Source organism: Oryctolagus cuniculus, chromosome X, assembly GCF_964237555.1.
Source record: "Oryctolagus cuniculus chromosome X, mOryCun1.1, whole genome shotgun sequence".
In the NCBI taxonomy this organism is placed as follows: domain Eukaryota; kingdom Metazoa; phylum Chordata; class Mammalia; order Lagomorpha; family Leporidae; genus Oryctolagus; species Oryctolagus cuniculus.
This window is the reverse complement of record NC_091453.1, coordinates 101,731,463-102,019,820: the sequence shown is the minus strand read 5'-3', so window position 1 is coordinate 102,019,820 and position 288,358 is coordinate 101,731,463. Positions and strand designations below refer to the sequence as shown.

Genomic DNA, 288,358 nt, shown 5'->3' with positions numbered 1-288,358 from the left:
GGGAGGGCAGGTATGGTGGGAAGAATCACCATGTTCCTAAAGTTATAATTATGAAATGTATGAAGTTTCTATTCCTTAAATAAAAGGTTTCTGGGGGAAAAAAGATAAGGCTTAGAGTTTAAAGCCTGGCTTCACAAATGTCAAAGGGACTGCCATTTGTCACAGTGGTTGGCATGCCTCTTAGGACAACTGCATTCCATATTGGAGTGCCTGGTTTGAGTCCTGGCTCCTCCACTTCCAATGATTCAGCTTCCTACCAATGCACATGGGAGGCCACAGATGCTGGCTCAAGTATTTGCAATCTTTGCCACCCATGTGTAAGAACTGGATAGAATTCCAGGCTCCTGGCTTCAACCTGGCCCAGTGCTGGCTGTTGTGAATTTTGGAAAGTGAGCCAATGGATGGAAGATCTCTTTCTATTTCTCTCTCTCTCTCTCTCTGTCCTGTATGTAGTGTGTGTGTGTGTAACTTTGACTTTCAAATAGATAAATAAATCCTAAAAAATAATAATCAGGGTTTTCACAGGACTTTTGTAAGAACTATACAAGTATAGATAGATAGTAATTAGAGAAGGGCTTAGTGCATAACTGCTATATATAATTTATTTCCAGTGAGAGAAACTTGGTAGAATAACATTCCCTAGCCACTGGGAGGCCTCTGCAGCTGGAGAGGGGCCCGTCAGTGCTACAGGGCCATCAAGTGGAAACTGTGTACACTCTTGATCCTGACTTCAGAAGAGATGAAATCCAAATCATTGTCCTTCTCCTGGAAGGCCTAGAGCAGTGTGGGGGTGTGGTAGGAAGCAGAAAGAAGCCCACAACCCTGATACCATCTGCATCCTGCTCTTCCTCACAGACACAATACCCTTTATCTTTCCAAGGTCATCCAGTTGCCTATAATTGAGATAATTTTTGTAGATAGATGTCACCATCCTCAGCAATGACAGAGCCAGTGTGGTGTCATGATAAGAGTAGGAGGTCAATAGCCATGAAGATCTGAATTTGAGGGGCCAGCACTGACATTCCATGTGGGCACAGGTTCAAGTTCTAGCTGCTCCACTTCCAATCCAACTCTCTGCTGTGGCCTGAAAAGGCAGTAGAAGATGGCCCAAGTGCTTGGGCCCCTGCACCCACATGGAAGATCCAGAAGAAGTTCCTGGCTCCTGGCTTCGGATCAGCCCAACTCCAGCCACTGCAGCCATTTGGGGAGTGAACCAGTAAATAGAAGATTCTCTCTCTCTCTCTCTCTCTTTCTCTCTCTGCCTTTCAAATAGAATAAATAAATCTTTTTTAAAATTTGAATTTGAATCCCAGCTTAACTATAATGGATAACTTCAGGTTAGGCAAGGGACTTCCTTTTTCTGACTTTGTTTCCCCATCTGTAAAGTGGGGGTATATTAATGCTTGTCTTCCAAGATCAGTGTGATGATTAAAAGAAATAATATGAATTAATCACTCAGCACAGGGCCTGGTAGCCGCAGTTTTTATTATCCATACCTGGGAACTAACCCAAGTAAATGGGTGAATGGAGCTATTTCTTCAACAACTCTGAGCTCAGATGGGGATAAGGGAGTCTACTTCCTAGTGCCCAGAGAAGCAGAAAACAGATATAAATCCAGGGCTAAAAAAAGCCCAGTTCAACTGCCTCCTTGCCCCAGGCAAGGCAGCATCATGCAGCTAGTTCAAAGGACCTATTAGCTGCTAGTTTCTGATGGGGTTGCAGAGTATTTTTTTTTCATCAATCATTCTCAATGTAGGAAATAGAAGTGCCAAGTTACTTCATCAAAAGCACTTACACATAACTGGATACATTTACATATTAAGCAGGCAACTGAGACTCTAATCATTCTATGTTACGTACAGCTGTAATCGTTATTCAGGACCAGAATGCTCAGGGTACTACAGAAAACTCTCAGATCTTTGCTAAGTGCAGGTGACAATCTGAAAGTGCTCCCATTTGCTAGCTGGATACAATCCCCCAGCACTCTTTGGTCCCCGGTGACACGGTGTTCACACACCTTGGAGCTCATTCAACTCAACCCTAAGCATAGACCAAGATGTGACTGGAGGTCTCTGCGGCTTCCCAGTTTCAGCATATCTGACCAGCTGTCACATACAGGAGGTGGGTCTATCTTGTTTTGTGCATTGTGTTCTTGGTTTGGAAGTGGAGCAAAGAAAGGAGACAGAAAATTCCAGAGCTCTGAGCAGCAGAAGGAACTAAATGGGGGTCCAGCGCCATCTGCAGTTGCGGGAAGGAAGGCCGATAATGTGGCATTGCAGAGTAAAGGAAAGCCAAGCAAAGCAAAGCGTGGTAATAACTTGGCCTTCTTATAGCATTGTTGCCTCAAACTAGCCCTAAATTCAGCTTGACTATTTGAAACATAACTACAATGCAAAACTCAGTCAATACCAAAGACATTATAAGAAAAATATACACCAATCTTGTTTTATGAATGTAGGCCAAACAAAAAAATCCTCCCTGAAATATTAACAAATCAAATGTAGCAACACATATAAAAGGATAATATCTCAAGACCAATTAGGTTTATCCTGGAAATGCAAGACCAGTTAAAATTCAAAAATTAGTCGATAAAGAGGTGGAACAAGATAACCCCTGAATAAGACACTCCAGCCAGCAAGTCCTCACAGAGATACCAATTTGAACAGCTATTCACACAAGTCACATTCCCAAGAGCCAAAGACGCCAGGCGAGAGATTACAGTGCCTCATTTTCGTACAAGAAAAGTTTTCAGTGTAAGAAAAAGTGGCATGAAAGAAAGCAAAAAGAAAAAAGTCACCCACACCTCACATCCCCAAACTCCAAGGAGCACAGTATAGAGAGAGATGCCTCCTACTTCAGAGAGAGAAAGGGAATTGAATCCCAGTGCCAGGACAATTGTGATAAAATTCAGAGTCGCAAAAGCACTAGCAAATCAAATCCACCAGCACATTAAAGTGATTATTCACTATGACCTACTGAGATTTATTCCAGGGATGCAAAAATACTTCAACATGCATAAATCAACAAACATGATACGTCATATCAACATATTGAAAGACAATGGATGTGGGAAAGGCATTTGATAAAATGCAACATCAGTTTATGATAAAAACTCTGAAAAAATTAGGTGTAGAAGAAACATACTTCAACATAATAAAGGTCATGTAATCAAGACAGCAGTCAACATCATACTGAATGAGGAAAAGCTGAAGGCTTTCTAAGATCAGAAACAAGAAAAGGACACCACTTTCACTACTTTTATTCAACATATACTCAAAGTTCCAGCCAGAGCAACTAGGTAAGAGAAAGAAATAAAAGACATCCGGGGCCGAGGCTGTGGCGCAGTGGGTTAAAGCCCTGGCCTGAAGTGCCAGCATCCTATATGGGCACTGGTTCTAGTCTCAGCTGCTCCTCTTCCAATCCAGCTCTCTGGTATGGCCTGGGATAGCAGTAGAAGATGGCCCAAGTCCTTGGGCCCCTGCACCCTTGTGAGAGACCTGGAAGAAGCTCCTGGCTCTTGGCTTCAGATCAGCCCAGCCCCAGCCTTCATGGCCATTTGGGGAGTGAACCAGCAGATGAAAGACCTCTCTCACTACTCTCTGTCTCACGCCTGAATTCTTTCTTGCATGAAGACAAGAACCCTTGCCTTCTCTGGTAACAGAAACACCATGATATTGACATAAAAACAGATACATGAACAGAATTAATACCATAGAGGGACAAGTGCTGTGGCACAGTTAGTTAATCTGCTGCTTGGGATTCTTGCATCCCATATCAGAGTGCCAGTTTGAATCCCAGCTACTCTACACTTCCAATCTAGCTTCATGCTAATGTACCTGGGAGGAAGCAGATGATGGCCCTAGTATTTGGTTTTCTGCCACCCATGTGGGAGATCCAGGAGGAATTCCTAATTCCTGACTTCTGCTTGACCCCATCTTGGCTGTTGCAGCCATTTGGGGAGTGAATCAGCAGATAGAAGGCCTACCTCTCTCTCTCCTCTCTCTCTCTCTCCCTCCCACCCTCCCTCCTACTCTGCCTTTCAAATTAATAAATAAATCTTTAAAAACAGAAAAAGAATGGAGACTCTAGAAGTAAACCCACGCATCTACAACTAACTGATCTTTGACAAAGGTGCTAAGAATACACAGTAGATAAAAGACAGTGTTTTCAATAAATGATGCTGAGAGAAATTGGATACCTACATGCAGAAGAATGAAACTGGATCCTTATCTTTCACAATGAACAAAAATCAACTCAAAGTTAATTGAAGACCTAAATGTAAGACCTGAAATGTTTAAACTACTAGGAGAAAACATAGAGTAAATGCTTCAGGGTATTGGAATAGGCAAGGATTTGTTTTGGACTAGACTCCAGAAGCACAGAAACACAAAAGCAAAAATCCCCAGTGGGATCTCACCAAACTTAAAGAGCTTCACAAAGTAAAGGAAACAGTCAGCAAGGTACAGGAAACTCACCGAATGGGAAAAACCTGCCAAAAGGTTAACAACCAGAATATATAAGCAACTTAAATTCAATAGATAAAAAAATAGGAAAAACTAATCCAATTTTTTTTTAATTTATTTTTTGACAGGCAGAGTGGACAGTGAGAGAGAGAGACAGAGAGAAAGGTCTTCCTTTGCCATTGGTTCACCCTCCAATGGCCGCCACGGCCGGCGCGCTGCGGCCGGCGCACTGCGCTGATCCGATGGCAGGAGCCAGGAGCCAGGTGCTTTTTCCTGGTCTCCCATGGGGTGCAGGGCCCAAGCACCTGGGCCATCCTCCACTGCACTCCCTGGCCACAGCAGAGAGCTGGCCTGGAAGAGGGGCAACCGGGACAGAATCCGGCGCCCCAACCGGGACTAGAACCTGGTGTGCCGGCGCCTCTAGGCGGAGGATTAGCCTAGTGAGCCGCGGCGCCAGCCGGAAAAACTAATCCAATTTAAAAATGGTCAGTAACTCTACACAGACATTTCTTTTTTTTTCTTTTTTTTAAGTTTTTTTTTAACTTTTATTTAATGAATATAAATTTCCAAAGTACAGCTTATGGATTACAATGGCTTCCCCCCCATAACGTCCCTCCCACCCGCAACCCTCCCCTTTCCCACTCCCTCTCCCCTTCCACTCACATCAAGATTCATTTTCGTTTCTCTTTATATACAGAAGATCAGTTTAGCATACATTAAGTAAAGATTTCAACAGTTTGCTCCCACAAGAAACATACAGTGAGAAATACTGTTTGAATACTAGTTATAGCATTAAATCTCAATGTACAGCACACTAAGGACAAAGATCCTACATGAGGAGTAAGTGCACAGTGACTCCTATTGTTGACTTAACAATTTGACACTCTTGTTTATGGCATCAGTAATCACCCTAGGCTCTTGTCATGAACTGCCAAGGCTATGGAAGCCCCCTGGGTTCACTGACTCTGATCATTTTTAGACAAGGCCATGGTCAAAGTGGAAGTTCTCTCCTCCCTTCAGAGAAAGCTATCTCCTTCTTTGATGACCCATTCTTTCCACTGGGATCTCACTCACATAGATCTTTCATTTAGGTTTTTTTTTTCCCCCAGAGTGTCTTGGCTTTCCATGCCTGAAATACTCTCATGGGCATTTCAGCCGGATCCGCATGTGATTATGAGGCCAGAGTGCTGTTAGGACATTTGCCATTCTATGGGTCTGCTGTGTATCTCACTTCCCATGTTGAACCATTCTCTCCCTTTTTTATTCTATCAGCTAGTATTTGCAGACACTATTCTTTAAACAGACATTTCTTAAAGGAAGACTACAAGTGGTCAGTAAGTACATAAAGAAATGATCAGCATCACTAATCAACAGGGAAACACAAAGCTAAACCACAATGAGATATCACCTCACTCCAGTTAAATTGGCTATTATCAAAAAGGCAAAAGGCAACAAGGGTTGACAAGGGTGCAAAGAAAAGGGAACCCTGGCACACTACTGATAAGGATGCAAATTAGTACAGTCATGTGGAGTTTCCTCCAAAAATCTAAAAATATAAATACCACTTGATGTGCAATCTCAAAGAAGTATCAGCACATCCACTTTTATTGCAGCACTATTCACAACACCCAAAGAATGGAAAAAAGCTCAGGTTCCATCTGCTGATGAATGGATAAAGAGACTGTGGTATGTATTCACAATGGAATACTATTCAATCATTAAAAAAAGAACGAAATGATGTCATATGTAGCAGTATGGATGGAACTGGGAGTCGGTATGTTAAGCAAAATAAACCAAGCAAAGAAAGACAAGTATCACATGATGTCACTCATGTGGAGTCCAAAAAAATAGGTGAGTTCATGGATGTAAATGTAGAATGGTGGTTGCCAGAGGCCGGAGAAGGAAGGAGGGAAGAAGAGATGGGGAAAGGTTGATTAATGGGTACTGAGTTATAGCTAGGTAGGAGGAAGAAGTTCTGAGTTTCCATTGCCTAGTCAGGTGGCTATAGGTAATGATGATAATGATAATGATTATAATGATAATGTATGTATCTCTCTATACAAAACTATAAGTTAGGATAGTTAGGATTTTGAGTGTTTTCCTCATATAGAAATGTTAAACATCTGAGGAGACAGATATATTTACTCTGATTAGATATTACACGATGTATACATGTATAAAAACATCATATGATACTCCATAAATAAGTACAATTTTATGTCTGTTAAAATGTTTTTGCGGTGCCGGCATCCCATATGAGCACTGGTTCTAGTCCCGGCTGCTCCTCTTCCAATCCAGTTCTCTGCTGTGGCCTGGGAAAGCAGTAGAAGATGGCCCAAGTGCTTGGGTCCCTGCATCCACATAGGAGACCAGGAAGAAGCTGGTCTCCTTGCTTCGGATCGGTGCAGCTCTGGCTGTTGCGACCATTTGGGGAATGAACTAATGGAAGGAAGACCTTTCTCTCTGTCTCTCCCTCTCACTGTCTGTAACTCTACCTCTCAACTAAATAAAACCTTTAAAAATGTTTTTGAAATCAGAGTAATTTACCATATCAACAGACTAAAAAATAAAAAATCATATGACCATTCCAATATATGCAGAAAAGTCATTTGACAAAATGAAGATTCATTTATGATTCTTTTAAAAAGATTCTCAGGAAACTAGGAATAAAAGAGATCATTCTAGACCTGAAAACAAGCATCTTATGAGAAACTCATAGCTAACATCACACTTAATCGTCAAAATTGAAAGCTTTTCCATTAAGACCAGGAACAAGACAAGGACATCAGTTCTTGCCACTTATACTCAACATCGTGCTGGAGGTTCTAGCTGGGGCAATTAAGCAAGGAAAAGGAGATAAAAGATATAAGTATTGAAAGGGAAGGAAGAAAATTATCTGTAGACATCATAATCATCTACTTAGAGAACCCCAAAGTATACCAAAACACACACACACACACATACACAAAACAAAAACAAAAACAAAAACCTGCTAAAAGCAATAAGTGAGTTTAGGGACCAGTGTTGTGGCACAGTGGGTTAAGCTACCACCTGCAATGCCAATATCCCATATGAGCACCAGTTTGATATCTGGCTGCTCCACTTATGAACCAGCTCCCTACTAATGCACCTAAGAAAGCAGACAGGGCTTGGGCCTCTGTCATCCACGTGGGAGACCTGAATGGAGTTCCTAGCTCCTGGCTTCAGCCTGGACCAGCTGTGGCCATTGTGGCCATTTGAGGAGTGAACCAGTGGGTGAAAAATCAATTTCTCTCTCTTTCTCTCTCCCTCTCCCCAAGTCACTCCTTAAAATAAATAAATACTTTCTAAAAATGAAAAGTTGAACATTGGACTAGGAAAAAATTGTTTGCAGAACACATATCTGTTAAGAGGCATGCACCAGGCTGGCGCCGCGGCTCACTAGGCTAATCCTCCGCCTTGCGGCGCCGGCACACCGGGTTCTAGTCCCGGTCAGGGCGCCGGATTCTGTCCTGGTTGCCCCTCTTCCAGGCCAGCTCTCTGCTGTGGCCAGGGAGTGCAGTGGAGGATGGCCCAGGTGCTTGGGCCCTGCACCCCATGGGAGACCAAGATAAGTACCTGGCTCCTGCCATCGGATCAGCTCGGTGCGCCGGCCACAGCGCGCCGGCCCCGGTGGCCATTGGAGGGTGAACCAACGGCAAAGGAAGACCTTTCTCTCTGTCTCTCTCTCACTGTCCACTCTGCCTGTCAAAAAAAAAAAAAGGAGGCATGCACCAAGAAAATATAAAGAACTCTCAAACTCAATAATAAGAAAAATAAGCAACCCAACTGACAAATGGACAGCAAGATGATTAAATTCTAGATATCTGATACACAACAACATAAAAACTTAAAAGGGTAGATCTCATGTTAAGTGTTCTTATCACCAAAAAAGGAGGGAATACAAGGAAATTTTTGGAGGTAATAAATGTTTATCACCTTGATTGTGGTGATAGTATCATGGATGTATGCATATTTCTAAATTAATCAAGTTATATACATTAAACATGTGCAGTATTTTGTGTATCAACTATCTCTCAATAAAGCTCTTTCATATAGTGGGCAAAATGTAATGGGTGCTTTGCCTCATGGTTAAGATGCCCACATGCATGACAGATATTTGGTGTAGCAGTTAAATGCTGTTTGAGACACTTGCATCTCATATTGGACTGCCTGAGTTCAAGTCCCACTGCCATTCCCAATTCTAGCTTCCTGCTAACATGCACCATGGTGAGGCAGTAGTGATGGCTCAAGTAGTTCAATCCCTGCCACTCATATGGGAGACCCAGATTGATTTCCCAGCTCTTGGATACAGCCTGGACTAGCCTTATGTGTTGCAGGCATTTGGAGAATGCCTCAGAGTATGGGAGGTTGGGAGTTTTCTCTCTCTCTCTCTCTCTCTCTCTCTCTCTGGCTTCCCCAACTACTTTTCCAATAAATAAAATGAACAACAGTTTTAAAAAGTAAAATGCCTGCACCCCATATCAGAGTGTTTGGGTTCGAGTTCTTTCCTCTCAATTCCAGCCTCCTGCTAATATGGACCCTGGGAGGCAATGGTGATGCCTCAAGTAATTGGGTTCCTACTACTTACACAGGAGACCTGGATAGCATTCATAGAGCTGGCTTGCGGCTTTGGCCCCTGGCTCTTGTAAGCATTTGAAGAATAAATCAGAAGGTGATGAGAGTTCTCTATTCCCACACCATCTCCCCTCCCCCATCTTTTTGGCTCTCAAGTAAATAAATTTTTAAGTAAAAGAATAAAAATGCAATCATATTAGTGAGCCTAGGGCAAGAGGAGATGGCACAGGCTTTTCTTCTTGGGCTTGTCTTCCGTAATAATGGTATCCATGATTTGTGGGAGTGTCTCACTTTCATCAAGGACATCTATCCTTGTGCTGTTGGCCAGAATGCTGGCCTTCGGAAGCTTGCCTGTTAGGTCACAGTTAAGCAATGGTGATGTAGGGGAAATGGAGGAAAGGGAGAGGAGGTAGCATTGCACAGAAGTTTAGAATGTGCATTCTGACATAATCACGACTGATATGGGTTCAGATCCTAGCTTTGATGCTTCTGAGCTCTGTGGCCTTAGATAATCCATTTAACGTCCCTGAGCCTCAGTATCCTCATTTCTAAGAAAGCAGCAATAATGCTTAACTACTTCCCAGGGTAGTGAGGAGCTCAAGCAAGCTAGTATGTGTGAAAGTGTCCTGTACACATGTGTCACACCTGTATATACGATTACATGAGGCAGTGTATATGAAAGTACTTGATAAATGATAACCATGCTTATTCCTGAATCAAAAGATGATGTGGGGTAAAAGAGCAGTCTGGCTGGTAGGAAAGATATGTGGGTGGCATGGGTGCCTCCCATCTGCAAGCACAGTCAACTGGGCTCTCCACGGTAGCCTTCCCCATTGAGGGGGTGACCTATATTTTGGAATTTCCAGGACAGCCACAGTTCTAGCCCTTCCCCCCAGGGAACCGCATGTCCATGCTGGGGAAACAGAGGGGGTGTAGTTACTTAAAGGATACAGTCCCTGGCTGCCCCCACTCTTACTCCCACCCGGACCTGCACCCTCTTCCTCTCTCTCCTCCCAGTCAGTGGGGATTTGCTGACTTTCATATGAAATCAAACAGAACCAGGAAGGTAAATCTCCTGGGTGGAAGGGAAAAAAGGCAACAAAACCCCAGCACTTCTGTACAACCCATTTGAAAGCCAAATAGAAATGGCTGAGAGATCACTGCTGTTCTAGTGATATGTGACACCCTCCCCTGCACGCCTCATCCCTGCGCCCCTCCTCCGCCATCCTCTGTCCTCCCTTCCTTTCTCCAAAGGTGTCTAGGGTTGAAAAAGCATTTGTCTCACAGCTGATCAACTGGGTCTGAGGGGAAGGCAAATGAATTATTTCAGTTCTGTAGGGAGGGTGAGCGTGGGTTTTTCAGCACCCGCCTCTTCCCCTTTTTAATTGATGAACAATCTGGCCCTTGGCTGCTCCCGTAGGTATGCAAAATAGCTTCTTAGTGTGAAATCCCTGTTGTTGAATGTACTCCGTGGGGCATAATCACATTGCCGCCCCCTGTTTTGCATAAGAAACCGCTGTTTCCAAGATAAGAATCTTTTCATTTAGCTGTCATGAGCTCATCCTTTTTCCTGTGCATTGTGGCTCTTGCTCCTTTGAGTCAATACCCAAACAATGACTGCCTGAGCTCGGGCACCCTCCTGCCCCCAGCCCCGGAAGACAGAAGGCTGTGGCCTCCGGAAGCCTGCCTAGGCAGGCAACTAGAGCTCTTTTCAGGCCTCCCATGTCAAGAGGGCAAAAACTAAGAAGATCTGAGAGCTCTGAGAAGCTTCTACTGGCTTTCAAGCAGACCCTGGGAAAGAAACCCTGAATGGCCTGCTGTGTGTGCTAAGGGCAGACAGGCTGTGCCCCAGGATCGCGAACTTCAACAGCCTGGGACATCTAAGGACAGGCTGTGAGGACCCATCGATGTGCAAAGCCGCTGGGCCACTCCTCCTCTGTCCCTGATCATCAGACTGCATCCTGTCTCTGCCCTTTGGTTTGGAACAATCACACCTACAGCAGAAACCGCACAATGGCACTGCACTCCAATTAGAAACCTGAAGGGGTCTCAGATCCCGTGGAATTCAAACCCTTTCCTCCTCCTGCTTGGAGGGAAACCGAGGCCCAGGGAGAGGAAGCAGCTTGCCTAGGAGCCCTCAGCTAGTTAGTTGAAGAGGTGGGTGCTAAAACTCAGCCTGTTTATTCTACCACCCAGGGCTGCCTCTGGAGGGAATCAATAACATTTGTGTACAAAGCACTGAGGAAAAAGACAAGATAGGAGATTAAATGGAATCACGTCAACTACAAAGCCTATACAAGCAGTAGGGGTTTTATTGTTAGCTTCCTCAATGTAGGAGACGTTTCACAAAAGATCCCAGAGAACAGCAAATTTTAACCTTTACCAGTATGAAAGGATTGTGCAGAAGGCAGTGAGTTTCCGGATAAAACGTTACCTAGTCACTTTACTTCGGGGAAGCGAGCTACCCAGTTGCATCAGCTCAGCACTTGCTCATTATTTCCACTTTGGGGAGAGGAAATAATGCAACAAAGAAGCTTTAATCCAACCAGAGATAACTAATGCGTGTCCAGCGGGAGGCCAGGGGCACTGAGGTGCACAAGAAATGGGGAAAATCGAGGCCCTGGCTTGAGAAAGGTCACAAGCTGGCCGCTAGGCTGTTTGGTCAGCAATTGATCATGAGTCCCTTCAGGGCCAGGCCCCAGGCTCGCTGGTAACTCAGCGTGGCCAAGAGCTCACAGCAGGTGCCTAGTCTATCCTTGTTGAGAGGCTGGTTAACTAGGCTAGAAAAGACGTCACACACGGTTCCTGAGGTGTTCCAAGGACTACTTTTTGCCCACGTTTGGAGTCAAGGACCCATTATTATGTTTCAAAGAAACAGTTCCCTGTGGCCTTCAGAAAGCTCCAGTAATCCTCAGAATGTTCAGCTGCCTGTGGCCCTCAAGGTGGGAGGAAGGCATTTCCCCCCCAAGGCATCAGCAGTGATGTTTCAATGCCACCAATGCTGTTGCCAAGAAAAACCACCACCTGACGTCAAAAGGAAACTTTTCCTTCACCTGCCTGTTGGTTTGGGGGGTCAGAGACCTCACTTCCTACATGGAAAAGCAGTAGGAGTGTAGGAAGCAGGAGACTCGGGCGCCCATCATATCTTAGCCACTCACTAGCAAATTACCTCTTTTCTCCCTGAGCCTCAGCCTGCTCGTCTGTAAAATGAGGCCATTGACTTGTCCAAAGTTTCCCAAACTCAGCTTTGAAAGTCTGAATCAGATCAAATGTGGGGTTGCAGCACTGGGGACGGTGGATATATAATAAAAGAGGTACCCGGTGGTGAAATGACAAGAACCACCTGACTAGATGAACAGTTCTACTTAAAATATTTCATGATTCTCTGAAATCCCTTTTCTGTTCATGGGATTGGTTTTAAAATGAACCAGGTGTTTGTTATTTAAAACAACCCCACTTCCAGTTAAAACCGGCAAATTGAACACATGCACTTCTGTAAGCTTCTAAAACACCACAAAAATAGTAAAAAAATTAATTAAAAGGCCAAAGACCATGAGAGCAAAAGGAACAAGAGGTGTTAACAGCCGAGACAGTACACACACACACACACACACACACGCATAATACAGAAACTAGAAATGGAAAACAAGTAGTAATTGACTTAGCAGATTTGAGAAAACTGAAACCCACGGAGACTGTTTATACTGCAAACCCCAAAAGACTCAGGAATTAAAGGTTCCAGGTATCACTTAAAGTGGGAGTTTCAGTAAGGAGTTGAAAACATGATGATTGAGTGAACACTTTTGTAAGGGGCAGTTAGTTCCCAGATCTGTTCCTCCACCCCAGCAGGAAATGGGACACTTAAACCAAGCACGGCTGAGGACCCACTGAGATGCCATGTTGAAAACAGAGATGAAGTTCAAGTCTGCATTCTGAACATCGAGACCTCCAGTCCCCTTCCTTGGCTCGGTTCCCAAAATACTAACAGCCACATTTACACATGCCAAGCAGGAGATTTGTAGATTCTTCTTTGGGAAACTGACTGAACACAGAGAAATAAGCCAGAGATGATACTGGAAAAGCAGGCAGGATGTCCAATTACTTGTTTTGTAGGCTGCATTATGGTTTTTGGAATTTAGCCTAAAGACCAGAAAGTCATTCAAGGGTTTTAAGCAAGAGAACAATGTGATTAAGTTTGCTTTTTAAAAGATGATCAATCGTAAAAATAGGATTCAGTGTCAAAGGGATGACATAAATAAGCCCAGTGTCTGCTAATAATAATTGATAGAATTAAAAAGGAGAGAACAATCCAACATGGGAAGTGGGATACACAGCAGACTCATACAATGGCAAATGCCCTAAACAGCACTCTGGCCTCAGAATCAGCCCTTAAGGCATCTCAGGCTTGGAAAGCCAAGACACTCTGGCAAAAAAAAATGACCTAAATGAAAGATCTCTGTGAGTGAGATCCCAGTGGATAGAACTGGCCATCAAAGAAGGAGGTACCTTTCTCTGAAGGGAGGAGAGAACTTCCACTTTGACTATGGCCTTGTCTAAATAAGGTCAGAGTTGGTGAACTCAAGAGGCTTCCATAGACTTGGCAGCTCATGACAAGAGCCTCGGGTGATCACTGACATCATAAATAAGAGTGTCAATTGGTAAATCAACAACGGGAGTCACTGTGCACTTATTCCATATGTAGGATCTCTGTCCTTAATGTGTTGTACTATGCAAATTAATGGTAAAACAGTACTTTATACTTTGTGTATAAAGTATACTTTGTGGGTGCAATCTGTTGAAATCTTTACTTAGTATATACTAAGTTGATCTTCTGTATATAAAGATAATTAAAAATGAATCTTAATGAAGAATGGGATGGGAGAGGGAGTAGGAAATGGGATGGTTGCAGGTGGGAGGGAGGTTATGGGGGGAAAAACTGCTATAATCCAAAAGTTGTACTTTCAAAATTTATATTTATTAGTTTTCTAAAAAAAATTAAAATAAAGAAAAAATAAAAGATGATCAAAAAGAAGCTGATGTAGATAGACGTCCAAAGACAGAGGATGCTATACCACGTTTTGGCCAGGTTCAAACCCGATAACATGCAATAGATTCCCTTCCCTTTCCAACTTCCCACCAGTGGTGAGGGACTCAGTGACAGTGACAAAAGCTGCCAAATGGAGGCCCACCAATGATATGTGTGCTAGTGTGCTGGAGAGGGAACCAGGCAATGCTATACAGGGGGATGTCCGGGGCATGCACACCAGCACCCATGGACATTGGCTGGTAAGGGGGAGGAAAGGGGAGTAGCACAGAGGTACATTGGAGGTATGCTTATTAGTCCCCAAAGATAGTTGGAGTGGAAGCCCTGGGGGATGGCACACAGAAGCACACACATACAATGCACCTGCTGATGTCTAAGAATGGAGACAGCTGGTGGTGGAGTGTAAGCGAGGCAGATGGAGAAGTTTGACATGCTTGGGACAGTGGTTACACTAATTGAATAAATAAGTGAAGATTATATTTAAGATAATAAATGCCAGTTTTCCAATAGCTGGGGAAGATGCTAAAAGCATGGAAAGGAGGAAGTTCAGAATGAATGCTGATATTCTGGGTTGAGATTGGAGGTTTCAGTATGAACTCATATGCTTTAAATATATGTAATCACAGAGATGTAGAAATAGTTGCAGAACTATGTGTGCGCCTATACTCACATGTGTATCATGTGTACATATGGATGGATATGGAGAAGCTCCTTAACTTACAATGGAGGTACAACCTAGTCAAGCCACCATAGATTTTAAATATCATAAGCTGAAAATGCAGTGAGGCTGGATGCAGGCCAAACTTCATTGTGGTGGTGAGGAACAGGAAGCGCTGATGGATCAAAAAGAATATGAAAGCAAAGACCATTTTCTTCCTTTTTACTTTTCTTTTCTTGTTTTTTTTTTCTTTTATTTTCTTTAAGAATGAATAGCCTGGGGGCTGGCACCATGGCTCACTTGGTTAATCCTCCGCCTGTGGTGCTGGCATCCCATATGGGCGCTGGGTTCTAGTCCTGGCTGCTCCTCTTCCAGGCCAGCTCTCTGCTGTGGCCCAGGAGGGCAGTGGAGGATGGCCCAAGTGCTTGGGCCCTGCACCCCATGGGAGACCAGGAGAAGCACCTGGCTCCTGGCTTCGGATTGGGGCAATGCTGGCCGTGGTGGCCATCTGGGGAGTGAACCAACAAAAAGAAGACCTTTCTTTCTGTCTCTCTCTCTCTCACTGTCTATAACTCTACCTGTCAAATAAATTAATTAAAAAAAAAAAGAAAAAAAAAAGAGTGAGCAGCCTTTGCTGTGGTTGTGTAGGGTAGGCACCACTGATGTGAAGGAGTCTCTCCACCACCACCACCCCCATATGCTATGATAGGCATATCGTTACCAGCTGTACAGACTGGATACCATCATTAAGGCTCCCTGAATACCCCACCTTCTCCATTTGCATCTACTTAGAAGCAAGAGCTGACTACTTACGGCTTTACAGAAGGAGGCAATGATGATAAACCTTGTTATCAAAAAGAGGTTTGTGTCAGAGGCAGAACTAGAAGAATAGTGCAATCAGAGGCAAGAAGAATGGGAGAAAGTTCAAAACCTGAAGATACAGAAGAATGTCCAGACCAGAGGAGGTTTAGTACCACCGGGAGCAGAAAGACAGGAATATGAAGAGCAGCTGAAATTTAAAAACATAGTAAAAGGCTTAGATGAAGCTGAGTCCAACTTCCTTGCTGAGGTTTCTCAGCATCGAGAACTAATAGAAAAACAATGAAGAAGGCCGGCGCCGCGGCTCAATAGACCTTGCGGCGCTAGCACACCGGGTTCTAGTCCCGGTCGGGGCGCCGGATTCTGTCCCGGTTGCCCCTCTTCCAGGCCAGCTCTCTGCTGTGGCCCGGGAGTGCAGTGGAGGATGGCCCAAGTGCTTGGGCCCTGCACCCCATGGGAGACCAGGAGAAGCACCTGGCTCCTGCCTTCGGATCAGCGCGGTGCGCCGGCCGCAGCGGCCATTGGAGGGTGAACCAACGGCAAAGGAAGACCTTTCTCTCTGTCTCTCTCTCTCACTGTCCACTCTGCCTGTCAAAAAAAAGAAAAACAATGAAGAGAGGAAGAGCTGAACAAACTGCAGTAATAGAGAAGTAAGTGCAACCAGGTGGGCGTGTCTGCACAAAACAAGAAGGAAGCTGAGGAGACATTCGCTGTGAAACCATGAAAGCAACAGCGAGTTCTCCCAGGTACAGCTGTTGGCAGGAGCCCTGATGCCTAAGAGCTGAGAGAGTGGCATCAGCATGCAAACACTGAAAGCAGACCCTGATGCAGACGACAACAATCAAGAGGTCCCGTCCTGTGTATCTCTTGGAAGAGATACACTTCCCCAAGAAGTGCCTCCATCCACTGTCTCTTGGCTGTAGTCTATATCGGCCTCCTCCTAGGCCTGCATGCTCACTCAAGAAGCAGTGATTGCGTGCAGCTCAGGCTGCAAAGGCACTATCAACACCACTGGGGAGCTCGTCCCCTCCATCGTGTGAACCAACACCTTCCCTGAAACCCTCTAGCTCCTTGGTCCTTACCATAGCGAGCTTCTCCCCCAGGTAGTGGGACTGTGCATTCTGCCCATAGGCATTGCTTCCCTCCAGACACTCCCTTGTCTGTTTCCTGTACACATTATGGCATTTTTAACTTAACCCGAAAATGTGCCAGAATCCACTGGTGTTGGGTGCTGGGAGAGGGAGAGGAAATGCATTGAATATACCTAAGCTAGTGGACATTGCAGTTTAGCATCCTGCACACTCCAGGGACTCAGTGGTTCCCTCCATAGTGCAGGGGCTGGCTGGGAGCTGTGGCTATCACCCTGCTCAGCATCATGAGCAAGGATCATGGTATGTATCAAGAGCCTAGGAAAAGATCTAAATTCAAAGCAGTATCTACAGAATGGGTATTGCTTTCACAAAATCATAAAGATGAAAAGTTGTAAGTCAAACCATCCCAACTTGGAGACATGGCAATGCTTGTTTCCTAGCTGTGTCTTCCTTGGGGGCCTAGAAGTAACAACAGCCCATTAGCGAAGAGCATTCCAATGTTTAGATTATGGTGTCCATACACCACCATCCACCAAGAGAAGTACTCAAAGAACAACTGGAAAATGTCAACAGGACACAGATATCACATTGAAAACAGCTTCCATTGGTAGTATCTAGAACAATTTGAACATCAAAATAAATAATAGTAATAGATTACAGCCAGTTATATAAAATAGGAATGTATGAGTCCATATGGATATAAACAAATAAATAAACAAGTAATTAGGTGGTAAGGAAGATTGTATTCTACAAAGATACCCATTGTAATATATTCTTTCCTACAGGCTATTCTTACAATGTAATGTTAACAATATTCTCATCAAGTTGTAAGGGCTATGTCCCCTCTCCTTGAACCTGTGTGGATATTCATAATCACCTCAACCAAGAGAGAAAAAGTTCTGGAAGTGAAAGCTAGGTGACTTCTGAGGCTGAAACAGAAAAAGGCCACACACTTCCACTTTTCTTGGGATGCTTGTGATTGAATCCCAACCACAATACTGGGATGAAATTAAGTAGCCACGTGAAGAGGTCTCCCAGCCATATGAGTGAGTCACCTTGGAAGTGGATCCTCCAGTCTCAGTTGACTGCTCCAGCTCATGTATCACCTTGTCCAGATCACAGGTGCATGAGCTAGACAAATGATTGTTATTGTTTTAAGCCATTAAATTTGGGTCTGGTTTGGTATAAATCATTAGACAGCTGGAATGCAGGAGAATTCCTTCTCTTCCTACAGTAAAAATCCAACTAATAAATGCAGAAAGATTGATGGAAATAGAGAATCATTATTTGGCCATGATAGTAGTGGTTGATCCAGGTTGATAAGGGTGGTGGGTGGAAATTTTTTAAAAAATTTATTTATTTGAAAGGCTGAGAGCAAGTGAGCGAGAGAGAGAAAGAGAAAGAGAAACAGTACAGATATTTTCCACTTCCTGGTTTATTCCCCAAATAACTACAACAGCCAGGGCTAGGTCTGGTGGAAGCCAGGAGCCCAGAATTCCATCCAGGTATCCCACGTGGGTGGTAGAAACCCAAGCACTTGAGCCTTTATCTGCTGCTTCCCAAGAGCATTAGCAGGAAACTGGAAGAGAAACAGAGGAGCTGACAACTCAAACCTGCATTCTTGTATGGGATACAGGTGTTCCAAGCAGTGGTTTAAGATGCTGTGTCACAATGCCTGCCCCATGGTGGGTGGAAGATGATTGGTGAGCAACAGAAGGTTGATATCTGGGAATATCTCCCCCCCCCCCGCAATAGTAAACAATCACAAGGACAAAAAGATGGCATGTTGGTGGTAGAGAAACCAGGTGATTACCACTGACAGGGAAGGTTAGCATTATGTGCCCTCTGATGCCATGCACTGAGAAAAGAACAGCATCATCTACAGGGCACTCCCCCCAAGAAGCACAGCCTTGGCCTAGTCATGAAGAAACAAGTTGGTCATGCTACCAAGTGTAAAGTCAAAAGTTTCTAAAGCCCAAAGGATATGAAAGACAAGAAAAGACCATACAACAATATCAGATTGGAGGAGCCTGATGAGATATGAGAGGTAAATGCTGGGTGGACATTTCTGACCATTAAATATTCCTGGATGAAATCCTGGACCAGAAAAAAAAAGTGACATTATTAGAGGAGTTGGCAAAGTTCTAATGGAGTCCACTGATTTCTCAAAATATTTACTTATTTTATTTGAAAGGCAGAGCCTCTCTCTCTCTCTCCCTCTACCCCCCCCCCAAACACGCGCATGCACGCGCGCGCACGTACACACACACACAGAAAGTGTGGGGTGGGCATAGGGTAGAATTCTTCCATATGCTGTTTCACTCCCTAAATGCTCACAACAGCTGAGGTCGGGCCAGGCTAAAGCCAGGAGCCAGGAACTCCATCCTGCTCTCCCATATAGGTGGCAGGAACTCAAGCACTTGAACCATCATTTGGTGCATTAGCAGGAAGCTGTATTGGACGTGGAGTAACCAGGGCTGGAACTGGCAGGCACTCCAATGTGGGATCTGGGTTTCTCCAGCAGTAGTTTAACCTTCTGGCATAAAAATGCCCACGCCAGAGCCTGCAGACTGAGTAGTAGTGTTGAACCAACATGGACTTGCAGAATTGGAAAGTCATATGCTGGTAGGTTAGGAGAGTGGACTTGCTTTGGCGAAATATACACTAGAATAAGCATCATGTCTTCAGTGGGAGCAAATGCAGAGAAATGCTAATAGCTAGGAAGCTAGGGGAAAGGGATATGATCATTCTTTGTACTGTATTTGTAATTTTTTTCATAGGTTTGAAATTATTTCAAAATATGGTATTTTAAAAAACCACACAATCCCTTATTTTACCAAACCATTTCAGATCAAAGTATCATTGTTTAATTTCAGCCACTCAAACAATTCTATTCTTCAGGGCAAAGGAGTAAAGGTACGGCATGTATAACCCCAAACCACAGATATGCAAATCACATTGCAAACCAGGCCCCGATTCATACTAATTCATCAACATTTCCATGCCTAGTGCTATATCAGCACTCTCAATTCCACTGAAGACATCAGGGTTTGCTGACTTCACTTCCAATATCTCAGGTGCTCATTGCCCAAAACAGCCCCTACCCTGATGTGATGTAACAGTGGTACCCCTTCGTGGTAACAGTCTTTCATCTGGTAGTTGGGCAAAACTTTAACATCTGTCTCCAATGTCCTTCCTTTTACTTTCTACATGACTCTGCCTTGTGTTGCTTCATTTCCTGCTCCTGACGCCCCTGTGGCTCAAGCGGCTGTTTTGAGGTTTGCTCTCCCAGTTCACATCCTACATAGAGGACTTTGCCTGCCTTCCTTCACAATTATCTCAGTCCACAGATAGATAAAGTAGACAACAGGGATTTCCAAGTAGTAACTATATACAAGAAATTCAATAATATTAACAAGTAAAGAATACAAATTAAACAACAAAATAGCAGTAACTAATTTTGAATTAGTACCAGTCTTCAAAGCAGCATGATGACTATATATATATACAGAGAGAGAGGATTGTGAGAATAATCATGTCTTGTGTCATGCATTTTGATACAATAATCCTACTTTTAGAACTTTTACCAGAAAGTTATTATTCAAGACAGAGTGCTTTTGTATTATTGAAAAAATGTAAATGATGTAAGTATGTGATATTCATGCACTATTTCAACAAACACTGAGAATCCACTACGACCCAGGTATATGCTAAAATAGAGCAATTTTAAGTATTAAGATAAAATTGAAGCCGGCGCCGCGGCTCACTAGGCTAATCCTCTGCCTTGCGGTGCCGGCACACCGGGTTCTAGTCCCAGTCGGGGCACCGGATTCTGTCCCTGTTGCCCCTCTTCCAGGCCAGCTCTCTGCTGTGGCCAGGGAGTGCAGCGGAGGATGGCCCAAGTACTTGGGCCCTGCACCCCATGGGAGACCAGGAAAAGCACCTGGCTCCTGGCTCCTGCCATCGGATCAGCGCGGTGCGCCAGCTGCAGTGCGCCGGCCGCAGCGGCCATTGGAGGGTGAACCAACGGCAAAGGAAGACCTTTCTCTCTGTCTCTCTCTTTCACTGTCCACTCTGCTTGTCAAAAAAATAAAATAAAAAATAAAAAAGATAAAATTGAAATGGTGAAATTTTATATAATCATTAAAATTTTCATTAGAGACACTCATTGGAACGTGTTCATGAAACTATGCCAAGTAGGATCCAAAACTTTATAAGTACAATGTAGAACTACACATATTCTTTTTTAAAAAAAGATTTATTTTTTTACTTGAAAGTCAGAGTTACACAGAGAGAGAAGGAGAGGCAGAGAGAGAGAGAGGTCTTCTATCCACTAGTTCACTCCCCTGATAGCCACAACGGCCGGAGCTGCGCCGATCTGAAGCCAGAAGCCAGGAGCTTCTTCAGGGGCTCCCACACAGGTGCAGAGGCCCAAGGACTTGGGCCACCTTGTACTGCTTTCCCAGCTCATAGCAGAGAGCTGGATAGGAAGAGGAGCAGCCAGGACTTGAACCGGCGCCCGCATGGGATGCCAGCACTGCAGGTGGTGGCTTCACCTTCTCTGCCACAGCAGTGGCCCCACACATATTCTTTAAATTACAAAAAAAAAACCTATAACAAATAAAACTATATACAGACTGTAAAACATAATAAAATTAGAATTTTATGGATACACTATATATAGGTTATAAATTAAAATATAGTAAACTTTGCTAGGTGCTTAAGTATCTCATTTAAATGCTCACAGAATGCCTAGTATTATTATTCCCATGGTACAGATAAAGAAAATGAAGCTCATGGGGATTACAACACTAAAATGTTAGTCTTACAAGCTAACATTTTGTCTACCTTGTTTACTGCCTTTTCTCTACTGTTTACTCTAGTGCCTGGTATATAGCAGATACTGCATAAATACTTTGGGACTCCTGAAGTGACTGAGTCGTGATTTGGACCCAGTGTCCCTATCTGAGCTAATACCATCATTCAAGTAAACTAGACCCACCAGGCCCTCAGAAAAATGGGTTTTATAGCTGGTTTAGGTAGCTTGAGTTCTTGATTGGTTGCAAGAGCCTCACATCCTTGCCTCTCCTTTGCTTTCTCTTTTACTGCCTGCCCTCTGGTGGAGGTACTGATGAGTAGCAGGAGTCAAGGCATCATCGCGAAACTGCACAGATCACTTCGTATCTATATGTAATTCCCATCCAGTTTTGCTTGTTTCTCCCCAGTGTGGAAACAGCTAGGCAGACTGTCACCGGTTCGGAAGTTATTTTGATGTGATCCAAATTAAAATACATTGTAATGACAAAATTTACTTTGGGAATTCTATAGAACACTTTTGTTATTTTTTTTTCCTTCATTGTAAGTTTTGTGGTCCATCATTGCATGGATTTGTATGAGTTGGATGAAGAAATTGACACTTTCTATATTTTGAGAAAATGTCACAGATTCAAACATTTCATTAATTTTTCAAAATGACCAATTTAAATATTTTTGTCCATATAATGAAGAAATTGAATGGTACAAAATTGTTTTCAAAGATGAATAATTTCAAGTTTGATATGAAAATTTTTGCAGAGATGAAAACCCAATTTGCAAGGGCCACTCCTGAAAGTGTCAATGGGAAAGATGGATTCTTTCAAGGACAAAAGAACCTGCAGGTAGAATGCTTGGTGGAAGATCAGGAAAATCAAGTTCTTTCATAGACAGTTGAAACCAAAGTCCAGTTCAAAGAGACATTTGGCTGTTGATCAGGAGATACATGAGATATAAATTCACATGCTTCTGTTAGAGAAAATAGTGCTTTTAAACTTGAGCTCCAAATCAATCATGCCAAAGAATCTACACCACGTCTATGTCTGGAATCTGAAAGGGAGAGCCTACATGTTCCAATGAAAAGGTCACTTTGGAACCAAGTACTGAGACTAAAAGTTGCTAAAATCATTATTAATGAAAATCAACCACAATTCCAATTTCTTTAAGATAATTTAAGAGCTTAAACTATATTTCAATTGTGTGCAATAAAGACAAACCAGTATTTAATGCCCCTAAATCACTGCTTCTCTCAAACTACCCCTTCATCTTTTAAATACCAGAAATACCAAGTGAGTATCTTTCCCACCATGCATGGCTATTAATAAATCCCAAGTGCAGATGCCTCAAATAATTGGCATTGGTTTTTTGATCAAGCCACTTCTCACTTAGGCAACACTATGTAACATGTTCCTGAGTGGTGAGCAACAGGGAAGGGATTTACTCCTGCATGAGCAGAGTGAAACAATAAATATCACCTCTACAGCAATGAGAGAAAATTATTACAATTTCAACATTAATATCTTTATTGTTTCTATTGAACTTGATTTAATGAGAGTTAATTACTCTCCTGTGAAGCCCTGGGAGTTTGTTTCCTAGAGTCACTTTCTTTCCCAGCACTGACAATGAAGGTACACGGAGTTAACTCCCAGTTTTCTCTGACAAATGCGATCATCCTATCAAGCACTTGGAAACCCTCCCCAGTGACCAGTGCAGCCACTGGCAAATAGTAAGTACTTAATAAATATTTTCTGAGTCATTTAATGAACCACCCTTATATGATTTAGGGTTTTTTTTAATTATGTAACAAAATCCAACTCTGAAAAACTTAGGGAAAACGGTAATTGATTGGAAGAATACAAAGGGCAAATGAGTTTAAAACAAGCCTGAAGGAATCCAGCTCTGCAGAAATCAGGCAGCTCCAGAAGGTATCAAGTAAGAGATGCTTAACCCCTCACCCAATCTTTTTACCACTCCGTTCCTGAGTCAAATTCAAGAGGAAGAAGCTTCTAACTGATCCATCATGGATCTACATTGCTACTCACAAGCTAGGCCAGGGCAGGGCATATTGATTAACACTCCTGCCAGACTTTATCAAATGTGGAGGGAGAGAAACATTTCCTAATATGAGATTGGGGTTGCTAGTTCTAAAAAAAAGGTAGAATGAATTCAGAACTGGAAGGAATGAAGAAAGAAAGAATAAAGTATTTTTCTAAGCACTAAGTAAGAAAATACCTAAAAGTGTGGGCATTGTGGCAAGAGGTAAAGCCACCAACTTACATCAGATTGCTTGGGATTGAGTCCCAGTTCCACTTCCAATTCCAGCTTCCTGCTAATACACACATTGAAGGCAGCAGGTGATGGCTCGGTCCCTGCCATCCACATGGGAGACCTGGATTGTGTTCCTTGTTCCTGGCTTCGATCTGGCTCATCTCTGACTGTTGCAGGCATTTGAGAAGTGAACCACGGATGAAAGATTTTTTTCTCTCATTATAAATATTAATTAGTTAATTAATTAAAAATCCAGAAATAAGACCCATCTGATCTTGTACTATAACCTGCAAAACTGGGGGCTACCACTGTAGCACAGTAGGTAAAGCTGCCACCTGCAATGGTGGCATCCAGCATGGGTGCTGGTATGTCATGGATGCTCTACTTCTGATCCATTTCCCAGCTAAAGCCCTGGGAAAAGCAGCAGAAGATGACCCGTGTTTGAGCCCCTGCTACCCATGTGGGGGACCTGGAGGAAGCTCCTGGCTGCCACCTGGCCCAGACCTGGCCATTGCGGCCATCTGGGAAGTGAACCAGCAAATGGAAGATTGATGTCTCTCTGTCTCTCTTCCTCTCCCTATGTAATTCTGACTTTCAAATAAATGAATCTTTTTTAAAAAAAACTCTGAGCTAAATAGCCCTTTTTTTCTTTACAAAGTTAGTTGCCTTCAGTATTTTGTGATAGTGATGAAAACCTGACCTAAAACAGCAATTCATACTTTATTTTTTTTTATTTGACAGGTAGAGTCATAGACAGTGAGAGAGAGAGACAGAGAGAAAGGCCTTCCTTCCATTGGTTCACTCCCCAAATGGCCGATCCGAAGCCAGGAACCAAGTGCTTCCTCCTGGTCTCCCATGCAGGTGCAGAGGCCCAAGCACTTGGGCCATCCTCCACTGCACTCCTGGGCCACAGCAGAGAGCTAGACTGGAAGAGAAGCAACCGGGACTAGAACCCAGCGCCCATACGGGATGCCGGTGCTGCAGGTGGAGGATTAACCAAGTGAGCCACAGTGCCGGCCCCCATCCTTTCAATTATTTAATTATTTTAATTTATTTGAAAGGATGAGACAGATAGTGAGAAATCTTTCATCCACTGGTTCACTCCCCAAGTGCTCACAACTGGAACTGGACCAGGCCAAAGCTGGAAGCCAGGAACTCCATCCTATTCTCGCATGTGGGTTAGACCCAACTACTTGAACCATGATCTGCTGCCTCCAAGGATGCACATTACTGGAAGCTGGATTGGAAGCACAGCGAAGACTCAAATCCAGGCACTCTGATACAGGAAGTAGGCACACGAATGGGCATTTTTAACCAATGTATCAAATGCCTGCCCCAAGTAATTCATATTTTAAAGTATTGTCTTAGATTCTGAGCTCCTGGGAATCCCTACTGGAATCATAGACTCTAGAACACGGAAACTGCATTCAACAGAGTACTAAAATGAGGTGGCAGGGTGGGGGTTGCCACTCCCTGTCAATGTCACACAAGGAACTGAGAGGAGACACAGTTGGTTCAGAAGTCTTAATAAAATATAAAACAAGGGCAAGCAGCAATGATTTTCAACATGTGCAATCAGAATTGTAAAGATGCAGAGTGCTTAAGAGACTGATCTGAAAGACCTCAGCTTTGTTTATAACTTACAAAGACTTAACCTGCAAGTCTAAGCTTTCTTCAGTTTCAACTTATCCATCAACAAAGTAGGGTTAGTAATACGTGCTTCCTTCACTGTATTACCCAAAGTTCTCCGGAGAAGCAGAGCCATTAGGATTATTAGAACAAGATTTATTTCAAGGAATTGGTTTATGCAATTATGGAGGCTGTCAAGTCCCAAGATCTGTGGCCTGCAAACTGGAGACCCAGGAGGACCAGTGCTATAATTCTAGTATGAAGACCATCAGGTTCAAGACCCAGGAAGAGCTGATGCTTCAATTTGAGTATGAAAAAGTGAAAAAAAAAATCAGTGTCCCAGCCAAACAGTCAGACAGGAGGAGTTCCCTTTTACTCATAGGAGGGCCAACTTACTGTGTTACACAGTGCCAGACATTTGGTCAGAGACTTTTCTGGATAAGATTAACATCTAAATCAATGTGCGAGTGATGCCAATGGCCCTCCCTATGCGGGAAGACTCACCCTATCAGAGTGCTGGTTTGAGTTTCAGCTCTCTGCTTCCAATCCAGATTCTTGCTAATGTGACTGGAAAGGGAGCAGATGATGGTTCAAGTGCTTGGGCTTCTACATGGGAGACCCAGATAGAGTTTTTGGCTCCTGGCTTCATCCTGGTCCTGTCCTGGCTGTTGCAGGCATTTAGGGAGTAAACCAGTGGATGGAAGATCTCTCTCTCTCTCTCTCTCTCTGTGTGTGTGTGTGTGTCTGATGGTCTATCTTCAAATACAGAAATATATCTTAAAAATACAGATTTTGGGCCGGCGCCACGGCTCACTTGACTAATCCTCCGCCTGCAGCGCCAGCACCCCAGGTTCTAGTCCCGGTCGGGGTGCTGGATTCTGTCCCGGTTGCTCCTCTTCCAGTCCAGCTCTCTACTGTGGCCCAGGAGGGCAGTGGAGGATGGCCCAAGTGCTTGGGCCTCTGCACCTGCATGGTAGACCAGGAGGAAACACCTGGCTCCTGGCTTCAGGTCAGTGTAGCATGCCAGCCATAGCAGCCATTTGGGAGGTGAATCAATGGAAGGAAGACCTTTCTCTCTGTCTCTCTCTCTCTCTCTCTCTCTCTCTCTCACTGTCTAACTCTGCCTGTCAAAAAAATACAGATTTTTGTACTGAGAAATTAAGTATTATTTTACCAAATCCCTAAAATTTGGAAGCAAAGCCGCTTTGGAACTGGATAATGGATACAAACTGGAAGAGCTTTGAAATACATGCTATAAAAAGCCAAGATTGTTGGAGTCAGCATTTGTGGCCCAGAGGGTAAAGCCTTTGCCTGTGATGCCAGCATCCCATATGGGCACCAGTTCCTGTGCTGGCGGCTCCACTTCCAGTCCAGCCCCTTGCTAATGGCCTGGGAAAAGCAACAGAAGATGGCCCAAGCCCTTGGGCCCCTGCAATGTACACGAGAGACCTGGTTGGAGCTCCTGACTCCTGACATTGGCTTGGCTCAGCCCTGGCCCTTGAAGCCATCTGGGGAGTGAACCAGTGGATGGAGGATCTAACTCTCTCCAGCTCCCCACCCCCTCTCTTTGACTCTGCCTTTCAGCTAAATAAATAAATCTTTTTTTAAAAAGCCCAGAGTGTTGTTAAGGGACTATATGTAGACATAACATTACAGACAATTCTGTTGAGGAGTTATTCTGTTGAGGAGTTAGAAAGAAAAAAAGGAAAGCTGGAGAAAAAGCATCCAGATTGTTAGAAAATACTGCACACAAATAATCATAAACACAACAATGGTGGAAATACGGATGTTAAGGTCATTGTGCTGGGGTTGGTACTGTGGCATAGTAGATTAAGCCTCTGCCTGCAGCACCAGCATCCCATATGGCTGTTGGTTCGAGTCCCGACTGCTCCACTTCTGATCTATCTCCCTGATAATGGCCTGAGAAAGCAGTGGAAGATGGCCCAAGTGCTTGGGCCCCTGCACTCATGTGGGACACCCAGATGCTGCTCCTGGATCTTGGCTTCAGACTGACCCAGCTCTGGACATTGCGGTCATTTGGGGAGTGAACTAGTGGATAAAAGACTTTTCTCTGTCTTTCCCTCTCTATATAACTCTACCTCTCAAATAAATAAATAAATAAATAAAATCTTTAAAAAAAATAATAAACACCAGAGTTTCTCTCTCTCTCTCTCTTTCTATATATATATATATGAAATAAATAAATAAATTTTTAAAAAACAATGAATCAGTCTTCAATGAGAGGCTTTATGTATATTGGGGTACACCTTGAACATTTACAAAGTTTCTAAGTCTGCCTAAGCCTTTATTACCCACAGATCCTGGATTTAAGAGGTGAAAGTGTATGGCCTTCTCAGGTCTTTCCTGAGGATGTGCATACTTCTAGGTATGTACTTGGACTCCTGGTTTCCCAAGAATATGTGGGAGCTTTGCAAAGGTCTTACTCACCAAAGCATCTCACTTCCCAGCCTCTCCTCCCAAGCTTTGAAGTTTCCTATTGTTTATGTGTTTGTTATTCCTTTGCCCCAAGGCTAAAATATTTGCCTTAAATATTTTGAACACACAGCTCCTGAAGTAGTCATTTCATCTCCAACCTGGGAAAGTTTCAAGTCAGGTAAAATAAAAGCAAGGCCTTTTAGCCAGTCCGCAAGGAAGTCACCAATCCGGTAAAACCAATCAATGAAAATTCTATGAGAATAGTTTGTTCTAATCCCTCAGATACTGAGTGCTTGTACCAGGAATTAGCGTTATTGTCTTCAGAGTCACTACTAAGCATAGGTGGGGGATGATAGCAAGACAAGTTTAAGTGCCACAAAGCTCTCTTACTGAGATTCACATATATGTTTTTGATCAGGTATTCCCCTAGTTTGCTTGAAGTTGCTAGAAATTCTTAAAAAGTTGTTTCTGACCACTTTTGCCAGTTTGCCCATTACTTTTGTGGAGAGATAAACTTCTGAATTTTTCTATTTCCTTGTTATCTCAGGCAGGTTTTTTTTTTTTTATTTTTTGACAGGCACAGTTAGACACAGAGAGAGAGAGAGACAGAGACAGAGAGAAAGGTCTTCCTTCCGTTGGTTTACCCACCAAATGGCCGCTACGGCCAGCGCGCTCTGCTGATCCGAAGCCAGGAGCCAGGTGCAGGGCCCAAGCACTTGGGCCATCCACCACTGCCTTCCCGGGCCACAGCAGAGAGCTGGACTGGAAGAGGAGCAACCAGGACAGAACCGACACCCCAACCAGGACTAGAACCCGGGGTGCCGGTGCCACAGGTGGAGGATTAGCTTAGTGAACCACGGCGCCGGCCTATCTCAGGCAGTATTTAAGATGAAAATAGGTCATCAATTGTCATAAATAGCTGTTCAACCTACTAATTATTAATGAAATGCTGATTAAAATATTACTATTATTTCATCAGATTAGCAAAAATTTTAAAAGCTTGAGAATTTACTAGTATCAACAGTGTGTAAGGAAGTAGGAACTCATATGCTATTGGTGATATGAACTTTGAGTGTGTAATTGGCATTTCTCTCAAATTTTGCCATGTGCATTCCCTTTGATTCAGTAATTACATTTTAAGGAATTTAACTGATTAACACATTCACATAAGTGCATGAAGATGTGTTAACCAGGATGTTCTTAGTGATATTGAAAATCTGAAGAGGGGGGCTGGCGCTGTGGCTCAGCAAGTTAACACCCTGGCCTGAAGCGCCAGCATCCCATATGGGCACCAGTTCAAGACCAGGCTTCTCCACTTCTGATCCAGCTCTCTGCTATGGCCTGGGAAAGCAGTAGAAGATGGCCCAAGTCCTTGGGCCCCTGCACCCACGTGGGAGACCCGGAAGAAGCTCCTGGCTTCTGATCAGCACAGCTCCTCCCATTGCAGCCAACTGGGGAGTGAACCATCGGATGGAAGAACTCTCTCTCTCTCTCTGTCTCTGCCTCTCCTCTCTCTCTCTGAAACTCTGACTTTCAAATAAATAAATAAATATTTTTTAGAAAAATAAAATCTGAAAAGGAACAGGGGTGTTCCATAGGGGAATAGTTAATTATGGCATCACAAAACCCTGTAAAGTACATGCTGTGGTAATAAAAATTCCAACCTCACATCTTTGGCAATTGGCTCCTTCTTCCACACAGATCTTAGATGGGGAAGTCTAATGTTCTTATCTTACAGTGTTGAAGGGTGAAAGAGTTTGGGACATGGAAGAAGGGAGAGAAAAATCAGACAGAAATGCTTCAGGTAATCACATAGAGGGAAATGAGGAGTTAGAGATGCCCTGTCTCCAGTTCTTCTGGCTTAGTCTCCTCACACTCAGCCCAAGGGAGCAAGATATGTAGCATAATTCCATTTACCTGGGTGTGTACACTGTATTCCTGTATATGAATATATATTATATAAATGGCAGAGGCAAAGACTTCTTGGAAAAGACCCCAGAAGTACAGGCAATCAAAGCAAAAATAGACAAATGGGGGACTGGCACTTTGGCATGATGGGTGAAGCTGCCACCTGCAGTGCTGGCATCCCGTATGGGTGCCAGTTTGATGCTGGCTGCTCCACTTCTGATCCAGCTCTGTGCTATGGCCTGGGAGGGCAGTGAAAGATGGCCCATGTCCTTGGGCCCATGAACCTGCATGGGAGACCTGGAAGAAGTTCCTGGCTCCTGGCTTTGGATCAGCACAGGTCTGGACATTGGTGCTATCTGGGGAGTGAACCAGCAGATGGAAGACCTCTCCCACTCTCTCTCTCTCTTTCTCTCTCTGCCTCTGTCTCTCCGTAACTCTGCCTTCCAAATAAATAAATAAATCTTAAAAAAAAAAAGACAAATGGGATTACATCAAGCTAAGAAGCTTCCACACTACAAAGGAAACACTCAGCAAAGTGAAGAGGCAGCTGACAGAATGGGAGAAAATATTTGGAAGCTATGCAACTGATAAAGGATTAATATCTAGAGTCTATAAAGAGCTCAGGAAACTCAACAACAACAACAAGAAATCCAGTTAAGAAATGGGCAAAGGACTCAGACAGGCATTTTTTCAAGATAGGACATTCAAATGGCCAACAGACTCATGAAAAAATGGTCATTAAAGCCGGTGCCGCGGCTCAATAGGCTAATCCTCCGCCTTGCGGCGCCGGCACACCGGGTTCTAGTCCTGGTCAGGGCAACAGATTCTGTCCCGGTTGCCCCTCTTCCAGGTCAGCTCTCTGCTGTGGCCAGGGAGTGCAGTGGAGGATGGCCCAAGTACTTGGGCCCTGCACCCCATGGGAGACCAGGAGAAGCACCTGGCTCCTGGTTTCAGATCAGCACGGTGCGCCAGCCGCAGCAGCCATTGGAGGGTGAACCAAAGGCAAAAAGGAAGACCTTTCTCTCTATCTCTCTCTTTCACTGTCCACTCTGCCTGTTAAAAAAAAAAAAAACAGGACAAATACCACATGTTCTCCCTGATCTGTAATAACTAATAGAGTCCCTTAAAGGTAATCCATACAAGTGAAATTAACATTTCAAGAAGCAATGACTTTGAACAGCCCTTGTCTTGACTGTTGAGGAGCAGCTATTTTTTCATACAATTTGTAGAACTCTTTACTTAGCATAAAGTTAATCATATGTGTATAAAGTTAATCAAAATAGGCTTAATAAACAAAAGAATGGTAATAGGAGATGGAGGAGGAAGAGGAGTGGGAGTGTGGGTGGGAGGGTGGCTATGATGGGAAGAATCACTATATTCCTAAAGTTGTATTTATGAAATGCATGAAATTTGTATACCTTAAATAAAAGTTTTCTGGAGCAAAAAGAGGTGGAAGGCAGGAGAGTGCTCTCTTGACCATCTTGGACCTCACTTAGAGATACTGCAGCCATGTTTTTGTTTTTGGCTCTTAGAGCTTTTCCACTGTCCCTCCCTCCTATTCACAGACAGAACTTCCCAACCACAGGTACCGTTTTGAGTTTTTCTTTTCTCTTTAGTTTATAAGATACTCTTTGGCCCACTCATGTGTATTTCTCTGTATTGAGTGGCCCACACTCATGCATAAATTTATGTTTATTCTCCGACTGGGGAAAAAACCTTGTTTCTATTTGTACACACACACACATTCACACAAAAACACCACAATGAGGTTTCACTTCACCCCAGTTAGAATGTCTCTCATACAGAAATCAACAAACAACAAATGCTGGTGAGGATGTGGGGGGAAAGGTACCCTAATCCACTGTTGGTGGGAATGTAAACTTGTACAGCCATTGTGGAATACAGTATAAAGATACATCAGAAATCTGAAAATAGATCTCCCATATGACCCAGCTATCCCAGTCCTGGGAATTTATGCAAGGGAAATGAAATCAGTATATGAAAGAGTTATCTGTACCCCCACGTTTATTGCAGCTCAATTCACAAAGCCAAGATATGGAATCAACACAGATGTCCATCAACTGATAACCAGATAAAGTGTGAGATATATATAATGGAATACTACTCAGCCATAAAAAATGATGAAATCCTGTCTTTTGCAACAACATGGATGCAACAGGAAAACATTATACTTAGTGGAATAAGCCAGTCCAAAAAAGACACCAAAAAGACAAATACCATACATTTTCCCTGATTTATGGTAACTAAAAGAGTATCAAAAAATCTAATGTACAAGAGTTAAATTGACATTTTGTGATTTGATGATTACATTCCTTGTCTCTACTGCTGAGGAATTTTTTTCTTCTTACTATTTGTTAAATTCTTTACTTAGTATAGGGTTAATCTTATGAGTATAAAATAGACTGAGAGTAGATCATTGTAAAAATTAAAGGAAGGAATGAGAAAGGAAGGAGGAGAGAGAAGAGAGCATGGGTGGGAGGGAGGATAGGGTGGGAAGTATTACTATGCTCCTGAAATTTGTTCACCTTACAAAAATTAAAATTTTTAAAATTAAAAAAAAATTAAACATTAAGGAAAATGAGAATGAGGGGATCAGTAGCAGCCTCTTCACTCTAGCAAAGCAATAGCTAGAGAGTACAAGAGCCCAGAGTGAATTGATGGATCACAATTTATGAAATGAGGCTCACCCAAGTTGATGAAGTGAGTGAATGACAGAGTTAGAGAACAACCTAGATCTCCTTAAATCCCATAAGAAAACTGGATTCTAAAACCAGAGGGAAAACTTGAAGTGGCAGCGGGAATCAACAGACCTGAGAAATCTGCAAGAGGTCAGCTATGGCCCACCCAGTGAAAAGTGAAAAAGAGAAGGGCAGAACTTTCCGATGAGCTCATGCACATCTCAGATTGGAGATGCTCAGGAACAGCTTGTGGCAATATTGTCTTCTTTGAGACCTCCCGTGCTGGTACCTGTCACTTGGAATTATCCCAAAAGGTGTTCGATAATTAGAAAAGGAAATTAAGTTCTTTGTCAGTATCTAGGGAGTCACTGACTTTAAAAGATCCCCATGCCACATTCAGCACTTACATGCAACAGTAACAAGCTATTCCCTCTCCCTCTCCCTCTCCCTCTCCCTCCCAACCCCCCCCCCCGCCCCCGCTTTCTCTCTCCAAGGTATCCTTGTTACTGTTTTACTTAGAGAATTTACTGAGATGATATGGTCACTGGTGCACTGCTAAATGTTTAACAACCAGGTTTTCAGAGCAAAATTATCTGATTTATGATGTTTATTCATTCCTGTCATATACATATGCTCTCCATGGCCAATTGCAAACTTCCATTGTGACATCATCAGGCTCACAAAATTCCTGAAAAGTTAACAGCAGACTCTCATGAGCTAGTAGAAAGAAGATAATGGGATGGAGGCAGAATATCAGCAACTACTCAGTTCCAGTGGATCTGCAACAGCAAGATGCATTCCGCAAAGCTGTCAAGTCCCCACTACTCAGCCTCTCTGTACAGACCTCTGTGCTGCCCCTACCCCAGCGCCCATAGATGTATGCCCTTCAAGAGGAAATTCATTCAACTCATTATCCACAAACTGTGTGAGTCAAAAGGAAGGCTCATGTCATAATTGCCTCACAAAATACCCCTGCTACTAGACCCCAGTTTATCCTTTTTTTCCCAGTTTATCCGTATAATCCCAGCTCACGAGGTGCTGAACTATAGAAAACAAGTTATAACAAGACACTGGGGCAAAATCTGAATCCATGGCCTCTTCATTTCTTTCTTGTCTTTTAAAAGTATTTCATTATGGAAAATTCTCTCTCATACACATACACACACACACACAGGGAGAGAGAGAGAGAGAGAGAGAGAGAGAGAGAATACTACAAATGAACTCAACAATCAACTTATGACCAATCTGATATTGGTCATTCTAACCATTTTTCCTATTTTTTTAAGATTTATTTTATTTTATTTGAAATGCAGAGTCACAGAGATAAAGAGGGAAAGAGAGAAGGAGAGGGAGAGGGAGAGAGAGGGAGTGGAAGGGGAAAGGGAAGAGGCGGGAGGAGAGAGAGAGATCTTCTATCTGCTGGTTCACTTCCCAAATGGCTGCAATGGCCAGGGCCAGGCCAAGCTGAAGGCAGATGCCAGAAGCTAGGAGCTCCATCTGGTTCTCCCATGTGGGTGGCAGGGGCACAAATACTTAATTCATCTTCTGATGCACCTGTGTTCTCTCTCACAGGATGTGGACCAGGACTGCCTTTGTTCCCTCTGCGGGGAGCAGCTGTGGCTGTGACCCATGGGGAATCCAGCTTCTCCTCACACCTGATTTTTCCACTTCTGTGTGTGTGTGTGTCTTCTTCTATTTCTTTCTTTAATGTTTTGTAATTTTCATCATAGAGACCTTGGAACATCCTTGGTTAAATTTTTTCTAAGGTATTTGATTTTTTATAGTTATTATGAATGAGACTGATCTTAGAAGTACTTTCTCAGACATGGCCGTATCTGCATACACAAAGGCTATTGATTTTTGTGTGTTGATTTTATATCCTGCCACTTTACCAAACTCTTGTATGAGTTCCAATAGTCCCTTGGTGGAGTCTTTTAGATCCCCTGTATATAGAATCATGTCAACTGCAAATAGGGATAGTTTGACTTCCTCCTTCCCAATTTGTATCCATTTGATTTCTTTTTCTTGCCTAATGGCTCTGGCTAAAACTTGCAGGACTATATTAAATAGCAATGGTGAGAGTGGGCATCCTTGTCTGGTTCTGGTTCTTAGGGGGAATGTTTAGAATTTTTCCCCATTCAATAAGATGCTGGCTGTGGGTTTTTCATTAATTGCCTTGATTGTGTTGAGGAATGTTCCTTCTATACCCACTTTGCTTAAAGTTTTCATCATGAAAGAGTGTTGCATTCTCTGCAACTATTGAGATAATTATATGGGTTTTGTTCTTTAGTTTGTTAATGTTGTGTATCACATTGATTGATTTATGAATGTTGAAACATCCCGACATACTAGAGATAAATCCCACTTAGTCCGGGTGAATGATCTTTCTGATGATGGATTCGATTGGCTAATATTTTGTTGAGGAATTTTGCATTCATTTGTTCATCAGGAATATTGGTCTATAGCTCTCTTTCTCTGTTGTAGCTTTTTCTGGTTTAGGAATTAAGGTGATTCTGGCTTCCTAGAAGGAGTTTAGGAGGATTTCCTCCCTTTTAATTGTTTGAATAGCTTGAGAAGAATTGGAGTTAACTCTTTTTTAAATGTCTGGTAGCATTCAGCAGTGGCCGGTGCTGCAGCTCACTAGACTAATCCTCCGCCTGCAGTGCTGGCACCCCAGGGTTCTAGTCCTGGTCAGGGCCCCGGACTCTGTCCCGGTTCCTCCTCTTCCAGTCCAGCTCTCTGCTGTGGCCTGGGAGGGCAGCGGAGGATGGCCCAAGTGCTTGGGCCCTGCACCCTCATGGGAGACCAGGAAGAAGCACCTGGCTCCTGGCTTTGGATTGGCACAGCGCACTGGCCGTAGCAGCCATTTGGGGGGTGAACCAATGGAAAAGGAAGACCTTTCTCTCTGTCTCTCTGTCTCTCTCTCTCTGTCTAACTCTGCCTGTCAAAAAAAAAAATCAGAATTCAGCAGTGAAGCCATCCGGTCCTGGGCTTTTCTTTGCTGGTAGGGTTTTTATTACTGATTCAATCTCCATCTTGATCATTGGTCTGTTTAGGTTTTCTATGTCTTCATGACTTAATTGTGGTAGGTTGTATGTGTCCAGAAATCTTTGTATTTCTTCTAGGTTTCCCAATTTATAGGCTCTCTCATGTTTATAGCAGCTCAATTCACAATAACTAAGATATGGAATCAACCTAGATTGTCCATCAATTGTTAATTAGATAAAGAAAATATAGTATATTTACATGATGGATATTAGTTGTAAAAAAGAATAAAATCCTGACATTTGCAACATTTACAACTGTAGATCATCATGCTAAGTGAAATAAGCCAGACCCAAAAAGACAGATATCATGTGTTTTCTCTTCTTTGTGGTAGCTATCATGTAGAAAGAGTATAAAAGTTGTGTGGATGTCATATCATTTGGTATATAGTTATAATTTTTTTTACTGAATTATACTATGTAAATGATGACACACTCTTCTTTCCCACAGAATTGGAGAGTGGGGGAATAGTGAGGACTCTTGAGTTCCAGGTAATATTTTGATCTTAATTTGCGTGCTTGTTATGAGTGTGATTAGGGGATCAAAAACTCATTTATCTGTATACTTACATGCATTTCTTGATATAGATACTGTATTTCAATAAATTGTTTAAAATTTTTTCTACCTATTTGTTTTATTTATTTGAAATGCAGAGAGACAGAGACAGAATTATAGAAATAGAAAGAGATTTTCTATTCACTGATTCCCTTCCCCAAATGTCCACAACAGCTAAGCTGAAGTCAGGAGTCCAGAACTCAGTCTAGGTTTCCCATGTGGGTGGGTGGGGTCCAAGTACTTTAGTCCTTACTTGCTGCTTCCCAGGGTGCACATTAGCAGGAAGCTGGAATTGGAAGTGGAGCTTGAACTCTAATCCAGGCAATCTGAGATGTGGACATCCCAAGCAGCATCTTAACCACTATACGAAATGCCCAACCCAAATCTTGGAGGGTAGATATTAGACTTACTAATAGTTCTTTCCTCAATGATTAGCACAGAGTCTGGTGCATAGTAGGTTTTCAACAAATGTTTGTGAAATGAATGGATGAAATTAAGATCCCAGAGAATAGAGGAGAGCGATATGGATGGAATGATGATCTTTGAATGGAACAAGAAATCTTTTGTTCATAGAAAGAAGAGAACAGAAAGGAGAAGAGGTGGCTATATAATTTAGAAGCGGGCAAGATACACTGCAAGATCTCACTTTGGTCAATTTTGGTATCATCAAAGTGAAAGGTGATATAATCTGTGAGGAATGTTACTAAGAGTGGGATTGAGATTTGAGGAATATACATCACAAAATGTTAGAACTTAAAGGAATTTAGAGAGTGATAAGAATTTTGTATTGCACTCATATCTTCATTTTTATAAGTGTTTGTTCTTTCAAGTTTTTACTTATTTTCATTTTATTTGGAAGGTAGAGACGGAGAGTGAAAGAGAGCAACTGAGCAGAGAGATATCTTCTGTCTGTTGGTTCACTCCTCAAATGCCCACAACAGCCACGGATGGATCAGGTCAAAGCATGGAGCTTGGAACTCCATCCTGGTCTCCCACAAGGGTGACAAGCATCCAACTATTTGAGCCGTCACCTGCTAGCTCCCAGGGTGCACATCAGCAAGAAGCTAGAATTAGGATCAGAGCCAGGACTCAAACCCAGCAATCTGATATGGGATGCAGGTGTTCCAAGAAGTATCTTAACTGACCCCAATGCCTGCCCCTTATATATTTCCAAATAGCTAGAAGAGAGGATTTTAAATGTTCTCACCACAAAGAAATGATAGATTATGGGTATACTAATCACCCTGATTTGATCATTACACAATGTATACATGTATCAGAACATCATACTGTACCCCATAAAATGTATGATGATTACATGCTAGTTAAATGTTTTTAAACTAACAAAGACCATGGAGAGTATCTACATAGCTTTCATTTTATACATAGGAAAATCGAGGCTAAGAGAAAGGAAAACATTTGCTCAGGTCACCAAGCCAAATAGTTTGGTTCGTTCATACAATAAATATTTACTGACTGCTGCTCTATGCCAGGCAGACCCTAGGTGAGTGGTAGAATACATTGGAGAACAAAATAGATAGACCCCACTCTTAGGAAGTTTTTACTATAGTGGGAGACACACAAAAGCAGTGTGGTAAGTGCTATGGTGGGAAAAGCTTAAAGTACTTAAGGGAGCACAGAGGAGGATGTGTAAGAGTTAGCAAGAAATGAAGACCAAGATTGGTCAGTTGAAATGCCAGCACAGCTGAGGATAGACAGGGACTTGGCTGCTAACCCAGGCAGCAGTTTCATGACCTAAATGATATTTATAATTCCAGGGAGAAGGAAAGAGGCCAACTCCCAGGGCCTCGACCCTGGGTCCAACATTCCTTTGTGCTTGGCTCTTTTCTTCATGTTCCCCAGGCAGACCAGAGGCAGGGGAGGAAAAACGTCAAAAAATTGAGTAATCAACTGGTAGATTAAATGCTGTAAATTTGAACAAATAGGAGGAAAAACTCAGGAGTTTTGTTCCACTTTGCCAAGGGCACTCGGGATTAAAAGCTGCCCGAACAGGGATTAGTAGAGAGCTTCCTGAGGAAAGTGAGGTTTGCAATGGGATTTGAAATCCACAACAGGCAAGATTAACAGAGAGAGGGCAGCCCATTTGGGTTCTGACTTTAATATGTCACCACATCTATCTTAAGACCAGTTGAGCTGGAAACCAATAATAACTTGAGGCAATTATATTTTGGAAAAGAGCAACAAACAACTTGAAGTATATATTTTTTAAAAATCAGACAACTTATTTAGCTTGAAATAAAACTAAAGTTTTATTACTTTTCTAATTAAATTACCCATAGACCTTTGTTTCAGCTCTCATTAGAGTATGCCTTTTCTCCTCCCCCCTCCCTGCCAAAACACTCTCTGTCCCAAGAGCTCTATGAATCTCAGTGTTGCATACTCTTCTTGAAGGATTGGTACCAGCTTCTGTTGCCCACTTAGTCTACCTAGGAATTGTGTTTTCCTTGCCATTGTCAGTGATGCTACATCACAGAGTTGCTAGGAGTTCAGCAGCTCAGCCTCACATCTGGCTGGTGAGTGAGGTTTGCACTGGCACAGCAGAAGCTTCTCGAGGTTTTGGAGCAGTCACAGAGGCCTGGTAGGCCAGGGAGTCTACAGGCCTCATCCTCCAAGTCTACCAAGCCCGGGTAGTGGCAAACCTCTGCCTGCAACCAGATGAAGGAACCAGAACCACCTGGAAACTTTTCTCTTGAAAGGAACATAGTTTCCCAAGGAAGAGGCTGGGACTTTAGAGAGAGAGAGGTTGAGAGCTGAATGACAGTGGGATGACCCTCCGTGAGGGGCTAAAATGGTGAGACTTTCTCCCATGCCCTTGCATAGTTCTAGGGAAAGATTTAATAAATAGAGCAGAGCTCCCCAAATAATGACCTTTAACAACACTAAGGAGCTGCCAATGGTATATTAGTATGCTAAGAATTGTAGAGCCTCTCATGGTTTGTTCACAGTCAGGCAGACTGAGGGAGTAGGAGGCTCCATGCCAGGCACCACCAGCTGTTAGAAACCCAGTTGGGCCTTTTGGGGGGTGGGGTGAGAACAGACACTTCTAGAACAGGATATGGAATTTTGTCCTCCAGTCTCTCTTGCCAACCAGCACTACAGGAACTTCTAGCCCTCACTGCATCACTATTTCATGCCAAGTATACAAAAAGGAGGTGACCAACCACAGGACATCTACTTGAGAGTAGGAGGGAGAGTGAACAGAGGAAATGTTGCCTGGCACACACACAATGTATCGACCCCAAATCCATCCATCTCTCTCTCTCTCCATATATGTGTGTGTGTGTGTGTGTGTGTGTGTACACACACACACATACAAAGCCTTTATATATATATATATATATATATATATACACACACATACATATATAAAGAGAGAGAGAGAGAGAGAGAGAGAGAGGTTCTCTTATCATATACCAAAGTCAATTCAAGATGGATTAAAGACCTAAATTTAAGACCTGAGACTATGCAGTTGTTGGAAGAAAATGTTGGGGAAACACTCCAAAACACTGGAGTAGGTGATGACTTCTTAGATAAGACCCTAAAGCACAGGCAACAAATGGGATTATATCAAACTCAGAAGCTTCACAGCAAAGGAAAGAATCAACAGAGTGAAGAGGCATCCAACAGAATTGGAAAAAAATATTTGTGAGGTACCTATATGACAAAGGATTCATGTCAGAAACTCAAAAAATTCAACCACACACACAAAAAATACAAGCAATCCAGGGCTGGCACTGTGGCACAGCAGGTTAAGCTGCCATCTGCAGTGCCAGCATACCATATGGGTGCCAGTTTGAGTCCCAGATGTTCTACTTACAATCCAGCTCCCTGATAAAGCATCTGAGAAAGCAGCAGAAGATGGCCCAAGTGATTGGACCCCTGCACCCACAAGGGAGACCCAGAAGAAGTTCCTGGTTCCTGACTTTGGTTTGGCCCAGCCCTGACCATTATGGCGATTTAGGGAGTGAAACAGTGGATGGAAAATCTCTCTCTCTCCCTCCCTCTCCCCATCTCTCCCTCTCTCTGTAACTCTGTCTTTCAAATAAATACAATTGACATATTGAGATTTGATTATTATGTATTATTTTTATGTATCACCTTTGTCTATGCTCCTGTTCAGTGGTTTTTTTACTTACTACCTGTTGAATTCTTTATTTAGTGGAGGATTAAGCTTGTGGCTATAAAGTAAATTGAAAGCATGTCATGGCAAAAATTAAAAGAAAAATAAGAAAGGAAGGAGAGAAGATGGGAGCAAAGGAGGGTAGGAAGTATCATTATGTTCTTAAAACTGTATATGTGAAACATGAAATCTGTTCCCTTTATATAAATAAATTTTTAAAATCTTTCACAGGAATCAGTAGAAGATGATCCAAGTCCTTAGGCCCCTGCACTCACGTGGGAAACCTGGAAGAATCTCCTGGCTCCTGGCTTCGGATCTGCACAGCTCTGACCATTGTGGCCAACTGGGGTGTGAACCAGTGGATGCAAGACCTCTCTCTCTCTGCCTCTCCTTCTCTCTCTGTGTAACTCTTTCAAATAAATAATAAAAATAATCTTTAAAAATCTTTCACAGGGGTAGATGATTTCATAGTATTATGGTATTTGATCTTGGAAATATTCAATATAAAAATGAAAATTATTAAATCAGATCAGTTGAGGGTTACTTATTCACAGTAATTGAATTATTTAATTTATAAAAGGATTGTGTTTTAGGATCTCTTTAAAACTGAATTTTCTTAACACATCTAAATGTTTATTTACAGGTCATTTACCAAAGAATTCTGCATCCCTGAGTTGAATCTTAGTTTAAGTCTTATCACACACGCATTGGAGTTTTCACTGTCCTTGTTTCTAGAATACAACATATAAGTGAGTCAATGGATTATCTAGGCTGAGTTATAAAGTTTCCATGGTTAGTCAAACACAAGAAAAAAAGGTTTAAAAGCACAGTAAAATCAAAACTCTGACCTTAATTATGCAGAATAAGAAATTCACCCTCAAGGACAGAATAAGAATAATCTTCTCCCCTAGATGTAAGGCTCCCCTTCTTCTTGTCAGAAGTAGCTGGTGGGATTTTCCAGAAGTTGGCATGTTTATATGTTAAAATGAATAATAAAGGCCTGGAAAGGAATGGTATTCCCACAGCAACATTGTTATAATGATAATCCAGTATTAGCATATGGCAATACTTCTTCACCCAAGGGTAAACCCCACACTCCCATAAATCAAGGGCCACAGCACACTTCCAGTCCTGTCACCTTTGCCAATCAGCCTCAAAATCCTCAGCAACCAACGCACAGCCAAACTTTGCCACCTATGACAAGGTGAGCTAGACAATGCATTCGATATCCCTGTATACATATTGTCAATCAATCCCTGGGGCTGAGCCAACAAACTTAGAGGTCTTCAAATGTCGTAGGAAACATGGCACCAATTCTCATGGAATTTACACTACACTTGAGAAAAGGCCAAGCATAAAGAAAAATGATAATTAAAAATATAAAAACAGTCTTCAACTAAGCAGGCAATAAAATGAATCCACCAGGCAGCCAATACCACTAATCCTTCAGGAATAACTGCTCCATCCTCCAACCCCTTAACTTGGCTGCTTTGCCCTGAGCATATTTGGAAAATTGTGCTATAAGCCTACAGCAAATCAGATAGGATAATAGGTGCAAGTCCCTTCATAGGAAAAACACAGAAGTTCATTAGAGGATGAGCAACCAGGAGAATATAGGAACCAGGAGACAGAAAATGTTTGACCTTCTTTCATCCCTTCACTTAGCTACTCATTCACAAATGTTCTCCTGAGCCATATGCTAAGCATTGGACAAGACTGAACATGGTTCCTTCCCCTATGGGGTTCACATTCTGGTGAAGGAGACATGCAATTTATCACTTATGATATCATGAGAGCAGTGCTAGGACAAGAGAAAGGAGGATGTGGAGAGAAGAGTAATGGGTCCACAGGATAGCTTAGGAGGCTCTGGGAGAGATTTTAGTGACATCGAAGGTGAAACCTAAATTTAGGATGAACAGGAGATTGCCAGGTGAAAGAGGTGGAGAAAGAGTGTCAGAGATGGAGTAAAACATGTGGACAAAAGCATGTAGATTAAGAAACAACCTCAACTGCATGGGGTAGGCTAAGGTGCCACTTGGGATGCCACATCACACATCAGAAAGCCCGGATTTTGATCCTGGGCCTACTTCCATTTCAGCTTCCTGCTAATGCACCCCCTGGGGGGCAACAAATGATGGCTCAGGTAGTTGGGTCCCTGCTACCCATATGGGAGACCTGCACTGAGATTCTGGCTCCTGACTTCAGCCCCAACTATTGTGGACCTTTAGGGAATGAACCAGTACATGGGAGGTGTCTGTCTGTGTAATTCTGTCTCTATCTTTCAAATAAAATGAAAATAACTTTTAAAAGTTTAAAACCTCAACCACAGAACTAGAAAAATAATGCATAGCAGGATATTAGAGTACAACAGGCAATGGGAATCTGACAGGAAATGAAGCTAGAGAAACTATCAAGGAACAAGGATTAGAGAATCTTAGAAACCATGGAATGACAATTTAGATTTTATCCTACTGGCAGTGGCATAAATATGTCTGCAGATGGGGAATGAGAGAGAGAGAGAGAAAGAGAGAGAGAGAGGAATCGTCCATCTCCTAGTGTACTCTCTAAATGCCCACAACAGTGAGAGCTGGACCAGGCTGAAACCAGGAGTCTAGAACTCAATGCAGGTCTCCTTGTGAGTGGGAGGGGCCAGAGTGCTTGAATCATCATTGCTGTCTCTCAGGGTTCACATTAGCAGGAAGCTGGAGTGTGAACTAGAACTGGGACTCTAACCCAGGCACTCACATGGGTTGCAGGCATCCCAAGTGGTGTCTTAAACACTGTACCAAATGAGCATCCTGGGCTTGCATTTCTAGAGAGATGTGTCTGGCTGCTTTGAGGAGAAGGGATTGTAGAGGGGTAAAAGCAGAAAGGAGCCTAGTTAGAGGACAGTGTTCAGTGAGCCAGGTAAGAGATGAAGGTGACCCAAAGGAGAATGATAGACGTTCTAATAGACTGAGAAAAGCTGATGAATCGCATAGGTATTCTGGAAGTATACTTGATGGGACTTAGTCACTGATTAGATAAGAAGAGAGGAAACAGAGGTCATGGGTGACTTCCAGATGTCTGGCTTGAGCAATGAGTGACATTTACTAAGCTGAGGATGAGTGAGGCAGTAAAAAAATAAGAGAGACCTCAGTGGAGAAAGAGATCCGGGAGTTATCGGCATAGGTGCTATAGATGAAACACATAGCCTTACTACTCAAAATGCAGTCCATGGCCCAGCAGCATGCCTGTCATCTGAGAATTTCTGAACTTTTTGGAAATGCAGAATCTCCAGGGTCAGGCATTTGGCACAGCAGTTAAGACATTGCCTGGGACACCTGCTTCCTATATCAGAGTGCTTGGGTTCAAGTTTCGGCTACCCTTCTGTTTCCAACTTTTTTGTGGGCATTTAGGTAGTGAACCAGCTGATGGGAGCTGACCCTTTCTTTCCCTTTCTCTCTCTCTCTCTGTATCTCTGTCTCTCTTTCTTAATTTCAAATAAAATGTAAAATAAGTAAATAATATAAAAAAACCACAAGTGGAAATATGTGGTTCCTAGCCACAAAATAAAAGCCTGTCAGATGTATAGCTGTAGTAAGAGTGGAGATGAACTGACTATTTGTTTTTGGCAAAATCCACTCCCACTCATGAAAGAAAGATGTGAAATAACACTCCATTCTTTAGATTTTCGCAGGTTACTACAACAATATGGCAAAATGAAAACTAGTGTGATGATTAATTTTACATGTCAGCTTGACTAGGCTATGGTACCTAGTCATTTGGGCAAATACTACATGTTGCTATGCAGGTATTTTTAATAGATTAATAATTAATTAGAAAGGTGGAGTGACAGAGAGAGGGAGAGCAGAGGGAAGGAGGGAGGGAGGGAGAGAAAGTGCTTCCATCTGCTGATTCACTCCTCAAATGCCTGCAACACCCTGGGCTATTGCAGGCCAAATCCAGGAGCTTGAAACTCCATCCAAGTCTCCCATGTGTGTTGCAGTGACTCAGGTACTTGGGTCATCATCCACTGCCTTCCCAGGCACATTGGCAGGAAGCTGGATCCAAAGTGAAGTAGCTGGGACTTGAACCAGCATGCTGATATGGGACATGGCCATCCCAAGTAGTGGCTTTACCTATTGCACCACAACAGCTGCACCAATTAAAATTTCATTTTGGGACCAGCTCTGTGGCATAGCAGGTAAAGATGCAATTCTGCCCATTGCGGCCATCTGTGGAGTAAACCAGCAGATGGAAGACCTCTCTCTCTCTCTCTACCTCTTTGTAACTCTAACTTTCAAATAAATAAATAAATCTTCTAAAGATTTTTCATTTATACAGGAAACAATAAAATTCTATAACTAATAATCATGTTTTGAACTAATAAGTTGGTGAAATTCATTCCTAATCCAACAATCTCTTGAGTTTCTCTGGAACAACTCCAGAGTCACAAGAAGAGATTCCTAGAATTTTGGTAGGGGGAGGTAGATTGTATGAAATATTATAATCATTATTTAGCACTTCAAAAGGCTCGATGTCAGGGTGGCTGTGAGTGTATGCTCTTAAATGGAGTCATAAAATGTGTCCAGTGAAAGATTAAGGATCTACTTTCTTTATCTTACAAGCAGTTCACATAACAAGTAACTGGCTATCAGTGTGGCTAGTTTCTTCATCCAAATACATCTGTGCTCTCCCCTCCCCCGTCTCTCTACCTCTCAAGTAAGAAAATTACATTGCTGTCTTTCTTAATAAGGCTCACATATTTTTGTGATTATATTACACCTGAGTCTTCTCTTTTTTTCCTTTTTTCATAGTTGATTTTGTATTTATTTCAAAGGCAGAGAGAAAGAGAGAAATTTTCCATCTGCTGGTTCACTCTTCAAATGGCCACAACAGTTGGGACTAGGCCAACCCTGGGTTTCTCATGTGAGTGGCAGGGACCCAAGTACTTGAGCCATCATCTGCTGCCTCCCAGGGTGTTCACTGGCAGGAAGCCAGAGCAGAAGCAGAGGCAGGACTCAAAGCCAGGCACTCTCATAGAAGATACAGGCACCCCAATTGGCAGTTTAACTCACTGTGCCACAACACCTGTCCCTCTGAGTCTTTTCTCTCTAATGTCTATCATAAAAAAGTTCATGTCTGAAGTGATTTTGCCCTTGAAAATTCTGTTTTTTGCAAATAAATGATTTTTTTGAGAGAAGAATAAAAGTGCCTTACAGGGCATTCTTATCTAGAGCCCTGGTTAAGAAATGCCTAAGTCCCCTAGAGTAGTACTTCTTAGATCTTAATAGGCATGCAGATGGCTGGGGATCCTGTTAAAATGCATCTTTGAAATCAGCAGGTCTGGTATGGGACTGGAGGTTCTGCATTTCTGTTTAAGAAACGTTTATATGTTTATTTTATTTGTTTGAAAAGCAGAGAGAGACAGAGATCTTCCGTCTGCTGTTTCACTCCCCAAATGTATGCAGCCTAGAGCCAAGAACTCAATGCAGGTCTCCCACATGGGTGGCAGGGATCTAACCACTTGAACCATCACCTGTTGCCTCCCAGTGTGCATTGTCAGGAAGCTCAGATCAGAAGCAGAGCCAAGACGTGCAGCCAGGCACTCCAATATAGGATGTGGGCATCCAAAAGAAGTATCTTAACTGCTGTGCCAAACTCCCACCCTGACAATCTCAAGGTTTTAGATTTTCACTTTGAATAAATGACAGAACCACTGGCAATAGGAAAGAAGTCAGCACCCAGACCTCCACAGATAGGAGACCTTTCCCCCTCCATAAGCTAAGACCCCAAGTGCTACACCATCAGGAAAAGGGTGAACCTGCACTGAGGTATCCCTCACATGAGACTACAACCCAACTCTGATTCTCTGGGTCACTCAGAGATCTTCAAGGTTTAAAACAGATTTAAAGTAATGCCATATTACTTGGTGCCTCCAAGTGCCTGACAGAAACAAATACCTATCATCCTTGGAGGAAGATACCTCTGTCCTTGATATCAAATTATTGTTACACATTTTTTAACTAAAATGAGCCACACAAAACCAAAGATAACCAAGAACACAAGGAAACTAGACTGTAAGAGCAAGGACCAATAGCAATAACAAACAACAACAACAAAGCAGACCCACAACAACTTTAGATACTGGAATTGCCAGATACAGATTAAGAAGTAACTATGAAGTACGCTTACTATTTTTAAAGGAAAATAAGTAAACTTGATGAAATCTATAGAAAACAAGAAACTATAAAACAAGACATTGAAAATTTTAAAAGGAACCAGAGGGGAACCAAGATGGCAACTAAAAATTTCTAGCTACCCCTCCTCGCAGACATACCAAGGTGAACAGCTATACATACAATAACTCATCTTCACCAGAGCCACAGAAACAAATTGAGAGACCACAGTGCCTTGCCTTATTATAATCACAAGAAAAGTTGCACTGAAGAAAGAATGAAGGAAAGAGTTGTCCACGTCACTCATCCCTCTGCTTAGGAGTATGTCATGAAAAATGTCTCCCACTTGAGAGAAAGGAATCAAATTGAATTGCAGTGCCAGGCCTACTGTAGAAAAAGTCAGTTGACTGAGACCCTCCTGCCACAGCCCCCAGGCCCATACCTGGGGAGTATTTAAAGCTTTCACATTATACGTGAATTTTTTTTCACCTTAAAAATAATTGCTTAAAAAATAATACAGCTTTCACAGCTAGACAACCTCTGCTAACCCACCCCCAGCTACTGGCAGGAAGTGAAACTCCAACCACAAGGACAGGCCAGGAGAGGGAGCTTAGAACCAGGCCTTCCAGCTCAGAGCCAGGCCTCCTGTACTGATATCCAGCAACTGATAAAGCCCAAAAGGCCTCTTGCCGCTGGATAGAGCTCACAGACTGAGCCTCTAGACTTGCCCCACATCAGGCAGAGACCTGCACTCAGGAGATCTGACTCACGTCAGCATGTGCCACTGCTGGACACTGCTGGGTTTGGCAGACTCCCCCTCAGGATTTTGTAGGGAATTTAACTCTGAGACCCAGGTGTGACCAGCCTAGGGCCAGTCTGTGTGGCCTGAGGGCGGCCTTTATCACTCTCCTCCAACCTTGGGCAGATTGCAAGGGACCAAAGGACTGTGTCTTGGGACTCAGTGCTGGGCTGGTAAAGCCTAGTGCTGTGCAGATCCTAATGGTCTCTGTCCTGAGGCAAGTGCTCGTAGACAGAGTTTCTGGACTTGCCCCAGCACCAGGCAGAGACTTCTGTTCTGGTGAGACAGACTTGTTTTGGAATATATCACCACCAGCCTCTCGGGATCTGGTGTGCTCCCCAATATTGCACAGGGTCTGGTGACTGTGAGACCCAGGTATGACCCACTTAGCACTTGCTGCTAACACTTCTCCTATAATCTTTGGCAGATAGCAAGGAATTCTAAATGGGTGCTGAATCATGTCCCGGCTGCTTCACTTCTGATCCAGCTTCCTAATAATGGCCTGGGAAAGCAGTGGAGGATGGCCCAAGTGCTTGGGCTCCTGCACCCACACGGGAGACCCAGGAGAGGCTCATGGCTCCTGCTTCAGTCCAGCCCAGCCCCAGCCATTGTTGCCATTTGAGAAGTGATCCAGTGGATGGAAGATGGAAGAGATTCTCATTCTCTCTCTCTCTCTCTCTCTCTCTCTCTCTCTCTCTCTCTCTCTTTCTCTATAATTCTGCCTTTCAAATAAATCAATAAACTAAAAGAAATAAAATGGTAAGAGACAAGCAAGATGGAAAGAGGTCAAATGTCACCAAAAAATTCAAAATGTGGAGAGGAATGAAGCACAAATATAGAGTGCTTTATTAGAATTTGCTATTTCTTTGTTTTTTGTTTTCCAATGTTTGAAACCAATGTTAAATTGTTATCATTTCAAGATAGTTTATTACAGCCACCAATTTTTAAAAGCTTCACAATAGCCAAAAGGAAAGAACCAGTAACAGATGTAGCAAAAATAATGAACAAGAATCAAAGTATACAACTGGAAAAAATCACTTAACTACAAATTAAGATTGTAATTTAGAGACAAAGAAAGAAAGGAACTACAATAAAAATACCAAAAAGTATCAAAATGGCAGTAGTACAACCTTACCTGTCAATAATTGCAATAAATCTCAATGGATTTAATTCTCCAATTAATGATATGGAGTGACTGAATGGATTAATAAAAAGAACTCAACTATATGATGTACACATGAAACTCAATACAGCTCTAAAAACACAGATAGACTGAAAATGAAAGAATAAGACAAGATATTCCATAAAAAAAAAGCCCATGAGAGTTTTTGCAGGCTTAGAAAGCCAAGACACTGTGGCAAAAAAAAAAAAAAATGACCTAAATGAAAGATCTCTGTGAGTGAGATCCCAGTGGATAGAACTGGCCATCAAAGAAGGAGGTACCTTTCTCTGAAAGGAGGAGAGAACTTCCACTTTGACTATGGCCTTGTCTAAATAAGGTCAGAGTTGGTGAACTCAAGAGGCTTCCATAGCCTTGGCAGCTCATGATAAGAGCCTCAGGTGATTACTGACATCATAAATAAGAGTGTCAATTGGTAAATCAACAAAGGGAGTCATTGTGCACTTATTCTACATGTAGGATCTCTGTCCTTAATGTTTTGTACTATGCAAATTAATGGTAAAACTACTACTCAAACTGTACTCTATCCTTTGCATGTCTGTGTGGATAAATTCTGTTGAAATCTACTTAGTATATACTAAGTTGATCTTCTGTATATAAAGATAATTGAAAATTAATCTTGATGAAGAATGTGATGGGAGAGGGAGTGGGAGATGGGATGGTTGTGGGTGGGAGGGAGGTTATGTGGGGGGAAAGCTACTATAATCCAAAAGCTGTACTTTGGAAATTTATATTTATTAAATAAAAGTTGAAAAAAAATGGAAACCAAAAGAAAGCAAGAGTAGCCATAATTCTCATATGAAATAATTTTAAATCAAAAGCAGTATTTAAGATTGTAAATCAAAAAACTGTAAAAGAAACCAAGTTCATTATATGATGATAAAGGACTCAATCCAGCAAGAAGCAATAACACTTATGAATATACGTGCTCACAAATACATGAAGCACACACTAATAGAATAAAATGAAGAGAGAGACTCCAATACAATAATAGCAGCACCTTTTAGCATAGCACTTTCAGAAATGGACAGATCATCCAGGCTGAAGACAGGAGACAGGAGCTTCATCCCACATGGGTACAGGGACCCTGGCACCTGGGCCATCCTCCACTGCTTTCCCAGCCACATTAGCAGGGAGCTGGATAGGAAGTGTAGCAGCCAGTACTTGAACCTGAACCCATGTGGGATGCCGGCACTGCAGGCAGCTTAATCTGTTAGGCCGCAACACTGGCCCATTTTTTTTTTCCTTTTAAGATCTTGAATATATTATCCTACTCTCTTCTTCCACTGAGAAGTCTGATGTTAATCTAATTGGTTTTCTGTTATATGTAACTTGACACTTTTTACTTACTGTCTTTAGGATTCTATCCTTGTCTTTAACTTTTGACAATTTGACAACAATATGCTTTGGAGAAGACTTTTTTTTGGTTGAGTCCACTTAGGGTTCTTTGAACTTCTTGCATCTGGACGTCCATGTCTCTTTCAAGACCTGGGAATTTTTCAACTATTATTTCATTTAGCAGGCTATCAATGTATTTTTCCTTTTCTTTTTTTAAGATTTATTTATTTATTTGAAAGGCAGAGTTACACATAGAAGGAAGGAGAGGCAGAGAGGGAGAGAGAGGTCTTCCATGGTTCACTCCCCAATTGGCCGCAATGGCTGGAGCTGAGCCAATCCAAGGCCAGGAGTCTGGAGCTTCCTCCAGGTCTCCCATGCTGGTGCAGGGGCCCAAGGACTTGGGCCATCTTTTACTGCTTTCTCAGACCATAGCAGAGAGCTGGATCGGAAGTGGAGCAGCTGAGTCTCGAACCAGCACCCAGACGGGATGTCGGCACTGCAGGCAGCGGCTTTACCCTCTATGCCACAGCGCCGGCCCCATTTCCCTTCCTTCTCCTTCAGAAATACCTATAATATGAATATTTGGTCAATTAATATTATCTCATATTTCATGTAGACTTTCTTCCGTCTTTTTCATTCTTTTCTCTTTATTTTTGTCTGATTGGGTTATTTCAAGATTCTTGTCCTCAAGGTCAGAAAGTCTTCCCTCCACTTGGTCTATTCTGTTAACAATCTCAATTATATTTTTTATTTCGCTGATTGAAGATTTCATCTCCAAAATTTCTCTTTGGTTCCACTTAATGAGTTCTGTCTCTTTAGTAATATTTTCACTCATGTCACTCATTGATTTCCTCATTTCTTTATCTATGTATATTCTCTAACCTCGCATTTAGTTTCCTTACAGTCATTACTTTGAATTCTGTATCTGTCATTGCTTAGATTTCCTTCAGTTCAGGATCGAATTCTGGAGGAGTATTGTGTCCTTCTGGAGGCATCATGCTACCTTGCCTCTTCATGTCTCCTGTGTCCCTACATTGACGTCTGCCCCTCTGATATATTCTTCCCTTTTTCTTCATGGAGTAGGTTTTATTATGAAAGAGTTTATGGTTGAGCTGGAATGCAGGGTATCACTGGGCTTGTTGCTTTGGCTTTGGTTCTAGGTGAGCCCTGAAATGCAGCCTCTGAGTGCTTTCTTTTGTCTCAATCAGTGTCAGCTGTGTCTATAAGGGACATGGTGGACTAGTCTGCTGCAGTACATAGGGATAGAAGTGTGGCTTTGAGATGAATAAGTGTTTCCTTGGGTGCGTGTCCACAGAGAGTTTGGTGTCCATCTCTCTGACAAATGTGATAGCCAGGGCCTTGTTCGTGGTGCTGAGGGAGACAGGGGTAGCTGCCCCCTTGTCCTACTGGCAAGCCTGAGTGATGCTGGGGCTTGTGGCATTGGTTACTGTGGCTCTAGGACTGTGTGATACCGATGGACACTTCCTCATTTCCTGCTAGGAGAGTCCAACTGGTGACTTACAACAACAACGACCCCAGTCCTAGGACTACAGGATGTGGCCTGATCCCTGTTCCAGTCCTACGGGGTAACTACAAGGTATATAGGAGATTTTACTCTGGAGGATATGAGTCCAGAGAGGTGGAATGCAGGTAGGGTCTTCCCTATGTGCACCAAGTAGACTCTAGTGGCACCAAGAAATTTAGAATGAATAACTGTTACAGTCCTGGTAGTGCAGAGTATAGTGGGGTCATTGTCATGACCCAGATCTCCCAGGGTGGGAGCAGATTTCTTTTTTATGGGCTGTTTATGGTGTTGGCTCCCAGAAGCTAAGGTGAATCCTCCTTGCTCACGTAGAGTGTGTGAGCATAGCTCTGGAGCTACTGCCCCCAAATCCCCACATTTGGAGGATGCGTGGGCTCTGTCCTTTGCCTCACATGTTGCCCTGACCCTTTCTATGATGCTGGTAGAACAGAGGTGCTCTCTGCAACTTCCTGCTGCAAAGAAGGGAGCTCTACAGGAGTAGGGAAGGGAAGGGACCAAGTTAGCGTCCCTGCTCCCAGCCCAGCAGTTGCTCAGACCGCAGTCAGCTCTCCAGGCTGAAGAAAACGCAGTGGGTGACTGTGGGATTCCCTCTCAGCTAAAACTGCGAGCAGTGGGGCCCATAGCCATTTTTAAGAAAAAAGAGAAAGTGAGAAATACGGAAAACAGAAGAAAATGTCCTGACACAGTGAATTCTCATTGTTCAAGAGTTCCGTGCTATAAAGTCAGTACAATTAGTGAATTAGTGAACACTGAACCATTTTTCTCAGGAGAAATATGATGATACTTTCAAAAATGAAAAAAGTTAAAAGAAATTTATTTTGGTGCAAACTGTTTTTTAAATACACACATAGTTTTTTTCAAAATATGCATTTTCCATGAACTTTTAAAAGACCATTCACTGTTTTCATTAGCCCATCAAAACAGAACTTTTGTTTTATGTGTTTCTGTTTTTTTTTTAAAGATTTATTTATTTACTTAAGAAGCAGATTTACAGAGAGAGAGAGAGAGAGAGAGAAACAATGACTTCCATCCACTGGTTCACTCCCCAAATGGCCACAAAGGCGGAGCTGTACAGATCTGAAGCCAGAAGCCAGGAGCTTCTTCTGTGTCTCCCATGCGGGTGCAGAGGCCCAAGGACTTGAGCCATCTTCTACTGCTTTTCCAGGCCATCAGTAGGGAGCTGGATCAGAAGAGGAGTATCTGGGACACGAACTGGCGCCAATATGGGATTCCAGCGCTGCAAGAGGATCCTTAACCTGACACCACAGTGCCGGCCCCTGTGTATTTCTATTTAAAAACTTTATCTAATATATATACTCAGGGTCAACAGCACTATAACTCATACTTTAACGAAGTGTACCTAACACATCTATATTCACAGCCTCCCTAACTAAAAGAACACTGGACAGCAATATGCTTGGGGGTCGTTTTAAATAAAAAGTGTCAACAAAATGCACAGAAATGGCCACAGTGTGGTGCAGCGGTTGAAGCCAATGCCTATAACGCCAGCATCCCATATGGGTACCAGTTCAAGTCCCAGCTGGTCCACTGCTGATCCAGTTCCCTGCTAATGTGCCTGGGAAGGCAGTGGAAGATGGCCCAAGTGTTAGGGCCCCTGCACCCACTTGGGAGACTCAGAAGTTCCTGGCTCCTGACTTCAGCCTGGCCCAGCTCTGGCCATTGCAGCCATTTGATTGGTGAGCCAGTAGATGGAAGATCTCTGTCTCTCTCTCTGACTCTGCCTTTCAAATAAATACTACTATTAATAAAAATATACAGAAATGTAAAACATTGCACTAAATAAATGGCAAAGGGCACTTGTTTACAGGAGTGAGAAATGAAACAAGAAGGAAGAATATCACCTTGGTTGGTCTCAGCTAGGAACTCACACATCAGGTGACTTAGTTTTTTCCTACTGTCAGCAAGTCTGTGAACGACCAGGAAAGTGAGTATTGATTTGCGGGTTAAAAATAAACTTTAGCAAGTAGGTAAATTTGCAAATATGGACTCTTCAAATAATGAGGATTGACTATATTTAATTAGTGTGCCAGAGAGACAGGAAAGAAAGATTAGAAAAGACAATATTCAGCAAAATGATTGAGAATTTTCTAGAACAGATGAAGGGCACCAATTGACAGATTAAAGAAACCCCATGAATCCAAAGCAGAATAAAAAGAAACCCACCTCTTGATGTATCACAGCAAAAGTGCAGAAAAACAAAAAAAAGAGTAGCTCAAAAGCAGCCAGAGGCCGGCGCCGTGGCTCACTAGGCTAATCCTCCGCCTGCGGCGCCGGCACACCGGGTTCTAGTCCTGGTTGGGGCGCTGGATTCTGTCCCGGTTGCCCCTCTTCCAGGCCAGCTCTCTGCTGTGGCCCGGGAAGGCAGTGGAGGATGGCCCAAGTACTTGGGCCCTGCACCCCATGGGAGACCAGGAGAAGCACCTGGTTCCTGGCTTCAGATCAGCGCAGTGCGCCAGCTGCAGTGGCCATTGGAGGGTGAACCAACGGCAAAAGGAAGACCTTTCTCTCTGTCTCTCTCTCTCTCTCCCTCCATCTGTCCCTCCCTCTCTCTGCAACTCTACCTTTCAAATAAATAAATCTTTGGGAAAAAAAGAAGTTAAAGGTGAAATGTCATTGCTGTCAGTAACATATTCTCAATTGACTTAGCATTAAAAAGAGAGAAGAGGAGGAGGAGGAGGAAGTTATGAGAGAAGAGAGGAAAACGAGGAGGAGAGTGAGAAGGGATGGCAAAAGGAAGAGAGAAAATATGGCAAAATGTTCACAATTAGTGAATGCAAGTAAAGATATACAGATGTTTATTTGCCCAATTCTTTCCATTTCTCTAGATTTGAAAATAATCAAAAATACAACAAAAAAGTCACACAAACAAGAAATACAACAAAACAAAGCAAAAGACTGATTTTGAGTGAAAAAGGAAACAATAAGAGAACGATGGTGACACTGTTATTTTTTACATGTTGATCTAAGTAATTCTAATTTTAAAAAACTAAAGTGAAATTTTTAGAAACTGCTAGCAAAAGACTCACACTAAAGGAAATTCTAAAAGATGTTTCTGAGACAAAATCCCAAGCATCCTAAATGTAGGCATTGAGATTTAAAAAGAAATGAAGAGGGGCCAGTGCTATGGCACAGTGGGTTAACACCCTGGCCTGAAGAGCTGGCATCCCACATGGGGGCCGGTTCAAGACCTGGCTGCTCCACTTCCGATCCAGCTCTCTGCTATGGCCTGGGAAAGCAGTGGAGGATGGCCCAGGTCCTTGGGCCCCTGCACCCACATGGGAGACCCAGAGGAGACTCCTGGCTCCTGGCTTTGGATCAGCACAGCTCCGGCCGTTGCAGCCAACTGGGGAGTGAACCATCAGATGGAAGACCTCTCTCTCTTGCTCTCATTCTCTCTCTCTCAATCTGTGTAACTTTGACTTTCAAATAAATAAATAAATAAATCTTAAAAAAAAAAAAAAAGAAAGAAATGGCCGGTGCCGCAGCTCACTTGGTTAATCCTCCGCCTGCAGCGCCAGCACCCCGGGTTCTAGTCCCAATCAGGCCGCCAGATTCTGTCCCGGTTGCTCCTCTTCCAGTCCAGCTCTCTGCTGTGGCCCGGGAAGGCAGTGGAAGATGGCCCAAGTGCTTGGACCCTGCACCTGCATAGGAGACTAGGAGGAAGCACTTGGTTCCTGGCTTCAGATCAGCGCAGCGCGCCAGCCGTAGCAGCCATTTGGGGGGTGAACCAATGGAAGGAAGACCTTTCTCTCTGTCCCTCTCTCTCTCTCACTAACTCTGCCTGTCAAGAAAAAGAAATGAAGAACAAAGATACAATTATGTGGAAGAACAAAGATACAATTATGTGAGTATATTAATATTGACTATATTAGGCAATGTTAATAATTCATATGGGGATTTTTGAAAATTAAATAGAATATTTCATATCTGGCTGCTCCTGGTAGGAAAAACACAGGCTAATTTCCTTTTTTAAAAAAATATTTATTTCTGGAGCGCCAGGACCGGCAGAGGTTAGACTGAGAAGAACAGCCATGTTTCGGAGGCCTGCGTTACAGGTGCTTCATCAGTTTGTAAGACATGAGTCGGAAATAGCTCGCAGTTTGGTTCTTGAAAGATCTCTGAATCGTGTGCAGTTACTGGGGCGAGTGGGTCAGGACCCTGTCATGAGACAGGTGGAAGGAAAAAATCCAGTCACAATATTTTCCCTAGCAACAAATGAGATGTGGCGATCTGGGGATAATGAAACATACCAAATGGGTGATGTTAGTCAAAAAACAACGTGGCACAGAATATCAGTATTCCAGCCAGGCCTCAGAGATGTGGCGTATCAGTATGTGAAAAAGGGGTCTCGAATTTACGTGGAAGGGAAGGTAGACTATGGTGAATACATGGATAAAAATAACGTGCGGCGACAAGCAACCACCATCATCGCTGATAACATTATCTTTCTGAGTGACCAGACGAAAGAGAAGGCATAGAACGGATGATTCTTTGGCCGTTGTTTGGTATAGTCTCATTTCCAAATCATGTATAGTCTTTATAGTTCCTAAGGACAAGAATTAAAACACTGTTTTATATAAATATATATATATATATTTATTTATTTGAAAGGCAGAATTACAGAGAGGCAGAGGCAGAAAGAAAGAAGGGTCTCCCATCTGCTGGTTCACTCCCCAGATGGCTACTACGGTCAGAGCTGCACTGATCCAAAGTCAGGAGCTTCTTCTGGGTCTCCCACGTGGGTGCAGGAGCCCAAGCACTTGGGCTATCTTTTCTTGCTTTTTCAGGCCACAGCAGAGAGCTATATTGGAAGTGGAGCAGCTGGGACTCAAACTGGTGCCCATGTGGGATGCCAGCACTGCAGGCGACAGCTTTACCCACCATGCCACAGTGACAGCCTCACACAGGCTAACGTCAATGACTGAACAACTTATGGCACAATGGAAAACAGTCATGAGGTACAGTCAATATCAAATATGAATACTGGAGGAGTGAGCGTTTGGTCTAGTGGTTAAGATGCCAGTTAAGATACCTTATGTGACATTGGAGTACTGAGTTCAATATCAACTGCTCCGGGCCAGTGCTGCAGCATAGCTGGTAAAGCCACCACCTGCAGTGCCAGCATCCCATATGGGCACTAGTTCAAGTCCCGGCTGCTCCACTTCCGATCCAGCTCTCTGCTATGGCCTGGGAAAGCAGTGGAAGATGTACCAAGTCCTTGGCCTCCTGCACCTGCATGGGAGACCCAGAAGAAGCTCCCAGCTCCTGGCTTCAGAAGGGCTCAGCTCTGGCCATTGTGGCCATCTCGGGATTGAATCACTGGATGGAAGACCTCTCTCTCTCTCTCTACCTCTGCCTCTCTGTAAGTCTGCCATTCAAATAAATAATCTTTTTAAAAAACCCAACTGCTCATAACTCCAGCTTTCTGCCAATACAGACACTGGGAGGCAAGTGATTGCCCAAGTAGTTGGGTTGCTACTGCTTATACAGGAGACCTGGATGGAGTTTCTGGCTCCTGGCATTGGACTGGCCCAGTCTTAGCCATTGTGGGCATTTGGGGATGAACCAGCAGATGGGAGTGCTGCCTCTCTTTCACTCTCTCTCAAAGAAATAAATAAATAACTTTCAAATTTTATAAAAGAGTATTGGCGTTTTTAAGTATATCAACTTTTTCAATGTGCTGTAAAAGGAAGAACTAAAAAAAGAAAGTTTAAAATATAAAGTTTTTAAAATCAATGTCATATGAAACAAAATTTATTTTAAGCCTGGATCTCCAGAAGGCAAACTTTTTTTATTTTATAACTTTTTATTTTGACATAATTTCAGACTTATAGAAAAGTTGTAGGAATACTATCAAAGCATTACCACACAACTCTTCACTGAGACCCCCCAACTGTACATGTACGTGTATTACCACAACTGTCTCTCACTTTCTCTCTCTTCACACACACACACACACACACACACACACAATTAGAAAATATCTGTACCTGGAAATTTTAAAACAGACTTCCAAATAACTCAGTGATTTAAAAAATAAGTATCTTGAACTGAATGATAAAACTTTTAAGTATCAAATCTTGTGAGATTTGCCTATCACCAAAACTAAACAGATACTGATTTTTGTCTTATTGGCTTTACATCTTTATTTATGGTTTGATGTCTTCAGTGTGAGAAATAAAATGTTACATACATATTTTTTACCATCACTTTCTTCCCTAAAGTTACCATCCCAAAACTATCTTTCCCATGTATGATTTGTATTTTTACTACAAATAAATTAACTCATCAACAATAAACAGTCTTTGAAAAATCAATTTTTTTAACTCATGGGAAATAGTAGCACTTACAGTAAGTTTTTTAGTCTTAAATATTAGGATGGATACATGCCCCTGGGGCAGGCTGAGGGAGGAGCAAAGACGCAGAATTGGGTGCCCACTCGCAGCCATGGTGGTGCAAGGCAGACTGTCTCCCCAGGAGCTGGGCAGCCAAACTCACATGGCACCTTTCACTGCAATCCTTGAAGATGGAAGAAAATAAGATTCTTCCTGAGACAGAAAGAAGCCCTTTAAGTCTAGGCTAGGCAAGCAGGAGGTGATGGCAGCTGGGAAGAAGGGGTTGACCAGATGACTGCTTCATAAAGCCAAACCAACCACCTCCCTAGACTGCCTACAGGCACCTGGGGCTCATGTTACCACACACCACCCTCGTCTTCCATGTGGAGCCTCTAAAGCTGGAATGACAGGAAGGTCCTGCTCCCTGTTCTTGGATCTGGTGCCTCCAGATGCGGATGAATAGATCCATGTGGAGCTTTTCCTGATTTTTCACTACACGCTTCGCACATACATCAGCCCGGACTGACGGTGTTCTATCATTTAGCTTTGTTTCTGGCACCACTCCTTGCTCTTTCCCTTTCTGCCTGTATGTGTGTTTACCTAAATGATATGCCATAAACCTCAAGTTGCTTATTTTATTTTGCTTATGTTTGGGGGTGACAAGTCTGTGAGAACTACGTGTCCAATTAAGCATATGCTCAAGTATTAGCACCACTGATGGGTTAACTTAGAATAAGAACTGATGCTGGAGAGGGGGGTTTGCAAGAATCTTTATTTTATTTTGGATGAAATTTTATCGATTATGTATTAAGCAATCTTGCTGCACTTGCAAAGTCATAGCAGATCTGAGACACTGTTGACGGATGGATTTTTCAATGTAAGAGATGTCCTTGGGTGAAATTAAAAGCCCTACCCTGAACTGAAGTGGGTAGAAATCTTTGCCTTCAGCAGCCCCACCCTCAGCTTCCTGAAATCCTCTGTCTCTAAAAGCAGATCACTTTCACTGCAATGTTGGACACTCCCTGGGCCAGCGAGGACCTCTGAGGCCTTCTCTGTGGCCTGGCTTATTTTTTTCCATCCTCTGGTTCTTCTAATAGATTTTTTTTGGATGTTTGTAATATCATGACCATCCAAACTCCAACACTTCCCAAATTATAAGAAGTTTAATCAAAAGTTTAAGTTGACAGTGCTGGTTGTGAACTTTACACCCAATGACAGCCTGGCCATCATGACAAATTCTTAAGTGTTCCTTTAAGAAAATATACTGTCGTCACAGTTTTAGCATCTTCTGTGCTTTGATGCTTGGCTGTCTCTGCTGATCTGTTTCCTTGTTTTCCTTCCCTCAGTCCTTTTTCACTCCTTTGCAATCCTGTGTAGTGATGTGGTGAGATAACTTGTTACTGTGCCATCAGCCCAATACCACATATGAATTTCAAGTTTTATTATTGCAATGAAAGTGCTTTATGCTGGCATTTCTAATATATACATATGTGTGGGTATTATGATGAACCACATGAAGTTGCTGATATTTGATAATTATTTACCTATAAAACTGGCAAATGTATATGGTCCAGTCTAATATTTGAGGGTACTTTGAAGAATGTATATAAAAAATGGAATTAAAGCATAAGTTTATTTTGGTGCCAAAACATTGCAATCCATGCATAGTGTTTTCATCAGATGAAAGTTCCATGAACTTTTTGAAGATTCCTTGTTTAAAAATAAAGAAAAAAGACTGAAATTTTATGAAGCATCCACTTTAAAAATTTATCAAAAGATCAATAAATAAGGAGTAGAAGAAGACAAAAGACATAGAAACAATATATAAAATGAAGAAACTCAACAAAGCAAACAAATTTTAAAGGATTAATTAACAACATTGGAAAACTTTTGGTGAAATTATTTGAGAGGGAGGGAGGGAGGGAGAAGACACACAAATTACCAACATAGGATCAGAGATGAGACGGTACTTCATGCAGATGTTGAAAACATTCTTAAAAAATAAATGACACAAATTACCAAAACCAACCCAAGAAGAAATAGAAAATCTCTACAAACCTGTACCAAGTAAAAATATTACATCAAACACCTCCCAATATCTTCCAACCAAGAAAAGCCCAAGAATCCTACCAAATATTTTAAGAATTAAGATAAACCTTTTTCAAACTTTTCCAGAAAATAGAAGCAAAGAGAACACTCTGCTACTCATTCTATGAGGCCAGCATTACCCTGAAAAACTACACCAAAGGCATGACAAAAAAGAAATTTATAGACCAATATCCTTCATGAATATAGACATAAAAATTCACAAGAAAATAGTAACAAACCAGATTCTGCAGCATATTAAAATTATTATAAACTATGAAGAAGTGAAATTTACCTACAACAGTAAGTGTGGTTCAACATAAGAAAATTATCAATGTAATAATATACTACATTAATTGAATAAAGGAAAAATCCATTTGATCATCTGAATTGATACAGAAAAAGCATTTGACTAAAAATACAACACCCTTTCAGAATAAAAACACTCAGGAAGTTAGGAATAGAATAACAAAAGAATGAACAGAAACATCCATCAAACATTCTAGAGTGGAAGCTCTATAAGGACTTCTGTTTTCCTCCCTAATAACTATAGCAGTGCCTAGCACATAGTAGGTACACGATAAATATATCCTAAGTGAGTTGATGAATGACTTGCTTTTTTCTAATAGGGGCTATTCCCTGGATAGGATCACAGTGGTCCAGGGTCTGATCTTCCCTTCTATGGCCAGCATGTGGCACAGTGGGTTAAGCTGCCACTTGCACCACTGACATCCCATATTGAAGAGCCATTTAAAAGTCCTGGCTGCTCTGCTTCCAATCCAGCTCCCTGCAAATGCGCTGGGGAACACAGCAGAAGATGGTCCAAGTGTTTGGGCCCCTACCACCCACATGGGAGACCCAGATGGAGTTCCAGGATCCCAGCTTCAGCCTGGTCCAGCCTTGGCTGTTGTGGCCATTTGGAGAGTGAACCAGCAGATGGAAGACCTCTCTTTTATCCTCTCCCTTTCCCTCTCTCTCTGCCTCTCCCTCTCTGTCACTCTGCCTTTCAAATAAATAAAATAAATCTTAAAAAGAAATAGTTCAGTCAGTGTAGCAAGACTTGCTCAATCTCTGCCAAACTGTTACACACTGCATCAAACTGGCGGGAAACTTTTTTGCAGTGGAGTAGCTGGTGAGGAGACAAATTTGAGCAAACTGTTATTTTCTTAAATTAAAAAACGTTCCCCATCCTCTTGGTACAGATGCAGAAAGTTCTCTTGGGGTATAATCATCACAGTGCTCCTCGCCCAAACTCTTACAGGTAAGGTGACAGGGATCAGAAAAAGAACTGAAGGAAATACGTCACCACATCCTCTTCTCCAGGACTGCCTCTAAAACTCCTCCAATGGTCCACAACCTGAAATTGCTATTGCAGCCAAGTTGCCACTCAGAGGCTAAAAGTATCCAAGATGGCTGCTGACTGCATCACTGTGATGACCTACAGCTTATTATAATGTCATTATAATAAAATTACCATGGCTGATACTCCTGCTCCCATCACTCACCTCATGCCATGACACCTCCCAGACTTCCAAAATAGGACAGAAAATGGGCAGTCACCAAATTCCTGGAAATCTCCAGCCAAAGCACCACCTCCTATACATCTAAATCACATAAAGTGATGACTCAAACCTCTTGGGTTGCAGCTCATCCTAGAGCATGCTGCACTTCCTATTGAGTGTGCACTTCTGCTTTGCTGATAAACCTTATTCCTCTGCTAACCTTTACCTTTGTCTCTTCTTCAAACTCTGTTGTGTGTTGGCGACAAGAACCTGAACCCCCAACGCCCCTCCTCCCAAAAAAGGAGGGCTATGTAAGTAGCGAATCCTCTGAGTAGAGGGATCATGAGGTATTTTACATCCTCATAAAGTCGGGCTGGTTGGTATGCAGAGCCGAAAAGAATGCTCTAGAGCATAATGGCTTCTGTGGTGAATGTGAACAAGTAAGACTGTCCCATTCACATTCTCAGTTAGGGAGACCTGGCAGGTTGAGCCCGGCCACAAAAGCAGTGGCCTAGAACAGAAGCCAGATCCCATAAATAAAATTACCAAGAGGGTAAAAGAGACAGTCCAGCAAGTGGGCCTGAACTCGAGTCATTGTGGAAAATGGGAGCTAGCAGTTCGGGTTAATGAGCTAATGGACCTGAAAATAGGATGGCGCCCAGTTCCTCCTAAAGGTGCCCTGGACCTGTGACACTGTGACATCTCTGACCTGTTTGTCTTAAAGCACTGTGTGTTGCTGGTGCTGGAATCTGCTGGCAAGGTTTTATGATAGTAACCTGGATTTTATCATTTTGGATGTTTTATCATTTTGGATACCACCCTCTATAGCAACACTGTGACCTACCAATTCACAGATTTTAAAAACCTTACCCACACAGGCCAGCATTGTGGTACAGTGCATTTAAGCCACCACCTGCGATGCCGGGCATCCCACATGAGAGCCAGTTTGGACCCCCACTGCTCCACTTCTGATCCAGCTCCCTGCTAATGTGCATAGGAAAGCAGTGAAAGATTCTTGGGCCCCTGCCACCCATATGGGAGACCTGGATGGAGTTCCTGGCTCCTGGCTTCAGGTTGATCCAGCTCTGACCATTGTAGCTATTTGAGGAGTGAACCAGTGTATGGGAGATCCCCCCCTCTCTTCTTCTCCCCCTCTTTCTCTCTCCTTCTCAGCCTTTCAAATAAATATAGTCTTTTTTAAATGTTTTCAAAAAACCCTTCAACTAGACAGCTAAGACCAAGGGATGAACAAAATCCTAGAGAATTCACTACAGTCCAGCCTTAACCAAGCAGTTTGTGGTGACCCCACTTCCAATCTCAAAAGTTCTATCTAGCTTCAGCTCAGGAGACCGGAGTAAGATGTTGTAATTCCTGCTGATCATGTCATTGTTATTCACATCTGAATCAAACCTCATTTCTATTATAATCAAAGTAAGTTTTATTATTTTTCTTTTAAAAAAAAAGATTTATGTATTTGAAAGTCACAGTTACAGAGAGAGAGGGAGACACACAGAGAAAGAGGTCTTCCATCCACTGGTTCACTCCCTGGCTGCAGCTGGGGCTGGGCCAGGCCAAACCCAGGAGCCTAGAACTCCATCTGGATCTCCCACATGAGTGCAGGGGCCCAAGCATTTGGGCCATCCTCCCCTGCTTTTCCAGGCACTTTAGCAAGGATCTGGATTGAAAGTGGAGCAGCTGGGACTCGAACTGGCACTCATATCGGATGCTGGCATTGCAGGCAGAAGCTTTACCATCTGTACAATGCTGCTCTCAGTTTTATTACTTTTCAAAATAACAGCTATTTATCATTGTCTCTTTATTGTAAGAATGCTTCATGAATGTGGTAGAAAAACTTTAATACAGAAATATATGAAGAAAAAACTAAAATGCACTTGTAAATCCACACAGAAATAATCACTTAACATTTTGGTAAATACGCTTCCCTGAAATCTCTCCTTGTATACAGCCTCCCAACATACACATGCTACACACACACATACACACACACATTGCCTTTAAGTAACTTGTAAACATCACCATGTTTAACTACACTTAGTGGCCCACTAAATGCTTATATCATAACTTATTTAACCAATTTCCTATTAATAGAACTGTAGGTTGTTCCTAATATTTTTAACACTATAAATAGCACTGCAATAAACAATTGGATACTTACATAGTTATGTACTTCTCCTATGATCACTTTAGAATAAACTAGTAGGGGCCAGTACTGTGGCAGGATCCCATATGGGTGCTAATTCGAGTCCTGGCTGTTCTACTTCTGATCCAGCTCTCTGCTGTGGCCTGGGAAGGCAGTAGAAGATGGCCCAAGTCCTTGGGGCCAGCCCCTTCACCCACATGGGAGACCCGAAAGAAGCTCCTGGCTCCTGGCTTCAGATCAACCCAGCTCTGGCCATTGTAGCCATTTGGGGAGTGAACCAGCGGATGGAAGACCTTTCTCTCGCTCGCTCACTCTTGCTCTATGCCACTGCCTCTCTGTAACTGTGCCTATCAATTAAATAAATAAATCTTTAAAAATATAAACTCTCGGCCAGTGCCGCGGCTCACTAGGCTAATCCTCTGCCTTGCGGCGCCGGCACACCGGGTTCTAGTCCCGGTCGGGGCGCCGGATTCTGTCCCGGTTGCCCCTCTTCCAGGCCAGCTCTCTGCTGTGGCCAGGGAGTGCAGTGGAGGATGGCCCAAGTGCTTGGGCCCTGCACCCCATGGGAGACCAGGAGAAGTACCTGGCTCCTGCCATCGGATCAGCGCGGTGCGCTGGCCGCAGTGCGCCAGCCGCGGTGGCCATTGGAGTGTAAACCAACGGCAAAGGAAGACCTTTCTCTCTGCCTCTCTCTCTCACTGTCCACTCTGCCTGTCAAAAAAAAAAAATAAATAAATAAATAAATAAATAAATAAATAAAACTCTCAGAAATGGGATTTCAGGATCAAAACCTATTATACCAATACCCATCCTTCCAAAATGGTAAATTAAAAACCCCTTACTACATAAACAACATTTTGCAAACTGCAGGTGTTTAATAACCCTTTAATAGGTCATAAAAATCAATTTAGATGGTTAAGACTGACTTTCTAAAAAAGTGTATAGAAGGGAAGAGAAAATGTCAAAAATCATCATACTCAGCTATTTCACAAAACTTATATTTCAGTTATTGTATTTGACATCTAATGCTGTTTAACAAGTCACCCCAAAACTTAGTGGTTTAAAATAACAGTGATCATTTACCAGATCATGGTTGGGAATTTGAGAAGGAGTTGATTGGGGAGTTCTCACCTGGATCTCTTGTGTGGTTCTAGTCATATGTCAGCCAGGGCTGTGTTCGTCTGAAGTCTTCACTGGGCCTAGGATTCCATCGCCAAGGGAGCTCACACACATGGCTAGAAAATCAATGCTGGCTGTGAGCTGGAGGCTTTAGTTCCTTTCCATTTAAACTGCTTGAGTGTCCTCACAGCAAGGCAAGCCATCTAAGACAGCCAGGTAGAAGCTGCAATGTCTTTTATGGTATAGCCTCAGAAATTACAACCTATAACTCTGCCATACCCTAATGCTTGAAGCAGTTCTCAAGGCCAACCGGAGTTCAATGGTAGGGAGCATGGATGCCACCTCTTGAGAAAAGAATACCCATTATCTAATCTCCCTCTTCCCCAGCCCCAGGTAGAGTTTTCTTTTTTTTAAGGAAACTGTATACTCCCAAAACTAATGATGGAAATATTGATTACCCTTGTTTGATCAGTACACATTGTATGCATGTATTGAAATGTCACATTATAGTCCATAAATATATGTAGCTATTGTTTATAAAAACTTATTGTTTCTAAAAATGAATGAATTTAAAGTAATAAAATAAAAAGTGAAACTCAAAAGAAAAATAAAACCCTGGCTGCTGACCAACCCCACCCCCAAGGTGCCAGCACCTGCTACTCACGTATCAACTTTATACACTATTAACATCAATCAATCTAAGTACTTCTCCTTAGGTACTGTACTCTTCTTGCAAAACTTTCCCCACTTCAAGTTGTCCTTCCCCTCTTATCTATAGCCAATGTAGATTCAGTATAAACAATTTATGCTTTCTTTTCCCAAATTTTCATTATAAAAATGTACTTGGCTCTTCAGTCCAGCAGATGCACTCCCAACTGCTATCTGGCCTTGCTGCTGCTAGCTATGGAATTGGTCCAAGGATCTGGTCCTTCTGTGGCTAACATCTTTGCAGCTAAATAAACCCTTTTATGTCAAAGAACTGTCAGTCTCAAGAGTTTGGATTTAGCAAGTGAAAAAAAAATCAATTCAAATCATGCTAGTGGGTGGGCAGGTGTTGTGGTGTGGTGGGTTAAGCCACCACTTGGGAAGCCCACATCCCATATTAGAGTGTCTGGTTTGTGTCCCAGCTACTCTGCTTCCTATCCAACTTCCTGCTAATGGGCCTGGGAAAGCAGCAGGTGATGGCTCAAGTACTTAGGGCCTTGCCACCCACATGGGGGACACAGATAAATTTCTGGGCTTCTGATTTTCATCTGGCCCAACCCTGGAGTTTGGAGGCATTTGGGGAAGTAACCAGTGGATGGGAGCTCTCTCTCTCTGTCTCTTTCATTCTGCCTTTCAACTAAATAAAGAAAGAAATCTTTTTGAAAATAATGGGGCTGGTATTGTGGCACAAAGGGTTAAGCAACCGTCTGCAATGCTGACATTCCATATGAGCATTGGTTCGAGTCCCAGCTGCTTCATTTCCAATCCAGTTCCCTGCTAAAGTTTCTGCGAAAGCAGCAAAAGATAGCCCAAGTTCTTGGGAGATCCAGGTAGAGTTCCAGGTTCCTGGTTTCAGACTGGACCAGCCCCACCCTTTGTGGCCATTTGGGGAGTAAACCATAAGACAGAATCTCTCTCTCTTCCTTCCTCCCTCCTTCTCTCTCTCTGTAACTCTGCCTGTCAAATAAATAAAGAATTGAATCTTACAAAAAAGATATTCCTACATTACCCAGTGGTGGTTCACATTCAGTAGTTTCTCTAACCAAGACATCATTCCTTTCCTCTTTGTCCCATTGGCAGATATACTTCACTGAACTGGATAGGGGTGGGCACAGGGGACAAAAATGGGAAAAGTGGAGAGTGGATAATGAATAATATCCATAAAGGAACACAACCTTATTAGAAAATGTCAGTCTAAGGGTAATAGTATTCTACTTCCATACACGTTTTGCTGAGTTTATTGCTTATATGAAACAAATCATACCATAAAAAAGCAGAATATGGCTACTATAACAGCAGAGTATTGAAATAATAATGGAATTAATGCAGCCATGTTTAGGCTTTGATTAGACAAATATTCCAAAATAATTATACCTTTTCTTACACTGATGGGCACTTTATTTTTTAAAAATATATTTATTAATTTGAAAAGCAGAGTGACAGAGGGAGACAGAGAAAGAGAAAAAGAGAGAGAGAGAGACAGCTTCTGTCTGCTGCTTCACACCCCAAATAGCCTCAATAGCCAAGGCTGGGCCAAACCAAAGCCAGGATCCTGGAACTCCATCCAGATATCTCATGTGTATGTCAGGCGCCCAAGCACTTGAGCCATCCTCTCCTGCTTTCCCAAGTGTACTAGCAGAGAGCTGGATTGGAAGTTGTGCAACCAAACTCCAACTGGCACCCATACGGGATGCCAGCATCACAGGCTGCAGCTTAACCCACTTCACGACAATACTGGCCCTTTATTGGCACTTTATAGCACAGTTTTGAAACTGGAGACAGTTTATTTTATAAAATATTGCTGATTTGGGTGCCCAAACACCTTTATTTGTATGAACTATATTTCTAAAAAAAAATGATAAATTTTAATGGCAAGGTTTGAGTCCCAGATGTTCCACTTTCATTCCAGCTCCCTGCTAATGTGCCTGGGAAAACAGTGGAAGATGGCCCAGGTCTCTGGGCCCCTGTAGGCATGTGGGAGACCAACATGGAGCTCCTGGCTTAAAAAAAATAGTGGCAAGTGTGGGTTCTCAAGTCTTCTCAAAACTACCAAAAACACTGCTGACATAGAAAAATGTGTATGTGTTCAAACCCCTTTTCTCCAGGGGATTAGTCCTTTTAAACTATTTTACATACACAGTCTTTCAAGTCAATTTTATTATAAACAACACAGGTTGGCTGAGATGCAAATTGTTCACTAATTTATTGGTGGAATTTAAAAATTGTATTACTTTTACCTTTTGATAAACATAATATTTTTACATACTTAAGAGGTAAAATGTGATTTTTGATTTATATTTTTATATATGTATATATTTGGATAATGATAAAAACAGAGCAATGAACACATGCAGTTCCTTGAACTTTAATCATTTCTTTATGATGACTACATTCAAAATGCTCTAAGTATTTTGCAATACACAAGGTAGCTTCAAAAAGTTTGTGGAGAAATGCCATTAAAAGATAAGCTTACTTCATTACAAAAGATTTCAAAATTCACAGATTTTCATAATCTACATTTTATATGAACTTTTTGAAGACTCCTTGTAAAATACATTGTTGCTTTTTTTTTTAATATTTATTTATTTGAAAGTCAGTTACACAGAGAGACAGAGAGAAAGAGGTCTTCAATCTGATGGTTCACTCCCCAGATGGCTGCAATGGCCAGAGCTGTGCTGATCCGAAGCCAGGAGCCAGGAGCTTCTTCCTGGTCTCCCACGGGGGTGCAGGGGCCCAAGGACTTGGGCCATCTTCCACTGCTTTCTCAGGCCATAGCAGAGAGCTGGATCGGAAGAGGAGCAGCCAGGACTAGAATTGGAGCCCATATGGGATGCCAGCGCTTCAGGCCAGGGCATTAACCCGCTGCGCCACAGTGCTGGCCCCATTGTTATTAACTATATTCACCCTCCAGCATCTTAGAACACTAGAACTTATTCCTGCTAACTGTAACAATGTATGCACTGACCACCCTCTCTTCATCCTACTTTCCCCAGTCTCTGGTAACCACTCTTCTGCTTTCAACATCTATTAGATCATCTTTTTAGATTCCATATGAATGAGATCAAGTGGGTGTTTGTCTTCCAAGATTGACTTTTTTTCATTTAACATAATGTCCTCCAGGTCTCTCTATGCTTTGTCATGGCTGAGTAGTATTCCATTGTGTATATATACCACATTTTTTTTTGACAGTTATAGACAGCGAGAGAGAGAGACAGAGAGAAAGGTCTTCCTTCAATTGGTTCACCCCCCAAATGGCTACTATGGCTGGCTCTGCGCCAATCCAAAGCCAGGAGCCAGATACTTCTTCCTGGTCTCCCATGCAGGTGCAGGTGCCCAACCACTTGGGCCATCCTCCACTGCCCTCTGCAGCCACAGCAGAGAGCTGGACTGGAAGAGGAGCAACTGGGACTAGAACCCAGTGCCCATATGGGATGCCGGTGCCACAGGCAGAGGATTAACCAAGTAAGCCACAGTGCCAGCCCAAAGATTAGCATGGAGAATGATATTTTCTTTTTTTTTAATTAATTTTTTATTTGACAGGTAGAGTTATAGACAGTGAAGGAGAGACAGACAGAGAGAAAGGTCTTCCTTCCGTTGATTCACCCCCCCAAATGGCCGCTACAGCCGGTGTTCCGCCAATCCGAAGCCAGGAGCTTCTTCCTGGTCTTCCATTTGGGTGCAGGGGCCCAAACACTTGGGCCATCCTCCGCTGCCCTCCCAGGCCACAGTAGAGAGCTGGACTGGAAGAGGAGCAACCGGGACTAGAACCAGCACCCATATGCGATGCTGGCGCCACAGGCGGAGGATTAACCAAGTGAGCCACGGCGCTGGCATACCATATTTTCTTTATCCATTCATCTGTTGATGACATATCCTGGATATTATGAGTAGTGCTACAATAAACACAGGAGAGCATTTGTCTCTTTGACACGCTGCTTTTATTTTATTTCAGTATGAATCCAACAGTGGGATTGTTAGCCCATTCGGGAGTTTCATTTTTAGTTTTTTTTTTTTTTTTCCCTTGAGGAAACTCCACACGGTTTCCCATACTGTTTATGCTAATTTATATTCCCCAAAACAGTGTAACAGAGTTCCCCTTTCTCCACATCCTTGCAGGCATTTAATTTTTCCCTTTTTTAAAAAAAAATTTATTTGAAAGGCAGAGTGACAAAGAAAGAAGGAGGAACAGAGAAAGAGATCTCCCATCTTCTGGTTCAAACCCCAAAGCCCGCAATGGCTGGACTGGGCCAAGCTGAAGCCAGGAGCCCAGAACTCCATTTGGGTCTCCTACAGGGGTGGCAGGGATTCAAGTACTTGAGTTATCATCAGCTGCTTCCTAAGTCCATTAGCAGGAAGCTGGATCAGAAGCAGAATATCCAGGGCTCCAACTGGCACTAGGATAATAGGATGTGGGTACCCTAAGTGGTAGCTTAACCTGTTGCACCACAACACCCGCCTCAATTTTTGTCTTTTTTTTTTTTACAGAGTTAGTGAGAGAGAGAGAGATAGACAGACAGAGAGAAAGGTCTTCCTTCCGTTGGTTCACCCCCAAATGGCCGCCACGGCCGGCGCTGCGCCAATCCCAAAGCCAGGAGCCAGGTGCCTCCTCCTGGTCTCCCGGGCAGGTGCAGGGGCCCAAGGACCTGGGCCATCCTCCACTGCACTCCCGGGCCACAGCAGAGAGCTGGACTGGAAGAGGGGCAACTGGGACTAGAACCCAGCGCCCATATGGGGTGCCGGTGCCGCAGGCAGAGGATTAACCAAGTGAGGCACGGCACCAGCCCCTCCACAATCTCTTAAAAATATGCTAGTGTAAGACATGAACACCAACTCTAGACAGAGATGCAGAGCATCTGGGTCTTGAGCGGGCGCCCATATAGGATGACGGCACTGCAGGCAGCAGTCCCCATAATATTTTCTTACAATTCTTTTTCTGTGATAACATTATAATGTTTCCATTTTCACCTGTGATTTTGACCAGTTTGTCAATTCTTTTTATCTTTTCAAAAGCCAACTCTTCATTTTGCTAATCTTTTATACTTTTTTGATCTCTATTTTTATTTCTGTCAATCTTTTATTATTTCATTCTTTCTACTACTTTCAGATTTAGGCTCTTCTGGTTTTTCTAGTTCTTTGAAATGCAATGCTAGGTTGTTTACTTGAAATCTGTGTACCCTTTATGATGTAGACATTTATTGTTGTAAATGTCCCACTCAAAATTGCCTTTGTAAACATGGGTGGGAGGAGGGGAGTGAGAAAACATAAAAATATTTAAAACTGCTTTTGCTGTATTTTGAAGGTTTTAGTATGTTGGGTTTCCATATACTTATACTTTCCAGAGTTTCTCTTGTTAATGATTTTTAGTTTCATTACATCATGGTCAGAAGAGGTAGTAGATACAATTTTGGGGTTCCTGAGAATTACAGAGAACTTCCATCCACTGATTCATTCTCCAAATGTCCACAACTGCTGGAAATGGGTTAGGCTACAGTGTTGAGCTGGGAAATTAATCAAGTCTCCAACATGGGTGGCCGGAATTCAATTACTTGGCCCATCACCTCTGCCTCTAAGGCTCAACATCAATAGGAAGCTAGAATCAGGGGCAGAACTGAAACTCAAATCCAGGTGCTCCAATATGGGATGCAGGTGTCTTAACCAGCAGTTTAAATGTTAGGTTAAATGCCTGCTCCATGATTTTGATTTCTGTAAATTTGTTAAGACTTGTTTTGTTTCCTAAGATGTGATCCATCCTGGAGAATGTTCCATGTGCAATTGAGGAAAATGTGTCTTCTGCAACTGTGGGATAGAATGTCCTGTAAATGTTGGATTTTTGGTGCATTTTTAATATCAATATTTCACTTTAAAATATTTCCTCTTAACATCCCAGCATATCTTCCACCATCTCCAACCATAATTGAATCTTATAGAAGCAAAATTAGGTGAAGCTACTACCAGGTAGTGAAGACGTAGCTGGTTTGTGTTAAAACCAGCAATGAAAATTCCATAATTCATTTTATTTCACTTAAATCTGTGTCTTAAAAGTGAAAGATACATAGCTTTTTTTTCAAACCAAGTATATTGACTTTTTATATCTCTTCTGATGGTATTGTGTTAGAATGATAGAGAAAAGGGAAAGCTTATCTGGATAAATTGCTTTGATCAAAGTAAACCCAGGAAGCCCAGAAACTGAGTTATTTCCTCTCTTTGATGATTGTTTAGAGCAACTGAGCAGAGATGGGCATGAGCTTTGTATATCTCATTTTGGTGTAGTGGTTAAGCCCCCAGCATTGGTTTTATCAGCAGACATTAATCGGCAGGTGCTGGCAATGTCAGGGAAAGGGGAAGCAATGTTTGTGGTAGTAGTAAAACTCTCTATGACATGTTGCTTATAGTTTGTTTTCTATTTGTTAATGTTCTATGTTTACACTGTCAGAATAAACCGAACTGTGACCTACACACTTATATTTTCCCAGCTTTCTCTCCCTAACACATTTCATATGGTTAACCGGATCTCATTAAGCTGAGATACATTCCTGCTAATCCCTGATGTCCTCACTGTACCTTACAGCAGACATTATTGAGCATCACCTACATGCCATGCTTGGTCTATAATACCCAAAAGGCGTATAAGCAGAGTCTAATAGGAAATTTCTTGGCATCTAGCCAAGCATAGAGCTATTTTCGGGTGGGAGGAGGAGGCCACACAGACAACCGGCTCTTCTGACAGTGTTTTGAGGCTCCTGTTCTCTTCAGTACATTCCCTAATCCTGATACTTCAGTCAGCTGAAGATTTACACGATTCCACAAGAATGAGAAAACGCAGTATGAGTACAAGCCTCTATAGGAATTTTAAGAGAAAACAGAGACTCTAAACTTCCTCTTTCAGAAGCTTTCTGGTGATTGAAAACTGCTAGGGGAGTTTAGAGAACTCTTTTTTTTTAACTTTCAGAACCCTCGGCTTAATGTAAGTGAGGCAATTGCTAATGCTCCCTCATCACCTCACACTCCTCCCAAAGGAGCTAGGGTTAAGTTCTATTCTCAAGGTCTTTTCTGACTTCTCATCAATGTTTACTGGTCTCTAGGATGAGATAAAGCAATTTATGCTAAGGTGTCATACCTGATCATGCAATATTTCAGAGAGTAGTTGCACTCAAATAGGTACTCCAGAAGGCATATGGGACACATATGAAATGAATCTGTGGAGCAGACCCTGGAGACACTGGGCTTAATTGGGTCACTGTGGAACAAATTTCTTCAAGGTACTGTCTTGTTGAAACCTATCAGTTGGACTTTTTTTAAAAGTGCTTATTTTATTGAAAAGCAGTTATAGGATGGGGCGATGGAGAATCTTCCATCCACTGGTTCACTTCCCAAATGGACTTTTTAACCATATGCCCATCCATAGCCCCTACTGTCTTCATACTGTATAAGGTAAAACAAATGTCAGTATGCAGATACATAACTGGTAAAATGGAATTTGAAAGAAAAGGTAGGGGGCCGGCACTGTGGCATAGCAGGTTAAGCCACCTCTTGAAGTGCCAGCATCCCATATGGGTGCCGGTTCAAGTCCTGGCTGCTCCGCTTGCTATCCAGCTCTCTGCTATGGCCTGGGAAAGCAGTGAAGGATGGCCCAAGTTCTTGGGCGCCTGCACTCACGTGGGAGACCTGCAAGAACTGGCTCCTGGCTTTGGATCAGCACAGCTCCAGCCATTGTGGCCAATTGGGGAGTGAACCAGCGAATGGAAGACCTCTCTCTCTCTCTTTCTCTCTTTGCCTCTCCTTCTCTCTCTGTGTAACTCTGACTTTCAAATAAATAAATCTTTTTAAAAAAAGAAAGGAAAGGAAAGCAATGTTTAATAATAGACATGAATTCCAAATACAAACTATTTGATATTTAATATTATACTTCATATTATTCTCTCACAGACACATGTCCCTAACTGAAGCGAATGCTGAAACCATATCCCTTACTTCTTTTTCTGCTGTGGTGCTTAACTGAACCTATGTGGAGTAAACATTCAGTAATCTTGAAGAATTAGAGCAATACCTGATAAGTGACTCTAAGAAGACATTCAATGCCACATAGTATGTATACTTGAGTATTTCTCATGCAGGTCAGTCTTTCTTGTCTCCATTTTGGTTTCCTCCATCTTCTATAGTAGATAATCTTTGCAGTGTCTACATAGCACTTTTTGCTTCTCTCACTACTACTCTTCTGCCTAAGGGACCAGAAACCACATTTATATTGTGATTGTTCCCATGGCTGAGTTATTTAGATTAGGGTTGGCACTTGACAAGACTTCAGCCAGTAAGATTCTCATTCCTGGCAATTTTTCACTGGGATATACTCTGCCAATCAGTCTGTGTAGACAGAAACCAAGAGAGAGTCATTCTACAAAAATAGAGACAAGGCTAATCCTCTGCCTTGTGGCGCCGGCACACCGGGTTCTAGTCCCGGTCGGGGCGCCGGATTCTGTCCCGGCTGCCCTTCTTCCAGGCCAGCTCTCTGCTGTGGCCAGGGAGTGCAGTGGAGGATGGCCCAAGTACTTGGGCCCTGCACCCCATGGGAGACCAGGAGAAGTACCTGGCTCCTGCCATCTGATCAGCGCGGTGCGCCGGCCGCAGCACGCCTGCCGCGGCGGCCATTGGAGGGTGAACCAACGGCAAAGGAAGACCTTTCTCTCTGCCTCTCTCTCTCACTATCCACTCTGCCTGTCAAAAAAAAAAAAAAAAAAAAAATAGAGACAAAGATGGGATGCCAAAAGACAGTATGTGTCCTAGGTTATTGTGCTGGCTTTCTGGTTCTTAGTTCTAGTTTCATCCTGAATTGGGGCCACATTCCTGCCTAGATGCCAAGAGACCCCTACAATTTTTTAAGTGACCATTTATTTTTGCTTAAATTGAGTTAGGATACTTCTTACTACTTAAAACCAGGCTCAAATCTAATTCTCACTATCCAAAAGTCCACCAAAGGGTGATGAGTTAGATTGGTTGACTTCTGCAATATGCATACCTAGCACTGGACAGCAGGCTAGATGTTAGAACAGTCTATCACTTGTTGCACATACAGGAACTATTCAGAAATCCACAGAGCTGTGATTTAAGGCGCAACCATAATTTACAGACTCCAGGGACATGAAGAAGGCCTGTTCTCACTACCAAACTATAATTCTTACATTTTATGGTTAAAACAAAACAGGGGTAAATGTTTGGTCGAGTGGTTGAATTACTAGATGGGACACTAATGTCCCACATCCAAGTCCCTGGGTTCAATACCTAACCCGGTTTCCTGACTACAGCTTCCTGCTAAATGCGAACCTTGGGGAGCAGCAATATTGCTCAGGTAATTGGGTCCCTGCCATCCATGTAGGAGACCTAGATGGAGTTCTTGACTCTTGGCTTCAGCCTCAGCCCAACCTCAACCTTTGTGAGCATTTGAGCAGTGAGCCAGCAGAAGGGTGCGTTGTCTGTCTTTCTGCTTCTCAAATCAGTAGATAATAGTGTCCATGGAATATATTCATAAAAATATTTTAAAGGAATCAGTTATGGGATATTTATATACACTCAAAGTTTCTCACCACAAGATATTCATAACAAAGCAAAAACAACAACAGTGAAGAAACCCACTATCATCTCTATCAAGTAATTAAAGTTAAAATAACTAGTAACGGGACAAATTAACATGTACCTCCTAATATGTTGCACTGAGAGGGACACAACATCATTTTTGTAGTATGCCTGCCAAAAGTACATAGGCTAAGTCTATCTAATCAGGAGGAGATATTAAACAAGTGTAACTTGAGGGACATTCTAAAAATTAACTGGTCTGTGTGGGGAGCAACCCAGACTGGACTGAGTTACTGGAATTAAGACTTATTATATGCATCTGCTCTCCCACAATATGGCGCTGGGAGAGGAGAAAACAGCTTCTACGCAGCTGCCTCTTGCCAACTTGAGTGATGACCTCCAGGAGCTGATCCTGCTCCTGATTGGAGGAGAGCAGCGTACTCGGCGTGTGGGCAGCCGAGTTGGGATTGGCGGAGGAGGACTATAAAGGAGGAGAGAGACAACATGCACCAGGAACATCTAAGGGGAACATCTATCTGAAGGAACACCTGTGCAGCCCCCGAGAGAGCCGGCCGGCGGTGTGCTGCTCCCCTGCGGAAGTGGGGAAAGTGGCCAGGGGGAACTGCCCTTCCACGGAGGTGGAAGGGACAGTAGCCAACCCGGGAAGAACCAGCAGCAAACCCGGGGAGGGCCGAGCAGACAGAAGAACAGCGCAGGGTCCTGTGTCGTTCCTCCACGAAGACGGGGAGCGACATAATGGTGCCGTGACTCGGATATGAAGCCTAGGCAGGGTTTAGTGTCGTTCCTCCACGAAGAGGGGGAGCGACAGTCTGTACTCTTAAACAGGAGAAAAACTAAGGAATGGTTTCAGATTAAAAAGGCACTGAAGATACATGACAATTAGATTCAATATATCATCATAAATTAGTTTCCAGACCAGAAAGTGTATTTCTCTTGATATAAGGAATATTACTTAGATAGTAGGAAAAGTTTGAATAAGGTCTATAGAATAAATAATAGTATTATATCAATGCTAGTTTCCTGATTTTGTTATTTAAGTGAGTATCCTAGTGTATGAGGAAATTATTTATAGTATTTAGGACTAAAAGGGCACCATGTCTGAAACTTCCTCAAAGTTTTCAGAAAAAAAATTTGTACAAAGAGAGAAAATGATAGAGTGCAATGTTAACATGTAAGGGATCTGAGTGAAATGTATTCAGGATTTTTTATACTAATTCCTGATTTTTTTGTAACTCTGAAATTATTTAAAGATAAAAGCACTTTATACATAAATCTTTATAATGAAAGTAAGAATGGCAAACAAACATTGAAATCTAGCAAATGATATGCTTATTGAAGAAGAGTTTAAAAACCAATCACAGGGGCCACCCCTGTGGCATAGCGGTTAAAGCTGCAGCATTTTTGCAGCACCGGCATCCCATGTGCACACTGGTTTGAGTCCTGGCTGTTCCACTTCTGATCCAGCTCTCTGTTATGTCCTGGGAAAGCAGTAGAGGATGGCCCAAGAACTTGGGTATGGGAGACTAGGAAGAGGCTCCTGGTTCCTGGCTTTGAATCGGCTCAGCTCCAGCCACTGCAGCCATTTGGAGGGTGAGCCACTGGATGGAAGACCTCTGTCTCTCTCTCCCTGCCTCTGCCTCTCTGTAACTCTTTCAAATAAATAAATCTTTTTTTAAAAAATCACAGAACTTCCCACTGTTAGACAGGATCATCACATGAACACATTTAAGAGGCACTTTAACTTAGAGCAGAAATCATGGACATTTATAACAGCAGAAAAGCCACGACATGTAAGCCATTGCTGGATCTTCTATAGCTTATTCCACACAACCAACACACGGTTACCTTTAAGTGGGCTTCTCTTTGGGAAGTGAAGCAAAGATGGGAGCTGAGGAAGATGCTCTGGCGATCACTTCCCTGCAGACACATACCAAGTCACCTTCACAATAGCTACAGAAGCCAGGTGAGAGGCCATGGGAGCTTGTCTTGTTATAATCATAAGCCATATCGAAGAAAGCAAGGAGAGTTGCTTCGATCACTGCTGTCCCAGCTCCAAGGACTGTGGAGGAGAGATACTTTCTGCATGGCAGAGGAAATGAAAACTGAAGCCCACTGCCAAATCCAGTGCAAAAAGCTTCAGTTGAGTTGGGGCCCCAGCCCTTGCCCTCAGGACCTTACCAGTGAAGTGAATACTTGACTCTTCCACAGCAACCTGGCTTCTACTACTCCTCCTTCTCCAACTGCCAGCACAAAGTAAAATATGGCCATGCAGAGAAGCCAAGAGAAGGAAGTTAGAACCATGCGTTGGAGCTTGAAGCCAAGCCTACCACACTAAGACCTGGTATCTGATAAAACCCAAAGGCCTCTACCACCCATTTGGTGCTCACAGAATGAACCTTTAGATTTGATCAGCATCAAGTGGACTCCTGCATTTCAGTGGGCTGGACTCATTTTGGCACATCAGTGTCAGCCTTGGGTAGGCCTAGAGGGAACCCCTGGGACTTTGTGGGGCTCATGAACTGTGGGACTCAGCTGTGACCAGCATGGGACCAATCTGGTAAGCTAGGGGGCTGCCTTTCTAACCCTCCTCCAACCCAGAACAGATAGTAAGGGACCCAAGTGACTTCATCCTGGAAATCAATGCAGAGTTGGTATCCTAATGGTTTCCATCCCTACATCAATGTCTGTGGACAGGGTCTCTGGATTTGTTCCAGTATCTGGTGAAGACCTACTCCCTGGTGAGACAAACTTGCTTTGGTGCACATCACTGCCAGACTCTTATGGGTCTGATGTATAGCACCAAGATTGCACAGGATCTGGTAACTGAGAGACCCAGGTGTGACCCACCTCAGGACTGCCTGAAGAGCTGAGGAATTGCCTCTTTCATCCCTCCTACAAACTTGAGCAGACAGCTAGGAATCATGACTGCTTGGGAACTCAGTGACAGCCTGATAAAACCCAGCACTGAGCAGATTCTGATGGTCCCTGTCTCCAGGTCAGTGCTTAAGGAGACAACCCCATGACCTGCTTCAGCACCCAGTGTTTTGTGGCCCTGGTTGAGCAGTCTTATATCCCAGTCAGCATCATCAATGGCTGAGAGGTGCAACATCCAGTGAGTCCACTTCAGCAGCTGAACAGACTGCCTAGAATTTCTAGAAGGATAGTCACAAATGAAGTCAGGTTACTAAAACTAAAACTGTAGATGTTGTACCCCAAGAAGCATCAGGAACCGCCAGGAACAACCATGACCTCAGCTAAAAAGCAAAACAAGGTGCCAGAAACTGACCATCTAGGAACTGAAATCTCTGAAGATTTCAAAATAGCAGTTTTAAGAAAAATAAAGGAAATTAAAAACACAGAAATGATGGAGTTAAGCAAAATCAAGTGGAAATAATTCAAGTGCAAAGTCAACTAAGTGAAATTAAAAACATGATATTAGATATCAATAGCAGAACAGATAAAATACAAGAATTAATGAGCTTGAAGACAGGCTATTTTTTGTTTTATTTTTTAAATATTTATTTATTTATTTGAAAGTCAGAGTTACACAGAGAGAGGAGGCAGAGAGATAGAGAGGTCTTCTATCCGCTGGTTCACTCCCCACGTGGCTGCAATGGCCAGCCGGAGCTGTGCCTATCCGAAGCCAGGAGCCAAGAGCTTCTTCTGGGTCTCCCACGTGGGTGCAGGGGTCCAAGTGCTTGGGCCATCTTCTACTGCTTCCCCAGGCCATAGCAGAGAGCTGGATAGCAAGTAGAGCATCCAGGTCTTGAACTGGCGCCCATATGGGATTCTGGCGCTTCAGGCCAGGGCATTAACCTAGTGCGCCACAGTGCCAGCCCCAAGACAGGCTATTTGAAAATACAATTAGGAGCCAGCATTGTGGCACAGGGGATTAAACTGCTGCCTGTGTTGCCAGCATTCTGTATCAGAGCAACAGTTTGAGTCTCGGCTGCTCTGCTTACAATCCAGCCCCCTGCTCATGTGCCTGGGAAAACAGAAGGATGGTCCAAGTACTTGGTCCCCTGCCACCTACATGGAAGACTTGGATGGAGTTCCTGGTCCTGGCTTCAGCCTAGCCCAGTCTTAGCTAATGGGGCCATTTGGGGAGTTAACCAGCAGATGGAAGATTTCTTCCTCTTCCTGCCTCTCCCTCTATCACTCTTTCAAATAAAATATATATTTTTTTAAAAAATTCAAAATGTATATAGGAATGGAGCACAATTGTAGAGTGCTTTATTAAGATTTCTTACCTTGGGGCCGGCACTGTGGTGCAGTGGGTTAAACCCTGGCCTGAAGTGCCGGCATCCCATACGAGTGCCGGTTCAAGTCCCGGCTGCTCCTCTTCCAATCCAGCTCTCTGCTATGGCCTGGGAAAGCAGTAGAAGATATCCCAAGTGCTTGGGCCCCTGTACCCATGTGGGAGACCCAGAAGAAGCTCCTGGCTCCTGGCTCCTGGTTTCGGATCAGCATAGCTCTGGCCGTTGAGGCCATCTGGGGAGTGAACCAGCAGATGGAAGACCTCTCTCTGTGTAACTCTTTCAAATAAATAAAATAAATCTTTTTAAAGATTTCTTACCTCTTTTTCTATGTCTCTTTTACTGTTTTTATAATTAATGGTAAGATATTATCACTTCAAGATATCTTGTTTTAACAAAAGTTTTTTTATATGCTTCATGGTAAATACAAAGCAAAACTTATACACAGATTTACCAGGGGGGAAAGAAAAGCAAGATATAGATTAAGCCATCTTTGACACTGGCATCTCTTAATAGAAGTGCTGGTTTGAGTCCCAGATACTCTACATTTGATCCAGCTTCTTGCTAATGCACTCGGAAAGACAGTGGCGCAAGTACTTGTGTCTCTGCACCACATATGAGACCAGAATGGAGTTTTTGGCGCCTGGTTTCAGTCCAGCTGAGCCCTGGCAATTTTGAGCATTTGGAGAGTGAAACCAGCAGATGGAAGATCAATCTCTCTGGCTCATACAAATAAATGAATATTTTAAAAATTAATAAGCAAGAAATCAAAGTGTACCAGTAGAGAAATTCACTTAGCCCCATATGAAGATTATAAATTAGGGACAAAAGGAGGGCCTGGCATCATGGCCCATATGGGCACCAGTCTAGTCCTGGCTGCTCCACTTCAGATCGAGCTCCCTGAAGAGCAGTGGAGGATGATCAAAGTGCTTGGTCCCCTGACACCCACATGGGAAACCTCCAGGAATCTCCTGACTTCAGCCTAGCCCAGCCCTGGCTGTTGTAGCCATTTGGTGAGTGAACCAGCAGATGGAAGATCTCTTTCTCTCTCTTCCTCTCTGCAACTCTGCATTTCAAATAAATAAATCTTCTCCTAAAAAATACAGGAATTAGAGTAAAAACACAAAGAAGTATCAAAATGGCAGCAATTAAGACCATACCTAACAATAATTACCTTAAATGTTGATGAACTAAATTGTGCAATTAAAAGACACAGAATGACCTGAAAAGACAAGAAACTCACTCATCTCAGATCACACATAGACCAAAAGTGAAAGAATGGAATAAGATATTCCATGAAAGTGGAACCCCCCAAAAAAGGAGTAGTGAAACTTCCATCAGATAAAAGGGATTATAAATCAAAAGCAGCAAAAAGAGACCAGAGAGATCATTAAACAATGATAAAGGGCTCAATCCAGCAAAAAAGAAATAATACTTGTAAATACACATGCACCCAATGGTGGAGCACCCAACTACATAAAGCAAATATTAAGAAAATGGAGAGACAGACTCCAATATAATAATAGTAGGGAACTTTAACATCCCACTTTCAGAAACAGATCATCTAGAAAGAAAATAAACAAAGAAACAGCAGAGTTAAACAGCACTCGGGATCAACTGGATTTAATGGACATCTACAGAACTTTCCATCCAATAGCTATAGAATACATACTCTTCTCAAACAGCAAATGGAATGTTTTCCAGGATTGATCATACATAGAATCATACATAGAATCCGAGATGAAAATGGAGACATTACCACTGGCACAACAGAAATACAAAGGATTGTTAAGAAATTACCATCAACAATATATGGCCACAAATTCAAAAACCAAGATTGAGTCATGAGGAAACAGACTAGCTAAACAGACTAGCAAGTAGTAAGAGTGAATCTGTAATAAAAAACAAAAAACAAAAAACAAAAAAAACAAACAAAAAAAAACCACAAAACTAGGATCAAAGAAAAAGATAGGAGCTGAGGGTTTCACTGTTGAATTCTACCAAACTTTTATTTGAATTAACACCAATCAAAGATTATTTCAAAACTAGAAAATTCTCACAGATTCAGAGTCCAGCATTACTTGACACCAAAACCAGAAGAGGACACAACAAAAAAGAAAGCTACAGGCCAATATCCTTGGTAAACACAGATGTAAAAATCCTCAAATTTCTCACAAAATCCTCAGAATTCTCTAATACTATAATGAAAATATGTGTAAATTACTTGTATCTTTAATAAGAGGGTTGTTAATAGCTCCAATTTAAGGGATACACGACATAAAAAGATGTAAATTGTGACCTCAGAAACCAAATGTGGTGGGGGGAGGGAAGGATGTGTACTTCCATACTTTTTACACAGATTACAACTGTTATCAGCTTAAAATAGTCTGTTATAATTACAAGATATTTTATGTAAGCTTCATTTAAACAAAAAACTGAAGGCTATAGTAGATACGCAAAAGATTAAAAGTAAGGAGCTGATCTTCTGTATGTTAAGATAATCGAAAATGAATCTTGATGTGAATGGAAGGGGAGAGGGAGTGGGAAAGGGGAGGGTTGTGGGTGGGAGGGACGGTATGGGGGGGGAGCCATTGTAACCCATGAGTCGTACTTTGGAAATTTATATTCATTAAATAAAAGATAAGAAAAAAAAAGATTAAAAGTAAGGAATTTAGAGCATGCCAACAGAACAAATAACATAGTCACAAAGACAAGAGAGGAAAAAGGGAGGGATCTACACAGCAACCACAGCAGTAATCAGTCTTCACCTGCCAATATTTATTTTGAGTATTAATGGATTAAAATCTCCAATCAAAAGACAAGGTGGCTGAATGTATAAAAAGGGAAGTCCAAATTAAAGCCTTCTTAGAAGACACTTACTTCACCTTTAAGGGGGCACACAAAGACTGAAAGTGGAGGGATAGAAAATGGTATTGCACACAAGTGGAAACCTAAAGACAGGAGGGATAGCTATAGCTTAAGACCTTAAATAAACTGCAAAAAAAGAGACAGTGAAGATAATTACACGATGATGAAGGGGCTAAGTAATCTAAAGTATATAATAATTATAAATGATATGCACCCAACACTGGAACACCTAAATACATAAAGCAAATGTCAATATATCAGGGAGAAGAGATAAGATTGGACTACAGTAAGACCAGAGAACTTCAATACCCCAATTCCAGCAATGGATAATAGGGGGACATCAGAATTACACTACATGTTAAATTAAATGCAACTAACGGACATACACAGAAGAGCCCATCCAACAGTAGATACATATTCTCAAGAGCAAATAGAACATCCTTTAAGGTAGATAGTACATTAGGATACAAAATAACTCTTAACAAATTTAAGACTGAAATGATATCAAGTATCTTTTCCAATCAGAATAATATAAAATTATTCATTAGGGCCGGCTTTTTGGAGCAGTGAGTTAAACTGCCACCTGCAATGCCAACATCCCATACAGGCACTGGTTCAAGTCCCAGCTGCTCCAATTCCAATTAAGTTCTCTGTTAATGTGCCCAGGAAAGCAGCAGAAGATGGTCTGAGTATTTGGACCCCTGCACCCACATGGGAGACCCTGATGAATCTTCTGGCTCCTAGCGTCAGCATAGCCCACCCAATCTCCAGCTGTTGAGGCTATTTGGCGAGTGAACCAGTGGATGGAAGCCTGTGTTCTTTCTCTCTCTCTCGCTCTCTCACCCTCCCTCTGTCTACCTCTCTAACTCTGCCTCTCAAATAAAAAATACTTTTTTTAAAATAGTAATTACAGGAGGAATTCTAGAAAATTCACAAATACATGGAAATTAAACATGTTTATGAACAATCAATGGATCACTGAAGAAATTAAAGGCAAATATTAAAATATCTTGAGACAATTGAAAACAGAAAAAAAAAAATAGCAAACATTGGGAATGCACCAAAAGCAAGTTTTATGTGTGTAATAATTAACACCTACATAAAAGAGGAAAAAAAGATCGCAAACAAAAAAAGAAAAACAAATGACCCAAAGTTAGTAGAAGGAAAAAAAAATATGAAGATCAGAGCAGAAATAAATGAAACAGACAGGAAAATACAAAAGATCGACAAAACTAGAGCTGCTTTTTTACTTTTTTTTTTTTTTTTTTTTTTTTTTTTTTTTTTTGACAGGCAGAGTGGACAGTGGGAGAGAGAGACAGAGAGAGAAAGGTCTTCCTTTGCCGCTGGTTCACCCTCCAATGGCCGCCGCTGCAGCCGGCGCACCGCGCTGATCCTGGCAGGAGCCAGGAGCCAGGTGCTTTTCCTGGTCTCCCATGGGGTGCAGGGCCCAAGCACCTGGGCCATCCTCCACTGCACTCCCTGGCCATAGCAGAGAGCTGGCCTGGAAGAGGGGCAACCGGGACAGAATCCGGCGCCCCAACCGGGACTAGAACCCGGTGTGCCGGCGCCGCAAGGTGGAGGATTAGCCTATTGAGCCACGGCGCCGGCTTTAGAGCTGCTTTTTTTGCAAAGATTAAAAAAAAAAAAACTTGACATACCATCAGATAGATTAAGAGACAAAACTCAAAATCAAGAGTGAAAAAGGAGACATTACAACTGATCCCACAGAAATAAAAAGGACAATATCATACTACTATGAACAATTAATTACATGCTAACAAATTAGAAAAACTAGAATGGACAAATTCCTAGTCACATATAACTCACCAAAACTGAATAATGAATAAATTAAAAATCTGAGCAGACCACTACTGAGTAAAGAGTTGAAACAGTAATTAAAAGCCTGCCATTGGGGCCGGTGCTGTGGTATAGCGGGTTAAAGCCTTGGCCTGGGGTGCTGGCATCCCATATGGGCACCAGTTCTAGTCCTCTTCCCATCCAGTTTTCTTCTATGGCCTGGGAAAGCAGTAGAAGATGGCCCAAGTCCTTGGGCCCCTGCACCCACATGGGAGACCTGGAGGAAGCTCCTGGCTCCTGGCTTCGGATCAGTGCAGCTCCGGCCATTGCGGCCATCTGGGGAGTGAACCAGCGGATGGAAGACCACTCTCTCTGTCTCTACCTCTCTCTGTAACTCTTTCAAATAAATAAAATAAATCTTTTTTTAAAAAAAAGCCTGCCATCAAATAAAAGACTAGGACCTGATAGCTCCACTGCTGAATTCTATCAAACATTTAAAGAATTAATACCAATCCTTCTCAAGTTCTTTCAAAAAACTAAAGAAGGAATACTGCCAACTCATTTGATGAGGTCAAAATTATTCTCAAAGCAAAATCAGACATGGACCCTACAAGAAACAAAAAATTACAGGCCAGTAAACCTGAAGAACATTAATTAAAAACTTCAATAAAACCCAACCAAATTGAAGAGCACATTAAAAGGATCACTCAACAGGATCAAAATGAGATTGTACTTACATTTAAAAAATTTACTTTGAGAGACAGTGAGAGAAAGAGGCAGAGAAATCTCCTATCTGCTAATTCACTTCCCCAAATGCCTCTAACAGCCAGGACTGGGCCAAGCCAAACCTCAGGGCCAGGAACTCAATCTGGAACTCCCACATGGGTGGTAGGAACTCAAGTACTTGATCTATCACCTGGCCTCATAGTGTGTACATTAGCAGCAAGCTGGAACTGAGAGCAGCAGCAGGACTTAAATCCTAGCACTCTGATATGGGATGCAGGCCTTCCAAGAAGTATCTTAACTGGTGTGCCAAATGCTACTCCCCAAAGTAGCATTTATACTAGTTGCAAGGATGGTTCAACATATGTAAATCTATAAATGCCATATTACTACAATACTACAGTGGAGGCTAAAAATTAACAAAAAAGCATTCATAAAATTCAATAATTATTATTTTAAAAAACCTCTTAAGTATAGAAGGGATGTGTCTTAACAAAGTAATAGTCATATATGACAAACCCACATCTAACATCATGTTCCACAGTGAAAAGCTGAAAGCTTTTCTTGTAAGATCAAAAACAAGAAAAGGATGCTCACTTTTCCCATTTTCACTCAACATAGTATTAGATGTGCTAGCCACAATTAGGTAAGGGAAAAAAATAAAGGGCATGTGGATTGGTAAGGATGAAGTCCAACTGTCCTTGTTTGTAGATACATGATCTTGCATTCAGAAAACCCTAGAATAATACTGCTTGAAAAAAGAATTCAGTAAAATTGCAGGGCACAAAATCATTCTAACAATGAACTATCTGACCTGGTACTCAACCACATGAATCCATGAATCTTTAAAAATTCCCTTTATGACAGGATTCTGAAAGCCTCTTTTTAGGGGCCAGCACTGTGGTATAGTGGGTAAAGCTACTGCCTGTGGCACTGGCATCCCATATGGGCACCAGTGGGTGTCCCAGCTGCACCTCTTCCAATCCAGCTCTCTCCTATGACCTGGAAAAGCAGCAAATGGCCCAAGGGATTGGGCTCCTGAAGACAAGCAGCAGCTCCTGTCTCCTGATAGGACCAGTACTGGCCATTCCAGCCATTTGGGGAGTGAACCAGGGGGTAGAAGACCTTTTTCTTTGTCTCCCCCTCCCCCTCTCCATCTGTAACTCTACTTCTCAAATAAATAAAAATTTAAAAAATAAATAAACCTCTTTTGGGTTATCCTACTCCTCCGCAGCTTCCCAACTTTTTTTTTTTTAACATTTATTTATTTATTTGAAAGAGTTTCACAGAGACAGGAGAGGCAGAGAGAAAAGTCTTACATCTGCTGGTTTACTCCCCAGATGGCTGCAATGGCTGGAACTGTGCTGATTCGAAGCTAGGAGCCAGGAGCCTCTTTCGGATCTCCCATGCAGGTGCAGGGGCCCAAGGACTTGGACCATCTTCTACTGCTTTCCCAGGCCGGATCAGAAGTGGAGCAGCTGGGTCTCGAACCCATGCCCACATGGGATGCTGGCGCTCCAGGGCAGGGCGCTAACCCACTGTGCCAGAGCCCCAGCCCCCCAACTTAACTTTATTGATGGGCACAGGGCTCAATTTTAACTCACATCTTTTAAGAAGCAATCTGGGCAGTCTATTACAAACCAGGTTTATTTACACCACTCAATTCAACAGGCACCTGGATTCATTAAAGATTCTCCATAACACAGTGAGTAGTGTACCATTTTATTATACTGCAATTATGTATATTGTCCTTACATACCAAATAGTTTCCATGATTCCTGGTACTTACGCAGCCTACTTTGCATGTGCCACATTTCCCTCACCTCCTGCCTTGTTTTACTGGTAAGTTGGGCAACAGTGAGCAAGGGTTGAGGTGCAGCAGGTTAAGCCTCTACATGGCACACCCACATTCCACAATGGAATGCCAGTTTGAGTCCCACCTACTCCACCTTGGATCCAGGTTCCTGCAAATACATCCTGGGATGCAGCACTGATGACTCAGTGCTTAGGCTCCTGCCACTCCCGCAGAGACCCAGATTGTGTTTTGGACTTCAGCCTTCCACCTGGCCCAGCCAGCCACACCTATTGCAGCGGATAGAAGACCTCTTTCATTAGATGAAAATGAGTAACTCAAAAAGGGAAGGAGAGAAGATTGCAGGTGCTTGGCACAGCAGATATACAGCTACTTAGGATACCCGTGTCCTATATTGGTGTGTGAGGACTGAGTCCTGTATCTATAACTGATCCAGTTTACTGGGGAGTTAGCAGGTGATGGCTCAAGTGCTTGGGTCCCTACCACCCACATGGGAGACCCAGATTTTCTCAGTACCTGGCTTCAGTCTGGCCCAGCTGCAACTGTTGTAGGCATTTTGGGGGTGAACCAGAAGATGGGAGATCTTTGTCTGCCTCTCTCTGCCTTTCAAATAAGTAAAATGGGGAAATGAGATTTAATGAGCAAACATTTAAACAGTGTATCATTTTGTGTTTTCATTTTTGTATGACCAATGCAGAAAATGTTTTTCTAATATGACCTACAAACTAGCCCAAATAAACATGCTAATATATGTCTTAAAAGTGTATCATGCAGACATAATGAAGAAGGAGATGGGAGAGGAAATGGGAGGTGGGATGGGAGCTAGGGGTGGTAGGGGGGAAAGAACCACTATATTCCTGAAGTTGTATCTATGTCAAAATGCATTCATTAAATAAAAATTTTAAAAAGAGTATCATGCAAAAATTGTTAACACACTGAAGAGAGTTTTTGTTAAGAATTCAATTAGCAAATTCTTGAAAGTCAGCCTTTACCTTCATACCATAAGCCCCTTATCTAAGATAGTTCAGGCTTTCAGACTCTTTTTCTAATTCAATCTACCTTGCTAGTTTCCTTCCTAGCACTTAGTCCCTACTGGATCTATGAGGGAGGAACCTCTAACACATACCTAGAACATAGCACACACTCAAATGTATCTTGAATGAACAATGTAGGCTTTTGAAAGTAAGTTTAATAATCCATACTAGATAAAAACTCAAGCAATAATGGTTATAGGTTCCTATCTTAAAGCAATAATCCAATTAGGGATTTAGTCTCATTTAAAAATAGGTATGATTTATTAAAAATATAAAATGGTTATGTTTTCTATAAATTATTCCCAATTGAACACATTAAAAGATGCAATAGATATAATTTGCATATCATTTATATCCACCCTCCCTCTTTGATTACAAGAGATAAAACATACAACACACTGTAGGTTTATTTTTATTCAAAAAGTTACTGTCTCAAGACATAAATACAAATCAGAAAACAGTACAATTAGGACAATAGAATGTGGAGGACAACAGGTTAGAGTAATATATAAAACATTTTTAGCTGGTTGAAAACAAAGCTGTAAGAACTGCTTTCACAAAGAAGTACTCCTTTCAAGAGTGAGAAAAAAAATCAACTTAGGTTTAAAATCATATATACAGTCCTCTCAGCAGTTCTAGTAAATGCAGTGGTGTGTGAAACAACATATGCAATACTTTTGCATGTAACAATATTTGTTGATGGAAAATCTGTTAGACAAGTCTCATTTCACTTGTTCTTAACCATGATTTAATAAAATAATTGTACTTCATCATGATCTTTTAGCTAACCTATGGTTTTTGGCTACCACAGCCCAATGCTTATTTGATTTCTGACTCTAAATACTGGAAGCCTTTTGGTATTCACCCATCTGAAGATATTCTTGTATTGCAAGCATATTAAGGCATGGAATGATTAAAATAATTTACCTCAAGAACTGAGAGACGACTGACAAAAGATACACATGTAATATAAGTTAATATTTTGTTTTAAACGATGTCTAGCTGCCTAAGCCTCGCAAAATGAGTTGATGTCAAAATGGCGAGTAGCCACTTTCTGTTTTAAACTAATTTATTTGTGAAAGGACATAAAATGAAGTTTAAAGCTTAGCTTTCAAAGAATATTATGGGTTATGAATTCTATTATCCCATCTAATTTACATACAGAGGAAATGTACTGTAACCTGTTAGAAGTATCTTTAACCTGAAGACTGCTTGCAAAGACAGATAGATAAAACAATATAAAATACAAATTTAAAAATCATTTTAAAGCATGAACACTCATGCTTTTCTATTTTTAAACATTGTTAAACTTTCAATATATTTCTGAAACCTCATAATTTTAAGTTGGAATTTAAAAGTAAGAAAAAACTAAACAAACTGCGCAATTATAAAATCAGCACCAATTTATATATATATATAATTTTATTTAAAATTTAGAACCCTATTCCCACACTCTAATAAGCTGTATAATTTTTGTTTAGAATTTTTCTGCAAACATACTACAATAAGCTTCTTTTATTTGGAGACAAAATACAGTGGCACTACTGGAAGGAATATCACAACATTACATTTTTATCTTAAAGGACAAGCAAACTTTCAGGGTTGATAATGGGATAAGCATGTTTTGAGACTGGTTACCTTCTGGCAGTTCACTGTTTCTGGATATTTCTGAAAAGTATAGAGAAGCTCTTGGATTTTAAAAATATCTTAAAATACATTTTAGATGAAAAAATTGTAAAAGTTCTGCTTATAAGTTTTATTTTTCTCCACAATTACAATATTCAAAACAAAGTTTTGTTGATTGACGTTTTAAGCATTTAAATTTAGAATGCTAAAAACAATTCTATCCTACAATTTCAGGGTCAGGGGAATAAACTTATCCTTAACTTTGTTTCTTGGATGTAAACAGAAATCCAGCAGAGGTCAACATTATTTAGTACAACCAGTAAATAAATGTGAGAGAATTTATATCTGTACCAAATGCCTCTTCAGATTGTTATCTTTTTTAAAAAAGCATGAAATAATTGATTTAAAAGCCAACTAACAGCGCATAAATAAAATATTTACTTTCTAAGAAAAAACTGTAGCTTATCATCAAATTGTTTACTTGTCCTTTACTTTATTCAGGCAAACAAAACTGCCCCTCGATGCACTTGATCTTGGTAAGCATAAGCATGTCATATTCTCCTTAGAGAAAAATCTGTACAGAATTTCACTGTATCTACCACACTTTATTTTTAAAATTTCCTCTTCCACTTAGAGAATGACTTCATCACAGATTTAATTGTGTACTGGTATTAAAACATTGACACCCCAAGAACCTAATGAGAGAGAAAGAAAAAAAAATGTTAAAATAGTCATTCATTTCTTTATAAATTATATCTGTAAATACTTAATTATAAAATCATGCTAATAAAACCACTTTGAAAATGTCCTGCCTCTTTAATTATATAATTGTAAAATGTATTGACCATTAGTAAATAACAAAATAACAGCATAAGGACTAATCATGATGCTACTTACCTCACAAATATAACTAAGAGTAGGGACTCTGATTTACTTATGTTTTTATGTAGTCCCAGTGCTCTGAATATAGGCACGTAGCATTTATTGAATTAACAAATGAATGTGCTTCCTGACATACTAGTATACTTCTGACATTCATTCACTGGAAAGAGTTCGAGTCTTTAAAACTAGGAAGTGGGCATAATTTTTAAAAAGATCTTTGAATAGGCAGACCAAAACAAATATCAAGAAAACAGGAAACTTTCTTTAGAAAACCCAGTCTGAGTCAATGAACGGACCTACAGATTTTAGGAAATTCTAAAATATGTATTGTGAAATTTGGACCAAATGACTCATCCCATTTCTCACCTATCCATTAGCCATAACTATCACACTACTCAGCCCTTGTCCTCCCCTTTACTATTCAACAAGGTTCAGGGTTCGCCTTTGTTGGATAGAGTCAAGAGTTCGGATGCCTAGAATTTTTGCACCCAAGAAGCCTAGATGATGTTTAAAGGTCACTTCTAGCCTTAACACTCAGTAAACTTAGTAAAGGAAAGGTCTGATGATGAATGAAAAGGTAAAAATCCTAATTAGCAATTCTCAAAGTGTGGCATGGAAGACAAATTCTTTCCTGACTATAGAGCATGTAAACACCTGAAATTGCTTTTATTGTTTTGCACAAATGAGGTTATAGCTTGGGCCTCCCTACTAAAACATTAAATTAGCTCAATTTTTCTGAACCTTACTTTACCAATTGTATATTACAGCTAATTCTAAGAAAAGAATTTCAACACAGGAAAAGAGCAACATTATTGACACTCTTCTGTGCTAACACATACCTATTTCTAATGTTTGCATTAGCACTCATAAACCCTTGAACACTATTTTAAAGTACAAACATCAAGCTTTGGCGTGTTGTAGCAATATTGACACAAAACAGCCATTATCACCATGGGGTAAACCAATTCCTCCCAGAAATAAAACCAGCTAAATACAAATATAATAAATAATATAATAATATCTTATTATAAGTGATATGCACTATAATAAATATATTACATACAACATAACATATTATAGATAATATAAATCTAGAATCTTATGTATATGTGATCCAAAGATGATTTGTCCGGAATTTATTACCACTCATATATGATATGAAAATCATGTTACAAAAGATATATTTAGAATTTAATTAGACACCTGAAATATCTATATTAGCAGAATTTAAGTTACTCAGCATCGGAGAATCTCATAAGCAGGCATTAAAGAATTTATATCCCTATTTTACTATTGTTTGGATGACTCACGTATCATAGGCTTGATTGTATCTTATTAAGGTAAACAGATCTTTATATTCAAAAATTTCTACTATTTCATTTTTTGATTTATGCTTGCTAATTTGAGTCAAATCTTAATGTATATTAAAAAATAAACTCAAGCACATCAAATATTTCTAAAGATAGCTGAACCTTTAAAGATTATTCAGTTGTGACTGCCGCCATCATGTGGTAATAGTATAAAACTACAGTTATAGGTACATGTGCTCATTTTCCTAGTGTTAGTAGCAGAAGCAGCTAAATTATCAAATTAAGAATAATAGGAGTTGGGGCTGGCACTGTGTGCAGTAAGTGTAGCCACGGCATCCCGTATGGGTGCCAGTTCTAGTCCCGGCTGCTCCTCTTTCCATCCAGCTCTCTGCTATGGCCTGGGAAAGCAGAAGATGGCCCAAATCCTTGGGCCCCTGCACCCATGTGGGAGACCAGGAAGAAGCTCCTGGGTCCTGGCTTTGAATCAGTGCAGCTCTGGCCATTGCGGCCAGTTGGAGAGTGGATCAGTGGATGGAAGACCTCTCTCTCTGTCTCTACCTCTCCTTCTCTTTGTGTGTATCTCTGACTTTCAAATAAATGAATAAATCTTTAAAAAATAAATAAAAGCATCTCAGTCATTATATATGCAATATACATAAGAATGTCAAAAACTACTGTAAATAGCATCATTATTAGATCGGTATTTTGGCCCTTACTCAAGTTGCAGTTTACTCTAAATGTTAACAAAAACAGATACCATTTATACTGCTATTTCATTATTTTAGTAATCAAAAAAACACCCTTTTCCAGGTAAGTAAGCAGATGCTTAAAGTTCTCCTGACATTAGCTGAGTACATGAAAAAAACTTGAAGATCTCTAACTGCCCACATCAATTCATTTCTTAATTACATTTTTTTGATGTTTCCTCCAAATGAAGTCTGATTTTAGTTTTGCTAAGTCTAATAGTAGAGACAGCGTGAGATTATTAAACCCAATAGAAATGGCATCAAATAATACTGGCTTCTGTACTTCTAAAGCAATACTCAAGATGCACTAGAATATCAATTCCTGTCTAAAGTTTTAGCACCAACTTCTAATGCAATAAATTTTTGGATAAATACACTTCAGTATACTTGCTAGAAAAGACTTTCTTTCAACTCTCATCATAATCACTACTCTCATATTTTATTAACAGATGGGGAAATACACATTCTTTTAGATTACAAAGAAAACCAAATACATCAATATGCATTTTCCACTATATTTATGGATACAGTAGGTCACCTACATACTAATAGAGCCTTACTACCAAAAGTGTGGTCTGCAGACCTGAAGAAGCAACAGCACTTATTAGAGATACAGCTCTTAGGACACATTCCAGACCTAGTGAAACAGAATCTAATGACTCAAAGGCACATCATAGATTGAGAAATACTAACTTAAAGACTCCAAGGTGGTCTGTCCAAAGATTTCTCTATCTCCTACTCTATGAAACTGTCCTTTGGGTCAAATGACTGATAATGTTAAAATGTTAGTGTGAATTAATTTGTCAAAATATTTCTAAAGCTATCTGAAAACACAGATTGGGGAGGGAATGACAGAAGTCAGGGAATAGGGGCTTGCATTGTGGTGTAGCAAATGGGGATGCTGCCCAAGATGCTGGCATCCCATGTGGGTACCAGTTCGTATCCCCACTGCTCCACTTCCAATTCAGCTCCCTGCTAATGGCCTGGGAGAAAACTTAAAGTGCTTGGGCCCCCTGCACCCATGTAGGAGACCCGGAAGAAGCTTCTATCCATTTCAGCCACTTGAGAGTGAGCCAGCAGATGGAGGATCACTCCCTCTGTCTCTTCCTCTCTGTAACTCTGATTTTCAAATAAATAAAAAAATCTTAACAAAAAAAGTTGGGGCATAAAGGCTAACCTCAGAGGATGGTGCATTAACTACCTGAGGTAGTAGATGTTAGGAGGAAGGACCATAAATGGTAGATAAAAAAAAAAGTGAGATGAAAGGGTACCTAAATGATATACTTGTTTAACAAAACTAAACACCTACTGTGCTAGGCAGAAATCAAAATGAATAAAACCATCACCACCTTAAGATTGGTCCCTATTGAGGGACCAGGACATGTAATAAAACCTATGTTACTAGGCCAATCTGGTAATTAGCACAATGAAAGTATACACACATTGTCAAGGCAGCAGAATATCTATCTTCCGGAAGGGTCAGCAAAAATTCCACAGTAATGGCAGAAGCGAGCATAGAAAGAATTCATTAGGAGGAAAATGAATGGGCACTTTAGGCAGAAAAACAAGTTTATACAAACTCAAGAGTCATGAAAGGGCACAGTGTGTTGGAGAGGAATTACAAGATTTGTATGGCTGGAGCACAGGAGCACAGAATACGTGTGGTAAAGTTAAGGTGGTAAAGGAGCCAGATCATGAAGGCTTTGTTTGCCAGGCTGAGGAGTTGGAGTATTTTTCTTAATGGCAGTGGGGAAAAAACTAAAAAGACTTAAAACTGGAAGAGCAGACCTGCATTTTAGAAAGCTAACCTCAGAAGAGATATGAAGGAGAGGTGGAGCAGTGAAATCAGTTTAAAGGCTCCACAATAGTCTAAGTGAAAACTGAGGAGGACTTAAAGAACGAAGGCATTGTCATTGAGAATATGTCACAAGGGACTTATTTGAGAGGTTTTTAAAAGAAAGAACTGACAAAACTCATTAATAACCAATTAAGTGTTGGAGGAGGATAACAAACCGTTCATTCGATGCATTTCAATACCCTATCTTCATTATCAACAACTTTGTTCAAGTTCTCATTATTTTTCACCATGCCTTTAATAGTATAATTATTTTCCTATTCATCCTAGATATCCATAAATACCAAGGAAATGTTTCTGAAGCCTAATTCTGATCATGCTGTTCTCTCATTTAAAATCTTTCAATGGGCAATCCAAACCTATAGAAAATGATCAAATTCTTTAATATTCATGTCCCAGTCAGGGATTTGAAAGCATTTTTAATTTGCTACCACTGCAACACCACCCTCTCCTTTCCCACCAAAATCCTGCCTGCCTGCCTGCCTGCTCTTTTTCCTTCACCCAATTGTTTTCATCCACTCTCAGTATGCTGCTCCACTCTTGAACCTTGAACATAGAGTTTTTGATTTTGTAATCCTGGGGTACATTTAAATTAAACGTACTGATTCATCCATAATTGAAGCAGGATCAAAGAAATCAGGCTTCAGTTCTGTTCTCTCTCGTCTGTTCTTTGATGGTGGCTAAGAAATAAAGGGAAGGAAGTTGTTATTTGCAGTATCTATAAAGCAGATATTATCTGAAAATATCCAGATTAATAATTATTAAGTGTTCAAATGGCCTATATGATTGCAAACATAACTTACAATATTTCCAATAATATATACTCAAACTACAAAATGCTTAAAGGCACAAAAACAATTCATTTGTAAAAAAAATTATTTTGAAAAAGTAATTTCCCAAATAGCAACATACGGGAAAACCCTTTTTTGCAATTTATTTTTAAAAAATCCTTCAAATCATTTTCACTAAAAGGTGCCAAATTATACTAAAAAGATGCCATATTTAACTATTTCTTTCATTTAAAGGAGAATACACAAGACACACTAAAGAGTAGAATCAAAAGATACAGCTTATACTAAAATCTCAGGTTTATTATTTATCAGTTTTGTCCCCTTAGACAAACAGTCAAGCTTCAATATCCTTAATTCTCTCATCCCACCTCATAAAGTTAAGTAAGATACTTGCTGGGGCCAGTGCTGTGGCACAGTGTGTTAAAGCCCTCGCCTAAAGCTCCAGCATCCCATATGGGATCCAGCTCCCTGCTAAATATGCCTGAGAAAGCAGCAGGGGATGGCTCAAGTCCTTGGCCTCTGCACTCAAGTGGGAGACCCAGAAGCTCCTGGCTCCTGGTTTCATAGCAGATAGAAGACCTTTCTCTCTAACACTGTCTTTCAAATAATTAATATAAGTCTTTAAAAAATAAGATATTTGCTAAAAAAAATGCAAAAGGGGCTGGCGTTGTAGCATGGTGGGTAAAGCCACCACCTGCAGTGCCAGCATGCCACGTGGGCACCAGTTCGAGTCCCAGCTGCTCCGCTTCCGATCCAGCTCTTTATTATGGTCTGAGAAGGCAGTGGAAGACGGCCCCAAGTCCTGGGGCCCCTGCACCCATGTGGGAGACCCGGAAGAAGCTCCTGGCTCCTGGCTTTGGATGGGCACAGATCTGGCCATTGCAGCCATGTGCCGACTGAACCATCGGACAGACGACCTCTCTGTCTCTCCCTCTCTCTCTGTAACTCTGCCTTTGAAATAAATAAATAAATCTTTAAAAAATGCAGAATTTTGTATTTTGTAAATTCTAATCATGTATATGATGTGGTTATTGATAAAAAATACATCTTTATATATTTTTAGTTTCCAAGTTCAAATAATTTTATTGTATTATCTTATATGGAAAAGTTGGCTCGGTAACAAGGAACTATAAAGTTAATGTATTGTTTTGATAATGGAAAATAAGTGGAAAATCATAAGATGATGGGGTATTTAAGTGAATCAATGCATATTTTTGAAAAAAAAAAAAACTAAATATCATTTGATTTTTACAATCAAACTAATATTAAGCAAAAATACGGCCTTTAAATCTACATATCATTAAATTATTTTTAAAGGCAAACAATTTTTATCATCTTTTTAAAATATTTATTTATTTATTTGAAGGTCAGAGTTACACAGAGAGAGAAGGAGAGGCAGAGAGAGAGAGGTCTTCCATCTGCTGGTTCACTTCCCAACTGGCTGCAATGGCCAGAGCTGCACCAATCCAAAGCCAGGAGCCAGGAACTTCCTCCTGGTCTCCCACGTGAGTGCAGGGGCCCAAGCACTTGGGCCATCTTCTACTGCTTTCCCAGGCCATAGCAGAGAGCTGGACAGGAAGTGGACCAGCCGGGAAACAAACCGCCCCCCTATGGGATGCCAGCACAGCAGGCAACAGCCTTACCCGCCACACCACAGCGCCGGCACCTTTTTATCATCTTAAACAGGATCTAATGCCCTCACCAACCTCATCCTCTTCTCCTTCCCTTCTTATATACATAAACCCCAGCAACTATTTCATTTACTCTTTTTGCAAAACACTCTTTTTCATGGCAAGTATTTCTCTAATAAATATGCAACTTGATTTCCAAATGAATTAAACTGACCATCTTGTAGCAATCAGTAAGTTTCTTACCAAGTCTATATCCATAGTGTCGAAATCCATTCCCTCATTTAGATCTTCAATCCTCCCTTCTGAGGACATCATGACATCTTCAACAATTGGCTCTTCATCATCTTCCATTAGGCTTGTACCACGCCGACTAGAAAAATATAAAACAAAGTCAAGATCTGAACCAAAGCTGTAACTACTAATATACAGGCAGCAACTATGTGGCTCTCTATATTCAAGTATAATGGAAAATGATGGAATTAAAGGTCAGGGAGAATGATTAGGCATTGATTATGTCATCAATGATGCCAAACCCCGATGTTCATGTTTGACTGTCTAAAATGATAAGGAGTTAATATTTCTTCTACATTATTTCAACACAGCTTGATAGTTCTGATATCCCATTTATAAAGTTCAATGAGAATTTCCCACATGGGAACATACAAGATACCTCAAATCCTTTTTGAAAGTAGGCAGGGTACAAATTAATAAACAAATATAAAACAGAGACCAAGAAATGGCATTTTCAAAATATATATATTTTTCATCAACATGTAATACTAATTTTAACTATCACTCACTCATACACTCAGTACCTAATTGGTACCAGGCACACATGCACTTACTCATTCAAACAGTGCCTACTATGTGATAGGCTTTTCCTATATCCTACGGATGCCCCAAAAAGAAAACAAAATATGAGTAAGACATGGTTCCTGCCCTCAAGGAGCTCACAGTCTACTACGGGAAACCAAGAAATTATGACAAAATGTAATAAATGCTACAACAGAAGTAGGCATCAAGTGTTTGAAGGATATACTGAAGGATGGAATTAATTCTTCCTTAGGGAGAAATGAGCCACACTTATGTTGAAACTTGGATTATTATGCCCTATAAAACTTAAAACTAAGATACACAGAAATGCAAAATGAAAAGAACAAAAGCTCTGTGTCATGACATAACTATGGTGAATAAACTAGGTTCACAAATTAACCCACATCAGCATAAAGTAGCCAATGTAATAGTGAAATTGAATGTGACTTCTCCCCCAGTTTGGCTGACACTGCCTTTTTTTTAAACCTAAAGACCTCCTCTGGCCATACCTCACCAAAAGTACCAGAATCCTAGGCATTATTTACTAAATTTACACACAATACTATGCTGTGATTTAATATATAAATAGGTAACAAGGCACAATATCATTCAGGCCTCCTGAAAAAATACGCTGAAATTGGACTTTAATTCTTAATTATTATTCTGGACAGTAAAAAACAATTTCACTGTATTTAATGGAAGTAATTGAGAAATGAGTATATATGTTTTGTGCACCATGTTAACAAGAACTAGAAATCCATTCTGCATTTCATTTGGAATATAAGGAGGATAACTTGTGATATAAACTATGAAAAAAAGAGAAAGATGATTTGGAACTATTTCCAGTTATAGGGTAGATAATTACAAAAAAAAATCACTGTATAACTAAAATATTGCAAAGTCCCAGGCAACAGACCACTTGTAGTCTTAGAACAACCAAAAGAATCCTCTGGCAAGGGTTATTTAACCGAAATCACAATCCCTTGTAATTGCCTGGGGAGGTTACCTATAATTAGAAGCTAATACAAGATGCAATCAAAAGAATGATAAATGGTACTGAGTAATGAGATGTTGTAGAGGATCTTGAGAATTGGTACAAAATTTTTAGGGGACAGATATAGACCAAATGACTGTTATGGTAGAATTCTGGCATATTTGGACTGCTAACTGGTTGGAAGCTAAGAAATGAGTTTTAGGATCCAGCATGAAATAAGAACAAGGAGAATGTGGCTACAGAAATGGAGAAAAAGAGAGTCAAGAAACAGTAAAGATTACGGCCCTATCAGCCAAGTCAAGATGGGAATCTATACATGCGACAGAGTATGTATTGTGTCTTAGAGACCACTATCAAGCTATCAAGACAGCTAATTTGAATTTATATTGGGAAAAGTGATCATTTAAGAAAAAAATGGGGGGGGGGGGCACTTGGCATAGAGTTAAGGCACCACCTGCAGTGCCAGCATCCCATATAGGCACTGGTCTGATTCCCAGCTGTTTCGCTTCCGATTCAGTTTCCTGCTAATGCACCTGAGAAAGCAGCAGAAGATGACCCAGGTCCTTGGGCCCCTACACCCACGTGGGAGACCTGGAGGAATCTCTTGGTTCCTGGCTTCAGGTCCAGCTCTGGCCATTGCAGCCATTTGGGAAGTGACCTAGCAGATGGAAGATCTCTCTCTCACAAATAAATTTAAAAAAAAAAAAAAAAAAAAAAAAAAAAAAAAAAAACAAGGGAAATGCTTATCATTTAGAAACCAATAAAACTTGATAAATTATAAAACTTTAAAAAGAGGGAAACAGTTACTATCCCCTAGCATTAAAACATACCACATTATGTTACAAGTACAATGCTTTCAACTCAAAAATTTTATTAGAATCATCAAATTTTCCCCTGCATACCAAGCAAGACATATACAACATTATCTAAAGATTTGTCTGCTGTTTCTTTTATAGTCAAAGCTAAAAAAGATAACAGAAAGATACATAAAATTCTGATACAGAATTCAGTAAAAAATTATTTAAAAAGCAAACACTGAACAACTGTAGTCATTCATTGAACATTTTCATGTAGCACCTTTTATGAGCCAAACACTGACAGGCAATGAATGCAGTCCCTGCCCTTGAGGAGCTCACACTCTAGAGAAAGGGATAAATTCAAACAAATAATTATAATACAACATGGCAAGTGCTGTAAGAAATATGAATATATACAGTGTTATGGGAGCATCGATGATCGCAGCTTCACTTAAGGTGACACCTGAGCCTGTTCTTTTATGATGATTTCACCAGTTGCCAGGCAGTGAAATATGATACTAAAATGTAGGCAAGGGTCATACTTTCAAAGATCTTGCATGCCATGAGCTAAGGAGTTTGGAATTTATCCAGCAGTCAATGGGGAGTCATGGGAGGATTTTTAAGTAAAAAAGTTACATGTTAAGACTTTTATTCTAGATTGTAATTCTTGATGGCAGTGTGAATGATGGAGTGGTGGGAGGTTGTGAAAGGAGGGGTTTGGTGAGAAGATAAATGGGAAGTCTGAGGGAAGAAAACCAGTTAGAAAACTAACACAATAGTTCAGGTGAGAGATGAGGGCCTGAACTAAAGTGGGGAAATAAATTAAGATATGACAGAACTATACTTAAAATTCTGTGTACCAAAATAAACAAGGATTCATATTTAAAGTTTTCCAACAGATCAACCTGAGATTGGTTCTTCGGCTGAACTAGTTAACATTTAACTTAAAACTTCTTTTTTTTCTGTTGGAAAGACCAATTTTTAGTTCCTTGATTATTTCAGCTTAGTTACTTTAGAGAGTTTGCTGAAATTTTTAGATAAGGCACACATTAAAATGTTAAAATGAATTAGTGAACTTCCTAGACTCAGACAATAAGGCACTCTCACTTACATGGCATGCTGAAGATTAGTTCGCAGTTTAACATAGCTCACTGCTGCTCTCTCCTGCTGTTGCCTTGCTTCCTCTTGTTGTCTTTGAGCTAACATCCATGTTACCTGCGTGCTTCAAGGAGAATTTTATTCTTCTTTTAACTTAACTTTTCTCTATGTAATTAATAAAGTTCTAGTATAGAAAATGATCAAGTGTACTTACTTATAATCAAGAGGAGTTTGATGATGTTCAGTCTGCATTGGATAGACACTCATGAAGCTATCCTCAGGCCGTAATCTCTTGGGCTCTCTCATAATGGTGGAGGTGAGTTGTGGTGTCTGCATCATAACAGGGGTGTGCAGCGTCTGTTCTCTGCTTAACCACATACTGTCACTACTACTGCTTTCTTCGGCTGAAAAAGATAACAACAATGAAATTCAGTCACTAATTAGGACTAATCAGATGTCTAATATAATCTATTCAGGTGAATAGACTTCTGGTTGCTCTCTTTCCACATGCTAGTAGCTAGGAACAGGGGGACACAAGGGTGTATGGAAGACATAGTATCAGCCATACGGTTATGTAACAGTTTCAGAGGAAGAACAACCAGGCAAATACAATACTGTGTGCAAAGTGCTGGGAGAGATGGAGAGAGGGAGGAAAGGAGGAATGGGAGCAGTTAGAGAGATCACAACCAGCTACCCAGAAGTAACTTCTAACTATAGTAGGTACTGAGGCATTAAACACCAATGAAAGAATCATATTAATCTGCTGACATTTGAGCTACAAAAAGGGCCTTTATTATGGTTCAAATTAATAGTTTGCTATTCCTAGGCCATAAGATTGGCAATAGTGGCAAAAGACAACACTGGATAAAGAAGCAGGAATCTACTGTTGCAAAGTCTCATAAGCTGTGCTAAAGCGAGAGGACATGGCTGCTAAAGTTTATAAGGGAAGCAATTTGGTGAGATACATGTTTTAGTCAATGTACTGGCAGTGTGGACAGTGAACTTAAGAACACTGAGACTGGAAAGCAAACAGGCCAGTCAAGATGCTAGAGGTACAGCCCAGCTGAGTGAGATGTGCTAATAGCAACAGAGACAACAGGAGACTGATTCCCAATCTATGGGATACAGACTTCTGAGCAGATGAGAACAACTGCAAGGAATGTACATGTCCATATGTACATCAAGCACTAAAATTAAAAAAAAAATTATTTTAACACCTGCAAAAACTTTTTCCAAGTGCCTATAGATATTGCCATGATTAATAAAAGACAAATTAACATACAAGTGCCACTGAGTCAATGGGAGTTAAATCTTTTTTTATTTACTTCAAAGGGAGAGAGGGAAACAGGGAGACAGGAAGGGAGAAAGGCTAGGAAGAGAGATTAACTTCCATCTGCTAGTTCTCCCTCAACAGCTGGGGCAATGCCAGGACAATTCTGGGAACCAGGAAATCTATCCGGGTCTCCCACATGGGTGGCAGGGACCCAAGTACTTGAGCCATCACCTGCTGTCTCCCAGGATACAAATTAGCAGGAATCAGAAGCTAAGTCAGGATTCAAACCCAGACACTCTGATGTGGGATGTGCTCACCCCAAGTGGTGTTTTAAATATGTTGAACAAAATGCCTGTTTTGAAAATCATTGATTTAGAAGGTAAAAGAGCACACTGTGACTGACTGACTGACTCTGAGTTTAGAGGGAAACAATTTTATTAGAAGATTATGTAAGTTTTTAAGGAAAAAAAAGAGTGGGAAAAAATGTGCTAAACCCTACTAATAGATGGATTAGACATAAATTTTCCATTTTATGATACAGTTCTATCAGCCTTTAAGCTCCATTGTGTTTAGACTCCAGCAGTGCAACCAACTTAGCAGAATTTAACCTCCCTTCTTTGAACTTATTAATGCCTCAATTTCCACATCTCATTCCAAAAACTTGACTAAATAAGAACATTGACTCTGTAAAAATTTTATCTTGTTTGGTAACTTGTAAGAAGCTATCTAAAGATCAATTCCTTATCTGTTTCATGAAATCTAAGGAAAAGGAGAAATGTGATACCTAGCACAAATCTATAGCTATTGTTTATTAAGAAGAACATTTTAAGATTTACAACAATAAGCAGAAAACATCTTTTCATTTGGTAATTTCTCTATTTAAAACAGAGAACAATTTCCTTGCTAGCTTCCAGTCTTTGAGTTCTCCAAATTGAAGCTGCAGACATCGTAATCCCTGCTATATCCCGAGTTTGGATTAACTTGTTACTCAGCCAATACTAACTGCAACAAATTTTGTCAGCTATGCAGATCTGTTTGTAAGGGTCTCAGACAGGAAAAAATGTCCCCATGGGCCCATTTCAAACCAATCCTGGACAGTTAGCAGCCCAAGAGCATCAACACCGTAATGTATTCCTATCTCCAGTGTGAACTTCTATGAAGTGCTTCATGATTAATGAATGATCTCTTCACAGAAATCTAGAAGTTGAAACCTCTCTGAAACTGCTGTTCCACTTAAAACTAAATGATAATACTCAAATCTATTTCCCTGTGCATACAGTACAGCACAGTGATTAAAAAGCAGCCATCTAGAGTCAGACTGCTTGGCTCTCCTACTTACTATCTATGTAACTCAGGAGAGTTATTTAATCTCTGCTAATTTTCTCATTCGAAAAATGATATTGCACCTGAAAAGTTTTGAGACCTGAATGCACATAAATAAGATGCTTTAAATGACAATTTACACATAACTGATATATTATGTAAGCTATGACATCAAATATGAAATAAGGTAAACCTTAATGATAATTCTGTTAGCAAGACATTAGGGATAAATATATAAAGAGAATAAGCTATATCCTTACTGAGTGCTAGTTGCATTCCCTCAACCACTTTCCGTTTTCCGGTAGATGGTTTTGATTTTTTACTCCGCACAGTTGACCCCCGACTGCTGATTCCACTAATAACTGACATGGTGTCATCATCACCACCAGCTAGCAAAGAATTTCGGTAAGACATAAGTGGAAGCCACACATCTTCTCTTCGGAGTGACATCTGAAAGGTCATGAACTTTTCCAAGTAAACATACCTTAAAAAGAAGTAAAAATTGTTAATTTTGATATATAAAACTACAAAGTTCTATCAACTTTTAGCCGTATGAGCATGGATACATTACTTCACTATTCAATCTCGGCATCATCAGGAGAGTGATGAGCAATTATGTCTCTATCAAGACTTTCACAATGAATGAAATAATTCAGAGTATTTCAGCTTAACATTTGTTGAGCATCTACTAAGTCTTAGGCATGAGGAATAGAAGCAAAGTTCAATCAGTATGGTCCCTATCTGCAAAAAAAAGTTCAGCATGATGTAAATCATAAATGTATCTTTGGATTCAACTATGACAAGGCTTATATGATTAGGTAATTTTGCAATCAAAATTCAACTAACATTCATGTACTACTATGTGCTGGGCATTTTCTCTCAGATTCCTTAAAGTTCTGTGAGGAAAATCACTCTTCCCATTTTACAAATGAGGAAATAAAGAATAAGAAAAATTAGTAATGTGCCCATAGTGCTAAAAATGGGTAAGCAGCATAATCATGTTTCAAGCACCAGATTTTGACACAGAGTTCAGTAAGGCTAAACTATACTAAGAATAAATGAAGATAATTAACTAAAGTGCAACTCAGTATTTGCTGTCATTACAAAGACTAATTCTAATCAATTCCAACGTACCAGTTTAGAACACGAGACATCAATTACAAAACATACTGCTTTGTGTCAATGGTTCAATATGTCTTTTTATTTATAATCTACTTCAGTCATACACACGTCACAGTGTGGCCTGTGAACTGGCTACCAGTCTGAGAACTGTTAGTCAACTGAGCCAAAATATACTCATTGATTTACAAATAAATACTCACCACATAGCTTAAGAGAACATTACAGATAGGTAATCCTCACTAAAGCTATTCCCATTTCTCCTCCTTTTTGCCCCCAAGGTCATCACTAACCTGAATTTACTATTTCTCATTCTTATGCTTATTTTTGTACTTTTAATACAGAGTTGCCTTATGGTACAGTTTTGAACTTTGCTATTTGTATTCAGTGTTATGTTTTTAAAATCTGGCCATTTTGAGTGTTGTATGGTATTCCATTGTTTACCAATCTATAAATTATTTTCTAGTTGGTCAATATTTAGGTTGTTTTCTCCCTAATCAAATAATATGAATAGCTAACATTCTTTTATGGGTCTCCTTGTATAAATGTTCAAAATTTAATGTAGGTATCAACCTATGAATGAAAGTACTGGCTCATGAGGCAGAATTAAGCTGAATCTTTAACTTTACTAGGCACTGTCAAATAGCTCCACAAGATGATACAATTTACACTGTCACCAGCAATATATGGCCCTACTTGATCCACAACCTTGGCTAAAACTTGTGCTAAGCTGGTATGTAAGAAATGGTACTTCAATATTTAATCTATATTTCTATGATCAACAGTGTCTATGCAACGTTTAATACTAGTGGGAAAAGATTAGCTATACCATGAGGCATTCATATTTTTCTGCTCATTTTTACCTCAAAGTCAAGTGTGCAGGTGCAAAAATGATTCTGAGAACTTAAACACATTTTGAAGAACTCTCTTACAAGTCAACATTTTAGGAGGCTATCCCCAAAAAGTACCCTGCTTACATGGTCTTCTGAGGACAAGAACAATAAGGTAAAAAAATAAAGTAGGGATTTCTACTTTTTCTACTGCAAACATAACTCACGACACAGATTAACTAATCAGTTCACAATGGACCATAAATATTATTTCTCTTTTAAAGGCTCCCTCCTTAGTTGGGTTAAGGCAAGAATACAAGTGAAAATACAGAAAGGATTCAAGTACACCTCAGAAGCCACAGCTAGGGGCAACGATTATGAAACAGTGGTAAAGACATCAATTGGGACCCAATAGCCCAAGTGGGATTGCCTGGTTCTAGATCCAGCTCTGCTTCTAATCCAGCTTATTGCTGATGCACGCACCCTGGAAGGCAGCAGATGATGACTCATTGTGCTTGGGTGCCTGCCACCTGAGTGGGATACCCAGACTGAGTCGCAGGCTACTGGCTTCAGCCTGATCTAGCCCCAGCTATTGCAAGCATTTGGCAGTGAACGAGTATATGGAAGATCTCTGTCTCTAATATAAATAATTTTTTAAAAAGTCATAACCATACTAGGAAGGGAACTCATAAGAACAAATGCAATAGTGTGCACATAATGTAGTCATAATTTGTAAATTATATAAATCACTGAAGTATATAGTTTATACAGTCATGCAATCCTACAATTCTATGAAATGTGTATAAGGAAGTGAAACCAAGTCAACAACTGCTCTTAAGAATTCCAGAGTGAAATATAATAGGATATTTCTAGCAAATACATACACTGTTCTTTTGTCCTGTCGGAGCAGTTTAGAGGAAAACTCACTGAGAATATCAAGAAATGCCAAATTTAAAGGTGGATGGCTCTCCCCTTGTGGATTAGGCTCTTTAAAAGCAAATTCTATGCCATCTCTGCAAAAACAAAAATGGAGATAAAGATTATTTTAATAAAAAATTTAGTAACTAAGAAAGGAAATTTCACTCTATAATTTTCTTTCCACTACTATTTTCTTGGTCATGCTTTTAATTTGAGGAATAAAGAAAAGGAGGTTGTAGGTGTGAGAATGAGCAAATATTTATTTATTTAACATCACTATTCCTTTTTATTGAAACAAAAGACACAAAGACGGGTAGGCAGGCAGGCAGAAACACACACACACACACACACACACACACACCACACACAAACACATATCCACAGAGTTAGCCTTCAGATTGAATGTCATTTGGTATAGCTACATTTTTTTTTTGACAGGCAGAGTTAGACAGTGAGAGAGAGAGAGAGAGAGAGAGTGAGAGTGAGAGAGAGAGAGAGAGAGAGAGAGAGAGAAAGGTCTTCCTTCCATTGATTCACCCCCCAAATGGCCACGATGCTGTGCCGACCTGAAGTCAGGAGCCAGGTGCTTCTGGTCTCCCATGCGGGTGCAGAACCCAAGCACTTGGGCCATCCTCCACTGCCCTCCTGGGCCACAGCAGAGAGCTGGACTGGAAGAGGAGCAACCGGGACAGAATCTGGCGCCCCTACCGGGACTAGAACCGAGGGTACCAGCGCTGCAGGCAGAGGATTAGCCAAGTGAGCTGCGGCGCCAGCCACTGCATTCTTTATTTAGTGTTCCTTCCCACAGAAAACAACCCAAATTGTCTGGTAAAATAATCAATACAGGGGCCAGTATTTTGCTACAGTGGGTTAAGCTGTAGCTTGTGACACCTGTATCCCATATCACAGCAATGGCTCAAGTACCAGATACTCTGTTTCTGATCCAGCTTCAGGCTAATCTGTCTGGAAAAGCAGTAGATGATGGCTCAAGGACTTGGACACCTACCACCTATATGGGAGACCCAGATGGAGCTCCTGGCTCCTGGCTTCAGTCTGGCCTAGCCCTCATTGTCATGGCCATTTTGGGAGTAAACCAGCAGAAGGACAATCTTTCCCTAAGTTATCTCCCTATCACTGCACCACTCTGCCTGCCTTACAAATAAATAAATCTTTAAAAAACAGTAACACATTCCCTCTATTTCCTAAGATATAAAGGAGACTACCCTAACACATAGGATTAACTTTAGAAAATAGTGATTCATGACTATAACTCCACTTAAGAAAAACGTTTCAAAATTCAACCCCAACCAGGACTCAGACTAACTTTATATATGTGGCTATAAATAACTCTTCTGATCTTGAAATCCCAATATCATACTGTATTAAAATGTTACTGGGTAAGACATAATCAAGGGGCTGGTGATGTGGTGGTATAGAGCATAAAGCCACTGCCTGCAGTCCTGGTATCCTAAATTGTCACCAGTCAAGTCCCGGTGGCTTCACTTCTAATCCAGCTCCCTGCTGTGGACTGGGAAAGTAGTGGAAGATCAGACCGCCTAAGTGTTTAGGCCCCTGCACGCAAGCAGGAAACCCGGAAGAAGCCCCTGGCTCCTGATTGGCCCAGCTCTGGCCACTGCGGCCGTTTAGGCAGTGAACCAGCAGATGGAATACCTCTCTCTCTGCCTCTACCTCTCTATAACTTGCCTCTCCAATAAATAAATAAATCTTTTTAAAAAAAAACCCACTAGCCAAAGGAAAAAAAAAAAAAGGACAAGACATAATCCAGATGGAATTAGGGAGGAAAAGAAGGTTATCACATGAAAAAAGTCCATGAAAAAAGTCATACAACACTTCTCAAAATCATTTTAGGGGCCGGTGCTGTGGCATAGTGGGCTAAGTCTCCACCTGCGGCACCAGCATCCCACATGGGCACCAGTTCATTTCCTGGCTGCTTCTCTTCCGATCCAGCTCTCTGCTATGGCCTTGGAAAACAGAAGGCAGCCCCTGCAACTGCACGGTAGACCCAAAGACGCTCCTGGCTCCTGATCGGTTCAGCTCTAGCCATTGTGGCCAATTGGGGAGAGAACCAGCAGATGGAAGACCTTTTTCTCTGTCTCTCCCTCTCTCTGTCTGTAACTCTACTTCTCAAATAAATAAAATCTTTAAAAAGTAATAGTTAATGTGTGGTCCTTAAATATTACTTAAAATTAACATATATATTAAAAGGCATAACAGTGATTTTGACAGTTTGAGAATATGGTGAAAAGGAGGGTGAATTAATGTTAGGAGAGGTATGGACAAAGCTTAAAGAGCAGAAAGTTTTCTGCAGAGACATATAAATTTTTTAAATGAAGTTATTTTTTTCTCTGCCACCCAAGTGGTAGACCCAGATGGAGTTCCTGGCTCCTGGCTTTGGCTTGACCAAAGTCCAGCTGTTGCCAGTATTTGGAGAGTGAACCAATGAATGGAAGATCTACCTCTTTGTCTGTCACCCTGCCTCTCAAATAAATAATCTTCTTAAAAGGAACAAAAGAGGATTAAGAGAGAGAAAAAACAGGGAATTATAAATGAAAGTCCCAAGTTCGATTTTCCTGGAAAAAAAAAAAAAAGCAAGGTTCTTTAACCCAGTTACGAAATACAGGGCTTTAATATCTAAATGTTGATTACATTAAAGCTCTGCAATGTATCTGGAATTAAAAATTATAACTCATCATTAACTTACACACCCAATATAAAATCAGCTAACTGCCAGCTTTGATAAGGAAAAGGAAATACAGATAGAAGGCTGTAACTCAAAACAAAAGGTTACTACAAAAAACAGAACACAATCAGAATGTAAAAACTTAAGGAAAAGACCCCTCTATTTAGCAGAGAGATTATAATAAAAGCCAGAAAGACACTGTTTAGTGTACGTGCTACCAAAGTGAGCATCTGATAAGAGATTTTTGTAATGTCTGATGAATGTAAGCTACTTTGCTTCATATTACTTATAAACATTTTAGGGAATGGCGCTGTGGCATATCAGGTAAAGACATTGCCTACAGTGTCGGCAACCTATATGGGCACTGGTTCAAGACCCAGATGCTCTACTTCCAAAAAAGCTCTCTGCTATGGCCTGGGAAAGCAGTGGAAGATGGCCCAAGTCCTTGAGCCCCACACCCATGAGAGAGACCTGGAAGAAGCTCCCAGCTTCGGACTGGCCCAGTTCCAATTGTTGCTGTCATTTGTGGAGTGAACCATCGGATAGAAGACCTCTCTCTCTCCCTCTGCCTCTCTGTAAGTCTGCCATTCAAATAAATAAATAAATCTTTTTTAAAAAAGATTTTATATGACTTTAATTGAAACAATAACTTCCTTATAAAGGAAATCATAATCCCAAATCATTTGTTAATTGAGATGGATCTATAACTGACCCTTAAATTTAAGAAAGGAGACATGGCATAGATTTATAAATAATAAAATATAAATTTAATATAACTATCCCAAAAAAGTTTCATGATTAAAAAATATAAGAGCTTAGAAGACTGGGTTCTAGAAACTGGGAAGAGGGATGGGGAAGATGCACAGAGGATAGTTAATAGAAGTCAATACAAGGGATAACTTCTAATTTTATACAGCACAATAGAGTAATTATGTATAGTTGAGAACCATTAGCTATAAATATCAAAACCGTAGAGGGGGTTTTGAATGTCCCAATACAAAGAAATCAGAGACAGATATACCAATTACCCTGATCTGACTATATTATAGACATTGAAACATCACTATGTGACATATGCACAATTATTCCATCAATTAAAAATAAAATACAAATATATTCTTAAAATATAAGAACTGAATAGAATTTTGGGAGATTACTTGTGTAGCATGGCAATGGCTTCTCTTGTTTTCAACTGATCAAGTCCAAAAGTTAAAGCAAAACGTCGAGCAAGTTCTTTTATGCCACTAAATGTTGAGGATGATCTATCAAAATTATAGCCATTTTCCTGTATCATTTCATTAAAAAGCTGTTTGGAAAGAAAGAAAGCATGTTAAAGTTTTTTGAGAACTATAGATTAACATCTTTAAAATATATTTTCTATTTAAAATATAGTACATGTTCAATAAAAGACATATCCTATTTCATTTTAAACATGGATTTTTAGGGGCTGGCATTGTGGCATACCAGGTTGAGCCACCACTGCAGAATGAGTATCCCATATGGGCATCAGTTTGAATCCAGGTTGCCCCACTTCCAATCCAGCTCCCTGCTGATTTGCGTGGGAAAGCAGTGGAGGATGGACCAAGTGCTTGGGACCCTGAAACCCTGAAGGGAGACCCAGATGAAGCTCCTAGATTTGCCCTGGCCACTGCAGCATTTGGGAAGTGAAGCAGAGGATGGAAGCTCTGTCTCTGTCTCTCCCTCCAACTCTTTCAAATAAATAAATATATCTTTTTTAAAAACCTATAGATTTTTAAAAACATGATACAGAGAGAACATTTGACACAGCAGTTAAAATGCCATGGGGGAATGCCCACATTCCATATTGCATTGCCTGGTTCAGTTCCAGCTCCCTGCTAATGTGCGGCCTTGGAAGCAGCAGGTAATAGTTCTAGTACTTAGAAGTTTGCCACTCATATGAGAGGCCCAGATAGAGTTCTGGGCTCCTAGCTTTGGCCTGACCCGTCCTTGACTGTTGTGGGCATTTGAGGAGTGAAAAAGAGGAAAGGAGGTCTCTTTCTGTCTGGGCATCTCTCTCTGTTTATGTCTTTCAAATAAAACAAAATAAATAATAATTTTTAAAATAATAATAACTTAAAACATGACACTAATGACCAAAATTGTAGCACATGCTATTTTTATATCCAAAGCCAGGAGACAGGAGCTTCTTATGGGTCTCCCACATGGGTACAGAGGCCCAAGGACTTGGGCATTATCCACTGATTTCCCAGGCACATTGGAAAGGAGCTGGATCGATCAGAAGTGAAGCAGCCGGGACTCAAACTGGCACCCATATGGGATGTCGGCACACCAGCCCCAATGTTAGAAACTCTTAAGGTTAGTTGTGACAGAATGCTACATATGGATATTGACACAACATATAGAAATATAAAGAAAAAGGAAATTACTAAATTATTAGGGAACCATGTTCTGTTATTTACATTTAAGTGATGACTCATCACATCAAGAATTTTTATCATAAAGTAGCAAAAGTTTTAGAATCTTGAAGTCCTCTAAGTTATAGGACTTTATCCAAAACAAATGAGAATAATAACTATGTACCATACTAAGTACAAAAATATTTCACTGATGCTTATAATGGCAAAAATGTAAAAGATTTCCACATTAAAAAAAAGAGATCATGGTTAAATTATGATCCATCTTTTAAATAGAATATTATACAGTAATTCAAGATGCTGAAGACTTCTGGTATATGTGTTTGTGTGTATGTGTGTGTGTGTGTGTGTGTATAAACAACAAAATTAGTATGTCAAAGATGTATTTGCACTCCTGTATTCACTGCAACATTATTCACAACAGCCAAGGTTTGAAATCAACGTTAAGTGGCCATCAACGGATGAAAGGACAAATTAAATTCAACACACACAAAAACACACACGTTATCCAACCTAAAAATTCTGCCATTTGTAAAAGTATGGATGAACTTGGGGGTCATTATATTAAGTGAAATAAGCCAGACATAGAAAGACAAATATTTATGATGGTAGTGCTAAGTAACATCTTTAAAAAGCTGAACACAGAAGTAAAATAGTAGGTTTCAGAGGCTAAGGTTAGGAAAAAGAGATGTTGGTCAAAGGGCACAAAGTCTCAGACAAGACAAAGATACAGTGTACATGAAGGATGATCACCACTCTCATTCACTTCAGTATCACTCAAAGTATTAGCAAAATCAATTAGAAAAGAGGAAAAAATGTAAAAGGCATCAAAACTGGAAAGCAGGAAGTCATGCTTGCAGATGACGTGATTTTCTACATGGAAAAACCTAAACACACCACCAAAAAAGCTATTGTGAATGATAAACCAAATCAGTAAAGTCTTAGGATACAAAATCAACTTAAGAAAAACAGTAGCATTTTATATACCAAAAATGATCTTGCTGAATGGCAACATCAAAAAAAATCCAATTCACAATACGTACAAAAAGTTAAACATTTAGGAATAAGTTTAACTGAAGTGAAAGATCTCCACAACGAAATTATAAAACATTGATGAAAAAATCATCAAGGACACACACAAACAAAAAGAAAGCTACTCCTTGCTCATGGATTTGAAGAATTAATGTTATTCAAATGTTCATACAACTTAAAGCAGCATACAGATTCAAAGCAATGCTTGGGAAAATACCAATGCATTCATTACAGAATTAGATAAAACAATCCTAAAATTCATATGGAACCACATAAGACCCAGAATAGCCAACATGATCCTTAAGAAAAAAAATTCAAGCTGGAGACATTACAATAGCTGATTTCAAAGCATACCACAAAGGTATACTAATAAAAACAGCATGATACTGGTACAAAAAGTGACACACAGATCAATGTAACAGAATACAAGGCCCAGAAATTAATCCACGTACTTATACTCAACTGAAGCGCCAGCATCCCATATGGGTGCTGGTTCAAGACCTGGCTGCTCCACTTCCAATCTAGCTCTCTGCTATGGCCTGGGAAAGCAGTGGAGGATGGCCCAAGTCCTTGGGCCCCTGCACCCACATGGGAGACCCAGAAGAAGCTCCTGGCTCCTGGCTTTGGATCAGCGCGGCTCCGGTCGCTGTGGCCAATTGGGGAGTGAATCATCGGATGCAAGACCTCTCTCTCTCTCTGCCTCTCCTCTATGTAACTCTAACTTTCAAATAAATAAATAAATCTTAAAAAAAAAGAAATGGGGAAAGACAGCATGTTTTCTTTCTCTCCTACCTCCCCCAGAGAGTCATATTTCTATGTATCCTAAGGATTCAGGAAGGGAAAATAAAAGAGTTAAGATTCCATGGACTCAATGGGTCCTCTCCTTGAGGGCCATGGCTGGGAAGATGAGAGCATAGGAGGAGGGCTGGGATTGTAGGCTGTAGCTGTGTTCATCAGGTACCAAAAGTTGGCCTCTCACCCCTAAACTTCTCCAGTCCAGGAGGTATCCTAGGGTGTGGCAAGAGGCTCACACTGTTGGGCAGACTGTCCTGGCCTATGTCCTCATCATTGCCCCTGCATTTGCTATCTTGTCAGCCCAGCCCCAGGCATATTACCTGCTCTTCCTGCTATAGGTGAACTTTGCATGTTGTGTATCATGTCAATTATATGAACTGTGAGCAGGGCTCATTTATTTGAAACAGATGTTTACAAAATAAAGAATAGGAAAGAGGGACCAGCGCTGTGGTACAATGGGTTAATGCCCTAGTCTGAAGCACCAACTTCCCATATGGGCAACAGTTCAAGTCCCAGCTGCTCCACTTCGACCCAGCTCTCTGCTGTGGCCTGGGAGAGCAGTGCAGGATGGCACAAGTCCTTGGGCCCCTGCACTCACGTGGGACACCTGAAGAAGCTCCTGGCTCCTGGCTCCTGGCTTCGGATCGGCACAGCTCCAGCCGATACAGCCATCTGAGTAGTGAACTATCGGATGGAAGACCTCTCTCTCTTTCTCTCTCTCTCTGCCTCTCTTCTCTTTGTGTAACTCTGACTTTCAAATACATAATCTTTAAAAAACAAAGAATAGGAAAGAAATCAACATGACTAAATAGACTCTGCAATCACCTCAACCAGGAAAACGTTTCAGAATGTGGGGAAAACTGCATTTACAGAAGACTGTCTGAGAAACAGCTTTAGTAAAGAAGTAAATAGAGGGCCAGCACTGTGGCATAGTAGGTTAAGCCTCCGCCTACAATGTTGGCATCCCATATGGGTGCCAGTTCGAGTCCTAACTGCTCCACTTCCAACACAGCACCCTGCTAATGACCTGGGAAAGCAGTGGAAGATGGCCCAGGTGCTTGGGCCCTTGTACACACGTGGGAAACCCGGAAAAAGCTCCTGGCTACTGGCTTTGGATCTGCCCAGTCCAGCCACTGTGGCCATTTAGGGAGCGAACCAGTGGATGAAGACATTTCTGTCTCTCCCTCTCTCTGTAACTCTGCCTCTCAATAAAAAAAAATTAATAAATATTGAAAAAAAAAAAAAAGAAGTGACAGGAACTACAAACAGCATGGAGATTTTGAAAACCAGCAGAGAAACAAAGTACCGTAGTGCTACTGCTGCCATTCCTTCCCTGGCACCCTGACAGAGGGAAACCATCTTGACAGGGAAAAGGTTCTCTATATAAAATATTAGAACTGGGTCTGGCATTATGGCACAGTAGGTTAAGATGCCACTTGTGACACTAGCATCCCATATCAGAGCACTGGTTCAAGTCCCAGCTGCTCTGCTTCTGATCCGGCTTCCTGCTCATCCACCTGGAAAGGCAGCAGAAGGTGGCTCAAGTACTTGGGCCTCTGCCACCCATGTGGGTGACCAGGATGGAGTTCTGGGCTGCTAGCTTCAGCCTGGACTCACTACAGTCATTGCAGTCATCTGAACAGGGAACCAGCAAATGGAAAATCTTCCGCCCTCCCTCTTCCCACCCTGTCACTCTGCCTTTCAAGTAAATATTCAAAAAGAAAAATTTAAGGAAACAAAAAGTATTAGAACTGAGGATGATGAGAAATACTTCAGTAGAGAAGTGAAAATAACTGCAAATGGCATGGATACTGAAACTAACAAAGAGAAACAAAGGATGCCCCCCACTGCCTGCAGCTGCCTCCCAGTACTCTTAGCCTAGCTCCCCAGCCAGGAGATGCCATATGGCCAGGAGAAGGGTTCTATGCATAAAATATTACAACTGAGAAGACTGAGGGAAAAACTTCAGTAAGAAACTGAACGACCTGCAAACTGCACAGAGACCCTAAAGGTGAGCAGACAGAGAAGAACAAAGCCCAGTGACTGCTGCCGCCACACACTGTTCCTTCCCCAGCTCCCCCATGGAGAGACACCATCTTGATGAGAAAAGAGTCATCAGAATATATCCTTGGGGGCATAACCTACCTGCAGTTCAGGTCTCCATCATACAGCCCTCTCATAACCTGTATTCATCCAAACAGGTACAAAGTCCCCTTAACATCTCCCAGTATTAGCACTTTGGCTCATTGAGATATAGGGCCAGCATTAGTTATACTCACACAACAGGACCTGGGGAAGGTCCTAACCACATCAAACAAAAGGCCATAGTCATTAATGCCACAAGACCAAGCATCATTCACCCTTGCCTATCAGAACAAAGGGAGAGCCCTACCTATGTCCCCCAGCACCAGAAACATGCCTACAGCCCAGTGTGATTGACACATAACTCTCCTGGAATTAAAGACACACCCTGTTGGAAGCTTATTTCCATTTCAAAATTATATTACTTCCTTCACAAATTGCTAAAAACTAGACAATTGTGGCTCTTGGAGATACTTCTAACATTAAATACCAGTGAACAAATCTCTCAGAGGTTACATTTCTGGCCTCCCCTAGAACCAAAGTCAAGTTAATAAAACAAATGATACCCCACATCCCATCTAAACAAAAAAGCCTTTTCCAGCAAAACCTATTTTATAAAAAAAGGAACTAATACACCAGATACACAGATGGTTAATCTAGGGACACAGGAAACACAAAGCAAAGAACCATGGCAACTCCAAAAGAATACTACTGTTCACCGGAAGAAGATCCCAATGTGAAGTCAATCTATTAAATCCCTAAAAAGGATTTCAAAATAATGATTCTAAGGAAATTCAACAGATATTTATACAGATTGACAGTTTAAAGAAGTGAAGGAAACAATAGATGACATGAACTCAATAAAAACAAAGAAATAATTAAAAAGAACCAAATAGAAATTTTGGAGCCAAAAACTTCAATCAATGAAAAAAAATAATAAAATTGAGAGCTTCAACAGTAGAATAGACCAAGTAGAAGAAAGAATTTCTGATCTGGAGGACAAGACTTTTGAAATAACCCAAACAAAAATAAAGAGAAAGGAATCAGAATGAAGAAAGTGTATGTGATGTATGAGACATCATTAAATGAACAAATATTTGTAATAGGGATACCTGAAAGAGAAGGAAAAAGGCATTAAGAATCCACTGAATTAAATAACAGTTGAAATCTTCCGAAGTCTTAAAACAGATATGGACATCCAGATACAGGAAGCACAAACGACCCCAACCAGACTCAACCAAAAAAGATCTTCTCCAAGGCATATTATAGTCAAATTGTCAAAAGTTAAACAAGGAGAGAATCCTAAAGACAGTAAGAGAAAAAAGTCAAGTTACATATAAAGAAAAAGCAATTAGACTAATAGCAGAATCCCTAGCAGAAAGCCTATAGACAAGAAGAGAGTGGGATGGGATATTCAAGGTGTTAAAAGAAAAACTTCCAACCAAGAAGATTATATTCAGTGAAACTATCCTTTAAAAATGAAAGGAGACAAGTTGGCATTGTTGTATAGCAGGCAAAGCCACCACCTGCAACATCGGCATCCCATATAGGCAACCAGTTAGATTCCCAGCTACTCAACTTCTAATCCAGCTCCCTATTAATGGGGGCTAGGAGAAAAGCAGTGGAAAATGGCCCAAGTGTTTGAGCCCCTGCCAGCCATGTGGGAGACTCAGAAGCTCCTGGTTCCATTGTGGCCATTTGGGAAGTGAACCAGCATTTGGAAGATCTCTCTCTTGCTGTCGCTCCCTCTCTCTCTGTAACTCTGACTCTCAAATAAATAAACCTTTTTCTAAAAAAAAGTTAAGGAGAAATAAATTATTTCCCAGAAAAGCAAAAACAGAGTATTCATCACTAAAAGGCCAGCCTTACAAGAAATCCTGAAGGGAATTCTACATTAGAAGTAAACATCATGGAGGCCAACATTGTGAGATAGTGGGTAAAGCCACTACATGCAATGCCAGTATCCCATATGGGCACTGGTTTGTGTCCCAGGTGCTCTACTTCTGATCCAGCTCCCTGCAAATGGCCTGGGAAAAGCAGCAGGAAATGGCTCAAGTGTTTGGGCCCCACCACCCATGTGGGAGACTTCAGCCTGGCCCAGCACTGGCTATTGGAGCCATCTGAGGAGTGAACCAATGGATAGACCTCACTCTATCTCTCTCTCTCTGTAACTCTGACTTTCAAAATAAATAGATCTTTTTTTTAAAAGTAAAAACATCATGAATACACATCACGGTATCAAACTAATAGAGCAGATACAATCACAGACCAATCAATAAAATAAAAGTAGTTAGTTCTTATCTATCAATATAAACTGTGAATGCAAATGGATTAAATTCCCCAGTCAAAAGATATAGGCTGGCTGAATGAATTAAAAAAACTATGCATTGCCTACAAGAAATTCATGTCATAAGCAAAGTTACACATAAGGGCGAAGGGCCGGATGAAGATATAACATGCAAATGGAAACCAAAAATGAGTGGGAACAGCTATACTTGTATCAGAAAACAGACTTTAAATCAAAAGTTGTAAAAAGAGATAGAAGACATCAGATAGATAGATAGATATAGATATATACAGATAAAAGCATCAATTCAGCAAGAAGTAACAATCCTAAATATATATGCACTCAATATACATCAGATATCACTAGAGCTAAAAGGAGAAATGGGTTCCAACATAGTATTAGTGGGGATTTCAATGTTCCACTGTCATCAATGTACAGGTCATCCAGAGTGAAAAATTAGTAAAATACACCAGAGTTCAATCATACCACTGAGTAAATGAACCTAACACATTTATACATCATTTCACCAGTTATAGAATATATATTCTCATTAATACATGGATGATTTTCTAGGATTGACCATATTTTAGGCCACAAATCAAAGCTCTGTAAATTTTTTTAAGATTTATTTTTACTTATTTGAAAGACAGAATTACAGAGAGGTAGAGAAAGAGAGGTCTTCCATCTGCTGGTTCACTCCCCAAATGGCTACAACAGCTGGAGCTGAGCCAATCCAAAGTTAGGAACCAGAAGCTTCTTCTGGGTCTCCTATGTGGGTGCAGGGGCCCAAGGACTCGGACCATCTGCCACTGCTCTCGCAGGCCACAGCAGAGAGCTGGATCAGAAGAGGAGCAGTGGTGACTCAAACCAGGACCCATATGGAATGCCGACGCTTCAATCCGGGGCTTTAACTCGCTGCACCACAGCGATGGCCCAGAGGCTCTGTAAATTTTAAAAGACTGAAGGGGCCAGTGTTGTGTTGCAGCAGGGTAAGCTGTTGATCATTCATGCCAGCATCCCATATCTAAGCACCCCAGTTTGAATCCTGGCTTCTCCACTTCTTACCCATATCCTTGCTAATGTACCTGGGAAGGCAATATAGGATGGCCCAAATGCTTGGGCCCTTGCCAACCATGTTGGAGACACACATGGAGCTCTCCTGGTTCCTGCTTATGTCTGGCCTAGAACTGGCCATTGCAGCCATTTGGGGAGTGAACCAGCAGATGAAAGACCACTCTCTGATTCTCCCCTCTTGTTCTGTCATTGTGCCTTGGCAGTCCCAAAAAGACAAATATTATGTTTTCCCTGATCTGTGGTAACTAATAGAGCACAATAAAATGTAATATATGAGTGAAACTGACATTTTGAGATTTGATTATTGTTTATATCCCTTGTCTCTACTGTTGAGGAACAGTGTTTTTTCTTCGTACTATTTGATGAATTCTCTACTTAGCAGAGGGTTAAGTTTATGATTATAAAATAAGCTGAAAGTATGTCATTGTAAAATTAAAAGAAGGGGCCAGCACTGTGACACAATAGGTTAATCCCCTGCCTGCAGTGCCAGCATTTCTAGTCCTGGCCGCTCCTCTTTCGATTCAGCTCTCTGCTATGGCCTGGGAAAGCAATGGAAGATGGCCCGAGTCCTTCAGCCTCTGTATCCGCGTGGGAAACCCAGGAGAAGCTCCTGGCTCCTGGCTTCGTACTGCACCCATTGCAGCCATTTGGGAAGTGAACCAGCAGATAAAAGACCTTTCTCTATGCCTCTCTCCCTCTCTGTAACTCTACCTCTCAAATAAATATAAAATCTTCAAAAAAAAGTAAAAGAATAAGAAAGGAAGGAGGAGGGAGTGTGAAAATGTGGGTAGAAGGGAAGATAGGATGGAACATATCACTATGCTCCTAAATCTGTATATATGAAATCATGAAATTTGTTCATCTTATAAAAATTTTAAAAAATTGAAAAAATAAATATTTCTTTAAAAACATAATGAAATTATAATATGCATTTTCTCAGATCATAAAGATAGAAAACTAGAAACCAACAACAAAAACAATAGAAAATTTATAAATACATGCAAATTAAGCAACATGTTACTGAATGATCAATAGGTCATTAAGGAAACTAAAAGCAAAAACTCTCCCGAAACAAATGAAAATGGAAATACAACACATCAAAACCTGTGGGATATAGCGAAAACAGTATTGAAAGTATTTTTTAACAGTAACTTGATTAAAAAAAATAGAAAGATCTCAAACAATCTAATGCTGCATCTCAAGGACTTAACAATATAAGAACAAACCAAACCCAATAGTAAGAATCAGAGCAGAAAAACTTTAAGTTGAAACAGAAAAAAAAGATAATAACAACAAAGGGGCCAGTATTGTGGCATAGTGGTTTGGTTGAGTTGCTTCTTGTGAAGCCAGCATTCCATATCAGAGTGCCAGTTGGAGGTCTCGGTTACTTCCTGCTAATGTGACTGGTAAGTCAGTGGCAGAATACAGCCCAGGTACTTGGGCATCGCCACCAACATGGGAGACAAGGATAGAGTTTCAGCCTCCTGGATTCAGCCTGGCCGAGCCCTGACCATTGCAGCCATTTGGGGAGTCAAGTAGCAGATGGAAAAAGATCTCTTTTCTGTCTCTCCCTCTCTGTCACACTGTCTTTAAAAATTAAAAAATAAAAGATCAACGAAATGAAAAGCTTTTGTTTCAACAAGATAAACAAAATAAACATTTAGCCAGACTAACAAAGAAATAAAAGAAAAAAACTCAAATTAGAGATTAAAAGGAAGACAACTGATACCACAGAAATACAAAGGATTATAAGAAGCTACTATGAATAATTATATGCTAACAACTTGGAAAACCTTGAAGAAATGGATAAATTCATGGATATGTATAAGATTAAATAAAAAACATACAGAAAATCTGAACACACCACTAACAAGCAACAAGACAGAAGCAGTAATTCAAAGTTCAGGGCCTAATGTCTTTGCTGTTCAATCACACAAAACATTTAAGAGAAACTAACGTCCCTTTTTCAAACTATTCTAAAATATTGAAAAGGATGGAACTCTGCCAAAATCTTTTTATGAGGACAACAACATTCTCATATTGAAACCACACACAAAAAAGACACAACACATAAAGAAACCTACAGACCAATATCCTTGATGAACATAGATGCAAAAGTTCTCAATAAAATATTAGGAAATTGAATCTAAAATATCATATATCATGATCAAATGGCATTTATCCTGGAGATGCAAGAGTGGTTCAACATCAGAAAAATTAATAAACATTAATTACAGCAACAGAATAAAAAAAAAATATGATCATCTCAATAGATGCAAAGAAAGCATCTGGTAAGATTCAACCATCCTTCATGATACAAACCCTCCACAAATTAGGTAGAGAAGTAAAATAGCTCAAAACAATAAAAGGTTATATGTGACAAACCAACAGTCAATATCATACTGAATGAAGAAAAGCTGAAAGCATTTCTTCTCAGATCTGGAAAAAGGCAAGGATGTAAATTGAACGAATCAGTAGGTACCAAAGAAAGATGTGGACAAAGTGGTAATATGAAAATGTACTCTTGGTGAAAAAGGCTTTAAGATTAAGATGAATAAGATTAGAAGGAAATTATTTTACTTAGTTCTTCTATTTTATAGCTGGATTACCTGATTCACTACTTCTTTGTTTCATGATGTATTTAAGTATCCTATATAATGGGTTCATAAGCTGATGTCACATGCTAGTCTTTTCAATCAAGATTTTTTTCTCTGTTGTTGTAATTGACATAAATAAGGAAAATTTTTATTCATCTTGGCAAGGGTTTCATGTGGTTTTTTTTTTCCTGTCTCGATTGGGAGAACTGAATCTTAAAGGAGTCAACAACATCTGCCTATTTCTCCTGATTATACTTGGCCCACAGCTTTGGTTTTAAAATGCTCAGGTTAAATGGATTATTATTTTTATTTTGACCAAATAGTTTGCTCTCTCAGAATTCTTTAGATCTAAGGTTCTAAACTGTGTCTTCTGACTCTGGGGCTTCTACATGGATCCCTAGAATTCTGAAAGGATGAGACTCCCAATTTGCAAATACAATAGTTCTTTGAGTTAGATTGTGTAAAATACACCATCAGGTTATAAAATGATGCCAAATCTAGAGCTCCAACATTTTTCCTGTTTTTTTTTTTTTTAAAAAAGATTTATTTATTTATTTATTAGAAAGTCAGAGTCACAAAGAGAGAGAGAAGGAGAGGCAGAGAGAGAGAGAGAAAAGTCTTCCATCTGCTGGTTCACTTCCCAGATGGCAACAACGGCTGGAGCTGTGCAGATATGAAGCCAGGAGCTTCTTCCAGGTCTCTCGCGTCAGTACAGGGGCCCAAGGACTTGGACCATCTTCTACTGCTTTCCCAGGCCATAGCAAAGAGCTGGATCGGAAGTGGAGCAGCCGGGACTCGAACCAGCACCCACATGGGATGATGGTACTGCAAGCAGTAACTTTACCTGCTACGCCACAGCACCAGCCCCTCTCCAGAATTTTTCTAACAGGTTATGGATCCCTGGTACAGGGAAATAGCAAAGCCCCTGCATCAAAATTTCAAGAGCCAAGATAGAACAGGGCCTCTTTCACTGGGAAAGAAAACAAAACATATGCGCCCAGAAGGTTGCCATGATTAGGGCCTTTGTGTTAGGCTTGCCAAGCCAAGTACTTCAAAACAGGCAGGTCTTGGTAACTGCTACCCAAGCGAGCATCTGTGCCACACTCCATGAGAAATGTTGTTTTGGGGTCAAACTAAACAGGTACACAACCATTTGCCATTTCTTGGATGAGGCCAGACAGCTCTAGGACCAGGCCGAACACAATTAGAATTTCTGGCTAGCACTGAGTCATAGAAATCCTGGTCACTGGCTCTCCTTGGCACTACAGCTCCCATACTCCTACCATATATCTTTAAATTCACTCATTCATTTTGTCTGACAAAATAAAAGCCATCCAGATAGATTTGAGAAAGGATTCCCAGCATATCTAATTAGATGATGTGGCCAGCCCTCTGTAACACAAAAGACAATCTTTTCCGAGGCCACCCCCAAACACCATAGAACAAACTGTTTAACAGACAGAGAATCATTACCAACTCTATGCCCATATGCCCATTCAAAGAAAATACAGAAGATGGGCCTTCACCTGAGATACTCACATAAGATCATGGGTTACTTCTTCTGAGGGAAGAATGTAGCTAGACAGTTATTAGTCTATGTATATGGGAGGGGCTGAAGAAAATGGGAATTGTTTAAAAATATTTTATGGTGAATAAGGGAAGAAATATAGAAACAAGTCTTGGAAGCAGACTAGCATTTACCTTTCAAATGTCACATCATTGTTCAATATCTGATAACCTGCTGAGTGGGTTCTAGTCCCCAAACTCCCCCATTGGGGCAGGGGCACATACCCATATTCATACAAACTCCAGTCTGAATGCAGACTGAATGCAGACTGGGATCTCAGTCCTTTAATGAGATGCCACCTGGTCTGTCAGGTGTACTCTCTTCATTATACTTGGCTAGTATGCTTACTGCTAAAAAAAAAAACAAAAAAAGTATCACAGCTTCAATGGATAACACAGATTCCTTTAAAAAATAGAAAGAAAACTGCCATGTGATACAGCAATTCCACTATTGGGTGCATACTCAAGATATGAAATCACTTTCTCACAGAGCTATGTGCTGCTCATGTTTACTGAAGCACTGTTCATAATAGCCAAAATACAGAATCAACCAAAGTTGTCCATCATCAGATGAGCAGATAAAAGAAAATGTGGCATATATACACAGAAGTATATTATTTAATCATAAAAAAATGAAATCCTGCCACTTATAGCAAAATGGATGGAACTGGAAAATATCATGCTGAGTTAAATGTGCCAGACACCGAAACACAAATATTGCATATGCTGAACTCTTATATGGATTTTTAAATTAAAAAAAAAAAAAAACCACAATCTAGACACAGAATGAATGGTGATTACCAGAGGTGTGGGGGCAAGGAGTGTGACAGGGAGGAAGGAGTTTGGATAATGTGTACCAAATTAGAGTTATATAAAAGGAACTTATTATATAAATATTATAACTTAGTGTTACATAGCAAAATGGGGAGGCTGTAGTTCACAATCACCCAGTATATATTGTATGAACAAGTAAAAGAAGTTCCAAGCCTCCAATAATAAAGTAATGTCAAAGAAAGTGAAATGTTGATCACACTCATTTGATCAATACACACCACCAGTACTTCTTTATCTATTAATGAGGTTGAATATTTTGTTATTTCTACTTCTATGAATTGTCAACTGCATCCTTTGCTCAGTTTTACCTGTTACCTTGCACACTACTAGATCTTGATTCTATTAGCAAAAGTTGGTACTCCTAAAGTCTTACCTGCTGCAAACTGAGAATTAGGGTCTTAGCACACTGAATTTTGTCTATCTGCCTTGTTTTACTCATTGTTTCTTTGATGATATCTCCATAGTCATTATAATACTGGAAGAGAAATTTGCACAAATTAGCTTTTACCTCTTAAAACAGCAAAATTCACTTTAAATTAGATAAGCATGCCACCATGTATATGACCAAAATTATGCCTTCAAAGGCACAAAGGAAAGTACTATACCATCAAGATTATTTCTAAACACATAACCTCTACAAAATATTCAGAAATACCAAACTCTTAAGATAGATTTCCAGGGGTAACACAACAGATATAAACAGATTTCTCTTTATGAGCTATTAAGACTATGAACACTCCATTATCACAAGTATTCCCATAATTTATTCATTTCTATTGGGGAAGTAGACCATGAGCAGCCTATAACTTTACTCATTTCGCTTAGAAAAACTAAAAGCCTATAGACAACAATTAACAGACAATTTATTTGGTTATGACATTTACATTATACATCATACATAATTTTTTTTCTAATTTGATTATGTTTCAAAATATATACATGACAACAATCAGAGATTACAGGAACAACTGTGCCCCTATGACTAATATAATTGAGTTTAATCTAGAATACCTAGATTTTAAAATCTGTTAAGTAACTCAAAAGCACTAATATTTTTTAATAGTAACACTTACCATATCAAAAAATTAAGTTTCAAAATAACCTTCATTGGTGTTAGAATTATTTCATACAAGATATTCCAAATGGAGGATTAACTAGATTGACAAATTTATTGCATATTCCTATTTTCCTAAAAGCAAATCCTTAAAGAAGTTTACTTTTGCAATTGTGTGTGTGTGTGTGTGTGTGTGTGTTTTGACAGGCAGAGTGGACAGTGAAAGAGAGAGACAGAGAGAAAGGTCTTCCTTTGCCGTTGGTTCATCCCACAATGGCCGCCACAGCTGGCACACCACGCTGATCTGGTGGTAGGAGCCAGGTACTTATCCTGGTCTCCCACGGGGTGCAGGGCCCAAGTACTTGGGCCATCCTCCACTGCACTCCCTGGCCACAGCAGAGAGCTGGCCTGGAAGAGGGGCAACCAGGACAGAATCCGGCGCCCCGACAGGGACTAGAACCCGGTGTGCCGGCGCTGCTAGGCGGAGGATTAGCTTAGTGAGCCGCGGCGCCGGCCGCAATTGTGTTTGACGAGAATAGTTTTAAAACTCTTACCATATTTTAGTCACATATGTAGTTAGTATAATGGAACAGCAGCCTTTCTACTACTAATTCAAAATTAGAGTCTTACATATACTTATGAAAATTACTTACATATGAAAATTAAGAATAACCATTGTGAATCAAGTCACATTTTAAGAGCTGAGAGGAACATCAGCTATCACAGTGGTATGAATGAAGAAACAGGGGGAAAAAGGTATCGAAGTTTCTCAAGGTCATAAGCCCCAGAGTAACTAAGGCAAAACCACCATGCAGGTCTCATGACTCCAAAAACAATTCTTTTTAATGCTACATCAAGCAGAGGAAGGTCACTATCCCATTATCTTTAAACCAAAATGCAATTTATAATGGTAACAATCTAAGGAAGATCCTTTCCAATATTCTATGTGTAAATGTATACAATAAATCAAAAAATGTCCATTAGTTGGAGGAGTTGGAAGTATGAGGAAATGTTACTGAAAATATAACTTTTTAAATAGATGTAGTTTATACTAGAAAAGTAATTCTCAATGTAAAAATTTCAATGACAACAAGCATAAATGAGCCAGTGTTCCATTTACTACCATGCCTTTTAAACTATCTTACTATCCATGTTTCAACTTACCTTCATATACTGCTTGAAGATATCCGCAGCTGTATTCATCTCCACCACAGTATATACAATTAGCTTACAAAAGGCTGCAAGTAAATTTCTCCTCTTATGCAGAGCTTCAATTTTACTGGCTTCATCCTCCTGTTGACCATCTGGGAAAAAGTTCCACACAGACATTAAACTATTATTTCCATCATTCTGAAAAATAATTCTTACCATAAAACATCATTTTATTGGAAAATTTGAAAAAGAACAAAGCACTGAAGTTAAAATTATAACCACTCAATTTATTTCAATAGACCAATTTTTTATGTCAAATAATAATCAGATTTTCTTAATGAACTTGAAGTAAGAACTAACAGGAATTTATGTTTAAATGGTCAGGTTAAGCTTCCTACTACATTCATATACTTCCCTAACAGGATAGTTTATCAATGAGATCTGCACAATGTTGGTTTAAAGCTCCTTCTTTCTCAAACACAGCCAATCTCAGAAATTTTATTCACTCAATCCCACTGTCCATAACCAATTCTTGATGGTATATACATTTTTTTAAAATTTCCAGTCAGGGAATACCCCTGCAGTCTCCAAATACTGCTAAAGATTGTATCTAATGATTTGATAATGTAAACAAAACTGTGATGAAGTCCCTAATAGCTATATAAAGAATTTTCATCTGGGAGTGGGAACTTGGCTCAGCCATTAAGCTGCTGATTAGGATGCCCATATCCCATATTGGTGGGTCTGGATTCTAGTACAGTATCTACTCCTAATTCCAGCTTACAGCTAAGGTGAACACTGGGAGGCAGCAGCTGATGGCACATGTACTGGGGTCCTTGCCACCCTTGTGGTAGATCTGGATTGAGTTCCTGGGTTCCTGGCTGTAGTCCTGATGGAGCTCAATTGGTACTGGAGGAGTAAACCAATGTAAGAGATATCTCTCTGGGTGTTTCTATCTAAAATGTCAAATAAATAAATATTTTTAAAGTTCTACTATTTTTTAAAAAAAAATACCACTTACAGATTTACAAACACCAGGGATGTCACTGTGGCACAGCAGGTTGAGCTGCCACAAGAAGCACCAGTGTCCCATATTGGGCCACAAGTCTGAGTCCCTGCCACTCCACTTCCAATCCAGCACCCTAACGCAACAGAGAAGGTGGGAGCACATGACCCAAGTGTGTGGACCCCTCCCATCCACATGGGAGATCTGAATAATGTTCTTGGCTTCAGCTTAGACCAACTCCAGTCAATGGGGCCAGTGAACCAGCAGATGGAAGATTGGAAGATCTCTCTCTCTCTCTCTCTCTCTCTCTCTCTTTGCCTTTCTAGTATAAATAAAACAATCTTTAAAAACACAGCACCACCTCATATTAGATTAGGTTTACCAGTAACATTACATTTTTTTGTCTGTTAGCCATTTATATTTAATCTTTCATGAACAGTCTGTATATGTCATGTTAGCTCTTCAATTCAAGATTCCAAATATCAAAAATATAATTTGTGTGAAGTAAGAAAATTCTGGCTACTCTACTTTTTTTTTTCTTTTTCACTACCCTGTTTCTGATCCAGCTTCTTTCTAACAGACACCCTCAGAAGAAGTAGGTGATGGATCAAGTACCTGGGTCCCTAACTACCTATGTGGCTATGTGGGAGACCCAAACCAAATCAGGCTGCTGGCTGTCATAGTCACTTAAGAGTGAACTATCAGATCTCTCTCCTTTGCGTCTCCCCCCCCCAAGCTCCCCCATTCAAATAAAATAAATATAATTTAAAAACATTGTTTTAGATTATCAGGAAATATTTCATCACAACTGTATGCTCTAGGATATCAAGGCATTTGCTTACAAACCTAAAGCATGTCATTTACACTTTTAAAAGATTATGGTGGGGGGGGGGGCTGGTGCCACGGTGCAGTGGATTAATCCTCCACGTGAGGTGCCGGTATCCCATGTGGGCGCCAGTTCTAGTCCTGGCTGCCCCTCTTCCAGTCCAGCTCTCTGCTATGGCCTGGGAAAGCAGTAGAGGATGGCCCAAGTCCTTGGGCCCCTGCACCCACGTGGGAGACCTGGAGGGGGCTCATGGCTCCTGGCTTCGGATTGGCACAGCTCCAGCCGTTGTGGCCATTTGGGGAGTGAACCAACGGAGGGAGGGCCTTTCTCTCTGTTTCTCCCTCTCACTGTCTAACTCTCAAATAAAATAATTAAAATCTTTAAAAAAAAAGATTATGGTGGGGAGAGGTGTGTGGCACAGCAGGATATGTCACCACCTGCAATGCCAGCATCCCATTATGGGAGCACTAGTTCAAGCAGCAGCTGCCCCATTTCCAATCCAGCTTCTTGCTAATCCACCTGGAAATGCAACAGAAGACCATCTGAGTGCTTGGGCCCCTACCGCCCACATGGGAGACCCAGATGGAGTTCTAGGCTGCTGGCTTTGGCCTGGTCCAGCCTTGGCCATTGTAGCCATTTAGAGAGTAAACAAGCAGATGGAAGATTCTTTAACTCTTTCAAATAAGTAAATCTTTTTAAAAAAAAGATGATGAATATATAAGCTAACTCTTTCTTAACAACTCTATCACAATAATGGATGACTTCTACATGCTAATGTTTGTAATTGTTGTTTAGTATCACTCACAGGAACTATAAGTATGGGCTCCTTTACCCTATAGACTATGTTACCTAAATTTTAAGTTTAGGTCCATTCTCTGCTACTTTCTGAGATGTGTTAGCAGCGAGTTGGATCAGAAGTAGAGTAGCTGGGACTCAATCCGGCACCCATATGGGACACCAGCATGATAAGCAGCAGGGTAATCTGCCACATCATGACGCTAGCCCTGTATTTATTTTTAGTGGTGAAAAAAGTGTTTAATATACTTTCCCATTCCAACATGATGTGAGCTATCAAATGATGTATCAGGGGTTTATAATACCAGGTATTAGATGAGGCTATTCTTCATGAAGAGCAATGGAAACTAACATATGTTCCTGGTGAGTGGATAATGCAATACAACCACTTTGGCAACAGGTGGTCAAGTTTAAGATGTACATAAACAATGTAAAATAGCAATTCCACTCTTGGGTAAACACTAGAAAAGCATTTGCACAAATGCTCAAAGAGATAAGCTTAAGATTGTTAAAAAAAAATCTGTAATCTGAAAAAACATAGAAACCTGACTGTCTAACAGAAACATCAATAAATTGTGGTTATTTCATATCATATTCAGCAGTTATGATTAACTACAGTTGAGGCCGGCACTGTGGCTTAGCAGGCTAACCCTACTCCCTGTGGCGCTGGCATTTCATAGGAGCACCAGTTCATGTATCAGCTGCTCCTCCTCCTATCCAGCTCCCTGCTAATGTGCCTGGGAAAGCATGGAAGATGACCCAATTGCTTGGACCTCTGTACCCACATGGGAGATCTGGAAGAAACTCCCGGCTCCTGGCTTCAGATATGCCCATCTCTGGCTGCTACAGCCATTTGGGGAGTGAACCAGATGATAAAAGAACTTTCTGTCTGCTTCTCCCTAAAAATATTTTTTAAAAAAGATGAACACATGTCAACAGTGAAATATTTTAATAATTTTAACTGAGTAAAGCAAGTTTCAAATGCTCAACATATAATTTACATGGACATTAGCATCAGAAAAATATAAACTACATATATATAATAAAGAGTTATATATTCCTAGTAAAATAAAATTAAAATGTAGAAATATGATAAATACCAAACTTAGGGTAGCAGTTATCTCTAGGCAAAGGGGGAGAATTGTGTGACTGGAGAACAATACAAATGAGTACTTCTTAGGTAAATGAATTTTACTTCTTATAAAAGCCATAAGGGATCAGAGCTGTGGTGTAATGTGTTAAGCCACCACCTGTGGCACCAGCAACCCATATGGGTGTCCGTTCAAGTCCTAGCTGTTCCTCTTCTGATCCAGCTCTCTGCTATGTCCTGGGAAAGCAGAAGATGGCCCAAGTGCTTGGGCCTCTATACCCGTATGGGAGACCCAGAACTCCTGACTTCGAATCAGCCCAGCTCTGGCCATTTGGGTAGTGAACCAATGGATGAAAGATCTTTCTCTCCCTCTGTCTGTAACTCTACCTCTTAAATAAATAAATAAATAGATAAATCTTTAAAAAAATCCTGGAATAAAACAGAGTTTGACAAAAACTGGTATGTAGGTATGTACAAATGTTGTCTCCTATATTTCCCCCAAGGATTTGAATATGTTTCATTTAAAAGCGTAAACTGAAAAACAAAGTTCAAGAGACAAGACTCTGAGGTGATTCTAGAGAGCTTCTAGAAGACTCAGCAGTACTGACAATCTTGTTCATTCAATTTCACATGGTCTATCACATGTGGCAAGTGGGCCCGTGAAATCATTTGGTTTGGTCTTGACCAAGGCAACCATAGATGGGACATGAAATTCAATAAATTTGAGTTGATAATTCTATATGGCCCACAAATTAAGTTATAAATATCCAGACACACATTCTGACATGACAGAAATAGAGAGAGATCTTCCATCCACGTGTTCAATCCCCAAATGGACTCAACAGCTGGAGCAGGGCCAGGCTGAAGCCATGAGCTTCATCTGGCCTCCCACATGGGTGGCAGGAGCTGAAACACTTGGGCCATCTTCAACTGCCATTCCCAGGTCATTAGCAGGGAGTTAGATGGGAAGTGCAGCAGCCATGACACATAGCAGGGCCCATATGGGATATGGGTGTTGCCTTAACCTGCTACACCACAATGTTGATCTCTGTATTCTTTTAGTTTTTCACTTTTCACTCTCAGCTACTGGTTATCTTTTTATTCTTAACATTAGTTTTAAAAACTTCATTGTGTATCAGAGAGTATACTAGATTATATGGATATGAACACATGAGAAAAGGTCTTTCTCTTCAAGAGTTAAACTCAGTTGTGGATGTTGTGGTATAGCTGGTTAAGCAGCTGCTGGGGATACCTGCATCCTATATCACAGTGCCTGAGACTGGATCCTGCCTCCACTTTGAATCCAACATCTTACTAAGGTGCACCCTGGAAAGCTGCTGCTGATGGCTGAAGCACTTGGGTCCCTATCATCCACATGGGAGATCTGGATGGAATTCCTGGCTCCTGGATCTGGCTATCTGGGGAGTGAACTAGCAGACAGAAGATCTCTGTCTCTTCCTCTAACTCTGACTTTCAAATAAATAAATTTTTAAAAAAAAAACAAAAAGAAAAACTGAAAGTATACGAACATTACTATAAGGATTTTGACAACTATTTCTGTCTATCCTGGTTCTGGGAAAGTACCAGAGCACAAAACTCTTTATTGCTACAAGTAAGTTACATGTATGTGTTCTCTCCCTCTCCCTCCCTCTCTCTCTCACACACACACACACACATACATAGATATGCCAGTTTATATATAGATACATAAATGTTAGTGTTCTGTTTTCCTTCAAGTGTAAACAAACCTAGAAAGAACCCACCAAATACTACTTTCTTTACCACAACCTCATGTTCAAGTAAGATATCTGTATGTCATTAATGATGAAATTACCAACCACCCTAAGAAAATCACCAAACCTTTACTAAACCAAAGCTAAGGATAAAAAGGTGGTCTTATAGACAGACACAAGGCAGGCAACCTATCAAGAAGCTGCCAAGTCCTAATCCAGCTGTGGCAGGCTTGAAAAGCTTGCATACAAGCTGTCATACACTGACTTAGAAAGCCAAAAGCTCATTTATTACAATGTTAAATCTCCATTCCCAAATGAACATAGGATGCAAGTAACATACATGTTAATTTAGTGAGTATGCACACCCTCCCGCTTTCAACTATGCCTAAGGCTTCTTGCAAGTTCCCTGATATGTAATCTACGGGAGCAGGCATTTGGTGCAGTGGTTAAGATTTCACGAGAGATGTGCACATCTTATTCCAGAGTGTTCCACTTCTGATTGCAGTGCACTGCTAATGTGCAGCCTTCCATGTAGGAAACCTGGATGGAGTTCCAGACTCCTAGCTTAAGGCTGGCCCTTCCCTGGCTGTTGTAAGCATTTGGGGAGTGAAACCAGAAATGGAAGATCAAATCATCTGTCTCTCCCTTGTCCCCTCACCCTGGTCTCTCTAAATAAATAAATATTTTAAAAATAAAACTCTATATAACATAACTATTCTTTATTCAAGGAGCCTAGTTTTTGGTAACAAGACCATCTTACTGTTGGCTTGCCAAACCCAAATAAATTCTTTCTGCTTACATCTCAAATCATTGTCTGCATGATTCCACTGGCATACACACTAGACAAGAACTGCTTGATATCTGGCCTGCTTACAACAACACTAGGTGAGGCCAGTAGGATTATTAGCCTGTGAACATTCTATACTATCCCAGACTTTTACAGAACATTTTCTAACATTCAAAGATCACATTAACATCATGTAATATAAAATATTATTACATTATATAAAATATAAAAACCTATCCTGTTATACAAGTATACATAAAAGTCTTTTAAGAAAACACTTTACTCTTCTCAAATTATCTGAATATTGGTATGATCAATGAAAAAGGGGAATAAAATTAATTTTACTGACTACCAACTATATGCCCAAACACTGTACTAATTACTCTGTTCAACATTAATCGATACACAAAGTTCAAGGCACCTAAAAATTAGAAAAGCAGGTTCAGGGCCAGTTAGAGCACACATCTGACTTTTTCTTCATAGTATTTCAACAAATAAACAGAAATATACTGGAATAGATACCTGTGTTTCATGTCTTAAAGATAAAAATACAATGCAGTTTTACTTAAATTTGCTTTATAGTGGATATACAGATCAGTAGATAGACAGATTCAACAAAAAAGATAGCAATATTACCTGCACTATTATTATCATCATCCTGTTCAATGAAGACATGATCCAAAATAAAGCTGAGCAGTTCAGATTGCAGTGAAGAATCAGGTGTATAAACTAATGGTTCTAACATGTCTCGTCCTCCTGACATGATCTGATGGCTGAAGATCATCAAAATATCACATAGAATTGTGAAGGCCTATTAAGTTAAAAAAAGGAAAGCACACTATAATACAAAATCTTTCACCAACTGCTACAAATAACTCACATATTGAAAACAAAAATCTCACTTCGCATATTTGACACTCTTTTAAAAGTGCTTTATATTTTCTTAAGATTTTAAAAATGAGAAGTATAATTTCTATAATAATAACTAGTACTCCATAATGCTTTACTAACTGCAAAAATAATTTGACAACTATTATTTTATCTTTCAGCACCATTAAGTGACTGGTATAGTATCTTAACACTGCTTAAAAGATAGAGTGGGGATCAAAGTGAGGTTTTCTGATTCCAGATCCCTTACTCTGAATTTTACAATGCTTCATAGTATTCATTCCCATGTGTAAACTTGGTTTCATCATTCATTGTTCTATGCAAGAAAAAGTAATACCCTAGTAAGCACGAAGTCTATGATACAATTTTTATTTAAATTTTTTTAAGTTATGGAAGTTTCATATATTTAATATATACAAATTTAGGTACAAAGTGGGGCTTCCCATCCCTCCTGCCCACATTCCAATTCTTCCCTCTCTTTTGGATTCCAATTCTTAACTTTTGCAATGATCTATTATCAGTTTACTTGATGCTCTATAGTTGGCCCTACTCTAAGTAGAGGAGCTCTGCTAATAGTATGAAAAGAAACAATAAAAAAAAAACCTACACAAATGATTGTTCCTCAATGGAAGAGACAAGGGCTATAAACAATCATCCATAGTCCAAATACATTTCAGGTATTCTACTTGTTGCATTGGATCAGGGAAAACATACTGGCTTATTTCACAAGTATAATGGCTTCCAGTTGAAATCATGTTGTTGGAAATGACTTAGTTTTTTTTTTAAACAGCTGAGTAGTAATCCTTCATGGTACTTTGATTTGTTAACATGTGTAGGGAAGTGAAGAAAAGATAACTAGGTACGGACTTGCTTACTACTCATCAGGTAAACCAGACTGTACCTTACTAAACATAAGGCTGAAACTGAATTTCAAGGAGCGTAACACAAACTCCTTCAATAGTTACAAATGTAGTAAAACGCTGGTAAAATCAGTCAAGATAAGTGGAAAATGCTAATTATCTATTAGCTAATTATCCACTATATCAAAAATGGAAAGGAATTTGGGGGTCACTATGCCAATCAAAAATATATTAATGTTCTACTTTACAAATTTCATTTTGTAAATTTAAAAACTATTCAGAAATTTAAGTTTTAAAAATGGATTATAAAACTAAATGTAGGTGCTCACTTTGGCAGCACATACACTAAAGTTGGAATAATACAGAAAAGATTCACATGGCCCCTGTGCAAGGATAACATGCAAATACGTGAAGTGTTCCATATTTTTGATAAAGTGAACATATAGATAGGAATAAGTGTTAAAAGGATAATATAAATAGGATCAAGCGTCTGGTAATAGTAATAAATAAAATTTAAAAGGAGAGAATGTTCCAACATGGGACGCAGTCCACACAGCAAACTCACAGAATGACAATCGCTTTAAGTAACACTCTGGCCTCAGAATCAGCCCTTAAGGCTTCATGCTCTGGCTGAAAAGCCCATGAAAGCATTTCAGGCATGAAAAGCCAAGATACTGTGGCAAAAAATGTTCTACATGAAGTATCTCTGTCAGTGAGACCCCATTGGAAAGAAGGGGCCATCAAAGCATGTACTTTTCTCTTAAGGGAGAAGAAAACTTCCACTTTGCTCATGGCCTTGTCCAAATACTGATGAAGCTTCTGGACTCAAAAGGCTTCCACAGCTTAGGAAGCTCATGTCAAGAGCCTCAGGTGGTCTGGGACATCATATATAAGAGTGCTAACTGTTAAATTAACAACAGGAGTCACTATGCACTAACTCCCCAGACAGGACCACTGTCCTCAATGAGTTGTATTGTCACTGCTAACTATAAAATTAGTTCTCAGTTTTGTGTGTGTGTGTGTGCGCACATGCGCAAATTGTTGAAATATTTACTTAGTACAGAGTTGGTCTTCTGTGTACAAAGTTAACTGAAAATGAATCTTGCAGTCAGCACTTTGTAGCAGGTAAAAGTCGCTGCATGCAGTGCCAGGATCCCATATGGGTGCTGGTTCAAGTCCTGGCCACTCCACTTCTGATGCAGCTCACTGCTATGGCCTGGGAAAGCAGTGGAAGATGGCCCCAAGTCCTTGGGTCCCTGTACCCACGTGGGAAGATCTAGAGGAAGCTCCTGTTTCCTGGCTTCAGATTGGTGCAGCACTGGCCATTGTGGCTAATTGGGGAGCCAACCAGTGGATGGAAGACCTCCCTCACTCACTCTCTCTCTCTCTCTCTGCCTCTCCTTCTCTCTGTGTGTAATTCTTTCAAATAAATAAATCTTAAAAACCAAAAAAGAGGGGCCGGCACTGTAGCGTAGCCAGTAAAGCTACCACCTGCAGTGCCAGCATCCCACATGGGTGCTGGTTACAGACACAGCTGCTTCACTTCCAATCCAACTCTCTGCTATGGCTTGGGAAAGCAGTAGAAGATGGCCCAAGTCCTTGGGCCACTGCACTCATGAGAGAGATGTGGAAGAAGCTCCTTGCAGCCATCCAGGGAGTGAACCAGCAGATGGAAGACCTACCTACCTACTTCTACCTTTCTCTCTCTCTCTCTCTCTCTCTCTCACTCTCACTCTGTGGGTATGTGTGTAATTGTGACTTTCAAGTAAAATAAATAAATCTTAAGAAAAAAAAAGGAAAATGAATCTTAGTGGAGAATGGGACTGGCAAGGGGAGAGGTTGTAGGAGGAGGGGTGGGAGGGTGGGTATGGTGGGAAGAATAACTATATTCCTAAAGTTGTACTTGTGAAATTTGTAGTCCTTAAAAAATAAATTAAAAAACAATTAAATGTTGGGGCCAGCACTGTGGCATAGTAGGCTAAGCCTTCACCTGTGGCACTGGCACCCATATGGTCAGCAGGTTCATTTCCAGGCTATTCCTCTCTGCTCTCTGCTTATGGCCTGGGAAAGCAGTGGAGGATAGCCCCAGTGTTTGGGCCCCTGCACCCATGTGGGAGACCCTGAGGAAATTCCTGGCTCCTGGCTTTGAATCAGCCCAGCTCTGGCCATTGGGGTCATTTGGGGAGTGAGAGAGCTGATGAAGTCCTTTCTCTCTGTCTCTTTGTCTGTAACTCTGCTTCTCAATAAATATATAATATTTTAAAAAAAAACTAAATTTAAGGGCAAAAACAATAGAACTCTTAAAATACAGGAATAAATCTGCATGATCTACAATTAGGTAAAGATATCTTAGGTATGACACCAAGACCACAAGTAAAAGTAAATAAACTGGACTTCACCAAAATTAAAATCTTACATCATACAGAATAAGAGAAGACAACACACAAAATGAGAAAAAATATTTCCAAATCATGTGTGGTAAGAGAACTGTACTTAGCATGTTAAAAGAATATCAGCTCAATAGTAAAAAGAAAAAGTAACAATACATAATAATGGATAAACATGTTGAAAACATCACATTATGTCAGACATTCACGAGAACCACACATGGTATTAATTCATTTATAATTCCTGTGTAGAATATGCAAATCTATAAAAAACCGATTAGTAATGGCTTAGAGCTGAGGTAGGACTGGGAATTTTCAAGGAGGCATCAGGAGCACCTACTAATGGGTATGATTTTTCTATTTTGGTGTATTGAAAATGTTCTAAAATCATGGTAATAGTTGCCCACTTTAAGAATGCATTAAAAACCACTTTCAGTGTATAAGCTATATGGTATATGAATTACCATATATACCATAAATTACCAAATATAGCATAAAGAAAGCTGTTTAAATGCTAAAGAAAACCTAATGCAAGAAAATTTATAATACAGGGTACAAAGCAGGACTTTGTAATATTTTTGCCTTTTCAGAATGAACTACATTTTTTTTTGTTTCTTTATATTTTTACCCCTTCAGTCTGTTCTCCTCATTTTACTAATATGGTAGTAATTTATATCTATCAGGTTATTTCAGATTATAAAACTTGCAACACACAAAGTAAAAATAGAAAGTGTTAAGTATAGTGATATTAATATTTACATGAACTGATTGCTAAAGTGAACTGAGCAGGACATATTCCTGAAAGTTATTAGGAAAACTGAAACAGAAGGTATAATTAATACAATTTATCATAAGAGATATTTTTATCTGCATTACAAGGGTTAAAATTAAATTTCCACACCCTTTATTAAAACCTTTTTAAAATGTATATTTAAAATTTAAGAGAACTCAACAAAGTAATACTTATGACAAAATACTTTAGATATTTTATAAGAAAAACACAAAATTTAGTAACTGCATTTTGGCCATTAAATACCTTCTAATTTATGTGTGCTTGAACATCTCTGTATGTGAGGTACAAAAGTAAGGAGGAGGCCGGAGCCATGGCTCACTAGGATAATCCTCTGCCTGCAGCACTGGCACCCCGGGTTCTAGTCCCGGTTGCTCCTCTTCCATTCCAGGTCTCTGCTGTGGCCCGGGAGGGCAGTAGAGGATGGCCCAAGTGCTTGGGTCCCTGAACCCACATGGAAGACTGGGAGGAAGCACCCAGCTCTTGGCTTCAGATAGGCACAGCTCTAGCCATTGCAGCCATTTGGGGAGAGAACCAATGGAAAGAAGACCTTTCTCTCTCTCTCTCTCTCACTGTCTTTAACTCTCTCTGTCTCTCTCTCTCACTGTCTAACTCTGCCTGTCAAAAAAAAAAGAAGAAAAAAAAGTAAGGTGGAAAAAAAAAGTTGGGCACTGAATAAAAAATTTTAACTGCAAGCAGTCCAATTAAATTCTGTTAACATTAGTATTGATATTCAAAATAAATTAACGATTAAGTGTCAAACAAAAGGGCCAGCATATTTGAAAAACTTACTTGGAACAGAAGTAAATATACTCTGAAATAAAATAATACTAAAATATCCAACATACTACAACTTCTAAAAATAGCTCTTAAGGGGACTACTGGGATTCTACCCCAAAATAACAAAGGTTGAGCCATATAAAATGGTCATGAAAACCTTGGTTTCACCTTAAGTATTGTTAACTATCCTATATTCATATTTCTTATGCAATGTTTATAACTTATAAAGCATGTATCTAATAAAGCTTAATCCTCAATAAGGAAATTAGAACTAAACATGTTAGTGCCAGGATAAAAACAAATAATAGCCTTTCCAGAATCAATGTTAGCAGCATCAAATCATCGGATAGGAAGGTCAACACTTGGAATAAAAAGATTAAAAAGTTTATTTCAGGGGCTGGCATTGTGGTGTACCAGGTTAAGCCTCTGCCAACAATGCCAGCATCCTATACAGGTACCAGTTCGAGTCCCAGCTACTCCACTTCCAATCCAGCTCCTGGCTAATGTGCCTATGAAAGCAGCAAAAAATAGCCCAACTCCTTGGGCCCCTGCTCCCATGTGGGAGACCCAGAAGTTCCTGGATCCTGGTTTCTGCCTGGCCCAGCCCCGGCCATTGCAGCCACTTGAGGAGTAAATCAGCAGATGGGAGACCTCTCTATCTCTCTCTCCCTCTCTCTGTAAAATAAAGATTTATAATTCAGACAAAGTCCACATAAAGATCATGATGGGCAAGAATGTCAACATCTGATAACATTCTCGCAGGTGACAAAACCTTATGGAACATCCCTCCTTGATGTAAACTTGTTATACTTGTTGCACTTAGGAATGATTTCTGTAATTCATACACCTATAATTTGTATGGATCTGTTTACTATGTGTGTTGAGAAGAAACACCACAGAACAACCACAATAAGAGGGATGTGTATAATGTAATTATAAACTCCATGTGAAATGAATCAATATACCAATATAATAGTATATTTTTAAAACATGACATATATAGGCAGATATAAGATCTCAATATCATTTAAATTTTCTATATTACTTCAGATTTTATCAAGGTTATTTATAATATCCATAGTAATCACTAACCTGTTCCTTTACAGTAGTATTCACGTTGGTCAGGTAATGCTGACATATCTGACAAAATACCCTCATCTGTTTCTTTAAACGAAGTAAGTCCTCCTTGAAAAAAATTAGCATGAACATTTAAAAACACTGTATAAACATCTCATTCAGTATTTCCTTAAATGTTTTAAATTATATAAAATATTACCATGGACACATACATAGAACTATATAAAGCAACTTGTACATCTGATTTAAAACTAGACCAATTTTTTTCTTTTTCATAATTCTTCCAAATTCTACCCCTAAAATATCACATATATTATTTGATAATATACTAAGTGGTACAGGCCCTTCAGAATGAGAAAATTTAATTACACGAGGTTATCTAATAAATCCACTAGCTCAGAAGGCTAAATAGTTGGAGACTTATGTTCCAAGATCTCTTTATTATTAATAATAATAGGGAATACAAAGAACTAGGCCAAGTAGGCTTGTTATCTTCATTTTATGTTCTTCAATAGCAGTGGGAATAGGTATCATAGTACAGCATGTTAAGCCTCCATATACTGGCATTCCATATTGGAGTGTCTGTTTTGGAGTCCTGGCTATCCAACTTTCCATCCGGCTTTCTGCTAACACTATGCTGAGAAGCAGCAGGTGATAGCCCAAGTACTTGAGAACCTGCCACTCACATGGGAAACCCAGATGGAGTTTCTGGCTCCTGGTGTTGGCTTTGCCTAGTCCTGGATGTTGCAGCACTTGGGGAGTGAACCTGCAGATGAAAGATGTCTCTCTCTGTTTCTCTTTCTTAGTCAAAAAAAATAGCCACGTCTGCTTCAAAGATTATTAGTCATAATTTACAAAACCTATCTTGGAGCTGGTGTTGCATGGCAATGCGTAAAGCTGCCGCCTACAATTGTGGCATCCCATATGAGTGCTGGTTCACATGCTGTCTACCCTAGTTCTGGTCCAGCTCCCTGCTGATGTGCGTGCCCCAAGTATTTGGGTCCCTACCACCCATGTGGGAGATTAGGATGAAGCCCCTGCCTCCTGGCTTTGGGTTGACCCAGCCCAGGCTGTTAATGCCATTTGGGGAGTAAACCAGATCTCTCTGTAACTCTGCTTTTCAAATAAATAAACATGTAAAAAAATTTTTTTAACTCTCTCAGCCATTTTGACAACAGGGAAAGCCATAAATTATGCTACATTCAAATGTAAACAATTCTTAATTTAAACCATATATTGAAACAAACCAGGTTAATGCTTTCATTGAATATCTATCAAACTACAAAGGAGAGTTTTTTAATGGTACATATTCATAAATAGATTATAATCAAGAAAGACTTCATTGAAACAACTGGTCTTCCTAAAGTTTGCTGAAAACTAACTATATTTATATTTAATACGATAAATATACTACTAAACCAGCACAAACCTTTGTAGAGCTACTTTCAGTTATCTTAGCAAGCTGCCAAAGAATTACATAGTGTGTACACTGCAATGCGTGAATAACAATCTGTAAAGAGAACCAACAGAATATACTTAAAGTTCAAGTCATACGACTTCATTCTCAAAGTTAAATATGCAACTTGAAAACAAATAAAAACCTGCTCAGGCATGTCTCCATTTTCAATTCCGGTTTTCAAGAGTTTGTAATTACAAGCAAACAAATCCCACTTTGAAAGATCATGCGCACTGTAAAAGAGAATTAAGATATATTAAAAAGCTAAACCTAATCACAGTGTTTTAGACTTCAGGGTTAACAGCATGCTACTAAAGTAAATACAGCGAAGTTATTAACATGCTGCCACAATAAAACACAAATGTAAATTAACAAATATGTTAGATGATAATTTATAAGTCACCTCTAAACTAAAACCATAACTTAATCAAGTAATTTTTCTGAAAAGATGACCAAATTTGGCCAAGAATTTGATAACATTATCACCAATAAAATGCACAAGTGGATTTTGAATTTGAAGAAATCGAAAACTTTAAAGATTTGACTTACTTATGAAATGCAGTGATCCTCTTCAATGTTGATAATACCTGATATGCATCATCTTCATCAGGTTCTTCACCCTATGAATATTAAATATATATTAAGAACAGCTAAACTGAAAAATATTAGTCTATTGAAATGGTAGTAACAGCTTAATTAATAATATACCAAAAAATACAAATTAGCTTTCTCATGTAATACCTCAATCTGGCCAAATTTAAGGCAATTTTGGTTGCGGTAATAGTCAATACAAGCTTGTTCTCAAAGGTACATTATAAATAAGAGGGAAAATGGAATGACATTCTTCTCTCTTTTGCCATTAAGTAACCAATAAAAACTATGAAGATAACAAATACTTCACAGTAACAGAAGCACAATAAAGAAAAATAGATTAGATAAAAAGCAAAAAGAGCACAAAAGACAATATCTAAAAAATAAAACCTAAGTACATATTTATGGTAATTATGAGAAAGATGTATCAGACAAGTAAACAAGAAAAAAAACCATTTAAATAATGACTTATTATTACTAGATATTCTAGTCCTTTCTAAATATCAACATATGTTAACAAACTTTAAAATTTAGAATAACTTAAGTTTTGGAAAATTTTACAAGCTTTAGTAAATGAAACATAAAATTGTATAAACACCACTGAACTCCAGATCTCTCAAAAAAAGGTTACTTGCTCTTAAACTTTAATTTTTCTACAAAGTAATTAACTTTCATTTATAAACAACTACCTGATTTCAAATTAACTAGTCATAATCACAACTATATTCAGCCAAGATTAGAGCCATTAAAATTTTTAACTAAGAATGTAGGAATTGAACAGCAACATATTTGCACAAAACCCCAATTAGTAAAACTTAACAGGTTTGGAATAATGCTACGAAAAAAAGCTAAATAATTGACAAAACAGGGAAATTAAATATCATAAATCCAGTATTTTTTATAGAAGCGGTATAAAAATGACTAAAGGCTTTAATTTGACAATTATAACTTTTTTATATTACTAAAATAAATTAAAATGTAAATATGTATTTCCAGGAAAGGCAATAGTCACAATTAAAGTACAAGTGTATGTAAGTGGTAGTCACTAAGACTCTTTGGAAATAAAATCCAATAGAACAAAGGAAATGCGTAAACCAATAGTAGCTATGATAGCAATTCATTAGAGCTTTAACAGTATCAAAGGCCTTAATGGTCTGTCCTCACCAACACTGCCAAAACACTAAAAATAATGCCCTACTTCTTTTAGGCTATCTGGTCTCAGTCCTAGTTTTAGTTTTCTGTTCCATTAACAGCCTATTATTCCATAACAGGAAAATGCCCAGATCATTTCTTTAAATTTAAAAAAGGGGAGATGGTTAGAGGAGTAGTGGTTCTCTTTCACTTTCTCTTAGTTCAGATTCTTAGCATTTTTCTATCTTGGTAGAGCAGGAATAGCCTGACAAGTCACAGAATGAAAAGCCTGAATATCTTTTCAACGTACTGCTAGGAATAATATCTGAGTAACTAAATAGACGGGAGGGGGGAGGGGTGGTGGTGGTTGACAAAATACTTATATACCTCTTGGAGAAAATCTTCAAGAAGACGGTTAAATTTATCTGCTAATTCATCAATCAGTTGACTTCTTGAAATATCTACTCTGTTGAAGATTGTGAATTCTTCATTACAGAGTGCATGGTAAGTTTTAGAACATGCCTCCAAAACATCTGTATCTGTGTGCTTCTCTACAATATTCCGGATCTGTCGCAATAAGGCATCCAAATGCTATAAAGTAAAATATTTTCATTAAAACTAAGGCATACGTAACAGAAAAAAAGTAACTAAAATAGCAGAGTGAAAATTTTCAAGTATACTAACTCTACAATGCAGTGCGTACATTTTTTTTTTTTTTGACAGGCAGAGTGGACAGTGAGAGAGAGAGAGAGAGAGAGAAAGGTCTTCCTTTTGCCGTTGGTTCACCCCACAATGGCCGCTGCAGCCGGCGCACCGCACTGATCCGATAGCAGGAGCCAGGTGCTTCTCCTCGTCTCCCATGGGGTGCAGGGCCCAAGTACTTGGGCCATCCTCCACTGCACTCCCTGGCCACAGCAGAGAGCTGGCCTGGAAGAGGGGCAACCGGGACAGAATCTGGTGTGCCGGCGCCGCTAGGCGGAGGATTAGCCTAGTGAGCCGTGGCGCCGGCCACAGTGCGTACATTTTAAGATGTCTTTTCTAGTCATGGTGAGTGAACCCACTGATCTACTCATATTTTTTTCCTCAGTCTTAAATGGGAAAATATTATCTATCTCACAAATAGTAAAGATGCTAATTAACATATATATGTACATAAAGAGCATAAAACCATTAAAACTGTTCAATGATGGGGCCGGCGTCGTGGCGTAGCAGGTAAAGCTGCCACCTGCAATGGTGGCATCCCATATTGGCACCAGTTTGAGATCTGGCTGTTCTACTTCCAATCCAGCTCTCTGCTATAGCCTGGGAAAGCAGTAGAAGATGGCCCAAGTGCTTGGGCCCTTGCACCCACGTGAGAAGACCCCGAAGAAGCTCCTGGCTTCGGATTGGCTTAGCTCCAGCCATTACAGCCATTTGGGGAGTGAACCAGCTGATGGAGGACCTCTCTCTCTCTCTCTCTCTCTTTCTCTCCGCCTCTTTATAACTCTGACTTTCAAATAAATAAATAAATCTTTTTAAAAAGTGTTCAATGAATATCAGATGCTTTTGTTTTTTGGTCATATCCAATTACTCAAACCCAAATTTCCATAAATGAGGAGTGATAGTCACATAATGGCTAGGAAACAAGATATTGCTGTGGGTATTACACAAAGGTAATCCTCCCTAAATTCAACTAATATAATATATTAAAGACATATAAAATAGGTTTTTATAAAAACATTTTGTAAAAATATAAACAGTATTATTGGATTAATCAAACCAAAAATTAAACTTCAAGGTTCCCTATACACAGAAAAAAAACTTACCTTTTCTAATCGTCCAGTTGTATATATTTCAAGATCAAAGTATTGAGGCAACTGCAACAAGTTAGTCACCTTCTCAGCATCTATAGAATACTTTGAAATATAAAGACCATGTTAAAAATCAGAAAAATGAGAGGTAAACACTGTAATCTATTCTCTGAGGCATTTAAAAAGAAACCAAAGATCTCTTCCTGACAATAGGTTGTTGATACAAACTTACTTTAGCTAGCAGTTGTGGAAGCGCCACAGCAAAAAGTTCAGTGATTTTTGTTCTGTCATCCAACTGGGTTTTCTTCTCCTTTGCTGTTAGCACCTAAAGTCACACAAATTTCTATAAATATCTTTGTTAAGCCAATTAATAATGTTAAGTGCTCCAATTTCAATTAAACATACAAAATGAGCAATAAAAATGTCTTAAGTAATAGATGCAAAAAATTTGTATTATAAAACTCTAACCCTAAAAGTGACACAAAAGAAAATAACTTACACATTATGAAAAAACAAAACCATCTGAAAAAAACAACAAAACATTGATTATTCCCATAGGGAAAATCAATACCTAATTAGACTCACCAATTCTATCTATGGATCAAAGAAGCAGTAATGAACAAGAAATGTAGTTTAGTAGCTTATATAATAATATCATTGAGGGGCTAGCATTGTGGCTAGTGGGTTAGGCAGCTGCCTATAATGTCAGCATCACATATGGGTGCCAGATCCAGTCCCAGCTGTTTTACTTCCCATCAAGCTCCCTTAATGCGCCTGGGAAAGCAGCAGAAGATGGCCCAAGTGCACCCACATGGGAAACCCGGATGAAGCTCCTGGCTCCTGGCTTCGGCTGGGCCCATCCCTGGCCATTGTAGCCATTTTGAGAGTAAACCATCAGATAGACAATATCTCCCTGTTTCTCCCTCTCTCTGACTCTGCATTTCAAATAACATAAAATAAATCTTAAAAAAAAAAGTCATTAAGCATCCTTTCAGGTTATTCTAGAAGCTGTGCATTATGAATTCAAAAAGGTAAGTTGCCATGTGCAATTAGAAAAAAGCAACACAACAAAAATTTTTAAATATCAGAAAAAGAAAAAATATACTGGTTGCATCACGAATTAAGTTTTTAATATCTGATGAAATTCTGTTTCAGTTATACGCATGCACACACAGACACTGTACATATACACTAGGTCACAATATAAATTTTTTTTCACTTTACAGTCAAAATACTTTGAAAGCCTGTGGGATTGTTCATGTAAAATACAAATACATGTGAGGCTTGCAATAATGCACTGACATCTGATAAACAGGCATGTCTACATTTAAAGAGTATTTTTCTTCATTTTAATTTCATAAGAAAAAGTAGAAGTCATAACTAAACGAAAACATACAGAAACACCTTTTTAAACTGGTGTGTTACATAGACTCATGAAGGCAGTGACTGTTAATCACTATATCTACTGTGGTAAAATATCTTATGGAAAGAATTCAAATACTTCAAATTGCTCATGCTAATTTGCTAATTACTAATTTGCTTCTAACGTATGTTTCTGAGAAAAAGTCATCTGCAAAATCAAATGTAAGTTGCAAAATTTTTCACCCTATGGTTAAAATAGGACTTTTTAAAGAGACACAAAGGAAAGAAAAAAATCAGTTTAGAATAGTGAAAATACATTGACATACCCTTTTTCCTGTCCCTCTTCCCACAGGAGGATGACATTCAGCTGCTTGTCTAATAGTACAAAGCATTATTTCAATCAGAGCACTCTCTTGCCTGTCTGTCAGTGCTATGAAAAAAATTAAAAATAAGAGTTAACCTATTTCTTCTCCCTAAATGCCACTTATAATTATTACATAACAAGTTCCCCTGCCTGTGAACAGATTGACCTAGTGTACTAAAGAAAATCTCATTATTTATCACAGAAACAAGTTAAACCTTCCTAAAACCCTTTAGCATTTCAAATCTGTACCCCACTGATCTATACATCTGAGAAAAGAAAACATGAATTCAATTATTTAAAATGTGTTAACAATTGTTGTCTTTCCTTGTAGCATAATATTCACATATAGGAATTCAGAAAGATCTTCTATCAGTTATTTTAACAACAAAAGAATGAAATAAGCCAAATCTATTTGCAAAACTAAGTTAACAATAAAAATACCGTAAGTAATTATTCTTACCTTCCTCTCCACTAAGTGGCTCCTCTAGTAACAAGCTATTCATACATTCCCAGTCTTTCAGCAGCTCCGTAGCACAGTCCCACATGCTATCCACAAGGTAGGCTGCATGCTCATGTAACTAAAATTTAAAAAGAGGAGTGTATTCATAGTCAAACAATATACTGGCTTTAACTCAAAAGAATAGAAGCTGTGTTGGTAAGCTGTTGAAATTTTAAACAATCACCTACTTTGTTTTTATGTCAAATGGAAAAAAGGACAGAGAAGAAACTGCCTTAGCTGTCGATAAGCAAACCAGGTAGCATCCCTAAACATTTTCCCACAATAATCACAAAAATAATAACATGAAAATTGTTTCACATAAAGATAATATACATACTGACTGCTTACTTGGATCTAACATTGTATCAGTAATTAACTACATTGCATTCTTAAATATAACATGCATTTATTTTAACTGAATAGGAGTGATAATGATTAATTAAAACATAATACACATTTACTTGTCAATTCAATATATAAGCAAATCATTCTCCTCACTGTGAAGACCCTATTGCTTCCCAGCTCATTTTATGAGATGAATATATCCATGATACCCAAATCTGCTAACGGCATTAAAATATTTGTTAAATTATAAACAATTATCCTTTATGAATATAGAAGGAATATCCTCAAAAGCTGGCAAACTGAAATCAATCATATATGAAGAGTCTTCAAAACTTCATGGATAATGAAATATTCTCCCAATTCTACTTTCCATGAACTTTTTGAAGTACCTTCATACATAAAGGATCAAGGCCGAGTAGGGTTTTTGCTAAGAATTTAGGGTTGGTTCAACATTCAAAAACTCATTAATTTACAGAAGGAAAAGAAAAAGAATCATCTTGGGGCAGCACTGTGGCATAGTGAGTGGGCTAAGGCTCTGCCTGCAACAACAGCATCCAATATGGGGGCCAGTTTAAGTTCCCACTGCTCCTCTTCCAATCCAGCTCTCTGCTTATGGCCTGGGAGGGCAGTGGAAGATGGCCCAAGTGCTTGGGCTTCTGCACCCCGGGGAAACCCAGAAGATTCTCATTCCTGGCTTCAGATCAGCCCAGCTCCGGCTGTTGCAGCCATCTGGGGAGTGAACCAGTGGATGGAAGAACCTTCTGTCAGTCTATCCCTCTCTGTCTGTAACTCTACCTCTCAAATAAGTAAATAAATCTTCAAAAAAAAAATCATCTTAAAGGATGCAGCGAAAGCATTTTTTAGAATTCAAAATCCATTCATGGAAGAACCTACCAGCAAAAGATGGTTTAGGAAACATCCTCAACCTGTTAATAAATAACTACATAACACCTATACCTTACAACATAATTTGTATTGAAATAGTGGCCATTTACACCATAAAATTAAACAATTCAAAAATGTCACTTCTATTTCTATTCAACATTCTACTGATGGTCTCAGTTAAATAAGAAAAACAAATGAAATAAATTTTGGAACGGATTCAGCAAATTTCCAGTTGAGTATCTGTAAATGATCTGACTGCATATTTTAGAAAATCCTAAGGAATCTATTTAAAAATCAATAAAATAAACAAATTGGGGCCGGCACTGTGGCACATCAGGTTAATGCCCTGGCCTGAAGCGCTGGTATCTCATATGGACGCCAGTTCGAGACACAGCTGCTCCACTTCCGATCTAGCTCTCTGCTATGGCCTGGGAAAGCAGTAGAAGATGACCCAAGTCCCTGGGCCCCTGCACCCACATGGGAGACCCAGAAGAAGCTCCTGACTCCTGGCTTCAGATCAGCGCAGCTCCAACCATAGATAGAAGACCTCTCTCTCTCTCTCTGCCTCTCCTTCTCTCTCTGTGTAACTCTTTCAAATAAATAAATAAATCTTTAAAAAATAAAATAAAATAAACAAATTTATTTAGCAAAGTTGTAGATAGGAAGTCAATATTCAGATGACGATTGTCTCACAATCAGAAAATTAAACTAAAAGGCCATAGTAACAATGAAAGAATACATAATATAGAATATCAAAAATGAGTTCTGAACCCTCTCAAAATCGACTTATCAAGTAGATTTTTCGACTTCAAGGAAACTGATATAAATATGCATCTACAATAATAGTATTTTTAGTATCAGTTAAGAACTTACAGTGTGCTGGCTGATGAAATTTACATGGGATACTTAAGTGTTAACTAAGAAATAATTACCCTCCTTTTTACTCAGGAATTCAGGTGTGGTTACTAAGCCAAGATTATTGCAAGTAGCCCAACTGGTCACCACAATTTTTAAATTCCAAAATTCGAGTTATCATCATTATACATAGATCCTAGTATCTGAAAATCTTGCTAAGGTAGAATCCATTTTTTAACAATATGGAGTGAGTGAATCTCTGTTCTATTCAAAATTTTCTGTGTCACCTGAAAGACTTTAAATTTTAAATCTGTCTCTGGAATTTTTTGAACAGAAGTATAAAATAGGGGACAATGTTGTGGCTGACTAGACGACCAGAGACCAGATCCCATATGGGCACTGGCTGAAATCCTGGCTGCTCCATTTCCAATCTAGCTCCCCAGTAACGTGCCTGGGAAAGCAGAAGAAGATGACCCAATTCCTTGGGCTCCTGTACCCATGTGGAAGACCTGGATGGAGCTGCAAGCTCCTGCTTTTGGCCTAGTCCAAGCCTGATCCTTGGGCAATTTGGGGAGTGAACCAGGAAAAGGAAGATATCTCTCTCACTCGTTCTTTCTCTCCTTCCCTCTCTCCCTCTCTACTCTGCCTTTCAAACAAATAAATAAATCTTTTAAAAATACAAGAAAAAAGTATAAAATAAATAACAACTAACCTCACTTTCAAGAAAGAAAAAAACCAATGTCTTAACAAGGTTGGCATTTGGACCTTGTCTTCCCCTTCTTTTCATCATTCCATCTTCCTCTGGATCTCTACGACTGAAGAGCCTATGACAAAGGAAATATTTATATTAAAACAAAACACATATTTCCTAATCAAAAAACTAATAAGCAACTAATAAAGGAATGAAGGGAAATTGAGCATGGGATAATGCCACCCATGTGGGAGACCTGGGCTGAGTTCCTGTCTCCTGGTTTTGGCCCGGCTCAGGCCTGGATACTGTGGGCATCTGGGGAATAAACCAGTGGATGGAAGCCTTCTTGTTCTGTGTCTGTCTCTTCTCAAATAAACAAGAGAAGCATGTGTTTAGAGCAGCAGTTAACATGCTGCTTGGGATTAAGGGATATTGGAGTGCTCTAGAGTCCAAGTCCCACCTGTGCTTCTAATTCCAGGTTCTTGCCAATGCATACCACAAGAAACAGTCAGTAGTTCGTGATGCAAGTATTTAGGTCTCTGCCACCTATGTGTGAGAGCAGGATTGAGATCCAACCTCCTGGTCTCAGACTACATAGCCTAACTATTGTGCACACTTGAATTAGCAAATTGACGATCTTTCTGCCATTCAAATGAAATGGAAAGAAATAAATTTAAAAATTTAAGAATAAATGAATCTAAATGTTTAATGTAATTGATGAACTGTGGGGAGCAACTGAGACTAGACTAAGTTACTGGAATTAAGACTTATTCTATGCATCTGCTCTCCCACAATATGGCGCTGAGAGAGAGACCAAACAACCTCTACGCAGCTGCCTCATCAGTTTGATAAGCTGCAGGAGCTGATCCTGCTCCTGATTGGAGGAGAGCAGTGTGCTCGGCGTGTGGGTAGCAGAGTTGGGATTGGTGGAAGAGGACTATAAAGGAGGAGAGAGACAACATGCACCAGGAACATCTGAAGGAACACCTGAGCAGCCCCCGAGAGAGCCGGCCGGCGGTGTGCCGCTCCTCCGCGGAAGCGGGGAAAGTGGCAGGGGGGGCCGCCCCTCCACGGAGGTAGAGGGGTTGGCAGCCAACCCGGGAAGGACCAGCAGCTAACCCGGGAAGGGCCGAGCAGACAAAAGAATAGCGCAGGGTCCTGTGTCGTTCCTCCGCGAAGAGGGGGAGCGACAATGAACCTACATTATTTATGCACAAAAAAAAACAACTAAGATATATATTTTTCTTTGAAACTGCACATATACTGGCAGGTACTTGACACAGCAATTAAGACACTGCTTGGGATTCCTACATCCTACATCAGCTCAATTCCTGACTCTGCTTTCACTTCCAGTTTCCAGCTAATGTGCAGCCTGAGAAGAAATGGTGACAACTCAATTATTTCAGTCCCTGTACCCATGTGAGAGACCAAACTCAGTTCTATGCTTCTGGCTTCTATCTATTTGCTGTGGTCATTTAGGGAGTGATCTCCTGGCTCTGAGCCTTTGCCATTCAAATAATATTTAAAATAAATAAATACAATTAAGCCTATCTTTTCCTTCTATCATTACAAAATTATCTCCACCTAGTAGGCTCTTACTATGGCTAGCATGGCTACTTCCAATAAACAACCAAAAAAAACTAACACTGGCTAGCACCCCAAATGGATATTTTATTAAAAAGTCACATGGCAAAATTAGTTTAGTCTATGTTATTCAAAATGTTGTCTTTAAAAGCCATTAGATAGCAGGTATTGTGGCATAGCATCCCATACGTGCACCAGTCTGAGTACTGGCTGCTCCACTTCTGATCTAGCTCCCTGCTAATGTGCTTGGGAAAGCAGTGGAAGATGGCCCAAGTTATTGTGCCCCTGCACCCACATGGAAGACCTGGAAGAAGCTCCTTGCTCCTGGTCTTGGCCTGGCCCATCCCCAGCCATTGCAGACATTTGGGGAGTGAACCAGCAGATGGGAGACCTCTTTGTCTCTTCCTCTCTCTCTGTAATTCTGCTTTGCAAATACATAAAACAAATTTATAGAAAAAAGCACTAGATAACATTCACTGAATATTTTCTGTGATCACATATTCACACTATTAAGAATTCCTAGGAGTCTCATGACAAAAATTAAGAATTTCCATAGTAAGTACTTGAAGCAGAACAGCTAATACATCCTGAAAAAAGGAAAAATAAGCCTAAGACTAAATATTGCAATATTTGGAGTGAAAATATATAAAAAGAATGAACAACTAGAAGGAATCATCCTAAAAGTTTAATATAGTGTATCTGTTAAAAGACACGGTTATATTTACTCTTAGAGAAATAAGTTCAATAAATCAAAGGAAATAGAGTAGAAATCTAAACTGTAAAAGAAAATAACAGGGGCTGGCACTGTAATGTCGAGAGTTAGGATGCCACCTGGGACATCAGTTAGGGCATCAGTTCAATTCCTGGCCGCTCCATTTCTGATCTGGCTCCCTGGTGATACACCTGGGAAAGCAGCAGAGAATGGACCAAGTATTTCAGCCCTTGTCAACCACTTGGGAGAGCCAGAAGCATCTGGTTACTGGTTTTCGTCCAGCCCAGCCCCAGCTGTTGTGGCCATTTGGGGAGTGAACCAGCTGGTAGAAGATTCTCTTGCACTCTCTCTAATTCTGCCTTTAAAACAAATAAATATTTTTTTAAAAAAAGTATGGAAGTTTCAATTAGACTGAGCAATTTTAATGTTATAAATATGTAAGCTTTATAGAAAAATACAAACAACAGCACACTGAAAGATTCATAGGAAATGGGCATTTTTGGCACATCAGTTAAAGCAAATATCATTGCATATCAGTGAGTTCAGTTTCTAGCTCCACTCATAATTACAGCTTCCTGCTAATACTGGTGGCACCCCAGGAGAGCTAGGTAACTGGCTCAAGTATTTGTGCCCCCACCATAAATATGGGAGACTTCTATGTAGTTCCTGGCTCCTGGCTACAGCCTGGACCAGCATTGGCTGTTATGGGCACTAAGGGAGTTATCCAGTGGATAAGAGATCTCTGTCTGCCTGTATGCCTCGCTGCCTTTCAAATAAATAAAAATAAAATTTTTGAAATTATTGAAAATGTGGAATTAAAATGAGTTTATCTGAGTACAAAGTATCTCTGAAATCCATGCATGGTTAATTTCATAACTATTTTCAGGGCTGGCACTGTGGTGCAGCAGGTTGAGACACCATCTGCAGCACCAGCCTCCCATACGGCATCAGTTCAAGTCCCAGCTGCTCGACTTCCAATCGAGCTCAAAGACTTTTTAAAATTTCAATTCCATTTTCCATGAATTTTTTGGAATACCCTTGTGTTTATGTGTACTTACATATAGTATAAATTATTATGAAAGTATATTTTAGAAAATGATGATCAGATAGGGTGCACATTGAGTTGTGGTGGGTTAAGCCACGTCCTGAAATACTAACACCCCATATGAGTGCCAGTTCAAGATCAGCTGTTCCACTTCCAATACAGCTCACTGCTAATGCTCCTGGGAAAGCAACAGAAGATGGCCCAAGTCCTTGTGCCCCAGACACTCACGTGGGAGACCCAGATGGAGCTCCAGGCTCCTGGTTTTGACCTGCTCAGTCCCAGAAACAAGCTAATACATCTCTCTTTCTTACCCTCTCTCTGTAACTCTGCCTTTGAAACAAATAAATAGATCTAAAAAAAAGTGATTATCAGCAATATAGAGTTACTTTTTATAGAGAAATTCTCCAGCTGCTACTGCTACTGGCCGGTGAGCTGAATAAACCAGATGATATACATTTTCACAATCTTCTGCAGTAAGAACTTCTTCACTACTCCTAAAAAGAAATATGCAAGAACAGAATTATGCAAGTACAAAATTCATGCCCATACATTTCACAAATTTGTATTAAAATAAGAAATCAACATTACTTAATTATCATCTATTGGTAAAAGGTTATCCCAACAAGACCTGAGTACTTTATTACAATCAAAGATAGCAGTGAATATAGAATGTAAACATATAAATGTTGAAGGTAATAACATGGTAGGGATGCTAAAGGGAAACTAAACACAAAATAATGAAATTATAAATAAACGGGCAGAATAGCACACAGTTACAGGTTAATAATTTAAATAAATGTATTTCAGTTATATTAAAGAAAAATACAATATAACAACATTAAAATATGCTAGTGCTATACTTATCTTGAACCAAGACAGAATACTTTATCCACAATGTACTGACAACCATATTAGGCAATCCAAGAGGCTTTACCAAATAATTAAAATATGAAAACTGTGCCAAAGATCTTTAATTGCAATCTATCATTGGAAATTCTCATTAAATTATAGCAATCATTTTCCTGATTGTATTTTATTTTAAAAAGTCTAATAAAATCTTCATGGTAAATCAGCCATTATAGGAATCTATCAACCACAGAATCCCAGAGTGAAACGTCTTGTGTTTCTTCCTTGGGACAATATTCAGGGTTCTAAGCCTCTTGGCAGCTCTTCCCTTCCTCATATGTTTCTATTCTTATTTAAAACAATCTTGGATTTTTACCTTTCAACCAAAGAGAACAGCTTAAGAGCATAAGGTATTAAGTCAAAGAGCACTTTCTAGTTCTACGCTGTGCTAAAGGTTTATATGTAAGTCTTATGTTTATGATGTATTATTTCTTTTTGACAAAAAAGAAATTATCAAAATTCAAATTTCAAAACTTTGATTTAGGGGCTGACATTGTGGCATAGCAGGTAACGCTACCACCTGTGATGCTGGCATCGCATATGAGCATTGTTTCATGTCGGGGCTGCCCCACTTCTGATCCAGCTCCCTGCTAATAGCCTGGGAAAAGCAGCGGAAGTTGTCCCAAGTGTTTGGGACCCTGCCACCCATGTGCGAGATCTGGTTGAAGCTCCTGGCGTTGGTCTGACCCAATGCTAGCTGTTGTGGTCATCTGCGGAGTGAACCAGAGGATGGAAGATCTCTCTCCATAACTCTTTCAAATAAGTAAATAAATCTTTTGAAAGTTTGATTTATTTTATTCTATGTATAATATTGTCTTTTTGGGGAGAAAGCCATTTATGTCTTTTCTTTCTAAAGAAAAAAATACTGGCTCAAATCAGTAAAGGTATTGTATGTGTGTATTAGTTCATTTGTCTTAACATTTTTAGAATGAACATTCATAGCAAGTTTTAAATATTATGTGTGTACATAGCAGAAAAACATAAATGGCTTTGTCTATTATCTTTAATAATAATATGAGAAATAACAAGGAAAGATGTCCTTGGTGTACTATGGAGGAAGGAGCAAGAAACTACAAGAATATATGTAGAAAGACATTATGTTTTACATTTATTTCAGTGAATTATTTCAATATTTTATAACATGTAATTAGAAATTATAGGGTCACCTGTTTGAGTTCCAGCTGCTCTATACTTCTGAAAAGCTCCCTACCAGTGTGCCTGGGAAAGCAGAAGATAGCCCATGCACTTGGGCCCCTGCACCCACATGGGAGACTCAGATGGAGATCTAGGCACTTGGCTTTAGCCAAGCCATTTGGGTAGTGAACCAGTGAATGGAAGATGCTTCTAATTCCGCCTTTCAAATCAATCAATCAATCTTAAAATTAAAAAGCCACCAGGTAAACAAATTCTTAGAAAACATCATTATGTCCAGAGCCACACTTTTTTTTTAAAGATTTTATTTATTTGACAGGTAGAATTACAGGCAGAGAGAGAGAGAGAGAGAGAGAGACAGACAGACAGACAGACAGACAGACAGAGAGAAAGGTCTTCCTTCCATTGGTTCACCCCCCAAATGGCCGCTACGGCCAACGCTGTACCCATCCGAAGCCAGGAGCCAGGTGCTTCCTCCTGGTCTCCCACACGGGTGCAGGGGCCCAAGCACATGGGCCATCCTCCACCACCCTCCTGGGCCACAGCAGAGAGCTGGACTGGAAGAGGAGCAGCCGGGACTAGAACTCGGCGCCCATATAGGATGCCGGTGCTGCAGGCGGAGGATTAACCAAGTGAGCCACGGTGCCAGGCCCCCAGAGCTATACTTTTTAATCACTGTTAATCACTGTAATATTGTTTTTCAAGCAAATAAGGAAATTATCACCACCATCACAAGAATGCTGTATTAAATAAATTCTCCTTCTATTGATAAACATCAATTGTTTTCAAAAGTGTGGTATTATAAAAAATACAAACTGTAAACATGTCAAATTTTGATAGGTATCACCAAGTTTTTCTCTAAGGGGCTTACACAAATTTATACTCCCGTCAGTGACAATTAAAGAGGGGCAGTGTTGTGCCACAGGAAGCTGACCCAAATGAAGCTCCTGGTTAATGCTAATACACCTGAGAGGGCAGCTGACAATGGTCCAAGTACTTGGGCCCGTGCCACCCACGTGTGAGTCCCAGGTGGAGTCCCAGTCTCCTGGCTTCAGCCATGGCCATTGTGGCCATTTGAGGAGTGAACCAGCAGATGGATGATCTTTCCTGCTGCCTCTCCCTTTCTCTCTTGTAACTATCTTTGAACTAAATAATCAAATCTTTAAAAAGGAAATTTCATGGAGGCAGGCTTTCGGTTTAACATTAAGTGTCTGCTTTAGACTCTGGTATCACATATCATACTGCCTAGATTTCAGTCCCGGCTCAACTTCAGATTGCAGCTTCCTGCTAATACGCATCCTGGAAGGCACAGAGTGATGGCTCAAACAGTTGAGTTCCCAGCACAAAAATGGGATATTTGACTGGCTTCCTAACTCTGAGCCTCCGCCCAGCCCAGACCCAAGTCCTGGTCACTGTGGGCATTTGGAAAGCAAACCAGTAGAAAGGAGCTCTCTGTCACTTTGCCTTTAAAATACACAAAACAGGGACCGGCACTACAGTGTAGTGGGTAAAGCCACCACCTGCAGTGCCAACATCCCATATGGGCACCAGTTCAAGTCCCGGCTGCTCCACTTCCAATCCAGCTCTCTGCTATGGTCTGGGAAAGCAGTAGAAGATGGCCCAAGTCCTTGGGCCCCTGTACCCACGTGGGAGACTCAGAAGAAGCTCCTGGCTCCTGGATTTGGATCAGCACAGTTCTGGCCATTGCAGCCAACTGAGGAGTGAACCAGTGGATGGAAGACCTCTCTCTCTCTGCCTCTCCTTTTCTCTCTGTGTAACTCTGACTTTCAAGTAAATAAATAGATCTTTAAAAAGATAAGGTAAGATAAGATAAAATAAAATAAAATAAAATAAAATACACAGATCTTTGTAAAATAATCAAAACCATGGTGGGTGTTTGCCCCAATGGTTAGGACTCTGGTTAAGCCACTGGATAAGATACTTGTACCTCACATGAGAACCTGGGCCTGATACTCAGCTCTAGCTCCTGTCTCCAGTTTTCTGTTAACAGAGGCAGTGGTGATAGCCCAAGTTCTATGGTTCCTTCCACAAGTATCAACATTTACAGGCATCTGGGGACTGAACCAGTGAATGGGGGGAGCATGCTCTCGCGCTCTCTCTCTCTCTCTCTCTCAATCTCTTTCTGCCTAGTTAACTAATTAAAATTTTTAAATAAAAAATAGAAAACAACAATGATCAGTTAAGGAGAAACAAGAAATCTTGTAAATTCCTGGTGGGAATGTACTTTGGAATGACTATTATATAAAACAATACTGGTGTGTCTTCAAGGAAATTAAACAAATACCATATAATTTGACAATGTCACTTCTGGGTAAACATACAAGAACTGAAAGGAGGGACTTGCACACCTAGGTTCACAGATGCGTTACTTCCAATGGCCAAAAGGTGAAAACAGCCCAAATATTTTATCAATGGGTAGACATAATGTGATAAATATATACAACAAAATATTCAGCCACAAAAAGCAATAGAATTCTAATACATGCTATAATATGGATAAGCATTAAAGATATGTTAAGTAAAATAAGACAAACACAACAGGACAAACATGGATGATTCCACATATATAAATATCTAGAATAAGCAGTCAGAAAGAACAGTGGTTACCAGGGTCTGAGGAAAGTGGGTAAATGGGGAATTAGTGTTTAATGAGTACAGTTTCAGTATGCAACGATGAAAAAGTTCTGGAGATAGACAATAATGATGGTTACAAAAATGTGAATCATAGAACATACATATAAACATTTTTTAAACAGTAAATTTTGTATTATATGTATTTCACCACAATTTTTAAGTGGGAAAATATGAATAGTATCACTATTACCTATTAACATAGAGTATTTCTAAAATTATAAATATTTACAAGGGACCATGAGAAGAGTTAAAAGAGAAGTTTCAGTAAATGCTCATGTTATAAAAGTGTTACAAAATCTTATGAGCACATTTTTAATATACTTAAATGTGTAACTATTTCAATAAAATCAAAAATAGCAAAATAGGAAGAAAAAATAGGCAAGAGAATGGGAACACATGAATTTCTAGCTCAGAATCTCACGGGTTGAATAATTCCAAATTCATCTGTTTCCTTAACTTTATAGGAAGTAATTAAACTTTTAGCTGTAAGACCTCATGACCTAACTGTTAAAATTTAAGCCTAGATGAGTTAGAACAAAGTATTCTCATGTATATTTCAGATTTTTCACATTTGTATTATGCAACAAATACATACTTACTGTAAAACAAGAGTGAGTAATTTTATTGCTTGCACTGCAACATCATATTCTTTGTCAAGGGTCATAGACACAATTCTATCCTATGGCCAAAAGAAGTAAAATATTTTTAAAAGGAAAGTAAGAGGAAAATATTTTCAAATTACAGGTAATTTTTAAATATGTTTAAAGCAATACTAACCTTGAATCGACTGGTAAAAAGTTCCAGTTTGGAATTAAGCTCTTTGTTATAATAAAGTCCTTGTAGCGCAGTAAGACATTTCAGTCTTACCTCACCTTGCTAGAGAAATAAGAGAAGATATGTTAAAACTCTTCATACTTTCAACTTGAATATTTAAAATTCATACAATATTTTCTACTTCCAAATTTTAGCATTTCTTTAGAAACTGCCATCTTTGAGTAAAAATAATAATCAATACATACAAGACTAAATAGCTATGGGGTTACTTATTCTGGAGGTCAAATGATGATTTATTGAAAATTTGTTTAGAATAAAAAAACTACCGTAAAAGATGGTAGTAGCTTTATTCATAGTAAGTTTTTCTGTACAGAAAGTAATGTTTGGAGGAAATGCAAACAAGGTACTTTATAAAGGATACTGAAAAGATTGCCTAAAAAAATAGTAGTTTAAAAATAAAAAGAAGGTGGGCCGGCGCTGCGGCTCACTAGGCTAACCCTCCGCCTTGCGGCACCGGCACACCGGGTTCTAGTCCCGGTCGGGGTGCCGGATTCTGTCCTGGTTGCCCCTCTTCCAGGCCAGCTCTCTGCTGTGGCCCGGGAGTGCAGTGGAGGATGGCCCAGGTGCTTGGGCCCTGCACCCCATGGGAGACCAGGATAAGTACCTGGCTCCTACCACCAGATCAGCACAGTGCGCCAGCCGCAGCGCGCCGGCCGCGGTGGCCATTGGAGGGTGAACCAATGGCAAAAGGAAGACCTTTCTCTCTGTCTCTCTCTCTCACTGTCCACTCTGCCTGTCAAAAAATAAAAAAAATAAAATAAAAAGAAGGTTAGAGGCTACATAAAGCAAGGTATAATATGGCAAAGATATGCATTCTTCAAAAGAGAGGATCAAAACTGATAAAAAATTTAACATATAACACTCAATAATAACAGAGGAACAGCTCCTAATATCTCTGCACAGAAATCAATTCAACAATGACAGTAAAATCAAGTTCCCAGTAATCAAAACATCTAGGGGTCTTTATGTGATAGAGACCAAGTTTTCACAAAGCAGATAGAAAAAAATAATAAAGGCTTATAGGAATGTGGCCCCAGGTATACAGACCTGCAGGTAACTGATTTATGAATTAGAGCTACAGAAATTCATGCCTATATACACACAGAGAAGCAGTCTGTAGAGCATATCTTACCTTATCATGCATAGTCCAACCCACATATTTTAAATAACTGTCATTAAGAAAAGCATCACTATACATCTTCATCCATATGCCAATCTCCTCAATACATATAGCTCGAATTTCAGCTATTGCATCACTGAATGGAAAAAGCAAAAAGTAGGCATAATTAATGCCACTGTAACACAGGACTCACAGTTGATATTCAAGAGTTGCCAAATACTCTATACGCCCTAGTGATATGCCATCACTTTAAGTATTACTGAGGATTAAAGAGCAAAATTGAAGCATGGCCCCAAACACCAGTATCTTATGGTTTACATAGCAAAGCATAATTATCAACACATAAACATCTAAAATCAAAACTATAAGTAAAATCACATCCCACCTTGTGTACCATGCCACATTCCAGACTTCACTCACACCTTTTGGGCATGGTGTGTTCAGAAGATAGCATGCACATTAACTGGATACAGCATAATTTCCAGAGGAGAATTAATTATATATAATATTGAGGGCAAGCTTAACAGAATGAATGATTTTGAATTCATTCTGTACTGGCCAGCGTTGTGGCATAGTGAGTGTCACTTGCAATACCGGCATCCTATATGGGTGCCAGTTGATGTCCCAGCTGCTCTAGTTCCAATCCACCTCCCTGCTAATGGCCTGGGAAAGCAGCAGAAGATAGCAAAAGTATTTGTACCCCTGCCACCCACATGGGAAACCTAGATGAAGCTCCTGGCTATTGTAGCCAGCTGGGGATAAACCAGCAGATGGAAGAGCTCTCCGATTCTCCCTCTCTTTCTGTAATTCTTTCAAACATAAATAAATGTTTAAAAAAATTAAAATATCCAAATTGTTCCATTGATATTCAAACAGAAGAGAAGAGTCAAACAAGTATTGCCCTATTTTTCAGATGGGAAAAACTAAGTTCAGAGAAGTGAAAAGAATTAAGAACAGAGTGAATCAGTGAAAGCTAAGATTCCAATATTCATCTTACTATAACTCTATTCACTAATTTACATTGTTTAACCCAGTAATTATCCAAACTTGAAGATTAAAAAAAAATAGTTACTTACAAAAATAATTATTCTGACTTACCGGTATCTATGTACAAATACTCCTTTAAATATTGCATTCATCATATTCTCTATTTCATCTTGATTTTCTTGAAGCTATAAAGAGGAAAAAAATATTTCCAGTTGTAAAGGAAGAAGACCAGAAAACTCATAAAAAGTTATTACAAGCACCAAAAAGAATTCCGGTCTCTCAAGTATTTGGTGATTACATCAAATTCTGAGTTCTACTAGGCATCAGAAACCACACATAAAATTAATTATGTATCAGTTACCTAATGTAAAGTTCTGTGATTCCTGAAATACATGATTTGGCTTTTAACATCTAGCTGGTAGATAAACTTTGTCTAATGCATACAAGTTTCTATTGCATACAGAACTGTAAAATTTGTTAGATAGTTTACTATTGTATATCATTTATTATATAACATATTCATGTCAGAAACATAACATTTTTTCCTTTTCTTGTTCTTTATATTCTAAGATAGAAGAGTCATTTATGTTAGCTAGTGTCCACGCAAAGAACAAAAGGAATTAACAGTAAAATTAACTAGGAAAAAATTAATATCCCTGCTACATTCTTTTGAGAGAAGACTTACCTGAAACAAACAGGTTAACATTCCTATCTTGGCTAACTTATCTACTACACATATACTTTCGATTCAGAACTTACAAGATAGAATCTTTAGAATCTAAGGACACATTTGTTTTTAGAATGTGTTCTGGCTTTTTGTGGAATTTATTTTTTTCTTTGCATCTTGTATTTCCAAATAATGCTAACAAAAGCATGTACTTATATCATTACAGTCAAAGGTACAGAGTATATTCCAATGTATTTAACACGTAACACTAACTCAAAAGTATTTGTTTCTTATATTTGCATGGAACTTTATTCTCAAAGTCTTTTTACCTTTACCCATTCACTCTATGTTCACAAACTTAAATTTATGTCCCAGAATTAAGCCATAATTTCAAGAACTAATAAGCTTCATTTTCACCTAATAAATCAACCAATGAAATCTATTAAGTAAACTAAGGAAATAAATTAATTTTTCATTTTAAATTATATTAAAAAATGAGGAATTTAGGAATGAGGAAATGCAAGGAGGATTTTTATTATTTGTCTTGATTCATGCATGGTCCTTTATAAAAGTTAGTACTTCAGAAACAGACTATTTAAAATTACAGCTACTACCTCCCCCAAAATTTCAAGCTCAAGCAAATAATTTATGGAATACCGTACCTATTTGAACTCAATAGCATTACCAATATTTTCAAAGTATCAGAATATGCCCGAGACTTAAAAATAAACATTTCTATTATAAAATAGATGAGTATTTTATCACCATGGAAGAGAGAATTTAATTTCAGAACACCAAAAGATCTTATTAAGCATAAGGCTGAAAAAAATATTTTCCTCATTCAAATTTGAATTTGGTGTGCAATCTGTGTTAACCAAATGCCATCTACTATACAAAAAAGAACACTGATTTAGATGGCAGTAAACAGCTTATACATTACTTCTCAAAGTGATCTCACATTTCATTTCACCCAAAGAACAATGTGAGGGAGGGAGTGAAAACATGTATTTTCACAGTAAAGATGAGTACACTAAGCCTTAGATAAATTGTCAGACAGATCTAGGATTCCACATTTAAAGTCAAATACTTTAGTACACAAAAATAGTGAGCATACACACAACGTATTGTTGACGTTGATTTTCAATAAAAGTTCAATTTAGATATTTAAATTATTTGAAAATGTTCAATTTAAATCTTTCAAAAATTATATGACAAACTAGTAAAATTGTATCAGAATTAATGATGATCACACTGGTCACACATTAAAACTCTAAATGTTCAACATGAAAAAATATACCTCTTTCCGCTTTTGTAGCAGGAGTTCTAGCCTCTCATTGGCTCGTTTTCCAATCATTTTACTCCGTTCTGCCTCATACTGTCTTTGTGTATTATCCATATTAATGCTAAGATTTAGTGCCACATTCACCAAAGCTGTCATCAACTTCATAGCTATTTTTAAAAGGGTAAAATGTTGAAATTAGTCTAACAGGTCCAAAAAATTGACAACTTAAAACTAAAAGAGAAATAAATAGTCCACTCTGCTTCTAACAGACAAAATGCAGCTGCGAACAAATAACAAATATAGTAAAATAGCTATACTGTGTTGAAAAATTACTATAAGTTAGTTATCTATATTAAGCACCTCTTGTGGATTATCTCCTAATCCTCACAACATCTCTCAGTGAGTATATCCCCATTTCATTCATGAAGAAATTTAAGTTCAAGAAGATTAAGAAGTTTGTATCAGATATGTAATTTATATAAGTAGTTAAACCATGATTCAAACAAATGTAATCCAACTGAAGACTCTGTTTAAAAGCCACTATTCAATAATAGGCCCCCAAAATGTCCTTTTCCAAAAATCATGAATCCTCTTACAAACAAATTTTAGTTCATACAGAAGTCAATTAGCGAAAGGGAACTTAAAATGTTCAAGACCAAAAACAAAAATGGTTTAGATTTACAAATGTTGAAGAGCTCCATCAGTGTTTCCTTTCCTGAAATATCACTCAGCTACCTAGCATCACAGACATAATGATGAAGTTGTAAATAACAGATCTTATGAAAAAAAAGGAAAAAAATGAAAACAGCAAAATAACATCCAATAAGGTGTTTTTCATAAAATCTCCTCCAGATCTCCACCTGCTCTTACTGAACCTTTAACCCTGAGATAAGACTTTTACTGCCCAGGATTTCAAACATGTTAATCGAAATATTTGATTCTTTTTATATTTATTTGAAAAGCACAGAGCCACAGTGAGAGAGATCTCCCATTTGATAGTTCACACCACCTGCCTATAATTGGACCAAGAACCCAAAACACAATCCACATCTCCCATGTATAGCTGGCATGAATCCAATTCACTTGAGTCATCATTGCTGCCTCCCAGGGTCTGCATTGGTGGGAAGCTGCAAGTGAGGAGCCAGAGTTAGGAGCCAGAGCCGGGAATCAAATCCAGGTACTCAGAATGTGAGATACAGGTATCTTAGCTCCTAAAGTTCTTATCATTTTATGCTTTCTCAAGCTTTTCCCAGAATATTTCTCAGATGATACACTGTAAGATACAGCAAAGCATAACTGTATCTCGCAATTTTCTGCTCAAAGCCATCTTATACATTCAGCAAACCACAGTATCACTCTGATGTAAAATTATTCACATTAGGCCATATTTATTTTTATTTGCTTAAAACTTCAAGTTCTTGACACTGAACGCTATCTTAAGTACATAAAACAATGCCACATTCATTTTCTGACTTCAAATCAAAAAAACAAAACTAGAACCTACAGGAAACCACCTGTTTTATTTTTAAATAATGGAGGTCTTAAAAGGACATCTGTGATCAAAGTATTAATTCTTTGAGAAAATATACTAAAAAAATAAAGATAGAGAATAAAAGTGTTTGAAGTTTGAAATCAAAATGCAATAAAGGCTTAAGATACTATAATAACAATTAAAGCAAGAAAAAACAAAGCCTATTTGATTTACTCAAACTCAAACCAAATAGCCCATATTCAATAACAATATAGTGTATCAGCAATTTAACTTTAGCACAAAGGAGTAATAAAATATTTTATTCATGTAAACACCAATAATCATTGTCCTAGGATTAGCTATGCAAGGTATAAAACTGTAACTCATTTCACTAAAATTTTAGGATCAAAAAATTTAACACAGACTAAAGTCAGCTAAAAACAGTAGAAAAATCAACTTTCCCCAGTGTGATTAACAGAGTAAGCATCAGTCATTAGGGTCTATTCTACCTGGAGGGGCAAATCAGAAACAAACTTTAGGGTCATCAGGATGACATATTTAAAATGATTATGACAGCCTTCCCAAATTTTCCCAAATAACACATATTTTAAGAACCCAATGCATACATACTGGCCAATTTTCCTGTGTGTATAGCATAGTAATCAAATGTTTTCATCACAAGAAAACTGCCATGAGTACTTCAAAGTACGTAGAAAAGTAGAGTTAAAAGTAATTTAGTTTTTGTGAAAAAATGAAATCTGTACATAGTTTGTTTATACTTTTCCAAGACTTCTTATATATTACTTAAAGCATACCTTAACAGAATTGAAGCTGAAAATACCATCCTGGCTGGCACCGCGGCTCACTGGGCTAATCCTCCGCCTGCGGAGCCAGCACCCCGGGGTTCTAGTCCTGGTTGGGGCACCAGAATCTGTCCCAGTTGCTCCTCTTCCAGTCCAGCTCTCTGCTGTGGCCTGGGAAGGCAGTGGAAGATGGCCCAGGAGCTTGGGCCCTGCACCCGCATGGGAGACCAGGAGGAAGCACCTGGCTCCTGGCTTCAGATCGGTACAGCATGCCAGCCGTAGCGGCCATTTGGGGGGTGAACCAATGGAAAAGGAAGACCTTTCTCTCTCTCTCTCTCACTGTCTAACTCTGCCTGTCAAAAAAAGAAAAAAATACCATCCCATTTGAAGTAATTGATTGGGGTGGGGGTAGGGAAGAGTGTCCTGTTTACTGACCACTTTATAAATAAAAGTAGTCCATGTTAACTATTGTTTCCTTTCTCTTTTTATTTTTTAATCATTTGAGAGGCACAGAGATGGAGAGAAAGAAACAGAGAAAGCAAATTAGAGCACCCATTTTCTGTCTCGCTCCCGAAATGCCCACAAAGGCCCCTGGCCAGAAGGAACAGACCAAAGAAGTCAAAACCAAAGCTTGGAGCCAGGGACCTAACCCAGGTCTCCTAGTGGGTAACACGAACTTAGCCCCTGGAGGGATTACTGCTGCCTTCCAAATTTTGTACCAGCAGAAAGCTGAAGTCAAGCACAGAATTCACACAATCTGTCATGTCACATGGGTGTCCCAAAGGGTATCCTGACTGTCAGACCAAATGTCTACTCCTCTCCTTTCTGTTTTAATGAGAACCTTGTTCAACTTTACCCTAAGCAATACAAAGAAAATATTTCCAATTACTAACCTGCCAGGGTGCTTGTATGTCGAAATGCTCTGACTTGTGAGTCAGACAATCCTGTAAGAAGTGAAATGACTGTATCCATCATGTACTCATCATATATGATACTATATTGACATTGCCGTACTAATACGCCAATGAATTCACAAAAACTGGATTTGAACTTTTTCCATTGAGGGCCAGCCATGGTAAGTGGATAATCTCCACTATCCTAGAAGAAAAATCGTAAACAGTGATTTAATTTTCAAAGCAAAACAATGTATAACTTATTTTTGAAATACCCTAGGCAAATGCATGAGAAAGACTAATTTATCTCACCCTTGTTCTCTAATGATTCCTCAAAGCGAGCAGGAAAATAAAGTGTAAAGGTAGAGGTATCTTTGACACTCTTTTATTTAAAATCAAAATGCATATTCTGAATTCAGTTTACCAATAAAAATATATACTAATAACTCAGGGGTTAAACCCTATTCAAAGCAAAGCATTCAACTAATAAGAAGACATATTTATTAAATTTCTCTTTTGCATTCAACTAATAAGAAGACATATTTATTAAATTTCTCTTTTAAAAAGCAAATAAAAATTGCATTTTTAAATGTATTCAGAATGATGGAATCATTTTTCTGCTAGTCTAATGAAATAACGTATGATGTAAATATCAAGGAAAGATAACAGGGTATGTTTTCATTAGCCGTAGGATAGGAAGACAGATTTAAATAATTAATTTTTTTTAAATGAAATACAGCTAGTAAAGCATAGAATGAAAAGGTACTCAAGTTTTCATTTGTACAAAGATAGGGAATTCTCCAATCTCAGATTGAGACTTTCCACAAATCATTAGAAACAATTCCTTAAAACAGATCAACAGCATACAGAAAACAAAGGGTTGCTGACAAGAATATTTTAGAAACAAGGCAATTTTATCAGACGGTACTTTTTAATACAATTTTTTTTATTTTAAGCCATTCCATGTAAAACTTGAATTGTCTCTCTGAAAAATACAGTCCTAATACTCTGCCCAAAAGGTTTCTGTTGCATAGTCTGATTAGCTAATTTAGTTACTATATTGAAATACATCAAATTAATTGTCGCCAGCCACTAGTAAAAGCCTATGGAAAAGTGTTATTAACCCAAATTAACAGATAATGAAACTGACAAGACAATAATTTGTCCAAGGTCACACAGTCATCATCTGGTTAAATCTAAAGGTAAAGCTCTTATCCATACCATTAATACTGAAAATTTAAGAATACTTTTGAGAATAAAATCAATATGCATAAAATTATCAAAACATTTAGGGTAACAAGTTACCTCATCAAATTCTTCAGTCATTTTTCGAATTATCTCAGAGTTCTGCATATGTCTAAACATTTCTGCTGTGACAACTCCTGAAATTTGCAAGTGGCAGAAGTTAATAAATCACCTAACAAAAAAACTGAAGGAAACTTCTAAGTCAAAGAAGTCTACAAGTCACTTGAAAAAGGTGTATTTTTTCATTGCATTATCATTACCTATAATAATCACCTATAATGACAATGATAAATAAAGCACAAATGCCACTTTCATCATGCACAAGAAAACAGTCCCACACTTCTAACATTTTTCTTTCTAGCACAGCTTTGGTCATTCCTACTGGACTTACTTTACTCATATTAGTATAGTGTTGTCCTTCAGAATCTACTCAGAATTGCTTTCAAAAACCCTCAATACCCAAATCTGCAAATGTTCAAGTCTCTTAGGAAAATCATAGTATTTGCCAATATCCTATACATATCCTCTTGAATACTTTAAATCATATCTAGACTATTTATAAATGAATAAAAGTATCATTAATAAAAGAATATAAATGCCACATAAATAGTTGTATGATTTAGTAAATAATGACAAGAAACAAAGTCTACACAAAGTAGATATATTTTTTCCAAAAAATTTTATGTATATCCAGGGATATAGAACTTAAAAATATAGAAGGCCAAGTGTACTGACTTTGCCCTTTTAACATGAGTGAGACAACATGGGTGGGGAGGTGGGGGATGGCAAGAATTTTAGAATTTTCAAGGATGGGAGATGATAGAAGGAAGAGTATACATTAAAATAAATGAAAAATATCCAAGTGGAGGTCAAACATCAAAAGAAGTATTTCAAGGAAACACGACATTGTAGGAAGATTAGGTACACTGGTACCTCTGATGGGGTATCAATAGAGGGAGAGGAAGTCAGGGATGATAGTGGGGCAAGGACAGGCAAGACAGACAGAGGAAAGAAGGTAATGCAAATACAAAAACTGTATTTTCAAACCCATATTCTTAGTGTTGGATTATTTATTTACTTACCAACCTTGTCACTAGGAATACCATAAATATAGTAACATCTAAAAGAATGTCTTGTCACAAAAGATAATATTTATAAATTGGATACAATAAATATATATGCTTGGATTTTGTGTGTCTGTGTTTATACATAGCTGCAAAGCTATGATCCCAACTTCACAGATGAGGAAACTTGAGTCTAATACTCAGATAAACTAAATAGTTTAGGATAATTCATCCATATTATATTCTCCTCTCTGAGTGAGATTAATTTCCAGTGGTGACTCAAAGAGCCCTTACCTACCAAAACCTGAAAAAAAAAAAAAAAAAAAAAACAAGTAATTGCTTTTAAAAAGAAAAAAGATTGATGAATTCAAAAGAAAGCATCATTTCTCTGGTTGCAGAAAACAATCTCAAAAATCTTTTGAAAGACCTTGATTCTAATCTAGAATCATGTATATCCCTTAATAATTTTCCCAGACTAGTATTAGTTAGGTACTGTACACTTGGTAGTATTACAGAAGGACAAGCAACTCAATCCCTGAAATAAGTACACTTATTTTGTACATTTTAGAAGCACCTGATTTCTAAAGCAACCACCTCCCTCCTCACACCCCACCCCACGGGGCAACCCTGGCCAAACCAGCCAGAAACCCAAAATTACATAGCATTGGGCCTCAGAGCAGGAAAGAAATTATCTGTCACAAACCACATTTAACCCCAGAGTTGGGTGTGACGCCACCATTAGAACAGCATATCAGAGCCCAATGCCCAAAAACTGTGGGGGAGATGAATTGAGACTGCTAAAAAATGATACATAAAAATTAAAAAACAAAAATAAAGCAAGGAAACAACATTGGCCAGAGTCACAATAAAAAAAAAAAGGCAGTCTGGGACCATTCAGCGTAGGGCCAAACATCCTTCCACACCTCAACAGCCATAGAATGCATCTTTGTATTAAATACAGCAAAATAACTGATCTGATGTTCATGAGGACAACTCTGAGTTCACAATAAAAGGATAAAGTATAGAAGTTATAATTAAAGAAGTTTCTAACTCATGTATGAAAGAATTCTATCAACAATTCTGTGTAAAAGTATTTAATGATATCAACTTTTCAATTAGATAAATTCCCCTTGGTGGAAGTTGATTGATTCAGAAATATGATTGGCAGTGTTCAAATCGATCGGATAATTTAAGTTTTAAGCACCTTAAATTTTTAGACATCCTGACAATCTAGTTTGCAAGGAGGTATATCCAAATGTTAATTAAAGTAAGCTGGTTCTTTAATACTTCTTCCTTATTTGTCTAAATTCATTCTCTAGCATCTTAACTTTTTACATCTATTATTAAGCAAACTTTCTTCATGGTTTTCTAATGTCCATGGTTATTTCTCTGTGTATTCCACTTTTATAAAAATGGAAAACCCCTAGAAAAGTGCATAAAATGTTATTTGCCTAGGCATCTTCTAGAATTTCAAGGATGACCCAAGTATTAGAAAGACACATGATACATCAGAACCTGAGCATGATCTTGACTCACTCATTGGCTGATCTAGAAGAGGATGTATGACTTGACTTACATAATATTTTTTCCCTGCTAAATGTCTGCCTAAGTTTCCCTCCTCCCAGAAAAAAAAAAGGTCAATAGTTTGTACTTTACCCACTCCAACCGCAAAATCTTTGAAAATAAAGTAAAACCACTTTATAAAAATGATCCTACTATCCACTACAGAATTTCTCTAAGAACCAATAATCTCCTTAACACCTTATTTAATTTACTTACTTACTTACTGTTATTTGTGGCACTTTTTAATACCCTACACTTTAAAAGTCTCTGTCACTTGAACATGTATCTCTATATTATCTTTCTCCTTCCTTCTTTTTTCTTTTTTTTTTTTTTGACAGGCAGAGTGGACAGTGAGAGAGAGACAGAGAGAGAAAGGTCTTCCTTTGCCGTTGGTTCCCCCTCCAATGGCCGCCGCTGCAGCCGGCGCACCGCGCTGATCCGATGGCAGGAGCCAGGAGCCAGGTGCTTTTCCTGGTCTCCCATGGGGTGCAGGGCCCAAGCACCTGGGCCATCCTCCACTGCACTCCCTGGCCATAGCAGAGAGCTGGCCTGGAAGAGGGGCAACCAGGACAGAATCCGGCGCCCCAACCGGGACTAGAACCCGGTGTGCCGGCGCCGCAAGGTGGAGGATTAGCCTAGTGAGCCACGGCGCTGGCCTTCTCCTTCCTTCTTAATCTATTTCTATTTTCCTAAAACAAGATGCTCAAAGTAGGAAATATATCTAATAAAAGTAACATAACAATTATAAATTGCCAAGTTTTTAACTAACATTCACAGATGAATACAATTTTGTGAACAGACTTTCGTACTTCGTTCTTAGCTTTTTACTTACACTATGGATGAATATAATGTAAATAATTCAATTATCTTGTGGCTATTTTCCATATAAAATGCTAACTTTCTTCAGGTAGAACAACAAAAAAGTGACCATTTAAGAGCTGTTTACAAAATAAATATATCTTACCTTTACAGCCTGAACACTGAATAAAAAAGTTGATAAGATCAAGGAGTGCTATATCTCGGTCATGCTTGTATGATTCTATCCAATCATCTACCACCGACTATAACAGAGGAAAAAAATACAATAATTAGTTTTTTTCTTCTCTAAGGTCCAATTAATCTGATGAAAGTCAGAAAATCCAACATTATTAAATATCACATTAAATTAACATGTGTTTGTATACTGAAATTTAAAGTTCTATTTTAAGAGTAAAATAGAAACAAATTAATAATATAATTGCCTGATAGTAAAATATGACAATCATTCTTCTATAATTATAAGATCTGAAAACTCCAAGTCTATAAAGTGTAATTACCTATTATTTCTTAATGACATAAAAGGCATCCTAGGAAACATTAAAATTCAACTCATTTTGCTACAATATTATAATTGACAATATTTAAATATTAGCACAGTAGTGGAATAAAAATTTTTTTAAAAATTAAAGACATGAATGCCTGGGTTAATGAGGAAATGCTGAACAAAATAACATGGATTTTTCTGAAAAGTGAGCATAAATACTCCCATGTTAAAAAGGTAAACTGAATGCTAAATACTAAATGAAGGCAAAAAAAAAGTTCATAGATCTAACGAGTTAATACCGTTAGATGTCTATGCTTTAGAGTTTATCTACAGATTCATTAAAATCCCTATCAAAATTTCAATTGACTATGTTACACAAATTAAAATGCTGATTCTAAAACTCTTACAAGGGATCCTGGACAGCCAAACTTATTTGAAAAAGAACAAAGCTGGAAGACTCATACTTCATGATTTTGAAACTTACAATGCTACATTAATCAAGATAATGTAGTACTAGCAGAAAGACAGACATGTACATTAATGGAATAAAATTCAGAATTTAGAAATAAAACCTTATGTTGATAGTCACTGGATTTTCAATGGGTGTTAAGACCATTCAATACGGGGAAGAATAGTCTTTTTAACAAATAGTCCTGGGACAAGATATACTCATTCAAAAGAATGAAATTGGATCCTAAATAATACCTTATACAATATTGAGTTCATATGGATCAAAGAACTAGCCAGAAAAGCTAGAGCTACAAAATTCTTAGAATACATAAATCTCTGTACCTTTTCATTTGACAAAGCCTTCTCAGATACTAGACCAAAAGCACAAGCAACAAAAGGGGGGAAAATTCTCACCTTTTCCAAAATACTGCAAAGGATTTCATTTAAAAACACACACACACACACACACACACACACACACAGAAATAACAAATCACAAAATGGGACAGCATATCTGCAAATCATGTATCTGATAACAGATTTGTGCCCAAAATATAAAAAGAACTCTTACAATTCAATAAAAAAAAAGTCAGCCAAACAATCTGATTAAAAATATCGGCAGGAGTGGGAGTTTGGCACAGTGACTGAAGTGCTACTTGAGACGGCTGCATCTCATATTGAAAGGATTCATGTGAGTCCCAACTACTCTGCTTCTAACCAATTTCCTGCTACTGCACATGTTGGGAGGTAGCAGGAGCTGGCTTAAGTGCTGAGGTCACTGTCAACCATTTCAGAAAACCAGACTGAGTTCTGGACTCCTAGTTTCAGTCTGGCCCAGCCCTAGCTGGCTGCTGCAGGTATTTGAGGAGTGAAGCAGCAGATGGAAGATCTTTCCTTGTTTCTGTCTTGTAGATAAATATGAAAATACAAAAATCTTAAAAAGTATATATGTGATCATATCAGAATAATGATACACAAGTAGTCAATAAGCACATGAAAAAATTATTAGCTATCAAGGAAATGCAAATCAAATACCACTCTGTACCCACTAAGATGGCTATAATAAAAATATAGATAACAACAAGCACTGAGAAAGATATACAGAAATAGAATGCTCAAACACTGCTGGTAGGAATGTAAAATGGTGTAGCCACTTTGGAAGAAGTTTGGCGGCTACTCAAAAGGTTAAATATAGAAGTCACCATATGGCACTGCAATTTGACTCTCAGGTATATTATTACCCAAGAGAAATGGAAACAAAAATATATATCCAAACAAAAACTTACATGGAAATATACTTAACAATATTATTCACAGGACTGATGTTGTGGGATAGCAGGTTTAGCCTCTGTCTGTGGCACCAGCATCCCATATGTGCGCCAGATGGAGACCCGGCTGCATCACTTCCAATTCATCTCCCTGCTGGTGTGCCTGGTAAAGTAGAGGAAGATGGCCCAAGTGCTTGAGCCCTTGTACCCATGTGGGAGACCTGGAACAAGTTCCTGGCTCCTGGCTTTAGCTTGGCTCAGCCACAGCTGTTGCACCCATCTGGAGTGTTAACCACCAGATACAAGATTGATTCTCTCTCTTCCTATCTCTCCTACTCTGTCTGTGACTCTGCCTTTCAAATAAATTTAAAAAAAAAAAAAAACAGTATTACTCACATTGGTCAAAACATGGAAACAAGCCAAATGCATATCAAGGAATGAATGGATAAACAAAGGCGGTAAATCCATACAATGGAATATGTTTGACAAGAAAAAAAGAATGAACTTACAATACAAGCTACAACATGGATGAACCTTGATAATATGCTAAGTCAAAGAAACCACTCATAAAAAACAAGAATTACATGATCCAATTGATATGAAAAGTCCAAAATAGGCAAATTACATAAAGTGAATTTGTGGTAGCCTAGACCTGAGGAAAGGGAAGTGACTGCTAACAGGTATGAGAATTCTTTTTCTAGGACGTTGAAAATATTCTAATATTAGACTGTAATGGTGATTCACACGATTAGATGAATACACTAAAAACAGTAGAATTTACACCTTAAAAGGGTGAATTTTATGGTATGTGAGATATTGCAATAGTTCTATTTTATATTTATTTTATTTGCTTGAAGGGCGGGGGTAGGGAGGATAGAGAGAGAGATCTATCTGCCATTTCACTCCTCCAATGCCTGCCTGCAACAGCCAAGACTAAGCCAGGCCAAAGCCAGGAGTCAAGAAATCAATCAGGTGGTAGGAACCAGAGTACCTGAGCCATCACCTGATACCTCCCAGGGTACACATTAGCAGGAAGCTGGAATCTTGGGGTGGCGTGGGAAGGGGCACCTGACCAGAATGAACATATTCAAGCCCTATGATGTTAGTGTCCCACCAGCAATTTAACCACTGTGCCAAATGCCCGCTGTATCTAGTAATGCTTTAAAAAAGAAAACAGGACAGAACTAAAAATAAAAGCAGTACTTCATTCCTTTGGTGGCAGAAAAAGTAACTTCAAAACTAATTTTTAAAAAAGGTAAATAAAGCAAATCAAAATCAAGATGATAAACAATAGCTAATATAAAAAAAGTCACAAGGGGAAACGTTTCTAAGTTCTATGCTAATAAATATATAACCCCTATCATCTAAAAGTTGTACTTTGGAAATTTATATTTATTAAATAAAAGTTAAAAAAATATATATATATAACCCAGGTAAAAACAGGGACTAAAATACGTATAATTTAATGTACCAAAAAAAAAAAAAACCCTATGGTTACACAATAAAGAAATAAGGAACTATTACCTTAGTATTTCCTGGCTCATGAATGACTGGAATTATTCTAAAACTTTACTTAATTTCTACATCTTAATCTTTTTCCATATTTCACAACAGCTTTTGTATATTAACCAACACAATTTACACAGAAAATTTAAGATTTTTCCCAAATAACAATGTGGGCAATAGCAAGAGAATATATTATATTATAATTAGATTGTGATCATTTAAATACATGGTACATAATTAAATTCTTAAAAATATTAAATGAGTTTGAGTACAGCTCTACACCTGATTCTAGTTTCTATTAATATACACCATGGAAGGCATAAGTTGATGGCTCAAGTAGTTAGATTTTTCTCACTCAAGTGGGAGAACCAGACTGAGTTCCCAGCTCCTGGGCATTTGGGAGTAAATCAGAAAATCGAAAGCGGGGAGTGCAACCAGTGCATGGGCAAGTGGGAGTGCAGAAGAGTGGACACGGGTGTGAGTGTGTGGGCATGTGGGTATGTTTGTATGGGTGTCTTTAATTTAAAAGAATAAAAATATGGCCCCAGTAAGAGGTGGGGTCTATATCCCCTTCCCTACATCAGAATGCAGTGATGCTACCAAGATTAGGTCTCAGAAGGCCATGTAATCATCTACATTGGTCTGTTGAAGCACTAGCAAACTGAATACTACCTTTCAGAATATTCTCTGCAAACTCAGCTGTATCATAAGCCCAAGCTACACGGAAAGGTCATTTGTGGGTTCTACTGATAAGAGTTCTGAGCCCTGCCTTCCAGTTATTAGAGACTAGTCATCAAATATGAGAAAAGAAGTTTCCAGATGATTATGTACTCTGTGTTACTGTCAGGCATTCAACCTATTCCAATTTAGGCCTCAGCCATCAGGAAGCAGAATTAAATTTCCCACTTAGTTCTGCCTGTATTACAGACCCACAAAATCATTAAACAATAAAACAGTGGTTATTTCACATCACTATAGTAGGGGAAGAGACCATTATCCAATCAAAAGAAAAAACAATTGGGGTCAATTTGTGGCATAGCGTGTTAAGCATATGGATCCCATATGGATGCCAGTTTGAGTCCCAGCTGCTTCATTTCCAATCCAGCTCCCTGCTAATACACCTAGCAAAGCAGTGGACGATGACACAAATGCTAGAGTCCCTGCCACCCACCTGGGAGACCTGAATGAAGTTGCTGGCTACAGACTTCAGCCTGGTCCAATCCTGGCCATGCAGCCATTTAGGGAGTGAACCAGCAGATAAAGATCTCTCTTTTTCCCTCTCTAACTCTGTCCTTCAAATAAATAAATATTTAATAAATAAACTATTTTAAAAAATAATTCATGAAGATAAAATAGAATTTACAAAAGGAAGACAGATTGCTATAATTTAAAAATAAAATAAATGTGGAGCCATCAATGTGGTGCAGTAGGTTAAGCTGTCATCTGAGATGCCTGCATCCAATATGAAGGGCTGTTCAATTCCCAGCTACTCCAATTCCAATCCAACTCCCTGCTAATGTACCTGAGAAAGCAATGGAAGATGGCCCAAGTGCTTGGACCCCTGGAACCCAAGTGAGAGACCCAGATGGAGTTCTAGGATCCTGACTTTGGCCTGGTCCAGCAACAGCCATTGTGGCCATTTGGAGAGTGAACAAGCAGGTGGATGATTCTCTAACTCTGCCTTTCAAATAAATAAATCTATTTTTAAAACTGTAACCTATCACATAAAGATATGTCTAAAATTTTTAACCATAATGTGTTGATTTAATCTCATTGACAGAATTAATCCAAAAGGGTAAATGGGTACAGGAAGGTAATTTATTAAATTAAGGAGTAACGGGTTGGCACTGTGGCATAGCAGGTAAAGCTGTCGCCTGCAGTGCTGGCATCCCATATGGGCTCTGGTTCAAGTCCTGGCTGTTCCACTTCCAAAGCAGTAGAAGATGGCCCAAGTCCTTGGGCCCCTGAACCCACATGGAAGACCCGTAAGAAGCTCCTGACTTCGGTCTGGCCAACCTCCAATCAATGCAGCCATTTGGAGAATGAACCGGCAGATGGAAGATCTCTATCTCTCTCTTTCCCTTTCTATAACACTGCCTTTAAATTAAGGAGTGCCTAAATAAACCGGAGACATTATTTTTGAAAGCAAAATTCACAATAAAAACAATCACTTAAAACATTAAAAAAGAGAAGATTCCACATCCTGATTACAACTACAGAAAAGCAAACTTAAATAGACCAATAAGGGTGAATAGAATGCCGTGAATAAATCTGCTATCAGTTCTTTAATCTGTAAAACTGATGATAACTCAAACCCCTAAAGTATTTCTTCATGTAAAACTGTTCATTATTCCCAATAACATTCTAAATTTTGTTTGCAGAACAGCAAGTATCTACTATAGTAAACTCTGTATTTAAACAAGTTTTTGCATTTCATCTATTAACAAAAAGACTAAATGGCTACTTCTCAGAAAATAAACTGTGTGAGCCTATTGTTGATTACAGTTGAAAAGTTATTCTCTGAAGTTTTTATAAATGAAATAAAAACTTTAAGTATGCATTTTCATTGCTATGGTTTAGCAAACAACATGAATACTCAGCTTTCTACCATCATAAATTATGCAGATAAAACATAATTAGGATGATTTGACATGGACATGCCTCCAACTTTTTACTCTTCTGCTGTGAAGCAGGCACAAGTAATAAAATCTGTAATAGAAAACTGATCAAAATTCAATTCACTAAAGTGGCTAATGTTATATTAGGCCACTCAACCAAGAATCCTACATGGGCAGAGGACTTCATATCTTAATGGCAGCTATGTAAATCCAGGGAAAACTGAAACCCCATAGCCAGGATTTACATCAGCATATTTTTGACCAAACAGGTATTTTTTTAATTTTATGCTACTAAAAGAAAATAATGTAGCCAAAAAACAACTTAAAACACAGTTTTAAAGTCTTATATTTGAACAAAGAGATCTCTAGAGTTTTTTTCCCTTAATTTGTTGCTTTTTCTATTAAGTAGCTTATTTTTTAAAAGCAATCAGAAAAAAAAAAGCAGAGCAACACTTGATATTACTCAAAAAGTTTAAAACACACAAATTAAATGGGAAGAACATGATTAATATTACCTGCATAGCACTTTTGCCCATTTTAACAACCTCAAACAACATCATGTTTTCCACTCCATTCTGTTGGTGATGACCATTCATTCGGTTTGGACCAGAAGGAGGTTTCCCTCCACCATTTCCACTTTTGGCCTTTTCTCCTGGGCCCTTTTTGCCTTTTTTACAAGTCTGCATAACGAAAAAATAAAGTTGGTTAAGTAATAATACTATCCTTGAGAGTTCAAAACAGCTACAGAAAGCAGCTGATAAATTATATCAGGGTACATCATTGTGCTGAAACTAAACTTGCAGAGGAATGTCAACCACATGAGGGTACTTCAAAGAACACCAAGGAAAAATGGAATCAAAAGATGTTTACTTCACTGCGAAAAATTTTGAAATCCATGAATAGTATTTTCATAATACACATTCTCCATTAACATTTTGCAGACTCTTCACAAATGTTAAAAGAAGCTCAATATTCCTTGAATCTAAATTTGCTAGAAAGATCAACTACAATGAAACAAAATCCAGATTAAAGCTATCTTGAAAATTGTGAAATCGCAAATCCTCAAAATATCAATGTTTGAAAACCTCTACTAAAAAGATATGTGAGTTATAATCAGAGAAATCCCTAGTGTACTAAATCAAGACTTACTGTCTTAATTCAACATTTTTAACTATTTCTATTGTGATCCTTATAAATCAGAACAAAGAATTCTGAACAGTATGAATAGGTCCTCATTCTTGTTCTGGACTCTCCCTCCAACATTTATCATGAATATTTTGATTAGTAAACACTATGGAAAGGAAGTCCCATTACAAAAAGTTGTCATTATTAAGGTGGGCATTTCATGAATCACTGAAAAGTTTCCTCGCATGCCTTATTTAAAAACTATCGCGATACAAACAAAACACCTATTATGCCTTCTTCAAGAAAAGCCATTCCTTATTTCCTTTCTTTTTTTAAAAAGATTTATTGATTCATTTGAAAGAGTTACACAGAGAAAGCAGGACAGGCAGAGAAAGAGAAAGCGAGGTCTTCTATCCGCTGGTTCACTCCCCAATTAGCCACAACAGCTAGAGCTGCGCTGATCCGAACCCAGGAGCCAGGAGCTTCTTCCGGTTCTCCAATGCGGTGCAGGGACCCTGGGTCTTGGGCCCTCAGCCACTGCTTTTCCAGCCCATAGCAGAGACCTGGATCAGAAGTGGAGCAGCCGGAACTCAAACCAGTGCCCATATGGGATGCCGGCGTGGCAGGCAGCGGCTTTACTCACTATCCCACAGCACCGGCCCTGCCTATCTCCTTTCTAAAATGCCAGAGTTGAATTAAAATCTACAGAAAAATATTTTTAACCCTTAGATTTAATGATTTCTAAAGTCTCTTTCTGACCCGCACTCTTCTGTGATCTAGACAGCGAGGGCCAGCAAACTTTGTATAAAGCATCAGAGAATGAGTTATGTTAGGCTTTGTAGGTCACGTACCATTTCTGTCACATCGAACTCCCTCAAAAATGTAAAAAACCCTCATCACTCTGGGTGCAAAAACAAGACATGGTTTGTAGATCCCTGATCCAAAACTACTCTACTCTTAATCATCCCCAATACCTGAAAGTATTACTTGTTAAATCAGAGTATTTTGTTTCATTATTTTAAAGATTTGTTTTTTGAAAGGTAGAGTTAAAGAGCAGGAGAGGGAGAGGCAGAGGGAGAAGTCTTCCATCCGCTGGTTCATGCCCTAAATGCCCATTAATGGCCAGGACAAAGACAGAAGCCAGGAGTTTTTCCAGGTCTCCCATGTGAATGCAGGGGCCCAAATACTTGGGACATTTTCTGCTGCTTTCTTAGGCACACTAGCAAGGAGACAGATCAGAAGTGGAGCGGGTGGACAGGAATCGATGCTCATATGGGATGCCAGCGCTGCAGGCAACAGCATAACTCACTGTGCCACAACACTGACCCTTGAGTATTTTGTTAATAACATTGTCTTTGTGAACTTCAATCATTAAAATCCCTAATTGTAGATTGAAAGGCTTTTGTGGCCGGCGCCGCAGCTCACTAGGCTAATCCTCTGCCTTGCGGCGCCGGCACACCGGGTTCTAGTCCCGGTCGGGGTGCCAGATTCTGTCCCGGTTGCCCCTCTTCCAGGCCAGCTCTCTGCTGTGGCCAGGGAGTGCAGTGGAGGATGGCCCAAGTCTTTGGGCCCTGCACCCCATGGGAGACCAGGAGAAGCACCTGGCTCCTGCCATCAGATCAGCGCGGTGCGCCGGCCGTAGCGCGCCGGCTGCGGCAGCCATTGAAAGGTGAACCACCGGCAAAGGAAGACCCTTTCTCTCTGTCTCTCTCTCTCACTGTCCACTCTGCCTGTCAAAAAAAAAAAAAGAAAGAAAGAAAGAAAGGCTTTTTGTCCCCATTACAAGGAATTTCAGAGATAAGTTTGAAAAGATAAACTAAAAAGAATACCCTAGAAAAGTACAAAACGTTAATTAACATGGAGCTATGTGTTTCCAATTTATCAATCATATGCCTCAGTATTCCCTCAGTATGAAAAACTAATTAGCACAATTAAAATGGCTCAATGGATATGCTGTGCTAGCAGAAAAATGTGTAAGGAGTGATAATACAAGGAAGTACAAAAAGTAAACATGCTAACCTAAGCAGTCTTGTAGAGAAAAATCAAAAGACTTTCAGATGTGGTATACTGTAGTGAGTTAAGTGCACAGAACTGGACTCAAATCCTCTAACTACAAAGATTCTCTGGACCTCAGTCTTCTAAGTATAAAAAAAAAAAGAAGTTTTCTAATCCATAGAGTTGGGCAAATATTAAATTAGATAACTATAGGGGCCGGCGCCGCGGCTCACTAGGCTAATCCTCCGCTTTGTGGCGCCGGCACACCAGGTTTTAGTCCCGGTCGGGGCGCCAGATTCTGTCCCGGTTGCTCCTCTTCCAGTCCAGCTCTCTGCTGTGGCCCGGGAGTGCAGTGGAGGATGGCCCAAGTCCTTGGGCCCTGCACCCCATGGGAGACCAGGAGAACTACCTGGCTCCTGCCATCGGATCAGCGCGGTGCGCCGGCCGCAGCGCGCCGGCCGCGGTGGCCATTGGAGGGTGAACCAATGGCAAAGGAAGACCTTTCTCTCTGTCTCTCTCACTGTCCACTCTGTCAATAAATAAATAAATAAATAAATAAATAAAATTAGATAACTATATTATAAGCAAAATGCCTGGAATATACATAGTATAGTGCCAAAATGCAGTTGCTCTTATCATAATAAATCTCTGATCTGATCCCTACCACCTCACTCACAGCAGTGGCTATACAAAGTTAACAAAACTGTGGTACAAAAACTTTATGGAGTCCTCTATTCAGATACTACTTTGGGGGAGAGGGTCTCATCCCAACTAGTAAATTGCATCAATATATAGTTTCAAGAGAAAACAATAAATAAGATATCTTTTCAACAAGAATGACGGCTATCTTTGGATAGTCATGGATTTATATTCATACACATCCTTTCTAAAAATGTATACTTCTTAAGGAACAAAGGATGTAAAATTATGAAACACATGAATTATGGGCACTCTAAAAATATTCCAAGTGCTAGTTGAGATCATGTTGCATACATAAAATGTGATGCTATGCCACCATTAAAAATTACAGAGAATTGGAATAGACATTGGGTGCAGTGCTTACCATGCTGCTTGGGATACGTGCATCTCGAATTGGAGTGTCTAGAACTGAATCCTGGTTCCACACCAGATTCCAGGTTCCTGCTAATACCTATCCTGGGAAACAGCAGTGATTGCTTTCCACCCATCTGGGTGATCAGAATTGAGTTTTCAAATCTTGGCTTCTGCCATCACCCAGTCCCAGTTACTGCAGGCATTTGGGGAGTAAACTAGCATTTGGAAGATCTCTGTATCTCTCTCACTGCCTTTCAAATAAATAAAAATAAATGAATGAAATGTATTTTAAAAAAGAATCACCAGTGGCCAGCACTGTGGCACGGTGGGACAAGCTTCCACCTGAGGCGCCAGCATCCTGTACGGGAGCCAGTTCATGTCCCAGCTGCTTCTCCTCCAGGCTTACGGCCTGGGAAAGCAGTGGAAGATGGTGCAAGTGTTTGGGCCTGAAACCCACTTGAGAGACCTGGAAGAAGATCTTGGCTACAGAGTGGCCTAGCTCCAGCTGTTGCAGATATTTGGGAGTGAACCAGCTGATGGGAGACCTCTCTCTGTCTCTCCCTCTCTGTAACTCCACCTCTCAAATAAATAAATAAAAAAGATAGAGAATCAGAGTGAGTTATATTCACCGAGGGGAAAGTTGCTGAATACATAACATCAAGTTTTAGAGTATACTAAAGAGCTTGCTTGATATGATTCAATTTAAGTAAAAAAAAATCCACATGCATGTTTACATGTGTATGTACAAAAAGTTTGCTTATCAAAATGTCAAAGGTATAACTTATCCCCAGGTAATATGAGTATGGGGAAACTTTACTTTGTATTATTTTGGTTTTTTTTTTTCTTCAAAATAAGCATCTCAATAGAAAATACAGACCCAAAATTCATTTTGGGGGGAAAATGAATTAAAAAAAAAGACAAGTCATCTTTTAGACAATATATTTACACACATGCATTCCAAAGAGCAAACTGATTTAACCTTTCCCCAAGTTATTCATAGCCCTCAGACTATCCACACAGACTCTACACTTGCATTTTATCAACTCAGAACTTCATTGGTTTTCATCTTTGATATTACTTATAAGGAGTAAAACCACCATCATTCCTACCCCATTAGAATTGGTTGTATCTTATATTTCTGGGGTGCTTCAGAATAAGAAATTTTAAATGCATTTCTTTACATTACATTTTACTATTGATGGGGAAATTTTTAAAAAGTCAACAGAACACCATTTTGTTTAGCATTCTGTACATTTAAAAAAACACTGCTACTAGAAACAATGATAACTCCAACTTTATAGGAAGGGAAATGGTTAGTGTCCCGACTGCTCTACTTCTAATCTAGTTCCCTGCTAATACACCTGGGAAAGCATCAGAAGATGGCCCAAGCCCTTGAGCCCCTGTACCCACATGGGAGACCAGGAAGAAGCTCCTGGCTCTAGGCTTCAGCCTGATCCAGCCCTGGTTGTTGTGGCCATTTGGAGAATGAACCAGCAGATGGAAGAGCTCTCTCTCCCCTTCTCTCTTTCTGTAACTCTGCCTTTCAAGTAAATAAATAATTTTTAAAACAAATTAAAATAAAAATATAAAAGAAAGAGTCAAAATCTCATTCTTTTAAAAAGAAAAAAAAAACACTTATTTCATCTAGAAGCCAAAAAAACACTTTTATTCAGAAAGCTGTTTTACCATACCAACCTCCGCAAAAGCATTTTTTAAAAAACAATAACATCTGAGACATACCTACAATTATGTTTGTATGAGTGTGCCTGTGATCTTAGGAACCAAATTTAAATAACTTATTTGGTACATACTTTGCCTTTCCCTTGCTTTTGGTTTTTTCCTTCGATGTCTTCAAAATCTGTGTCAGATGAAAAATGTGTCTCTGACTCCCTGTAACAGAAAGATAAGGAAATATTTAAAACCTTCATTAGAAATTTAGAATTTCTGTTGTCATATCTTCTTTTTTAAAAAAAGAGGTTTGGTTTTATTAAAAAAAAAACTTAACATTCACATTTAAAAAAATTATGAGAAGCACATCATACCACAGCACAATACCAAACATTCAAGAATCCATAACCAACTACAAAAGCGGCAATGAAAAAAAACAATCATCTGAACTATTTATGTTTTTTGAATTTTTAATCAAAAACTAAAAACTAAACCAGTGATTCTCAAATTTTAAATCTAGAACTGTAGTGTTTCATTGTACTGGCTGATTCAATGACCACAGTGCTCAAGGAAACTGTATTTTAATACTAGGCATTAGATGAACTTTATTAAAGAATTTTAACAATATTATATGAATCTTCTGATTTCTCCTGCCAAGCTCATCATTTATAAATCCAAATGTGACCCATTATACAAAACATGTACTTCTGAAAGGGGATATATAAAGTAATTTTATAAACGAAATCATTTGAAATACAATAGAAAAGTGTGCCAAATAATCAAAATCCTTTATGAAGAGTTAATGTGCTACTGCCAGGAAAGACAATTTTAGTATTCAGTAACTGTGTGATCTTTTAAATCTTACTGTCTATGAACAATATATACAGAGGAAAGAATGAAATCTCTGAAGTCTTTGCAAATTCCAAAAACATAAACCTTCAGACCTATGAAATTGTACCTTGTTATGTGTGTGGTATGGGGCTGCTTTGTATAATCTCTTTTCTTCTCTCAAACATAAGGAAGCAGACTGATTTAAATGAACATGTGTGATGCTTTCTATATGTGTAAACATGAGTCCATCTATCTAAAAAGCAATAAAATATCTTTATTTAAATGCTTAAGGCAACACATACCTACACTGGTCACACTGGATTTTAGAATTGAGTCTCATCCATAAAAGATAAAGGTTAAATTCAGTCTTCTCAATCTAGATTTGTTTTCTACTTCCACTTTTATTGCTACAATAACCAGCTGTCCAGAAGCTACAAGGTGAGGTAAGCATACATCATATTTCCAAAGTAATGGTTAAGATGCCAGCAGTAAAAACAATTACTGTTTACAGCACTTACCTGCAAAGTAATATAAACAATGTATTGATGATAGTGGCAATCCTAATAATAACCTATAATGCTGAGGGGGCTATAATGCTGATAGGGCCTGTAATAAATACCATTCTCCATAGTTTACTCACCAAAAACTGAATGACCACAATATATTAACTCTGAAACCCATGCCTGTTATTATCTTAGTAAAATTGCCACCAATATTCTTCTCAAGCATGTACTGCCTTAAAAAACCAGTAGAAAATGTATTTAAATATTTCAATGTATAAGTAATATTTCTTCATCTATGACACCAGCACTCTTAGAGAGCTCACTAACTGCTGTTATGTCCAAAGAAATGGTAGTCTACAATATTCCAATGGCCACAGAGTAATCAAAGCCTCAATTACACTCTGAATCTCCAATTCATGGGATCACAACTAAAAGAAATGGGTCACTAGAAGTTAGATTACTAATTGCAAAACTTTCTGTAAAAAGAGTAATCAGAATGGCAGTTTAAACAATCCCCAACCAGAAAAGAAACACTTGAAGGCTTTCCCCAATGCTCTTCTGTGTTTTCAGATCAAATAAACAGCAACAAAAAGGCTACATACCAGGTGAAATAACATGTTTATACATTTATGGAACACAATGAATTAACCACTTAGCAGTCTGAAATATCATGAGTCATCTATCACGACTGAATTTTCATGCCTCTACTGTGCTCCCCAATCCACACACTGTCAAATATCTGTCTATCACTATTATATCAATTCCCCCTTACCCATTATCCTATTACAGGTCTTAACTACTTGATATATTCTAATGGTCAATACTTTAGTCCCATAATATAAATGTTTTAAATAATATCTTAAAAATATTAGCTGACAAAGTTAGCATGAATATCTAAATTAATTCCTGGCAGGGGCTGGCACTGTGGTGTAGTAAGTTCAGCTTCCAACTGAGGCACCACCATCCCATATGGGCACCAATTCATGTCCTGACTGCTCGTCTTTTGACCCAGCTCTCTGCTAATAGCCTGGGAAAGCAGTGGAAGATGGCCCAAGTGCTGGGGCCCCTGCACCCACATGAGAGACCTGAAAAAAGCTCCTGGCTTTGGATCAGCCCAGCTCTGGCCACTGTGGCCATGAGTGAACCAGCAAATTGAAGACCTCTCTGTTTCTCCATCTCTGTCTGAAACACTGCCTCTCAAATAAATAAATAAATCTTAAAAGAAGACCCCTCAATGTGTCTCTAACACTGCCCTCAAATAAATAATCTTAAGACTCCTCTGTCTCTCCCTCTCTCTGTAACACTGCTTCTCAAATAAATAAATAAACCTTTTAAAAAAAATTCCTGACAAAATCTAATATAATGTCCCATATATATCCAGATGTCCATCAACTGAAGACTGGATAAAGAAATTAGGTATATATGCACTATAGAATACTACATAGCAATTTAAAAAAAAAAAGAAATCCTCTCGTTTGCAACGAAATGGAAGCAACTGAAAACCATTATATATAGTGAAATAACACCATATGTTCTAAGTGATCTATGGTAATTAATGGAGTACCTAAAAGCCAATCTTTATAAGTGAAATTGATACTTTGAGATTCAATGATTTTGAACAATCTTTGACTCAACTGTTGAGGAACAGTGTGTTTTTTTAATCCTCATCCTATTTATTGAACTCTTTACTTAGTGTAGCATTAATCTTATGAGTATAAAGTTAACTGAAAATATATCTTTGAAAAAAATAAGAATGGGAACAAGAGAGGGAAGGAAAAGGGTGGGAGGGAGGGTAGGGTGAGAAGAATCACTATGTTCCCAAATTTGTATATAATGAAATTCATGAAGTTTGTAATCTTTATATATAATTTTTTAAATGTCCTTTATACAGCAAGCACTTCACATTTTTAAAAGGCAATAATTAACTTTTACAAAAAATTAAAGACTTGGACTACATGAAATCCACACTCAAGTTGTTGACTGTTAGAAACCTTAAGGCCTTTAGTAATTTTAGACTAGTCAAGCCAAAAAATGATTCCTTAGACTACCCCAAGTTCTCCCTAAAACAAAAGGAAGAAATCTTCAAGAATTTTTAAATATGTACTTATTTCAATGACTCATAATGTTGGCAAAGGTAAGAAAATATGTATTTATTCATCTGAAAGGCAGAGTTGACAGAAAGAGAAACAAAAACAGAGACATAGGTTGATTCACTCCCCAAATACCAGCCAACACCCAGGGCTGAGCCACACCAAAGCCAAGAGTCAAAAACTTCATCTGAGACCAATACATGTGTAGCATGAGCCATCTTCTGCCTCCCAGGGGCATCAACAGGAAGCTGGATCCTAAGGCAGAGGTGAGACTCTGTCACAGGCACTTTAGTATGGGATGCAAGATTAGGTTGCTGCACTACGACACCTGTCCCAAGAAAAAAAAATTTTTTTTTTGGACAGGCAGAGTTAGACAGTGAGAGAGACAGACAGAGAAAAAGGTCTTCCTTCCATTGGTTCACCCCTCAAATGGCCACAACAGCCAGTGCGCTGCGCCGATCTGAAGCCAGGAGCCGGGTGCCTCCTCTTGGTCTCCCATACAGGTGCAGGGCCCAAATACCTGGGCCGTCCTCCACTGCCTTCCTGGGCCACAGCAGAGAGCTGGACTGGAAGAGGAGCAACTGGGACAGAATCCGGAGCCCTGAATGGGACTAGAACCTGGGTTGCCAGCGCCGCAGGCGGAGGATTAGCCTAGTGAGCCGTGGCGCCAGCCACCCAAGAAAATATTTAAAATATAAAACTCTACATACTATCAAAAGCAGACCCTAAATGCCATTATATACCATGGCTTACAAAATTTCTAGCAAACAAACTTTTCAAATCAAGTCTCATAGAGTCTAATAGGAAGGACAGGCATTGCAGTACAGTAGCTTAAGTCACTGCCTGGAAAACCTGGATTCCCTATGTGGCTGTATTTGATACAACTTCCTGTTACTGCACCTGAGAAGCAGTGGAAGATGGTCAAAGTCTCCCATGTGAGTGGCAAAAAACCAAGTACTTTGTCTCCTGGCTTCAGCCTGGTCCAATGCTGTTGTGGGTATTTGGAGAATGAACCAAGATGGACGATCTCAACCTTGATTTCTCTCTGAATTTCAAATAAATATATGGAAAAATTATTTTAAAAATCTCATAGGAAATTGTGTGTGTGTGTGAGAAAGAGAGAGAGAGAGACAAAGATAGGTGCCGGTCTTGTGGCGTAGTGAGTGGGGCCACCACCTGCAGTGCCAACATCCCATGTTGGTGCTGGTTCGATTCCCGGTTGCTCTACTTCTGATCCAGCTCTCTGCTGTGACCTGGGAAAGCAGTGGAAGATCCCTGAGTACTTGGACTCCTGCACCTGCACAGGGGACCCAGAAGAAGCTCCTGGCTCCTGGCTTCCTGGCGCAGTTCCCACCGGTGCTGCCATCTGGGGGATGAGCCAGCAAATGGAGGACCTCTCTCTCTCTCTCTGCCTCTTTGTAACTCTGCCTTTCAAATAAATGAATAAATCTTTAAAAAAAAAAAAAAGATAAAGGGATGCACAGGCAGTTTAAAGGATTACTTCACTGAAGCTCCTTGCAAAACTGGATCTTAGTATGGAAATAACTGTTCCATACACATGGTCTTCAAAATGTTCATGGAAAACCTGTATCACTTTAAAAAATGCATGATTTGAATTTTTTGCCCCAAAATAAGCTTATCCTTTCATTCCATTTTCAATGAACTTTTTGCAGTAGCCTCATGTATTAGTTCAAACTATTTCCTACATCAAAAGCTAAGGCTCAGGCTGGTACTGTAATATACCGGGTAAAGCCGTGGCCAACAGTGCCGGCATCCCATATGGGCGCCGGTTCAAGTCCTGGCGGCTCTACTTCCGATCCAGCTATCTGCTATGGCCTGGGAAGCAGTAGAAGATGGCCCAAGTCCTTGGGCCCATACCTGGAAGAAGCTCGTAGCTCCTAGCTCTGGACTGGTGCAGCTCTGGCCATTGAGGCCAACTGGGGAGTGAACCACGGATGGAAGGCCTCTCCCTCTCTCTCTCTCTCTCTCTACCACTCTCTACCTCTCCTTCTCCCTCTGCGTAACTCTTTCAAATAAATAAATAAATAAATCTTAAAAAACAAAAAAGCTAAAGATCGGTGCCTGTGCTATGGTGCAGTAGGTTAATCCTCCACCTGAGGCGCTGGCATCCCATATGGGCACCAGTTCTAGTCTTGGCTGCTCCTCTTCCAATACTGTTCTCTGTTATGGCCTGGGAAATTAGTAGAAGATGACCCAAGTACTTGGGCTCCTGCACCTGCATGGGTAGATCCGGAGGAAGCTACTAGCTTCAGATCAGCATAGCTCTGGCTGTTGTGACCATTTGGGGAGTGAACCAGTGGATCGAAGACCTTTTTCCCTGTCTCTCCCTCTCACTGTCTGTAACTTTTATCTCTCAAGTAAATAAAATCTTTTTTAAAAAAAGCTAAGGATCATTTAGAATAAAAGTTGTCTAAGGAATACTGGTACCTTTTAAAATGGGAGGGAAGAAACAAAACTGAGAGAGGGCAGTAAAAACCCATAGTTAATATTGAAATCACTTTATGGGCCAATCACTTGTTTCTGCAAAAATTACATGCAATTTACCCTATTCTCCTATATTTGTTTTAGCCTACCTTCACTTGATTTTGTAACAGAAATTTGACATTACATCCTAAATACTACCTGACGGTATAGATTCTGCACTAATGGGAAAACTTCATATTTTAGAATGTCATAATCCTCCCCCCAAACAGTTGCTATTGCAAAACTATGTGTAAACTCGGAGTTGCATAGAAAATGTGCAGTATATAAACAAATTAAAAATGTAGCACCAAAAAATATGAAATTACTATCATAGAGGCCAATGAACATTAATATAAAATATTTCAAATCATATGTAATTTTATATATTGGATATTCCCAAACAGAAGTAAATTTAATCTATTTCCCTTCTTGTGGAAAAATATATTTTTAAATTATCACAACATTATTTACTTACTGTAGTAGATTAAAATCAGTTGGTATTTCTGGAGCTGCTATCATTTCTTTATCATCTTCTGGAACACTCCAATGTCAGAAATATATTCATATATTTACTTGAATGATAGTTTGCTTCTTTCTTCTAAGACAAACAATACCTTTTTTAAAAAAAAGAAATGACACACTATAAACACTGAAAATATTGAAAAGGAATATCTATTCTCAAAAGCTAAATTCCCTGGTGCCTGTTAACATGGTTTTAATAAATGAGATTTTGTTCCATTGCCTGTTAACATGGTTTTAATAAATAAGATTTTGTTCTGCTGCTTTTGACTGTTCTTTCCAGTTGTGGAGTCATTACAACTCTTGCAGTCCTAAAACAGTAACAATATATAGGAAAATTAAAAAGCTTGGAACATAGTTATGTCTAAAATTTCTTATGATTCTCTAAGTTGGTGTAATATACAAGTTCATCTCCTTCCTAAATAGAAACAGGATATGACTCTTTTACTGGTCCATTTGAAATCTCTGCAACAAGTGTAAACCAGAGTATGAGATGCCTGACAATATATAGCTTTACACAGATGATATGCAGATATGGTTAAAAGGAGCTAGTGGGGTGGGCATTTAGCAGAGTGATTAACACCCTGCTTAGGAATACTGTATCCCATATTAAAGGATTCTGGCTCCACCTCCAATCCAGCTTCCTGCTAATGCATACTCTAAGAAGCAGCCGTGATGGCTCAAGCCTTGGATCTCTGCCACCCACATGGGAGACCTGGATTAAATTATAGCCCAGCATTATTTGGGAAGTGAACCAGCAGATAGATTATTTATCCCAACTCTCTGCCATTCAGACAAAAAATAAATTAAAAAGAAAAAACTTCAAAGGAATTAAACACTTTAGGGGCCAGTCTTGTGGCATAGAGGATAAAGCTGCCACCTGCAACACTGGCATCCCGTATGAGCACCCATTAAGAGTCCCAGCTGCTCCATTTCTGATCCAGTTCCCTATTAATATGCATGGGAAAGCAGCAGAAAATGGCCCACAAACTTGGACCCCTGCTACCCACGTGGGAGACCTAGATAAAGCTATGGGATCCACGCTTCAGCCTGCCCCAACCCCAGCTGTTGTAGCCATTTGGGGAGTGAACCAGAAGATGGAATTCCTTTCTCTCTCTCTCTCTGTCCCTAACTCTGCCTTTCAAATGAATGAAATAATTTTTTAAAAATACTCTAAAGACAGGTTTTTCAACTCTGGAGGAAATACATTCCAAAGCCTAGCTTAGCAATAAATAACAACTTCATGATAATACCACACAACTGCAAAGGGGAAGGGGAAAAGGTCAGATCTGATCTATTCCCTTCAAGGAACTTACAATCAGTTCAAAGGCTAATAATGTCATATGGATAGCAGATGAATCTCATTTGTGAACAAAGTGCAAGTCTAGCCATAGTAAGCATATGATTTCTAATTTTAAAGGTCAAAGATTTATTTCCTAAATGAGAAAATGATCTAAAAGCAAATGAACAGTCTATAACAGAAGACAACAGTCTGAAACTAAAGTCTGAAGTTCTTAGTCTTATATATACTTCTATAAATTTCTTATGTTTTTCTTTTATTGCCATATATGTGAATCTATTACTTGGTGGTCACCTAAAGAAGAGCAAGTAAGATTAAATATATCCAATTAATAACAAATGATTAAATAAAACATACTGATGAACTAAGGATAGACATCATACAAAAAAGAGTACAGTTTATTTCACAAATACAAAACATATGAAGATAAACTTCACAGATGGCCGGCGCCACGGCATACTAGGCTGATCCTCCGCCTGCGGCGCCGGCACCCCGGGTTCTAGTCCCGGTCGGGGCGCCGGATTCTGTCCCGGTTGCTCCTCTTCCAGTCCAGCTCTCTGCTGTGGCCCGGGAAGGCAGTGGAGGATAGCCCAAGTCCTTGGGCCCTGCATCCCCATGGGAGACCAGGAGGAAGCATCTGGTTCCTGACTTCGGATCGGCACAGCGCACCAGCTGCAGCACGCTGGCCGTAGCAGCCATTTTTGGGGGTGAGCCAACGGAAGGAAGACCTTTCTCTTTTGTCTGTCTCTCTCACTGTCTAACTCTGCCTGTCCAAAAAAAAAAGTTCACAGAAATTGCACCATTTTTTCCATACACTTTTTGAAGCCCATTTGTACAGACTCCTAATAAGTTATACCTGAAGTACATAAAAATGCATAAACTCTGAAAAACAGCCTTAAATAAAACACACACAGTTCAGTATACTACATTCCTCTAAATAGCATATAAAGTTAATTTCTAGTAGTATAAAAGTAGAAAGTCTTATCAGATCAAATTATTTTTAGACAAGATAGGCTATACAGGTTGAATATCTGTAATCTGAGCTTCTGAAATATGAAACATTTTGAGAAACAACATAAGTTTCAGATTTTGGAGCATTTCAGATGTTTGGATTAAGGATGTTTGACAGTCACTGGAAATATTCCAAAATCCAAAAAACTTTATTTATTTATTTATTTTTTTGACAGGCAGAGTGGACAGTGAGAGACAGAGAGAAATATCTTCCTTTTGCCGTTGGTTCACCCTCCAATGGCCACTGCGGCCAGTGCACCATGCTGATCCGAAGCCAGGAGCCAGGTGCTTCTCCTGGTCAACCATGCGGGTGCAGGGCCCAAGCACTTGGGCCATCCTCCACTGTACTCCCTGGCCACAGCAGAGAGCTGGACTGGAAGAGGGGCAACCAGGACAGAATCCGGCGCCCAGACCAGAACTAGAATCCAGGGTGCCGGCGCTGTAGGCGGAGGATTAGCCTATTGAGTGGCGGCGCCGGCCCAAAAAACTTTTAAACCTGAAACACTTCTGGTCGCCAAGAATTTTGGAAAAAGAATACTTAATCCATATCAACAGGTATTTGGTAATTAGAAACCAAAGCAAAATCTAAGATAGAGTGTTTCAGGATAAGGTGCCTAGATTTTTAAAGAAAAGAATATTGCATTAAGGTACCACAGACTTAGGGGAAAAAAAGGTTGAGCTGGCCAACTGCCTATGCCAGTGAAATACTGTTTTTAAATGTTTCTGAATATTAAAAATTCATCCAACCAAGTAAATCTACTATGTGTCAAATGCAATGCTGGGCACTAAGAACACAACAGGGAATAGGAAAGCAATGATTCTTACCATTATGAAACCCCCTCTACAAGAAATGTGAAAACATTTATTTCTAGTAGAAGGCATATACCTCTATTGCCATGTGATCTTATTAAACACAGGGATGCCAAATTTCATGTTTTTGAATGAGCTTTTACTACTTTAATCAGCACTAAATAATTTGCCACCCAAATAGTTTATCATATCTCAACAAAAATTATAAATACTGAAGTTTTGTAATTTAACAGGGAAAACAAAATGGCAAGCCCGGCAATGTGAATTATTTAAAGAATGCAAACTTTACATGAAGAGCTGAGAATGTTTCCATTTTTATTTTAAGCAGCTACAAGCTATATATAAATACAATTTGCTTCCTACAAAGACTCACATTAAAAAAATCAAAAATGTATTTAAAAGTGCAATACTATTTAACCTAAGTAGAAAAACACAAAGTATAAGTTTTAAAATCAAACACACCATACCATTTCTGGACTACTGCAAGTTATTCATTTCTTTTAAAAAAAAATATGCTCAAAGATCACAAGGTGGAGCTCTCACCTAGTGTCAAGGAAAAAACTTTGAGGTCTTTATCACATATGAAAATTCTCTATACTATAGAAGGCTTTGGAGGATAAACCATAGAAAAGAAATCTGCATTAAGTCTCAAATCATTATTTGTTTTTGGGATGGGGGGAAATCTAGTACCTAATTCCTACTTTTCTTTTACTAAAAACTAAGCCATCACATTTGCAAATATGCTAAACAGTATACATTAAAGGAAAAAAATTTCCTTAGGTCCATGTGTATACAGTAGTCCCCTTATCCATAGTTTAGCTTTCTGTGGTTTCACTAACCAACCAACCAGATGTTTGAAAATATTAAACAGAAGTTCCAGAATTAAGAATTCATGATGAAATTAGGTTATGTCTTGCTCCAACCCACCCAGGATATGATTCATCCCATTGTCCAGTTTATCCACATTGTACAAACTACCCATCAGTTAGTCACTTAGTCCTCTCTACTATCAGATCAACACCTGGAATATCACACAGCTTATGTCCAAGTAATCCTTATTTCATTTAATAATGGCCCCACAGTGCAAATTTTTATACAGCACATTGTTTTAATTGCTCTATTTTACATTATCATTGCTAATATCTTACTTCATCTAATTTATAAATTAAATTTTATCATAAGTATGCAGAAATTTATAGAAAAAAAACAGTACAGTACAGGGTTCAGCACAATCCATATTTTCAGGTATTCACTAGGGATCTTGGAATTAGCTCCCCCATGGATAGTTCAGACTACTATTGACTGCTACCATTAAAGGTTTGTTAAATACATTCATATATAATTATGGGTTAAAATAGGTTGACAATATACAACAATTAACAGAAATACTAAATTCAAACATTTTTAGTAGCACTATTTTTGATACAGAGATCTTTAAAACTTAATCACTACAACTTTTCAAGCTACCTGCAATTAGTACATGGTTTATGGCCTCTTAACTCAAAGTTTAAATTACAAGTTAAATTCTATATAAAAAGGTTCTTTCTTCCACCTCTAAAAACCTGCCAGATACCTCTTACTATAGCATGTAAGCACAAATATGTAAAAATTATGAATATGCATACATATTTAATTATAAAAAGTAACTTGCTGCATTCACTGAAGTTACTTACACAATAAAATTACACAGTGTGAGCTCATATTTTTCTTTAATTTGTTCCAAAAAATTAGGGTAACTTTTTTCCTAAAAGAATTGTTTTAAAGGACTCACTCAACTCCAAGTGGTCTCGACACTTGAGTGTAAAAAGCTGCAAACAGAGTCTTCACTAACAAGTTTCTCTGAATGCATGCATCACTGGGGAACATGGAGAAAGGGAGCACATAACTAGCTGATAGATTAAATCTCTCACTAAAAATGCAGATATATTCAACTGCTAAAACCTTGTAAGTTTATACTCCACATGTCATGCCTTATCTTAACACTTTTCTCAAAGGGAGCACATCCTTCTGTCTCTAGGGATCACATGTAGGAAATGTACACACCCTTCTAAGATGCCACCATCACTATAATACACATACTGAAAACTAAGAATCAACTAAATGTCCAACTATGGATTGATACATCAATGTAATTAATGTAACATTCATATACTGCAACCATCCGACAGTATATCAACATGGGTTAAATTTGTAAGTTTAAAACTAGAGATTCAATTAATAGTAACAACAAAGAAACAAAGAAGCATCAGAAAATTTAACTGATATAGGTGGTAAAAATCTGACTAATTTTAAGTCTTATTTATGATTGTATAGTTAAAAAAGTAATGAGTGAGAAATTTGCTATGAATGTACTTATTAAGCTGAACTTCCTGAAGAAATAGAAAACTATGCTGTTAAAACCTGATTTTTTTTTTCAAATTTCAAGTCCATATATTAAAAAGTTAAACATATACAAAAACTATGAATTCGGCCAACGCCACAGCTCACTAGGCTAATCTTCTGCCTGCGGCGCCGGCACCCCGGGGTTCTAGTCCCAGTTGGGGCGCCGGATTCTGTCCCGGTTGCTCCTCTTCCAGTCCAGCTCTCTGCTGTGGCCTGAGAAGGCAGTGGAGGATGGCCCAAGTGCTTTGGCCTCTACACCCACATGGGAGACCAGGAGGAGGCACCTGGCTCCTGGCTTTGGATAGGCGTGATGCGCCGGCCACAGTGCACCGGCTAAGCGGTCATTTGGGAAGGAAGACCTTTCACTCTGTCTCTCACTGTCTACCTCTGCCTGTCAAAAAAAAAAAAAAAACACCCTATGAATTCTATCATAAAATTTTATTATGTTTGCATGCTCCAGATCAGCAGGGAACAGAAACCTTCTTACTGACAACAAAATCCAAAGGTATATTCTTTTTATTGGCCTATCTACTTTCTTAGAAGAGAGAAGACAGAAGTCTGTCATTCACTTTGAGGTTGTGAATGTTAAAAAGTAGTTCCTGCAGTAGACCATTTGACCAAAACAGGAAAGTTACTACCATTCTTAAGACAAATGATACATAGCAACTTTTCCTACTATAGAGCAAGAAATGGAATGCTCATCAAATATTTAAATTAGACATAAATGCTTATCCTTAAAAGGAGAAAATATGCCTACTGTCCCATCGATGACTGAATTACCCAGAAGGTAATTTTTCCTGCCCTCTGATTATCACCTTAATTTGTGCTAGTCTTCTGAGTAAATCACATAGTGAGAAGAATGATAAATCAAACGATAAAAATCATGTGTACTCAAAGCAATAGTAAAATTTTTTTTTTTGACAGGCAGAGTGGACAATGAGAGAGAGAGAGACAGAGAGAAAGGTCTTCCTTTTTTGCCGTTGGTTCACCCTCCAATGGCCGCTGCGGCCAGCGCACCACGCACCACGGGGAAACTAGGAGCCAGGAATTCTATCCTGGGCTTCCCACATGGGTAGTAGGGACCCAAGTACTTTGGGCTATTATGTGCTACCTGGGCAGGTGCATTAACAGGAATCTGGAATCGAAATGCAGAGTAGCCACCACTTGAACCAGAAATTGCGTTCGGATACAGGCAACCTCAGCAGTGTTTTAATCCACTGAGCCACGATGCCCACCCCTAAAGGTTTCATGATAACATATATTACAGCTACAACATATATAATCTGCAAGTATTAACTTTTCCACAACCTAGATGATACCCTAAAGAATTAAAAACTATAATCCCTGTTTTTGTTCAGGATTAGATAACCTGGAAAAATATATGCATAAAGGCAATTTGCATACATAAGAAAATTGATCTTGTCTACATTTCCTAATTGTAAAACATGCCCAATATGTTCATTTTCATTCTTTAAAATTAATATAAAGAAGAGAAGCCGAAAGTTAAAGCCCCTTATGAAATAAGTATATAAATTGAACATGTCTAAGGCCAAAACAGTTCAAAATAAATTTTATTTTCAGGAAGAGGAGAAAGAGCAAGGTGGGGCAGTCTACACAGATATGGCATCATTACACTCTGCCAGAAATTAAAGCCAGACAGAATGGGAAACATCCACCTGTTCCCCTCCTATTTTTAAATGTATGGTAGTAGAATATGATTGCTCAACAATCTTCCTACTCTCCTTGTCTACGCATATCCACCAATATTTTCCAAATGTGACTCAAACCCTCATCACACTTAGGGTCACCTGACCCAACCCATCAACTCACCCAGTTCCAGTGTCTGATCATCAGTTCTGATTTCTATAGAAAATCCAGTATGCCACTTGTGAACTTTGCACCAAGTACTAATCAGCTTTTTGTTAGGGAAGTAGGAGGGGGGAGAGAGGACAGGCATATGACAAGAAAGCGTTTCTGCCTTATTCCTACAGTCCCAAAACTCTACCAACATATACTCAGCTTTAACCTGTAAATGAGTACTCAATGAGCATACCCTATGTGAAATGTCCTTGCTGAAATGCATCTACTACTCAACCCCAGGAATTGGAATCCTGTCCATTAATCCAAACTAAAACCAGACTCCCAGTGTCTCTTGAGTTGCCCTAATCTGAAAGCCACAATACTGTCTTCTCATTTGTCTGACCACAGTGGTACTGGCTAGACAATGGATACCATACAAAATCTGACATTTCCAAGTCTGCTAATTCCCCAGTTCTGGTGTAACAAGCTGTAGGTGACTAGACATTATCTGATTCTATCCCAAGACAAATATCAAAACAAATAAAATAGTTATCACATATTATCATCATAAAATCACTTCTCTGCGGCCAGCATTGTGGCCCAGCAGGATAAACCACTGCCTGCAACACCAATTTCCCATATGGTGCCAGATCAGGTCCTAGCTGCTGCACTTCATATCCAGTTCCCAGTAAACGAGCCTGGGAAAGCAGCAGAAGATGGTTCAAGTATTTGGGTCCCTACTACCCTCATGGGAGACCTGAATGGAATTCCTGGTTCATAACCTCAGCCTGACCCAGCCCTAGCCATTGCAGCCATTTGGGGAGTGAACCAATGTATGGAAGACCCCCCCACCTCTGGCTTTCAAATAAATAAATTTTTAAAAATTCTTAGATGGAGAGTAAAGTATGTAAGATTAAAGTAAGAAAAAGTATTAAGTATTAAGATAAAGTCAGAAAAAGCTACAAGAAAATAAAACCATAAGCCAATATCCCCAATGACTATCGATACAAAAATCCTCAACAAAACACTAGCAAACTGGAATTCAACAACACATTAAAAGGACGATACACCATTATCAAGTGATATTTATTCCTGGAACTCCAAGTCTGGTCCAACATACAAAAACCAATCAATATAATACAGCACATTAACAGACAAAGGACAAAAATAGATGATCACCTCAATTAATGCAGAAAAGCATCTGGCAAAATTCAATACCCTTTCATGATGAAAGCACACAGCAAACTAGTACTAAAAGGAATCTCCCTCTACATAATAAAAGTCATTTATAAAATCCCATAGCTAACCTCATACTTAATGGAAAAAGACAAAAAACTTCCCTTCTAATATCAAGAACAAAGCAACAGGGGTCAGTGCTGTGGCACAGCAGGTAAAGCCACCACCTGCAGTGCTGGCATCACATATGGGCACCTGTTTGAGTCCCAGCTGTTCCAATTCCAATCCAGCTATCCTCTATGGCCTAGGAAAGCAGTAGCAGGTGGCCCAAGATCTTGGGCCCCTGCACCTGAGTGGGAGACCAGGAAGAAGCTCCTGGCTCCTGGCTCCCGGCTCCCGGCTACAGATCGGCCCAGCTCTGGCCATTGCAGCCATTTGTGCAGTGAACCATCAGATGGAAGACCCCTCTCTCTCTCTCTCTCTCTCTCTCTCTCTCTGCAACTCTTTCAAAAACATAACAAAGCAACAATGTCCACTCTTAACACTTATTCAACCTGTTATTCAGAGTCCTAGCCAAAGCAATTAATCAAACAAAAGGCATTTAATCAGAAAAGAAGTAAATGATCTGTTCCCAGATGTCATGATCTTAATAAGTAGAAAACTCCAGAGTTTACATACATATACACAAATGCACAGAAATAATAAATTCAACAAGGTTATAGGATCCAAAAACAAAAATTCAGTTGCACTTCAATGTATTAAAAATGAACAATCTGAAAAGAGAATTATCTGCAGTAACATCAAGAATAACACAGGAGATAGGAATAAACTTAAGCCAGAAATCTGAAAACTTATGTACCAGAACCTATAAAACTGGCAGAAACTAAAGATTGCACAATAAATGAAAATATAAGCCATGTTAAAAGCCTGGAAGATGTAATATTGTTATGCTATCCTTACTACCCAAAGTAATCTATAGATTCAACACAATCTCTACCAAAATAGAAAACTTCATATTAAAATTCCAGTTGTATCCAAAGGGACAGAAATAGACAAAACTGAAAAAATAGTTAGAAGACTCACATTCCCTGATTTCAAAACAAAAGTAATCAAAACTGTGGTATTAACATAAAGACAAATGGATCAATGGAATACAGTTATCAAAATAAATCCTTATAGATATGGTCAAATGGTCTTTGACAAGGATGCCAAGACTATTCAATGGAGAGAGGACAGTCTTTTAAATTGTGCTAGGAAAACTAGATATTCGCATTTTAAAAATTAAACTGGGCCCCTATTTTATACTATATACAAAAATTAACTGAAAATAGATTAAAGACCTAAATATAACACATAGAGCAATAAAACTCTTAGTTGAAAACAGGAAAAGAAATTTTTAAAATAAAAAAAGAAGAAAACAGGAGCAAAAGCTTTTTGACATTTCATTTGGCAATGATTTCTTAGATATGAGACCAAAAACACAGACACAAAAGCAAAATTAAACAAATGGACTGTATCAACCTTAAAATCCTCCATTTGGGTGGGTGCTTGACCTTGAAGCTCAGATGCCCACATCATATCAGAAGTGTCTGGGTTCCAGTCCTGGCTCTGCTCCAGATTCCAGCTTCCTAATAATACATATGCTGGGAGGCAGCAAGTGATGGCTCAAGTAACTGGATCCTTACTTTTGTCTGAATCAGGCTCTGCCTTTACAAGCATTTGGAGGGAGCATATCCACTCTCTCATGTACTCACTCAATCTTTCTCTCACTGCCTCACAAATAAATAATTTTTATAAACTCTTTGGTGTATCAAATGCCACAGAGTGAAGAGGCAACATACAAAATGGAAATATGTATTTGCTAATCATCTATCTGATAAGGGGTTAATGTTCAGAACACATATAGAACTATAACGCAACAACAACAAAACTCAAACAACCAATTTTCAAAATTGGGCTAAGACTTTGTTAAATAGACATTTCTCCAAAGATGATATATACAAATGCTCAACAGCACATTAAAATATGCTGAAAATCACTAATCAGATATTTAAATCAAAACCAGAATTAGAGATCATCTCAAATCCACTGGAATAGTTGCTAGTTTTTAAAGATGTAGTTACTTGAAAAGCAGAGAGAAAGAGAGAAAGAAAAAGAAAGAGAAAGAGAGAGAGAGAGAAAGAGATCTTCCATCCACTGGTTCACACCCCAAATGGCCCCAATGGCCAGAGTTGGTCCAGGCAAAAGTCAGAAGCCAGCAGCATTATATGGGTCTCCCAGGTGCATAACATGGGCCCAAGCACTTGGGACACCTTCCACTGCTTTCCCAGGCACATTAGCAGGGAGCTGACTCAGAAATGGAGTAGCTGGGACTTGACCTGGCACTCATATAGGATGTTGGCGTGGCAAGTGTTAGCTTAACCCACGGTGCCACAATACTAGCCCCAGGATAGTTACTAATAAAGGGGGTGGACATTACAGTGCAACAGGTTAAGCCACAACTTGTAACACCAGCATCCCATATGGAATGCCAGTTCAAGTCCTGGATATTCCATCCCCAATCCAGATTCCTGCTGATGCAGCAGATTATGGCCCAACTATTTAAACTCCTGCCAAGCATGTGGGGAGACCCAGATGGAATTTCTGGCCCCTATATTTGGTCTGGCCCAGTCTTGGCTACTGAAACCATTTGGGGGCCTGGCACTGTGGCAAAGCTTGTAAAGTTGCCAATTGCAGTGCTGGCATCCCATATGGGCACCGGTTCGAGTCCTGGCTGCTCCACTTCTGATCTAGCTCTCTGCTATGGCCTGGGAAAGCAGTACAAGATGGCCCAAGTCCTTGGGCCCCTGCACCCATATGGGAGACCCAAAGGAAGCTCCTGGCTCCTGGCTTTGGATCCGCCCAGCTCCTGCCATTGTGGCCAACTGGGGAATGAACCAGCGGATGGAAGACCTCTCTCTCTCTCTCTGCCTCTCCCTCCCTCTCTGTGTAACCCTGACTTTCAAGTAAATAAATAAATCTTTAAAAAAAATAATTTGGAGAGTCGATGGAAGATATAATATATATGTTTCTCTCTGTCAATTTGCCTTTATAAAGATAGATGGATAGATAGATAGATAGTTACATTGTTTTTTTTTTTTTTTTGACAGGCAGAGTGGACAGTGAGAGAGAGAGACAGAGAGAAAGGTCTTCCTTTGCCGTTGGTTCACCCTCCAATGGCCGCCGCGGCCAGCGCGCTGCGGCCGGCGCACCGCGCTGATCCGATGGCAGGAGCCAGGAGCCAGGTGCTTTTTCCTGGTCTCCCATGGGGTGCAGGGCCCAAGCACTTGGGCCATCCTCCACTGCACTCCTTGGCCACAGCAGAGAGCTGGCCTGGAAGAGGGGCAACCGGGACAGAATCTGGCGCCCCGACCGGGACTAGAACCTGGTGTGCCGGCGCCGCTAGGCGGAGGATTAGCCTAGTGAGCCGCGGCGCCGGCCTGATAGTTACATTGTTTTTAAAAAAGAAAATACAATGTGTTAGGGAGAATAAAGACACTAGAAGCCCTGTTCACTCTTAGTGGGACTGTAAAATGTTGTCCTGCCTATTTTACTATATAAAAAGTACGTAGCTTCTGGGGCCGGAACTGTGGCCCAGTAGTTTAATCCTCCGCCTGCAGTGTCAGCATCTCATATGGGCACCAATTCTATTCCCAGCTGCTCCTCTTCCAATACAGCTCTCTGCTGTGGCCTAAGAATGCAATAGAAGATGGCCTGAGTCCCTGGGCCCATGCACCCAAATTGGAGACCCGGAAGAAGCTCCAAGCTCCTGGCTTCAGATTGGTCCAGCTCTGGCCATCGTGGGCATTTGGGGAGTGAACCAGTAGCCTGAAGACCTCTCTGTCTTTCCCTCTCACTGTCTGTAACTCTACCTCTCAATTAAATAAATAAAATCTTTTTTAAAAAAAAGTATGTAGTTTCCTTAAAATTATACACAGAATTGTCACAATTCAGCAATCCCACATCTGAGCATAGACCCAAAAGACCTGATATTTGTACACCTACCACATTCATAACAGCACTATTCACATCACCAATGAGGAGGAAGTAACTCAAAAATCCACCAACAGATGAATGAATAAACAAAATGTGATATGGAATATAGAATGGAATATTATTCAGTCTTAAGAAAGAAGGAAATTCTGGCATGCACTACAACATGGAAGAATACTACAGATACTATAGGTGAAATAAATCAGTCACGAAAAGATAAATATTGTATAATTATACTTGAGGTATCTAAAGTAGTCAAATTCATAAAAAAGCCAAGTAGAAAGGTAGTTACCAGAGAATGGAGTAAGGGGAAAGGTGGAGTTTTTGTTTAATTGGTATAGAGTTTCAGATAAACTAGGAAAAAAATTTCTGGAGAATTATTTCACAAAAAATTGAATATACTTCACATTACTAAACTTTACATTTAAAAATAGCTAAGATGGTACGATATGTTACATGCTTTTTGTCACAATTTAAAAAAAAGAAAAAAGAAAAAACCTAGGGGCAGGCATTTGCCCTAGTAGTTAAGTGTCAGCTGCATATCAGAGTGCCTGGGTTTAAGGCCCTGATTCCAGCTAATGCACAATATAAAACAGAGCAGTGATGGATCAAGTAGATGAGTCCATTCCACCTATGTGGGAGACTCAGATTAAGCTTCTGATTCCAGCCTTCAGCCTGGCCTACCCACTGTCTCAGGCATTTGGAAAGTGAACCAGTGGACAAGAGCTCTCTGTATATCTATTTTTCTTAGTCTCTCTGGCTATCAAATTAATTTTAAAAACATAAAAACTACATGTAAATCCTTTATCAGGTAAGCTTTTCTCATATGATATAGACTCACAATATTTCACTTAAATCACCAAACATTTGAGAATACTTTTCTACTTATACAAGCATACTATTTACCATAACAATTCAAATCTTTTAAGATGTTATTTTATAAATTAAGATACTGGTGGCCGGCGCCGCGGCTCACTAGGCTAATCCTCCGCTTTGCGGCGCCGGTACACGGGGTTCTAGTCCCCGTCGGGGCGCCAGATTCTGTCCCGGTTGCCCCTCTTCCAGGCCAGCTCTCTGCTGTGGCCAGGGAGTGCAGTGGAGGATGGCCCAAGTCCTTGGGCCCTGCACCCCATGGGAGACCAGGAGAAGTACCTGGCTCCTGCCACCAGATCAGCACGGTGCACCGGCTGCAGCGGCCACTGGAGGGTGAACCAATGGCAAAGGAAGACCTTTCTCTCTGTCTCTTTCTCTCACTGTCCACTCTGCCTGTTAAGAAAAAGAAAAAAAAAGATACTGGTAATAGCTGTCTACACCCAGATTACATTATTTTGACAGATGGACTATGGAGATCCAGGCTCCTGGCTTTGGCCTCGATCAGCCTGGGGCCATTGCTCTGCTTCTCATTCAGACCCTCTCCTCCTTTCAAGTAAATATAAATCTTTTTTAAAACTGACAGAAAAGTCAAGGCTCATGGTTACTTACCAGAGAAGAACACACAAACTCAAAGCCGGAAACAAAAGGGCAAGAGGGGCAGGCATTTGGCCTAGCAGTAAAGACACTCACACCCGTTACTGGAGTATATGGATTTTGAATCCTGACTCTGCTCCCAATTCCAGCTTCTTGCTAATGTGAACCCTGGGATGCAACAAGTGGAGGCTCAAGTGCTTGGGTTCCTGTCAACCATGAGGAAGACCTGTATTAAGTTCCCAGCTCCTGGCTTCAATCTGGACAGCCCCAAGCCATTGTGGGCATTTGACCAAACCAGCAGACGAGAACTCTCTCCCCCTCCATCCCTGCTTCTCAAATAAAATGTACAGAATTAAGAAAAACAGCAGAAAGAACATTTTAGCACCAATGTAACCAAGCTACATTCAAGGATTATCATGCTAAACAGTCTCATGTGATACTACAAGGAAATAGTATCCCAAGGCAGGCACTGTAGAGAAGCAGGTTAAGCTGCTGCTTTGGGACATTCGCATCTCACGTCACAGTGTTTGTTCTAGTCGCCGCTATTCCTCTGCCAATCCAGCTCCCTGCTAGTGCACTTGGGAGGCAATAGCTGATGGTTTCATTGCTTGGTTTCCTGCCACCAAGGTGGGAGACCCTAATGGAGTTTCTAGCTCCTGACTCAGCCCCAGCTGTTGAAGATATTTGGGGGGTAACCTAGCAAATAGAAGATCACTCCTCTGCCTCTCCCTTGCTCTCTGTCATTTTGCCTTTCAAATAAATCTTTAAAAAATAATTGGTATCCCTAAAATGCAACACTTGATCCCATTAATCATGGGGGAATAAGAGTGGAACATGAAGATGAACCACTAAGAAGATTTGTTAAATATTATGGGCAGATGTTCAACACAGTGGTTAATACCCAGTTGAGGTTGCTGATTCTAGATTCCCCCCAATGCTGACAGTCAAAGCTAAGTAGTGACAGTTCAACTAACTGGGTTCCTGTCACCTGCATGGTCAATCTAGATTGAATTCCCAGTTCCAGGCTTCAGCTTGGACCAGCTCAGATGAACCTTTGTGGGCATTTAAGGAGTAAATCAGCAAATAGGAGCATATGTGCTCTCATCTGCATTCTGTGTGTGTATATGCATGTGTATTTCTATTTGCCTGTCTCAAATAAATGTATAAATAAAAATATATAAAATGGTATATTTTTAAAAGTATGTTGTTAGATTACTGATGCTAATTCTCACCAGAAGCCCCCTACATTTCACCTTTTGATCTATCCCATTTTCACTGGCTTTATACACCCATGAGTATATTTCATCCACTTTTCCTATGTCATCCAAATAGATCCACTCTCAATCTGAGCTCTAAGATCATAATTTTTAAAATTTTCTAGATGGTAATTTTCTAGAGCCACTGAGATGAAAAGATTACATTATTTCTTAAACCACTACAAATACATTAATGCATTCTGCAAAACACCACCAAAGAACTATCCAGATGCTAAGAAAAATAATGACCCAGCAGAAACAATATTAAGAACATATACTAAAAATCTATTGAAACTAATATTTTTAAGCTTGAGTAGACTGAAAAGTATACTTTACGGGGGCATATGGGTTAAGCCATTACCAGGGATGACAGCACGCCATATTAGACTACCTGTTCAAGTCCCAGCTGCAGTGCTTCAGATCCAGTTCCCTGCTAATGTGCCTGAAAAGCAGTGGACAATGACCCACCTACTTTGACCCCGGCACCCATGTGGGAGACCCAAATGGAGTTCATGCCTACTGGCTTCAGGCTGCCCCAGCCCTGGCTGTTGCAGTCATTTGCAGAGTGAACCAATGGGTGGAAAATCTCTATCTCTCTGTCTCTCTCTCAAGTCACTCTTTCAAATAAATAAACCTTTCTATTGAAAAAAGAAACTAATATAGAGAACTTGAAATTACTATCTTGAAGAGATTCTTAATTATTGTAACTTTGTTGTTATGACATTGTTTTACTGATAGTTTATCTGCTAAGTCATTAGTCAAAAAAGAAACATTTCAGTTAGAAAATTCTTTCTACATAAAGATGTCTTACAATAATCCACTTCACAAAAATGCATCTGCCAAATAATGTAGCAAAAACTGACAACAAATGATAAGGAGATCCCTCCTATGCAAGGATCTCCCATCCTACTCAGTGATTACTACATTGTGGCAAAAATAAGCAACATGGTGTGGCACAGCCAGCTAAGCTGCTACCCGCAATGCCTGCATCCCATAGCTGAACACAAGCTCAAGTACCAGCTGATCTGCTCCCAATTTGATTTCCTGCTAATGTACCTGGGAAAGCAGCAGATGATGGCCCAAGGACTTGGGTCACTGCCACCCACGTAAGAGATCTGTATTGAGTTCCAGGAGCCTGGCTTCAGCCTGGACCAGCCCAACCACTGCAATCATTTAAGGAAAAGCCAGCAGGTGGAAGCTTCCACTTTGTCTTTCTTTCTCTCTCTCTCTCTCTCCACTCCCCTTCAAATAAATATATTTTTTTAATTTCCAAAATTCTCTTGTCACCACAAAAACCAATCTCCCTTACCCAACATGCCTCCATCAACGACTGCAGCTCAGCATTCACAATTAACAAATACTTACTAATAAGAGAGGGAAAAATTTTCCTCTTCAATTGTTTCATGGAAATTATTCTGATGTCTGACAACTATCTGATTCTTGTAACATTCTACTTGAATGTTGTTTTAAAGATTTTATTTATTTGAGAGGGAGAGTTACAGACAGAGGAAGAGACAGAGAAAAAGGTCTTCCACTCACAAGTTCACTCCCCAAATGGCTGCAATGGCCAGAGCTTGGCAGATCCGAAGACAGGAGTCTGGAGCTTCTTCCAGGTCTCCTAGGTGGATGCAGGAGCCCAAGCACTTGCGCAATCTTCTACTGCATTCCTAGGCCCTAAGCAGAGAGCTGTATCGGAAAAGGAGCAGCTGAGACATGAATCGGCACCCATACCGGATGCCCACACCGCAAGCAGAGGATTAGCCTACTATGCCACAGCACAGGCCCCTTGAATGTTTCATTGTACTATGTCCACATAATACACCTGCTTCTGCTTATCTTACTTGTAATAGTCAATATATTTCACCTGGCGGTTTTTCTCTCTGAAGTTAAAGAGCAACAAGCAGAATTTATCTACTGCTGTATACTTAAAAGTGAACGTACTGTTTCATAATGATTGTAATTCATAGATGAAGAAATGGTTCAGTTGGCTGGCATTATGGCACAGTGGGCTAAGCTTCTGCTTACAACACCAGCATCCAATATCAGAGTGCCTGTTCAAGTCCCAGCTGCTCGGCTTCCCACTCAGGTTCTCTGGCTTATGCACGTGGGAAAGCAACCAATGGAGGCCCAAGTGTTTGGGTCCCTGCCACTGTTGTGGGAAAATAGGATGGAGTTCCTAACTCTCGGCTTCAGCTTGGCCCAGCTGGCCAGAATGTCTGTCTGTCTGTCTGTCTCCTCTTCACACCCCGTCACTGGCCTTTGGAATGGATAGATGGATGGATGAATAAATAAGTACATTTTAAAAAATACTTTTTTATTTATTGAACTCTTTTAAGCTTTATTTATTTATTTGAAAGGTAGAGCTACACAGAAAAAGACAGAGATTCTCCATCTGCTGTTCCACTCCCCAAATGGCTGCAACAGCCACGGCTGGACCAGGCTGAAGCCAGGAGCCTGGAGCCTCCCCTGGATCTCCTACATGGGTACAGGGACCAAAGCATCTGGGCCATCCTCTGTTACCGTCCCAGATGCATCAGCAGGGACCTGGATCAGAAGCAGAGTGACCAGGTCTAGAATCAGTGCCCACGCGGGACTCCAGCAACAGCAGGCAGTAGCTTTGCCAGTCTACAACGCCAGCCCCTTGCTGAGCTCTTTATTTAGTAGTCATTAAGCTTCTGACTATGTAAATTTAAAATGCTATCTCAAAACATAATAAATATTAAGCTGAAAAAAATACTAAATATGTCCCCCAAAAAAGGAAATGGTTTAGAAGTCAGTGGAGAAGACTGAATGTCACTCATACCAAAAAAACATCATTAACACAAAACTGAAGATATTTTGTTAGATCTGGCACTCAATATCAAAATTTACATATACCCTGGAAAAAAAGTGATGATGTCCCTAGTACTTGGGTCCCTGTCACATACAGGGGATACTAATAATGAGTTCAGGGCTCCTGGGCTTCTGCCTGGCCCAGCCCGGACTACTGTGGGCATTTGGGGAGTGACCCAGCAGATGGAAGAGATTCTCCCCTCCAATTCTTCCCACTGTCTGGTGTGTGTGTGTGTCTGCCTTTTGAAAAAACTGTGGATGGATGAATCTGCACGAAAAGAAAATACGTGGACTAACAATAAACTAAGTTGCCTGTAAGGTAGAAGAAATAATCAAAGCAATACAAGAAGCAGGAGTCTGTGTAAGACTTTGATATATATGCTTGCAAATAATTTTAATTTTTGAATTAGAAAAGCATATTACTCAAAAATAAACTGATCTGTAAAATTCCTAAAATTGAAAACATATTGGGGAAAGCAAAAACTTAATCATATACATCGAATTATAAATAATTTATATAAAGTTTAGAACACAACATTGCATATCCATAGAATGAACTCCAAAGACAAAAAAGAAAATTAAACTACACATAATAGTTTTGTTGACTTTTCTTTATACTATAGGAGAAACCAAGTAAGTAATCATGCTGATATTAAGAAATAAGATTTTAGGCCAGCGCCGCGGCACACTAGGCTAATCCTCCGCCTTGCGGCGCTGGCACACCGGGTTCTAGTCCCGGTCGGGGCGCCAGATTCTGTCCCGGTTGCCCCTCTTCCAGGCCAGCTCTCTGCTGTGGCCAGGGAGTGCAGTGGAGGATGGCCCAAGTGCTTGGGCCCTGCACCCCATGGGAGACCAGGAGAAGCACCTGGCTCCTGCCTTCGGATCAGCGCGGTGCACCAGCCGCAGCGCACCAGCTGCGGCGGCCATTGGAGGGTGAACCAACGGCAAAGGAAGACCTTTCTCTCTGTCTCTCTCTCTCTCTCACTGTCCACTCTGCCTGTCAAAAAAAAAAAAAGAAGAAAGAAGATTTTAAGTCTAAAAGAGATAACTAGCAAACAAACTTCAAAAAAAAAAAAACACATGCTAAGACTGAATAGAAGGAAATGCAAATTAAAATCATAGCCAGTACTGCCAGTGATGCTATCCTCCCACATCCTGGCTGCTCCACTTCCCATCCAGTTCACTGCTAATGCACCTGGGAAAAGTAGAGGAAGATGGTCCAAGTCCTTGGGCCCCTGAACCTTTGTCGGAGACCTGGAAGAAACTCCTGGATGCTGGCCCAGCCCCGTCCATTGCGACCATTTAGGCAGTGAACCAGAGGATGAAAGATCTCTGACGCTCCCTCTCTCTGTAACTCTGCCTTTCAAATAAATAAAATCCATCTTTTAAAAAAAAAGGAAAAAAGAGGGGCTGGTGCTGTGGCATAGCGGGTAAAGCTACTGCCTGCAATGTCAGCATCCCATATGAGCATCAGCTCAATTCCTGACTGCTCCTCTTCCGATCCAGCTCTCTGCTATGGCCTGGGAAAGCAACAGAAGACGGCTCAAGTCCTTGGGCCCCTGAACTCACATGGAAGACCTGGAAGAAGTTCCTGGCTCCTGGCTTCATATAAGCCCAGTTCCAGCCATTGCGGCCATTTGGGGAGTGAACCAACAGATGGAAGACCTTTCTCTCCGTCTCACCCTCTCTCTCTCTGTTAACTCTACCTCTCAAATAAATAAAATCTTTAACAAAAAATACATCATGGAGCCGGCACTGGGGTTACAGCCCCAGCCTGCAGTGCCAGCATCCCATATAGGCACCAGTTCAAGTCCCAGCTGCTCCACTTCCAATCCAGCTCTCTGCTATGGCCTAGGAAAGCAGCAGAAGATGGCCCAAGTCCTTGGGCCTCTGCACCCACATGGGACACCTGGAAGAAGCTCCTGGCTCCTAGCTTCGGATCAGCTTAGCTCTGGCCGTTGCGGCCATTTAGGGAGTGAACCAGTGGATGGAAATGTCAAAACTAGCATGTGGTTTTTTGTTTGTTTGTTTGCTAGTTATCTCTTTTAGACTTAAGATCGCTCTCTCTCGCTCTGGCTCTATCTGTAACTCTGTCTTTCAAATAAATAAATATTTAAAAAAACACATCACAGCTAAAGAAAAGAATCAACTGTTGGAATTTAACAACTTGAATGTATCAAAAGGGAATTATGAAAAGAAAACAATCTCAATAGGTTATATACCGTTTGATTTCCATTTACTGGAAATCCTGAAAATGTCAAAACTATTCAGAGTAGATTAGTGGTTGCCAGAGATCAGAGACAGAACAGAGGAAGGGGAAGGATAAATGAGTAGCATGAAGGATCTTTGTGATAATAGAATAGTTCTGTATCTTCACAGTGGTGGTAGTGGTGGTGGTGGTGGCTATACTATCTAAATGCCATAAAACTGCACAGAATTATAACCAAACATAATCACATAATGCATACATAATTAGCAAAATCTGAATAAACTATATGTAAAGTACCAATGTCAGTTTCTTACTGTTGATATTATACTATACTTAACGAAATTTATTACCATTGAGGGAACCTGAATGAAGGACACATGGAATCTCAAATTTTTTTCAACTTTCTATAAGTCTATAATTAGACCAACCTAGATCCTAGATTTTTTTTAGAAAACACTGAATAAACATAAATTTCAAAAGTATAACTTTTGGATTATAGCGATTTTTCCCCCAATAACCACCCTCCCTCCTGCAAACCATCCCATCTCCTACACCCTCTCCCATCCCATTCTTCCTTAAGATTCATCCTTAATTATCTTTATATACAGAAGATCAACTTAGTATATACTAAGTAAAGATTTCAACAGTTTACACCCACACAGATACACAATGTATAATATACTGTTTGAAGACTATTTTTACCATTAATTCTCTTAGTTACAACACACTAAGGACAGAGACCCTACATGGGGAGTAAGTGCACAGTGACTCCTGTTGTTGATTTAACAATTGACACTCTTATTTACGACGTCAGTAACAACATAGATATTTTTTAAAGATTTCTTTTATTAGCCAGGTAGAACAAGAGAGAGAAGCAGAGGAGATAGATCGGGGCCAGCACTGTGGCGCAGCAGGCTAAAGCCCTGGCCTGAAGAGCCGGCATCCCATATGGGCGTTGGATCTAGTCCTGGCTGCTCCTCTTCCAATCCAGCTCTCTGCTATGGCCTAGGAGAGCAGTATAAGACGGCCCACCCGCGAGGGAGACCCGGAAGAAGCTCCTGGCTTCAAATTGGCGCAGCTCTGGCTGCTGCGGCTATCTGGGGAGTGAACCAGCAGATGGAAGACCTCTCTCTCTCTCTCTCTCTCTCTACCTCTCTACCTCTCTTTCAAATAAGTAAAAATAATTTTAAAAAAAGAGAGAGAGAGAGATCTTCTGTCTGCTGGTTCACTCCCTCAAATGACTGCAACTACCTGGGCTGGACTGGGCCAAAATCAGAAGCTCAGAACTCCATCCAAGTAACTTGATATTTAGGCCCTTATCACCTGCTTTCACAGGCACACCAACAGGGAACTGGATAGGAAGTAGAGCAGCCAGGACTCAAACTGCCACCGTTATGGGATACTGGCATCACAGCAACAATTTAATCTACAGCTCCGTAACTCCAGTATGCAACCTTTCTGTAAACAGAAAACTTTTTTAAAGAGTTGTTTTTTAAAATAATACAAGAGAAGTGATAGCATGTACCTGAACAGATATTTGTACTCCCATGTTCATAACAATATTATTCACAAACAAAAGGTGAAACCAACCCAAGTGTATATATATATATATATATATATATATATATATATATATATCAAGGGATGAATGGATTAAAAAAACGTGTTATTGGGTCTGGTGCTGTAGTTTAGTGGGTTAACCCGCCAGTCTGCAGTGCCAGCATCCCAGTGGGTGTCAGTTTAAGTTCTGGCTGCTCCACTTCCAATCCAGCTCTCTGCTAATGTGCCTGAGAACTGGCCCAAGTGCTTGGGCCCCTGCACCCACTTGGGAGACCCAAATGAAGCCCTGGTGGTTGTTGCCATCTAGGGAGTTGAAGCAGAGGATGGAAGATCTCTCTCCCTCTCTCTAACTCTTTCAAATAAATAAATCAAATCTTTAAAAAAAATGTGTTATGAGGGCAGGAAGTTAGCCTAACAGTTAACACAACAGTCAGTATACATTAGAGTATCTGGGTTCCATACTTGGCTCCAGCTCCTGACTTTACTTTCCTGCTAATGCAGACCCTAGGAGGCAAGTAGTGATGGTTCATGTGATTGGTTCCTGCCACCCACACTGGAGACTTGAATTGAGTTCCCAACTCCTCAGCTGACTCAGCACAGCCCAGGACATTACAAGCATACAGGGAGCGACCCAGCAGATGGGGGTTCTCTCTGCTGCCTGTGTCTGTCTGTCTGATGTTTGTCTCTGTCTCTTTCTCTCTGACTCCCAAATGATTTTTAAGATAAAAATGTCAAAAAGTACATAATGACTGCAGTGTACAAAAACATACTAAATGGAAATCTGTAATAAAAACCAAAGAAAGAAAAATACCAGAAAAAAGTCAATATACTTACTAAATCAACACCATAATTTGAAAACTGATAACTAAAGGAAAAACTAAAGCAATTACTGTTTTTCTATTAGGAATTATATTTTAGGAAGAGTGTTATGCCACAGTGAGTCAAGTGACTACTTGTGATACCAGCATCCCATACTGCAATACTGGCTGTAGATCCATCTACTCAACTTCCAATCAAGCTTCCTGCCATCCTAGGAAGTCAGCAGAAGATGGTCCAAGTGCTTGGGCACCTGCCACCCATGTGGGAGATCAGCATGGAATTCCTGGATCCTGGTTTCAGCCTGGCCTAGCCTTGACTCTTGTGTTTATTTGGGTGCTGAACCAGAAGATAGAAGATCCACTGTTATGACTTTTAAATAAATATTTTTTAAAGATTTTATTTATTTATTTGAGAGTTAGAGTTACAGACAGTGAGAGGGAGAGACAGAGAGAAAGGTCTTCATTCTGTTGGTTCACTCCCCAGATGGCTGCAACGGCTGGAGCTGCACCGATCCAAAGCCAGGAGCCAAGTGCTTCTTCCTGGTCTCCCATGTGGGTACAGGGGCCCAAGCACTTGGGCCATCTTCTACTGCTTTCCCAGGCCACAGCAGAGAGCTGGATTCGAAGAGGGGCAGCCAAGACTACAACCGGCGCCCAAATGGGATGCCAGCACCACAGGTGGAGGATTAACCTACTGCACCATGGTGCTGGCCCCATAAATAAATATTTTTAACACAAAATTGTATTTCAGAAGCTAGTAACTGACCTGAGAGTTTACAATACCAGTTGGGACACCCATGTCCCATATTTAAGTGCCTAGTTTTGGTGCCTGGCTCCAGCTCCCAATTCCTGCTTCCTGCCAATGTGAAACCTGGGCAGCACCAGCTCATGGCTCAGCTGGGTCCCTCCCACAAACATGGGAGAACGAGATTGACATGCAGGCTCCAGAAATCATCCTGGCCCAGTCTAGGCATTGCAGGCATTTGGGAGTGGGCTAGCAGATGGGAGCTCTCAAAAAATTTTTTCAAGAATTATAACTGAGCCTAACAAATAAGCTCAGATGATGAAGCAAGGTTCTCCTTTAAAGAAATCACCAAACACAGAATGAGTGATAGAATTTGAAAATTATTTAATAACTCCCAATGAAATTAGTGACAGAAGCGAAGTTTATTTACTATTTTTAAAAATATTAGGTGTATAGTTGTCATAGATCAGGCACCTTTTAGTTTTCATTCAAACAAATTATTCTCTACTCACAAGGTAAAAACTACAAAGAGAGGATCAGACAGTGATTCCCCTAAAGCAGAAATTAATTATATTATCATTAATGTGTCTCATGATGAGATAAAATGTCAAATATACAAAAATCAGCTAGGATGTATTCTAACCAAATATATTTAGCTTCAATTCATGACGGCTTTAAATGTAATTTCTACTACAGGAAATACAGGGGAAAGATATCAACCCTATATGACCTTCACAGGAAAAACAAAAACAAAAACATCTAGAAAATGTTATTTCCTATGGATGGTTGGCCCATCTATTCAAAAAGATGGTATCCTTAAACGAAGGAAAGTGGACAGGTGTTTGGCACAGTGGTTACGTCATTGCTTGGGATGCCCAACTTCCATATCAGAGTGCCTGGGTTCATGCTCTGGCTCAGTTCTCTAGTCTAGCTTCCTGCTAATGTGTGCCTTAGTAGGCAGCAGGTGATAGTTGAAGTACCTGGTTCTCTACCATAGGAGACCCAGATTTTGGTCTGGTCCAGCTCCAGCTGGTTGCAGGCATTTGGGGAGTGAACCAGAGATTGAGAGATATCCCTGTCTTCTCCTTCCTTTCCTTTCCACTTTCTAAAATAAATATCTTACATGGAGAAAGGAAGACCCATAACACAGTGACTGTCACTGTGTTGATTGAAGGAAGCCAGTCACAAGAGTATCTACTATATAATTTCATTTATATTAAAAATTCTACATTCTGAGAGACACAAACTAATCCACCATGATATAAAAGAGACCAATGATCACCTAGGGTCAAAATGAAAGGAGAGATTGATTACAAAGAGGCAAGAAGAATCTTTTGACGATGGAGGTATTATCTTGGTTGTGGTGAGTGATTATAAGGGAGTAGATAATTCTCAAATCATAGATTGGTAGACTATATATACTCATATTATATGGGGAAAGAATCATGCATAACATTATGTTTCAATATAGTTGATACAAAAGGAAGATGGGCTATGCTTGATTACCAAAATTAAGGCTTAAGGAATCAGATTCAATGCATGGTCCTGATTTGTATACACCAGTTATAAAGGACATTTATGGATAACTGGAGAAATATGAACAAGGCATTAAGAGAATGAAACTACTGACATGGAAAAGCAGAGCAATAAACAACAAAAAAGGAAGGAAAGAGAGACAAAGGCGCATGTAAAGAATCGTCTTTTTTTTTTTTTTTCAAAGATTTATTTCTTTATTTGAGAGGCAGGGAGAGAGAAGTCTTCCATCTACTGGTTCACTCCCCAGATGGCCGCAACGGCTGGAGCTGAGCTGATCCGAAGCCAGGAGCCAGGAGCTTCTTCTATATCTCCCACATGGGTACAGGGGCCCAAGGATTTGGGACTATCTTCTACTGCTCTTCCAGGCCATAGCAGAGAGATGGATCAGAAGTGGGGCAGCCGGGTCTCAAACCAGCACCCACATGGGATGCCAGCACTGCAGGCGGTGACTTTACCTGATATGCCACAGCGTTGACCAAGAATCACATATCTTTTGTCTAATGACATATATACAAGGATGCTTCAAAAAGCTTTTGGAAGGGGCTGGTGTTGTGGTATAGTGGGTTAAGCCACCACCTGCAATGCCAGCATCCCATAGGAGCACTGATTTAAGTCCCAGCATTCCACTTCTGATCCAGCTAGCTCCCTGATAATGTACCTGAAAGAACAACAGAAGATGGCCCAAGTGCTTGGCTCTCTGCCACCCACGGGGCAGATCTGACGGAATTCCAGCCTCCTGGCTTTAGACTGGCCCAGTCCAGGCCAATGTAGCCATCGGAGGAGTGAACCAAAGAATGAAGAGCTTGCTGTCCATCTCTGTCCCTCTGCCTCTGAAACTCTGGCATTCAGATAAAAAACAAACCTAAAAAAAAAAAAAAGTAGAACTAACCATAATGTGACTGAGAGAACCCAGCACTTAAAAAAAAATTTTGTAAAAATAAAATTGAAATCTGGGGGCGGTGCTGGGGTGTAGCAGGCTAAGCTTCTGCCTGCAGCACCGGCATCCCACATGGGCATCGGTTCTAGTCGCAGCTGCTCCACTTCTGATCCAGCTCTCTGCTATGGCCTGGAAAAACAGTGGAAGATGGACCAAGTGCTTGGGCCCCTGAACCTACGTGGGAGACCCAGAAAAAGCTTCTGAATTCGGATCAGCCTGGCTCCAGCCGTTGCAGTCAATTGGGGAGTGAACCAACAGATGAAACACCCTTTTCTCTCTCTGCCTCTCTAATTCTGCCTTTCAAATAAAATAAATAAATCTTTAAAAAAAAAAAGGTCATGGAATAGTTTATTTTGGTGCAAAAAAAAAAATGAGGTCTATCAGTTATTTTATAAGCTACACTTTCCATAAACTTTTTGAAGACCTCTCATATGCATGGATTTCAAAAGTTTCTGCACCAAAATTAACTTGCCTTTTAATTTCATTTTCCACAACTCTCTTTAAGTCCCTTGGGTACATACATATGAAGCACCTAGGAATCTTCAAAGAGACAAAGTTATGGCACTTTTAGGTGATAGGATTGGGGATGAGGGGGGAAATGGGGATGCATCATTTACGGGTACAGAATTTCAGTTTAGGAAGACTAAATAGTTCTGGCAATAGATGGTAGTGATAGATGCACAACAATGTGAAGGTACTTACTGCCATTGAACTATGCACTTCAAAAATGGTGAAAATGGTTGGGACAGCACTTGAAATGTCTAAATGTTGGAGTGCCTGGGATCAAGGTTTGGCTCTACTCCTGATTCCAGCTCCTGCCAATGTCCACCCTGAGAAGTAGCAGGTAATAGTTCAAGTACAAGGGTCTATACCACCCACAAAGGAGTCCTGGCTTCACCTGGTCCAGCCCCAGCTGTTGCAGGCATTTGAAAAGTAAACTAGCAAATGGAAGCAGGCTAACTAGCTCACTCTTTCACTCTCTCCTACTCCCACTTCAAATGAAAGAAAAAATGTTTTTAAGGACTTCTGATTTATTTGAAAGGCAGAGTAACAAAGATGGGGGGGGGGGTAAATCTTCTATCTGCTGGTTCACTTCCCAGATGCCCACAACAGCCAGGGCTAGGCAGAACCAGAAGCCAGGAGCCAGGAATTTCAACATCTCCCACATAGGTTGCAGGAACCCATTTACTTGGGCCATCACCTGCTGCTCTTCTCGGCAAATTAGCAAGAAGCTGAGTCAGAAGCACAGAGTGGGCCGGTGCCGCGGCTCAATAGTCTAATCCTCTGCCTTGCGGTGCCAGCACACCGGGTTCTCGTCCCAGTCTGGGCACTGGATTCTGTCCCGGTTGCCCCTCTTCCAGGCCAGCTCTCTGCTGTGGCCCAGGAGTGCAGTGGAGGATGGCCCAAGTGCTTGGGCCCTGCACTCCATGGGAGACCAGGAGAAGCACCTGGCTCCCGGTGTGCTGGCCGCAGCGCGCCGGCCATTGGAGGGTGAGCCAACGGTAAAAGGAAGACCTTTCTCTGTCTCTCTCACTGTCCACTCTGCCTGTCAAAAAAAAAAAAAAAAAGCACAGAGTGGCTAAGACACAAACTAACACTCAATATAGAATGTAGATGTCCCTCAGCAAGCAGTTTTAACCCACTGTACCACAGTACCTGCCCCAGAAAAATTTTTTAAATTTTTTTTTTAAATCCTAGTACTGTTCTCAGAATCAACATGCTAATTATTAGTGGTGTATTAAGCTGGTGACTATAGAGTAGACTGAAATTATGTCTTTCCAAAAATTAAACAAAAAAAGGAAGGATGATGATTGAGGGAGGGAGAGAGGATGGAAGGGAAATATGGTTACTTTCTTAGAATTGTACTTATGACATATACTCATTATATGAATAAAAATTTTTAAAATGGCAATTGAACTAAGATGATCAAAACCACACTGAAAAATAACAAAGTTGAAGGATTCATACTAGTTGAAAAAAGCTCTTTCTATAAAGCTACAGTAATCAAGACAACATGAATGGTGATGAACAGGTCAATGAAATAGAATAGTCTTAAAATATACCTACACACATATGGTCTCTTGGTTTTATAAAAAAGGTGCCAAAGGTAATTCAATGTTTTACAAAAAGATGGTCTTTTTAACAAATGGTGCAGAAATGACTGGTTATGTAAAAAAAAATTCTAGCCATATCTTGTAATATCCAAAATGTAACTCAGAAATGGATGCTAGGAGTAGGTATTTGGCAGTTAAAACACCACTTGGGTGACCATGGCACAGTGAATTAAGGCAAGCTTACAACACCAGCATTCCACAGAGTGGTGGTTCTGGCTGCCCTGCTTCTGATCCAGTTCCCTGCTAATAGCCTGGGAAAGCAGTAGATGATGGCCCAAAAGTACTCGGGTCCTTGCTACAGACCCAAAGGGAGTTTTCTCCCTACCCTGACTCCCCTCTAGTCACTCTGCTTTTAAAACAAATTAATTTTTTAATGAAAAAAGACACTGCTTTGAATGCCAATAAACTGTATCCAGAGTGCCAGATTTCAATTCCCAGCTCCATTTCCTGTTCCAACTTCCTGCTAATGTGCACCCTGCGAGGTACCAGGTGATGGCTCAAGCACATGAGTTCCTACCACATATGTTGGACACCTGGATTGAGTTCCAGGCTCCTGGCTTTGGTTTGATCTAGCCCTGGATATTGCAGATATTTGGCAAGTGAATCAATGGATGGAAGGTCTAGGTTCAAACATAAAATCCTAAAACTGTAAAAACTTCTAAGCAACTATATTTTGTAATCACCAGAAACAGTACAACTCAAATGTCCTTTAACCAGTGAACAGATAAGCAAATTACATTATTTCTATACAAAGGAATACTAAATAAAACAGAACAAGTTTCTGTTATAGACAGCATCTTGAATGAATCTCAAATACATTTTGCTAGAGTAAACCAAGACTCAATAAGCTACTTATATGATTCTATTTATATCACAATCTAGAAAAGGCAAAAAAAAAAATACGGCTGAGAAATAGATCAGTGGTGGTGGTCAAGGATTTGGGTTAGGATAAAGACTGGTAACCAATGACTATTAGAGCAGTTTGGGCATAGGGTTGTTGGAACTGTCCTTTAGCTTGATGATGGTGATTCCTAGATAATAGTAAACATTTGTAAAACCTCACAGAACTAAATAATAAAAGGAGTGAATTGATTTGTGTGTACATATCTTATTGTTAAAAATCCGTATCAGTGTTGTCCCTCCCAACAATAGCTGAATGCTTTCTTCTAAGCTATCAACATCTACATCAGAATTCTAAGACTGTCTTGGTTACCTGAACAACATTTAATTCCATTCTTAGGGTCATTTTAATCAATTAACACACAAGCTGTCCCTCATTGTAAACTGAAATGTGATTGAAGATACTGGCTAAATTTTGGATAATGTGGTATTCATCACTACCTGAACTTGTGTTAAGGAAACCAGGTCTGCCTAAGAGGGGTATCTGCAATTTTAATTTTCACTTCTCTAATTTTCTTCTTTAAATGCCATTCAATCAGTCTTATCCATAAATACTCTCTGTTCTTCTGCTCTGCCTATTTTCTTAACAGGCTGAAGCTCTCTTTCTTACTGACTCCAGTGTTAGGAGTGTTATGTGTTAGGATGGATAGCCTTTCCTAAGCCAAAGTTTTCTGCACTACTTCCACAATTTCCTGCAAAAATGGCTTCTTTGTATAATAGGTGTTACAACCAGTCCTATCATCTCTCCTTAATAAGACTAAATCTTATTCACAAGAACTTTATCTTATAGTCTGCTTACCTCTTTACCTGCTCTCACTGCCATACACAAAGGATTTTATTATACTTTGAACTTACTTGAGTTTTGTGAGACCAGTCTGGGATAGCTCACTATTCTCCAAACTTTATTGGGATACTGCCTATCCTATTAACCATTTTTTTTTGTAATTTACACAAAATATGCAGAGGATTTTTTTTCTGTGTTCACCTTGTTGTTTCTGCATTATACCTGAGGGGGATGAGGGATGGGGAAGCACTCAACACCATGCTAAGACTAGAAGTCTTATCAAATTTTTTAAGCAAGTGATGACATAAAATCTGGCATCCCATATGGGCACTGGTTTGAGTCCTGACTGCTCCACTTCTGATCCAGCTCTCTGCTAATGCACCTGAGAAAGCAGTAAAAGATGGCCCAAGTACTTGGGTCCCTGCACCTACATGCAGGACCCAGATGAAGCTCCTGGCTCCTGGCACAGACCTGGCTGTTTCAGCCATTTAGGGAGTGAACCAGCAGCTGGAAGATATACCCATCTATCTTTTGCACATTTTCTAATTGTGCCTTTCAAATACAAAAATAAATCTTTAAAAAAAATGAATGGCTGAAGGGCAGGTGCTGTGGCTTAGTGGATTAAGCTACAACCTGCAGCACAGGCATCCTATATAGATGCTGGTTCAAGTGCCAGTTGCTCCACTCCCGATCCAGCTCCCCGCTAATGTGCCTGGGAAAGCAACAGAAAATGGCCCCTGTGCTTGGGCCCCAGAACCCATATGGGAGACCAGGAAGAAGCTTCAGTCTGGCCCAGCTATGGCCATTTGGAGAGTGAACCAGCAGATGAAGACCTCTCTGTCTCTCCCTTTCTAACTCTACCTTTAAAAAAATAAAAAATAAACACATCAATTTCCACTAAATACTAAACAACACTGAATCTTTTTTAAAGCTTAAGAGCTTTGCTCTAGGTCACACAACTATTAAGAGGTAAAAATCTGGGCTTGAACCCATCTTCTACATGCTTTTCTCACAAATTCATGGCTGTCTTGTTAAAAAAAAATCTGCCTAATATCTTCACATAAAAGAGATCATGCTGTTAAAAGTATTCCAAATCAATCAACTTCAAATATAAGTAAATATCTAAAACTTTCACACAAAAACTCCCTAAAATACCTTGCACGTTATTCAATACATGCAATAAAAACAACTGTTGGGGCCAGTGTTGTGGAACAGCAGGTTAAGCCATGCCTGCAATGCCAACAACCCATATTAGACCACCGGTTCAAATCCTAGCTGTTCCCATACAACTCCCAGCTAATATGCACCTGGGAAGGACCAGGTGAAGGACACTAATGGAGTTCCTGCCTCCTGGTTTCAGCCTGGCCCAGCATCAGCTGTTGTAGCCATTTGGAGAGTGAACCAGGGGACAGAGTACCTCCTTCTCTGTCACTCTGCTTTTCAAATGAGTAATTAAAAAAAAAAAAAAACAGTTTCCTTATAATTGTGTACACAAAATGACCTCTGGCAAAATCTTGAGCAGCAGAAAATCTTCAACAGCTGTTCTTTACCATCAATCATATTATAAAGCAATAGGTATTTGTTGCCTATAATTATAAATCCTGAAGAGGAGCATTAGCTCCCCCAAAATATCTATAGGTGACTGCTTAATCAATAAATGATGGACAATTCTATTCCTAAGAGAGGTTTCTTAAATTCAGCATACATAAAAATCATATTAAATGCTGGTGCAGGCCTTTGGTATAATGATAAAGACACTGCTTCAGGGTTTGGTGCTGTGGCATAGCGGGTAAAACCGCGGCCTGCAGTGCTAGCACCCCATATGGGCACCAGTTTGAGTCCCAGCTGCTCCACTTCCCATCCAGTTCTTTGCTATGGCCTGGGAAAGCAGAAAGAAGATGGCCCAAGTCCTTGGGCCCCTGCACCCACGTGGGAGACCCGGAAGAAGCTCCTGGTTCCTGACCGGCGCAGCTTCAGCCGTGGCAGCCAATTGGGGAATGAACCAGCGATGGAAGACCTCTCTCTCTCTGCTTCTCCTTCTCTCTCTGAGTAACTCTTTCAAATAAATAAATAAATCTTAAAAAAAAAAAAAAAGACACTGCTTCAGATACTTACATCCCATATCTGAGTGCCTGGGAATCCAGCTTCCTGCTAATGTACCTGGATAGCACAAGTACTTGGGTCCCTTCTACCCATGTGGGAGACCAAGACAGAGTTCGAGGCTCCTGGCTTCGGCCTGGCCCAGCCCTGACTGTTGCAGGCATTTAGAGAGTGAACCAGTGGATGGGAAATCTCTGTCAGTCTCTCTCCCTCTCAAATATTTCTTAAAAAGCGGGATCACAGGCTCACTCAACAGATTGGTATACAAGTCTCAGGTATCTGTATTGTTCATGTATCCCCTAATATAGATGGATTCATATCCCACTTTAAGAAAACCTACTTGTAAGTCATGGAATCAGCAACCTGTGCTATATAGGATGACCCAGTTAAAAAGACACAGAAGGCTCAAGTAGCCAGGGAATGAGAGCAACAACACTTCCCCTTCCTGCAGTAGGCCACTTAATCATCTGAACCTTATTCACTCAAATGCCAGGACCCACAGCTCAATGATGTAGTTCCCCTTAAGAGGCATGTCCTTAAGATGCTTCCCAGAGGCTAAGCCACCAGTGGCCACCATAGCTTCTTTCCACAAAAAAGAAATGTAACTTTCCTCAAAGTTACTGCCCAAATGTCCACTGAACAATTATGAATATTGGAAGTTTTTCATAATTAAACAGAGAAAATGAATAAAACACAGGCCCCTATGACTTGACAGTACTGTGAAGGTGTCACATAAGCAATTACTTATAGAGTACACTGAAATTATACTGATATAAATATGAATAAGAAGCAGAGGGAAGTGGCTCTTAACTGAGAAAATAGGAGCAAAGGCATGGTTGCCATGTGAGCCCAATCTAAATTTTGGAGGCCATATAATATTATGCTAGCAAGTGGATGCAGGAAAATTCTAGGCATAAGAAACAGCCCAAGCAAAGAAACATCTAGGCATCTCACAGCCTGACATCTTCAGGGAACTAAGAACAACTGGATATTTGTCCAATGTATGAGGGAAGAAAGGGGGATTGGGTACTAAAAAATGCCATGGTAAGTTCTTATTGAACTTTACTCCCTCACTAGCTCCCTCTGCAAGACACAGTCTCCCAGACAGTCACTACCTCTTTCTGTTCCTATACATTACATAAGCTTCCATCATTACAATCAATTTGTGTTCCTTGGCTACCTTCTGTATCCAGACTATGGACTTCTTGGGGATGTAAACTGCATCTTATACACAATTAACTCTGAAAAGACACCATCTAGATACATAAATTTTATTATTTTATCATAAAGTATACCCTAAATCATATCCCCATGAATTTCCTACACAACAAAAGAATGTCTAGCCTAACTTAGTATAGAGAAATAATTACACAGAACCATTTTTTCTGGGAGCAGAAACACTAAATCATATACACCCAGAACATTTTTGTATTTTTAAATGCCATAGTGATGACTATAATCATATAAATACGAAGTATATAATACTAAAAAATGTAGCTGATACTGTGAAATGTATGATAGTATAATTAAGTAAAAAACAAATTACAAAGTAATATATAGATTTATTTATGAAGCCAGTGTTGTGGCACAATGGGTTAAACTACTGCTTGCAATGCCGGCATCCCATATGAGAACCAGTTACTCTCCTTCCCACTACTCTCCTTCCAATCCAGCTCCCTGCTAATGTGCCTGGGAAAGCAGTAGAAGATGGCCCAAGTGCTTGGATCCCTGCACCCACATGGAAGCTCCAGGCTCCTGACTTCGGATTGGCCCAGCTCTGGCCACTGTGGCCATCTGGGGAGTGGACCAGCAGATGGAAGACCTCTCTCTCTCTGTCTGTCTCTCTGTAACTCTTTCAGGTAAATAAATAAATCTTTTAAAAAATTCAGCACATTGTGTGATACGATAGGTTAAGCTGCCACAAGCATTCGACAACAGAGTGCCAGTTCAAGTCGTAGCTTTTCTGCTTCCAATCCAGCTTCTTGCTAATGTAACTGGGAAGGTAGCAGGCAGCAGACGGTGGTCCCAAAGTACCTGAGCCCCTGCTACCCAACTGTAAGACCCAGATGGACTTCAAGGCTCCTTGCTTCCAACTAACCCTACCCGGCTGTTACAGACATTTGGACAATGAACCAGTGGGATCTCCCTCTGTTGCTTTACCTTTCAAACAGATAAACAAACAAACAAATAAATAAAAATCTTTTGTAAAAATTCCTTTGAAGTCATGAGGATCCTGCTATAGAATCCATTAAGTCTTCTGGATACTACTTCAATACAAAAACTACACAACAACCCAAGAAAAGTGAAAATCCCAAAGAGTTACAGTAGAAGTAACTCTCTCAGTGGTTTCACTTGCAGACATACTCCCTATTAGTTTAAAACAAATGCCAGAAAGAAAGACACATATGTACACAGAGTGACAGACACACACAGAGAAATAATCTTATCAGTTTAACAATGTGCTACACTGGAAAACTAAGAAAAGCATTCTGATAAATTTTCAAACTACCACTACCGATACTACTTACTTATTCTGTTTAACAAGCTTCTTTTAAATCAGAATATAAATGAGGAATACAAGAATCAATGGTGCACTATGTATTGTAGTACTCACAGATGAACAGAGAAAGAGAAGTAACACCTCAACCAGTCCTTTTTATGGAAGCAATGAAACAGAAAAGAACACATATACCATAAAGCATATCAACCATAACATACATGAAGCAATTCAGGAGACAGAGAATGCTAAAGTATTTGCTTTACCGAATGACAAGACAAGCTACACAAAAAGCACTAGGAATAAGAGATTATGATGAATAATTCCCTCATAATACTGCAACAGAACATGTATCTTGGGGGGTGGCAGTGCTGTGGTGTACCTGCAGTGCCTGAATTCCATATGGGCAATGGTTCAAGTCCCAGCTGCTCCATTTCCTATCCAGCTCCCTGCTAATGTGCCTGGGAAAACAGCAGAAGATGGCCCAAGTCCTTGGGCCCCTGCATCCACGTGGAAAACCTGGACGAAGCTCCAGGCTCCTGGCTTTGGATCAGCCTAGCTACGGCTGCTGCAGCCATTTGTAGAGTGAACCAGAGGATAGATCTCTCTGCTTCTGCTTCTGCCTCTCTGTAACTTCCAAATAAATTTTAAAAAAAACATACATCTGGGGCTTAAAACATTTATTTAATGACATCAGGAAATTAAAGATTCTAAAATCCATTAAAATATAAAAATGCATAATGTATTTTTTTTGATAGGCAGAGTGGACAGTGAGAGAGAGAGACAGAGAGAAAGGGCTTCCTTTGCCGTTGGTTCACCCTCCAATGGCCGCCACAGCTGGCGCGCTGCGGCAGGCGCACCGCGCTGATCCGATGGCAGGAGCCAGGTACTTCTCCTGGTCTCCCATGGGGTGAAGGGCCCAAGGACTTGGGCCATCCTCCACTGCACTCCCTGGCCACAGCAGAGGGCTGGCCTGGAAGAGGGGCAACCGGGACAGAATCCGGCGCCCCGACCGGGACTAGAACCCAGTGTGCCGGCGCCGCAAGGCGGAGGATTAGCTTAGTGAGCCGCGGCACCGGCCTGCATGTCTTATTGTGGTTATTAATTTTCACAATAAAAACACTAAAACCATGGTAAAGATGAAATTAGTTGAATGATAATGTTTGCTAAGAGTTTACTAATAAGAATAAAGTAAAAAATCTAATAGTTGAAACTATTAAAGTCCCACCAAAGTATAAGATACTATATACAAGACCATGTAAACTAGGTGGAATCTCAGAATATTTTAATGCCATTGTTTTTCAGTATACATTATATAGGAAGCATATCACTGCCCCCCCCACTTTATCACATAAAATCAACATTTAAAAAAATCAATATAGAGGTGGCTGTTGTGGTTAAGACACCACTTGGGTTGCCCACATCTAATGCCAGAGTGCCTAGGTTGGAATCCGGGTTACTCCACTTCCCATTCAGCTTCCTACAAATGCATCCAGGGAGAAAGTAGACAACAGCTGAAGTGCTAGGGCTCCTGCCAAACATACAGGAAACATGAATGGAGTACCTGACCCCTGGCCTAACCCTGTCACAGCTACTGCAGGCATTTGGGGAATGAACCAGTGAGTGGAAGATATGTGCGCCCACAGACACCCCACCCCACCCCCACATGATGTTGCCCTTTAAATCAATAAAAAGAAATAAGCATGTAAAAGGACACATGTCAAGCACCTAGCTTAGTGCCTGGCTCTTAGCAGAACTCAGTAAGTGGTAACTGTTCTAAAAACCTCATGTTCACTAAAACTCAAGATCATAATAGCTATTCATGTCAGTCTGTATGAATGCTAAGTGATATGAAAATGTTGATCATACGGACTATAATGCTTTGTCAAATTTGTTTTCATTTTAGTTGTTCCTTTCTATACTGCAATGAAGTGAATTTTATCTGTGATATTTTTAAATTAATTAATTTATCTAGAGAGGCAGAGAGAAAGGAAAAAAGGGAGCAGGAATGTTAATGCAGGTCTCCCAGGCGGCGGACCCCATGTCTTGAGCCATCATCCTTGCCTCCCAGGGTCTATACTAGCAGGAAGCTGGAGTCAGAAGCTAGTGCCAAGTACTGAACCCAGATACTCCAACATGTAGGTTTCTTATCAACTAGGTTAAACATCTGCATCTCCTCCCTGATATTTTATAAAATGTTAATATTATCAAGCATAGTCCCTATGTTAGACACTTAACATTATCTTTAATTAGGTCAAGACAGGTGTTATCCTGTCTACAGATAAGAAAACAAAGAAATTAATTTCCACAAGGTCACAGTGTTAAGAATGAAAGGTGTCATAGGATTCGAACTTAAATCTGCTTGGCTCTAAAGCTTAAGTTCTTTCTACCATCTTAAGATTCCTCCAAATAAATTTCAATGTTTTGGGAAGGTATTCACAATTACAAATACAAACATGCACAGCACCACAAAACAATAAAGAAAGCTAAACACCTTTGTTATCAGCCAGTCAAAGTCATTTCCAGGATCCAAGACATGAAGATTAGCAACAGGAAAAAAAAAAGCAACTAATCTGAGGAGACCTGGGTTGAAATACTGGCTCTGTCATATTAGCTTTATAATGTTAATCTATTTTCTTCACATATATGAATAAAGAAGTGCTATTCCTTAAGGTTTCTTTAAAAAAAGAGAGAGCGGGAACCTTGGGCTGGCATTGTGGTGTAGTAGGTTATGCCCCCACCTGCTGCACAGGCATCCCATGTGGGCAATGGTTTGAGTCCTGGAGCTCCACTTCTTTTGTTTTGTTTTGTTTTTTAAGATTTTAATTGAGAGGTAGAGTTACAGACAGTGAGAGGAAGAGAAAGAGAGAATGGTCTTCCTTCTTACTGGTTCACTCCCCAAATGGCCGCAATGGGTGCAGGGGATGCACCCACAGAGGTGCAGGGGCCCATCTTCTACTGGTTTCCCAGGCCACAACAGAGAGCTGGACTGGAAGAGGAACAGCTGGGAATAGAACCGGTGCCCAAATGGGATACTAGAACTCAGGCGGAGGATTTACCCACTGTGCCACGACACTGGCCCTCTGGCTGCTCCACTTCTGATCCAGCTCCCTGCTAATGGCCTGGGAAAGCAGTGCTTGGGCCCCTGAACCCGCATGGAAGGCCCAGAAGACGCTCCTGTGTGGTGGAATGAGAAGGTGAGAAGGTCATGCCAAGATGGCCACTGACAAATGTGGTGGAATGAGAAGGTGAAAAGGTCATGCCAAGATGGCCGCTGACAACAGAAACTGCCTGGCAACAGGCCGTGATTGGATGGCTTCAGAAACCACATGACAACAGAGCCTGACAACAGGCTGTGATTGGATGGTTTCAGAAACTGCCTGGCAACAGAGCCTGCCTGGCAACAGGCTGTGATTGGATGGCTTTGGAAACTGCCTGGCAACAGGCGGTGATTGGTTAGGGCACAGACCACCCCTTGACCGGACTGGCTGCCTTGGCTATCTAAGCAGCTGTAGCAACTGAAATAAATGAGTCTGCTGGCTGCTTGCCTCTGGCCCACTTTCACCCGACTCCCCGGGTCTTTGTGGTGACTCCGCGCCTCTTGCCCCCACCACGCTCTTCCTCTCAGAAACGAATCCACTGCAACACTCCTGGCTTCAGAACCACACAGCTCCAGTCGTTGTGGCCATTTCAGGAATGAACCAGTGAACAGAAGACCTCTCTCTTTGTCTCTCCTTGTCTGTAACTGCCTCTCAAATAAATAAATCTTTAAAAAAGGAGAGGGGACAGCGCTGTGGCACAGTGGATTAAAGCCCCAGCCTACAGAACCAGCATCCCATATGGACGCCGGTTCGAATCCCGGCTGCTACACTTCCAATCCAGCTCTCTGCTATGGCCTGGGAAAGCAGTAGAAAATGGCCAAGTACCTGGGCCCCTGAACCCACATGGGAGATCCAGAAGAAGCTACTGGCTTCAGATCAAATCAGCTCTAGCTGTTGCAGCCATCTGAGGAGTGAACCAGTAGATACAAGACCTCTCTCTCTCTTTGGCTCTATCTATATCTGTTCTTTAACTCTGTCAAGTAAGTAAAATCTTTAGAGAGAGAGAGACAGAGACAGAGAGAGAGGAAGGCCTGAAAAGGAATGATGTAGTACACGACTCTGTGTTTATTTAATCAATTCTACTTACGTGAACATGGGCCAAACTGCTCACTTTATTTTTTTACAGTTCATTAGCTTATTTTTATTTGAGACAGACAATCAGACACTAAACTTCTATCTGCTGGTTCACACCCCAACCTCAACCCCAAAATATGTTCAACAGCCAAGGCTGGGCCAGGCAAAAGTCTCCCATGTGGGTGGCAAGGATCCAAGTACTTCAGCCATCATTTGCTTCCTAATAGGGTACACAGCAGCAGAAAGCTGGATCAGAAGTGAAAGCACACTCTATCCCAGACACTCCAATATGGGATGCTGATGTCTCAAGTCATGTCTTAACCTGCTGGACCATAACACACATCCCTGCTTAGCTCTTCTGAAAGGCTAATTCCTCAGCTGTAGAGTAGTATGACTATAAGACCTTCTTCCTTAAATGATTATTACAAGCACATAGTAAACATGTTATGCACATTCTACAGTACCCTAAAAATATGGTAGAATCATTAGTACCATAACATTAATTAAAATATTTAAATTTAAAATAAATAAAACATGTAATAAGCAGTATATTCAGAATTTGGTATTAGGTAATACCTTCTATGCTGAAGTATATAGGGAAAGCAAATGCACACCCCCTGTCCAGATATTACATGGTGGTAGCCCTCCAAAAAGCAATGCAGGATCTAACTACTCTTTTTTTTTAAAGATTTACTTATTTTTAAAAAATTTATTTATGTGAAAGGCAGAGTTGTCGCTCCCCCTCTTCGTGGAGGAACAACACAGGACCCTGCGCTGTTCTTTCGTCTGCTCGGCCCTCCCCGGGTTTGCTGCTGGTTCTTCCCGGGTTGGCTACTATCCCTTCCACCTCCGTGGAAGGGCAGTTCCCCCTGGCCGCATTCCCCACTTCCGCAGGGGAGCGGCACACCGCCGGCCGGCTTTCTCGGGGGCTGCACAGGTGTTCCTTCAGCTAGATGTTCCCCATAGATGTTCCTGGTGCATGCCGTCTCTCTCCTCCTTTATAGTCCTCCTCCGCCAATCCTAACTCGGCTGCCCACACACCGAGTACGCTGCTCTCCTCCAATCAGGAGCAAGTCCTACAGTTTATTAGTTGAACTGGAGGCAGCTGTGCGGAAGCTGTTTACTTCTCTCCCAGCGCCATATTGTGGGAGAGCAGATGCATAGAATAAGTCTTAATTCCAGTAACAGTCTAGTCCGGTTTGCTCCCCACACAGAGTTACAGACAGAGAGGGAAAGACAAAGATAGAGACATCTTCCATCTACTAATTCACTCCCCAAATAGCTACCACATGAGGGACTGGGCCAGGCTGAAGCCAGGAGCCTAGAACTCTATCAGGGTCTCCCAAAGTGGGGTACAGGGGCCTAAGCACTTGGGCCATTTTCCCCTGCTTTCCCAGGTTCATTAGTGGGGAGCTGGATCAGAAGCGGAGCAGCGAGGTCTTGAACTGGTGCTCATACAGGAGTCCAGCATCATCATAGGCACCTGCTAGGTACATGCCGTACACTGTAAGACAAATAAAAGTTACAGCACTGAACAGAGAAGTTCCTGCTCCCATGAAGCTGAAGTTCTTACGGGGTAAAAGAGAATACAAAGAAACAAAAAAAAATAAAGTAATGGTAAAGACTAAAATGACACTAAAACAAGATGATTGTGTTGAAATTTCAATATGTAATGTGGACCAGGTGTTGTGGCCTAACAGGTCAAGCTGTTGCTTGTCATACCAGCATCCCATATGGGAAATGGTTTGTGCTCCTGTCTCTCCACTTCCAATTCAGTTCCCTACTAATTGCCTAAGAAAGCAGTGGAAGATGCCCCAAGTGCTTGGGCCCATGCACCTTTGGGAGACCCAGGTGAAGTTCCTGGATTGGACATTGCAGTAATCTGGGAAGTGAACCAACAAATGGAAGATCTCTAACTTTCAAATTAATCATTTTTTAAAGATGTATTCTTATTTATATGAAAGAATTACAGAGAGAGGTAGAGAGAAAGTGTTCCATCTGCTGGTTCACTCCCCAAATGGTCAAACGACCAGAACTGAGCTGATCCAAAGTCAGGAACCATGCGCTTCTTCCAGGTCTCCCACTTGGGTGCAGGGGCCCAAGGACGTGGGTCATCTTCTACTGCTTTCCCAGGCCACAGCAGAGTTGGATCAGAAGAGGAGCAGCCAGGACTAGAAATGGCGCCCATATGGGATGTCAGCGCTTCAGGCCGGGGCTTTAACCCGCTGCACCACAGCACTGGCCCCTCAAATAAAATCTTTTAAAAATATATAATGTAATATGCATGATGACTTTAAGCAAGACTATAAACAATACATTTTATCACCCTAAATAAAGTAAGTCTTACTCTATAAGGGCTGCTTTAAAATTATTCTGTATTTCCATTTTCTCTTAACTTTTCTTCTTAAACCTAGAGAATTTTTCTCTACTAAGTTGCTAGTGTCTCTTATCACTCTAAAGTTAGCTAGCCCAGAACATTTTCAGATATCATAAAGACTGTTCTTAGGGGACAAGAGTTTAGAGCAGCAGTCTACTTGGACACCTGCATCCCATATGAGTACCTGGGTTTGAGTCCCTGCTCCGTTCCCAATTCTAGCTTCCTGTTAATGAGCACCTTGGGAGGCAGCAATGATGGCTCAAATACTTGGGTCCCTGTCACCCACATGGGAAATACAGATGGAGTTCCCAGCTCCTAACTTAAGCCTGGCCCAGCCCTGGCTGTTGTAGGCATTTGGGGATTGAAACAGCAGAAGATATCTCGTTTTATCTCTGTCACTCTGTGTTTCAAATAACGGGAAAATAATTTTAATTCCAGATGCACTAAATTTTTAAACATGAAAAATGCAGAGATTTCCATGTGGTAGGTGCAAGGGGATTATGTTTATATTGGAATTTGGAAAAGCATTTGATGCTTCATGTTTTCATTTCATTTAACATATATATTATTATAACCATATAAAACATACATGTGGCCCCCTTTTGCTTCTCTTTTGTAACACTATACTTAACTGAAACTGTTTATTTCACATCTTTTTTCCCTAGGTTATAAATTCCATGTGGGCAAGTACTAGGCCCCTCTTGCTCACTGCTACATCTTCAATGACTGCTATTTACTAGATACTCTAATATTTGTGAAGCAACTCCACTTCTGAGGATATACACCAAAGAACTGAAAGAAATTACTTCAATAGATATTTACACTCCAATGTTAATAAAGAACTAACCCAAATATTCATCAATGAATGAACAGATAAAATATGGTATATATGCACTATGGGATTTTATTCAGCAGTAAAAAGTAATGAGTCTGATACATGCTACAGCATAGGTGAACATGGAAGGAATATGTTAAGCAAGACAACCACTCAAAAGGACAAATATGATTCTACCCGCATGAGGTACCTAGAATAGTTTTATACCAAGACAAAAAGTAAAAGAGTAATTACTAATGGGTATAGTTTTACCATGGGATGATGAAATCTTCTAAAGATACGTGGTAATAATGGTTGTAAAATGATGTGGATTTATTTAATGCCATTGAACTTTACACTTAAAAGGTTAAAATTATACATTTTACGTAAAATTTATATTTTAAAATAATGTTTCTAAATAATAAAAAAAATTTGGAGTAAACAAAGTAGTACAATTGAGTTTTTTATATTGAAATTAACTTCTCTATCCCAAGAAGCAGAAAATTCAGAAGCATGTATAAGGTACTCATCTCCAGCATATTTCTACCCAAAGGAACTTTTCCACACAGCTTGAAGAAAACTAAAGTGGTTGCCTATACACTTATTTCACTGGAAGTACAAAGGGAAAAGTTTTCCCTATCAAAACAGACTCTGGCAAGTCCAAAAATATTTATTGGAGCTATTTTGAAGACAACAAATTACAGCATTATATTACTCTAATAATATAATTCACATGGGTTCAATCAATTCTTTGATTACTGACACTAATAAATGTTTCATATACAATTCCAATAAAATTTTACTTGACATTTTGAAACTCAATAACCCAGATATACTGTCTCTTCCTTCCTAGACCATTTCCCAGCTTAATCCTATTCTTGTAACATTTTTAAGCAATTTCTTTTGAGAAAAGGGAACCAAGACAGATATCTTCCACACCGTGGTTCACTCCTCAAATGCCTGCAATAGCCTCAGCTGGACCAGGCCTAAGCAAGAAGCAGTGAACTCCATCCTCATCTCCCATATGGGTGGAAGGAACCCCAAGTACTTGGTATCACCTGTTGCTACCCAGGGTGAGCATTAGTAGGAAGCTGGATGGGGAGCAGAGGCAGGACTCAATCCCAGGCACTCCAATATGAGAAATAGGTGCCCCAGGTGGTGACAACCTACTGTGGCACAAGGCCCACCTCTTATTCCTATTCTTGATAATCCAAAATCCACTGTGGAAGAACTCAATTCCCATGAGTCATCACAAAGAAAACAATCTACATAAGCATAACTGTTGATTTTATCAGCTTTAAAGATAAGTTTAACTTGACATAATTGGAATAATAGCTTTTATACTGCATAACAATTTTAAAAGTATCTCTCAGAGGGGAGACATGCCATCTGGATTCTTTTCAAATTTGAGGTGCTTATGGTTTGTTTGTAGCTTATATTACCCTAGACTTTCTCCTACCTCCTACCTCCTTGATCACTCTAATTGTCCCATTTCTTTGTTTTTTTTTTTTTTAATTAATTTATTTGAAAGAGTTACAGAACAGAGAGGGAGAGAGATCTCCCATCCACTGGTTCACTCCCCAGATGGCCACAATAGCCAGGGCTGAGCCAGGCCAAAGCCAAGAGCCAGGAGCTTCTTCCAGGTTCCCCACATCAGGGTAGGGGCCCAAGCACTTGGACCATTTTGATGCTGCTTTCCCAAGCCAAGTAGAACAGCCTGGACACAAAGCAGCACACATACGGGAAGCCAGCACTGCAGGTGGCACCTTTATGGCTATGCAACATTACCAGCCAATTGCCCTACTTCTTCCTCCTACCTACCTATAGATGAGTTTTTCACACTCCCACCACCACTCCCTGCTCTTCAATTGTTAAGCTCTGCCCTCTAAAGGCCAATATACTATGCATACTGATCCCCAACATACATCTCTCTCTCATCTCTGCTGAGCTATAGTGGCATAATATCAGGGTAGGGTTGAAATATCTAAAATCTAAGGTCACTTTCTCTCCAAAACCAACTAGTATTTGGATGCAAGAATACAGTACACTGGTGCCAGCGCCTTAGCTTAGCGGGTAAAGCCACTACCTGTAGTGCCGGCATCCCATATGGGTGCCTGTTCGAGTCCTGGGTACTCCACTTCTGATCCAGCTCTCTGCTGTGGCCTGGGAAAACAGTGGAAGATGGCCCAAGTCCTTGGGCCCCTGTACCCGCGTAGGAGACCCAGAAGAAGCTCCTGGCTTCGGCAGGTGCAGCTCCGGCCGTTGCAGCCATCTGGGGAGTGAACCAGCAGATGGAAGACCTCTCTGCCTCTTCTTCTCTCTCTTTGTAACTCTGACTTTCAAGTAAATAAATAAATCTTTAAAAAAAAAAAAACTACAGTACATAGCATTGCGGCGCAGCTGGGTAATTCGCAGCCTGTAACACTGGCATCCCATATGAGCACCGGTTCAAGTACTGGCTGCTCCACTTTTGTTCCAGCTCCCTGCTAGTGCACCCAAGAAAGCAGCAAAAGATGGCCCAAATGTGTTGGGCCCCTGCCACTCACATAAGAGACCATGGTGGACTTTAGCCTGGCCCAGCCCAGGTTGTATTGTCATTTGGGAAGTGAAGTGGTAGACAGATACTTTCTTTCTCTCTCTCTCTCCCTCTCCCCCCCCATTTCCTCCCTCCCTCTCCCTCCCTTCCTCTCCCTCTCCCTGCAATTCTGCCTTTCAAATAAATGAATAAATCTTTTGAAAAAATAAAATATGAGGCCAGAACTGTGGCACAATCTGTTAAGCCTCACTGCTCCACTTCTAAGCCAGTACTGGGCCACTGTGGCCATCTGGGGAGTGAGCCAGTGGATGGAAGATCGATCTCTCATTCTGTGTGTGTGTGTGTGTGTGTGTGTGTGTGTGTTTCTCCCTCTCTCTCTATAAATGCCTTTCAAAATAAATATATCTTTTAAAAATGTTTCTAAATATACGCCATCGAAATACATTATTCCAAGAAATGTTTTGAGAAGCAGAAACAAAGAAAAAGGCATACATTCTAAGACATCAGAAAAGACTGTGCTACCAAAATATTAAATCTAAACTAAAATATAATTATCACAAATTTCAATACATTGTATAGTTTCAATATGCATATCAATGTACCTAGGAATGTACAAATATTTGTATGTTGCAAATACTATCTTCTACTAAATTATAAATGGCAAAGCTATTTGAAGCCAATTCCCCGCTTCAAATAAAGCTCCATGCTTTGTACATCACAAATACACTACAGTCGTTCAAAAAACCTTTATAGACAAAATGCAGAATTGGAAGATAGATGGGGCAGGCAGTGTGGGACAGCAAGTTGAGCCACTATTTGGGATGCCTACATCCCATACTGAAATGCCTGGTATGGAGTCCGGCCTCCACTTCCAATTCAGCTTCCTGTTTATGCACGTGCCTGGGAGGCAGTGGATGATGGTCCAATACTTGGGTTCCCACCACCCACAAGAGGATGGAATTCCTGCCTCCTGCTTTTGGCCTCGCCCTGCCCTCCAGCTCTGGTATTTGGAGAATGAATCAGCAGATAGATCTCTATCTTTCTTTCTCTCTCCCTTCCCCCCTCCCATCATTCTGCCTTTCAAATAAATAAATAAAACTTTTTTTCAATGTTAAGATAGTAAAAAGAAGCTTTAAGATAGACCTGCACTAAGAGATAAAAGCCCCACAGAACCTAAGAACTGAGCAGAGGGGATATCCTCCTCATGGAATTCAAGGCAACTGAACAGACCCAAGCACCTGCTACAGTAATTTTCTGTCCAAAGAAACACTTAATTGGTCTTTAAAGAATAACTCAGTTTACTTCGGGACCAAATTGCAAAGTCTAATGTGTCTCAGAATACCACATAACAGAGCCAGCGCTGTGACATGGCAGGTAAGGCTGCTCCAGTTCCCATCCAGCTCTCTGCTATGGCTTGGGAAAGCAGTGGAAGGATGGCCGGCGCCTAGGCTCACTTGCCTAATCCTCCACCTGTCGTGTCGGCACCCCGGGTTCTAGTCCCGGTTGCTCCTCTTCCAGTCCAGTTCTCTGTTGTGGCTCAGGAAGGTAGTGGAGGATGGTCCAAGTGCTTGGGCCCCTGAGCCTGCATGGGAGACCAGGAGGAAGCACCTGGCTCCTGGCTTCGGATCCGCGCAGCACGCCAGCTGTAGTGGCCATTTGGGGGGGTGAGCCAACGGAAAAAAGGAAGACCTTTCTCTTTGTCTCTGTCTCTCTCTCTGTTTAACTCTGCCTGTTAAAAAAAAAAAAAAAGAAAGAAAGCAGTGGAAGGTGGCCCAAGTCCTTGGGCCCAGCATCCACATGGGAGACCAGGAGGAAGCTCCTGGCTCCTGGCTTCAGATAGGTGCAGCTCCAACCGTTGTGGCCAATTGGGGAGTGAACCATCGGATGGAAGACCTCTCTCTCTCTCTCTCTCTCTCTGCCTCTCCTTCTCTCCCTATGTAACTCTTTCAAATAAATAAATACCATGTAACACATTCGCTCAACAAATATTAAACACCTATTACATCCCAAGGACTGTTCTAGGTGCTAAGGTTAAGGCAATAGCTGAGTTTACACTGCCCTCACCGAGTTTACATTCTGGTGTAAGGGAACAGACAACCCATAAATGCATGCTGGATAGTAACAAAAAATAATAACTATGGAGAAAAAATAAATCAGAGTAAAAGAGGAATGAGAGGACTGGTAACAAGGAATATTATTCTATATGTTATCACCAAGGGTTACTTCACCAAAATGGTAATTACACAGCAAAATATCCCAAATAAATAAGGAAGCAGGCAAAGCAGAGGGAACAGCTAATAAAAAAAAGGATAAGAGGATGGAACCTATTTGGGCAAATTACTCCATTTCTTTAGGTTTAGTTTTCTTACCTGTAAAAGAGGCATAGTATCTCCTACCCTGTAAGAATTAATAGTAGTATATTATATCAAGTATATGACATGTAATGTACTCAATAAATGAAGAGTATTATTACAGCTGTCTGGGGGCCCATCATGTTAGAAAATCCCTCAGAATATTTTCTGGCACACCAAAAACTCAGAAAAAATATTGTTGTCACATCTCTATAATTACCTGTAAAGATGGTGGAATAATATCTATTTTACAGCCAGGGAACTCAAGGATCAGAGATTTTATAATTTTTACTTATTTATTTTTATTTTATTTAATAGCAGAGCGACAGAGATAGAGAAGTGTTTCACCTGCTGTTTCATTCCCCAAATGCCAGCACCAGCTAGGGATGGGCCAGGTTGAAGCCAGGGGCCAAGAACTAAATCAAGGTTTCCCATGTGGGGGATAGGGACTCAACTACTTGAGCCACTGTCTGCTGTCTCCCAAAGTGTGCATTAGCACGAAGCCAGAATTGGAAGCAGAGCTGAAACTCAACCAAAGGCACTGCAATATAAGATGTGGGAATATCAAGCAGCATCTTAACCACTGTGCCAAATATCTGCCCCAGGATCAGAGACTCACCCAAGCCTCTGCTGACCCCTAAAATTCCTATAAGAAAGCAAAAACATACTCCACAGTTAAATACATACTACCAGGAAGTGTACATTTGGCCTAGTGGCTTAACCATAGGTTAGGATTCCTGTGTCCCACAGAGTACCCAGGTTCAATTCTAAGCTATGGATCCTGACTCCTACTAATGCATATCCTGAGAGGCTGCAGTGGTGACTGAAGCAGTTGGGTTCCTGACACCCACATGGGAGACCTGGACTGAGTTCCTGGCTCCTGGCTTCGGCACCCCTCCTGCATTATAGACATTTAGGAAGTGAACCAGCAGATAGCAGCACTGTCTCTGCTTCTCAACAAAATAAAATTTTAAAATAAAATACACTGCCAGGATGAGGAAACCATTCATTAACATTAATGTGCACTAGTCAGTGGGATGGTAGCACAGTGCTAAGAACATGGACTCAGCAGCCACATTTCACTGGGTTCATATATCAAAGTTCCATTGCTTCCTGGGTAAGTGTTCCTGGGCAAAGTGAAGTTCTCTGCACCTGTGCTTCCTTGCCAGTAGACAAGAAATTATAATAGTACCTACTTCACATGGTTGTTGGGAGAATTAAATAGGTTAGTTTCTTAAGTTATTTCCATTTCAGTGCCTAACATACAGGACTATCTACTGATAGTAGTAAATAGCATAAAAGAAAAATAAGGAGATCACCATCAAAACATCCCACTTTCTATGGAGAACTTTAGAAATCTTTAGAAATTATAGATACTAGAGGTAGAGGTCTCCCCATGGGAGACCAGGAAAAGCACCTGGCTCCTGGCTCCTGCCATCGGATCAGCGCGGTGCGCCGGCCGCAGCGCGCTGGCCGCGGTGGCCATTGGAGAGTGAACCAACGGCAAAGGAAGACCTTTCTCTCTGTCTCTCTCTCTCACTGTCCACTCTGCCTGTCAAAAATTAAAAAAAAAAAAAAAGAATCACTGTCCTTTAGTATGAACTCTACCTTTGAGCCAGTGAGAAATATGCCAACAACGCTTTGGAGAACTTTTTTTCTTTCTTTTTTTTTTGACAGGCAGAGTGGATAGTGAGAGAGAGAGACAGAGAGAAAGGTCTTCCTTTGCCGTTGGTTCACCCTCCAATGGCCGCCACGGCCGGCGCATTGCGCAGATCCCCAGGCAGGAGCCAGGTGCTTTTCCTGGTCTCCCATGCAGGTGCAGGGCCCAAGGACTTGGGCCATCCTCCACTGCACTCCCGGGCCATAGCAGAGAGCTGGCCTGGAAGAGGGGCAACCGGGACAGATTCCGGCGCCCCAACCGGGGCTAGAACCCAGTGTGCTGGCGCCACAAGGCGGAGGATTAGCCTATTGAGCCATGGCGCCGGCTGGAGAACATTTTGTTCAAAGTATATTTTATAGAAGTTTAATCCCTTAAAATGAATTCAGATGTCACTTTACAAAAATTAAAACAGTATAACGGGGATGAATGTTTGAAGCAGTAGTTAAAACCGTTTCGGGGGCCGGCGCTGTGGCATCCTATATGGACGCTGGTTCGAGACCTGACTGCTCCACTTCCAATCCGGCTCTCTGCTATGGCCTTGGAAAGCAGTAGAAGATGACCCAAGTCCTTGGGCCCCTGCACCCACGTGGGAGACCCTGAAGAAGCTCCTGGCTCCTGGCTTTGGATCGGCGCAGCTCCAGCCATTGTAGCCATCTGGGGAGTGAACCATCAGATGGAAAATCTCTCTCTCTCTACCTCTCTTCTCTCTCTGTAACTCTGACTTTCAAATAAATAAATAAATAAATCTTTTAAAAAAAGAAACTGCTTGGGACACTCCCACGCCCTATCAAAGTGCCTGGGTTTGAGTCCTGACTCTGGTTTCTATTCTAGCTTCCTGCTAATGCCCACCCTGGGAGGAAGCAAGTAATGGTTTAAGTACTGGGATCCCTGCTACCCACATGGAAGATGTGGATTCAGGTCCCAGTCCTGGCATTAGCCTTGTTCAGCCCCAGCTGTTGCAGACATTTGTGAGTGAACCAGCAGACAGGTCTCTCTTGTTTTCTCTTGCAAATGTTTTTAAAAAAGAAAAAATACAGTACAATAACAATTTTATCAACTCCTACCTACCCAGTCCTTTTCTAGGTGTTGATATTTATTATAAAATATAAAACATATAAGGTACAACTTCAGACTAAGAATGATTTAGCCACCACCAGTTCTCAGCTGAAAATAAGGCTTTCTTCTACCTAATCCCCAGAAGCTCCCTAAGTTTAACTTCCTCCTCTACCTTAACCACTTGGAATTGTCTCCTTTTATTCTGTTTCCCCAAAGAAGGTATCACTATGATATCTATAAGTCATCCTACTGAGAGGAAGTGTATCATCTTGTAAAAAAGGGTTCTGAAATTGGACAGACTGGATTCAAAAGTAAGCTCTGCCTCTTACTAGCTGAGAGATCTTGGGAAAGTCACTTAATCATTTTGGACCTCAGTAAATGAAAATAACACAAACTACCACCTCCCAGGGTTATTGTAATAAGCAAAAAATGAAATATTAGGAAGTCTAACAACTTGCCATGTAATAAAGCACATGCTGTAAATGGTATCCTGTCGATACAAACTTTCTCATTAATGCAAAGCCAACTAGGGGAAACTAATTGACTGCTTCTCTTCCAACATACAGCTCTTGAACATGAATACTAACAATGCAATTACAATGCAAGGCTACATTTCTAGAAGATCTAGGTTTTAATTCAATTACCATTCAAGAACTTGTATAATATATCCTGCACGATGAGACAAGGATTCAAAATCAGATAAAAATGTGGTTCCCTGACAGAAAAGGTTAATCTACTTATAAAGATAAATTTGGATATTTTCCCATAGTATGTATACACACACACAATTGCTTCCCAAGTTAGGTTTGCTTTCTGTAGCAACTTGGATTAACTGCTTCAGTCTAACTTAGCGACTAGTTATTACAGGATCTTTTCTAATAAAATGTTATATTGTCCAAATGATGCCTCTGAAATTTTTCAAGTATATTTACAACACTCAAATATTAATGCAACTACTGAATATTCTTCAATGGATAAAAGAATTTTATACCTTAGTATTTAATCAAACCTCAAAAAAGTATATATACTCAGAACTGTAGAAATCCATTTATCATTGACAAGTTTACTTTTCAAAAACGTACCTTCATGCTTCTACTTCACTACCAATCATGGCTAGCACTACTTCCTCGACTCTTCAGCCAGAAGTAAAGTCTAAGGAATGTATCTGGGACTAAATGAGTGGTGGGAACAGGGACGGACATATCCCAAAGGAGAAGTATTATGATTCTGCTAATATTTCCTACATTTTCCTTCATTCTTTAGCATAGAAGGGAAATTCTCAAAATTCATGTTCATAACTATCTTTAATACTATTTCTTTAGACCACAAACTACCCTTTGTTAGTAAAAGCATATTAAACATGTCCTTTGTAATAACATTTCAGTCATCATAAAATATCCAAATTAGGTACAAGCAGTAGACACACTGGTGAGTGTAAAAACCTCTTTGCATTAGAAAAGAGAAAAAACTTAGAAATCTAAGAAAAGGAGATATACATCCCAATTCTGAAATGGAAATACTTCAAATATACTAAACCTCATTGTATATTATACACACAGAGAGAGAGAGAGAGAGAGAGAGAGAGAGTTTAATGAGCACTATAAACTGCTACAAAAGAAATAACATCCCAACAAAGAATCCAAGGTCAAAATTAAAACACATAAATAAACATGAACTTAAAATTCCCACTTAGGGGCCAGCGTTGTAGTGCAGCGGGTACAGCCAAAGCCTGCTATGCCAGCATCCCATATGGGCAACGGTTCCTGTCTCAAATGCTGCACTTCTGATTCAGCTCCCTGCTAAGGGCCTTGGAAAAGCAACAGAAGGCTCAATTGTTTGGGCCCCTGCTACTGACCAGGGAGATCATGATGAAGCTCCTGGCTTCAGCCTGGCCTAGCACTGGCCACTGTGGCCATCTGGGGAGTGAACCAGCAGATGGAAGATTTCAATCTGTCTCTCCCTCCCCCGTAACTCTGATTTTTAAATAAACACAATTTTAATTTAAAATTTCCTTTTGGCCGGCGCCATGGCTCAATAGGCTAATCCTCCGCCTTGCGGCGCCGGCACACCGGGTTCTAGTCCCGGTTGCCCCTCTTCCAGGCCAGCTCTCTGCTGTGGCCAGGGAGTGCAGTGGAGGATGGCCCAAGTGCTTGGGCCCTGCACCCGCATGGGAGACCAGGAAAAGCACCTGGCTCCTGCCATCGGATCAGCGCAATGCACCGGCTGCAGCGGCCATTGGAGGGTGAACCAACGGCAAAGGAAGACTTTCTGTCTCTCTCTCTCACTGTCCACTCTGCCTGTCAAAAACAATTTTTTTTCCTTTTAAAAATCACACATTTAGGGGTAAGGCATTGTGTTACAACAGGTTAAGCTGCAGCCTGCAATGCCAGAATCCAATATCAGCATCAGTTGGAGTCCCAGCTGCTCCATTTCTGATCCAGTTCCCTGGTAATGCACCTGGGAAAGCAGCAGAGGATGGCCCAAGTATTTGGACCCCTGCCAAGCACTTGGGACACTCAGATGGAATTTCAGACACCTAGCTTCAGTCTGAACCAGCCCTTGCCAGTGTAGCCATTTGAAGAGTGTACCAGAAGATAGACGATCTAACAATCAACCAGTCTCTTTAACTTTGCCTTTCAAATAAATAAACAAATCTTTTAAAAATCACACATTTAGGCCGGCACCATGGCTCACTAGGCTAATCCTTCACCTGCGGCGCTGGCACCCTGGGTTCTAGTCCTGGTCAGGGTGCCGGATTCTGTCCCGGTGGCTCCTCTTCCAGGCCAGCTCTCTGCTGTGGCCCGGGAGGGCAGTGGAGGATGGCCCAAGTGCTTGTGCCCTGCACCCGCATGGGAGACCAGGAGGAAGCACCTGGCTCCTGGCTTCGGATGGGGCAGCGTGCCGGCCATAGCGGCCATTTGGGGGGTGACCCAACGGAAAAAAGGAAGACCTTTCTCTCTCTCTCTCTCTCTTACTGTCTAACTCTGCCTGTCAAAAAATAAATAAATAAAAATAAAAGAAAGTGAAAATGAAGAGCAAGGAAATTCCAGAAATAGAATTCAGAAAATTAATCATAGGATTACTAAAAAAAAAAAAAAAATCACACATTTAGAACTTGAAACAAAAACACACAAAGGGAGTGGACATTTGGCCTAGCTTGGGTTCAAGTCCCAGTTCCACTCTCAATTTAAGCTTTCTGCTAATGCACACTCTAGGAGGTATAGCTGGTGATAGCCACACATGGTATTTGGATCCCTTCCACACACATGAGAAACCTGGATTGAGCTCTCCACTGCTGTCTTACAGGCATTTGGAGAGTGAATTAACAAATAGGAGCTCTCTCTGCCTGCATCTCTCTCAAATAAACAAAAAAATTTTAAAGACATTATTTGTTTGAAACGCATAGTGATCATATACATAGAGACAGAGACAGAAACATTCCATTTGTTGGTTCACTCACCAAATGACCAATGCTTGTCAAGGCCAAAGCCAGAATCCTGGAACTGCATCCAAGTCTCCCAAGTGGGTGCAGGAGCCCAAGGACTTGGGCCATCTTCCATTACTTTTCCAGGCACATTAGCAGGGAGCTGGACCAGAAGTGGAGCAACCAGGACTTGAACCCACACTCCTACATGAAATGCCAGCATCTCATGCCACAGATTAATCCATGGTGCTACAACACCATGTTTCTTAAAAATAAGGATCCTGGGTCTGGCATTGTGGTGAAGCAGGTTAAGCCACTGCTTACGAAACTGGCACCCCATATCAGAGTTTGAGTCCTGGATGCTCAGCATCCTGCAAAATGCACCTGGAAAGGCGGCAGATGACCCAGGTACTTGGGCCCCTACCACCTATGTCAGAAATCTGAATGGAGTTCCTGGCTCCTGACTTCAGCCAGGCCTACCCCTGGATATTGCAGCCATTTGGGACATGAACAAGCAGATAGAGAATTTGTCTCTCCTTTTCTCTCTGTTGCTCTGGCTTTTAAATAAATAAATATATATATATATATATACACTCACATATATATACACACATAGACATACACACACACACACATATATATACATATATACATACACACACACACACTTCTAACAATGAATGAGCTCTTGATAACCTGATGAAATGCACACATGTAGGTCCGGTGCTGTGGTGGAGCAGGTAAAGCTGCCGCCTGCTGCACTGGCATCCCATATGGGCACCAGTTTGAGTCCCAGCTGTCCATCTCCCTGCTAATGTGCCTGGGAAAGCAGCAGAAGATAGTCCAAGTTCTTGAACTCCTGCACCCACGTGGGAGACCCAGAAGAAGCTCCTGGCTTTGGATCAGCCCAGCTCTAGCTATCACAGCTGTTCGGGGAGTTAATCAGTGGTTGGAAGACCCCTCTTTTTCTGCCTCTCCCTCTCTGTAACTCTGCCTTTCAAACAAATACATAAATCTTTCAAAACAAAAATGTACACATGCATTTTGTATATAACTTCAAAGTATTTACAAACCTCCATTATTCCACCATGTACTTCTTTATCTGATCAAAAATGCAGTACTCCTTCAAGCTAATCTTCTCATGATGATTTTGATGAACTAATTAAGAGACTTTAGGGGCCGGCGCTGTGTAGTGGGTTAAGCACCTGCCTGCAGTGCCAGCATCCCATGTGGGCACCGGTTCGAGTCTGGCTGATCCACTTCCGATCCAGCTCCCTGCTGATGGCCTGGGCCCCTGCACCCACATAGGGGACCAGAAAAAAGCTGCTGGCTCCTGGCTTCAGATCAGCCCAGCTTCAGCTATTGTAGCCATCTGGGGACCTCTCTGTCTCTCCCTTTGTCTGTAACTCTGCCTCTCAAGTAAATAAATTAATCTTTAAAAAAAAAAAAAGAGAGAAACTTAAAAAAACTAAATGATGAGAATGGTCATTTAGCCTAGTGCCTCATGGTTAAGATACCCATTTCCCACATCAGACCTGGCTCTAGCTCTGCTCAAACTCCAAGTTCCGAAGTTCCTACTAAAGCTCCCATCACCTTGGAAGGAAGTAGTGATGGATCAATAAATTGGGTTCCAGTCCCCCACATTAGAGACCTGTAGCAGAATTCCCAGCTTCAGATCATCCCTGCTGTCTCAAGCATTTGGAGGGTGAAACAGAGGTTTTTCTTTTTTTTCTTGGAGGGGGAGTCCGTTCTTTTGTGTGGGTTCTCTCCCCTTGCCTCTCATATAAATAAAGCTTAAGAAAAAGAAGAGGGGTGGGCATTGTAGCACAAAGGGTTAAGCTGTGCTTATTAGGAAACCTACATCCCACATCAGAGTGCTGGCTCCTGGCTTTGTTCTAGCATAGCCCTGGCTGTTGGCAGATATTTGGGAAGTGAACCAACAGATGGAAGACATCTCTCTCTCTTTCTCCCTCCCTGTCACCCTGCCTTTCAAATAAATAACTCTTTTTAAAAACAGAAAAAGACAGTAACATCAAAAAAAAAAAAAAACTTCCAAAAATGAACTAGCCAGATGAGAAAACAAATTGCTCAATGAAGGCTGATGCCGCAGTTCACTAGGCTAATCCTCCGCCTTGTGGCACCAGCACACAGGGTTCTAGTCCCGGTCGGGGCGCCGGATTCTGTCCCGGTTGCCCCTCTTCCAGGCCAGCTCTCTGCTGTGGCCAGGGAGTGCAGTGGAGGATGGCCCAAGTCCTTGGGCCCTACACCCCATGGGAGACCAGGAAAAGCACCTGGCTCCTGCCATCGGATCAGCGCGGTGCGCCGGCCGCAGCGCACCGGCCGCGGCAGCCATTGGAGGGTGAACCAACGGCAGAAGGAAGACCTTTCTCTCTGTCTCTCTCACTGTCCACTCTGCCTGTCAAAAAAAATTGCTCAATGAAATATTAAAATGGCCAAATATGAGAAATACGAGTGCAGAAAAAACCTGGAAGTCATCTTATGATCAGATCTCCACCACTCATTCCCACTCAGGAAAGGAAAAAAAATCTTAGTTTGCAACATGGGTGACTCACAAATGTGTTAAAATCATTTCTCTTCATTAGAATTCACCTTCATTAAATCTGAGAGGAGTAAAGAAGGGAACCACAAACAGGCCAGACATGCAAATTAACTGTAAAAAGTCATAAATTAAAAGGACTATTATTTTGGGAAATAACATATGAATCTCTACAAGACTTAGCTCTCAAATTATGTTAGAGTCAGTTGAACTTCAGATAAATCTCTAAATTCAACTTTTTTTTCCCTTTCTAATATTATTTCTTAATCACAAAATTGTTTCTCCTCTCAGCTGACTTCACAGAAGAAATTTTCCTTGGAAGAATCCCCATGAAGAATCATACAATCCACATTTCCTACTAGCAAAATGTAAAGGGAGACTGTGTAACAGAAATAAACTTAAATGTAGTTATTTTGGAGTAGCCTTTGTTTTTGTTACTGTAGTGAACCTTAGGGAAGTTGCTTTTCAACATCAAGACATATAATCACCCCAGTCTAACAGTCACTTGAAATAACCCAAGTGGAAATTCTCCTGGGTTTTAAAAAACACTGTATCTTGTCTTTTACTACTAACCCTGTACCAATAAAAACTCCCCCAAAAGAGAAAAGTAAACAAACTCACTCTCAGATTATGACTATTTAAAGTAACTTAAATCACTTTCATGCCCACAGAAATCTCTGTAGGGGCTTCCAATCCCTTCTTACCACTTACTAATTGGGCAAGTTACTCAGCCTTCCTAGGCTTCGGTTTCCCTCTTCTCAAAAAGTGGTATTAATTAGGGTCATCATACATCCTACTTTCTCTGGAATAGTCCTAGTTTACAGTTTATGCTATTATCCCAGCAAGCAATCCAGTTAGGTGCCTCCCCCTTTCACTCTCAAAGTATCCTGGGGGCCGGCACTGTGGCAAAGCCGTAAAGCCGCCGCCTGCAGTGCATACATCCCATATGGACACCGGATCAAGTCCCGGCTACTCCTCCTTGGATCCAGCTCTCTGCTATAGTCTGGGAAAGCAGTGGAAGATGGCCCTACTCCTTGGGCCCCTGCACCCTCACGGGAGACCCAGAAGAAGCTCCTGGCTCCTGGCTTTGGACTGGCTCAGCTCCAGCTATTGTGGCCATCTGGGGAGTGAACCATCGAATGGAAGACCTCTCTCTCTCTCTCTCTCTTTCTATCTCCTCCCCGCCCCCCGCCTCTGCCTCTCTGTAGCTCTGCCTTTACAATAAATAAGTTAATCTTAAAAAAAAAAAGTATCCTGGTTTGAGCAATAAATCACATGGCCATCCTACCTCATTGGGCTATGAAGGCTAAGTGAACTAAAACATACAAAACACTTGAAAGGCTGTCTAGCATACAGAAAAAGTTCAGTTAGTACATGGGTACTTCAAAAAGTTCATAGAAAATTTGAATTAGAAATTTGGATTTATTTTGTTGCAAAATTTTTTTTCAGAATACAAGGAAAATGTGTATTGGGAAAAACTGCATGGATTTCAAAACTGATTTTTATACTAGAATAAATGCATACTTTTAATTTCACTTTTCCATAAACTTTTTGAATTACTCATTAGCTATTGTGAGTCACTGTCAATGACTTTTTATAAAAGATTCTGTACCATACAATTAACAGTACTCCCACAATATTCTTTTTTACAAATGAAATTATGCATTTGATTTCCCATACTCAAATGGAACAACTAAGCACTAACTGCCTGAAATCAAAACTAACCAATTCATCCCACAGAGATGGCAGCATCATTATTTTCATTCACACTATCATACATAAATTTTAAAACAGGTTATCTTATGATTACTAGAAGTAAAGTAACAGGAAAAGTGAAACTGTTTAGTGCCAAACCAAGTGCCTTAATATTCTAACAGTCCTTCTTAACCAGGGTTCCTCATGTTAACAATAGAGCTCAGAAAACTATTTCCTGAATTCTCCCAACGATAGTACCCAACTATCTTTCAAGATGCACAGATGAGAAAGTGATTCATTATACACAATAAATGTAATCTGTTATGGTACACCAGTTGATATTCTTGGAATACAAAGGAGAAAATATGGATGAAAAGACTCAATATTGAACACATAGTCTGAGTAGAAGATTGCTTTCTATCACCTGGAAAAATTTCTACATACAGGATGAAGCTTAACGAAATGATCAAGATAAAATATATAAACTTACTTCTAAAAGTATCAACATACATCATCACTTTCATCTCTCTCCACTAATTTATCTTAGTTCAAAAATTGAACATTCAGTATTCTTTCAGATGAGGAAAAACCCTAGTTACAGTATATGAAAAGCAGGAAGAAAAAAGAACAAGAGGAAAGAAAACTGAGACCAAGATACTGATCACTAATGAACTTAAATCGGCCTTGATATTAACTACCTAATAAAAATAAAAACTAGAAAAGGTCATAAACTAATAGATGAACTAAAAAAGAAAGCAGAAGCAAAGAAAAGATATTAACAAAAGGAAAGAGTAATTTTTAAGGTATCATTAAATAATAGAAAACATCACCCTACAAAACCAGAGTCGTCCACTGCTAGGTTAGTCTAAATTTTTATTTCAAATCTAACTACTCAATAAACAAGCTATAGGACTGGGGAACTATTCTCAGACACATTTAACTACTATTTTAGATAGGGCATAAAACGATAGAGAAGAAAATCCGTGGAAACCATTCTATACACCATACTATAACCCCTCTCAATGTAAAGAATTCTAACACATTATCCCACAGGCACTAATGAGCATACACAAAACCAAAGCTGAGATTTATTTCAATTATTTTGGCCATTAGTATACCAGATGATATGAACCTTTTATCTGGCAGCAATACATCTTCACTAAGCAAAAAAAAAAATCTATATTTACCTTGCACTCTATACAAAATATTTTTTAAAATATTAAAACTGTGATGCCTGCCTGCTTTCCAGTTACAGATAGCCAAAGACTTAAGCAGATAAGGAAACAAATGAGCTTAACAAGAAAGCGCCAACATTTTGAGGCTAGGCTAATCCAAATATGACTTGGAACAAGTCATTTGCTCTCTGAGAGCCTCAAGCCCCTCATCTGTAAAATGATAAGGACCACCTAGCATGCAAGGTAATTGAGGAGATGAAAAAATTCATGTTAAAACACAGTCTTGGCATTGGAAAGGCATTCAAATTAGGTTTCATAGAATACCTCTGGTTTCACAAACTTACAGGCCAAATTTTATTACAATAAATACTAATCTCACAAAAATGTAAACAGGACTTACTTCTTCCCCCCATCAAACAAGGTCCAGAATTTAAACTACTTGTTTCTTAGTAAAGGAATTTTACCTTAGAGTTGTAAAGTTTTTCAGAGTTCTAGTCATGTGTTTTTCAAGCAACATAATAAAAAAAGAGCAGATCATTGATAATTCATCTTCTCTTTCTTTGGCATAAAGAGTGTAAAAAAATTTAATAATATCAATTTACACTAACCCTATATAAAGATGTCTTGGTATCTACTGGTTAGTACCAAAGAACTGCAGATGGCATATATTAAAAATATAATTCAGGTAGATTTCCACAGCTTCTAAAAATGTATAGATTTCTAAAATGTACAAAGCAACATCACTTACACAGAAGAGATGATTTGATTAAATTAAAGTGAAGCGGTGCAAGGAGCTAAAAAGTCAGTTTGACAATTTTGTTTTCTTAGATCTTTGCCAAACAGAACATGCAAAAACCATCACTTATGATAACTGGAGATAAAAAGAATTATTATATGGCCAGTATTGTGGCATAGCAGATTAAAGCCACTGCCAGCAACACTGGCATACCATATAGGTGCCAGTTCAAGTCCAGTTGCTCCACTTCCAATCCAGCTCCATGCTTAATGAGCCTGGGAAAGCAGAAGATTGTCTAAGTACTAGCGGCCTGCCACCAAAGTGGGAGATCCAGATGAAGCTCCTGGTTTCAGCCTGGACCAGCCCGGGCTATTGTAGCCATCTAGGGAGTGAACCAGCAGATGGAAGATCTCTCTGTATGCCCGTGTCTGTCCGTCTTTCTTTCTCTGTAACTCAGCCTTCCAAATAAATAAGTAAATCTTTAAAAAATAATTTAGGGGGTCAGTGCTGTGGCATAGTAAGTAAAACCACCATCTGCGGCTCTGGCATCTCATGTGGGCGCAGGTTCGAGTCCCAGCTGCTCCACTTCCAATGCAGCTCCCTGCTAATGGGCCTGGGAAAGCAGAAGATGGCCCAAGTACTTGGGCCCCTGTACCCACTTGGGAGATCCGAAAGAAGCTCCTTGCTCCTGGCTTCAGATCAGCCCAGCTCCAGCTGTTGCAGCCATTTGGGGAGTGAACCAGGGATTGGAAGATCTCTGTCTCTGCAACTCTAACTTTCAAATAAATAAATAAAGCTTTTCAAAAAGTTTAAAAAGTACATTTTTTAAAAAACTATTATTCGAAAAAAGTACTGAACCACAAATGAAAAGCCCTAAACATTTTAAACACAGAAAATTACAAAAGAAAAATATCAAGAAGTTCTAAAATCACCTGTGTTAAGTTTCTTCTACTCTCCATCAAGTAACCACATTTTACTGTATACTAATGCTATCCATAGCTAAAAATTTCCCTTTCTTTCTTTTCTCTCCAACTTCCAAAACAGTGTTTCACTGAAAATAGTAAAAAAATTATTTTATTTATTTTAAAGGCAGAATGACACACATACAGACACACACAGAGCAAGAAGAAAGAGTCTGCATCTATCTGTTCACTCCCTAAATGGCTCCAACAGCCAAGGCTAGACAAGGCCAAAGCCAGGAGTCAGAAACTCCATCCAGGTCTCCCAGATGGATGACAGGGCACTATCTTCTGTTGCCATCCTGGGTGCATTAGCAGGAAAAATGATCAGAAATTCAACCAGCACTTTGATATGGGATGTATGGGATGCTGATGTTGCAAGTGGTAGCTTAACCCACTTTACTTACACCACAAGTCAGCCCCTGTAAATTTTAATTTAATGTAATTTAATTTAAACTTTAAGTTCAAAAGTTAACATACAGCATCAAAAACTGAAGTTTTCCAATCTATTATAAAAAACCCAAAGCAAAAAGAATATGCTATTCACTGTTTACTATCTTCCCACACATGACTGTGGGTGGTATCAATTAAACATGCAGAACATTAAGAATTACTAAACTGTCCAGGGCATATTTTCACATCTGACCCTATATTCCCAGAGGAATAGATTTAACCCTGAGCCTGCCGCCCACTCCACCCCACTCTTTATAATTCAAAGGTCCTCAAAGGACCACAGAAGTCAGTAAGGTTGAAAAAGAATACAATGAAAAAGAAATGTAGAGTTTAATTTCATTAAAATTTTGGATGTTTGACCTATAAAATCTTAGCTAAATAAACTTCAAAGTTACCAAACTCATGAATTGTTGGTCTAGTAGTTTAGCTTATTGCCTTACCACAATAAATCTGATATCACAATCTCACTTTTTACTTAATAATTTGCATATGAATAGAAATGTGAAATATGTGACCTGTCTTCCTTGAATATCCTTCTAAAGCTAAAATTTTGAGTATGAAAATATACAGGCTAATATTAACAATTATGAAACATATTTGCTCCCAGACCTTAGTGAAATTTTGTTATAATAATTATTAAGGAACAAACACACTTTATCAAACATAAAAACTAAATGCCTGCTATTTTAGATTCCTCCAGAACTTCAATATATATTCAAAAATACATCTCATAGGGAAAAAATAAACCCAACAATGAACAATACAAAATTGCAAAACATAAGGTACTTACTTAAAAGAATATAGGCACACTTCATGAACACACAATTAAGACTGAGTGTTTTCATTGCAAAGCACTTTTACTACTGATGGGTAATGGTCAGAACATTCTTAATAGAAAATACTAAAACACTTTACATATCAATTTTAACTAGTTACAGCACCAGATCGGTTGAGGGGGTGTCAAGTAATTTTAAATGTAAGCATTCATTTTCATATCAGCTTAAAAAAAAAAAAACCGTTCCACCCTCCCTGCCAGTCTCTGATATCTTAGAATACTACAGTTAATTAACAGTGGGAAGGAATGGTTAATAAGTACACTCCCTTTGCAATCCACTTCTCTACCCAGTCATTAAACATCAAATATTGAAAGTGAATTCAGTTACCTATCTCCCTACCAGGAATTCTCCCCGCGACACCCCAACCCCTTCCACTGTCAAGACAACTGCCAAAGCCCCTATTAATAGTAAATCCCTTTAACTCCAACTTGGTGATATAGACCCCAAACAGAATTTACAAAATTTGCAAATGGAATTTTTCTCTTCTCAAAGAATTAAAAAGGAAACTAGAAGTAGAGCACATGCAGACTAAGTCACATTTAAAGTTCAAGCAACTTATAAACATTTAAGGTGCTTGTTCTATACTGGTTCAGCTTATACTACTTTTGTGAAACTTTGTTTGCAAGGCATTGTTTAATTACTTTTACCCAAGGTGAGTTTCCTATACAAATAATTTTGATTTGTAAATATAGAGTCAAATCTTTACACCAAGACTCTAAGACAATTTGGAAATTTTTCTTCAAAAAATTTTCTTCGTGGAAATTTTCAAGTACACACAAAAGTATAGAATAGTAACAATGAGACCTGTGTACATCTATCTACAATAATCAACTCAAGGCAACTTTTGTTTCACTTCTACCTCCTACACACTCCTTTCCCTATCATCTTCAATAATTATTAAAAGGAAGACATGGTGCTCAATAAGTACACTGAGAAAACCCCTAAGCACAGAAATGTATCAAATCCTATGAAATTGGTTAAGTCCAATAATTTGATTATACCGCCACCCAACATAACTCTTTGATAGATGATAAATTCAGGAATTTTTGTTAAAAATAATAAGTCCTTAAGAAATTTAACAAAGTCCAAAAAAACCCAAAGGACACGTTTAAATTCATATATAAAAGAACAAGAATATGTGATGAAAATGAACTTAAACATCTGCAATTAGCTTGCATTCACATAGCACCTTAGCTCAAAACGAAAAAAAAAACTATTTAACATAATGTGTCATAAAATTACAATTCAACCACTTGAAAAACCGCTGAACACTTATGCCTTAACTGGTCCTTCTGATCCCTAATTATAGATTGATATCAATGTGGAAAGAAAACCAGGCATTTTAACCTAAGTGGTTTTAAACGTTCAAAATTAACCCCACTGTTCATTGGAAAATATATGAAAGCCAAGTCTAAACTACCTGAATTGTATGTCATTAAACAGAAATGTATCCACTTCCCAGGGCCGTTTTCTTTTAAAAAAATAATAAGTTCACATATACCCTTAAATGCAACGCGCTAGGCTACAGACAGAATTAGGAGACCGCCTCCTGCTTTCGCTCCTAACCAATACGCAGAGAGAGAAGGTTGGCAGGAAAGTGCAGCGAGGACAGTAACAAACACCAGCAGCTCCCGAGCAGGCCCTGCTAGAGCCAGGAATGACGCACTTCGGTAACCCGACTCTTTCTCCCCTGCACCCCCGCCTCCAGCAGCGGTGCTGACACCGCCAACAGCCCGGAGTAGGAAAAAAGACAACAGAAAAAAAAAGGCAGAGGTTGGACCGCACCAGGTTTCATCAAGAAACCTCGATTATTCCTCTTTCGACACTAACCACTAGGACTAAACAGGAAAAGAAGCTTCGTGCTTAAGCAAGTCCCATCATGGTGGTTTAAGAGTCACTAAATTAAGCTGATAATGAGTCCAATCCACAGAGACAAATACAGGGTGTGGCTGCTGTGAAACACGGCGGTCCGTGGGAGACAAGGGGTACGGAATTTACACTCCAGTGTGAAGGGAAGACGGGGCTTGACGGGGGGGTGGGGTGAGGCGGCCCGCGCATTTTAAGGAACCATTGCAAAGCAACACAAGCTTCTCCTTGACTTAAACCTAACCCTACAGGATCAAAAGTTTCTAACAGATCGCATGGAAGCCCTAGATAACCATTTAATCAGACACCATGACCCTCAATTTCAAAACTACATCCAAGAGAAAGGAGGAGGGAGAGGGGAAGGGGGGTGCTGGGCAACAACATAAAAAAACATTCTAGGCCACGGAGGAGAAAGTCTCACAGACTGGATGAAACTACTAATGCAATATTAAACATTTCAGCCGAACACCGAAGCCCCGAAAATCACACGAGAGCCCATTACTGTTAAGGTTTAAAAATAAAATGACACATACACCAAGGGGGAGCGGAAAGTAAATGTCGAAACTACAGCGCTTTATAAAAAACTAAAGGCAAAACAAGACATTCTCGCGACGAGATGGGGGGGAGAATGGGCCGAAATCAACAATACGTTTACGATTCTAGGCCAGAAGAAAATGGGAACGGGGCTCAAAGTTTTGCGGAACTACTTGATGCTGTTTCCCACACCTTCTCTCTCCCATGGCCCATCCGACCCTTTTGCGTCCTAAAATTGCCGGCCACAGATCTCCAGGATACGTGATCGAAGAAAAAGAAAGTCGACCCCAAGCAAGAATAAAAGTGTGGAGGGAAAAAGCAGAAGGCTGCCTACCTGGGGCAAGGATCAGCTCAGTTCGTGCCTTGAGAAAGACAGTGCGGGTGGGGGTGGGAATGAAAAGCAGCACTAAAACTAAAACAAAAGTGGCGCCAAAACCCCCCAACAAACAGCCTTCCACTCCCGCCCTTCCCCCCTCCGCCCATGCCAGGCAGGCAGGGCCCCCTTCGGGGCAAGGTCTGCGCGCGGGGGCCAACACCGCCAGACCCCAACCGATTTCGAAAATTGGTGCCCTAAGAAAACTGACCGAAGTCGGGCCTCGGAAGGGATGGAGAGATCGATGCCAACCGCTTTCCCAAGCAGTTCCCCCACCACGCGCTGGAGATGATGGGGCGGGGGAGAAGCAGAGGGGCCCGTCACATGAATGTTGTTCCCTCTCTAGGAAGGGAGGAAGAGAGGGAGGGAGGGGACGGAGAGGAGGGAGGAGGGGAAGGGAGAAGGGAGGGGGCACGAGGGAGGGGTGTGATCCGAGTAGATTTTCCCTCGCCTCCCTCGGTCCGAGGCCCAAATATACACAACTGAGCCTCCTCTTTCTCCCCTCCCCCCTAGGTTCCCAGCACCACCATTTTGCTCTCCTCCTTCCCCTCGCCACAGTACCGCGCTCTCCCCCACCCCAGCCACAGCCTCCCCGGCTGGCCTCCCCCGACTACGGCTCGCACCCCACCCCACCTCCAGTTTTGGCTCTCCGAGGCTTAAGAGCCTGCCGGAGAAAAGGAACCTAAATCTACTGCCACACAGAGAAGCGGAGCCTCCATCTTGCGCTGCTCCGCGTTCTCCATTTTGGGCCACCCTTGGGGGGGGGGGTCCTCCGTAGAGGCCCCGAGGGAGAGTTGGGCGAGGGAAGGAAGAGAAAAGCTTCAGCGAGGGTAGTCGAAAAAGAAGAGTCCTGCCGTAGAAAGCCACTCTAGGAGTAGGAGGTAGGGAGGAAGGGGGCTGGAAGTTCCTCGGAAGTGTCGGGGTAGCGACTTGAGGGGAGAGGGCAGAAAGGAGGGCTGGGGGTGTTGCGAGGGCGAGGAAGAGTCTCCCCGCCGGGACTCAGCCGCCCGCTTCATGGCTGCCCCCCAGGGGAGCCAAGGAAGCAGAGGCGAAATGAAATGGCAACAGAGTGCCCAGCCTCTTTCCCTCCCAACTCCTCTGTCTCGCCCTGTTTCAACCACACACACCTCACGGTGGGCCCCGCGCCCTCCGGGTGCCCCTCCAAACTTCTAGAAGCTTCGCCTCCGCCATTTTATAACTTACCTCCCCCCTCAGCGTACACAGAGGCAGCAACGAGACTGTTCGCCTCCCCCACTCCTTCCTTCTTTCTCAGGCCGGGGGCTTCTTCACCCCTGGGCTGGTACAAGATTTTTTCCCCTTCCTCTTCTTTACACCCTCGAATTCTACTCAGGGACGGAAGCTCCCGCGGTTCTAGAGCGGTGGGGGGTTTTGAAAGTGGCGGTCGGATCCGGCGGGTTTTTTTTTTTTTTCTTTTTCTTTTTTTTTTTTTTTTTTTTTTTTGGTGGCGCTTCGGGATTGTTTGGGGTGTTCGCTCTTCGGCGACTTGGAGGCGAATGGAACGCGCAGGCGCCATCTGTCGGCCACGAACCCGCGCCCGGCTCCCGTTGGGAGGGAGTGGCATCTAGCGGCAGAGAGCGGGCACTGCAACGCTTGGCCCCTGGCCCTCCCACCCAGCGTCCTCCTCCAATCATCAACCAATCGTGGCCGACTGACTCCCGGGTTCAGCGTCTCCGACGCCGGCTGCAAACGAGGCGCCCGCAGGGGCGCGCCGCCGAGTGGGGTAAACAAGGTGCCGTGCCCGCGCCCGACTTACTCATTGGTTTGGCCGCGCTTCCGCGGCGGACCGCGGTTCCTCGGTCTTAACTAGGGGCTGGCGGGGGTTCAGGGGGGAAGGGGCTGGCGGGGGCCGGGGGAGGGTCGAGGGACGGGCGGTAGAGATGGTGCTGCGGAGTCTTGGGCCGTGGGAATTCGGAAGTTGGACTCGCTCAGGGACTGGTTCTGCTGGCCCCCCCGCCCTCGCGCAGCCACAAGGTAGCAGCCCAGGCGGGCATCACCCTCCCAAGTCCCCTTTTGTGACATGCCCCGGCGAGGGCCCTGCAGCCCTAGGTCCGGACCTTCGCTTCTCCCTGCACCTTACCCCGTCCCACTAAAAACGCAACTCGTTCAACTCTAGCACCTGACCCTAAAGCGGTTTAACGGGGATTGGGAGGTGGTAGTTTGGGGTTTTGTTTGCTTTTTGCTTTGACTGTGACGAGAATTCGAGCAATCAGACCTAGCATTGTAGCGAAAAAAAAATTTTTTTTTCCCTTTACAACCTACTACTCCTGTTTGGAGAAAACGTGGTTTCTAACCCCCAGGGCGCTTAGGAGACTGGGAATTGGGCTACTAGGCTAGGCCGGTTGCTCCACCGATTTCTGGACACTCCGGACGGAGGAGGAGACAGGACAGGGTGAAGTGGTGGAAAATCGCAGTTTGGGCAAAAGGAGTGAGGGGGACCTACCGCGTCTTCCGCGCCTCCCCCGCCTTTCCACCGCCCTGCTGGAAACGTGGCTGGGGGTGGCATGGCGACATCCTTAGGCACTTAGGTTCCTAATCCTGCCTCCCCAGCCCTCCCCCAAAAATAAAGTAGGAAAGGACCTTTTCTACTCCTCAGCTCCTGTTAGCTCAAGTCTTTATTACGTTGATTTTTTTGTTTGCTTGTTTCGAATCCAATGTACTGGACCTTTGACCTCCAGGAGCTCTCCACGCAGGGGAAAAAACTCGGGAAGGGCCTGTCCCTTCGGAAGCCTGCTTTTCCTAGGACAGAAAGAGGTGACCTATTAAAGTGTCCACTGCTGTTACCGAAGTTCTTAGACTCAGAGTAGCGTTGGGTTAAGAACTTTCTAGTCCTCTCCAAATTTTTTGGTTAAATTAATTCTTTAATATTAAGTTGTAGTATCACTTTCAATTAGAAGAAGAGGAATAAAACAATGTTTAATAACAAGACACATTTTCCAAATGAATAGTAGGAGCCCTATGGTAAATCCAACGCGGCAACTAAAGCATTCGTAATGCAATGTAATGATTATTTTCCTTAACGTGTATTCCCTCCACGGCTGTGTCTTAGTTTATCTCCCGTCCTCTCTGCTTGTTGGCCCTTTTTCCTGCAAGTTAAAAAAAAAGATCCCATTATATTTAATCAACTGAACAATAAAAGTTAAACAAAAACATCTAAATAACAATAACAAGAAATAAAGTCAGACATTTTTACTTAGCTCTAAAGCTTTGGGCATTGGAATACTATTCAAAATAAATTTCCATTTCTTTTATAGACCATCTTTGGTAGAATGTTATACAGTTTTTAATAGATTCAAGTTACAGAATGCTGCAGCTAGAACATTAAATACGGAGTAGTGGAAAATTTGCAGAGTTACATAAGTTAATGCGAAATTCCACTTGAAGTAATAGAAAAATTGGGCCGTGTACCAAACCATTTTACATTAATTTAGTTCAATTGTGCCAATTTAATATCAATTGATACTAAATAATTTCCTGTTTCAGTATTAGATGAAAACTACGGATTTTCTGATCCAAACATCACATTTATAGCGCATGGTGCAGTTTTTCATGTATTTTATGAATTTATGTTCTTATTTAATTGTATAGCAACTAAGACCTGACACAGTTTTATGCTTTGAACAAAATTAAAAACTTCCTCTGTTTAGTAAACTTGCTTTTATTTTGTGAAAAATACCACTGAAGATTAATCACTGTAACTGGTATAACATCAGAAATAAGGTTAGCAGCAAATTGATACTGACATTCAGAAATGTTTCACAATAGCCCCCTCTCCACTAGAGTTCATTCAAAATATTTTTTATCAAGCCTTCAATTTATGCACATCACAGGGCTATCTATGTACCTCATTCCTGTGTTGCGTTTCTTTCATCCAGTACTGAAGACCAGAAGAGTTGACCCTTCAAATCTGAGGACAATGTGAGAAAATGCTATTAAATGACATATATAACTGATATAAGAATACTTGTCACATGTCCATGACATATGGTTGTAATTGGAGGAGCGTATGTATAGTTACAACTGAGGAGCATTTAGTACCATGTAAAGTACAAGACAGTATTTGATGCAAAAATATTCCAGTCAATAGAAGTACATACTTCCCAGTGTAGTAAAGAGATTTCTCCAGGTTTACCATGGTCTAAATAAAACATCTCACAATTCTTTTTGCTCTGATCCTGTGAAAATAGCAGCAAACTTCTGATTGTAAGTTAGATTTTACAGATAGTCTCCTGGACAGCATACATATATATTTTGTGGGTTTTCTTTATCACCATTGTAAACATGACCTAAAACTCAAAAGCATAAAAATGGGTAGATTTGAGTCCACAGAAATTAAATGATTACATACACACATATATGCATGTGTATATACATATATATATGTGTGCGCATATATGTATATATGTGTATGTGTATATTGTGTGTGTATATTTATATATGTAGTAAAGTCAAAAGATAAACTATAAGGACTAGCATTGTGGTACAGTGGATTAAGTCACTGCCTGCAATGTGGGTATCCCATTGCCCATTCCAGTCCCAGCTGTTCTGCTTCCTGTCCAGCTCTGTGCTAAAATGCCTGAAAAGACAGGAGATGTCCCACATACCTGGACCCCTGCCACACATGTGGGAGACCCCAATGTTGTTCCTGGCTTCAGCCTGGCCCTTGCAGCCATTTGGGGGAGTGAAGCAGCTAATAGAAGATCTCTCTCTAACTGCGTTTCAATTAAATAAATAAATCTTTAAAAAAAAAAGATAAACTGTGAGCTGTGAGAAAATATTCACCACGTGAATGAAAAGGGCTAACTTCCATAATATACAAAGAACTCTGACAGTAAGATAAAAATTGAAACTCCAATTGAAAAATGGACAAAGGTTATAATAAATGTATAAAACAGCGCTCAACTTCACTCATCTTTTGGAAATGAAAATTAAGTACCACTTCTATTGGCAAAGATTAAATTTTTGATAATAGTCAGTGTTGGCGAAGAACTGAGAACTCTCAAATACCAATGGGAGGAGTATAAATTGTTAAAAAAAAAATAAAGCTGGAGACCAATTTTAAAATATCTCCAAAAAGTAAAATGTAAAAGTATTTCAACAATTCCATTTCCAGGAATTGTACAGATATGCTCATACAAATTCGACAAAGACATATACGGAAAGATTTTATTATACCTTTGTGATAGAAACTGACAGCAATAGAAATGGCCATCTTCAGGGGACTGGTTAAAGAAATTCTGATATGTCCATACAATGTAGTCCCATGTCCACCATTAAAACTGAAAGAAGCTGATATTTGCCTTTTGATATGCAAATATGTCTAAGATAAGTGAAAAAATCAAATTGCAAATAGCTTTTATAGTGTGATCCCATTCGTGAATATATATTTTATATATGCACATACATTTGCATATGCATAAAATATCTTTGAAAAGTATACAGGAAACCTAACAACACTTACCTCTCAGTAAAGAGGAGGTGCAGGGTTCCATATCTTACAATTTTATTTTTCATTCTATATATTGCTACCTTATTTTAATTTTATAATGGCAAGTGTGGTTTACTTAGGTAAGTTTCAAGTTCTTATACTGGTTGCTCTGGATAAGTTTGGCACTTTCTTATAAACGTAAACATCTATTTACTAAATATAGATCCGGCAAGCTTACTGCTAAGCATTTATCCTGTATACAAGTGCTCATAGCAGCTTTATTTGTAATGACCAAAAGCAGGAAACAATCACTGTCCATCAGCTAGTGAATGGTTAAGCAAAGTGGTACATCCGTATTAGGGAACCTCAGCAATAAAAGGAAATATAGACACACAAAACAGTTTGGTTTGCAAGGGCATTATACGAAGTGGAAAAAGCCCACCTTGAAGATTTACACCTTATGAGCTCAATATCTAATACTCTCAAACTGAAAAAATTACAGAGACTAGATCAATATTAACAAGGATTACAGTTGCAAAAACGGTATGACTATTTAGGGGTAACATGAAGTTTCTTTGTGGTGATGGTTACTGAAATCTACATATATGATAAAACTGCACAAAACAGCACATACACAGAAGTTTATAAAAAAAAAGGTCTGTGCATGAGTTGGTATTGTATCAATGTAGATTTTCTGGACTTGACAATATATTGTGGTAATGGTTACTATTATCATAGGGCAAAGCAGCATGAAGGGTACCTCTGTACTATATTTGCAACTTCATGTGAATCCTAAAGTGTTCAAAAAATTAAAATATGTAATAAAAAACTTAATATTGGGGCTGGCGTTGTGGTGCATAGGGTTAAGCCGCCTCTTGCGATGCTGGCTTCCCATATGAGCACCAGTTCCAGTCTCAACTGCTCCACTTCCAATCCCACCCCCTACTGATGTGATTTTATTTATTTATTTGAGAGGTGGAGTCACAGACAGTGAGAGGGAGAGACAGAGAGAAAGGTCTTCCTTCTGCTGGTTCACTCCCCAAATGGCCACAACTGCCGGAGCTGTGCCGATCCGAAGCCAGGAGCCAGGTGCTTCTTCCCAGTCTCCCATGCCGGTACAGGGACCCAAGCACTTGGGTCATCTTCTACTGCTTTCCCAGGCCATAGCAGAGAGCTGGATTGGAAGAGGAGCAGCCTGGACTCGAACTGGTGCCATATGGGATGCTGGCGCCTCAGGCGGAGGATTAACCTACTGCACCATGACGCTGGACCCCATCAATAAATAAATCTTTTTTTAAAAAATAAAAGAAACATAATACTAGTAATAAAAGAAAAATCCCCAGAGTTTCTAGTTTACAAATCAGCTTTTTGGGTACTTAGATATGATGACTTAATTTCCAAGATCCTTATCATTGCCCCTGTACTCACTGACAGGATTAAGAGCCTGATACTGTAATATTCAGGAGTAGACCTTGGACCTGGGGCATCGACAGGAAATACCAATAAGCCTTGTCTAAAACAAATACTGACACCTTTTAAGACATCTTAAATACTGTATCATAAGATAAGATTTTTTTTACTTTGAATAACATGCAATGTTTCCAGTATATGTTAATGGAACTGAAGCTATATCTATATACTAAAGATTCGACATCTCTCACATCCAACCCCTCTCATTTCCCATCTAAGCTACAGTAATAGTCTCATGTCCAGTTTCTGTTGCATCCAATCCGATACTGATTAGATTACTGCCTTGCTTTTATGCTTGCTTATCTGCTCCCTTATTTACTCTCTGGCTTACTCTCATTCACTTACATACTCTTACTGGTTCAGTTGGTCTAGAATTATACTCCTCTAATATTAATGGGCGTAAGAATCACCTGGGAATCTTGCTGAAATGCAAATTCTGGGGGCTGGTGCTGTGGTGCTGTGGGTTAAGCCACAACCTGTAGTGCCAGCATCCCATATGGGCACCGTTTCCAGCCCCCTGCTAATGTGCCTAGGAAAGCAGTAGAAGATGGCCCAAGTCCCTGGGCCCCTGTGCCCATGTGCGAGACCTGGAAGAAGCTCCTGGCATCATCCTGGCACAGCCCTGGCAGATAAAGCCGCTTGGGGAGGTGAACCAGCAGATGGAAGACCTCTCTCTCTCTCTCTCTCTCTCTCTCTCTCTCTCTGCCTCTGAAATACATAAAGAAATCTTTTTTTAAAATAAATCTTTTAAAACAATGCAACTTATTAAATAAGGTGGTGGCTAGGGCGAGACCTGAGATTGTGCATTTCTAACAAACGCCCATGCTGCTGGTCTAAAGTCCACACTGTGTAGCAAGGACCTGCAGAACAAAGTACAAACTGTAGAGTAGCTTTCAGTGCCTTCCACAGTCTTACCCAAACCTCATCATTCATGACGTTACCTCTGCTGGGGCAATGTCTGTATAGTTCACTATTTGTATCCCCAGCACTTAGTAGAGAACCTAAAATAGGATAGGCGCTCAAAAAGTATTTGTTGGGGCTGCAGTTTGGCACAGGATTAAGGCACTGCCATGACAGGTACCTGTGTCCCATATCAGAGTGCCTGAGTTACAGCCCAGGCTCTGCTTCAATTCCAGCTTCCTGCTAATGTGCACCCCGGGAAACAGCAGGTGATAGCCCAAGTGTTGAGTACCTGCCAGCACATGGGAGACCCAGATTTGTTCTTGACCCCTTGCTTCACCTGGCCCAGTCCTGGCTGTTGTAGGTATTTAGAAAATAATTTTCAGATAGAAAAGTTATTTCTCTCCCTCTCCCTCTCCCTCTCCCTCTCCCTCTCCCTCTCCCTCTCCCTCTCTTTCCCTCCTCCCCCTTCAAATAAAGTATTTCTTGAATGAATAACAAACCATCTCGTACTCATATGCATACACTGTAAGAAAACTAAATTATTTGATATTTTCCAAACATTTTCCCCACCTCTGTACATTTGTTTACACTCTTTTCTTTCCTTTCAAAAGATTACCCTCATTCAAATTATTTCTATCCATAAATGCCCAGTTTAAACAAGAATATCTGCATGAAGCCTTTACTGCTGTCCCCATATAGAAGTAATCTCTTACTTTGAAAATCTTGTCCCTGTCAGATTTTAAATACTTCGCAAATAATAATCAGTAACCTTATTTTGTACCCATTGGCTATGACCCCTGTGCCTCACACAAATGTTAGCACATAGTAGAAAATCAACAAAGGTTTATTGAATTGAAATGAGAGAAGAAATAGTTATCTAGGTCAGCACTACTAGAACTTTGTGCAAAGATAGCAATTTCTGGAGCCTCTGTTATTCAGTATGATGGGCACATGTAGTTACTGAGAACTTAGTAAGTGGCAAATGCAACTAAGGAGCTGAATTTTAAAATTTTATTTAATTTTAATTACCTAAAATTTAAAAGTAAATAGCCACATGTGGTTGGCGACTACCACATCGGACAGTGGGTATCTAGATAATTCTGATTGCATTGTTCTTCATTCAAAAATTTACTAAGTGACTCCTGTGGGCCAGACACACAATACTCTAGGGGCTGGTGATAAAGAAATTAATAATTCATGGTCCTTGATCTCATGGACCTTGCAACTTGTTAAGAACAGATAGGATCAAATAAATCCATATGTTACAGGTGCTAGTGTAGAAGATTGAGAATGTGTGCATAAGGAGACTGTGACAGGAGTCAGAGAAGGATGCTAAGAGCTGAAATAACAGTATTAATTAGCAAAATCACAATAAAGAGCTTTGCCCAAGGAAAGGTGTGAATGTGGAAAATCAAGAGCTCCCCCTGAAACTACAAATTCTATATATAGGTCATTTGACTAACATCTATGATGTGGAGGGTGGGGGCATTTGGCAAAGTCGTTACAGACACCACTTGGGACACCGGCATCCCATATTGGAGTGCCTGGTTCGAGTCCAGGCTCTGCTCCCAATTCCAGCTTCCTGTTAATGTGCACCCCGGGAGGCAGCAGGTGATGCCATGTGGGAGACTCATTGAATTCCTGCCTCCTGACAATCAGCCTGGCCCAGCCCAAGCTGTTGGGCATATTTATGGGAGCGAACCAACGAATGGGAGCTTGCTGGTGCTCACTTTCTCACTCTCTCTTTTCAAGTAAATAAAATATTTTTAAGAAAAAAGAACTAGAGATATAAGTATTTGTGCTAAGATAGGCATGTAGTTATGATGGCAGTCACAAAAGACCCTGTGCAGTGCTGAGGAAGGAGTTTGGTATCTAGAATCTTGAAAGCAACAGGCTCAGATTGACATGGTAGAAAGATAAACAGCCTGAGAAGTGATGGGGCTTGAACTGAGCAGTGCCAGTGAAAACGTAATTCAGGGTTTACAAAGAGAATATATGTTTTCTTGCTTGAAACAAGATGATAATTGAAGTGAACATCTTAATGTTGTTTTTATTTGGTAATGCACTTAGCTTTTCTTTATATATGTACACATACATACATATAACCTATACACATGCCAGGAAATTCCAAAAGTTCATGGAAAATAGAACTAAAAGATAAGTTTATTTTGGTGCAAAATTTTTTGGAATCTGCAATTTTTTCAATAGTATACATTTTCAGGAACTTTTTGAAGAATCCCTTCATGTATGGATTTCAAGAAAAACTTTGCACCAAAATAAATTTATCTTTTAATTCCATTTTCCATGAACTTAAATTTTTTAAAATTTATTTGAGAGGTAGAGAGACAGAAAGACAGAGAACTCTCTTCCCTGATTTACTTTCCAAATGCCTGCAATAGCTGGAGCTGGCCAGGGCTAAAGCCAGGCGTTGGGAACTCACTACAGTCTCCCAGGTATCCCATGTGGGTGGCAAGGGCCCAACTACTTGAGCCATCAACACTTCTTCCCAGAATCCACATTAGCAGGAAACTGAAATCAGGAACAAGAGCCAGGAGTCAAACCCAAGCACTCAAACGTGGCACTCAAGCATCCTAATCAGTGTCTTACCAGCTAGGTCAAACACCCATTCCTCCATGAACGTTTTGAAGGGCTCTCATGTGTGCATCTAACAGCAGAGATACAGGCTTCACTGAATGGTTGTATCTCCATGGAAGCGTATTAGAAACTTATGAATATCTGAATGTTTTAAGGGAAAACAACCTTTTGAGAAATACTAGCCAAAATAATTGATTCCTATCAATAGCTACTTTTTTCACTATTTAATGTTGGCACTGGTCCTACCTGTCTGTGTGAAGTAACAAAACATATCACAGAGTTTGTGTAGACAGAAGACATTTGCATTATTTTCTGAGGAATAACTTTTTTTTATTTATTTGACAAGTTAGACAGTGAGAGAGAGAGACAGAGAGAAAGATCTTCCTTCCGTTGGTTCACCCCCTAAATGGCCGCTATGGCCAGAGCTGCGCCAATCCGAAGCCAGGAGCCAGGTGCTTCTTCCTGGTCTCCCGTACAGGTGCAGGCTTGGGCCATCCTCCACTGCCTTCCCGGGCCACAGCAGAGAGCTGGACTGGAAGAGGAGCAACCAAGACTAGAACCCAGTGCTGATATGGGATGCCGGCGCCGCAGGAGAGGATTAACCAAGTGAGCCACAGCGCAGGCCCCTTGAGGAACAACATTTAATAAGCAACAACAAAAAATGATTGATCAAAGTCCAGGAAGCTCTGTCAACTGTGCCTTACAGACTACTTTAAAGGTCCTATTATGATGCAGGAGTTGTTAGTTGTTGTTGTTTTGGTTTTTTTGTTTGTTTGTTTGTTTGTTTTTTGGACAGGCAGAGTGGATAGTGAGAGAGAGAAAGGTCTTCCTTTTGCCATTGGTTCACCCTCCAATGGCCGCCACGGCTGGCGTGCTGCGGCCGGCGCACCGCGCTGAGACGAAGGCAGGAGCCAGGTGCTTCTCCTGGTCTCCCATGGGGTGCAGGGCCCAAGCACTTGGGCCATCCTCTTCTGCACTCCCGGGCCACAGCAGAGAGCTGGCCTGGAAGAGGGGCAACCGGGACAGAATCCGGCGCCCCAACAGGGACTAGAACCCGGTGTGCCGGCGCCGCAAGGCGGAGGATTAGCCTAGTGAGCCACGGCGCCGGCCATGATGCAGGAGTTTTCACTACATTCAGGAGGCATTTATCATTTTAAATCCATGTACATTTAATGATGACATAATTATTCACATTGTTTTTTCTGTTCTGGGACTGTAGCTGGATACTAGTTTTCTATAGAAATAGCAATTGTCAGGGTTTTGTTTTCTTTGAAGTAAAATCATTGTTAGGATAAAAGGCCCTAACTCCCCCTCCCCAAATAAAAACCCACTTTTATTTGTCTCTCTGTAATTCTTTCAAATAAATCTTTAAAAAAAAATACTGCTAATAAAAACCCACTTTTGAGCTATTTCCCCATATTGCTGAAAATGATTTGGTTGATTATCATTTCTGAGCACCTCCAATATGACTCTCTTTTATTGGCACATGTACAAGCTTATAAAGCCAAATTCATATTAATAACTAAGAGGAATGCTTATATGAACAAAGACCCCTACTGATTTTAAGTGCAGTAATTGTTACTAGTAACTACCAACATCAAGTAAAATTCAAACACTAGATCCACTGTCAGTCAGCACTTTTAAAGACTGATTTATTTGAAAATCAAAGAGAGAAAGAAAGAGAATTTTTCATCCACTATTTCACTCCCCAAATGGACGCAACAACCAGGTCTGGGGCAAGCTGAAGCTAGGAGTTAAGAACTTCATCCTGGTCTCCCACATGGATGTCAGGGACTGGAACACTTGAGCCATCTCCCGAGGCCTTCCCAGCTACATTAGCAAGGAGCTGGATAGGAAGCAGAGCAGCTGGGACTAGAACAGGCATTCATATGGGATGCTGGTGTTGCAAGCAGTATCCCAACCCACTGCATCACAATGCTGGTCCCAGCATTTTAAAAATATATTTATTTTATTTATTTGAGAGTGACAGAGAGACATGGAAAGACAGAGAATCTTCCATCTGCTGGTTCATTCCCCAGATAGGCCTCATGGCTGGGCCAGGTTGAAGACAGGAACCAGGAACTTCACCCAAGTCTCCCACGTGGGTAGCTGGGGCCCAAGTACTTGGGCTATATTCTGCTGCTTCCCCAGATACATTATTAGGGATCTGGATGGAAAGTGGAGCAGGCAGGACTCGAACCAGTGCTCCAATATGGGATGCCAGCATTGCAAGCAATGATTTAACCCATTGTACCACAGCACCACCCCCACTTTCAGCATTTGATGTCTGTCATTGGTAGCAAGTTTACTGTTAGAAGCCGTTAGCACTTCTAATGTTAGACACTAGAAATTAATGCCTGTGGAAAGATTAAAGAGGTGTGAAGAGAGGATGAGGGAATATTTGCAAAGTAGAAGAAGGCTACAGATAGAAATTTCTGAGAAAATACATTTTATCCCCAAACATAGAAGATACTGATCAGATTCTGGACCAAACCTTTAAAAAATTTTTTTTTTTGCCAGCACCGCGGCTCACTTGGCTAATCCTCCGCCTGCGGCGCCAGCACCCTGGGTTCTAGTCCCGGTTGGGGTGCTGGATTCTGTCCCGGTTGCTCCTCTTCCAGTCCAGCTCTCTGCTGTGGCCCGGGAAGGCAGTGGAGGATGGCCCAAGTGCTTGAGCCCTGCACCTGCATGGGAGACAAGGAGGAAGCACCTGGTTCCTGGCTTCGGATCGCTGCAGCGCGCTGGCTATAGCAGCCATTTGGTGGGGGGGGGGGGGGGTGTGTGAACTAACAGAAAAGGAAGACCTTTCTCTGTCTCTCTCTCTGTCTAACTCTGCCTGTCAAAAAAATTTTTAAATAAAAATAAATAAAATTTTTTTAATTTGTTTACTTGAAGGGCAGAGAGAGAGAGAGAGAGAGATCCCATTTGTTGGTTCACTCTCCAAATGTCCACAATGGCCAGGGCTGAAACTGGGAGCTGAGAACACAAGCCAGGTCTCCCACATGGGTAGCAGGAATGTCATTACTTTTTTTTTCTTTTGAACATTGAGATTTCATTTTTTTTAAGATTTGTTTATTTATTTGAAAGGTAGAGTTACAGAGAGAGGAAAGAGAGAGAGAGACAGTGAGATCTTATATCCACTGGTTCACTCTCCAAATGGCTATAATGGCCAGAGCTGAGCTGATATGAAGCTAAGTACCAGGAGCTTCATCTGGGTCTTCCATGTGGGTGCAGGGGCCCAAACACCTGGACCATCTTCCACTGCATTCACAGGTGCATTAGCAGGAGGCTGGATGGGAAGTGGAGCAACCAGGATTCAAACCAGTGTCCATATAGGATGCCAGCACTGCAAGCATTGGCTTTACCCACTGCGCCAGCCCCACCACAACTTGAGCCATCACTGCTACCTCCCAAGATATGCATCAACAGGAAGCTGGAGGCAGGAGCCAGGAGCCAGGGTGGGGAAATGAACCCAGGTAATCTGATATGCGACTCAGAGTCTCAACTGGTAGGTTTAATGCCCATTTTTATACCAAACCCTTTTTAAGGATATTCAGGACATTGTTAGGACAATTGGCAACATTTGAATGAAATCTGGGATTATATAGTGAGATTGTACCAGGGTTTATTTCCTGATTGAGATAATTACATTGTGGTTCTGTAGGAGGATGTTAAGAAATATATACTAAACTATTTAGAGATGGGGGGGGGGGCATTGTGTCTGCAATTCACTCTCAAATGGTTTTGGAAAAAGGTAATGTAACAGAGTCTCTGTGCATGCCTTATGTATTGTGATGGTATAGTACAGCCTGCTAGCACCAGCTGAGAAAAGCTGATTTGTCCACATGGCTTCCAAACTCTGGTGCAATGCTCTCAATGTTGATAGCTTGAAATAGCCATGGTAGGAGCATTTATACCATGGAAATCACCAAAAACTGTAGAAGGACTATTTTTGCCCCCTAGAGTCTCAATTGTTAAAATGTATTTGTCATGAATCAAAGATAATGTCCAGATTCATGAATTTTTTGTTTTCATAATTGATGTATTATTCTATTTTGCTTGTTTTTTTTTTTTAAATCCACAACTGTTCTTTAAAATTGTTATTTATTTAGGTAGTTTGTTTGAAAGGCAGAGACATACAGAGACAGAGATCTCCGTGTGGTGGTTCACTGTGAAATAACAGAAATCACATCTCTACACAGTAGGAACCAGTTTAGCTATGGCCAAATACACACTTACCTCCCAAGCCTGCAGATCCTTCATGGGACTTTGTCAAGCCTCAGGTTGCCCACAAGGCCTCTTTTGAATACCACATGCCATGTTCACCTTTTCCTTCCAGCTCACAGAATTGTGTGGAAGGCACACAGACGAGCATCCCCAGCAGCTCCCTCGTTTTTCACAGGAGAAGCTGAGGAGTCGTGAGATTAACTTCCTCTGTGTAACACAATGCCCAGTAAGCGTTAGAGCGGCACCCTAGTTGTCTCATCCCTAGTCCTAGCCTATTTCTCTGCTCTGCTAGACGACATATTTTCCAGAGCAGATTTAGATACAAGACCATAGTTTTCTGCTTCCTAGCCGAATCCAGTATGCTTATTCATTTCAAGAGTAGGAACATCTATCTAACATGGTACATGGTCAATAAATAAAACGTAATCAATAACTACTTGCTATGTCCATTACTGTGGAGTGCCTTTCATATGGTCTCTTTCTTCAAAGCTGCTTTTTGATTTATTTACAATGCTATAAAACCTGACATGTATTTTCTTAGAGCTGTAAATGAAGAGCTGGCTACCAACAATGAAAGCAGATGACTTGTTTCACAGAGGGTGGTGGGACATCCAAGTGTCTAGGTGCCAAATTATAAAATGAGATCAGCTTTGGAGTCTTGCTTGAGGCTCTGTTTGTTCAGATTTAAATATGGCTTATGGAACACTTTGAGAATCAAGTTGAAGTCATTTTACAGGGCAAAACATTATAGCCAATTAGATATATTTAAAGGAGAAGTCTATCAATTAGTAGCACAAGCAAAAATAATGCTTGTCAGGTTATTTGTCCATTTTTTAAAAAAAACATATTCTTACAATCTTTAGAAAAAGAAAACGATAAAATATGAACATTATAAGTTTTCAAAAGGACTGCCAGATGAAACTTAATGAGGTTAGTAGTCTATTTAACATCCCAGTCATCAGAGGCTTTTTAACTGGGGTCTTTATTCCTTTATGAGTTGTTGAAACATTCTTAAGGTTTATAGCCTACCATTCAGCAAGTTAAGACCAATAAAACACCCACTTGACAAATTCAGTCTTATTTCCCAAGAAGAAATAACAAAACAGTCCGAGTTTGAAAAGACATTCATTCCTTACAACTGTTGTGACACAGCTCAAAAACCTTTGAAGTATAATGATCAATCAGATCATTTTTTATGCGTGGTATAAAAGTGGTATGCTAAGTGATTGAAGGTCAGATTCTATCCTTCTATCTACAGAAAGCAGTGTGTGAAAATTAAAAGGGAATACAAAATTAATAATACTAGTATTTGTTGTCATGAGCTCATTACTTCAACCAAATTGTGATTTTTAAAAAATGTTATTTATTTATTTTTATTTATTTGAAAGAGTGACAGAGGTGGGGGCAGGGGGAAATATTTTCCTTCCCCTGGATCACTTCCCAAATGCCCACAACAGCTTGGACTGAGTCAGGCCAAAGCTAGGAGCCTAGAACTCCATCTGGGTTTCCACATGGGTGGCGGGGGCCCAAGTTGTTGAGCCATCATCTGCAGCCTCCCAAGTGAGCATCAGCAGGAAGCTGGATAAGCATAGGAAGTGAGACTCAAACCTAGGCACTCTGATAAGTGGAGGCAGAATTGGATCCCTGGCATTCCGATACTGGATGCAGGCTATACCACAACACCTACTCCCCCAGATCGTGCTTTTAATGCTCAAGAGTTTCACCGCAAATGTTTAGAAAGTCACAAACAATATTGATATTGAAGACATTGGAACTGATGAGCCATAGTTCCTTTGCTTGTGAAAAAGAAATCACAGGCACAATTTTTAAACTCTATCTAAAAATACTTAATTGAAGATGAAGAACTCCAGAGAAATTCTCTCATCTATGTCCCCAAGAAGACAGATACAAAAGACATTCATTGAAACACTTTTGTGATGGAAACAACATGCATGTCCATCACAAAAGAATGGATAAACACACTGCAGTATATTCATATGATGCAATACTATATGGTAGTGAAAATGAATTCATTATGTAAAAAAGCAATGTGCACAAAAATAGCTAACACATATTGCTTAGTTTAATTTTCTAAGTGCTTTATACATGTCAATGAATCTAAGCCTTAAAACAACCTTATCAGGTAGATGCTATTATGAATTTTCATTCTATAGATGAGAAACATGAGGCACAGAGAGATGAAGCAATTTTCCCAAACTCACACAGCTAGCAGTATGCACAGCATATATTGCCTCTATTACTTATCATATGATACATTTATATAAAGCTTAAAATATGTAAAGTAATGTTACATAAAGTGTATGGATAGCTACATGTGTGATAAAAATATGACAACAAGCATGGAAATGAAGGCATCAAATCTGTTTTTGTGGCTACTTCAGACAAAGGGAAACAGGGGAAATGAATGGGGACAGGAAGCTTCAATTGTATCTGTAAGGACTTATTTCCTTTAAAAAAAAATCTCCAGTAAATATGGGAAACTCTAAGGTTTCGCAGTTATGGGTGGTAGCCATACAGGGGTTTGTTATATTATTCTCTACATCTTCCCATGTATGTAAAGTATATCATAATGTTTAAAACATAAATTTTAAGGAAAAAGAGATGAAAAGGTATAATATAAAGCCAGAATATTTGTCTTGGAGTGCAAAGGTAGTGAACAGTTTGGATTGTAATTTTAAATATTTATGCAAATAATGCAAAATAAAGACTGGGAAATTTGGGGAAACATCTTTATTTCAGTTGAAATGCACTGGGATATTTAATAAAAGCTCAATGATAGAGTGAGAAAAAATGAGATTCTATGGATGAAAGTAATGAAAACTTCTCAATAAAATATTATTAGCATTCTTTCACTTAAGCACCACATATAAGGTCTCTTGAAAGACCATGTCCAAATAGAAGCCCATGTAATTGCTTTGGAATTGCTTAAATGCAATACTGTTGTTTTATGAATTTAAATGACATCGTTTAAAGAAAGTCATATTAGGGAAAAAGAAGGATTCTAAAAACAGCTTTCAAAAGTATCCTGACAAACTACCGGATTTGATAAAATGCTTAATTCCAGCTGATTAATAGGGAATTTGTGCAACAACTCATACAAAATTTTGAATTTGAAAGTCAAACAGTTGATTTGGAGTGAGGGAGAAAGGGGAGACTGTCCCTTTACAGACATTCAAGTAGTTACACAAGACTTCTTAAGATCTCAGAGGCAGCAGCTTTTTGTTAATTTGTGGAAAGAGGGTTTTATATCACTATTGAAAACAGAAAGAAACACCTTTATTATTTTTTTCTCCTTTTCAGTCCCAAATAGATTACATCTTCAATATATCTTTCCTTAGGACCACAGTCAAGAGAGCTCAGGATTTTATAAATACTCACATAAAGTTTTCCTCCCTTTTAAATTTTTTCTGCCTTCCTCCTACTTTCATATTTCAAAGCACATTTTTCCTGTCCAGAATAATTATCTCCATCCTCTAACCTGAGAAACAATTTTTCCACTGCAAATGTTGCTGTTTAGCTACTGTGCCCATAAATTATGTTTCTAAAACATTGAGTCTCAATGATTTCCAAAGCTGTATTCACTCCACACTTTGGGGGTTAGACAACATTTGGCACATCCTCAAATCCTGAAAGTAACATGGGAGTTAATTACCATGTTTATGAGACATTTGTTGCCTCCTCTCTCTTCCTCAATGTGTGTGAGCTCACCCTTTGCTGTGGAAGATCTGAGAAAACAAGGTGAGAAGGAAAAATCAAGAAATGATAATACCTTTAATTCCCATGTTCTAACTAGGGAGCTGCAAATGTTTTTATATTGTAACGCTGCATTTGTCATACAACTTCCCTGGGAATTGCGGATGTGGAAGCTAAGGGGAAAACGGGGACAATCATATTTAACCTTTCAGTTTTATTATGTATTCCCTGGGAATAACAGTACAGGCTTGACATAATTTGGTTCTTTGAAGATAGAGCTAATGATAAATATAATACATGAATCTATTCTCCTTTTGAGAAATCAGAACATTAAAACGATGAAGCTACAGGGGTGGGTATGGTGGCACAGTGGGTTAAACCACAACTTGGGATGCCCACACTGCATATCAGAGTGCAGGTTCAAGTCCCAGCTATTCCATGTTTCTGATCCAACTTCCTGCTAATGCCGCTGGGAGACAGGGAATTATGGCCCAAGTACTTGGCTCTCTGCCACCCAGGTGGGAGACCAGGATGGAGATCCTCATTCCTGGCTTTAGCTTGTCCCAGCCTCAGCTGTTGTTGATATTTGGCAAGTGAACAAGCATAGAGGAGATTCTCTCTTTCTCTCTCTCTCTCTGCCTTACAAATAAATAAAAATTATTTTAAAAGGTTTGTGGAGGGGTCGATGCTATAGCTTAGCAGGTAAACCCACCGCCTACAGTGCTGTCATTCCATATGGGCGCCATTTCTAGTCCCGGCTGCTCCACTTCCGATCCAGCTCCCTGCTAATGTGCCTGGCAAAGCAGAATAAGATGGCCCAAGTGCTTGGGCCTCCTGCACCCGCATAGGAGACCTGGATGAAACTCCTGACTCCTGGCTTTGGATCAGCCCAGCTCCAGCAGCTGCAGACATTTGGGGGAGTGAACCAGCAAATGGAAGATCTCTCTCTCTCTCTCTCTCTCTCTCTCAATATCACTCTCTCTCCTCTCTCTCTCCCGACATCTCTCTCTGTGACTCTGCCTTTCAAATAAATAATCTTTTTGAAAAAGAAGCTTTGTGGAAAAATGGAATTAAAGATGTTTATTTTGGGGACTGGTGTTGTGGCAAAGTGGGTAAAGCCACCGCCTGTGACACCAGCATCCCATTTGGGTACCGGCTCATGTACTGGCTGCTCCAGTTCTGATCCAGTTCTGATCCAGCTCCCTGCCAATGACCTTGTAAAGCAGCAGATGTATTGAGTGCTTGGGCCCCTGCCACCCATGTCAGAGACCCAGATAAAGCTCCTGGTTCCTGGCTTCAGCCCGGTCCAACCCTGGCCATTGTGGTCATGTAGGGAGTGAACCAGTGGATGGAAGATCTCTCTCTCTCTCTCTCTCTCTCTCTCTCTGTCTCTCTCTCTCTCTCTCTCTCTAACTCTACCTTTCAAATCAATAAGTAAATCTTTAAAAATAAATTAATAAATATGTTTATTTTGTTGCAAAAATTTTGAAATCCATGCATAGTGTTTTCTTAAAGATTTAAATGAAAGGCAGAGTGTGTGTGTGAGAGAGGGAGAGATTTTCCATTTGCCAGTTCACTCTCCAACTAGTAGCAGCAGTCAGCGCTGGGCCAGGCCAAAGCCAGGACTTAGGAACTTTATTTGGCTCTCCCATGCGGGTGCCAGGGGCCCAGATACTTGAGCTGTCATCCACTGTCTTCCCAGGCATATTAACAGGAAGCCAGATTGGAAGCAGAGCAGCTGAGGCTGGAACTGGCTCTCATTATGGGATGTGTTGCTAGTGGTGGCTTAACCTGCTGTGCCACAATGTTGATCCCCATGCATAGTTTTTTCAAACACATTCTCCATGATTTTTTTTTTCCTTTTTTGAAAACTGGTTGCCTCTTCCTGCTAAGCAGATGTTTCATTCTTTCATTCAAGAAGGTGTGTATGTGTGTGTGGAGAGAGAGAGAGAGAGAGAGAGAGAGAGAGAGAGAATGAGCAAGCGAGAGAGAGCTCCCATCTGCTGGTTCACTCCCCAAATGTCTATAGTAGTCAGGACTGGGCTGAGCTGAAGCCAGCACCCAGGGGCACAATGCAGGTCTCCCATATGGATGTCAGCTACCCAAGTATTTGAGCCATCACCCGCTGCATCCCAGGGTAGCCATTAACAGGAAGGTAGAATTAGGAGCAGAGCTCTGACTCAAACCCACACATTCTGACATGGCATGTGGGCATCCCAACTAGTATCTTAACCACTGAGCCAAATACTTGTCCTTTCCATGAACTTTGTAAAGATCCTTCATGTGTGTGGACTTTCTTTCTTTTCTTTTTTCTTTTGCACCAAAATCAACTTTTCTTTACATTCCATTTCCTATATACCATTTGAAGCGCTCTCATATTACTCAGGGCTCTCCCAAGAGGAATTGGCTCACAGGATCACAGAGACTAAGAAGTCCTAAGATCTGTAATTGGCAAACTGGAGATCCAGGAGAGCCAACAGTGCAGTTGCAGTCCAGGAGCCAGCAGGCTTGAGACCAAGAAGAGCCAATGTTTCAGTTCAAGTTCAAAGGCAGGGAAAGACCACGTCGCAGCTCAAACAGTTTGAGGAGTTCCCCCAACTCTCAGCAGGGCTGGCCTCTCTGTCCTATTCAGACTTCTAGTATTTCAGTTTATAAGATCCAAAAAGTGAAAACTTGTGCTTTGAAATTCTCATCTATTTATTTTATTGGTTTTTAGGGCTGTGTATAAGTGAATAAAATCCCTCAACTGTTATTTTATTTTAGAGATGTGGAAACAGGTTCAGAAAGAGTGAGGGAATTTGCTTCTAGTCACAAAGCTCAGAAATGATTGAGGGACCAGCACTGTGGTGTAGCAGGTAAAGCCCCCGCCTATAGTGCCGGCACCCCGGCTGCTCCACTTCTGATCAAGCTCCCAGCTAATGGCCTGGTCAGTGAAAAATGGCCCAAGTGCTTGAGCCCTTGCTACCCACATGGGAGACCTGGAAGAAGCTCCTGGCTTCTAGATCCTGGCTCCTGGCTTCAGCCTGGTTCAGCCTTGGCTGTTGTGGCCATCTAAGTAGTGAACCAAAGGATGGATGCATGCTCTCTCTCTCTCAACACTGATTTTCAAATTAAAAAAAAATGAATATTTTTTTAAAGAAATGATTAATCCAGGATTCAAACCCAGATCTGTTTGATTTCAAGCCCAGTGATTTTCCCACAGTATATTGCAGCCTCACATGGCATATTTTCTTTTCCTATCCCTGACTCTGTGACATTATGTATAAAAGTGCTTTAAGCCGGCGCCGCGGCTCACTAGGCTAATCCTCTACCTGAGGCGCTGGAACCCCAGGTTCTAGTCCTGGTTGGGGCGCTGGATTCTGTCCCAGTTGCTCCTCTTCCAGTCCAGCTCTCTGCTGTGGCCCGGGAGTGCAGTGGAGGATGGCCCAGGTCCTTGGGCCCTGCACCCACATGGGAAACCAGGAGGAAGCACCTGGCTCCTGGCTTTGGATCAGTACAGCGCAACGGCTGCAATGCACCAGCCATAGCGGCCACTTGGAGGGTGAACCAACAGAAAAAGGAAGACCTTTTTCTCTGTCTCTCTCTAACTCTGTTTGTCAAAAAAAAAAAAAAGTGCATTAAGACATATGAAGAGCCAAGTATATAATGAACAAGCAAAAGCTACCATTTATTGAACACCTGCTCTATGCCCTCTATGCCTTATCTCTAAATCTAACAACACCCTTCTAAGGTAGATATTATTGTGCCCATATTGTAGATGAGAAAGACAGGTTTAGAGAATTCAAGTGACTTGCACAAGGATGTCAGGGCCAGGATCCAGACCCAGGTCTATTGGAATGCCAAATTTATATAATTTCCACTACAACCAAGGTAATTTTGGAGTATTATTTCATTGCATTTCTCCAAATTATTAATATCTCTATTCTGATCAAGTTGATAAGTTTTCAAACATCCTTTGTATCACTCTCTAGTTTCTCTTAATAGTAGGTTTCTTTTCATTTCTTACCTTACTGGGGATGAGTTGAAGGAAGGAAGTTTTGCTGTTATTCAGTGCCTTGTGCATTCTACTGCCCTTTACTTTCCCTTAATAAAATGATTTTGCTTGTATTTTTTAAGATTTATTTATTTATTTGAAAGACAGAATTACAGAGAGGCAGAGGCAGAGAGGGAGAGAAAGAAGTCTTCCATCCACTGATTCACTGCCCAAATGGCCACAACAGCCAGAGCTGGGCTGATCTGAAGCTGGGAGCTTCTTTTGGGTCTCCCAAGGGCTTTGGGTCCCAAGGGCTTGGGCTATTTTCTACTGCTTTCCCTGGGCATAGCAGAGAGCTGGATCAGAAGTGGAGCAGCCGGGACTCAAACTGGCACCCATATGGGATGCCAGTACTGTGGGCAGCAGTTTTACCCACTACTCCACAGCGCCAGCCCCTTGTTGTATTTTTTTCAACTGCTCACAGAACATCAGTAAATTTCCAAAATTTATCACCTGTGATCAATCCTCTGTTCTTTTTCTTAACATAAATTGGGTCTTTATTGAAGACTGCATCGAGTTCTGTAAGCATTTTTATCTTTAAAACAATGACAAACAACAAAGGCAGAGGAATAACGCATAAATCTCAGGAGTCTTCCCCTCATTCATTCATCCATCCATCCACCCAACACACATTTATAGAGTGCCGAGGATGTGACAGGCATGGCGATGTTAGGTTCTAGGGGTAAAAAGATGTATGTGACATAATTTCTATTCACAATAGTAGGAGAGCTCCAGGTAAGTTGATAATCACAATAGAGTGTGACAAGCACTGTGCCTGAGTGGGAGAGTACCATACTGGATTCAAAAATCAGTCCTTGGGCCATGCATCAAGGTTCAGGTCCCGTCTCTGTCACTAGCTGCAACTATAGGAGTCTACTTCATGCAGTTGGTATGAAAATTGAGTTATTCATGGGAGTGACCAATAACTATTATTGGTATGAAAGCAGTAAGTACTAGGTGCTATGGCAATACAAAGGAGGAGCGCTTGACACAGATGGAGAGGGGTCCAGGGAAGTATTCTTAGAGATTGAGTCCTGGGGGAAAAAACTGGGAGTTTCCAGGCAGAGAAGGAGGCAGTCAGGATTTACAGCAGTTTCTAGCATGGGTGAAAGCCCCAAGACAGGGGAGCATGGCATGAATTGAGGAGCTACAAGAAGTTTGCTATTGCTGAGTACAAAGGGCAAGGGCAGCAGGCAGCCGAGGAGATTAGGCAGGGGCCTGCTTGTGAAGGACTCTTAGAATTAGTGCTAAAGCCTGCACTTATCTTGAGAGTGCTAGGAATACACGAAGGCTTCTGATGAGGGGGCTAACATTAGCAGATGTTGGCTGAAGTGTGGAGCACAGAGAAGGAGACAAGGCAGATATTACAGAAACCTGTCAAGAGAATATGATATTAGGTCAAATGGCAAGACCCTGAACTAAGACTGTGACAGTATAGATGGGACGATGGGACAAAGTCAGGAGATATTTAGGAATTATGGTTAAGTAGAAGTTGAAAGCCATTTAGGTGAATGTTATAGGTGTTGGTGGGGGTGTCCCTATTTCTGCCACTCACCTAGACAGGAAATACAGGAGGAGCAGTCTGGGGAGAGAATACATTCTTGACTTCCTTTTGACTGGAAAAAGAAAATCTGAATTCATTCATATATCATTCTATGTCCTCCAGGAAGTGGTCCCAGCTATATTTCCAACTTTACCTCCCCACTTCAGCTTTCCCCTATCAGATTGCCAAAAGCTATCTTTTCAGACTGTATACTAATTCTCCTACTAAACTCCCAGTTCCTTTTGGAACTAGGACTACGTAATTCAAACAAGCTGACAATGGAAAGATGAGTAGGAGTTCTCCAGGAAGGGAATGGAAGTTAGGGCTTTCCGGGCATAGTGAATATTACAAGCAAAGACACAGAGGAGGAAAGTGTCCAGCCTGTCTCAGGAATGGCAACTGCTATTATGCGGCTAAAGTGAAAACAGAAGGCACACAGCAGGGAGGAGCTAGTGACAAGAGAAGCTGGGTCTAAGTATGGAAGAGAACAGTGTCACTACCAGTTGTTACTTAATGATCAGCTTTGGCTGTATTGCATCTTAGAACATCATGCTAGACTTGCATTCCTCCTGCATCCTTCCTCTCCTTTGTGCACTGCCTTCTCCAAACCTCCTCAGATGAATGACTAGGCCAGTGGTGGGCATTTGGCAAAGCTTTTAAGACACCCACATCACGTATCAGATCACGTAGCTTCGAGTTCCAGCTCTACTCCTGATTCCAGCTTCCTGCTCGTAAGCACCCTTGGAAGCAGCATGTGATGTCTCAAGTACTTGAGTACCTGCCACCCACACAGGAGACTTGGGCTGAGTTCTGGGCTCCTGGGTTGGCCTGGCTCAGCCCCAGTTATTGTCAACATTTGAAGAGTTAACCAGTGGATGGGAGCATATGAGAACGTCTCTCCCTCTCCCTCTCCCTCTCCCTCTCCCTCTCCCTCTCCCTCTCCCTCTCCCTCTCCCTCTCCCTCTCCCTCTCCCTCTCCCTCTCCCTCTCCCTCTCCCTCTTCCCCTCCCTCTCCCTCTCCCTCTCCCTCTTCCCCTCCCTCTCCCTCTCCCTCTCCCTCTTCCCCTCCCTCTCCCTCTCCCTCTCCCTCTCCCTCTTCCCTCTTCCCTCTTCCTATCTCTTTCTCTCCTTTAAAATAAATAAAAAAGAAACTAAAATTTTTTAAAACACATGAGGTGAGTAAGCACAACTCAAATCCAAGTCTTAGAAAAGAAGGGGGCGTAGCAGGTGAAGCCAGTCTGCAGTACAGACATCCCATGTGGGTGCTGGTTCCAGTCCTGGCTGCTCCACTTCTTATCCAGCTCCCTGTGATGGCCTGGGAAAGCAGTGGGAGATGGCCCAATTCCTTGGGCTCCTGCACCTGCATGGGAGACCTGGAAGAAGCTCCTGGCTCCTGGTTTCGGATCAGCACAGCTCTGGCTATTGCGGTCATTTGAGGAGTGAACCAGTGGATCGAAGACTTCTCTCTATCCCTCTCTGCCTCTGCCTCTCTGTAACTCTGGCTTTGAAATAAATAAATACATCTTAAAGAAAAGAAAAGAAATGATTAGGTCATTGTCTAGTTTTCTTCAATGCCATTATATAGGAGTTACCAAGAAGAATTTCCAGAATTTAGCTACCTGCTCAGTGGGTAGGTTACTGTTAGCTTCCTTTTTCTTTTCTTTTTTTTTTTAAGATTTGTTTTATTTAGGTGAAAAGCAGAATTACAGAGAAAGGGAAAGAGAGAGAGAGAATCTTCCATCTTCTGGTTCATGCCCCAGGGCCAGGAGCTTCTGTGTCTCCCACATGGGTGCAAGGAACCAAGCACTTGGGCTGTCCTCTATTGCATTCCCAGGCACATTAGCAAGGAGCTGGATCAGAAGTGGAGCAGCCAGAACTTTAACTGGTATCCATATGGTATGCCAGCACTGCAGGCGGTGTCTTAACCTTCTATGCCTCAACACCAGCTCCTAATGTTAGTTTTCATTCTTGCTGTTTGCTTGGCTGTTCATTTCTCTTTTTAAAGATTTATTTATTTATTTGAAAGAGTTACAGAGAGGGTGAGGCAGAGGCAGAGAGAATGAGAGAGAGAGAGAGAGGTCTTCCATCCGCTAGCTCACTTCCCAAATGGTCAAAATGGCCAGGGCTGGGCCAAGCAGAAGCCAGGAGTTTCATCCGGGTCTCCCACATGGGCGCAGGGGCCCAAGTACTTGGGCCATCTTCTGCTGCTTTCCCAAGTGCACTAGCAAGGAGCTGAATCAGAAGTGGAGCAGCTGGGATAGGAACTGGCGCCCATATGGGATGCCAGTGTCTCAGGCTGGGAATTAACCCATTATGTCACAATGCCGGCCCCTCTGCTGCTCATTTCTTAAAGCAGCACACATTTGTTGAGTATGTAGAATATCCCTGGCACTTGACATATAGAAAAAGTAAGCTACAGTTCTTATCTTCTAGTGTATAATTTATCTGATGAATAGGAAATTATAATACAGCATGCTTAACCTTAGAGATAGAGAGATTTTCATATGATTATTATTATCCAAGACAATGCTGTATTAGCTGAAAATTTTACATCAAGATCCTGAATTTGTTTCTGAAATAATAAACTCTAGGTTTTTAATCAGCTAGGAAATTGTGATTGACTTGATGGCCGCAGCTTTGGTTACAGACCTCCTGGAATACTTGAATGTCAATATAAACCTTGCTCCAAAAAAGCCAAATTACACATGGCCAGACTTCCTTTTCAGTTCCTATATAATACTTTCCTGAAATCCTTACTTTTAAAGTTCTTATTATTTTCTTTTCATGTTCTTCTTTTAGCTTAGGACCAGTTCTATGTTTTACATATTTTTCATTTTGTGTGTAATTTCTCAACCATTTGGAGGTCTTGGAATCAGTTCTTTTTTTAAAAAAAAATATTTCTTTATTGACTTGAAAGGCAAGAGTGACAGGGAAGAAGGAGAGACAGAGATCTTCCATCTGCTGTTTCACTACCCACATGCCTGAAAGAGCCAGGGTTGTGCCAGGCTAAAGTCAGGAGCCAGGAAACCCACATCCCATAACAGAGTGCCTGGTCACAGCTCTACTCCTGATGTAAGCATGCTTGCTAATGTGCACCCTGGGAGGCAACAGGTGATGGTTCAAGTACTTGGGTCCCTGCCATCGATGTAGTAGACCAAAATTGAAGCCCCAGCTTCTGGCTTTGGTGTAGCCCAGCCCTGGGTGTTTCAAGCTTTTGGGAAATGAACCAGGGGATGGATCATCTCTATCTTTCTCTTTTTAACTTTCTCTTTCTCTCTGTTTCAAATAAAATAAAAATAATTTTTTAGGAAGAAAGAAGGAAGGAAGGAAGGAAAGAAAGAGAGGGAAGAAGGAAGGATGGAGCTGGTGCTGTGGCGTAGCAGGTAAAGCTGCCGCCTGCAGTGCTGATATCGCATATGGGCGCCAGTTTGAGTCCTGGCTGCTCCACTTCCGATCCAGCTCTCTGCTATGGCCTGGGAAAGCAGTGGGAGATGGCCCAAATTCTTGGGCCCCTGCACCCACGTGGGAGACCTGGAGGAGGCTCTTGGTTCCTGGCTTAGGATCAGCGCAGTTTCAGCCATTGTGACCAATTGGGGAGTGAACCACCGGATGGAAGACCTCTCTCTCTCCCTCTCTCTCTCTCTCTCTCTCTATCTATCTTTCTGCCTCTCCTCTCTCGGTGTAACTCTGACTTTCAAATAAATAAATAAATCTTTTTTTAAAAAAGGAAGGAAGGAGGGAAGGAAGGAAGGAAGGAAGGAAGGAAGGAACGAACAATCTCTGGGACAGCGACTCCCTTTCCTTCCATGTTTTCCCTGATTTGATCATCTGTGTCTGCTAGGTTATGAGCTCTCTCTAACTCAGCCTCCAGGAAATCATTTCCCTTGTTGCTTGGATGATATTCTTCAAGTCTTTGTGGGATGGAAAATATCATGTTACTGAGTCTTCAGGGTGCAGTTTAAAGGAATGTTGTTATTTGCCAGGGATATCGCTAGCCTAGTTGGACTTTCAGTATATGGATTTTTAATTTTCCAGCCACACCTAGCCTTGTGTATTATACCAACAAGATTATAATCAGAAATTTGACTTTGATCAGGAACTTTATTCAGTTCTATAGCAAACTGTTAGCTTGATTCACCTGAATTATCTGATTATTCACACACACAGACTAATTTAATTAGAGAAGGTTTGAGTTTTTTAAGATTTATTTATTTATTTGAAAGGAAGAGTTACAGAGGGGCAGAGGCAGATAGAAATAGAGAGAGGTCTTCCATCCGCTGGTTCACTCCCCAGATGGCCGCAACAGCCAGAGCTATGCTGATCCAAAGCCAGGAGCAAGAGCTTCCTCTGGGTTTCCTACACGGGTGCAGAGGCCCAAGCATTTGGGCCATCTCCCACTGCTTTCCCAGGCCATAGCAGAGAGCTGGATCAGAAGTGGAGCAGCTGGAAATTGAACAAGTGCCCACAAGGGATGCCAACATTGCAGGTGGCAGCTTTACCTGCTATGCAACAGCACCAGCCCCAAGAGAAGGTTTTAATACTTAAAAAGATGGGCTGAGCAGGTTTTTCCTTTTTGACTCCCTCAGGATAATAGTAATCTATAGGCAATGTCAGTGGCTACAACTGGTCTTTCTCATTTCACTTTGGTTCCATTTACTGCTTTTTTTTGTTTTGTTTTAAATATATGTATATTTAAAAATATAAAATACATAAAATATAATATATATTGGAAACATAATTTATGTGCACAGTAGCTAAACAGCAACATTTGCAGTGGAAAATTTGTCTCTCAGGTCAGAGGATGGGGATAATTATTTTGGACAGGAAAAATGTGCTTTGAAATATGAAAGTAAGAAGAAGGCAGAAAAAATTTAAAAGGGAGGAAAACTTTATGTGAGTATTTATAAAATTCTGAGCTCTCTTGACTGTATTCCTAAGGAAAGATATATTGAGATGTCATCTATTTGGGAGAGTTTCCATTGCACTTAAAAGGGGAAAAAAAGGAATACAGGTGTTTCTTTCTGTTTTCAATAGTGATAGAAACCCTTTTTCCATAAATTAACAAAAAGCTACTGCCTCTCAGATATTAAGAAGTCTCTAAGTTCTCTTTGTCTCTGCCACAGGGCAATCTGTTTCCTTGCCTCTGTTATTTGAGTAGGGCCTAGAAAAGTATCAGTTAAATTTTTAAATGAAATTTTTCTAGATGTAATTGTACATTTACACACAGTAGTAAGAAATAATAGAGATATCTTGTACACATTTACCCTATCTCCCACAATGGTAACATCTTGCAAAACTCATTGATACAATCCATTGGTCTGATTCAGATTTCCCCAGTTTTACTTGTACGTGTGTGTGTGTGTGTGTGTGTGTGAGAGAGAGAGAGAGAGAGAGAGTTCTGTACAATTTTATCACATTTATGGGTTCATGAATTCATCTCCAAGTCAAGATACTAAACAATTCAAACACAAGGATCACTCATGTTGCCTTTTTATAACATTACCCACCGCCTTCCATTCTCCTCTCCCCAGTCCATAGCAGCACTTATCTGTGCTCCATTCCTTAAATTTTGTCATTTCAAAAATGTTTTATAAGTAGACACTTTCCAGAAGTTTGCTACGCTCAGAGTGAGAAACATATGCCACACTAGAGTATTTCAAGAAGGGCGGGAGCCCCCTTGTGTTTGCTGCTCTTCCTACCAGCAGAGTAATTAATTCTGGCAAAGTTCGATTTTTGTGATGGTAACTTAAGCCCCCTAGCCAGGGGCACTTCTTCAAGTAGTCTCTGGGAAGGAACTCCCTTTTCCACTCTCCCAGGTAGTTCAGATAGTACACTGTGGCTGGAGGAGGGGAGAGGAGGGGAGGGGAGAGGAGAGGAGGGGAGGGGAGGGGAGGGGAGGGGAGGGGAGGGGAGGGGAGAGGAGGGGAGGGGAGGGGAGGGGAGGGGAGAGGAGGGGAGGGGAGAGAGGAGAGGAAAGTTTTTGCCTGAGATTCATAGATCACAAGTGTCACACATATTGATAAGGGACAGAATTCAAACCTAGTCTCACAGTGCACCTCACATTCCATCTTAGATCCTTTGGTGCTACCAGGGAAAGTATACTTTCCTTTGAACATAAAAATGTCACTAAGGATCCATGTTCATAGGGTTCAGAAGAGAAAGAAGTTTAATTTTTTTTTTCCTGGAGTGCAGAGAGACACTACAAGTCTGGTTTTCTTCTCCAAAATGGTAAAAGGAGTTTGTGGGCAGGCTGCCCAGGGAAGGGGTCAATAGTTCTTTTTTACTGTGTTCTCAATGAGCTTTGTTGCTCTAGGTTTACCCTCACTATCCAGAGAGACAGGGATTATGTTGTGACAACATCTTGCTTGCGTCTCCCCACCTTGTTTTCTGCTTGGCCAATCTCACCCCTTTCCTTCCCTGACTCAACAACTCAACATTCTGATTTCACCCTCTCTTGTGTTCTCCTGCGAGCAGTCAACGAAAGAATTTCACCTGCTGTGTGTTTCCAACAAGCCAGTTAAAAATGGGAAGGGGAGGAGGAGGGAAAGAAGAGGAATAAGAACAGCAAACAAGAAATTACCAGGTACTCCGCAAAGCAAAGAAGGGCCTCTTGTTAGGTTTCAATGAAGTCATTGAGCTGATCTTTTACAATCTTTAGGGATTATTGTCAGAAAGGAGATGAGTGAGCCAACTGAAGTGGAAAAAATTGAGAAATGAAGGTAGAGAGTGATCTGGCAAACTATACTCCCAAAAAGGAAAGACTTAAAGATCCTAAAGCTCAAAGGATTAGTGGTCCTAACTACCACTGTGGGCTGCATTCTATTTTAAAGGTAGCTGGTATCAGTGGCTAAATAATGTGGTGGTAACTTGAGAACAAGGAAAACCTACCTGAGCTGTCATTTTGAATGCCTATTAAAGAGTGAGTAGAGGAAGCCAGTCTGAGAGACTCACTGCAGTGTGTAATTATGCACTTTGAAAGCACAGTTCATCCATGGATCTCAAAGCACATTATCAACCTTAATTATTTTTCATGACACCTCTGTGAGACTATTATTCCCTACAGACAGCCGAAGAAACTAAGACAGACAGGTTTTTAGGCACCTTCAATCACCATGAATCATCTGCTGAGTTGCCCCTGTTTCCTATTTGTCCTTTGAATTAATTGACCATTCCAAAAATTGAATTTTAGCTTCTATTTGTTGTTGTTGTTTAGCAGCATGGGAAGCTGAATTGCTTTTAAGATGGAATGCTGTTTGAAGAGTTGTTGTTCAATGGAATGTGTATGGAAACATTAACATATTCAAGACACATACCAGCCCACACAGAGAAATCTGTACTGTAACAGCCTAAATGAGGCCTTTTGTCCTCCACCATTAACCTTGCATAGAAAACCAAACAAAACACAGGAACAATACCTGTGTCATATAGGAAGATACTTTAAAAAGTTCTGGGAAAAATGGATTTAAAAGTGAAGTGTACTTTGGTGCAAACAAGGTTTGAAATCCATACATGCTTTTTTTTTTTATAATATTTTCCACAAACTTCTGAAGGCCCCTCATATGCATAAATTTCAAACTTTGTTATGCCAAAATGAACTTATCTTCTAATTTCATCTTTCTGGGACATTTTTAGAAGACCCGCACACAATCATAAAACTTTTGGATCTGGAACAACCTCTGATCCTTTAGCTTTGGTGGCACTACTTCCAGAAAGCCTTCTCCAAGTATGGGCCACACCCTCATTTGTCCTTCTGAGTTGCTGTTGTGATAACTGTCTCTACCATACAACCTAGCATTGTATCATACTGTATTTCCACTCTTTGTTCCTTTGATTTTTTTGAGTCAAATGACAACAGTTATCAGTGGCATTGGTATTATATTTGTAATGGAGGAATAGCTTTCAATGATGAACGTAATCTCTGCTGAGAAGGCTGTGAGTTTCAGGAACGCCGAGTCTGAGTCTCATTTTCTTGCATCCTCCCTCTCAGAGTTTCCAAGTACACAGCAAGTACTTAACACACATTGTTAGTTTGATATCATGGACATAAGAAATGTTGGTGGAGGCTATCAATGAAGTGAAATGTTTCATTAAACTTATTAAGCAAGGAGGCATAATTTGATTATATACTTCAAAGAAAAAGAACACACTTGAGACCAGTATAATTCATGAAGCCTCAGCAAAGGCTTAGAACAGGTGATGGTTGCCTGGTGAATTAATGTTCTTCTCCTTATCTACCAACATGCATCACAAAACCTACTTTAGAAAATAACTTACTAGTTTCTCGCTCAAAAATCCAAAACTCAGGGGGGATGGCATTTGGTGCAGTGGTTGGGAGGTCATTTAGGATGCCTGCATCCCATATCCATATGCCTGGATTTCAGTCCCAGCTCTGCTCTCAATTCCAGCTTCCTGGGAGGCAGCAGGCAATGGCTCAAGTACTTGGGTCCCTGCCACCCACGTGGGAGACTCAGATTGTGTTCTGGCCTAACCCCTGCTGTCATGGCAATTTGGAGGAGTGAATTGACAAATAGAAGATTTCTATCTGTCTCTTTGTCTCTCTGCCTTTCAAATAAATTGAAGAAAGATTTTATCCTAAATGTGTACCCAAGGAGACCTAGTGCACATAAAGAGCCCTTGAGAGTGTCAATAAATGCCTTCAGACCTCTCATTCCAAACCTCCGTTTTCAGTTCTTTAGACATGGCAGACTTCCGTGATTCTGAGCTCTGCACCTGTTTCTCTCCCAGCCAGGACTCCCTTCCTCCACCCTCTTGGCTACTTCAAGATCACTTTCCTGGACAGTCTTCCCCAAACAAGTTGAGTTAGATGCAGCCCCTAATGCCTTTCAATGCTCAATGACAGAATAGACTCCCTAGTGGTACATAATAAGTGTTCAATGTTTATCTTAGAACAAAATTAGTAGAAAATCAGTATTGAAGTTGTATTATATTTGTCAATATACTGCTTTTAGATGGAAGCGTTTTCCCCACTCTGTTCTGGTATTTGTTCACTCATTTCTGCATTCATATATCTTTATACTGAACAAAACTTAACTGTGTGCCTACTAAAGGATTAGACAATGTGCTGGTCATGGGGAATATAGTGACTATGGAGAAGGGGGCTAACTTCCAAGGTCTTTCCCACTTTCCAATTCTAGAGATCAGAAGTATAGCTACAAATTTTGGTTTTTAGCCGGCGCCGCGGCTCACTAGGCTAATCCTCCGCCTAGCGGCGCCGGCACACCGGGTTCTAGTCCTGGTTGGGGCGCCGGATTCTGTCCCGGTTGCCCCTCTTCCAGGCCAGCTCTCTGCTGTGGCCAGGGAGTGCAGTGGAGGATGGCCCAGGTGCTTGGGCCCTGCACCCCATGGGAGACCAGGAGAAGCACCTGGCTCCTGCCATCGGATCAGTGCGATGCGCCGGCCGCAGCGCGCCGGCCGCGGCGGCCATTGGAGGGTGAACCACCGGCAAAGGAAGACCTTTCTCTCTGTCTCTCTCTCTCACTGTCCACTCTGCCTGTAAAAAAAAAAAAATTTTGGTTTTAGAATTTCTTCAATTCTTTAATTCCAGTTGAGTAAGCATGCTAAGGACAATATATACCTATTTATCATTTCTAATTTGGTTTTGTGGTTTGGTCTTGCCATCCAAAAAAGAGCCTGAATTTGGACATATATACATCAGACAGAGAGGCAGCCAATTTAGCTAATTCATGCCAAAAATTAGCTAGAAGCAGTTTCACTGCCTATAAGAACAGCTTGACTGGTGATTCACCATATGATTTAGGTGAGTCACATAACCTCTGAGTCTGGGGTTCCTCAGCTGCAAATTACAGATAGGAATATAACACACTGGCATAGCACAAGAGTACCAGACCAGATAGTCAAGATTCTTGTTATGGCTTTACTTTTCCCTTTCTATAAGACCTTCGATAAGTCACCTAACCTTTCTATGGCTATTTCACTATCTGCAAAATCATAATAAGCTGCCCACTTCAGAGATGTTATGAAATAAAGTAAGTAAACTGCTTTGAAAATTTGTTTCAAAGATGTGTCAGTTGACATCACTATCATGTATCAAGATATCAGGAGACCATGTGGGAATACAAATTATTGTCCCTAAATGGATCTGATTTATATAGTCTTATTTTCACATGAAAAAAACAGCTGATTTGACTGCCTAAGCAAATCTATTTCAGGGCCAGTTGAATGGCACAGTTTAATAACACAATTTCCACAATTATACATGGGAATAATTTTTCCAATTATCTCCATGACACTACCCATATACATGTACTTTCGATTTATACATAATTAGTATCCACATAGAGAGTACAAGTCAAAGATACAATGCGCAGTTTTCTTTCTAAAGATTCATTTGTATATTTGAAAGGCAGAGAGTGAGAGTGAGAACAAGACAGAGAGAGAGAGAGAGCGCGCCATCCACTGGTTCACTCCCCAAATTCCTGCAACAGCTAGGGCTAGGCTAAGCTGAAAGCCAGGAGCCAGGAACTCCGTCAGGATCTCCCATGTGGGTAGCAGGAACCCAAGTAGTTAGGCCTTCCAAGGTGCTTCTCAGGGTGCATATTAACAGGAAGCTGGATTAGAAGTGTGGAGTAGCCAGGATTCTAACCAGACATTCCAATGTATGAGTTTTGAGAGTCGTGGAAACAGCCAAGAAACTGTATAAATGAATTTTATCATTCTCTATCCCTAATTAATCACACACTGGTACATAGTGCTTCATTTTGTGTGAAACCCATAATTAATTCAATACACTTTAATTAGAGGAATGATTCCTTGGACTTATATCTAGAGGATTTCTACTTTTGGAATCTCCTCCATGTACATTTTCTCATATGATCCTTACAACAATCCTCTGAGGTAAGTGAAACAGGAATTATTATTCCCCATGTGTTAATAATTTTGTTTTACTTCATTTCATATAACTGGCCAAATACTGGTTGTATAGCTCATTCTTAGTATAGGCCTTTTCACTTAATTGTTATATATCACATAAGAATATAATGCATCTGGAGGCTGGCACTGTGGCATAGAAGGTTAAGCCTCCACCTGCAGTGCCTGTCCTGGCTGCTCCACTTCCAATCCAGCTCCCTGCTGATGTGCCTGGGAAAGCAGTGGAAGATGGCCCAAGTGCTTGGGTACCTGTTCCTGCGTGTGAGACCCAGAAGAAGCTCCTGGCTCCTGGCTTTGGATAAGTGCAGCTCCGACTGTTGCGGCCATTTGGGGAGTGAACCAGCAGACAGAAGATCACTCTCTCTGCCTCTCCCTTTCTCTCTCCATAACTCTTTCAAATAAATACATAAGCCTTTTAAAAAAGAATATAATGTATCTGAAAAGTTTATAACAGAAACCAAGAGATCAAAGTCCAAGAAGTAAGAAGGAAGGACCAGGCATGAGCTTGCTTTTAAAGACCCAGTGTCCTGCCTTCCTGGCTGCTCCTCCCCTGCAGTCACTGGTCACCTAACCTGGGTGAGCCCTCTTTGGTGGCCCCTGCAGAGTGTGCTGGAGTGCAAACAGAGCCCAACTGGGACCCAAAGCACGTAGCACATGGCGGCTGAGGAAGTTCACCTTCACTTTTAAGTCATCTTACGTACTGCCATGGGATGAGGCAGCAAAACCACCATGGCAGGGGTTAGGCCAGGCCAAAACCAGGAGTCCCAAGCTTCATTCAGGCCTCCCACATGGGTTCAGGGGCCCAGGCATTTGGGCTATCTTTTGCTGCATTTCCCAGACCATAGCAGAGAGCTGGATTGGAAGTGGAGCAGCCAGGACTCAACCCAGCACTCACATGGGATGCCGGTGTTGCAGGCAGTGGCTGAACCCGCTGCACCTCAACACCTGCCCCAAATTCCAGTCCTTTTAATCTTGGACTTCTCAGCCCCCAGAACTGAGCAACGAGATCCAAGATGGCTGAACAGAGTGATGCCATAGTGACTGCAGCTGTGCTGGGATATGAAAACAACAAAACAAAACAGAGGACGGACCACATTTCCAGGGGCTGACAGAACTTTTCAGTGGTCATGTAACAAAAGAACAAATCAACATGAGACAGCAAGGCAAGAAGACTGGGACACATCTGAGGCCAGCCACGCAGAGCAGCCATCTGCCAACTGGGAGTTGCCATCTTACCAAGTCAAGGTAAGAATAAGTTGATAGGCACCCTGCCACCTGCAGCTTTAGCTGAGGGAGAATTCCACAGCCACCCACTGACTGTCACTTCAGTCTAGGGAACTCACTGGAGTCTGAGCAACTGCTGGGCTCTGAGAAGGGAAGCCATCACATTGCTTCTGTCCCCTCCCCACTCCCCCCACCACAGAATGCTAGCTCTGCTGTGAAAAGTCACACAACTGATCTTGGCACTGCCGCCATCAGAAGCGGTCACAGTCAGGACAACTTGTAGGACAGAGGACAGATCCCATGCATCCTCTGACTGTGGGAGTTTTGGGGCATTAGCCCCAGCGTCACGCTGATTTACTCTATGTGAGACAGGGGGATTCCCCTTGGCTTCTGGGGGCTAGCGCCAGCAAGCAGCCCATAAAAAGTCTGCTCCCAACCTGACAGATTGGGTAATGAGCCCACTGTACCCTGCAACACCAGGACTGTAACAGTCAGTCCTAATTTTCTCAATCCCACTGGAATCTACTTGGTGGACCTGGGGAAGAACCTACCTGCATTCCACCTCTCTACGTGCCAGAGTAAAATCCCTGTATACTTTAGAGTCACCCTGTGGGACTGGAACAAGGTTCAGTGCACGTCTCCCAGCCCCGGGACTAGGGCTGTTGGTGTTATAGGCCATGGTACCAGCTGCACTCTCTGAGCAGGACCTGAGGAAGAGCCCATCCTCATGACACAGCCTTAGAGCCACAGCAATTGGTCCGACAAGCCCCAGCATCACTCAGGCTTGACAGTGAGACAAGAGGACAGCCAACATTGTTTCCCACAGCACCAAAAACAGGTCCTGGCTATCACAGTCCGCAGTGCGACCAGGATCTCTGTGGAATGAAGAAACACACCCTAAGAAACCCGTATTTATCTCTAAGTTATACTTCTTTTTTTAAATTAATTTATTTATTTGAAGTCAGAGTTACACAGAGAGAGGAGAGGCAGAGAGACAGAGAGGTCTTCCATCCGCTGGCTCACTTTCCAATTGGCCACAATGGCTGGAGCTGCACCAATCTGAAGCCAGGAGCCAGGAGCTTCTTCCAGGTCTCCCACATGGGTGCAGGGGCCCAAGCACTTAGGCCATCTTCTACTGCTTTCACAGGCCATAGCAGAGAGCTGTATCGGAAGTGGAGCAGCTGTGTCTCGAACCAGCACAAATAAATTTGGGATCCTGGCGCTTCAGGCAAGGGCGTTAACCCACTGCGCCACAGCGCCAGCCCCTCCAAGCTATACTTCTAACACTACAAACTGCAAC

The 288,358-nt window shown here is 40.6% G+C and overlaps 1 protein-coding gene, 1 long non-coding RNA gene, 1 other non-coding gene and 2 pseudogenes across 17 annotated transcripts; 3 read left to right on the top strand and 2 right to left on the bottom strand.

Annotated features, from left to right (window-relative positions):
- The first annotated feature begins 14,315 nt into the window (after positions 1 to 14,315).
- Positions 14,316 to 16,647, top strand: LOC100353721 (PSME3-interacting protein pseudogene; annotated as a pseudogene).
- Positions 16,648 to 55,208: 38,561 nt separating this feature from the next.
- Positions 55,209 to 55,716, top strand: LOC100342744 (single-stranded DNA-binding protein, mitochondrial pseudogene; annotated as a pseudogene).
- Positions 55,717 to 87,591: 31,875 nt separating this feature from the next.
- STAG2 (STAG2 cohesin complex component) lies at positions 87,592 to 252,568 on the bottom strand. 15 transcript variants are annotated; one of them, XM_070066329.1, is made up of 35 exons: positions 252,199 to 252,473; positions 203,926 to 204,072; positions 187,109 to 187,247; positions 180,869 to 180,947; positions 175,400 to 175,564; positions 168,704 to 168,800; positions 165,173 to 165,249; positions 163,868 to 164,072; positions 160,716 to 160,867; positions 158,863 to 158,936; positions 157,777 to 157,900; positions 156,588 to 156,686; positions 156,410 to 156,489; positions 151,484 to 151,591; positions 147,778 to 147,889; positions 144,942 to 145,059; positions 144,444 to 144,547; positions 142,988 to 143,080; positions 142,771 to 142,860; positions 141,353 to 141,556; positions 139,793 to 139,863; positions 139,389 to 139,476; positions 139,217 to 139,297; positions 137,803 to 137,895; positions 131,642 to 131,816; positions 124,781 to 124,920; positions 122,936 to 123,037; positions 109,057 to 109,205; positions 105,165 to 105,293; positions 102,592 to 102,815; positions 99,950 to 100,139; positions 99,749 to 99,859; positions 96,277 to 96,403; positions 94,214 to 94,291; positions 87,592 to 89,513 (listed from the first exon to the last, which is right to left on the bottom strand). In XM_070066329.1, the coding sequence occupies exons 3-35, from the start codon at positions 187,150 to 187,152 to the stop codon at positions 89,490 to 89,492; spliced, it is 3,807 nt and encodes a 1,268-aa protein (XP_069922430.1). In that variant the 5' UTR covers positions 187,153 to 187,247; positions 203,926 to 204,072; positions 252,199 to 252,473; the 3' UTR covers positions 87,592 to 89,489. The 15 variants fall into 15 exon arrangements, with proteins under 15 accessions (XP_069922430.1, XP_069922433.1, XP_008271265.1 ...); XM_070066332.1 differs by lacking the exons at positions 203,926 to 204,072; positions 252,199 to 252,473 and adding exons at positions 181,859 to 181,987; positions 251,207 to 251,343; XM_008273043.4 differs by lacking the exon at positions 203,926 to 204,072 and having other exon boundaries at positions 252,199 to 252,568.
- Positions 133,075 to 133,181, top strand: LOC127485005 (U6 spliceosomal RNA). The gene has a single exon (XR_007912213.1). It is a non-coding gene; the product is annotated as a U6 spliceosomal RNA (small nuclear RNA).
- Positions 252,569 to 253,853: 1,285 nt separating the features above from the next.
- On the bottom strand, positions 253,854 to 254,925 carry LOC138847505 (uncharacterized). Its single transcript, XR_011385343.1, has 2 exons — positions 254,858 to 254,925; positions 253,854 to 254,099 (listed from the first exon to the last, which is right to left on the bottom strand). It is a non-coding gene; the product is annotated as an uncharacterized lncRNA (long non-coding RNA).
- Positions 254,926 to 288,358: the final 33,433 nt, after the last annotated feature.

Bases quoted from the DNA above. Each gene is read 5' to 3' on its own strand.
- STAG2 (XM_008273043.4), bottom strand. From the start codon at position 187,152: ATGATAGCAGCTCCAGAAATACCAACTGATTTTAATCTACTACA. The intron at 158,937-160,715 runs GTATATTTTTTC...TCCTCTTTATAG, and splicing joins TGCTACAAAAGCGGAAAGAG to CTTCAAGAAAATCAAGATGA. The intron at 139,864-141,352 runs GTATATAAGTAT...TAATATTCATAG, and splicing joins TTGAAGATTTTCTCCAAGAG to GGTGAAGAACCTGATGAAGA.